Raw genomic sequence first — 266,118 nt, 5'->3', positions numbered from 1 at the left:
GAGCCTGGAGCCTGCTTCCGATTCTGTGTCTCCCTCTCTCTGCCCCTCCCCCATTCATGCTCTGTCTCTCTCTGTCCCAAAAATAAATAAACATTGAAAAAAAAATTAAAAAAAAAAAAAAAGAGTTGCATTCTCTACTGACCAAGCCTGCCAGGCACCCTATTTATTTATTTAAAGTACAGCTGAGGGACGCCTGGCTGGCTCAGTTGGTTAAGTGTCTAACTCTTGACTTTGGCTCAGGTCATGATCTCACTGTTTGTGAGATAGGGCTCTGCACTGACAGCATGGAACCTGCTTGAGATCCCTCTCTCCCTCTCTCTCTGCCCCTTCCCTACTTGCACTCTCTCTCAAAATCGATACACAAACCTTAAAAAAATAATAATCAAGTATAGTTGATACATAGAAAATCTAGTTGATAGCAAGATTTGATAGTCAATAACAAGAAAATCTTTATTCCTGACCAAGAGGGAAGACAAATAAGGGAAGTCAGATGATAGCCACAGTATAAGTTGGAAGGCTTGTGGTCTTAAATGTTCAGTCTGGTTGTAGTTTGGGCTTGCCTAGGCCTGACGTGGCCACAGGGATTGTAAACTCCATGAGGGCTGCCTTGTTTACTGCTTTGTCTCCTAGTTGAGTGCCTGCACCAAGCTGGTGATCAATAAGTACCGGCCGAATGAATAGACCAGAAGCCAGAAAGATTAAGTTAAGTTTAGCACTGGCTATTTTCTGTGTGTCATGCTCTTTCTGCCTGCTGCTCCATGCCCCAGATGGCTGATGTATAGTTTCTACATTTAAGGGTCTCTTGGTCCTCTTTCGCTGGGGCTCAGCCAAATGGGGAACCCTTGCCAGATATCGGAGGGAAGGAGGCAAGTGATATGAGGATATTCCTACCCCCAATGACGCTACATTGTTGTGGAGTGGCCCTCTCCCTCCCATCCCTCTGCCTCCCAATTCTCCCACTCTTCAGGCCTAGACATGGTAGTGACTCCCAATCCAGTGTTATCAGCCCAAGATAATACCAATCCTTTGTGGTTTCCCCACCAACCTTTCTAAATAACCCCTTTATTAAAAGCTCCTCAAAGCGTCCAATTTGAATGGAGCATCTGTTTCCTGCTGAGACGCTGACTGATAGAGTTCCCAAAAATCAATTGTGTACATTTCGCTATCTGGTTTTCTCTCTGTACCAGTACATTCTGCTCAACTCTATCGTGCTTCACAGAGGCACAATGGGCAGGAGGAGGTTTGCTCAAATTGGCCTCGAATGAGGTGAAGGTGGTGGGGTGGCCAAAGGGCAACAAGGGAGTGTCTGGTCTCAGCACTAGTAAATACACTGCATAAATGCTGAGTGAGGGTGATCACTTGGTCACTACCTTCCCCAGGACAAATTCTGGGTCTGACCTTCTGTTAGGCAAGCAAGTTTTCCTTCTCAGGTAAAATTAGTTTCTTTGGCTAAAAAAGCTGTGTTTTGAATCATGTTTTATTACAGAACGACAAAATAAAGATCAAAGGTTCTCTTGGTGAGAAGGCCATTCCTCCTCTCTGACCACACAGTTAATTTCCCCAAATTAATGCAGCAGAAGCCGAGGTCGGGGTTGGGAATCGACTTTTCTGTGTCATTTTGGCCTTTTAAATTTGATAAGCCCTTGAAAAGCAAAGGTTATTGAGTGTATCAAGCTGTGCTCCTCTTACAGCCTTTGGTGTTGGGTTAAGGAGAGTAGGTGGAAGCAGTAGGGCTATTTTTATTTTTATGACAATTTTTCCTCTCTGAACATACTAATGGGGAAAAAGTTCATCTTTAATTTTCTTAAAAAGGAGACTGAAAGGGTCTCACATGATCCAAAGCTTTTTCTCACCTCTAAGAAAAAAAGCCTCCCTCAGCCCTTTATCAGCATATTATCTTGTCTACTTGGGATATGCTTTTACAACAGGTTTCCTACCAGGGAGTTTCAGTAGCAGTCTCAGATAGAAAGGCCTGACTTCCTACCTAAGACTCAAATGGAAAAACACAGGATCTGCATTTATGTGTTCTCTTTTATTCCCCCTCCTTTACCCCTTTAAAAGAGGGATATTCTTTAGTCCCCTGTCTTTTGGCAACAGCCATTTGAAAGAAAGAATCACGTGGTAATTATTAATTTTGCATGGGATCAACTCTGGCCTCAGCTTTCATCTGAGATGCAGTTACATGAAAAACAGACTGAGTTAATTTCATCCCCTCTGGGGTTGCTTGGCAACAAGGCCTAGTTCCAGATCATCTCTTCTTCTTGGCCCACAGTGATCTCTTTAGGGTGTCTCTCATGCTAAGGCAATCATCACCCTGTTGCTGTCGCTCCTGACTGTGTCCCTGTGGTCCTGATGGCACAGGGGGTTTGTTATGGCTTTGCTCCAGTCACACGGTCTGGGGTCTGTAAAAGCCCTGAGCTTGTTAGCGCAGAGAATGAACTACACTGGGGAATTTGGGATTCAAACAATTGAGGTTAGACAGGAAAGAGAGGGAGCATGAACAACGTCTGAGGTGATGCTGGAGGGCAGTGGGCTGAGATACATAAATACTAAAGTCCATTTTAAAAAAAAAAGCATTACTATGCTCTGATTTGGAAATCTTTCTAAACTACACTGTTAAATGATAAATGCAAAGTCCAGAACAGTATGCATAGGATGCTAGAATGGGGGCAGGGAGGCGGAGAAATGGGGGGGTATGAAAATATTTTTATATTTGCCTAAAGAAAAATACAGATGGCCACCTGTAAGTGTTTGTGAGGCATGAGAGTAATGGGGTAGAAAGGGCAGAGGTGAGGGGCTCCCTCTACTCGTTAGATGGGATGTTGCCCCTGATTCATGAATCACTTAATAAAGTCAATTAGATCTTCAAAAGAAAGAAAGAAAGAAACAAAGAAAGAAAGAAACAAAGAAAGAAAGAAACAAAGAAAAAAGAAAGAGCAGAGAGGAGAAGACTTTTCACCTGTGTACCTCTTTATACTATTTTGCTTCATAAGCTAAAAGAATGTGTTGTTTGGTCAAAAAGATTTTTTTTAATAAACATTTAAAAAGTGTTAGAAACCGAAGGCAAAGTGTTAATGTTTGGGAGAGTTGAGGAAGTTCATTAAAGGGTATATGGGAATTTTTTAAACTGTTTTCATTATTAGTAACTCAACTCATTTTCTAGCCTTCCCTTCCTGTTTAAACATCATTCTTGCTATCTTTTATAAAGGAAATCAGTAGGCGCATTTTGAACATTTTGAACAACTTGGTAGGAGATAAGGGTATCTCTGAGAATTCTGAGCTGCAGAGAAAAGCCCTCAGCTAGGAACATTAGCCTTAATCAGAGTGTGCTTCCATCTCTGTCCCAAATGGCTTTAGCTGTGGTCCCTGAAGATCTGAGAAGAAATAAGTGACAACCTCCTCAAGGACTGGCCTCTCTGAGAATGGAACTCCCATGATAAAACCATAGTTCTTCAATTCATATAAGCCCTCAATTGTACCTTCATGGGGCTTTCCTGGATATCCTTCAGTATTTTCTCTCACCTTTGCAGCAAACAGGCGTCTACTCATCTCTGGAACACTCTGTACCTTGCTCTACTAGACTAAGCTCCTTGAGGATAGGTGCAATAGCTGAGTCCTCACTATATACAGTTCCCCTGGCATAGTAGAAATATGTACTTTTTGCTTATTTTTTTTTGAAGTAATTACAGATTTACATGAAGTTGCAAAAAATATACAGAGAACCCATAAGTGCCTGTGTTTAAAAAGAAGGAAAAAAAAAATCTTACATCAATAATCTAACTTCCCGGGGTGCCTGGGTGGCTCAGTCGGTTAAGCGGCCGACTTCGGCTCAGGTCATGATCTCGCGGTCCGTGAGTTCCAGCCCCGCATCAGGCTCTGTGCTGACAGCTCAGAGCCTGGAGCCTGTTTCAGATTCTGTGTCTCCCTCTCTCTGACCCTCCCCCGTTCATGCTCTGTCTCTCTCTGTCTCAAAATAAATAAACGTTAAAAAAAAAAAATAATCTAATTTCCCACCTAAAGTAACTAGAAAAAGAAGAACAAATCAAATCCAAAGCAAGAGGAAGGAAAGAAAAAAAGATTACAGAGATGGAGCATGCAACTCTTAATCTCAGGGCTGTGAGTTCAAGTCCTACATTGGGTATAGGGATTACTTAAAAATAAAATCTTTAAAAAATTTTAAAAAAGATTACAGAGGAAATAAATGAACTAGAGAATAGAAAAACAATAGAGAAAATCAATAAAACCAAAAGTTGGTTCTTTGGGAAAAAAAATCAATGAAATTGACAAACCTTTAGCTAGACTGATAAAGAAAAAGAAAGAAGACTCAAATCACTAAAATCAACAATAAAAGAGAATGCTACTATCAACTTTACAAAAATAAAAAGGACTGGGGCGCCTGGGTGGCGCAGTCGGTTAAGCGTCCGACTTCAGCCAGGTCACGATCTCGCGGTCCGTGAGTTCGAGCCCCGCGTCGGGCTCTGGGCTGATGGCTCAGAGCCTGGAGCCTGTTTCCGATTCTGTGTCTCCCTCTCTCTCTGCCCCTCCCCCGTTCATGCTCTGTCTCTCTCTGTCCCAAAAATAAAATAAACGTTGAAAAAAATAAAAAAATAAAAAAAATAAAAAATAAAATAAAAAGGACTATAAGGAAAAACTAAGAACAATTGCTTACCAACAATAGATAACATAGATGCCATAGATAAATTCCTAGAAAACCAAAATCTACTGAAATTGAGTCATTATGAAATAGAAAATCAAGGGGCGCCTGGGTGGCTCAGTTGGTTAAGTGTCCAACCTCAGCTCAGGTTGTGATCTCATGGTTTGTGCATTCAAGCCCTGCATCAGGCTTGTTGCTGTCAGTGCAGAGCTCGCTTTGGATCCTCTGTCCCCCTCTCTCTCTGCCCCCCCGAACGCCTGTGTACTCTATTTCTCTCTCAAAAATAAACACTTTAAATAAAGAAATAGAAAATCAAAACCACAATGAGATATCACTTCACACCCACTTGGATGGCTATAATAAAAAACAGGCAATAACATGTCAGTAAAGATATGGAGAAACTGGAATTCTCATCCACTGATGCTGGGAATGTAAAATGGTGCAGCACCGTGGAAAACTGTGTCAGTCTTTCAAAAAGTTAGACAGTTATCATATGATCCAAAAATTCCATTCATAGGTATATACTCAAGAAAATGGAAAATGTACATAAATGTCTACAGCAGTATTACTCATAATAGTCAAAAAGCAGAAACAACCTAGATGTCCATTAAGTAAGGAATGAATAACAAAATGTGGTATATCTATATGGTGGAATATTATTCAATCACAGAAAGGAATGAAAAACTCATACAAGCTACAATGTGGATGAATCTTAAAAACATGCTAGGTGAAAGAGGCCAGACACAAAAGAACACATAATGTATTGATTCCATGTAAATGAAATATCAAGAATAGGCAAATCCACAGAGACAGAAAGTAGATTAGTAATTTCTAAAGGATAATGGAAGAGAAACGGGAAGTGACTACTCCTGAGGATAGGGTTTCTTTTGCGGTGACGAAAGCATTCTGGAATTAGTGGTGATGGTTGCATGTATGTTACCAATATACTAAATTGAACTGTGAATATATTAAAATCCATTGAATTGTACACTTCAAAAGGGTGAATTGTATGGTATATGAATTATATGTCATTAAAGAAAGAATGAATAAAAGAAAGCAGCAGCTAATGCCTTTAAAAATGTAATGAGAGGGCTGCCTGGGTGGCTCAGTCGGTTAAGCGTCTGACTTCCGCTCGGGTCATGATCTCGTGGTTCGTGAGTTCAAGCCCCACGTCGGGCTCTGTGCTGACAGCTCAGAGCCTGGAGCCTGTTTCAGATTCTGTGTCTCCCTCTCTCTCTCTCTGACCCTCCCCCATTCATGCTCTGTCTCTCTCTGTCTCAAAAATAAATAAATAAATAAATAAATAAATAAATAAATAAATAAGCAAATAAAATTTTAAAAAATGTAATGAGAGATTCCATTTACTTTTTATTCAGATTCCCCCAGGGGTCGCATCTTGCATGAATATATACCTATCACAACCAGGAAAGTGACATTAGTACAGTCCACAAAGCTTATTTAGAATTCACCAGTTGTACATGGCTGTGTGTGTGTGCGTGTGTGTGTGCATGTAGTTCTGTGCAATTTTATCTCGTGTGTAGATTCATGTAAACACCACCACAATCAAGATAACAAAACTGTTGCATTATCACAAGTGTCTTTCCTGCTACCTGTTTTACTCATACCCTCCCCATCTCTAGCCCCTGCCAACAACTGATCTGTTCTCTATAATTTTGTTATTCCAAATTTAATATAAATTGCTACATATTATATAAACATAACTTTTTGCCCCCATGTTCATAGCAGCACTATCAACAATAGCCAAAGTATGGAAAGAGCCCAAATGTCCATCCATGGATGAATGGGTAAAGAAGATGTGGTATATATATACAATGAAGTATTACTCAGCAGTCAAAAAGAATGAAATCTTGCCATTTGCAACTACGTGGATGGAACTGGAGGGTATTATGCTAAGTGAAATTAGTCAGAGAAAGACAAAAATCATATGACTTCACTCACATGAGGACTTTAAGAGACAAAACAGATGAACATAAGGGAAGGGAAATAAAAATAATATAAAAACAGGGAGGGGGACAAAACAAAAGAGACTCAAAAATATGAAGAACAAACTGAGGGTTGCTGGAGGGGTGGTGGGAGGGTGGGATGGGCTAAATGGGTAAGGGGCATTAAGGAATCTACTGAAATCATTGCTTCACTATATACTAACTTATTTGGATGTAAATCTTAAAAAATAAAAAATAAAGTTAAAAAAATAAAAAATATATATACAACTTTTTGAGTTGGCTTTTTGCAGTCAACTTAATTCTCTTGGGATTTACCCAAATATTACATGTATCAATAGTTCATTCCCTTTGTTTGTTTTTAAATTTTCTTTGGTAACATAACATTTTATTTATTCTTTCCATTAATAACTAATATTTAAGAACATTTACAATATTAATAGAACTTAATCTAAGAGAAGTTCAATGTCCTTTTTTTAACATCTTAATACTGGGTATTAATAAAAAATATTCAAAATAATTATGGCCAAAATTATTATGTCAAAAATCACAAATAAATGTTTGGTATTAGTATGTCTACATATAATTCAGTTTTTAGTGTAAAATTTTTTGGCTGAAAAAAAAGAATATTTGGTTTGCTTCACTAATAGCAGTATGTCTTAATGCTGAGGCAGGCTCTTGGTATTTCTTCTGTTGTTGATTTTTAGTATAGTTATTTATATCTGTTATGAATGGAATTGAGTGGAAAGGTACTCATCACATAAACTCCAAATAAAAGTACATAGCTGATTACTGTAGGAGATAAACAGGTAATGCAAGTGCCCAATATTTCTGAGGACAAAAGGTTAAGCCTAAGGAGTCTAGTCAAGATTCAAGAATAAAAGGGGCACCTGGGTGGCTCAGTTGGTTAAGCGTCTGACTTTGGCTAACATCATGATCTCACCGTTCATGTGTTCAAGCCCCGAACCCCATGTAGGGTTCTGTGCTGACAGCTCTGCTTTGGACTCTATGTCTCCCTCTCTCTCTGTCCCTTCCCTGCTCGTACTCTTTCTCTGTCTCTCAAAAATAAATGGAAAAAAAAAAGATTCAGGAATAAAGGCTCATACAAGATATAATACAAAGACAAACTGGGAGCTCAAGAGCAAAACCATAAACCACTCTTTCTGACAATGGTGATAGTGAATTTTCCACCATTTTCCTGGTGGGTTTAGACAATCAGACAATCTCAGCACCGAGTCCTCTGTTCAAGCACAGCAGAGGGTGGGAAAGAAGGAAAATTGAAAGGCCAAGGTGCGAGAGTACCACCAGCCCAGGCACAGTTGCACCAGGACCCTCTCCGAGAGTGAAAGAGGGAACACGTCTATTTCTTTTATTTTAAAATAATTTTTAAAAAAATTTAGAACAGTCTTACATTTACAGACTTAGTATTTAGAAAGTACAAAAAGTTCTCATATACGCTACATCCAGTTTTCTCTATCATTAGCATCTCTCATTAATATGGTACATTTGTCATAATTAATGGGCCAATCGATCTATTCTTATTAACTAAAGTTCACGCTTGAAGTTTCCTCAGTTTTCCCCTAATGTCATTTTTCTATATCAGGATCGTATCCAGGATACTATCTGATGTTTTACAGTTATGTCTCCTTAGGGTCTTTTTGGCTGTGACTATTATTTTCAGACTTCTCTTGTTTTTGATGACACTTGAAAGTTTCAAGGACTCCTGGTCAGATGTTTTATAGAAAGTCCTTCCATTGCGATTTATCTGATGCTCCCTCATGATTAGACTGGGGTAATGTGTTTTGGGAAGGAAGACCACAGAGATGAAGCACCATTATCATCACATATCATATCAAGGGTACATACTATCAACATGACTTATCACTGCTGATGTTGCCCTTAATTTCCTGCCTGGGACAGTGTTTGTCAGGATTCTCTACTGTAAGCTTTCTCTCTCTGTCTCTCTTTTTTTTCTTCTTTCCATACTGTATTCTTTGGAAGAAAGTCACCATAAACAGCCCACATTTAAGGAATGGGGAATTATGTTCCACACTCTTAAGGGCAGAATACTTACATCAATTATTTGCAATTCTGCATGAGAGATATATCTAATGTCCTAAATTTATTTATTTATTTAGTCACTTATGTATATCAGTATGGACTCATGAATATTTATTTTATACTTAGGGTTACAATACAAGACTATTTTATTCTTTTTTTTAAATTTTTTTTAACGTTTATTTATTTTTGAGACAGAGAGAGACAGAGCATGAACGGGGGAGGGGCAGAGAGAGAGGGAGACACAGAATCCGAAGCAGGCTCCAGGCTCTGAGCCATCAGCCCAGAGCCCGATGCGGGGCTCGAACTCACAGACCGTGAGATCGTGACCTGAGTTGAAGTCAGACGCTTAACCGACTAAGCCACCCAGGCGCCCCAAGACTATTTTATTCTTTGTGTTGCTCACGTTGTTCCAGCTTTGGCCGTTAGGAACTCATTCAATCAGACACTATGTCTCCATATGACCATCACTGTGAAGTTGATTTTTTTTTGTTTTTAGCACTTTCTTTTCCTTTCTGGCACTACAAGATGCTCTAGGCTCAAATTCTATCTTTCCTGTCCCATTCCTAGCATCAGCCTTTTCTTCAAGGAGCCCTGATTCCTTTTATTGGAGACTGGTGTTAGAAACCAAGATCTGGGCTCTAGGTGTATTCATTGCTACTGGGCTGTCATTTCTTTTAAGCCCTCTCAGTTGACAAACCAAATAAATAATAGGTGTGTATACTAACCTATATATATACATACATATCTATAAATATTTCTATCTGTAATCATCTGTATCTATACTAAGCTAAACATGAGTTCACACTGGTATTTCCAACTCTAATCCATTACAACATAGATTATGTTAGCTTCTTCCCCTTCCCTTCCTTATCTGTAACCTACCACAACAACCTGGCTCCTATCACCCATCATTCATTTAATTCTTCAATTCCAGTATACCTATATAATGGTTTCAGAATTCCCATACCCTCATGGGAAATGGTACTTACATATATAATTCCTTTTGTTTTTAGTCTTATAAATGAGAGAGTGTAAGCACACTTTGAGAGAGTGTAAGCAAGGGAGGGGCAGAGAGAGAGGAGGAGACAGAGAATCCCAAACAGGCTCTGCGCTGACAGATGTGGGGTTCCATCTCACAAACTGTGAGATCATGACCTGAGGCAAAGTCGAGTTGGATGCTTAACCAACTAGGCCACCCAGGCGCCCCTGGGTTTTTTTCTTAAGCCATTCTAATAGGTATGTAGTGTATTACATTGTTGTTGTAATTTGCAATTCCCTAGTGACAAATGATGTTGAGCATCTTTTCATAGGCTTATCTACCATTTGTAGATCTTTTTGGTGAAATATCTGTTTAGATCTTTTGTTCATTTTTTAATTGGGTTGTTTTCTTATAGTATTTTAACAATTCTTTATATATTTTGTATATAAGTTCTGTATCAGATATGTGTCTTGCAAATATTTTCTCTAAGTCTTGGGCTTTTCTTTTCATTGTTTTATTTAAAGAGTTTTTTTTTTAAGTTTATTTACTAATTTTGAGAGAGAGAGGGAGAGAGAGAATCCCAAGCAGGCTCCACACTGACAGTGTAGAGCCCAATGCGGGGCTCAGACTCATGAGTCAAAACTGAGAGTCAGACCTCAACTGACTGAGCCACCCAGGCACCCCATCCAGTTTTCTCTTCTGTGAAGATCACTTCTCCATTTTGTAGTTAATAGGCAAACTGTGTAAGTTTGTGTGTGTGTATGTATGAGTTACCTTCATACTGTGTGAATATGCTCTTCTCCAACAGTCTTTTACTCATCGATTCATTGATTTGTGTGTGTGGTAAAACACACATAACAAAATTTACCATCCTAACCATTCAGTGTACAGGTCAGTGTATTTGAACGTATTGAATACGTTCAAAATGTGGTGCAACCATCATCACTGTCCATCTCCAGGACTCTTTTTATCTTGTAAAACTGAAACTCTACACCCATTAAACAATAACTTCCATGCCGCCCTCCCCCCAGCCCCTTGCCACCACTATTCTCTCTGTCTCTGTGAATCCGACTACTCTAAACACTTCAGATAAAGGGAATCATGCAGTATTTGTCTTTTTGTGACTGGCTTATTTCACTTCACATAATGTTAATATGCTAAGTTCACTTTAGTAGCATAAAGTGAACCTCAAGATTGATCCATGTTGTAGCATATGTCAGAATTTCCTTCCTTTGTAAGGATAATAGTCTACTGTATGTATATACCAGTTTGCTTATCCATCCATCTGTGAATGTACACTGGGTTACTTCCACATTTTAGCTGTTGTGAATAATGCTGCTGTGATCATGGGTGTACAGATATCTCTTTGAGACCCCTCACTGGTTTTTAAAGACAAATATTTTATTTTATATTTTATTTTATTTTATATTTTAAATGTTTATTTATTTTGAGAGAGAGAGAGAGAGCATGCATGGGAGAGCAGGGTGGAGGCAAAGAGAGAGAAGGAGAAAGAGAATCCCAAGTAGGCTCTGCACTGTCAGTGCAGGTTTTTTTAGGTCTATGATCCACTTTGAGTTACTTTTTGTATAAGGTGTAAGGTCCGTATCTAGGTTCATTTTTTTTTTTTTTTTTTGCATATGGATATCCATCACCATTTGTTCATTCCATTTATTGAAAAGGCTATCCTTTCCCCCATTGAATCATGTTTGCCCCTTTGCCAAAGATTAGTTGGTTATATTTGTGTGGGCCCATTTCTGGGCTGTCTAACCTATTTCATTGATCTGTGTCTATTCTTTCATCAATACCATGTTGTCTTATTTTTTTTTTTAATTTTTTTAACGTTTATTTATTTTTGAGACAGAGAGACACAGAGCATGAAGGGGGGAGGGGCAGAGAGAGAAGGAGACACAGAATCGGAAGCAGGCTCCAGGCTCTGAGCCATCAGCCCAGAGCCTGACGCGGGGCTCGAACTCACGGACCGCAAGATCGTGACCTGAGCTGAAGTCGGACGCTTAACCGACTGCGCCACCCAGGCGCCCCTGTTGTCTTATTTTTTTTAAGACCTGAAACCATAAAGCTTTATTTTTTTTAATTTAAATTCAAGTTAGTTAACATAAATATAGTATTGGTTTCAGGAATAGAATTTAGTGATTCATCACTTACATATAACACCCAGTGTTCATCACAACAAATGCCCTCCACCCATCTAGCCCATCCCACAAGCCCAGCAACCTTCAGACTGTTCTCTAAAGAGTCTCTTATAGTTTGCCCCCCTCTCTGTTTTTATCTTATTTTTCCTTCCCTTCCCCTATGTTCATCTGTTTTGTTTCTTAAATTCCACATATGAGTGAAATCATATGATATTTGTCTTTCTCTGACTGACTTATTTCACTTTGCATAATACACTCTAGTTCTACTCATGTTGTTGCAAATGGCAAGATTTCATTCTCTTTGATCACCGAGTAACATTCCATTGTTCCATTCCATCTTCTTTATCCAACATTCATCAGTCAGTGGACATTTAGGTTCTTAATACGATGTTGTCTTGATTACTGAAGGTTTACATTAAGTTTTGAAATTGGGTAGTATGAGTCTTCCAATTTTTTTTTTTAAGTACTGTGTTGTCTATTCTAGGTCCTTTGCCTTTACATATAAACTTTAGAAATAGTTTGTCGTTATCTACAAAATAATTTGCTGAGATTTCGATTTTATTGATTTAGAGTTTTGATTTCTTTTTATCAGTGTTTTCTAATTTTCCCCATATAGGTCTCATACATATTTTGTTAGCCTTATACTTAAGTATTTCATTTATTCAGTGCTATTGTAAGTGGGAATTGTTTTTTGAAATTTCAAATTCCAATAATTCATTGCTGGTATATAGGAAAGTAATTGACTTTTGTATATTAACCCTGTATCCTGTGACTTTGCTATACTCATTTATTAGTTCCAGGGGGTTTTTTGGTTGTTTTTTTGGGGGGATTTTCTTGTCATTTGTGAATAGTTTTATCTCTCCTTTCTTAATCTATCTACCTTTTATTTCCTTTTCTTGTCTTACCATACTAGCTTTAAATTTCAGTACAATGTTGAATAGGAGTGGTGACAGAGGACATCTTTGCCTTGTTCCTAGGGGAAATTATCCAGTTTCTCACTATTAAGCACGATGATAGATGCAGGTCTCTTGTAGGTGTTCTTTGTCAGATTGAGGAGGTCTCTCTCTATTCCCAGTTTGCTGAGTTTTTATCATTTTTTTTATTTAAAAAAATTTTTTTAACGTTTATTTATTTTTTTGAGACAGAGAGAGACAGAGCATGAACGGGGGAGGGTCAGAGAGAGGAAGACACAGAATCTGAAACAGGCTCCAGGCTCTGAGCTGTCAGCACAGAGCCCGATGCGGGGCTCGAACTCACAGACCGCGAGATCATGACCTGAGTCGAAGTCGGCCGCTTAATAGACTGAGCCACCCAGGTGCCCCCTGAGTTTTTATCATTAATGGCTATTGAAATTTTAATTTACTATAAATTCACATGCAGGTTTAAGAAAGAATACAGAGAGATCTATGTACTGCTTACCCAGTTTACTCCAGTGCTAACAACTTGCAAAACATTACAACTAGAATATTGACATTAATACAATCCACCAATCTTGCTCAGATTTCTTTTTAAAAAAAGTTTATTTATTTATTTTGAGAGAGAGAGAGAGAGAGAGTGCATGCACAAGATCGGGGGAGGGGCAAGGAGAGAGAGAGAGAGAGAGAGAGAGAGAGAGAATTCCAAGTAGGCTCCATGCTGTCAGCGCAGAGCCCAACACAGAGGTCAATCTCACAAACTTTGAGAACATGACCTGAGCCAAAATTAAGAGTTGGATGCTTAACTGGCTGAGCCACCCAGGTACCCCCTTAGATTTCTTTAGTTTAGCTTTTATGTGTGTGTGTGTGTGTGTGTGTGTGTGTGTGTTTATGCAGTTTAATCTCATGAATAGGTATTTATATCCACTACCCACAGTCAAGATACAAAAGAGTTAAAGAACCACGGGGATCTCTTTTGTTTCCTACTACAATCACATCCATTTCCATCCAGCAACTCTTCCCTACATCCGTAGTCACTGGCAAATACTTAGATGTTCTCCATTTCTAAAACTAAGCTATTACTTTTTTATTTTTCTATTTTAGAGAGAGAGAGTACACAAGCTGGGGAGAGGGGCAGAAGTTGAGAGAGAGAGAGAGAGAGAGAGAGAGAGAGAGAGAGAATCTTAAGCAGGTTCCATGCTCTGCATGGAGCCCAATGCGTGGTTCGATCCCATGACCCTGAGATCATGACCTGAACCGAAATCAAAGTTGGACACTCAACTGACTGAGTCACCCAGGTGCCCCTTAAGAATGTTATATAAGTTGAGGGGGGCGGGGAAGAGGGGAAATAGGTGATAGGCATGAGGAGGGCATTTGTTGGGGTGAGTACTGGGTGTGAAAGCGATGAATCACGGGAATCTACCCCCAAAACCAAGAGCACACTGTATACACTGTATGTTAGCTAACTTGATAATAAATTATATTTTAAAAAAGGAAAAGAAAACTCACAATGTTACTGCAAAAAAATGTTATAGAAGTTGAACCATTCGGTATGTATCTTTTAGGATGGGCTTTTTTGAGATTCAGTATAATTTCCTTGAGATCCATTCAAGTTGTTCTGTGTATCAATAGTCTGTTCCTTTTCTATTGCTCCATAGTTTTCTATGATGTAGAAGTACCTAAGTCTGTTTAACCATTCACCTGGTTGGAGGACGTGTGGGTTATTTTTGTGTTTTTTTGCTATTATGAATAAAACTGCTATAAACGTTCACATATAAGTGTTTGTGTGACCATGGGTTTTTATCACTCTAGGATAAATATTCAAGAAGTGCAAATGCTGGGTCAGAAGTACATATTTAGGTTTGTAAGAAACTGCCACACTGTTTTCCAGAATGGCTGTACGATTTTACATTCTCATCAGTGATGTAGAAGTGATTTAGTTTTCCTGCATCCTTGCCAGCATTTAGTGTTATCACTAATTTTGTCTCAGTCATTATGATAGATGTGTACATACTTATTTTTTAAGTTTATTTATTTAATTCGAGACACAGAGGTGGGGGGCAGGCGGGGGGCAGGGGCGGAGAGAGAGCATCCCAAGCAGGCTCCTCACAGTCAGCACAAAGGCTCAGAGCAGCGAGATGTGGGGCTCGAACTCACAAACCCGGAGATCGTAACCTGAGTCAAAATCAAGAGTTGGACATGTAACCGACTGAGCCACCCAGGTGCCCCAATCTGTACATACTTTTCGTGGAAAGCCATAAATATCTTAAAACAATTGAGCTAGTACTAACTGGCTAATGTTTCCTGTATGCCTGGCTCCAAGTTAGGCTCTTTGAGTGTGGAGGAGACCCAGCTCCTGCATGCAAGGGACTGGAGAGGCAAGGCTAGGGCATGAGAGGATACCAGTTCTTCCCACGTGATTCTGACAAGCCCTGTGAGTTCACTGGTAATGATGTGTGTTGGATGATAAACCCTGAACCCCTAACAGGAACCTGTGTCAGGGAAATCTCTGTGGAGTTCAGAGGGAAAACAAAACAAAACAAAACCCAATGGCTCTGTGAAAGGGTAAGGGAAGGAAATTACTGGTTCCAGTCTGGATCCAGCAGAGGCTAAGACTTGGCTATTTGAAACTCCAGGTAAAAGAAATGGCATTTGCCCTCTGGGTCTCCAAAAAGGGGTTCAGATTCTGCCCGTGTTTTGCAAAGAAGTAGGGCAAAGCTAACAAAGGCCCACCTGTGGCAAAATGAAACTGATTTTCAACCTGAGAGAGCATCCTATCTTTTTCTACTGGATTCTGTTAAAGAAGAGTCCTAGGTTATCATCCAAGTTCTCATTTTCCTCAGCTTCTATTGTATTAAGGCTAGACCATGAAGTTCCATTTACTGAGAGTTGTGAATATGGATAAAATCATGTTCAGTTCAGTAACTGTACAGGTATTGAATCTCAGTTATCTAAGGAGTAGAAGATGTATCAAAACTATTTGGCTTTGAAAAAAATAATGCCTTAGACAAAGGTCCGTTTTGTCTGAAATGACACAGAAACCTGTGCTCAGGATCTCATAGAGGCATAATGCTGTCAGGGGACTTCTGTCCTTGGCATACCTTTCTCCGCCCCTGCCCTTCCTGACCTTCACCCCAGGGGACATCTATTGTCTATACTCTGCTCTGGGTTTTTGAAAAAGTATTTATTTACACCCAACCCTATTCAAAAAAAAGCTTTGAAGAAATTTAAAAATTAAAATATTTTCCTATATAAAATCGAACAACAAAAAGGAAAACAGAACAAAAACTTGTTAGTTTAAAAAGGGAGCAGAAAAAACAGGGTCAAATGAGTGTTTATTGCCCACAACAATTAGATTTTGCTTTAAAGAATGCTCTCAGCTTCTAATGCTCAGATGCAACAGTACTCTTTCAAAAGTCATTTGACCTTCCCATATGATGTCTTCAAAGCTTTGGGTTCAATTTATAGGCCCATATTTTCCATTTCACTATTTCATTCAATTACTGAGCTTTTAGTGGCTTATCCACTAAAATAAACATCTTAAGGAGGATTTTCCAGTAGTCTATGGCTCTAGCTGATGGCTATTAACCCTTCTAGAAAACTTAAAAAATGGTCTGTCTGTTGCTTCAATAGACAAGCATTATTCATCTCAAAAACTTTCTGATGATAACTTGCAAAGATGTGATGAAGCTAGTTTCTCAGAAAAATGAACTGATGAATATATACTGAGGTACTCCTGTTAATATATGCTACCTAAGGTTAGATATCTTGACCACTAATGTACATCATACAGTGCCTGGAACATAACAGAGATTCATATATTTACTAAAGATTACTGGGGCACCTGAGTGGTTCAGTTGGTTGAGCGTCTGACTTCAGCTCAGGTCATGATCTCATGGCTCGTGGATTCAAGCCCCACATCAGGCTCCATGCTGACAGCTCAGAGCCTGGAGCCTGCTTTGGATTCTGTGTCTCCCTCTCTCTGCCCCTTTCCCACTCACACTCCGTCTCTCTCAAAAATAAATAAACATTAAAAAATAGTAATAAAAAAAAAAGATTACTGAGTGCCCTCTTTGCACAGGAGACCAAAACATTCTGGGAACATGCAGAAATAATGGATTCAGGAGTTCACGACCAGATGCCAAGCACGCCTTCACATACACACCCAAGTCCCATCATGGCACATATATCTATGTAATGGCGAGTGAAAGCTTTCAACTTCCTGTGCAAGGTCTTTCAGAAGACCTAAGATTCCCTTAGTGGTTCCCATCTTCTCAGGAGGTAAGAGAAACCCTGAACAGGCCCATGTGAAACTGGGAGAGCCATATCTACTGAAAAGCCTTGACTGGTTGCATGTAGAGATATGCTAGCATGTAGTTATCCCGCTCAACCACTCAGCCTCTGGGAGAGATCACAGTGCCACCATTTCATGAGGGAAACAGTAGCAAGAGGACACATTTGAAATGACCTTTTAGATCCTTTAAGTTTTACGGTTGTAGTTTATCCCAGTGTCATGTCACGGCTGCCTCAAACTGGGACCATATCTCTCAAGCCACAGGCTTTACTGTCCCTCTGGGCCATGTTAATGCTGCCACCTGACTTCCCAGCTGTGGCCCTATCATCTTTTCCAAATACTTAAGTGCCCATTAGTTTACAGAGCTGCTCAGAGGCTGTAGCACTTCATGTCTGGCTCCTGCCCTTCTAGGCAACAGGCAAAAGTTTAGGGTGGGAGAACGAACTGAAAGACTAATAAATAAACCATAAAAGATGCACAAATTCTATGCTTCAAAACACTAATCGAAGAGTAAAATCCCCAGACTATTTTGACCAGACGATAACATGTCTCTCTTTGATAAATACACTAACAGAGTACAGCAAGTTTCTTAGTCTTGATACTGTTTGCATTTTGGTCCAGACAAGTTTTTGTTGGGAGTGCTGCCCTGTGCATTGTAGGATGTCTAGCAGCATCCTAGGCCTGTAGTCGCTAGATGACAGTAGCGGCCCCAGTGTCTCCAAGCGTTGCCAAGTGCCCCGAAGGAGAACCATTGGCATAGAGTAAGCAACACAATCTGAAACCAAGACCTTCCAAAAAAGCCGATGAATACAAAAGCCCAAAGCTGATGATGGAATTTGATCTTAAAAATAGGCAAAATTTCAGTAATTGGTTTATCTTGCAACTTTATGTAACTTCAAAATTTTTTCTAAATAAAATGGTTTTTTTTTAATAATGCAGAAGAGAAACGGCTTGGATTCAAGCTTAATTCTTCTTCTTTTTAAAAAGACTTATTGAGATAGAATTCACTTACCATACACTTGACCCATTTAAAGTGTAAAAGTCAATGTTCTTTAGTAAGTTCACAGGTTTGTGCAACCATCTCCACAGTTAATTTGAGACACTCTCAGTCTCTCCCAAAAAAATCCTCTCCCCATTTGCAGTCACACAGATTGCTCCTAGGCAGCCTCTAATCTATTTTCCCTCTATAGATTTGCCTGTCCTGGACATTTCATATAAATATAATTATAAATGTAATTAATTTAAGTGTAGTATGCGGTCTTTTATGACTGGCTTCTTTCACTTAGTATGTTTTCAAGGTTCATCCATGTTGTGGCATGTATCAGTCATGCCTTTCTAATGCTGAAAAACAGTTTTTGGTGAATGTATATTTTCATGTCTCTTGTGGATGTACCTAGGAATAGAATTACAGGGCCATGTGGTAACTCTAAGTTTATGATTTTGAAGAATTGCCAAGCTGTTTTCAAAAGCGACTGTACCTTTTTACATTCCCACCGGCAGTGTATAAAGGTTCCAATTTCTCTGCATCCTCCTCACCACTTGTTATTGTCTGGCTCTGCTCCTAGCTATCCTAGCTCACTGCAGCTTTGAGTTGCACTTCTCTAATGACTCATGGTGTTGAGCATCTTTTCATGTACTTACTAGCCATCTGTATCTCTTCTTTAGACAAATGTCCATTCAAATCTTTTCCAGTTTTTAAAAAATTAAGCTTTTTATTTTGAAGTAAGTGTAGATTCACATATGGCTGTAAGAAATAGAGAGATCCTAGATATCCTTTACTCAATTTTCCCCATGTAACATCTTGCAAAAATGTAGTACAATATCACAATCAGGATATTGACATTGATACAGTCAAGATACAGAACATTTCCATTATCTCTATGATCCCTCATGTGCCCTTTTATAGCCACACCCACTTCCCTCCTACTCCTACTCCTACCCTTCCTGACCTCTGGTAACCACTAATCTGTTCTTCACTTCTATAATTTTGTCATTTCAAGAATGTTATATAAATGAAAGAATACAGTATATAACCTTTGGGGATTGTTTTTTTTCCCCCCACTCAGTATAATTCTCTGGAGATTCATCCAGATTGTCGCATGATGAATAGTTTGTTTCCTTTTATTGTTGAGGAATATTCCCTTGTATGGATGTACCACTTTGTTTAACCATTCACCTGTTGAAGGGCATTTGAGTTGTTTCCAGTTTTGAGCAGTTACAAATAAAGCTGCTATAAACATATGTGTACAGGTTTTGGTTTGAACATATGTCTTCATTTCTCTGGGATAAATGCCCAGGATTGCAATTGCTGGGTTGTTTGGTAGTTGTATGTTTAGGTTTTTAAGAAATTACTAAACTGATCCCCAGAGTGTCTGCATCATTTTGCATTCTCTCCAGTAACATGAGTGATCCAGTTTCTATGAGTGAAGACCAAGTTGGGGAAAGGAGACCCAGTCCTTTCTTCTCTGCTTGCCTGCTATGAAGCTTTTGCAACAAGAGGCTATGGGAAAGGGGTGAGAAAACTGGCAGCTTAACCCTCCTGGGGTTAAACTGTGATCCCAGACTGAGAGATGCTGGGGAGGAGCCTCTGTCTTCTTGGCTGCACTCGTAAGGAGTATCATGCCTGAGGTAGAACTCCCAGAACTTGAAGCTGGGAGAAGGGGTAAAGGAGCTTGCCCATGTCTCAAATGCCATAGCTTTTTCCCGTTCTTACTGAGACTTAGTAGATTTTCTTGAATGAATGTTTCTTCATTTGCAGTATGCCCTTAGGACAATTTCCAGAGACTTTAATTTTTACATTATTGTTTGCTGGGGAGAAGATCTGCTGAGCTCCTTTCTCTGCCATTCTGGAAGCCCCAACCCCCTCAAGCTTGATTCTTGATATGACCAAGAATCTAATAGAGGGGAAAATCCCCCAGCCTGCCAAAAAACTCTCAATCCCTTGAACAGCGGACCATCCCAGATCCTCCAGTGGCAGATGACACTGGATGTGCTGTGGCTTCTCTGCAGTGTCAGCACCCTAGTAGGCTGGCTGAGGTATAATGCCCAGACAACTGCTGGCTGGTCTGCTTTGACTAGGGAAATAGATCTTTTTTTTCCCCTAAGGGAGACTGGATGTGTTAGATAATGTAGAATGGATTCATTAGAGAAGGCTGAAACCAGTACTTGAATTTTAAACCCCAAATGCTGTCAATTCCAGAAGCATATTGCCTTGATGAACTCAGCTGAGTGGCTTATTAGGCTGGGCACTGACAGAAGTCAGTAGATCAGGCTAAAGAAGTAAGGCAGGGGCAAGCTTTTCTGTTTGTTTAAATGGATAATACAGTAACATGGTTCACAGAATGGTATATAGTAGGAAGCCTCCCCGCCATTCCTGCCCCTCTACCACCCAGTTCTCTTCTCCCAACAGGCAGATATTTTATAAAAGCAACGATATAAATACATCTTATTTTCCTTAGAAGGGCTTGGGTTTGAATCCTAGTTGTGTTGCTCTCAAAACCAGCTGTGTTATTGGGGATAAGTCACCTCACTTCTTTGAGCCTCAGATTCTTCACCTGAAAAATGGAAATAATAGTACATACTTCACAAGGTTAGGGTGAGCATTAAGTAAGATTGTGTCTAATGGCGTGTTTTGTTTTTGCTTTTGCTTATAAGAAGGATACACACCTGTGTGGAGCCCAATGCAGGGCTTGGGGCTTGAATTCACAACGCTCAGATCAAGACTTGAGCTGAGATCAAAAGTCAGATGCCTAACCAAGTAAGCCACCCAGAAGCCCCTAATGGTGCTTTCTAAAAGTGCTATGCCAACCAGCTGTTCTAATGGGAGCAGCAACCATGTACCAATAGTGAGGCAGAGATTGGCTGTACTCAGTAGGTACTGTGGGACCAGGAATTGACGGTGCTGGGGAAGTACCTGAAGCTGACAGGGAAGAGAGAATATGGGCCACAGGGAAACTCCAATGTGGCTAAAGTAGGCATACGACAGGGTGTGACTGATCTGCAGGGAGAAAACTTAGGGAAGCCAGTGACAAAGAAAAACCATAAGGAAGTGATTGGAGAACGTTTTCATTTGTCTATCACCCAGTTACCAAAGGCAGCCAGCAGGGTTCAAGGTTAGCTGTGGCCCTGATAAAGAGAGGCACTTTCTCCTGGGAAGAGGCCTACCTTTGGACTAGAGACAATGTTGAGTTTAATGCAAAATAGTTTTAGTTAGGTTGGTGTCTTCCAAAGACCATTCAGAAGGACCTATTCCAAAAATCATCCAGAATCTAATGTATTACAGTGCCGACCTAGGACTTCTGATGTAGGCTCAGGTCAGGAATCAGAAAATGGGTACCCAAATTGAGCTAACATTCCATCTTTTTCCAACTTTTCCTTTTTGGCAGCATAAGGCACAGCAGCAGGGAAAACAAGAGAAACCAGAGTGTCATGACATAGAGTCCAAAAAATGTCCTAAGTCTTTCTCTGCCTGGGCTACTACATTGGAAACACATTACAGGGAGTCTATCCTAGATTCTTATGGTCTCTTGGAACCAACTCCAAAGGATCACAGAGGTGGTGAACGGAGAAAGAGACCAACAGTCTCTGAATAGGATGTGATAGACAAATCTCTGCCAAGGAGAGATGACAGAGGTGTGTACAGCAGGAGGACAAGGGGGAAAGCAGGTGGAGAGAAAGCCAGTTCACAGGTTGGAATCCCCACTGCTCATCCTCTGTTTTGGAGGACTTCTGCATGCAACAAGATGAATAGTTACTAGTAGCTGTCCTGAGGGATACCTCTCAGGCCACAACTTCAGTTTCTTGCTAGGTCTGGCTGAGGCAGGGAGGCCTGGCAATTGCCTGAGGTTGGATAATGGCTGAGGGAGTACTAAATCAGGCTAGAGACCAGCAGAGTTGGCTGTCCCTCTGCAGTCTCAGAGTTTACTTTTAACAAGAACTGGATATTTATTTTACGGCCAAAATGAACTCTAGTTGCTGAGGCTAGGAAGTCTGGGTCATTACCACTCTAGCCCAGGCGTACTTCTCAGGACAGGTCTAAAGCTCCCTGTCATGAATTCTGGTATATTCTGGAAGCATTCCCCCCCTCCCCCCAACTCTCAGAGATGGATTAAAAAAGAAGTTGAAGAAGAAACAGAGGGTTTGAAAGGAATACATCTGTGGAGGACTGAAGGGTGAAAAGGAGCAAACTTGGAGAGTGATAAAAAAGAACTTTACCTTTTTGTTATTGTTTGCCTTTTAATAATTGTTTGCTTTTTTGTTTACGCTGTCTCTACCTTCCTTTTTCTCCCAACTTTTTATTATAAAAAGTTTCATTTATTCAGCAGTAAAAAAAAAAAAAGGAAAAAGAAAAAGAAAAGAAAAATTCTAAATCCACAGAAAAGTTGAAAAACATGTACAAGGAAAATCAAAAGAACAATCCATAAAAGTAAACTGGACTTCATTCAAATTAAAAGTTTATGCTCCTTAAAAGACACTGTTAAGAAAAAGACAAACCACAGACTGGGAGAAAATACGTTTGAAACACATACCTGATAAAGGACTTGCATCCAGAATGTATAAAGAACTCACACAACTCAATGATAAGACAACAAATAACCTAATAAAACAGGACAAAACATTTGAACAGATACTTCACCAGAGAATATATACAAATGACAAATGAACATGTGAAAAGATGCTGAACATCCTCAGTCATTAGGGAAATGCAAATTAAGACCTATAATGAGATACCATGACACATGCACTGAAATGGCTATAATCAGAAAAACTAACAACACCAAGTGTTGATGAAAATGTGGAGAATGGAAACTCTCATATGTGGCTAATGGGAATGGAAAGTGTTTCCACCACTTTGGAAAAGTTTGGCAGTCTCTTATAGAAGAATTAAGCATCCCACTCCTCAAGGTATTTACCCAAGAATAGTGAAAATTTGTGTTCACACAAAAATCCATATGCAAATATTTATAGTGGCTTTATTCATAATTGCCTAAAACTGCAAACAATCAAATGGCCTTCCACTGATAAATAGATAAGCATTGTGGTAGATCCATACAATGGGATACTACATAGCAATAAAATGGTACAAATTACTGATGACATGGAAAAACATGGATGGATCTCAGATGTATTATATTAGGCATCGTGGGCTCCAATGTGTCTCACCCTCAAAAAATATTAAGTCCTAACCACTAAACACCCCAAATCATGAACTTATTAAAAAACAGGGTCATTACAGGTATAATTAGTTAAGATGAGGTCATACTAGAATAGGGTGAGCCCTTGCTCCAATTGGCTGGTGTCCTTATAAGAGACACACAGGGAGAATGCATGCAAAGACAGAGCCAACACGTGGGGAGAATACCATGGGATGATAGAGGCAGAGACTGGAGTTATGCAGCTGCAAGATATGCAATGCCAAGGATTGCTGGTGATGCCAGAAGCTAACACAAAGGCATGTGCAGATTCTTCCCCAAAGCCATCCAGAGAGCATGGCCCTTCTGACACCTTGATTCTGGACTTCTAGTATCCAGAACTGTGAGATAATAAATTTCTATTGTTTTAAGCCACCTAGTTTGTGGTATGTTGTTACAGCAAATGTACAAAACTATTGTACTAAGTTAAAGAAGCAGACTCACAGGCATTTATATGACATTCTAGAAAAGGCAAAAACTACAGGGATGGAGAATGGATCAGTGGTGCCGAGGGGTGGGGCTGGGATGAGGGGATGACTATAAATAGGTAAGGGAGAATTTTGAGGGCGATAGAAATATTCTAGATCTTGATTATGATGGTAATTACATGATTGAATGTGTTTGTCAAAATTCATAAAACTTTATAGTATATAAATTTTTAAAATTTGAATTTACCCTATGTAAATCATACTTCAGTAAACCTGGCCCCCCCAATCCATAAACCATAAATAGACAAAAAACATCATACAGTGACCATTTATTGACTTTCCATCCAGATTCAGTGGTTATTAATATTTGACCCTATTTATCTATATATGTATTTTATTTTTGCTGAATCATTTGAAAATAAGTTGCAGACATCATGGCACTTCATCCCTAAAAATTTTATCACACATCTCTTAAGAATAAGGACATTTTTCTATATATGTCTAAAAAAAGTAACAATAATTCCAAAGTGTCATCTAATATACGCTCCATATTCTAACTTCTTCAATTGTACTCAAAATGTCTTTTGCAATTGCCTTTTTCTAACCAGGATCCAATCAAGGATTATATAATACATCTGGACATTATGTGTCTTCAATCTCTTAATCTAGAATAGTCTTCCCATCTTTTTCTTTTGGTTGCCTTTTGTCTAGGCCAGTAGTCTTGCAGAATATTCTACAATTTCTGGATTTGTCTGACTGCTTCTTCACAGTGTTGCCAAATTTTCTTCTCTTTATTTCCTGCAAACTAGAAGTTATGTCTGGAGACTTGACTAGATTCAGGTTAAACACTTTTGGCAAGAAGAGTTCACTGGTGACAGAGATCTATTTTTCCATCTTCTTGGCCTCCATGTAGACCTATCTTCCTGTCTTTCTCTCTCATGCCATAAAGGACTTGTGTACTTGTGCAACAAAATTTTATGGAAGAACCAGTAGCAACTAGATACTGGGGCCATAAACCTCAGTAAGACAGTTCCTGCCCTAAAGGAAATAAATGAATGAAACAGCACCCTTTCTCATCTAATAAATATTTACTAACTGCTACAAGAAGCCAGGTACCATGCTAGGTGCCAGGGGTACAACAGTAAGCAAATGCAAATATGGTTCCTTGCCTCCTAAGGATTTATAGTCCAGTAAGTGAGACAGACATCCATGAAAAAAAAAAAAATCCAGAAATAACTTGTGATAGAGAATTCCAAGCAAGTTCCATGCTGTCAGTGCAGCATGGGGGCTTGAGCCCACCAACTGTGAGACCATGACCGTGACTGAAGCCAAACTCAAAAGTCGAATGCTTAACTGACTGAGCCACCCAGGTGCCCCTGGGGACAGAGGAATTTTAAATCACATTGCCTTGAATTAAAAAACCCTAAGCAGAGGGGCGCCTGGGTGGCGCAGTCGGTTGAGCGTCCGACTTCAGCCAGGTCACGATCTCGCGGTCCGTGAGTTCGAGCCCCGCGTCAGGCTCTGGGCTGATGGCTCGGAGCCTGGAGCCTGTTTCCGATTCTGTGTCTCCCTCTCTCTCTGTCCCTCCCCCGTTCATGCTCTGTCTCTCTCTGTCCCAGAAAATAAATAAAAATGTTGGGGAAAAAAAATTAAAAAAAAAAAACAAACCCTAAGCAGAGAATTTCAGAATTACAGCCAGACCAAGCCAGTGGTCTGTGCTGTTATCCAAAAGAACTGTGGATCCTGCAAGAAAAGACGGCTGGTTAAAGCCTTTGATTTTATTCTACTTTCCTGAATATTCAGGTTAGACCAAAGGGCTCAAATTTGTGCTGTTCCTAATAATTATGATATTAAAAAATTACTTTTTCCTTAAGCCACACGACTAACAGGTGGCAGAGTCACAATTCAATCCAAAATCGCTGGTGCCAAAACACTCATATTTGAATATCACATCACAATGCTCCCAGTAATAATGACAATGTATCTACCAAGGTGAAGGTAAGGGAAAGGGGCTTTTTGTAATGTAAGTCAAAAGAAGGGACAGATGCTCTTTTAGCATGACAAGGACACAGGAGTGATGCCAGCAGGAGGTTAATTGGCCCAGTATGAATGATCTGGTTATTTTTCGATGCTTGAACAGGAGGCCAGACTAAAGTGGCCAGAAATTCCCACCCCCCACCCCCCACCCCCACTTCCTTACCCTCCATCAGGAACAAAAAAGACTGTGCTTTTAAGAAATGAAAAGCAGTTGGGATCTTTGGGAAAAGGACTATGAGAAAGGGGAATATAATAGAGAAGGCAGGAAGGAGATGTTGGGAGGAGGTCTGCTAACCAGAGTTTGGCCCTATAATTGCCATGGCCAATAAGACCCCTTACTCATGGTTGTACAGAAGTCACTCAAATTTCTGTCATGCTGTGCACTCTGTTTTGATTAGACTATGATACATGAGCCTGAATAAAAAGGTTCACTCACCACGTTCCATGATTCTATGTATTCTCGACAGCCAACCGGAAGATAGTTTTGTTAGGAACTGTTCCACGATGGGCTTCCAATAACTTCTATTATTGTCAGGCACTGTGCTAAGTGCTTTAGATACATTCATTGGTCTCTAATCCTCTCAACAGCCCACCAGAAGAGGTCACTGGGACTTAACTACTCACCTAATAAAACTATCAAACCAGACAATTTTTAGTCGGGCCTGTCTGACTTAGGCACAGCTAAACTAGCCTAGATCAGTGCTTCTCAAACGATCTGTGAAGGAGCACTTTTTATTTTTATTTATTTATTTATTTTAATATAATTTATTGTCAGATTGGTTTCCATACAACACCACCCAGTGCTCATCCCAAGAGAAACACTTTTTAAATTTCAATCTATCACAGCTTGAAAATTTTGGAAGATACATAATTTTGTAAAATGTAAAATGAAAAAGACAGGCACAATACAAGCCCAAAGTTACTTACAATTAACAGACATACTCTGTGAAATTGCTGTAAATGTTTCTAAACACCTATTCTGAATGTCTGTCTTCAGAGTGAATCTTGTCATGGAATGGCATTAGAATAGAGTAGCAGTTCTGGTCATAAGGGCACATCAGAATCATTTCTGAACTTTTGCCAAATACATGTGCCTGCCCTCCACCCAGACTCTGATTCAGCAGGTTTGACATGTTTAATAGACACTTCCCAGAGGATTGTGATGTCCATCCCTGCTTAAGAACTACTGCTATTCTAACATACTGCCAAAGCTACTGTTTCCAGCTTGGTACAAATTCAAAGAATCAAGATCCTTTTTCACAATTACTAAAACCAGTACTGGGCATTGTGGTGGGGAAAAGGAGGAAGGGTAAGAATGCTAGGGAAATCGAGAAATTCAAGAGTTGCCGTCCCTAACATCTACATTACCAGCTGGTACTATTTTAATATCCTTTCAACTTAAAACTTTTGATGTCTGGTTCAAGTATGAAAACGCTCTGAGCAGCAAATGAGAAGCAGTCAAAATTGCATTTTGCAGATAACCATTCCCATCTAAGGTAACACCTCTATGTTGTTTCCTCCTACCTGCACAGCACTGCCTTTGTAAGAATGGACTATCTCCTGCATCTTGCATTTGAGAGATTCTGAGAACTGTCCGGCCCAGAGAAAAATTGTGAGTTCTTAGTTTACCCTAGAGGATAGCAAGCTGGTGGCACAGTCCATTGTTTTTAGGGAGAAACAGCCTGTGAGAAAAGCACTCCATCTTTTCATTTCAGGGCCAACAGTGAAAAGTAGATGAGGGATGAGGCCTCGTAAGAAGACTCACAAGAGACGTTCAGTGAGAATAGGAAGTGCTAGTGTGTGTATGCCCCCAAGAAAAAAGTCCAGTGAGTTACGTGACCCCCAGAGAAGTGAGGATTGATAAGATGCTTGTGGAAAAAAATGACAAATACAATTTTTTGAGCCAAATAAGCTTTTTTTCATAGTACTTACTTTTTATTAGTATTACTGATATGTGTGTGTTCAACTGACCCTATCACAATGTTAAACAAGTATACACAGAGTTTGATGTACACAATCAAAACTCTGGTGTACTTTTCCTCTCTCAGTTCCAGTCCTTGATGGGTATATTCATATATCAGGTGCTGGAAAAAATTTGGAAATATTCCTCTAATTTCATTATCTAGAATAGATTGAAAACTTGATGGATAATATGTTTCCAGACTACATCAAAGTTTCCTATAGATCAGTAAGAAAAAGACAAACAGCTCAAAAGAAAAACAAGCAAAGGATATGGACCATTTCACAGACAAAGAAATAAAAAGAGCAAAGAAAACATGCTCAACCTCACTCATGACCGAGTAATGCAAGGCAAAATGAGATACTGCTTTTGACTCATTATACTGGCAAGAAGTGTGTTAATATTGAGATGCTTTTATATGGATGCTTTCATACGCTCTTTGCAAAAGTGTAAATTGGTTGGGCTACTTTGGAGGGCTATTTACCGATATCTCTTTGCATATCCTGAGTTTGAGGTATTCCAGGAACTGTGCTAGACTCAGTTCACACTGGCTTGCAAGCATTGATTATACATATCTCTTCCCAATTCCAAGTTTACTAATGTCACATTAGTAGTTTGAAATCAGCCAGGGCAGGGAGAACTCCCACAATGGAAAAAGGGCAAATGCTACAAATCAGCCCTTATCCCCCTTTTTAGAAGACTGGTTGGTAAACAGTTATCACACTCCACAGCCTATTTGCCAGTGTCTAGAATCTAAAAAGCGCATAACCCATGATACAGCAATTCCTGTTTTCTAAGTTATCTTTGCACCTGTATAAAAAGGCATGTGCAAAGCTTTTCACTACAGTATTTCGGCTTCAAAGGATGGAAGGTTCTGGTGAGACCTTTTAAACAATTATTTTTGAATGTCCCAGTGCCCGAATCAATGCCTCCCTGGAGTCTCAAGGGGCCGGTGGGGGAGATGCTGGCAGCTGACTCTAGTAAAGCTCTATCCTGATCAGATAAGGGAAATTCAGATGAGATTTCTTTCAGCATCTTCTGTAGCTAATATGTTTCCACTTTGAAGTTCTCTTTATACCAGTTTGGTAGATTGGTGATCTCTGCAGTACTAATTGGTCAGTCTCAAGACATGTTGTTGAGGGTAAAAGCAATTTGCAGGACAATACACACGGTGTGATTGTACTTATGTCACAGAAATATATGAAACAATACTGTAAATATAGGCATATATGTAAGTAGGTAAAAATCATTAAAAAACTGGAAGGAGATACACTCAAAGTGACCACAGAGGTTACTACTGGGGAAGGGGAGGAAACAAGAATAGACAGTACAGGTCATAGAGAACTTTAGCTTTAATTTGTAAGGTTTAAATGCTTCTCAAGCACAATATATCCATCTATTATTCGTAAAAAGTTAAAACCAAAACAAAACAACTCCTTGAAGTCCATAAGCTGCCATCCAAAAATCCAAGATCAGGGTTCTCAGTTCCTGGAACGGGAGGCACTCTCTTCCTTCTGGAATTGTCCCTCCTTTAGTGGCCCAGGCCTCTTGGGCAGCCGTATACTTTCCCTGCCCGGGCACTCGGGTAATAGTATCAGGCCTGATTAAGACCTTTAGTGGGCTCTGAAAAGCACTGAGAAGATTATGCTCCACCTCTCTTCTCTATATTTATAATGAAAAATAAAAATACTATGAAAGTAAAGAAATCCTATAGTGTCCTGATTTTTCCTAGGACTATGGTGATGCTTCTGATATTTGAAAATTTTTAAATCTCTCAAAAATTTCTGGCTTAGCTGGGAGCATGTGCTTCATTCTGAGCAGCTGGGTGATTTAGCACCTGGCAACAAAAGGATGAGAAACGGAACAAATCACCAGCAATCTCCAGTTGTCCTCCAAGATAAGATAAAAAAAATGGAAGGAAAGGACAAAAATTTAATCACTACTTGTCTCCTCAAACCAGCTCCTTACATGCACACAGTTAACTGGTCAAACTTCCAGGTGCAAAACTAGGTGTGGCATTTGATCTACCAACGATGGGCCCTCTGTGATTACACTGCAACCACTTCTCTCCTGGGGTTCCCACAAGGCAACAGCGACTTGCTGGGTCTTGCCCCTCCAGCATTGGCTCCTGGGCTGCTTGTCCACTGGGTCTGTAAGTTGATCCTCCTGGGGTCAGGTCCCCAGTGAAGATCTCCAGCTCTTCAGGGATCTTCAGAATCAAATTCCCTTGGCATTTTATTCAACTGGTCCTTGGTGTACAGGGAGAGGGAAGGGGACTATTTGTTAAGCTTTCACATTATCCTTCTCCATTTACTAAAAGTACACGCATAAGCATCAATGAAGAGAAGGATCAGCAATTGAGTGAGTCTGATAGCTTTCCCACTTAGATGCCCCTGGATCTGGCCTATCTGGTTAACTGGTTGTTGTTATTTACTATTTACTTTATTTATTTACTTCCTGATACTGGGGGCAAAGATTTTTCCCTAAATTCTCTGTAGACCATATGTGAAGTGCTGGTACACTAACAGGCAAATGGTTGTTTCTGTAGTTTAATGGATCATACAGTAACTTATGAAGTGATTTGCTTTCTTTCAGCTCAGAGGGGATCCAAAGACAGGCACTTTCTTGATGTATGAGGTCCCCTCTGTGCCCAAATGACTTGACACCTTTCCTCTATCCCCTGGCCTGGCCAGCCAAACCAAATCAGACTGGGGCACCAGGAGAGAACAAAACGTTACATGGCTCCTCTGCCTTCTTGTGTCATTCTTTGGCTGATACTGGTTAAAGCAAATATAAACCCTTTGGACAAAGTTCAGTTTTGTAGTGAGTAACAACCTTTGCCCCCTTTAAGTCTTCCACAACTAAACTCTACTTTGAGGGAAAGAGCAGGTGAGGATTTTTTTTAAAGAACTCCCACCCCTTCCTACAAACTGATTGAGGGACATGAACATGAACCTTGTGGTCTAACAGGACAAAGGTTCTTTTTTATGTTGTAGGGGAGCAAATTTTGCCACTCCCAAAATAGATCTCTTTGGCATATAGATTATTTTAGGCTGATTTTTTTTTTTTTTTTTAAGGAAAAGAAGGCTCAGGAAGAAACTTTGATTTTTTGCCTAACTGCCTAAAACAATTTAGATAGAGGACCTCCTCTGGAGAGTTATCACCATAGATAAGCACAGCATAATATGATCAACTATGGGTGGTGGACAGGGATGAACTTGGCAAAGTCTGTTTGTTAAAATTCCTGTGTCCTGTTTCTGTATGTTTCTTTACCAAACATATTTGCTTTTTCATCTTCCTGTGAATTGTTTTCCTTCCCTTTGAAGTCCCAGACCCCCTCCTGCTTTCTCCTTAGCTCTAGGCACCATATAAACCTCAATTGCGACTGCCTGAGGGCCTCATATTCCTATGAAGCCCCTGTATGTAAGTAATTAAATTTGATTTTCTCTTGTTAATCTGTCTCAAATCAATTTAATTCTTAGACTAGCCAAAAGAATCTTGAAGGGTAGAGAAAAAATTTTCCTTCCCAGCATCCGAAGTAGTTCATAGGATAAAATTTTAACTGACTTGATGTCGCTTACCCTGGGACTGCTGTAGCTCAAATATCCTGGGACTGCTGACAAAAAGCTGGCTGATTATAAGAATTCTTACTATATCCTATATCTCTACCTGCAAGGTCTAATGAAAATTGAGAGAGGTGAGAGGACTTTTCTTTATCTAAATTTGTATTAGCAGGAGAAAATGTCTGTGAAACTAGTTCACTGGGTATAGAAACTTTGGTAAAAATGTTATGAGTACTCTTTTTTAAGTTTATTTTTTTACTTTTTAAAAATGTTTGAGAGAGAGAGAGAGAGAGTGTGTGTGTGTGTGTGTGTGCACCTGTACATGTGCACAAGTGGGAGAGGGGCAGAGAGAGGGAGAGAATCCTAAACTCCCTAAGGTGGGGCTCGCCGGGCTCAATCTCATGAGCCATGAGACCATGACCTGAGTTGAAATCAAGAGTCAGAAGCTCAACCGACTGAGCTACCCAGGCACCCCTGTTACAAGTACTCTTGTTTTCTATTGATCCTTTTCCTCCCAGAGATGGTCATTGTTTACTTTTGCCTGTCTTCTGTGTCATTGGTAATAAGGTACGGAAAACCATTAGGTCTGGTTTCGGCTTTCCTCTCATCTTGTTCTGTCTTGAAAGCTTAGCTTTATAACCAATGAAAATATTCTCTTTGGTCTCTGCCAACTGAAGGATGCATATACCAGCATGAATCTGGCAGGCAGCCCAACAGGCTGTGGCTCCAACAGTCAGCATTCTCTTTGTCCAACTGTGCCAGTTCTCAGAGGAATTTGTCAGAAGGGGTTCCAGTCCATAAGGGGCCTTTGTCATCTCAACCTTCCTTGTCACTAATTTAGCCTGAAAGAAATGTGGGTTGTACCCCATCTGTGGCTAGATCTTTCTTAGGCTAACTTTGGGAGTGAACCTTCTGGATTTTGTGAAGGCTGCATCCCCTTTGGGGATGACTTTTTCATCCATAGTTAGGCCTTAAAAAGTCTTATTGGTTTCAGTCATTATTGAGATTAAGATGAGATCCTACTTGTCAATGACCAGATATAGATCCTCTAAGGCTCTATCTGAAAGAAAAAAATTCTTTTTTAGAGAGCTCTCATTGTCTTATTGGTATAACGGATAGCCTTAGGGACTCCCTTAGTAAGAAGGAAGAACAGAAATTAGACTTAGAACAAAACTCAAAGTCCACTCAGACCCCTTTCTATTTGCCTTCAGTCATTTGCATATACTGTAAAAAAAAAATCAGGACATTAGAAATACAATTGTCCTCCACATAAGAAAAAAAAAATGAAAACAACTGTCCTTATCTTACAAATCCTTGCAAAACTAAAAATATGCAACGCTAGAGGCAATCCAAAGTCCACCGATTATCACCCCCCCCCCCCCCCTTTTTTTAACCAATCCTAAAACTGCCTCTATTTATCTCAAAAAACTCACAAATTATTGGCCTTAGAAAACCAAAGTCCTTCTTGGAGGAACTTGCATTCTTTCTCTGTCCCTTGAAGATATAAATCTTACCATGTCTTTGAAATATAAACACCCCAGGAGGCATCTAAAACAACGCCCATGCTCGCCTAAGACTAAAGGAAAAAAAAGAAAAGAAAGAAAATGAGGCCTTTTACAAACACAAACTGCAAAAAGGGCCAAAATTCTAGACTACAGCCTCTTTAAGATTACTCCAGGGACAAATACAAATCTTAAAAGTCTTCTCCAGAAATAATAAGAAACCTTAAGCCATCTGAGCAAGTAAACTTAAATTATTCTGACTGTTACTTACAACATAGTGAGTTTTATATTGTTTTAAAAACAGAAGCTATAAGATCTCTGTATTTGTCTATACATATATCTATGTCTGTGTGTTATAGATACGGTATTTTTCTACCTCCAGTGGTATTGCCAAAATTAATATGAAAAAAGAGTTCATTTAATTAGCTTAAAGAAAAGGGCTTATATAACTTTAGCATTTACAAAAATTCTCAAAAATAAGATAGAAATTTAATCCAAATGCATTTCAGGTTCACATGGTATGGGAAAATATTTGGTATTAAAATTAATTTAAAGTTGTTGGTTTAATTAAAATAGACATGTCTTAAAGCTATCAAGATTGAATATAATGCAGACACACAACTTTTTATTCTACCTGGGTTTCTCAGCCAAATAAGTTCATGTTATCTCTAACTTCAAATGGTGGCTGATTTTGTCTAATATGTCCTGAAATTTTCATAATTGTTGAGAGCAAATGATTTAGATGGGTGTACATGAGATAAGAGTTTTTTTGCTAAGCTTTTTAGCAAAAATTGTTTTATGGGGGGCGCCTGGCTGACTCCATCAATAGTGCATACAACTCTTGATTTCAGGGTTGTGAGTTCAAGCCGCACAATGGGTGTAGAGCTTAATTTAAAAAAATTATGTTTTATGGTACGTGTAGTTCAAAAATCTTTTTGTAACTTGAAACTTTAAAATTTTGCTAAGTTAAATAGTAAGTTAAATTCATTAAATATCTAAATCCTTTCTAAATAAGATAAAATATGAAACACTAATTACTGTCCTTCTGCCCATAAAAGACTTCCATTTACACAGATCCTCAGAACTTTTTTTTTCTAAGTTTATTTATGTTTATTTATTTTTGAGAGAGAGAGAGAGAGCGAGAGAGAGCGAGAGAGAGCGAGAGAGAGAGAGAGAGAGAGAGAGCATGTGAGCAGGGGAGGAGCAGAGAGACACAGAACCTGAAGCAGGCTCCAGGCTCTAAGCTGTCAGCACAGAGCCCAACATGTGGCTTGAACCCAGGGACCGTGAGATCATGACCTGAAATGAATTCGGTCACTCAACCAACTGAGCCACCCAGGTGCCCCTCAGAGCTCTTTCTACATGGTAAAAGAGATGCTACTCAATTCATGAATGTTGCCAATTAGATCTTCAAATTTACTAATTGAATTTTTTAACACTATTACAGAGGAACTAAAGATATTCATGTTTGTTGGTAAACATGTCTTGTGTTATGCTGAAACTGTTATTATAAAGAAGCATATGTTTATAGAAATTATAAAATGTATTAATAAATTTGTCAATCTGAAGAATGCTGGTATAATAGATAATTCATAATTGCTTATACTTCATTTTCAGTAGAAATTAAAGTTTCTAAGAGTTAAGAATTCTAATATATGTGATTGAAACTACTTGAATAAGGAAAGCAACTCTGTATACAAGGCAAGTCAGATATGTTTTGGGTAAGAAAAGTTATAAAGTACGGAGCTGTTTTTGTTAAGGGAAAGGCAATAGATTTGTCCTCAAGTAAGTCTGGTTATGTGGTACCTGAGTAGCTCAGTTGGTTACACATTTGACTCTTGATTTCGACTTAGGTCATGATCTCACGGTTTGTGAGTTCAAGCCCCACATCAGAATCTGCACTGACAGTGAGAAGCCTGCTTGAGATTCTTTCTCTTTCCCTTCTCTCTCAAAATAAATAAATAAACTTAAAAAAAAAAAAACCCTAGTTATGAGAAAGGAAAAGGGATGAAATATGAATGTAGAAAAAAAGTTGTAGATAGCTTATGCAAAAAGAATCTTCAGAAACAAATTTTGTGTATGGTAGAGACTAACATTGGAATGAACTTAATTAAGTAAATGAGTTTTAATATCAAAAGTAAGCTGGTGCAAAATTAAAATTTGGTTTTTCTCTCTGTTCAAAGGCCAGTCTTCTTAACACTTTGGTCTGCTTTTGATAATAAGAAATTATGAGGAGTTTTTCTTTGTTCTTAATCTGCCTAGAAAACAAATATTCTCGGTTTTATCAAAATGTCATGTGCTTCATGTTGCCTTAATCAGCCCTTTGATTATTTAAGAAAATTGAGTCTTCTCAATATTAAAAGAGCTAAGTTTTTCCTTTTACTGATCATTTAACTTTCTATATTTGTCTACAAAGTCTTGGTCACCATGATTAAGTGGATAACTAAGTAATGTTTCACAGTGATCTCTGATTCTGTTTGACCAAATGTTTTAAAACCTTTGACATTTTTGACAAACTATGCAGAATTTAAACCCTAAATGAACCCTTTTTGACCTCAAAATAACTCTGGGATTTTTCAGAAGGTTGCTGAAAAATTTTAAGATTTTTTTCTCCCCTTGTAAAAGATATTAAACAAACTAGGCTTGTTGGATATGTTAAATTACATGAGAAACATTGTCAAATAAATGGTGATAAATCTTTTTTGGATTATTATCTTATGAGTAAATATTAATATAACTGTTCTAGAAAATTATATAAAATTCCTAAAAATTCAGATAAGTTCTAGTATAATTTCATCAGTCATAATCCTAGTTATTATCTTAAAATGCTGTATGTCACAGAAACAACCAAATTTCTGTGTCAACTGCATTCTAATGAACCCTAATAAGACTTTAACCTGGCTATTTTAAACTCTTTTGTCATTTACACTTGATCTTCACCAAAAGGCCCAGAAGCGATCTTTTGTCATTTACAGACAGTTGTTCTTTTGCTCTAATGCTTTTACAAAAGTGTTTCTGCAAAAATGCTTCTATTGGATTTCTGGTAACTTTAAGATCATAAATCTGAACTCAACAAAAATTTCCAGAAATAATAGAGAAAATGGAACTTGTTCAAGGAGAACAAAAAATGAATTTCACGGAACTGAATAAACAGAGGAAAATGGATATAATTTTTATCAATTTTTGTTTGTAGTACTGCTGGTTCTTTATTATTTTAGTTTTTTTAATCTTTGTTTATTTTTTAGAGAGAGACAGAGTGTGAGAGGGGGAGGAGCAGAGAGGGAGACAAAGAATCCAAAGCAGACTCCACGATCTGAGCTGTCAGCAAAGCTGACGTGGGGCTCGAATTCATGATCGATTCAAGATCATGACATGAGCCAAAGTCGGACACAACTGACTGAGCCACCCAGGCGCTGGTTCTTTCATTTACAGTTTTCCAGAAAAAGGAAACATTTCCTCTTAATCTAATCATGCCTTACACAACTTGGTAAATTATACCTTTGTAAGCAGAACTGAAACATTTATCTTTTTCTCCCTATTGGATTCCTCTAGAATTCAAAAACTCTTAATGAATATTCTTACCCTTATGGTAACATGTTTATTTGCATCAGTTCAGTAAGAATCTGTTCTCCTTGTAACAGGACACAACTGGTAACACTGGTTACATTACCAAGGCTTTGAATGGAATGTCATATTTCAGAGATATACACAGATTCATATATGACCACACAAATTTAAGAAACTAAGGTTGACTTTAGAAAACCGACAAAGCCCCTTGGAAATATCAGCCGATACCTTGCTTACAGTGTTCCCAGCAGCCTTACCAAGTGAGTAAAAAAGGTTAATTCCTGGCAGATGCAGGAACCTCAGGATATTTTAGGGACCTTGAGAAGAGATAAAGTAACCCAAAGCTATAGGTATTGAAAGCAAAGTTCTAATGACAAGTTATTTGGCAGCTAAAAGTTCAGTCTGGAGACTTCTTGTGAAAGGTACCAGCAAAGCAGATTTAAAAGAACCTATATGATAAATTGCTATTCCTGTTGAATTTTTGCAAATAATCAGGCCAAGTTTATTGGAACAAGGCTTACTTTGCAAATAAATTAGTCTTAATTTGGCTATCTTTGGTAGAAATGAGGGTGACTGTTGAGAGAAAAAAATTGTTTCAATAGCACACCTTTGTGGATATTAGATTGTAATACTATTCATTGTAAACTGGACTAAATCCCAAATTCTTTGCTTCCTCTAATGTCTGGCTACAACCCTCCAAAATAACGTTTCCAATATTTCTTGCCCGCCTGACATGGAATCATTGAAAATTAAAAGTGTGCTTTTCCCTGAAGCCCTATAAACTGAATATAAGTGACCTGATATAAACTTCCAGAAATCACTACAACAGCTCATGTATTTCATGTATGGATAACACTTGTGCCAATTGCTGTGTGGCCACTCAGAATGATCATCAGAGACCTTCAAACTGCAAACCAAGAAAATCTATCAGATTGCCACTGCCTGCCTTCATTCCACCTAAAGATTTCTCAAGTCAGACATCTAAACATTTCATATTATTATTTATTTTTATTTTTAAGTAGGCTCTACCCCAACGTGGGGCTTGAATTCACAACCCTAAGATCAAGAGTCACATGCTCCACTGACTGAGCCAGCCAGGTGCCCCTAAAAATCTTTTAAATTGGCTGCTTTCAGAACTCAGAAACTGGGTTTATAATTTGCTCCAACCATTGACCTTTTTTTTTCTTTTATTTCCTTAGAAATGCCTCTTATTTAATACCTGATTGCTTGAACCACAGGTCTGCTTTGGAAGTATACCTGCACCACAGCCTGCTGAAATGAGTTTAACTGAAGTGACCTATGCTCAGGAATGAAAAACCAACTCAGTAAGATAAAACAATCTACAACTCAACTTGCGGACTGTGAAACTTCTTGGAGAATTTTCAAAGGCAGTACTGTAGGGAAGGAAAATGTGTCTCTTTGGCATGTGGGTTTTAGGCTGATTATTTTTAAGAAACGTAAGGCTCAGGAAGAATCTTTGACCTTCCTCAATCTGCCTAGAACAATTTAGATGGAGGACCTCCTCCAGGAAGGGAGCTATCACCATAGATAAGCACAGCATAATATGAACTAGGAGTGGTGGACAGGGAGGAACATAGCAGTCTGTTAAAATTCCTCTCTGGGGCCTACTGTTCCTGTATGGCCCAGCAAACATTTGTTTCCCAAACATTTACTCTTTTTCATCTTCCTGTGAATTGTCTTCCTTCTCTTTGAAGTCCCAGACCCCTATCCCATTCTCCTTAGTTCAGAATGGCATATAAGCCTCATTTGTCTACCTATGGACCTCATATTCTTATGGAACCCCCATACATCCATAGTTAAATTTGATTTTCTCTTGTTCATATCTCATGCCAATTTAATTCTCAGACCAGCCAAAACAATCTTGAATAGTGGAGAAAAATTTTTCCTCTCCAACAACATTCTCCTCCATTTTCCTTCCCTTTCCAGAATTTAGGTCCTTGGGGTTCACTTCAGAGGGCAGGTAAGCACAGCTTGAACAACAGACCTCACCTCCCTTCCCAATCAAGCCAGAATGGATCCACAACTCTGCTAGGGATGCTACAGAAACTGCTTCTGACTTCAACTCCCTAAGGAGGGAGTGAGCTTTGGGATTTGTTCAGTTGCACAGTCCCATGTCTGTTAGCAGTCATACATTCTCTTAGTTGGCTATGTTTAGCTTTGTTTGTCTTCCATGGGAACACAACGCATTCATCTCCCTTTTCTCAGCTCTCCATTTATAATGGCTCATCACCAAGGACCTGAGGCCCAGACGATGAGCCAGATATGATCCAGGTTTGTAAACATCCACAAAAAAAAAAAAAAAAAAAAAAAAGACCCTTTCTAAATAGAGGTGTGATCTCACTCATTCCTGGAAATGTGTTTCCTTTCCACTTCCAGATCCAAAGACATATTCTCTATCCTTCACAATTCTGTCGGGATGATCTACTCACTGATATATGTAGGGAGTTAAAGTCCCATACCATTATGATATTACTGTCAATTTCTCCCTTTTTGTCTGTTAATATTTGCTATATATATTTAGGTGCTCCTTATATTGGGTGCAGATATATTTACAAGAGTTTTATCTTCTTGATGGATTGATCCCTTTATCATAATGTGATGCCCTTCTTAATCTCTTGTTATAGGCATTGTTATTTTAAAGTCCATTTGTGAAAGAAGTATTGCTACCCCAGCTTTCTTTTCATTTCCATTTGCAAGGAATATCACTTTCAGCCTTTGTGTGTCTTTAGATCTGAAGTGAGTCTTTTGTAGGTAGCAGATAGATGGGTCTTGTATTTTATCCATTCAGCCATTCTTTGTCTTTTAAGCATTTAGTCTGCTTCCATTTAATTATTGATAGGTATGCATTTATCATCATTCTGTTAATTGTTTTCTAGTTGTTTTTATAGTTCTTCTCTGTTCTTTTCATCTTCTCTTGCTTGATTTCCTTGTGATTTAATGACTTTATCTTTAGTGTTAAGTTTGGATTCCTTTCTCTTTATTTTTTGTATATCTATTATAGGTTTTTGGTTACCATGAAATTCACAAAAAAAACAACCCATATATATACATATAGATATATATGTATGTATATACACATACATATACATGTATATATACATGTATATGTATGTACATACACACACATGTATATACATATAAATATACACACATACCAGTCTCTTTTAAGTTGGTGGTCACTTAAATTCAAACACATTCCAAACTCACTACATTTTATCCCCATTTTATGTTTTTGATATACGTTACATCTTTTGTGTGCCTTAACTATTTACATATAGTTGGTTTCACTACTTTTGTCTTTCAACCTTCAAATTAGTTTTATAAATGGTTGATCCACTACCATTACTATATGTTTACCTTTACCCGAGATTTTTTTTCTTTTATATATTTTCTTATTTCTAGCCTTTTGCTTTTTGCTTAAAGAAGTTCTTTTAGTGTTTCTTGTAAAGCCAGTTTAGTGGTGATGAACTCTTTAAGCTTTTGTCTGGGACTCTCTATCTCCTCTTCAGTATGAACAATAAACTTGCCAGGTAGAGTATTCCTGGTCCTAAGTTTTTTCCTTTCAGCACTTTTTTTTTTTTTTAATTTTTTTTTTTTTCAACGTTTATTTATTTTTGGGACAGCGAGAGACAGAGCATGAACGGGGGAGGGGCAGAGAGAGAGGGAGACACAGAATCGGAAACAGGCTCCAGGCTCTGAGCCATCAGCCCAGAGCCCGACGCGGGGCTCGAACTCCCGGACCGCGAGATCGTGACCTGGCTGAAGTCAGACGCTTAACCGACTGCGCCACCCAGGCGCCCCTCCTTTCAGCACTTTGAATACATTGTGCTACCCCCTTCTGGCTACAAAGTTGCTGCTGAAAAATCAGCTTATCATCTTATGGGAACTCCCTCATATGTAACTAATTGCTTTTCTCTTACTGCTTTTAAGGGAAGATTCTTTGTATTTTATTTTTGTATTTTAATTATAATGTATTTTGGTGTGGATCTCTTTGGGTTCATCTTGTTTGAGACCCAGTGCCTCTTGGACCTGAATGTCTGTTTCCTTCCCCAGGTTAGAAAAGTTTTCAGCTATTATTTCTTCAAGTAAGTTCTCTGCCTGTTTCTTTCTCTTTTCCCTCTAGGACCCCAATAATTCAAATGTTAGTATGCTTGATGTTGTTGCAGAAGTCCCTTAAACTTACCCTCATTTTTAAAAATTCTCATTTCTTGGGGTGCCTGGGTGGCTCAGTCAGTTGAGCGTCCGACTTCAGCTCAGGTCATGATCTCATAGTCCATGAGTTCAAGCCCCATGTCGGGCTCTGTGGTGACAGCTCAGAGCCTGGAGCCTGTTTCAGATTCTGTGTCTCCCTCTCTCTCTGACCCTCTCCCGTTCATGCTCTGTCTCTGTCTCAAAAATAAATAAACATTTAAAAAAATTTAAAAATTCTCATTTCTTTTTGCTGGTCACTTTGGGAGATTTCCATTACCCTGTCTTCCAGGTCACCGATCCATTTTCTCTATCATCTAACTGGCTCCTTATTCCCTGTAGTGTTTTTTCATTTCTGTTATTTCATGCTATCTAAAATGATGCTTTGAAAATGTAACTAATAAAATATTTTTGTGTGCATAGAGTGTATCTGAAAGGAAACACACCAAACTGTTAACAACACCTACTTCTAGGGGGAAGACTTTTTATTTTTATTTTACTTTTTTTAAGATTTTTATTTTTAAGTAATCTTTACACTCAATGTGGGGCTTACAACCCTGAGATCAAGAGTTGCCAGCCAGGTACCCTGGGAGAGAGGTTTTTAAAAAGCAGAAAGCTCCATACAATTCTGCACTAATTCAATTATTATGAATAACTTTTTAAATGAGCATGTATTGCTTTTTTTTAATGTTTATTTATTTTTGAGAGAGAGACAGAGCACAAGCAGGGGAGGGACAGAGAGGATACACAGAATCCGAAGCAGCTCCAGGCTCTGAGGTGTCAGCACAGAGCTTGAACTCAAGAACCACAAGATCATGACCTGAACCAAAGTCAGGCGCTCAACTGAGCCACCCAGGCGCCCCGAGCATGTATTACTTTTGTAATTAAAATGCTAAAAAAAAAATTTGAACTCTGTTATACCACACCATGGGTAGACTGTGTTGAAAAACCATAATGAGGAAGTAGCTACTACAGATTACTACACACATAGTTAGGATGAATTAATGGCCAAGAGTTATGTTATATTTAGCAAGTTTGGGTTATGGTTGTCCAGCGGGAATAAAGATAATCTGCTGACTACCTAGGTGCTGCAGACAGGCAGGAAGCCTCAAGTGGCAAAAGCCTCATCTTGCACATTGCACCTAAAAATGAGTGGCAGTGAGTGGGCAGTGAGGCCGAGGTCATCAGAAACATCATTAGGCTCTACAAAGAGCCTCAGCAGCCTCAGCGCAGAGACATGTCTGACATGCATGCTGGCTGCAAATGACATAGGACCTCACATCCCCTAGGTCATATCTGCATACAAAAGACATCACTGTAGGAACTGTCATTATCTAAACACAATGAGCAAGGACACAGGTATTTTTTTCAAGCACATATTATTCTTTTGGAGGATTTGGCATGTAGAATATGGAGATGGAAGACAGTACCCTGAGGTCTCTTCCTGACCATGGCCTTGTATAAGTCCTCTGCCATCTGTCCAGATGTTTCCCCCTTTATAAAGATGAAAAATTGCTTCTACCAAAAGCTTCCCAGTCATTTTGAGACGAGTGCTAAATCTTAACATTGATTCTAAAAATAGCCATAATTTATGAATCATAAAATCCCCAAGTTTATTTTTATTTCTTTAATATAAAACCAGTATTAAGGATTTTAACTATTTCATTTTTCAGCCTAAATTTCTTTTAAACTAATAGTTTAATCTCTAATTGCATTTGTGTAATCCATTTCAAACTCCCCTACACCCCTCCCCCTTCCATTTCTCCTCTTTCTGCCTCCAATGAATAAACAGTACTTGAAACAGAAAACTACCCAAGGGGCACCTGGCTGGTTTGGTCAGTAGAGCATGCAACTCTCAATCTCAGGGTCATGGTTTCAAGCCCTACATTGAGCATGAAGACTACTTAAAACAGAAAGAAAGGAAAGGAAAGGAAAGGAAAGGAAAGGAAAGGAAAGGAAAGGAAAGGAAAGGAAAGGAAGGAAAGAAGGAAGGAAGGAAGGAAGGAAGGAAGGAAGGAAGAAAGAAAGAAAGAAAGAAAGAAAGAAGAAAGAAAGAAAGAAAGAAAGAAAGAAACTAGCCAAGAGTAGGTAAAAGAGAAACAAAAACCCTAATCATAGTTCTTCGTGAGTAAATGATATAAATACTCATATTTTGCTCTGTGATCATGTACAGGTTCATTATTTTATTCTGATATTTGTACTGAACTTGCAAGATATCAGTTGGCACCATTTATCTGACAGGAAGCAGGTCCAGGCAAGTTCCTCTATAACAAAGGTTACTTCAGTGTTACATTCAGTCATGATGATATGACAATCATGGCCATCCCCAGATAAGGGAGAACTGATTGCACTTAGATAAAAATGCTACTTCTCAAATTCTGAAGTAAAAAACTGTATACTTTGCAACTAGAGGTAAGTGCACACTAATTACGTTCTATTTGAGTTTTTCCTTCTGCTAGCTAAATCGCCATATAAAATATTGAAAACTTCGGCTGCAAAGTTGTGCAGCTAAAATTATAAGGCAGCAATTGTCCTATGAGACCCATCACTTCTAGTACCCTGTTCTTCTAGGAAAATATCCATTATTTTTGAGCTGACTCTAGAAGGCTTCCTTCTTTCTCCTTGCCCCTTCACCGGTCTAGATATTTATTGTGCACTTCTGAAAACATTATTTTCTAACATCTGTTTAACATTTAATTTCCTCAAATGTTTATTTATATTGTTTTCCAAATTTTCACTCAGGTCTGAAAAAAGAATTTCAGTAACTACTGGCTTGACACCACGTCAGCTATTTAAGATTTCAGATACTCAATGTCATCCTTTGCTTTTCACCACCTTGTTACATTTGAGAGAGATAAAATTAAATGAAGTTTAAAATGCTATTGTTCTTTTTGGATCATGATTAAAGACAAAAAAAAAAAACCAAAAACCCACCAAATAATCCAATCAAAATGGGCAGAGAACCGAAAAGACATTTTTCCAAAAAAGATATACAAATGGTCAGCAGACACATGAAAAGGTGCTAAGCATCATTAGTCATCAGGGAAATGCAAATCGAAACCACAATGAGATATCACATCACACATGTCTGAAAGGCTAAAATCAAAAAGACAAGAAATAACAAATGTTGGCAAGAGTATGGAGAAGAGGGAAACCTTGTGCACTTTTGGTGAGAATGCCAACTGGTGTAGCCACTATGGAAAAGCCAGTATGGAGTTTCCTCAAAAAATTAAAAACAGAATTACCATATGATCCAATAATTCACTACTAAATATTTACCCAAAGAAAATGAAATACTAATTCAAAAAGATATATGCACCCTTCAGTTTACTGCAGCATTATTTACAATAGCCAAGGTATGGAAGAAACCCGAGTGCCCATCCATAGATGAATGGATAAAGAAGATGTGCTGTACACACACACACACACACACACACACACACACACACACACAGGAATATTACTCAGCCACAAAAAAGAATGAAGTCTTGATGTTTGCAGCAATATGGATGGACCTAGACAGTATTGTGCTAAGTGAAGTAAGTCAGACAGACAAACAAAATACCATATAATTTCACTCACATGCAGAATTTAATAAAACAAATGAACAAACAAGGGAAAAAGACAAAAAAAAAAAAATAGATTCTTGAATACAGAGAACAAACCAGTAGTTGCCAGAGGGGAAGAAGGTGGACAGGATGAGTGAAATAAATAATGGGGACTAAAGAAAAATAATACCAGGGGAAGAGAGGTTAAATAAAGGAAAAGGGAGGATATAATGGTGAAATTCAAACCTTCACTGATGAAGCCAACAGAAACCAGAGCTTCCAAGAAAATCCAGGCCTGAGATTAAAGCCAAATCTTTCGTTCCTATCTACATGGAACTACTGAAGTCTGAAGTTTCTTTCTTACTCCATTTTAAAAGCAACTTTTGGCTTGCCTGGACTGTTTCTAAACAGACTGAAGTTAGAGTGTTTATTGCTCAAGCAGGGACAACTTCTATAAAGCCTAATTCAGGATAAGGACTATATTTATTTTGCCCCACATTTCTTGAACTCAAAGTGATTTTAACCTAGGATTACAGAAGTAGGAAATCTAGTGGCATCTGCTGGGACTCGTATGTCAGTTTCCTCCTTCCCTGGTCCTTTCTCCATTCTTGCACTACTCCCAGGGAGATGTCCTGGTTTAAGTTAAGTGTCCCTTTCAAAATTTTACAAAACAAGTTAGTGCCCCAAAATTAAAAAAAAAAAACAAAAACAGATAATATCCAATTAGGCAACAAAGAGAGTGATTTACCTTCATACTTTCTTAAAGGTAATACAAACTGATATAACCTTTCTGTAGAACAATTAGGTAATGCTCATGAAAGTCTTAAAAAACATGTGTTCCACTTCCAGGAATTTATTCAAGGAAAGGCAACTCTTTTCCTAGTACCAGCCTTCTTTTCTGTTATCTCTGTAGGTTAGGCTGATAGGTCATCTAACTGTCCAAGGCGTGTTATGTGTTCTCACAATAGACTATAATAGACATGTATTCCTTTGGTAATCAGGTATTTAAGTATCACCAGTAAATATAACACACACAAACACACCCTGCTAAAAACACTTGTATTCCAAAGTGTTTAGTTAAATATGGGGACCACCTTTAGCAACCAGTTTCTTTTACTACTACTACTACTATTATTATTATGAAAAACTCAATATACATTAACAAATTTTCCAATGACCTAGGATTTAGGGGTGTAATAAAAAGCTCATGTCCACTTTTGTGGCTATTAATTTCATAAGATGACCTAAACAGAGCTTCAAACCATAACAGCAATTTCCTCTCCCTGTGTGCCCACGAACTGTGCTTGTAGGCTTTCACAGACTTCCATTGGATATGTGAGTCAATACTAATGCGGCAGCTACAGTTCTTCCTGCCAGTGACATCTGGAATCCCATTATATGATGGGATGCTCTTTTCTTCCATTTTATATCAGGAGACATTATATCTAAATTCTCCTAGATCACATGACAGTAACCCTGGAAACAGAAAGCAAGTTTTAATAATTCTTTGGCCAAACCGCACACCTTCTCTGAATCTATTTACCATACTGTTTCAAGATGTTTTCTCAAGCATCTACAGGAGCTACATTTAAAACCTCTGGTCATTGTTTGCTAACTGCTGGGATGGTTTTAATCAGAGAGGAAGCCAATATTTTCAGCTCAGGTGTTGGAAGGGCTCCTAAAATGTCTGCAAACTGATTTAGGAGAGAGAAAATGTTTAACAGAAGCAAACTTATTCCTGCCCTAGAATAAAGAATAAACTCATTAGAACTGACATATGCTGTAACCACTGACCAAGGGAACTACATTTTTTTGAACACAGTACATCTCAAAGGCAACTGACTGAGCTTTCTAAATGTTATCAGTATCAGATTTGATAAAACCTGTTAAACAAGGGCCTCAATACACTGGTTGACAGGTTCCTTCTTTTAGAATATTCTTGGTGTTTGGTATAACTTCTCTACAAGGATCTAATTTTTATACTAGTTTTCTTTTTTATTATTTATTTATTCTTATTTTTTAAATTTTTATTTATTTTTAAAGTAATCTCTACACCCACAACCCTGAGATCAAGAGTCACATGCTCTCCTGACTGAGCCAGGCAGGCACCCCTACACTAGTTTTCTTGAAGAAATTTTTGTTTTTGAAATTTTCTTGAAGAGGTTTTATTTGATGACCCAAGTAAAATCTTCTGATATAAAAGACCTTACATCAGCTCAGCAGATATTCTTCCCTTCTTATAATCTTCACTTGAGGTAAGTGAAGGGAGTGCCTTTGTGACAAGGAACGTTTAGTTCTAGGTTCCAGAAAAGCCCAAGTAGCTCAGATCAAACCAGACCTCCCAGATTTGGGGAGAACTAATCCAAATGCCGGTATCAGTTCCAGGAGCATCACAGGTTTTACTAGGGTCAGTAAACCTTTTCTAGGGTAGGCAGGCTCCTCTAAGTCTTAGCTCAAGACACATGGCTTATGGTCAGCCTTGTATTTGCATGAGGAAAATGTTCTCTTCCCCTTTTTCTTTTTTTTTAATTTTTTTTTTAACGTTTATTTATTTTTGAGACAGAGAGAGACAGAGCATGAACGGGGGAGGGTCAGAGAGAGGGAGACACAGAATCCGAAACAGGCTCCAGGCTCTGAGCGGTCAGCACAAAGCCCGATGCGGGGCTCAAACTCATGGACCGCGAGATCATGACCTGAGCCCAAGTCAGCCGCTTAACCGACTGAGCCACCCAGGCGCCCCTCTTCCCCTTTTTCTAACTCTTACCTGATTTATTATGTATAAATTCCTAAAATCCTACCCTAGGAACAAACTACCACAGCAAGGGTTTCTAAAGTTGACTCCACTTAGGCCTACTGATTTCAAGTCTAGGGATACGGTCCTGGAAGCCTCCTTTTTAAAATGCTTTTATGATGGGGCGCCTGGCTGGCTCAGTCAGTGGGGTATGTGACTCTTGATCTCAGGGTTGTGAGTTCAAGCCCCACGGTGGGTGTAGAGATTACTTAAAATTAAAATCCTAAAAATAAATAAATAAATGCTGTTATAAACACCTGTGCATGAAGTATAAGAACCTCTGCACACATTACAGCTGTAAGAGTGAATGAAAGAGGGAAGGAAAGAAACCCCAGCAAGCAGAGACAGGCAAGATTTGAATTTGAGGATTTAATACTAATGGGGGAATAAGATTTTAAAAAAACAACGACAAAACAACAACAAAACACCCCAGCTCACTGGGGAGGGATCATGAACACCTTTGCTTCAACAACTCCATCTTCAGCTAGGCTGGCTGCATCAGTGTGCTGATACTTTCTTCTACCTCTGACAGCTTCTTTAGGACTTGATTGACCTTGACTTCATCAAATTCCAAACACAGAAATTCAGATTCCTGGAAAACACAAAAGGATGTTTTATAAAAGACCCTCAAGATAGCCAAGGCTCTGGATCTGGGCTGACCCAGTTCCAAAGGCCCAGGGCCCCCTACCTAGCAAGCCTGACTCAGGTCTCAATACCTAAATGATATATTATCCAGCAAATCAAATCCACATATTTAGTTCCCTAAATAAAACTACTTCTATTAGGTGTTTCATAAATGGTAAAGAGATATACAAATGTTAGGTGTTCTCATTATGAGACATGTGAGAAGCTCTTCAGTCATCACGTTCGATCCCATAACAATTTTTTTTTAATGTTTATTTATTTTTGAGAGAGACAGAGTACAAGGGGGGGGAGGGGAAGAGAGAGAGGGAGACACAGATCTGTGGCAGGCTCCACGCTCTGAGCTGTCAGTACAGAGCCCAACACAGGGCTCAAACTCACTAACTGCATGATCATGACCTGAGCCGAAGTCATGTTTAACCGCCTGAGCCACCCTGAGCGCCGGGATCCCAAAACAATTTTTAAGGTAAGTACTTAAGTACTTATAAATGAGGACACTGAGGCACACAGTGGTTAAGCTGTATCACAGAATCAGAAAAGGGCAGAGTTGGACTGTGAACTCTTAGCTCTGGCTGACTCCAAAGTCCATACTGTCTCCATAGCACCCAGTAGTATAACAATAGAAGGAAGGTCTGGATTGGCTCTGTGTTAGCCTGATAATTGAGCTACTTTGGATTTAGTGGTTATACTAGCAATTATGACAAGTTGTGACCAAGTTGCTTGGGAAATATCAACCAGATCCTTTGAAGATAACTAGGTCTTGAAACAGTCTTAAACATTTCTGAGGCCTTTCCACTTGCTGCAAGCCAACTCTCCAAGATTTCCATCAAACACATTCCCGGCACACACTGTTAGGACCAGTCAATCAATCCTAGATTAGGTAGATATCAAAGAAAAAGGCCTCTGAAGTGTGTTGACAGAAATTTCATGTACAGTGAATAAATACTTTGAACAAATTATCTCAAGCAACAGCGGCAAATTATATGTATCCAAGAGTGATTATCTTTAAGATCCTTATGAACAATAATCATATTTTGTTTTGTTTTGTTTTAATTTTGGAGAGAGAGAGAGAGAGAGAACACACAAGTGGAGGAGAGGGGCAGAGACAGAGAGAGAGAGAGAGAGAGAGAATCCCAAAATGGGGCTTGATCCCACGACCCTGGGATCATGATCTGAACCTAAATCAAGAGTCAGGTGCTCAACCAACTAGGCCACCCAGATGTCTCAGAACAATAATCATATATTTTAAAGCAGTATGAATTCTCAGAGATCATATAATTCAACTACCTTGTTTTTTAGATAATGAAATTGAGGCCCCCAGCATGGTAAATGACATGTCTATTGTCCCTCTGTTGATGGAAGAGCCACCAACCAGATCAATGCTCTTTTCTTTACATTTTCCTCTCTAAATACATGGTATTTCCCGTCTCTATCCCCAAAGTGGAAGGTAAGAGGAAGAGCAACAAGCCTTTTCAGTAGGAGCAAGTTACTCTGTCAATAGCCAGAAGAACTTTCAGGAGCTGATTTTGGGAAAGTCCCTGTGCTGTTGCTAGGCTGCTGTGTTGTTTATTCCCCCAGGAGAAACAAGTACAGAGGGAAAGAAAGGGTCTCTCAGATGAAAAGTTTCCAAAGGGAGGAAAGGCTTTCCCTGACTACAGGGAACCTTTTCCTCAAACACGTATTTGGATAGTAGAGGGGAATAGTACATGAACTTAGAAACCGTCAGGTTTAAAATTAAAAAAGAAAGAAAAAAGACACTGCCAGGTTTTCATTTAGTGGAAAGCAAAAACCAATTTAGAGAAAAGAAAGATGCTCTTTGTGTTGAGGAGCTGCAGGAAGGGTCATCTCCTTTTGAAAAGAAGAGCAAATTTATGGCAAATTAGACAATCCAGTTAGCTAAATTAAGAACCGGTCTCAGATTTGAAAGCCTTTATTCTTCATTCAGTTTTACTGAGATCTTTAGTATGCCTTTAAAACATTTTTGAACATTTGGCCTTTGAAATAATAGTCTAGAAAGTAATATTTACCAGTCTAACATATATATTCAGGAAATTGGCAGAAGATGATGCACCCATGTTTTAACCTCATTGAAAGTCATTTACTATAATAAATTCACCTGGTTTTCTATTTATATGGGAAGAAATTATCAAGGAGTTTGATCACAGAGGTAGGAATACTTGAACAGAGTTCATTAATAAAAGCCAGGATCTTTTTTAATGAGGGGTCATTAATTTGTTGTAGATTTCAGTACTCAAATTATCTATGATCAGACCTCTAAACATCAGTGAAGCTGTTTATTTTTAAGGATAATCAAATACTACAGAATCTAGCAGACTAGATAAACAGAGTCCAAAGTTAAATTTTCCAACCACTCCCAATCTTCACCTCTCCCCGCTTGAAACAATATACATTAACATTAGAAAGACACATATAGCCATTTATGACTCTTGAAGACACAATTTATCTGAAACTATTATCAAGGCTTAGCTTCATCTAGTTATGCTATCAAAATATTTTATCAGGTATTCAAGAGCTTTTAAATTGGGGCTTAATACATGGGGCTTTGTTCAAATTTTGCATTTGGGTAGGGGTACCCTACAGAAAATACATCGAATGCACTTGAAGATATCTGTATATGCAGATATATCTGTAGATATCTGTAATGCAAATGATGCGTATCAAGCCAGAGACAAAAAGTATAAGGACAATTTGAAACATCTGATTTTTTTTAATTTTAGAGAGAAAGTATGCACAAGCAAGGAAGGGGGAGGGGAGAGAGAGGGAGGGAGAGAGAATCTTAAGCAGGCTCCATGCTCAGCGCAGAGCCCAATTCGGAGCTCAATCCCATGACCCTAGGATCACAACCTAGGCCTAAATCAAGAGTCGGTGGCTCAACTGACTGAGTCACCCAGGTGCCCCTGATTTTTTTTTTCAAGGTCATCCACCCTGACCTGGGCCCAACTGGTTATAATAATGAGAGATGGTAAGACTAAACTCCTATAATTAAGTATCTGAGTCAAGAGTTAGAACCTGCTGTGTTTCAGTAGAGTGTAGATGCAGCATGTGGTGGAATCAGAAAGCAGTTAGCAGATGAATAAGCAAGCACATCATTATTAAGAATATGTAGTCTAGGGGCACTTGGATGGCTCAGTCAGCTAAGTGTCTGACTCTTGGTTTCAGCTCAGGTCATGATCTCACGGTTTGTGAGTTTGAGCCCCGCAATGGGCTCTGTGCTGGTGATGCAGAGCCTGCTTGGGATTTTCTCTCCCTCTCTCTCTCCCCCTTCCCTACTCATACTCTCTCTCTCAAAATAAATAAATTAATTAAAAAAAAAAAAGAATACATAGTCTGTGATCATGGGGAGTATAGCAATATATTAAACACCACAAGGGTTTAAATAACTGTACCAAATTAGAAAAGAAAGCAAAGGCAAAATATTCAAATATTCTCTCCAAGTGCAGAAGCTAAAAAGTTATAAAATACTAAGAGATCTAAGAGGCCACCATCTCTAAACAGAAAAGCCCAACAGAAAAACCCAAGCTGCCTTTAATGACTCTGGAGAAAGACATCTTACCAGTTCCCAAGAAAGTCCTTTCCCAGGCAATAACTCTAATACTCTTCAGGAAACTCTTACTTGCCAAGCCTAGATCTTTAACGCTTTAGTTTAAACTCATTTCCTAGCAGGGTCAGAGAGTATAACTGATTATTAGTTAATATAATAATTAAAGGCTGTCATTAAGCAAGTGTTTGGTTTTCTCCATCTACACACTAAAACTTCTTCATGTATAATGTCTATTTAAATAATTTCAATATCTATCAATAATAGCCAAACTATGGAAAGAGCTCAAATACCCATCGACTGAAGGATGGATAAAGAAGATGTGGATGTGGTATATATATATACACATATACACACAACGGAATGTTACTCAGTGATCAAAAAGAATTACATCTTGCCATTTGCAATGATGTGGATGGAACTAGACTGTATTATGCTAAATGAAATAAGTCAGTCACAGAAAGACAAATACCTTACGATTTCACTCATATGTAGAATTTAAGAAACAAAACAGATGAACATATGGTAAGGGGAAAAAAAGAGAGACGGAAACAAACTATAAGAGACTCTTTTTTTAAAGTTTATTTATTTATTTTGAGAGAGAGAGAAAGAGAGCAGGGGAGGGGCAGAGAGAGGGAGAGAGAGAATCCCAAGCAGGTTCCACATTGTCAGTGCAGAGCTAGATGCAGGGCTGGAACTCACAAACTACAGATCTGAAACTGGAACTCACAAACACCTGATCCGAAATCAAGAGTCAGATGCTTAACTGACTGAGTCACCCAGGTGCCCTAAACAATAAGAGACCCTTAATGATAGAGAACAAACTGAGGGTTGATGGGAGGGAAGCAGGTGGGGAATGGGCTAAATGGGTAATGGGTATCAAGGAGGGCACTTGGGGCACCTGGGTGCTCAGTCAATTGAGCATCCAACTTCAACTCAGGCCATGATCTCGTGGTTTGTGAGTTCAAGCTCCGAATCAGGCACTCCACTGTCAGCAAAGAGCCTGCTTCAGATCTTCCACCTCCCTCCTTCTCTGCCTCTCCCCCAACAAAAATAAACATTTAAAAAAAAATCAATAAATAAAAATAAGGAGAAAATTGCTTAAAAAAAAAAAAAGAACGGCACTTGTGATGATGAACATTGGGTGTTACTATATGTAAGTGATGAATTACTAAATTCTACTGCTGAAACCAATATTACACTATACGTTAACTAACTAGAATTTAAATAAAAATTTGAAAAAGAAAAAAATGACTTCAATATCTAGGCCCATAAGCATACCCTGAGAAATTCTTTGGCACAACAATACAACAGTGATAAATGCTAAAATAAAAAATAGAGGCACCTGGGTGGCTCAGTCGGTTAAGTGTCCAACTTCAGCTTAGGTCATGATCTCACAGTTTGTGAGTTCAAGCTCCAAATCGGGGTCCGTGTTGACAGCTCAGAGCCTGGAGCCTGCTTCATATTCTGTGTCTCCCTCTCTCTCTAACCCTCCTCCTCTCACACACTCTCTCTCTCAAAAATAAATAAACATTAAAAAAATTTAAAGAAAATAAAAAGAACTATAATTTACTAAACACTTAGGTGGAACCATTTAGAATAAATTCAACATAAAATAAAATAGAAGTCCTGTATCTTATTTTCTATATTATTATTATTTTCCATGCAAAATTCCCACAAAACTTTATCCCCACTTGATTAGTCAGATTTAGTATTATAACATGACTTTGGCAAGTTCTGCACATTGTGGTTTCTTTACAAAGTGCTAAAGTTAGAGGACAGAGGGTGAGAGTGGGAAAAGGTTATCTGCTCACCAAGACTGATTCAGGAAGGCCACACACAGCTGGCCAGATATCATGAGGCTTAGTCCCCAAACTTTTCTTTTGGTTACATTTATTAACACAAAGGGAATCATGGCTGAGCATAAACGTTAGCCATAAAGCCTATCTCCCTCTATATATGCTATCCTTTTATAAGCTTAAATTAACCTCTGACCTGCAGCTCTGTCACTGTGTGTCTTCAACTTGACAGAGAAAGAGAACATGCACCAAAGGTCAAAATTTGCAATGGTTTCTAGAATAGCAATTATATAATAATTAAGATACCCATACTTCATGTGACTTTTTTAGAATTATATTGATACTGTTTCCAATTCTTTCAGGAGACCATGACAGAGCTTTTTTGTAGCAAAGGATCTTTCAACTTTCTTCTTAAGGAACCATTTATCCAAAATTAAAGTTTTATAGTTCCCTGAAAACTGTGGTTATTTTTCACTTGTCCTTTCTTACCCACTCTCCACCCTTCTCTACCTTGTTCCATGTCCTATGTGGCTGTTCTCTAAGACTGTGTCACTCCTTTGTTCTTACAGCTGGGTTCTAGCAAGAGAGAAGAGGGCAGGGTATTTACTCCCTAAACCCCAACTCCTTCTCCTCTGATATTTCCAGTATTTTCTATGTGTGGTATTGTTCCTTCATTTCCTACTTTACTTTCTGGCCTCACTCATTGCTTTCAGTATAAATACAAAGACGAGTCTCTTTAGACTGCCAAAGTACATAGCACTGAACACAAACTCCAAAGATTAGCAGAGCAAGGATTTTCATCATGCCTAAATTGGTAGGAAGGCTGCCCTCCAAGTGGTAATTATCCAAAACCAATATTTATTTTTTTCTATTATCATTTGTATTGAAAAATGGTATAGTGTCACTTTGGTATTAAAAAAGAAGGACAACAACAATAGCAACAACAACCACGGAAGATCAGATTTCATTCAGAATTTACATCAAGGGTCTTGGGCGCCTGGGTGGCTCAGTTGGTTAAGCATCCAACTCTTGATTTCGGCTCAGGTCATGATCTCACTATTTGTGAGTCTGAGCTCCATATCAGGCTCTATGTTGACAACGTGGAGCCCACTTGGGATTCTCTCTCTCCCTCTCTCTCTGCCCCTTCCCAGCTCTCTCTCTCTCTCTCAAAATAAAAAAGCATTCAAAAAAAAAAAAAAAAAAGAATTTGTGTCAAGGGTCTTGATTTCAGAAACATGGGCTCATAGCTACAACTTGCTCTTATACTCTATATCTAAAACAATGGATAGTTTATGCTGTAGCTTAAAGAAAATACTTCAAAAAAGAAAACTTGTGATTTATAATCTTTTTTTTTAAACTTGTGACTTATAATCTTTTATTTTCTCTTCCTTTCCTTTCCTTTTCTTTTTTTCAAAGCAGGCTTCATGCCCAGTGCGAAGCCCAATGCGGGGCTTGAACTTACGACCCTGAGATCAAGATCTGAACAGAGATCAAGAGTTGGCCACTTTAGGGGCGCCTGGGTGGCTCGGTCGGTTAAGCGTCCGACTTTGGCTCAGGTCATGATCTCATGGTCCGTGAGTTCGAGCCCCGTGTCGGGCTCTGTGCTGACAGCTCAGAGCCTGGAGCCTGTTTCAGATTCTGTGTCTCCCTCTCTCTCTGCCCCTCCCCTGTTCATGCTCTGTCTCTCTCTGTCTCAAAAATAAATAAACGTTAAAAAAAAAAAAAGAGTTGGCCACCTTATTGACTGAGCCACCCAGGAGCCCCTATAATTTTTTTTTAAACAAAAATCTTTAGCAATATATATTACATACAATGGTCCCTACTCAGGCCATTTTTATCATGAGGAAATCCTCATTTCAAATACAATAGCTAACAAGTTCTACAGCTAGTGTGTAAAGAGCGTGCTAACGCAATTTTCAAAAAGGAAAAAAAAAATGTCCTGCAAATCACAAAGTGAATCATCCTACTGGGGATGAAAAAAGATGAAATTTAGACTGCAACTTAATGATGGAGCCTCTAAATGAAAATGACTCATCCCAAACTCAATAGGTGTCCATATGTGTTAAGAGCTATGTGGGACTAAGACAGAGTCTCCAAGAACTAAAATAATTCACTCTAATAAATGAATAGAGCAGTGCCTCAGGACATACCAGGTGCTTTCAGAGGCAGAGCAGTTCCTAAGAGGAAGTGCTTATCCATATTCCCACAATCTCCTAGAAGAGGACAGAGTGTTACTAGTGTATCATAAAAGCATTAACCATCACCAGACAATAAACACTGAGTTTTCAGGGGTTGTCATTCAGGCATTTCAAAGGACTTTTGTGAGGACAGCCTGACAACTCCCACTAATTCTTATTATATTAAGAAAACATGAACTCTTCATTAGTTAACTAGCAACTCAAAGGAGAAAAGAGACATTAATTGGGTATGTAGAATGTTTCGGATCTATCACTGACCAAAGTTACGGCTAAACAAATCTAAGGCACCTAACTTCAACTTTCCAAGTGGCATACACATGTTTTATATAAAGTGGCAACATTTTAGACACCTGGATGGCTCAGTCAGTTATGCATCCAACTCCTGATTTCCGCTCAGGTCATGATCTGTTTGTGAGTTTGAGCTCACTGTGTGAGTTCGAACCCCGCATTTGGGCTCCACACTGGCTATGCAAAGCCTGCTTGAGATTCTCTGTCTTCCTCTCTATCTCTCCCCTGCTCGCTATCCCTCTCTCTCAAAATAAATAAATAATGGGGCGCCTGGGTGGCTCAGTCGGTTGAGTGTCCGGCTTCGGCTCAGGTCATGATCTCGCGGTTTGTGAGTTCGAGCCCCGCGTCGGGCTCTTTGCTGACAGCTCAGAGCCTGGAGCCTGTTTAGGATTCTGTGTCTCCCTCTCTCTCTGTTCCTCCCCAGCTCTGTCTCTCTCTGTCTCTTTCTCTCAAAAATAAATAAACATTAAAAAAAAATTTAAAAAATAAATAAACGTTTAAAAAAAGTGGCAACATTTTAAAATATAATAATATCAGATTTTAATCATTCAGAGACCTATTATCTGGGTCTCTGCTGCTTCACTTTTTCCTCCTTGTTTTGGTCCATCTTTTAAATATTTCCACAAGATGGGGGCACTTGGGTGGCTCAACTGGTTGGGCATCTGACTTTGGCTCAGGTCATGATCTCACAGTTTGTGGATTCGAGGCCTGTACAGGGCTGCGCACTGACAGCTCAGAGCCTGGAGACTGCTTTCAGATACTCTCTGTCTGTCTGTCTCTCTCTCTCTCGGCCCCTCCCCAGCTTGTGCTCTCTCTCTCTCAAAAATAAGTAAATAAACACTAAATAAATAAATAAATTCACAAGATGGAAATAGGAAGTGAAATTTAAACTGGCTAATCTACTCAGCTTTGGGGCGCCTGGGTGGCGCAGTCGGTTAAGCGTCCAACTTCAGCCAGGTCACGATCTCGCGGTCCATGAGTTCGAGCCCCGTGTCAGGCTCTGGGCTGGTGGCTCAGAGCCTGGAGCCTGTTTCCGATTCTGTGTCTCCTCTCTCTCTGCCCCTCCCCCGTTCATGCTCTGTCTCTCTCTGTCTCAAAAATAAATAAACGTTGAAAATAAATAAATAAATAAATAAATAAATAAATAAATAAAAATAAACTGGCTAATCTAACTAAATCACAGCAGCTCTGCAAAAACTTTTATAGACAAGGAGATTAGAGCTATTGGGAGGAATTTTAATTGTACTTTCATATGACAACTTTTGAAAATCATACTCATATAGTGTAATTTAAGCCAGAAAGATCTTTTCCCCCAATTTATTTATTTTTAAATTGAAGTATGGTTGACATACAATATTATACTAGTTTCAGGTGTACAGCATAGTAATTCAACACTTACATACATTACAAAATGCTCAATGCTCACCATCTGAAACCATACAATGTTATTATAATATTATTAACTATATTCCCTATGCTGTACCTTATATCCTGTGACTTATTTTATAGCTGGAAGTCTATACCTCTCAATCCCCTTTACTTATTTTGCCCACCCCACCCCCACTTCCTCTCTGGCAAACACCAGTTCTCTGTATTTGTGAGTCTGTTTCTGCTTTGTTTTGTTTTTCACATTCCACATATAACTGAAATCATACAGTATTTGCCTTTCTCTGACTTAATTCACTTAGCATAATACCCTCTAGGTTAATCCATGTGTCACAAAATGGCAACATTTCATTCTTTTTTATGGCTAATATTCCACTGTATGTGCATACATGTATTGTGTATATGTGTGTATGTGATATTGCATATCACACCTGATATATACACAGCTTCTTTATCCACTTGTCTATCTATGGATACTTAGGTTGTTTAATATGCTGCAATGAACACAAGGGTGCATAGATCTTTTTGAATTAGCGTTTTTGTTTTCTTTGGGCAAATAAATACCCAGAAGTGGAATTACTGGGTCATATGATATTTCTATTTTTAATTTTTTTCAGGAAGCTCCATGCAGTTTTCCATAGTGGCTGCACCAATTTATATTCTCATCAACAGTGTATATGGATTCCTTTTTCTCCATATCCTTGACAGTACTTGTTATTTCTTGTCTATTTTATTTATTCATTTATTTATTTTTAAAAATAGGCTCCATGCCCAGCATGGGGCTTGAACTCACAACCCTGAGATTAAGAGTCACATGCTCTACTGCCTGTCCCAGCCAGGTGCTCCCTCTTGTCTTTTTTATTTTAGCCTTGCATACAGGTGTGAAGTGATAGCTCACTGTGGTTTTGCTTCGCATTTTCTTGATGATTAGTGATACTGAGTATCTTTTCATGTGTCTGTTGGCCATCTGTATGTCTTCTTTGAAAAAATGTCTATTCATGTCAGAAAGATCTTCTTATTCCCAAATATCTCCTTTTCTTTAGGAAGGACGACTACTGTCCTCAGCCTAGATAATGTCTTTACAGCATAAATACTCCCAGGAGAGGTAAAACAAAAAGTCATTAACACTTTTCTATCACTTACATCAGAAGATTCATTTTCTTCCAGGAAGAAAGAACCCAAGTAGCCTGCCTTAAAACTCGGGATGCTTAGGCAATAAGGACAGGGAGAATGGGAGTTTATAGGTAGGACAGAAAACAAAAGAACTAGGAAAATACCAAAGGCAAATCCTTCTCCTTACCCCATAACCCATATCAGATACACATATCCATAGGTGCAGTATCTTAAACTACTCAGATCCCTGACCCATACTCTCCATACCTTTCTAATCAACAAAGTTGTTAGGCATCAGGAAACCCTATGGAACTTTATAAAGGGGGCATTAGTAAAATAATCTCAATGTACCAAAGGTTGAATTTACACACATAGAAACACACACATCCTTCTGCCACTGTGCTACATTTTCATCTGTAGGCTCAGAGCCTGTGAACCAACAAAGCAATGAGACAGCAAGAACACTGTTCATTCAAAGTTGTTTGAATTTCTAAAAAGACCAAGTGTCAAGAACAGGACCTTGCAATTCTTTTGGTTTAAGATTTCTTAGCTGGAAAAAAATCTAGACCCATGATTTAGAAGAAAACTAGACATACCTGTCCTGCCAATGTGTGGTCAAAAGGAACACAGGTTGGCCCAGGCAACCCTGACTTGTTTCTGAAAGGAAGAAAATAGTCTGACCTTGCAAGAAAGAGTGGTTCTTTCGTTGGCTAAATTATGCACTGCTAAACCAGGACTATCACTATTCTTTTTCCTCCAGAGATTTCAAAGCAGCCTGATCTATTCTGCTCCCCAGTACAGGTCAGTAGGGATAGTGAAAAGGAGAAGTACCATCAATCTCCATTTAACACTAGATAAAACAAGAAACCTGGAGACTAGCCCCAGTTATGTGAAGGCCAGAATTCCCAGCTCTTTGATTCAATCCACTCCTTGCTAATACATCTGACTCTGAGTTCAGACACTTTCCACCCCAATTTATATACATTTAAGAGTTGAATGGTAACTAATTAGAGATAATCTGACTTTGTACTGATTTACATAAGCACCAGGACTTAAGCATTTACACAGACTATTTTAGAAACACCCAATGAAAGAAAATAAAACAAAGCTGAGTTATAAAACACTAAAAGCTCAATACAATTAGATAACTGGTTGATTTCTATCTTTTTCAAAACATTGTGTTCCAGTTCATTTTATAACTTTTTATTTTCGGCAGGATTTAATGTTTAGCTGTTAAGATTTTCTGTATTTTGAAAAACTTTGGGTGAAAAATATGTGGGTAAAAAGCTATTTTTAGGTGCTCTGGTTTGATTTGCAAGAAATCATACTGGCTCTTGGCTAAGTAGAACTAGTTCCCATGTGACAATGGACAAAGAACCAGAGAACAACTGCTAAACAGCTGAAAAGGCAAATCATACTGAAGGAGGAAAAAATTTCATTTAAATCTTAGAAAAACCAAATTGACAAAGCTCTTTAGCACATGAGAAAAAAAGTGTTGCTTCTTTTAGTCTGAAGTTCAAATTGGGACTCCCTCATCATTCCTGATGAGGTACATTCCAGAGCAAACTCATCTGCAAACAACTTTGATAAACAAACTAGAATATATTTACATGAAAGGAACAGAGAAGATTAAAACAAAACAAAACAAAACAAAACAAAACAAAACAAAACAAAACAAAACTCAACCAGAGTTGCTTGTTTAAGTAATACCATTAGGCAAGCAGAAACAAAGTATGCAATAGCACTTGCTCCCCAAGGGGTTCTTGATAATCTACAGATTAAGATGGGGGAAACATCTTAATACATACAATTAAAAGACCACAGTGCAGCAATGAATGACAAACTTCTTGGTAGGGGAGGAAGACAGAAGCCATACTAATCAAAACAATTCTGGGGCGCCTGGGTGGCGCAGTCGGTTAAGCGTCCGACTTCAGCCAGGTCATGATCTCGCGGTCCGGGAGTTCGAGCCCCGCGTCAGGCTCTGAGCTGATGGCCCAGAGCCTGGAGCCTGTTTCCGATTCTGTGTCTCCCTCTCTCTCTGCCCCTCCCCCGTTCATGCTCTGTCTCTCTCTGTCCCAAAAATAAAATAAAAAAAAAAACAAAAAAAAACAATTCTGGGACTGCAGATTTTCTCCAAGGAGAGAGATCACCAACTTGTTCTACCAACTGCACCGTCTATTCATGTCCTCAGCTGTCCCAATGTGGTTTCTTTTAAGTCCTTCATGACAGCACAATTAAGCAGAAATAGGCATAGTTAAAAAGTAAGCACTTACCTTTGTCCTTCTCTTGAGAAAGCAAATAAAGCTATGTAAATGAGGCAAAGGATGAAATGACTAAGGATAGGAGGACTTTCAAATTCAGAAAATGGTGATTCGGGGAGAAAAAGTTTTGGATACATTTTTTTTGGTCGAGGTTGTGGGGAAAGGGGATTAATTTTATCAGGGTTCCAACAAACTCCAAATAGAATTACATTCTAAGGCATTGAGGGTTGGGATTTTAACACGTGAATTGGCAGGGTACACAATTCAGTTCATAACAAACACCAAAGCTTGGAGGGTCCTGTGTTTACCAAACATTCTGTATTTGTGGTTGATGATAATGATGATGATCTCACACATAATTCTAGGCTTGCTGTTCATACTGTACAGGAAAAAAAAAAAAAAAAAACTCTAATAGTCCAGAAACACACACATACATACACACACATGTGCACGTACACTATCAACTGATTACTTAGGTCTGTCAGCCCAGTTTGGCAGAAGCCTCATCGGGTCTTATCCTCACTGAACTCAATTTTGAAATGCCATTTAATCTATGGGGGCTGCCAGGATAAGAGCTGTCAGGAAGGGGACTGGAAAATGGTATAAAAGAAATGCTTCCTAATCCTCATTCCCAGATCCTATGAAGTACTCTGCCTACCATGCTGTGTCCCAAAGTCCAGGCCCGAAGACTGACTCAGAATCTGGCACCCCATTCTGTGAGAGAATATGGGGGTGAGAGAAGAAGAAGGGATTCATAATCACTGCATGAAGTTAGCCACTAGCCTCTCGAGCTCAAATAATTTACTGCGAACTTCTGAAGTGGCAGGAAGAGGGGAGATTGCATCTCCTAGGGTTGGATTCTGACATCACTTAGGTTGTTGGGGCCTTTGAACAATCATCCCTCACATTATCACAGTGCTTTACAGTTTAGAAAGCCCTTTTGTATGAATGACATCATCTGATCCTTAGAACAGCCCTATTAACTAGGAAGAAAGCAAGCCAGAGTTAAAACACTCTGAAGAACTGTAGAAGTGACAGACCTTATCCATTTGATCCAGATCTTTTCAGCTATATCCAGCAAGAAGACTTCATCAGATAATGTAATCGATTTTATGGGCTTTGATATACTTCTGGTCCAATTTATGGAGGAAAGAAAGAAAAGCATCATTTTCTTAAAACTGTCCAGAGTTCTAGAAACTAGAGATTCAAGTTCAGTCCTTTGCAAAAGACAGAACAGGTAGTCAGTCCCTAATTGGCAAAACAATAGAGCTTCTTGCTTGGTCACCATTCATTCAGTAGACTTTGAAAGGCATCTGAAAACATTAGCAAATTCAGGGGGGATTTACAATAATTAACTACTAAGAAATTACACTAATGATCATATTAATAGCAATGATAATTAACAATGGCTAACATTTATAGAACACATACAAAATGCCAGGCATTACATGCTAAGTGTTTTACGTGTATCATTTCATGTTGTTGAGGATAATTTTATCCCATGTTATAGAAGAGGAAAGTAAGGAAAGATGAGGAACTTGTTTATTAAAGCCACACAAGTAGTAAGTGGCAGAGCCAGTTTTAAACTCAGGTCTATCTAGCTTCAGAGTCTGAGCACTTAACCATTTTGCAATCCTGACTCATACAGATATAACATAAACACCATCATTAATAGTCACTAAGTACCTTCATGTGAAAGTTATTCTATGATTCAGTTAACTTTAACAAAGACTCAAGGGAAACCTGAGTGTTGAGAGTATGGTAACCCAAAGTCAATCTAAAGTGGCCTATAAAAACATCTGGATAGATAATGGATATATCCTAGCTGCCATGGAAAATTTCTAGCATTTTTTAAGTGTAATGGGATGGCAGCATAGTTGAATTAATGTGTGCATGAGATCTGGGCAGAGAATCATATTATAAAGGGACTAAGTTTTCATTCTAAGGCAAGATGGCCTTTTATTCCCTCTCTCTTTCTGTAAGTGGGGGGCACAGGGTAGGCCACAAGGAGGATTCAGTTTTATATATAGCTACTTGTCTCTATCAACAGGAAAGGTAGAAGCAGTGTTTACCTTAGTCAATTGACTAATATTTGGAGCCTCTTGTTTAAGACTTCTTCCAGGGGCCCCTGAGTGGCTCAGCTGGTTAAGCATCCAACTCTTGATCTCACAGCTTGTGTGACTGAGCTCCACGTCAGGCTCTGTGCTGACAGTACGGAGACTGCTTGGGATTTTCTCTTTCCCTCTTTCTCTGCCCTTGTCCTGCTCACTCGCTCGCTCTCTCTCTCAAAATAAACACACACACACACACAGAAACGACTTCTTCTTCCAAGTCACAGTTAATAGAGCCAAAATACCTGCTTAAACCTGAGGTTCTTTCCATCTATAATCAGAAGGGATTCCCAGTTCTGCCTTACCATCTAACCCAAGAACACCAAATTATTCATCCCAAAAAAAACCCACATCAACTTATGGAATGCAAAAACATAAGTATGATCATTTTGTAATGTATACAATTATCATTATGTTGTACACCTAAAAATAAGATGATGTTATATGTCAATTATACCTCACATTTTTAAAAAGTGAGTGAAAAAGTATTGAAAAAAAAGATAAGTATATTAAATTATGAATTCGAACTTTTAACATCCTTCATATTTGGCCTACAGCTATTCTCTGGCCAAGCCAAGATGCAATGGACTGGGTGGGGCAAAGGAAAAGAGAGTCCTTGATAATACCTGAAATAGCATAGTTCACTCATACATAATCAAGGCTTGATGATAATCACCTAAAACAGAAAGAGCCTGGGTGGCTCAGCTGGTTAAGCATCCAACTCTTGATCTCAGCTCAGGTCATGATCTCGAGGTCCTTGGGTTCAGGCCCCATGTTGGGCTCTGCACTAACAGTATGTGGAGCCTGCTTGGAATTCTGTCTCCTTCTCTCTCTGCCCCTACCCTATTTGTGCTCTCTTTCAAAACAAACAAATAAACTTAAAAAAAAAAAAAAAAAAAACAGAAAGAGGACGTAGGCTGCATATACATTGTTATAAATAAAAATAAACAAACATAAATGATTAGTAAAAACTTCTTACTCTACTTTGCAGTCCATCCTTTCATTAAAAAGAACAGATTTGCCACTCTATCCAAGATTATGTCTAAACAAACCAGAAATATGAACTATCAAACAGGGGTCAAAAGTAATGGGACAAAAATATTAGTTAAAAACGAGTAACTATTTTGAAGCAAAGTGGGGTATGTCCCCAATGGAAGTATAAGAAAAATCTTTTGACAGTATGACATATATTAATGTGGTACTTAATTTTTGGCTGTGATGCCTTGCCTTAGTTGGGTTTCTTTGTTTCTGAGTCATTTTAGTCACATTTGTAAAATATAAGGCATTTTAGAAATTTCATTATATCATTTCAAGTATATAAAAAATTTGACAAAAACATGATTCTCCTATACTTTCCCCAAATTCACTGTTTATTCAACTGTTTATATTTTGCCACATTTGCTTTGTCATTCTCTCTCTCTCTCTCTCTCTCACAACCACTTGAGAGTAAGTAGGAGATGTTAGGTCCTTTTATTCCTGAAAACTTTAGTGCATGTTTTCTAAAGACAAGGGCATTTTCTTATATAGCCATGGTTATATAATAATGATAAACACTATTATCTAGCCCAGTCTATATTCAAATTTTATCAAATGCCCAAATAGTATCCTTTATAAAGTTTTTTTCCTGCTCTCAAATCAAATCTATGGTCACACATTGACACATTTAGATGTCATGCATCTTTAGCCTCCTTTTTTTTTTTTTTTTTTTTATATCAGACAATCTATACTTTATTTTTTTTTATTTTTTTTTCAGTTTATTTTTTTTATTTCTTTTTTTTTTTTTTATTAAATTTATTGACAAATTGGTTTCCATACAACACCCAGTGCTCATCCCAAAAGGTGCCCTCCTCAATACCCATCACCCACCCTCCCCTCCCTCCCACCCCCCATCAACCCTCAGTTTGTTCTCAGTTTTTAACAGTCTCTTATGCTTTGGCTCTCTCCCACTCTAACCTCTTTTTTTTTTTTTTTTTCCTTCCCCTCCCCCATGGGTTCCTGTTAAGTTTCTCAGGATCCACATAAGAGTGAAACCATATGGTATCTGTCTTTCTCTGTATGGCTTATTTCACTTAGCATCACACTCTCCAGTTCCATCCACGTTGCTACAAAGGGCCATATTTCATTTTTTCTCATTGCCACGTAGTACTCCATTGTGTATATATACCACAATTTCTTTATCCATTCATCAGTTGATGGACATTTAGGCTCTTTCCATAATTTGGCTATTGTTGAGAGTGCTGCTATGAACATTGGGGTACAAGTGCCCCTATGCATCAGTACTCCTGTATCCCTTGGATAAATTCCTAGCAGTGCTATTGCTGGGTCATAGGGTAGGTCTATTTTTAATTTTCTGAGGAACCTCCACACTGCTTTCCAGAGCGGCTGCACCAATTTGCATTCCCACCAACAGTGCAAGAGGGTTCCCGTTTCTCCACATCCTCTCCAGCATCTATAGTCTCCTGATTTGTTCATTTTGGCCACTCTGACTGGCGTGAGGTGATACCTGAGTGTGGTTTTGATTTGTATTTCCCTGATAAGGAGCGACGCTGAACATCTTTTCATGTGCCTGTTGGCCATCTGGATGTCTTCTTTAGAGAAGTGTCTATTCATGTTTTCTGCCCATTTCTTCACTGGGTTATTTGTTTTTCGGGTGTGGAGTTTGGTGAGCTCTTTATAGATTTTAGATACTAGCCCTTTGTCCGATATGTCATTTGCAAATATCTTTTCCCATTCCGTTGGTTGCCTTTTAGTTTTGTTGGTTGTTTCCTTTGCTGTGCAGAAGCTTTTTATCTTCATAAGGTCCCAGTAATTCACTTTTGCTTTTAATTCCCTTGCCTTTGGGGATGTGTCGAGTAAGAGATTGCTACGGCTGAGGTCAGAGAGGTCTTTTCCTGCTTTCTCCTCTAAGGTTTTGATGGTTTCCTGTCTCACATTTAGGTCCTTTATCCATTTTGAGTTTATTTTTGTAAATGGTGTGAGAAAGTGGTCTAGTTTCAACCTTCTGCATGTTGCTGTCCAGTTCTCCCAGCACCATTTGTTAAAGAGGCTGTCTTTTTTCCATTGGATGTTCTTTCCTGCTTTGTCAAAGATGAGTTGGCCATACGTTTGTGGGTCTAGTTCTGGGGTTTCTATTCTATTCCATTGGTCTGTGTGTCTGTTTTTGTGCCATCTTTAGCCTCCTTTAATCTGGAATAGTTTCTCAGTCAGCCTTTCTTGTGTTTCTTGATCCTGACATTTTTGAAGAGTACAAGCTGGTTATTTTGTAGAATGTCAATTTGGGTTAGTCTGATGTTTCCTCATGATGAGATTCTATGTGTGAAGAAATGACTATCTATGTACTAAGTACCTACCCCCAACAATTAGTGGACATGGGCTTTGAAATCAAACCTAAATTCAAATCTAAATCAAAACTACCACTTTTAGTGTGGCTGGCTTGGTTTCAGCTTTCTACTCTACAATAGGAATTTTAACAGATTTAGCTGGTAAGACTGTTGTGAAGATTTAATGAGATAATGCATCTAAAGCAATTTAACACAGTTTTGGGGTGAGTGTAAAACTATCTTACACCTCTTGATTTTACCACATTATCTCATATCCAGCAACACTGAAATGACACTGGTTGATTAAGCAGCATCTCTATTTACTTTCCCAAAGAGAAAAAGAAGTACTTTTACTCTGATAGTACAGGCCGCCTCTAGCAACCTAGTCTAGCCACAGTAGTTCAGTGCTAGCCTAAAAGCAGCAGCAGCAGCAGTAGCTTGCTGCCTGGATGCTCCTAAAGGCTGTCTCCGGGTATCTTGCTGCTGCCTGTACTAGCCCTGACTAGTGGAAGAATACCAGAAATACTACACACAGCATGTTCCTTCCCCCCACCCTTTTTTTTTAAAAGTTTATTTATCTATTTTGAGAGAGAGAGAGAGAGAGAGAGAGAATACACACGCATACCAGCAGGGGAGGGGCAGAGAGAGAGAGAGAGAGAGAGAGAGAGAGAGAGAGAGAGAGAGAGATTGAAAATCCCAAGCAATCTCCATGCTGTCAGCACAGAGCCCAGTGTGGTGGGGCTCAAACTCACAAAACCATGAGATCATGACCTGAGCCAAAATCAATAATCAGATGCTTAACCGACTGAGCCACCTGCCTCAGCTCCTGCTGAGCTCCTGCCACTGCATGGCACGGGCCAGCGAAGTGGGGTGGAAGAGTATGACAAAGGCACTGAACACAAAGACTCTAGGCTAGAGCTGCCAAGAACACCAACTTGTTTAGGGAACTGCTAACGAGTACTCTGACTAAAAGCTTCATCAGGAGCTCAGGTGCAAATTCTTTCCTGCCTGTCAATTCTAAGAAAGAAGACAATACTCAAATCAAGTAATTTTCTTAAAGTCAAATTGAGAGATTATTTTAATATTCAACAATAACACTGAAAAAAATCAGGAAGTCCACAGTTAAGATGCAATTCATACTTCATTTCCATAATTCCCTTTCCCTCTTGTATGGGCAAGGGAGCTGGTATCCATAGCACTTCCAACTCATTGTTTTAGTATGATAATCTCATCCTCCCAACTTTTTCTTAGAAAACACCAATAAAATCATTCTATTTATCAAATCACTCCTCTATGCCAAAGGTTAAAACAAAACAAAACAAAACAAAGCAAAACCAAACAAAAGAAGGATTACAACAACTGTACCAATTCTTCAAAGTATCAAAGTACAAACTCACTTTTGAGATTTGGAATCTAATTTAATACGGGTTTTTCTATGTTATTAACTCAAATGTTCCATCATTTTTCTGTTTTCCCCCCTTTGTCAATTAGAACTTCAAATGAAAGCCAAATGACCCCTAAGGGTAAAGAAAATAAAATGAAACAAACAAGAAAATTCCTGTGTCCCAATTTCAAACTATGAGAAGGGGCTTCCAGCAAAGCAAACAGAAAATCATGCTCTCATTACTGTGCTGAAATGAGGGTTTACATCTGTACTCTGAAAAAGAGAAAAGAAAATTCTAATGCAAAGCTTTTATCTTCATTTATGAAAAGAAAAATATAATGTGAACATTAAGACAGAACTTCTAATAATTCTGTCATTTACAGGACAGAGAACCTAAGTCTGAGTCAGCTTCCAAGAAATACTCAGATTAAAAGTAAAACTGCTTTCAAAATGGAATGCTAGAGTTTAAATCTAAACATGTCAGTAAAGATGCTATATACCCTGAAAATCACTAGTAGCCTCTGGAAATCACATATACTTTTATAATTACCTTTAATTTGGGGAGAAAAACACTTCTCATCTCACTCCACTGTATCACTCATGAGATCTCAGTACTATGTTTAAAAGTTCACTGTATTTAAAACATTTTGGGGGCACCTGGGTGGCTCAGTCGGTTAAGTGTCCGACTTCAGCTCAGGCCATTATCTCACAGTTTGTGAGTTCGAGCTCCACGTCCGGCTCTGTGCTAACAGCTTGGAGCCTGGAGCCTCCTTCAGATTCTGTGTCTCCCCCTCTCTCTACCTCTCCCATGCTCATGCTCTGTCTCTTTCTGTCTCTTAATAATAAATAAACGTTTAAAAAAAATAAAAATAAAAAAATAAAGCATTTTGAAAAAAAACATGTTGAAGGTTAGAGTTAGAAAGTAATATGTAAATGCATGTAATTCTGCCATTTTATACTCTGTTTCCCCTCTCCCTGTATAGGAAGATCAGGAAGTGAACCCTCTCTATTATTACCCATAGAACACAAAGTATTATGAGGGGAAAAATTACTGGTTTGAGAGTTAGACAATGTAGATTTAGATCTAGCTCAGTTATTAGCTGTGTGACCCTGGGAAAGTCATTTAAGTTTCTTGATGTCCTGGTTCCCAAGCCTAGAAAATGGGAAAATACCTATCTCATAGGACTATTATAAAGACTAAGTAAGATAGCACATTTGCAAGCATTCACCCATGTCTAGTGTGAAACAGACTCTCAATAAATATTAGTTTCTCTTTCTATCCTGTTACACACATCCTGTCCCCTGACACTTTATAATAAGTAGTTCTGCTGAACACTTGAACTACCAGCTCTGATTTCTTCAAAACAGGCACTTGGCTCTTAATAGTGACAGTCATGTGAAAGCCTCCTGGGGCCTGACATTGTCCTGGAGAAACAAAAAAGTTCTTACATCGGGGAACAGCACCAACTGCTTCAGGCTATGACAACCCAAACAGTAAATCAACTCCTGCATGTTTTTACAGTGTTACTTAACATCCTGACAGCTTTGTGCTCTTTCAACAGTCTTTCTCCCTGCAAGGATAAGACATGCTATTTGCCCTCTTTTCCCTTCTTAATAGAGGTCTTTATTCAACAAGACCACCCAATGGATTCAACACCTAGGAATCAGAAAGAGCCAAGTTCAACTATGAAGAAACTGGCAAAGTCTTGGGACTAAACAGTAAGCCCTTCTTAACCTTTTAGAATCTGGACTTTTGTGTGCTTTCTGTTCTTGGAAATGGCAGACTTGCAGACGCACTAGTTCAAACATGTCTGTGTATTTCCCTCAGCTACATTATCACAGAACTCTCACCATGTAGAAGACTTCTTATTGAAGTCCAGAATCTCAGACTCTGACTACAGTCTAAAAAGTAATGCTTCCTAACTTCTCCCACTTCATGATATGGTATAGACTGACCTCAACACGTGACACCTCTGAACTAAAGGGATTTGAAAGCAGTGATGTCTACAAAGGGCTACCGTACAAGCGGCATTGAGAGAAAAGGTATGTAAAGATTAAACCTATTTGCCACCTGACTCAGAGACTTTTACCACATAAATGTAACTGTTTCAACTCCAAGAAGCTCTAGATCAATGTTCATACTCCTTCCTTCACAGGGCTGACCACCCCTCTAGCACCTAAGGGAGAAAGTGGATGTCAGAAAGCAACCAACATTTGATCTGGGACAGCAGGTCCTTAATGGAAGATCATAAAATACTAAGTCAGCAAATTAGGTATCAAATACTTAACTGAACGTATTACACCAGCCAGGTATCTATCTAGATGCTGAGGGTTCAGTGGCAAACAAGGTAAGGGTTTTTACCTGTAAGAAGCTCACATTCTAGGGGCGCCTGGGTGGCGCAGTCGGTTAAGCGTCCGACTTCAGCCAGGTCACGATCTCGCGGTTCGTGAGTTCGAGCCCCGCGTCAGGCTCTGGGCTGATGGCTCAGAGCCTGGAGCCTGTTTCCGATTCTGTGTCTCCCTCTCTCTCTGCCCCTCCCCCGTTCATGCTCTGTCTCTCTCTGTCCCAAAAATAAATAAACGTTGAAAAAAAATTTAAAAAAAAAAAAAAAAAAAAAAAGCTCACATTCTAAACAGAAAAAAACAAAAAACACAAAAAAACCCAAAAAACAAAAAAAAAACCAGTAAATTAGAACAATTTAAAAGTCATTTTCAGTAGATCATAAAGATCAGTATTTTTTATCTACGGTAAAGATGTAGAACAAAACTTTTGGCTTAATGAAGAAATTTTAGTTACCTTGTGGGTAGTTTACACAAAGAGTTAAAGAAGACTGAATAAATTACAGATAGAGGCTGACCCAGTTCCAAAATTCAATTCTTACATTACTGTCTTCTTACTATGGGCTTAGCGTCATTGCCTCCGTCCTTTGGTAGCACATACAAAAGCAGGATGAGATCATTCATAGGACGATAATGAAGACCAAGACAGTATAAAATTACAAACACAAGGCAAGATATCTGAAGAGCAGGGATCTACTTTCAATTCTATCATATAATATTCACATGGCACTTGGGTAATTCACTTAAAGTCCTAGAGTCTGACTTTCTTCATCTATTCTATCCCACTTTGTAAGGTTTATAGAAGTTTAAATGAGACAATATAAAAAAAGAACTTGAGGGGTACCTGGGTGGCTCAGCCGGTTAAGTGTCCAACTTTGGCTCAAGTCACGATCTCACAGTTGGTGAGTTTGAGTCCCGCGTCAGGCTCTGTGCTGACAGTTGGGAGACTGAAGCCTGCCTGAGATTGTCTCCCTTGTCTCCCTTTCTCTCTGCCCCTCTTCCACTCGCACGCTGTGTGTCTTTCTCTCAAAAATAAATAAACATTAAAAAAAAGAACTTGAAAATATTTAAAACGTTGGACAATCACCAACTATTACTGCCTAAACAAAATGTTTATAGGAAGGCTCAGATGAGAAAAGAGATAGGAATTACTCTTTTGAGTAATTACTCATTTGAGAACAGAATGAATTCCTGCTCCTACATATTAGCTGTTTTGAAATCTTTGCTTCCATTCTATTATCCCAAAGAGCTCACCTTGTGGAGGAAATGGATCCTAAAAAGTGGTATCAGGGCTCAGACAGCCCTTCCTAGTGATTACTCCCTTCTCTGAGCCAAGAAAAAAAAATTACTTTCTTAAAAGTATTTCATTTCTGGGGCGCCTGGGTGGTTCATTCAGTTAAACAGCTAACTTCAGCTCAGGTCAAGATCTCAACATCCATGAGTTCAAGGCCCATATCAGGCTCTGTGCTGACAGTTCAGAGCCTGGAGCCTGCTTTGGATTCTGTGTCTCCCTCTCTCTCTCTCTGCCCCTCCCCTGCTGGCACTCTCTCTCTCTCTCTCTCAAAAATAAATAAAATTTTTTTAAAGTTTTTTTTTTTTTCAACATTTATTTATTTTTGGGACAGAGAGAGACAGAGCATGAACGGGGGAGGGGCAGAGAGAGAGGGAGACACAGAATCGGAAACAGGCTCCAGGCTCTGAGCCATCAGCCCAGAGCCCGACGCGGGGCTCGAACTCACGGACCGCGAGATCGTGACCTGGCTGAAGTCGGACGCTTAACCGACTGCGCCACCCAGGCGCCCCAATAAAATTTTTTTAAAAAGTATTTCATTTCGTGGTACTCTACCCCATGATTAAGTGTCCTTACTTTATGGGTTATTCTCACTGATTATTATCAATTACAAGATAGGAAATTAGTATGAAGTTACCTCTCTTAGCTGTTAAAACACAGACTACCAGGGACCTTGTTAATCTCTCTTTCTTCCTTGGAAGACTAGCCATTCATTTTCTTTGGGTATCTCTATAGCCACCAGCTTAAATTCAATTGCCCATGGGGTAGAAGGGCCGAAAAAAGAACCAAAGCAGGCCGGGGCAATATGGGGACAGAGTGAGGAGCGGTGGGACTAAAGTAGCAAATCATTCAAAAGGATAATAATTTCTCAGCTCCAGCCTGGTGCTTGTAGAAAAGTGGGCCTACTGTTGGCAGATCTTTGTTATTTCAAAAGATTCCCAGAAACTACATTTTTTAGTGATATCCCTGAAATTTTACTTTATTTGCAAAATGTCCAGTCACTTGGAGCGTACTATAAATTCATAGCGCAGATTTCTTTTGCCAGTGAAGTGGTAGATCATTTATTCAAAAAGTACTTATTAATGTTGGTATAGAACTTACCATTATTCTGATTTGAGGAAGTAAACATTAAGCTAGGCCCTGCAAGCTAGAGATTGGAGAGGATATTTCAGCATGGGAAAACATTATATGCAAAGACACTGAGGTAGAAATATGCCTGGCATGCTGGGAGGAGGAAGGAGAATATATAGGCTAGTTTGGTTGAAGAAGAATTCCTTAGAGAAAGAATAGGACACAGATGGGGGGAAAAACTGTAAAAAACACTGAATTTTAGAGCAAAGAGCTAAAATTTTTATGGATCATCTTCAAAAGAGAAAGTTTATAGATAATGAGGCGCCATTATGAGGAGCAGGATCATTGCATTTCCTATCCTGCCAAAAGTTAACATGTTGCTGTTCTTCCTACTTTTTTCAAAATAGAGGATAAGGCTGGGTGTTGACCCATGAAATTTGGAGTTCTGAAAAATTCCCAAAAGACCCAAAAGAATGCCAATTTAATCAACCACACTGTAAGTCAACTCTCTTGGCACTGTGGTGGTCAAGGCTCTCAAAGCAAAAATTAAATGGTCTCTAAAGGGCTATTTCTTTCTGATCAATAAAAACATTTAGAATTTAAAACCCAAAGAAAAGGTTACTGGACAGTTTGGCACATTGTCAGGTTAATCATCAGACAAAGCTTTCATCAGACTGCCTATCAGCAGGCAAGAAGCTGGATGGACAGAGCTGGTCTCATACAAGTCTTCCACCTGGGCACAAGCCCCAGAACCCACCACTATGTATATTCAAAATGTAGAGACATGCCTCTAGTGGCTCTTATTTCAACCTCAGAGCCATATCTGTTTTCTACAAATGATTCTGGGGCTTCTAGTCCAGTTGATACTCTCATTGAGATTTCTGGAGACAAATGGCCAGAACAGAACTACTGACTTTCACCAAGAGCTGGGATACTAAAATATCAAATGTATTAATGTATACTTTGTTCTTTCAGACAAAATATCCTATAAGGCACAGTTGAGACAGGCCATATACACACTGCTGAGGAACTTAAATTTTATTATGAAGGTAATGTGGGAAACATTAAAGATTTTTGGCCAGATAAACATCATGCTCAGAGCGGTTTTAAGGAACACTAACCTGTGCACACCTGGGTGGCTCAGTCGGTAGAGCATCTGACTCTTCATTTTGACTCGGGTCACGATCCTAGTGTCATGGGATCGAGCCCCACATTGGGCTATGTGCTGAGCATGGAGCCTACTTAAGATTTTGTGTGTCTGCATTTGCAACTACGTGGATGGAACTAGAGGGTATTATGCTAAGCAAAATTAGTCAGAGAAAGACAAATATCATATGACTTCACTCACATGAAGGCTTTAAGACACAGAACAGATGAACATAAGGGAAGGGAAGCAAAAATCATATAAAAACAGGGAAGGGGACAAAACAGAAGAGACTCTTAAATATAGAGAACAAACAGAGGGTTACTGAAGGGGTTGTGGGAGGAGGGATGGGCTAAATGGGTGAGGGTCATTAAGGAATCTATTCCTGAAATCATTGTTGCACTATCTGCTAACTAACTTGGATGTAAATTTTTTAAAAATAATAATAAAAAAAAAGATTTTTCTGTCTGTCTCTCTCCCTCTGCCCCTCTCCCCAACTCACTCTCAATAAATAAACAAACAAACAAACAAAAAGAAAAAGGAACACTAACTTGGTGGTAACATTCAGGATGGCCTCAAGTGGGAAGAAAGACTACAAGTAGGGAGACTTAAGCAAGTGCACAGAGTTGGGAATGAGCATACTAAGTCTATAGAAGGGTACGGAGGACAGTCTAGGTTTCCCACGGCCTAGAAAACCATCAGGAACTTTTGTTACTCTATCAGGTATGTGCCTTTCTCTTACATACACACAAACTCTCATATACATGCATATACACATTCCACACACAGTGTCTGCTTCTGCTCATCAATTATCTTCTCCTTCCAGAAAACTCATGCAGTATACACATGGCCAATAAATCCTACCCTAATGCAAGCTCTATGTGACCTCTCAGCTACGGTGTTCATCACCATTAAGCAGCTTCCCTACATCAGTAAATTGAAAATCCTTAGGAGAATCTATTTCACCCCAAAGTTATTATCTCTGCCTGAGCAGAGCCTGTCACACCAAACCATGACACAAATACCTGTTTAGCCTATGAATGGGCTATCCTTGTTCAGCGCTTCCTCTGATTTAATAAGCCAGGGCCAGAGGGAAAAGTTGAGAAGCTGGCAATAGTTTACTACTCATGCAGCAAGAACTTTTGGGAAAATAGCTTATATTAGGTCAACTGGCAGGGTAGGCCAGGCAATGACAGACACTTTTGCTATAGCAAAAAATAAGTTACACTAGTAGAGCACAAAGAACTTTTACAGCCAAGTAGATATGATGGCCATTTTAAGATTAGCAAACACGTTGTTCTCAATAAAACTGGAAAAAAAAATACGAACTACTAAAAAAAAAAAAAAAAAAAAAAGATTAGTAAACATGTAAAATTAACTGGTACCCAATGGAAACAAACTGTTCATCTGACTAAATACGATGTATGTGTACCTATGTGTCTTAGATTCATGCAAACTACCATATATAAAGACTTAATGTCACAAAAGTAAAAAAGGATAGTTCACTTTCTAAAGTTTTTCATCAATCTTTTATTTTTTTTAATTTTACTTATCTATTTTTTTAATGTTTATTTTTGAGAGAGAAAGAGAGAGAGTGCGAGCGGTGGGGGATTCTCTCTCTCTCTCTCTCTCTCTGCCCCTCCCCCACTCACATACATCCTCTCTCTCTCTCTCTCTCAAAATAAACAAATATACATTAAAAAAAATTAAAGCAAGCCATTTAGCCCAGATTCTGACAAACATATAGATAAAGCATTAGCACTATAGCATTCTGTACTTTTTTTTTAATGACTATTACATGACTGTTTCCTAAACCTAGACTGTTTACAGTTGTATCTCTAGTATCTAGAATTGTGCCAGAACACAGTAGGCACCTCTAAATGATGAATGAGTGGCTGGTGGGAAGGATATAAGAATGGAAAAAACTAAGGGATGTTTTGAATTATCAGTTTGTATTAATGTCCTACAACAATTTCATAGAAAAGAAGACAGGTAGAACACGTAGAATGGTTTACTATATATAACAGAAGATTCCATATCTATCTACACTGCTGATTTCAGGAAACATATACAAAGACAGCTTTTTCTCAAGCTTTTACCACCTGCAAAACAAAATTATCCTTTCTAGTAATTTTTTAGGGGTAGTATAAAGATGAATCAATTCTTGAAATTGCTCAATTGATCTGCTCAATGAATTACAGACTTCAGTTAAAAGTTGAGCGGTGCCTGGGTAGCTCAGTTGGTTGAGCACCACCAGACTTCAGCTCAGGTCGCGTTCTCGTGGTTCATGAGTTCGAGCCCCGCATCAGGCTCTGGCTCTGTGCTGACAGCTGGGAGCCTGGCGCGTGCTTCTGATTCTGTGTCTCCTTCCCTCTCTGCCCCTCCCCTGCTCACACTCTGTCTATCTCTCAAAAATAAATATAACATTAAAAAAAATGTTTTTAAGTTGAAAGCAAAAACTACAATATGCAAACTTATTAAGGTGTGACTATGTTATATATACAGTTCCCACCCATAATAAGCTCATGGTAGAAGATAAATATATATACACAATGAACTACAGTTCAGAATAAAATGTTAAAGATGTAACAGAAAAGGTTAAGTCCAGGTATTATATTATTCAATATAAATGTATATTGAAAGGGGATATCAAGTCTCACTGGAAGAATTAAAGAGATTCACAAAGGAAATGGCATCTGTACTAGGATTTTTACAGGAAGAAATAGAGGAAGAGATATTTCTGAGTAGAGGGAACAGTAAAAGTACAAAAATAGTGCAGAATGTTTATATAAAGTTCAAAAGTCCAGTATGATGGAAGGAGAATCAGGATGGGATACAGTCAAGATAAGATTTCATATTAAGGCATTAGGACTACAAGTAATAGAAGCCATCCAAGAATAGTTAAATGGTCAGATGTATAATTCAGGAAGCAGTATGAAAAAACAGAAAAGGAAAAGACTAGAGACCAAGAGAAGAAGACCTGATCTAGGGCAGTGGCCATGGGAAAGAAGGATAGATGGGTACGCAAAATATTATGTACATACAGGAATAGGTAACCAAATGGATTGGAGGTGAGGAAGAGAAAAGTAATGAAGATCACTGATACTTCCAGCCTATTATAAAAGTATGATGGTTGATATCACTGACTGAAACAGGAAATGAGAGAAAGAAATATATCTGAAATAATAATAACACACTCATATGTAAAAACGTCTGTGTTCAAAAGTTAACAATATTAATAACCTGTACCCCAAATTGGTTTTGGATGCTAGGCATACTTTCTAGTCCTAGAGAACATTTAAGAACAAAGCATTATTAATACTGAAGACATTAGGGTGATACATAATAAATGATAGCGTGTTCTCTGTTCTCTGTAAAGTCTTAAGTATTTTGGTAAGAGGGAACATCATCATTAACTATTTAGTAAGCACCCACTAGAAATGTTTAGTTGAGCATGAAATGCACTAACCAGAAGACTGAAATTTTCATTTCATGTTTTTTATATTTTGACTAGAAATATTCCAAACACATTACAATAATCCTGATAATTCAGAAAAGAGCAACTGTGGACTTTGAGTGCTCTAGAAAGATGAAGAAACTCTCATCTCTCCTTTCGCTTTTAAAAACTCTATGTGAAACACCTCTCTAACCTTTAAACACCACAACCTACAACTGTAAGTTAGGGTAATAGTATTTGCCTGCCCACTTCAGAGAGTCATTTGAGAATTATGAGACAATGTTCTTGTAGCTCTCTGAACTGCAGAGATGAAAGGCCTTAATTATCACTGATTAGTGGAATTATTCTGATGTCATTTTTCCTACCTCAGGTTTACCTTAAGTCTGTGCTTGGAAGAGTCTACAAAATTAAAAAAACAAAAACAAAAAAAACCTCTTTAGATATAAGTCTTGACTTGTCTAATCTAGATGTAGACCAGTTAAAACTATTATATAGCGTATGCACAGAATTTAAAAGAATGCTAATCATACTGGATATGTATAGAACTAATGGTTGCTATTTAAAGAACAGATAAACATTTAGAAAAAGATTGAGGATGGCATATTTTACCAAAGTACAAAAAAGATCAAATGAGCCTTTTTGAGATGTCACATAACTGAACATTTTAATAATGAATTAGGAAGTTACTGCATAAGCCATCTACTCTCTTAACTTATTATGACAATAGAAGTTGTATTTAAGGCTGATCCTATAAAGAAAAACAAAACAAAACAAATCCAAAAACCATTCAAAGCTTTAAAATGTCCTTTATTTAGGAAAGAAAAAGAGATAATTAAGTTTTTAAAAGCCAGAATTTCAGTAGCCAATCCAACTGAATACTTTGAGTGCAGTGTGTCCAGTCATGAATGATCAATAGATGGGAATGGCGTCGTGAAAACTAAAAACTTCTTTGTCTCCAGTACCCAGGGAGATTTTCTATTATTCCCTTTGTTCTGGCCAAACTTTCTCAGATGCTGGATCCCTTAAGAGTTTATCAATCCATTAAAACTCTGCAACCTAAAAATGATTTCTCCTTCTTCCCCTTGAGCAAAACTTCTGCTAAAAGTTCACCTATAAATTGAAAACAAATGTTGCCTATGGAACAAATCTCTAGACTTAATTTTCATTTTACAGGAAACAGAGGAACAAAAAGAGTAAGTTAAATATCACATGAGGAATAGCAAGATATCCAGCAAGTGAGACCTACAAGAACACTGGCTTAGACTCTTCGGGGGAAAAAAAAAAAGACAGAAAAGAAATAAAGAAAAAGAAAAGGGGTTAGTAATGCTCTAGCTCAAAAACTGACAAACTTCAGTCCATGAGCCAAATGTGGCTTGCCCCAGTTTTTTTTTTTTCTTTTCTTTTTCATTAAAGTTTTACTGGAAAACAGGTTCATTCCTTTTCCTGTTGCCTATGGCTGCATTTGCACTATAATGAGTAGTTGTGATACAGAATATATGGCCCACAAAGTCTAAAATATTTATTATCCAGGTCTTTACAGAAAACAAAAATTTCAACCCCTGGTCTAGATGAACAGAAATGGAAAGGACACAAAATACAATATGAAACAATTTATTTAATCCTGGTGGAAATAGTGGTAAGGTATATACACATTCAGAACTGGAAAAAAAAAATGCTTTGTTACGCTCTTCAGCATCACAGAGAAATAAAAAATTCAGCATCATAAATCAGAAACTTACACAAACTTTTGGAATTTGGTCTTTTTTTTTTTTGAAGGGGTTATATATCCAACTTTTAACCTTTGACACAGTGATAGATTATACAAAATTAAATGGGTACAAGGTTAATTTTGAGGCCCAATAAGTATATATATATATATATATATATATATTGAAATGACACTTTTCAAGCAACCAGAAAATCAAAATTATACCCTTGATTTACACTATATACAAATTTCTAAGGGGTTACAAATTTGATGTTAATGTCAAAAAATAAACAAAAATGAAAACAAAAATAGGATAATTCTTAGAGGAGATCTAACAAAAATCAGGAAACCTAAAGGCATAAAGAAAAAAGCTTGACATATCTGAATATATAGAAATTTAAAATAATTCTAACGAAAAAAATCACATTAACAAAATTAAAAAAGAGCAATAAATTGTAATAGATAATTGATTTAAAATTCCTGATACAAAAGCTTCTCTAAGTTGATAAAGAAATCATATGCAATCCAACAGAAAGCAGGCACAGGGGTACCTGGCTGGCTCAGTTGGAAGAGCCTAAGACTCTTGATCTCGAAGTCATGAGTTTGAGACCCATGCTGGGTGTAAGGATTACTTAAAAATAAAAAAATAAAAAATAAAAAATAAAAAAAAAGAGAGAGTGCCTGAGTGGCTCAGTCAGTTGAGCATCTGACTCTTGATTTTAGCTCAGGTCACGATCCCAGGGTCATGGGACTGAGCCCTGTGTTGCGATCTACACTGAGCATGGAGCCTGCTTAAGATTTTCTGTCTCTGTCTCTCTGTCTCTCTCTCTCTCTCTCTCTGTCTCTCTCCACCACCCCCATCCCTCTACGCTGCTCATGTGCTCTCTCTCTCTAAAAAAAGAAAAGAAAAAGAAAAACTAGGCACAGAATGTGCACGGACAGTTAAGAGGAAATCCAAATGCATAAAAGACACACGACAACAGAGCCAACCTCACCAGTGAACAAGGAAATGCAGAACAGAGCAATAACAGGGTATCCTTTATTAAACTACAGGATAAGAAAAATTAAAGAATGATAACATTTAGGGTTGGTAAAGATGTAGGAATGGAGCAACCTTATGCATTGCTGGGAGAGGTGTGAATTATTTCAACCTTTTGGAAAGTGATTCAGCAGTAACCGTTAAGAGTTAAAACACAGAACTTCCAGGGAAGATGGCGCAGTATAAGGGTCCTGGATGGACATAACAAGATAACACCCACATCGGTGTAAATAACCCAGAAAACAACCTGCAGACAGCAGAACAGACTCTCTACAGCTAAATGTAGACAAGAGACCACACAGAGGAGGACAGGAAAGCAGAGATGCTACAGGGAGTCAAACAAATCCAGGACTGTCCGGGGGCAGGAGGGACGCAAGGGGCATAGAGAGGGGAGAGAAGAACACCCAGAGCTACGCATCCGAAGCACAAGGGACTGCCACTGAAAAAATGAATCCCATAACATTTGCCTCTGAAAACCAGAGGGGCGTGGCTTTACAAGTTCCTATAATCAGTGGTGCTTAGCATCTGGAACTTCAAAAATCAGCAGACTCTGCTCTGGGAGAGCCTGAAGTACATAGGAAACTGTGTCGTCACACTTGAAGAGACAGCACAACAAACAGCACCACTGAGATACAGCACAGAAGTGGCAGTTTGAAAAATGCAAGAGGTATACAGGAAGGAGTTTTATTTACTAATCTCAGAGTGTGTGCTGGAGGGGCAGGGATATTTGGAAAACCTATCCAAGAACAAAGGAGCTGGTGGGCATCGTTTCCCTCCCTCACTCCTCAGCCTAAATACACAGAAACCTGTGGGAACCAGAGTGGAGCTTGCTAATAGTGTACCTTGCCCCATGAGCTTCTGCAGATCTGACCCTCCAACCCAGCTGGCCTTAGCAGTTTTCTCAAGTGGCTGCAAGTCCCCTCCCACACCAGACCTGCAAGGACCTTGCTGGCACTGTGCCACCACCCCCTTCCTTGCGTTTTCCTATGGACCTTTGCCCTCCAACATGCCTGATGTAGAAGTCCATCCAAGGTGGTGCCATGAGGCTGGAAGTATGCAGGCAGTGACTCCTGCCCTGGAGAGAGGGGAAGATAATCACAAAACCCAGGCCAACTGCAGCCCTAGTCAGCAGTGAGCTGGGGGCAGACACGTGGTCTAACTTCAGGTCCTGCCCACCAATGAAAGCTTTTAAGGGGACAATAGAAAGAAAGTGCCCTGCAGTTCGGTGCTACCACAGCTCTGGCAAATGCCTAGTCTGACTCAACTCAAATCAGCCCCAGACTGGCCTACCAACAATATAGTGACCAAACCTTGCCCGCAAGAGGCAAAAAAAGCCACTGCAGATGACTGGACTGAAGGCAAATGCAGCTCAGCCACAACAGTAGGACACACACAACACACATGAGACACCCCTGAAGAAAAAGGTTTTGGTGAACAGGGGACATTGCAATGCAGGTTACTATAGGACCTGTTCTACTTTCAAGAGCAGAAGAGGTAGGTGACTTTGCTAACACACAGAAACAGACGCAGAGAGGTACACAAATCGAGGAGACAGAGGAATGTGTCCAAAATGAAAGAAAAGGACAAAATCACAACAAGAGAGCTAAGCCAAACAGAGGTAAATAATATGCCTGATGGAGAATTTAAAGTAATGGTCATAAAGATGTTCACTGGACTGGAGAAAAGAATGGAGGCCCTCCGGGAGACCGTGAGGTCTCACAGGGACAGAAAGCATAAAAAAAGGACCAATCAGAGATGAACAACTCAATAAATGAAATTAAAAATACACTAAATAGAATGATTAGTAAACTAGAGGAAGCAGAAGAATGGATCAGTAACCTGGAGGACAAAGTAATGGAAAGTACTCAAGCTGAACAGGAGAGAGAAAAAAATAGTAATAAAAATTACACCAAGTAATTAAAATGGCAAAAAGTAGGGATAGAACATTTTAAAAGCAGCCAGAGGAAAATGAAACAGTTATATAAAAGGGAAACCCCTTAAGTTATCAGCTGATTTTTCAATGGAAACTGGAGGCCAGTAGGGGGTGGCATGACATATTCAAAGAGCTGAAAGAAAAAAACTTGTAACCAAGAACATTCTATCCAGCAAGGCTATCATTCATAAAAGAAGAGATAGAGCTTCCCAGACAAAAGGTAATGGAATTCACGGACACTAAACCAGCCCTAAAAAGAAGAAATGTTAAAGAGGATCCTTTGAGTGACAGGAAAGACCATAGGCAGGAATAACAAAAGTAGGAAGCACAAAAGCCGTAAAATTAAGTATATCCATAAAAATGAGTCAATGGATTCAGACTGGGTTCAAAAATAAGTGAGCATCAATTTAATATAGACAGAGAGAGTGCCAGCAGGGAAGGGGTAGAGAGAGAGGGAGACACAGAATCTGAAGCAGGCTCCAGGCTCCGAGCTGTCAGCACAGAGCCCCACGCAAGGCTTAAACTCACAAACTGTGAGATCGTGACCTGAGCTGAAGCGAAGTCGGATACTTAACCAACTGACCCACCAGGCGCCCCATTTAGTGATTGTTTAAAGAGAGTTGGGACTATGGATCCATTCCTCTACTGGAAATCAACTGCATACTACTTCCACTAATTGTGCTGTCATGCCTGTGTATCTGACTTCTCCCCGGACCACATGTACATCTCAGGCACTAAAATAACCAAGTGCACAATTTATCCAATTAATAAAGGCACACTTCTTTACAGCCAACTGTACCAGGCACTAGGGATAGAACACTGAGCAAGTCAGACATAGTACTAGCCCTGGCATTCTTTTAGGACACTCTTTGGAAGCATACTGTTTATATGACAGGTGTAGTATGAGAGCACATCGCACAGAATGACAGCCATTTCTACAAGAGGAAATCTGAGGTGTACAACTATTTACATTTCCAGAACTAGAATTCTTTGGGATGCTTACTCTAGACCTTTTGTAAAGATTATACTCAGCCAGTTATTACTTTTCCAAGTTTCACATTCCATCACTCCCTACTTATTTAAATGCTGCATAAAAGCAGCTACAGATGTCTGACAAAGGCATAAATAGACAGAATTTGCTTTGGAAAGATCTCTTTTTAAATGATGTCTCTAGGAATGTAGTATAAAGGAAAATAGTGTTTCTGAACACATACCATATCCACACACTGTGCTAGCCACTAGGAACACAGAAGTAACAAAACTAGTTCCTTGTCATTACGCAATTTGCAATCTCCTAGAGGACACTAACACATGAACACATCCTATCTGTAAAGGGAAATAAAACACAATAGGGATATGTGTAGGAGGCTATATAAGTTACCTAGGATATGCATAACAATATCAACTCTGATAGGCCACTGAACTCTAGTTCACCATTAATAAAAACATCAGAAAATCCTTATTTGAGAGAGAAAAATACCTTTAATTGAGAATTTTACCCTGGATCAGTCACTTCTTGAAATAGGAAAGAGGACTGGTTAATCCTGAGTATTCTTTCTTTTTATTAAAAAAAAATTTTTTTTAATGTTTATTTATTTTTTGGAGAATGAGCGCACAAGTGGGGGAGGGGCAGAGAAAGAGGGAGACACAGAACCTAAAACAGTTCAGAGACACAGATTCCAGTCTCCGAACCATCAGCACAGAGCCTGACGTGGGGCTCAAACTCATGAACCCCAAGATCATGACCTGAGCCCGAGGTGGATGCTTAACTGACTGAGACACCCAGGTGCCCCATGAAGTCTTTTTTTTTTTTTTAAACATAAGTACTCTGATATCACTTACATGTGGAATCTAAAAAATCCAAACTTGTGAAAACAAAGAGTAAAATGGTGGTTACCAGGGGATGGGGGATGGGGAGGACAGATGTTTAAGGGTACAAACTTGCAACAAGTAGCAAATAAATAGAGATCTAATGCACAGTATAGTGGATACAGACAATAACACTGTATTATAATCAAACTTGCTAAGAGACTAGATCTTAATTATTCTAACTACTAACAAGAAATGATAAATATGTGATGTGATAGAGGTGCTGTAGCAGGAGTTTTGCACAGAGAGTCACGACACCGAGGCTTTTCCTTCCAGGAAGCAACTTTATTCTTGCCGGCAGGGCTCAGTTGGGTTCGTACCCAAAGAACTGAATCCCAAACGTGACATGGCATTGTTTTTTATATATTTTCGACTTTTTTGTCTCTCATATATGGTAACACATAAACATGAAGTTTGATTAAGTGGTCTCATGTTACAAGGTCGTGAGGGATGTTGTCATGTACAATGTACAGCCAGGTTGCCTTGAGGTTTTTTGCTTGTTTGTTTGTCTGTTTTTCCCTTAAGGAGGGGATCCTACCACAGCGCTAATTATTGCTACAATGGTAATCATATAACAATATATAAATCAATATATAAATATATAAACAATATATAAATCAAGTCAACATGTTGTACACATTAAATTTACATGTTATATATCAAATATTTCAATTTTAGAAACTATTTCTTTAATAATATATATTTAAAAATTTTTAAATGTTTATTTATTTTTGAGAGAGAAAGAGAGAGAGAAAGAGCAGGGGAAGGGCAGAGAGAGAGAGAAGGAGACACAGAATCCAAAACAAGTTCCAGACTCCAAGCTATCAGCACAGAGCCAATGCAGAGTTCGAACTCAGGAACAGCGAGATCATGACCTGAGCTGAAGCCAGACACTTAACTGACTGAGCCACCCAGGTGCCCCATTTTTCTTTTATAATATTAACTCTAACAAGTATACTTAACAAAATAAAATTAATTGTGTAATTTTATTACAAAATTGGAACAATGAATAATATTTTCCCTATCATTTAAAAAAAATTTTTTTAAGTTTATTCATTATTGAGAGGGAGAGAGACAGAGACAGAGACAGAGACAGAGCATGAGCAGGGGAGGGGCAGAGAGAGGAGGAGACACAGAATCCGAAGCAGGCTCCAGGCTCTGAGCTGTCAGCACAGAGCCCGACACAGGGCTCGAACTCACAAACTGTGAGATCATGACCTGAGCTGAAGTTGGACGCCCAATCAACTGAGCCACCCAGGTGCCCCATATTTTCCCCTATCTTAAATGAAATTAAATATATACTGCTAGCTAGTGTTTCAACAACATGAAAATGAACTTGCCTCATAAGAATTATTTTTAATAATACATGCAAAATTATTCTTATTCTCCAAAGGTAAAAAGGATCTTTACTCTTCTTCTTACTCAGTAAACACATGCTCAATTTTCTGGCTTTGGATTTCTTGTCTTCCTTACTCCTTCTCTGGATAAAGGTGAATAAATCCATCACTATGACAACTCTGCAGATTACTTTCAGATGTGTAATTCTGCCCCAACGTATTGCCTGAGCATAAGTCCTATATTACCAACTTTATGCTAGACATTGTCATAAAGGCATCTTGCTAGTGCTTTAAACCTAATAAATATGTCCCCCAAAATGAACTCCAATGCCACATAATCCTAGGTTGAAATCCTAGTTCCACCACTTAGCTAGCTATGAAACAATGAGTAAATTACTTAAAAACCCTGAGCCTGTTTTCTTTTCTGTAAAATGCAGAAAAGAGTAGTTCCTTTGATAAGAGATGATGATGTCTAAATAAGGTAATGTACGTAAAGACAAGAGGACAGTGCCTGACACACAGAAATCATTCAAAATACATTAGCCATTTTGTTTCTCAAATTTGTTCTTTACTCTGTTTTCAATTTCTCCAAAGGGTATCACTATCTTTCCAGTCACAAACCTCAAATTCCCATGGTACTCTTTGACATTTTCTTTTTCCTTATGGCTAACATCCAGTTTGTTGCCAAATATTTCAATTCTGCCCAAACAAATCCAATTGAAATCAACACTCATTTATGGAAAACGTACTACGTTTATAGGCATTGTGCTAATGTATATGGGGATATAAAGAAGAGTAAGGCTTAGAACTTGCCTTTAAGAATGAGCTGGGATGGGGCGCTTGGTGGCTCAGTTAGTTGAGTGTCCAACTCTTGATTTTGGCTCAGTTCATGAGCCCAGAGTCCTGTGATAGAGCCCCGTGTCAGGCTCTGCACTGAGAGTAGAGACTATTTAGAATCTCTCTCTCTCTGTCTGTATCTCCCTCTCTCTCTCCTCCCACTCCCGTTCACACACACTTTCTTAAAAAAAAATAAATAAATAAAAAAGAAGAAGAAAGAGAAAAAAGGAATGAAACAAGAAAAGAAAAGAAAAGAAAAGAGTAAAGAAAAGAAAAAAGAAAAAGAGGCACGGGGCCATGTTAGCAGAACTATAGCCAATAAACATTGTGATATGGGTTCTAGTTCTTCCATGTATTATGAAGCCTGAGGAAATTTATTTCAGAAATCCACTTACCTAGTTTCATTTTGTTCAACTATAAAGTGGGAGTTATAATTCTTACCTCACAGAATTATATCCAGAATTAACTGAGATGACATAAAATAAAGGGCTCCAACCAAAGGCTGATACGTTATATATGGGCTTATTTTTCTTCTTAATTCATATTCTTTAAAGATCAAGTTGTGGGATAAGTTTAGGGTGATGCAGGTGGGTAAGAACTGTGATAAGCTATAGAGAATCTAAATGATCTTTTAAAGAGGGTGGCCACCATTTCACTTCAGCCAAGTACTGCTAAATAGAAACACAGGCCCAGTAATGTTTTTGAGTTTAAGACAAGTCAGAAAGGTCACATTAATGCGAACTCTTCAGTTTCTTAAACCATTGGCATGTAATTCAAATTCTTTTTAAAAAGTGTGCACCAAATAAAACATCTGCTAAGACCTGCTAGTCACCAATTCACAATCTATGCCTTAATGGCTCAAAGGAAAGGCAGAAGTTGCAAATATAGTTCTCCTGATAGAAGCTTCAAAACTTTGGTGAGAGTAGAAGGTAATGCTTTTGGTTTTATCACTTGGTTCTTAGTTTTACCTGTGCTGAGAAACTGATAACAGACAAAATACAGAAGACAAATTAGATACAGCTTTTCAGAGACAATGCCAGACAGAAAACAAAATCCCTGAATACCATTTAGCCTTCTGGATCCAGAGTGTTGCATAACACAAAACTTGACTGGTCTTTGTACCTGGTTTCTCGGACAGAACATCTATACCCTTGAGTATTCCCCAGTAATAAGAACATCTTGTTATTCATGAGTGGGCCATGATAGTTTGCACTAATGAGGTGACTCATTGTGGGCCCCTACAGAGCTTATGTTAAAGACATGACTCAGGGTGGGGACTGGCAAAGCAGGAAAGGCCAACTACATGACTACAGGGTTGGGGTTGGCTTTGAGCCACTTAGTATTAGCCCAACCTCTGGGCAAGGCAGGAGAGCTAGAGACTGAGTTCAACTGTGTGGCCAATGATATAATCAATCATGGCTAGGTAATGCAACCCCAATAAAAACTCTGGACACAGGAGCTCTGAGGAGCTTGTGCTAGGAGGGTGATATGTCTTGATTCCAAGGGCAGAAAGCATGAAAGTACTGTGTGTGGAACCCTCACAGACTTCAACTTATGTGTCTTTTCATTTGGCAGGTCCTAATTTGTATCCTATATAATTAAATTGTAATCATTAGTACACTGCTTTCCTGAATTCTATGAATTGTTCCAGCTTCCAGCTATTTATTGAATCTGAGGGGTCTAGTGGGAAAATCCCCATATTTGAATCCAGTTAGTCGGAAGTGTAGGTGTTCTGGGACCCCAAAACTTGCAATCAGAGTCTGAAGTGATGGCAGTCTGTTGGTGACTGTGCCTTTAACCTAGGAGATTTATGCTAACTCCAGGTGGCTATTAGCATCAGAATTGAATATTGTAGGGGTACCTGGTTGGCTCAATTGGTTAAGCATCCAACTTTGGCTCAGGTCATGATCTCATGCTTCATGGGTTCAAGCCCACAGAGGGCTCTGTGCCGATGGCTTGGAGCCTGGAGCCTGCTTCGGATTCTGTGTCTCCTTCTCTCTCTGCCCCTCCCCCATTTGCACTCTGTCTCTCTCTCTCTCTCTCTCTCTCTCTCTGTCAAAAATAAATAAACATTAAAAAAAAAAAAAAAGAACTGATGGGGCACCTGGGTGGCTCAGTCAGTTGGGCATCCGACTTCGGCTCACGTCATGATCTCATAGCTCGTGAGTTCAAGCCCCGTGTTGGGCTCTCTGTTGACAGCTCAGAGCCTGGAGTCTGCTTCAGATTCTCTGTCCCTCTCTTGCTCTGCCCCTCCCCCACTCGTGCATGCTCTCTCTCTCTCTCTAAGAATAAATAAAACATTAAAAAAATTTTTAAGAATTGAATATTGTGGTATTGCAGAGCATATCCTTTAAGATTTTACACTATATACAGATATATAGATATAGATTTGTAGACATATAGATGTATCTAAATTATTAGGGCCAGAGAAAACTCTAATCTCAGGAATAATCAGGAACCAACCATTCTCTTACATTCTAAATTCAACAGCTTGTATTTCAGCCACAAGTAATAATGTTAACAAAGCAGATGTCAAATGTTACAACGAGAAGACAAAGTCAAATTGGAAATTATCATTTTTTAAAAGCAAAATGGAAAACTAATATTTATTCCCCTTGGAAATTTGTCACAGAAAGAAACACAACCAGAAGGGTTTGTCCTTCATGCCCCAGCAATATGCATGATTACTTCTTCTCATTCAAGTTCAGTCTTTGCCCTTCCCATTATACCAGCCCCCTTCACCTTCATGTGGTAGGCCTCCCATCTGAGTTTCTACTCCTACCACCACCTGAGCTCTCATTATTTTCTCAACTCATACTGCCTGGCCTTAATCAATGAGGGCTCTCCTCTCATATTTACTATCAGTTTGTTAAATTATTTTAGTTGTCTTACTGAAAACCTCCAAATCAACCACATCTGCTTCTGTCCTTGTTCTGCAGATTCCTAAAACACAGAATTAATATCATGTTAAAATTTGATGTCAACACCAGAAAAATTAAAAGGAAAGTCAGAATATAAAAATACCTGCTTTTTGTTATAGCAAAGCCAAGTTTTCCTAAATCCCCAATATTACTACAGCTCTAGACAAAAACTATTTAATAAAGTTGGACTGACTGATTTTGACAGTGGTAAAAGTCTTCAGTATTCTTAGAAAATTAAACTTTTATTCATATTTCTTAATGAAATTTGGTCATGTATTCTGGAAATATATACAACATATATGTAGGACTTAATATAAGGAGTAATAAAAGTTGTGTCCTATCACCTAGCCGAAGAATACAATATGATTATCTCTGAAGCTCCTGCATCCCCCTTCCCCTTTTACCCCTTCCCAAATGCATTATCTAATCTTCCCCTTAGAAGTAGCCACTATTCTTGCTGTAACTTGTGGGAGTCACTTTTATTTATTTGTTTGCTTATTTATATGTTTATTTTAATGTCTATTTATTTATCTTGAGAGAGAGAGAGAGAGAGAGAGAGAGAGAGAGAGAGAGAACATGTGAGCAGGGGGAGGGGTTGAGAGAGAAGAAATTCAGAATCCCAAGCAGGCTATGCACTGTCAGGGTGGGGCGTGATCCCACGAACCATGAGACCATGACCTGAGTCAAAATCAAGAGTCCTATGCTTACCCACTGAGCCACCTAGGCACCTTTCTGGGAGTCACTTTTAATACCCAATGTTCCCTTACTTTCATTTCATGAAAAGACTATTATTTTTTCATTGAATCACGTTTGCATCTTTGTTGAAATCAATTGACCATGTACATGTGAGTCTATTTCTGGACTCTGTATTCTTGCATTGACCTATGTGTTTATACTTTTTCAATTAACTGGGACCACACACCAAATGACTTTAATTTGATGGTTATATTGTGATCAGTATGTTTCTTCATTAACTGGGCTTTGAGACAATAATCAGCATCCTATAAATAGAACATGAGACTAAGAATCAATGGAAATTAATTCTAGTACAAGTCCATCATCAGTGAACTGAAATCACGTATCTCTATGTGTCTTAGGAATAATGATACCTACCACATGGTATTGTTGAAAGTCAACCAAGAAAACAGAAAAAATGCTTTGAATAGGCAACACAAAATATGTTTTTTCTAATTTTTCATTTAGGAGCCTAATTTTAAGTACTTGTAAATATGTTTCTACCCTTTTCTCCTCATCTGAATATTGAAACCTGAGCTTTAGCAATAACAAACTTTAGCAATAACAAATAGCCTACAAAATCTGTATAAATTTGGTTTTGATTTGCATCCCTGATCAGTCATTATAAGAGTGTAGTCAAAATTTCCCCTCAGTACTCTCTGGGAATTTAGACATTTTCATAATTTTCATGCAGATTTTGCCCTCTTCTCACTCAATTTATAGTGGAAGTATTGAAATTCTAAACAAAGACTATCCTAAGAGAGCACATTAGTAAAGAAAGGGAAAAAAGGCAAGGTGGGGAGTTTCTTTTCTATTGGTAATTTCAGGAAATCACTGTAATATTAGAAATGACAAGTAATTCAAGAATTCAATTGTCCTCTCTCCAACTTTATCTTTCAAAAAAAAATCAAACTAAGTCTGAGTGGTATCAGCTTAGCTGCCAATAACCAGTCAAAATGACCAGGAAATAGCACTATTAATTCTGCTGTACTTTTACAGTGGTAAATGGAAAGACCCAACCATGCCATCAACCCCAATGGGTTTGTCAAATATACTCCTTTTCCCTGGTGACTAGCTGTTTCTCATTCTTGTTTCTCTTTTTCTCTTATTTTCTTTCCCAGTTTTAACTACATAACAGAATTCAAATCATCACAAAGTTTTCCAGTTAAATGGTTCCTCCTCTTCTGAATTACACAGAAACATCTAAGTTAATTTTTACCTTCAGTTATAATCTATCAGAAGTTTTACTCAGAGGGCTTTTATTAAAAACAAATGAACAATTATAATAAACATTATATCCTCAGGGTGCCTGGGTCGCTCAGTCAGTTGAGCATCTTGACACTTGATTTCAGCTCAGGTCATGATCCTAGGGTTGATGAGCCCTGTGTCAGGCTCTGCACTGAGCAAGGAGCCTGCTTGGGATTCTCCTTCTCCCTCTGCCCCTCCCCTGCTCATTCTGTCTCTCTAAAATAAATAAATAAATAAATAAATAAATAAATAAATAAATAAATAAAGTAAGTTAGTATATACAAAAATGTAACAGTGATTGTAATTTTCTAGGTCATGGTAGCCTGGAATTATAATTAGTTTGGATCCATACATTTTGAATCTCTGCATCCTATTGATAGTATTTCAAGCCTCATCACCAACTGACCATGTAAAAATATGTGATTCAAAGGAACACAGTCGGTCTTATTATTATATCAGTATTCATCACTGTAAAAATATAAGGCTGACTGTGTTCCTTTAAATTACATATTTGCATCCATCCACTGAAGAATAATTTTAACAATACTATATGGGTTAAAGTAACTTGACAGTTGAGTTTCTGAGAACAGAGTAGACAATCTCCCTTAAAAGACATAAAATATAATAAATATAATAAACATCCTTTTAAATAAATAGTTAAGTTCACAAAAAAGCAAAAGGGCAAAAAACAGAGGGAGCTTAAAATCAGTAGTTTTGTTTTTTTTTTTTAATTTTTTTTTTCAACGTTTATTTATTTTTGAGACAGAGAGAGACAGAGCATGAACGGGGGAGGGGCAGAGAGAGAGGGAGACACAGAGTCGGAAACAGGCTCCAGGCTCCGAGCCATCAGCCCAGAGCCCGACGCGGGGCTCGAACTCCCGGACCGCGAGATCGTGACCTGGCTGAAGTCGGACGCTTAACCGACTGCGCCACCCAGGCGCCCCAAAATCAGTAGTTTTTAATACAATGCAGAAGATCCATAAAAGGCAAGGAGGGAACTGAGACTCCTGGATAAAGCTGCAAGTTTCAGAGCTCTTCTTCCTCAGCAAAAGGGTTAACAAGCCAAAGATCTGCTTTATCTAAGAGAAGCAAACAAAGAGATCACATGAGATCTCACTCCCAAATTATAAAACACAGGAAGAAAAAAGCCACTGTGACAAATTTTATTTGTCAATTTGACTGGGCTAACGGATATCCCGATAGCCGGGAGAACATTATTTCTGGGTGTGTCTGTGAGGGTGTTTCCAGAAGAAATTAGCATTTGAATGAGTAGACTGAGTAAAGAAGACACGCCTTCAACAATATGGGTAGACACTGGCCAATCCATCAAGAGTTCAATAGCACAAAAAGGAGAAACCAGGGTGAATTCTCTCTCTCTCCTCTTGAGTTTGGGCATCAACCTTCTGCTCCCAGACATGGGAGCTCCTGGTTTTTAAGCCTTCAGCCTCAGCCTGGGAATTGTACCGTTAGTGCCCCTGATTCTCAGATCTTTGGACTCGGACTGAATTACACCATGAGCTTTCCTGTCTCCAACTTGTAGATGGCAGATCATGGGACTTCTAGGTCTCCTTAACTATGTGAACCAATTCCTGTAATAAATCTCCTCTTATCTACATATCTGTAATTATCTTATTTGTTCTGTTTTCTCTAAAGAACACTGACTAATACAGTCACCATGAGTGAGAGAATGCAGAAACAAACTGTAGAGTTTAGGCCTTCAAGAACTTCACAAAATGGAATCATAAGATACAGAATGAAGAACACTACATCATTTTAAATGACGAGGCAGACTTTAAAAAGAGCCAAAGAGAATTTCTAGAAATTAAATACAATCACTAAATTTAAGTGGAAGCTCTAATTTCAAAGAAAAATGCTAAAAATGCCCACACTGATGTCCAAATTCATGTAAAAGAGATTCTTAAGTTAATATGTATATTAAAAATTCTAGCAAACATATAGGCCAATTTCTCTACCCAAATATATTTAGAGTAATTAATGTAGCAATATTGTTTTAAGGAATATAGTTTTGTGCTCTAGAACTTGATATTTGATTTTACTTAAGAAATCCTGTCTTGTTCATTCATCTTATCATTTAAGATTTATTGAGTACCTCCTATGTGCTGGGCAGATATAAATAAAATCAAGTAAGTTTTAACATCTCTCAGTATGAAAATAAGAGGTAATATTTCGTTTGTGATCATAAAACAATTTGATTTTTATGTTAAGATTCAAATAGACTAAGTAAGAAAGAAATATGCCAAGACTGAGGAGACTTTCTTTATTAAGTTTAGTAAAGAAAGCACGATTGGCAATCAGAATACTTTTGCAGCTAATATACTGTGTCTCAATTTCTCATCTAAATACTGACTTTGTTCATTCTACTAACTTCAAAAAGAGATGGTAGGGTAACACAAAAACAGATATAAATGGGCTGTAAATGTGCTATGCTATATGGATAGAAGTAACTTGTCAAATAATGGTGTTTTTTTTTTTATGTTTATTTGTTTATTCTGAGAGAGAGGGGAGGAGGGAGGGAGAGAGAGAGTCCAAAGCAGGCTTCACATTGTCGGCGCAGAGTCTGATGCAGAGCTTGAACCCACAAACCTTAAGATCACGACCTGAGCTGAAATTAAGAGTCAGATACTTGACTGAGCCACCCAGGCATCCCTGTCAAATGACATTTTAAAGGAAAAGAATAAAACATTTATTCATGCGATTTGTCTTATATTGGTTAATCCATCTATTATGTTTTAAGAGAAAATCTTCAAGGACATGACTGAGAGACAATTCTTCATAGGTCTCTCACATTTCTGGATGTTTTGTGAGTTAAAGCCCTGACTTTGTTTGTTCCAGACTGTCTTTTCAAAAACGTTAGTATAGCAAACAGCTTTGGAAAATAATCTCCTTTTGGAATAGGTTTGTTTACTGTCTAGTATAGTACAGATAATGTCTCTGCCCAGGACTCAGGGTCCCTCTCCTATAATGTAATCAACTGCACGTGCAGGTGTCACCTGGCCCTCTTGGCATCACTCTGGTAGAACTGGGGCTTGGGCGCCTGGTGCAAATGCTGATGCTCTGGCTACTATTCCTACAGCCGTGAGTAAATAAAAGTCCTTTGTCTTTGACCCAGGGACCTGCTGGCATCCATGAAACCGTGGCAGACTAACTTGTTAGCTTGCAAGTAAAGGTAAAATCTCAGACTCTACCTGGTTCTTGAGACAAAAAACACAGTAATTCATCTTTATTCTTTAGTCAACACAACACTCAAATACACTGGGACACACTGTTTTGTGTTCACTAACTCCATAACAACCCAAATTTGTCAGAGTAAACAATTTATTTAAATGTTTGTATTCTTCTGTTCCAAGATGGTCTTCAGTAACCTTCCAACTCAACAGTATAGATCTATCAGAGTTCTTCAGCAGGGCCAACCCCACACTCATTATTTCATCAGGAATATTTACGTTTTAAATTCCTTATCCTTGGCTTTCCTTTACATTAAAAAAAATCTTTTTAACGTTTATATTTGAGAGAGAGAGAGAGAGAGAGAGAGAGAGAGAGAGAGAGAGAGACAGTGTGTGAGAAGAGGAGGGGCAGAGAGAGATGGAGACAGAATCTGAAGCAGGCTCCAGGCTCTGAGCTATCAGCACAAAAACCTGATGTGGAGCTTGAACGGTGAGATCATGATCTGAGCTGAAGTTGGACATTCAACTGACTGAGCCACCCAGGCGCCCCTCCTTTATGTTTTTGCAGAATGTGTTTTTATAATGTTGAATGCAACTAATGTTAGTATTTGAAACAGTCTTCCAAGTCCAGAGAACGTGAATTGTAAGAACAGAAAAAAAATAGCACAATGAAAAGCAAGGACCATATAAATGTGAACCTCTTGGGTTCTAAAACCTTATCAGCTAGAGATTTTTTCTCATAAACACATGCCACCAGACACAAGAAAATGTACAGCTGTATACAAGTACATGCTTGCTATTAAAAAAACAAGTCAAAGAGCTGATCTCAATTAGTTAGTTGATTATGCAGGGATGGTTCAAGTGTGATGTGTTTAACCTTTACTCAATAACAGCTGGTTAAACAGGTGTGCCTCTGTTGCCTGTTGCTCTGTATTGTAAACTGAGTACAGTTGGTGTGCAATGTATGATTTTACTGCTAGGTAATGATGACACGAATAGTACAAGTAGCAGATGTGTTATTAGTAGCACCAGGATAATGTATGAAGACTTTAACAAGTCTCACAAATTCACAGGCTCCATAGTATGAGAAAAATCTAAAATAAACTACAATCTTTTTCTGTTGACCTCTGAGGAGATTCAAATAATTTAAGTCCTAAAACTGAGTTAATTACAGAGATAAACTTCACTGATATTGAAAGTGTCCAAATGTGTGTTTGGAAAGGTTAGACTATATGTACCGAGCATACTGTTCTACTTTCTTCCTTTTTCAAGGAGTAGTCTTGATTTTCCATTAAGTACTACTTTTTATTTTTCATCGAACTGTGTTACTTTCCTACTCTCACAACTCAAATTCTAAGGACTCAAAAGGGTGTTTCAAATGCTAACATTAGTTACATAAAACATTTTAAAAACACAGCTGGTAATACTAGTATGAAGGTCAAGACAAAGCCATATGAAGATACTGATAAAACTGAAAATACAAATGCACAGGACCATTTGTTTGTTAAGTTTTCTAAGAAAATGAAAAGTTAAATTAATCTTGGGAAAAAAAACAAAACAAAACAAAACCTGGTCACTGTAAGAGCTAGGCTACAGTTTAGGTCTCTTGCCATCCAACTCACACTCAGGTTTTTCCTCAGAGCATACTGCATTATTTCTAATTTCTAACAATGAGTATAGAATATCAATAAGATTATGTGCCTGGCGTCTAGAATGGCCAAGGAGAAGAAGCCTAAGTCATTGCGTGGAGGACTCTTTCCCCATGTTCTTCCCCCCAAAATAGCTTTAGGTAGCCCACCCCTTCTTTCTTCAGACAAAAATGTTCTACTTCCAGTAATGGTGAAGTAGCTTATATTTAACCTACCATCCCACAGAGAATTCTAACAACTGGCCAAAACAAAACAAGAACTAACTTTCCGAAGGCAATAAAAAACAACAGCAGACAGAAACTGCTGGAGAGTCAACATCTAGGAATGGTACTGGCTGAGATAATTTGCTGTGTCCCCATCCTTTTTTTCAATTTTAAACAGTTTTTCACTGACAGTAGACTCTAGTGAGTGCTGGATTGGCAGCTAAAATTCAGAAATCTTCAGTCTTTCTGGCTTCAGGAACTGAGAGGACAGAGTTTGAGGTTACCATAACACCAAGAAATAGAGGGAAAATCCTTTTAAAAAACAAAAGCCAGTCACAGAGAAGAACACCTACATTGTGCGTATAAACTCTACTCAACTGACGTGTAAACTTTGCGTGCATGGGACAGACTCTAGGCAGCTCAGATAAAGCTAAAAGTTCTGAACAGAAGCTTCAGCTACTACCCATTGCAGGGGAGAGTTTCATGTTGGATTTAGCCCAGCTAATTGCCTAAGAACACACACACACACACACACACACACACACACACACACACACACAAAATCAACATTCCTCAGAGAATTGTAATAGATTCCATAGTACTTATAATGCATTATTCATAATGTCCATTATACAATAAAATTATTAGACATATGAACAAACAAGATGTTTCTTCAGTCACAGAAATGTAACATACTCAAAAGAAAGGACAATGGAGGGATACCTGGGTGGCTCAGTTGGTTAAACATCTGGCTCTAGGTTTCTGCTCAGGTCATGATCTCATGGGTCATGAGTTTGAGCCCTGCATCCAGCTCTGTGCTGACAGCATGGAGCCTGTTTGAGATTCTCTCCCCTCTCCTGCCCTTCCCTGCTAGTCCGCTGGTGTACACATACACATACTCTCTCTTTCTCTCTCTCTCTCTCTCAAAATAAATAAATAAACTTAACAAAAAAAAAAAAAAAGGGCAATGGAGAGACCACACTTGGAATGATCCAGCTGTTGGAATTAGTAGATATAGCTATGATGACACCAGTATTTAAAAATGTAAAGAAAAAGATGTTTGAAACTGACACACAGATAAGAAATCTCAGCAGAGAAATAAAAACTATAAAACAGCCAAACTGAAATCCAAAAACTAAAAAATATAGTATCTGAAGTAAAAAGTGCAATAAATGGGGAAAGTAGCAGATTGGAGACAAAAGGAGGGTCAGTTAACTTGAAGACAAATTGATAGAAATTATCCAGTTTGAAGAACAGAGGGGAAAAAATTGAAAAAAAAAGGGGGGGGGGAGTAAAAAAGAAACTGAGGACCAGCTAGGACAGTATTAAACCATTTAACATACTTGTAAATGGACTTCCATAAGAAAAATGAGGCAGAAAAATTACTTGAAAAAATAATAGTCAAAAGTTTCCCAAATTTTTTGAAGGTATAAATGTACAAGTTCAAGAAAAACAATAAACCCAAGGACAAAATACAAAGAAATCCACACACACACTCACACACACACACACACACACACACACACACAGCATATTCAAACTGCTGACAGCTAAACATAAAGAGAAGGTAGCCAATGAAAAATGGCACATTATATAATACACAAAACAACTGATGTTGCATTGGAAAAACAATGGAAATCTAAAACAGTGGAACAACAGATATAAAGTCCTGCATATCTATCAAGAATAAATATGAATAAAGATATTTTCATATAAATAAAAACTAAGCAAACTCACTGCTCATATACCTGCACAGCAAGAAATGCTACAGGAAATTCATCAAACTGATGAGAAAGTAAACCAGACAGGAGAAAGAGATCTTCAAAAAGAAATGAAGAGTAAAAATATGATTAAATATAAAGCTATGTTTTATTCTCTCTTAACTTCTTAAGAATATATATGGCTACTTAAAGCAAAAGTTATAACACTGAAATATGGGCTATCACATATGAAGATAAAAAGTTATAATAATTACTGCATAAAAGATGAGACATAAACAGAATTCTATACTTGTAAGTCATTTTTTACACAAAATGGTATAGTTTAATTTTAAATATACTGTGAAAAATTAAGGATATAAATGCAATCTCTAGTGTAACCATTTAAAGAGATGTAGCTAAAATGCCAACAGGGAAATTAAAATAGAATAGTCCAAAAAAAAATTGTCAAGTCAAAAGAAATCACAAAAGATAAAAAGGAATTTTTAAAAAGTAGATGGAGAAAACTGGGGAAAAAAGAAAAACAAGTCAACTAACTCCAACTGTATCAATACTTACACTAAACATAAATGGATGAAGAACTTCAAAAGCAAGACTAACCTATATGCTGTTTAAACAGATACATCTTCAAAGATGAAGACAGGTCAAAAGCAATGCTTAGATATATGATGTAAAAGGAAAGCATAAGAATGCTGGAGTGGCTATATTATTATCAGGTAAAAGAGACTCTAAGAAAGAGTATTACCAAAGATAAAGAGTGATACTTCATAATGAAATCATAAATGTGTATATGTCTGATACAGAGTTTTAACCTACAAAAAGAAAATTTGAGAGAATTAAAGGGAAAAAAAGATTTTTTTAAAACTCTCAACTATGATGATTGTGGACTTAACACCTTTCTCATGGTAATTGAAATAATGACTAGACAAAAAACAAAACAAAAAATCAGCATGGACATAGATTATGTGAATAGGACTATTAACCAGATTAATGTAATTAACATTTGTAAAAGACTCCAGACAATCTAGACAACATATCTCTTCAAATGTGCATGATCTATTCAACAATATAGATCAAATACTAGAAGGTAAGTGTCATTAAATATCAAAATATTTGTTGAAAACTTATATAGAATATATTCTCTGAACATACTGAATTACATCATTAAGTATTAATAACATGCCTAGAAGAACCTGAAGTATTTGGAAATTAAACACAATATTTTCAAATAAACCATGAATCAAGAAGAAATCACAAGGTTAATTAGACAGTATTTTGAGCTGAATAATGAAAATGCAACATTTGAAAATTTGTGTTAAATTTTGAAAAAGCCCAAAAAGAAATTAATAGCTTTAAATAAAATTCTTCATAAACATAAATGCAAAAAACCTTAAGAGAACAATAGCAAATCAAATCCAGTAATATTAAAAAGATAATATATCTTGAGCTAGAAATACAAGGTAGTTTAATATTACAAGATCACACACATATACATATACAGATAACTGTAAATTATATTATAGTGTTCAGCTATTATATACCTCATAGCCAAAAATTGCAAACACCCTGGATGGCCAGCTTGAATAAGCTATGGTGCATTCCCACAATGTAATACTACTCAGTAATGAAAAGGGATGAACTACTGACACATGCAACAATATAATGAATCTCAAAAACATACTGAGAGAAGCCTATCACAAAAAAATACTGTGATTACATTTAAATGAAGTCCCATACTAATCTGTGATTTTTTTTTGATGTTTATTTATTTTTTAGAGAGAGACAGAGAGAGAGAGAGAATACGTGCGCATGTAAGGAGAGTGAGCAAGGGAGGGAGACACAGAATCTGAAGCAGGCTCCAGGCTCTGAGCTGTCAGCACAGAGTCTGACGTGGGGCTCAACTCATGAGCCATGAGATCGTGACCTGAGCCAAAGTCAAACGCTTAACCGACTGAACCACCCAGGTGCCCCTACAAAAATTATTTTTAAAACACTTAGAGATACCCAAAAGTGCTCCATGAGTAGGAAATGTGCCTTTCAGCTTGCCTTAGAATTATTTCTAAAAGATCTGCAATTTAATAAAGAACACTAAAACTCTTAGTTTTCCAGCCCTCATTTTATTTATTTATTTTTTAAGATTTTATTTTTATTATTTGTTTAATGTTTATTTTTGAGAGAGAGACAGCCCACTAGCTGGAGAAGGCCAGAGAGAGAGGGAGACACAGAATCCAAAAGAGGCTCCAAGCTCTGAGCTGTCAGCACAGAGCCTGACGCTGGGCTTGAACTCAAGAACTGGGAGATCATGACCTGAGCCACCCATGACCTGAGCCACCCATGACCTGAGCCACACATGACCTGAGCCACCCATGTGCTCCTAAAGATTTTATTTTTAAGTAATCTCTAAACCCAGCATGGGGCTCGAACTCAAAAACAAGATCAAGAGCTCCATGCTCCACCAACTGAACCAGCCAGGCAGACCTCCAGGCTTCATTTTAAAGAGATTTTTTTTTTTTTTAAGTCTATTTATTTATTTTGAGAAAGAAAGAGTGTGGGCGTGGGAGGGGCAGGGAGAGAGGGTGAGAGAGAGAATCCCAAGCAGACATGGAGCTGACAGCACAGAGCCCAGTGCAGGGTTCAAACTCCCAAACTGTAAGATCATGACCTGAGCCCAAACCAAGAGCCCAACGTTTAACTGACTAAGCCACCCAGGCTCCCCCAGGTGTCATTTTTTTTTTAATTTTTTTTTAATTATTATTATTTTTTTAACGTTTACTTATTTTTGAGACAGAGAGAGACAGAGCATGAACGGGGGAGGGTCAGAGAGAGGGAGACACAGAATCTGAAACAGGCTCCAGGCTCTGAGCGGTCAGCACAGAGCCTGACACGGGGCTCGAACTCACGGATCACGAGATCATGAACTGGGCCGAAGTCGGACGCTTAACCGACTGAGCCACCCAGGTGCCCCCCCCCCCCCCCCGCCAGGTATCATTTAAAAAAAAAAAAAAAATTTTTTTTTTTTAAATATTTATTCACTCTTGAGAGAGACAAAGAGGCAGAGTGCAAGCTGGGGAGGGGCAGAGAGAGAGGGAGACACAGAATCCGAAACAGGCTCCAGGCTCCGAGCTGTAAGCATGGAGCCCTACACGGGGCTTGGAACCACGAACTATGAGATCATGACCAGAGCCACTCAACCAACTGAGCCACCCAGGTGCCCCCTCCAGGCATCATTTTAAATGAACAGAAATTAAAATTAAACATTCAACAATATATAACCACTCTATGTACATAAAAAATATGACAACCATAATACCTCATTCACATAAAGCTCTTTTCTCTGGGATCAAGGGTAAATAAACATCAATGTGATATCCAGAGACATGCCCACTGCTCCTTGAAATCTGATCAAATGTGATCTTCCTGGACTGCATTATAGCCAAGTCAACCATTTCAGTCATCCCTGAAATTTAGTTGCTGAAGCAAGTCTTTTCCATAGGAACTCACTAAGCTAAGTCAGACAACTGAAAAGAAGTAACTGGCCTTCTCTATTCTTTTTCCTCAGAATCCCAACCTTAAGAGTCTGCTCATTAGCCTCAAAAATACATCTGGATCATCAGGAGTCAAAAATGTTGCCTCTCATCCACTGGAAAAGCAAGGTGGAAGCATCAGCCCATTTCTTTTCGTTGTACAAAGCCCTATTAATAAAAATTAGACACTTAAAAAGAGGGCAAGGTAAGTACTTTCCAAAACATAGGGGCAAATTATTTCCCATTAGCTGCTCTTGGTCTTCATTTCTTTTCCAGGGATCCTAATGTCTCACAATTGCGTGTTGTTTCTATGGATAGTATACTGCCTTACAAGCCCTGCATTACTAGGAAAACTTTTCTATTAAAACCTTTTTTTTCCCTGCTCCCACACTCATCTTCTTCTCATTATTTTGTGACTCACATTTTAATATTCTGATGTATTCAGGAGCACATACCTTTCTAAAGAGGTGAGACAGAATTACAAAAGGTATTGAGAATGAGACTTATTTTTTAATTTTTTAAGAGAGAAAGAACACAAGCAGGGGAGAGGGGCAGGGAGGGTGGGGAGGGTGGGAGAGAGAGAGAAAGAGAAAGAGAAAGAGAAAGAGAAAGAGAGAGAGAGAGAGAGAGAGAGAGAGAGAGAGAATCCCAAACAGGCCCCACGCTTAGCGTGGGGCCTGACACAGGACTCAATCTGACAACCCTGGATCATGTCCCTAGCCAAAATCAGGAGTCAGCACTCAACCCACTGAGCCACCCAGGGGCCCCAAGATGATACTCTCAAATCAGTCTTGGTTTCATGTCCAGGAGTCTGAAGCTAGAAGGATCTTACATTAACATGACTTCTGGTCAGCTGTGCTTTTGGACACTGCAGTGATTAGTGAGAAGATAAACAGTATGGTAATATGGAAATTAGAAAAGAGAAGAGCTATGTGAATATACTGACAAAGCTCATGTCAGTTCTATTTCTTCTGCCTAATTTTATAGTCAACTGTAACCAAAGTTCTTATCAATAATATCACAGTCATTATACTAAAATTGGGATAAACTGTGTTGAAATTTTTTCTACTCACTGACAGTAAATTAAACAGATATTATGGTTAGTGTGACAAATTGCTATCTATTCCTTGATATCCATCATCCCTTCTTCCATGGTAATAAATTGGACATGTAGCTACCCAAATAAAAAAAACATGTCTTTTGGCTCTGTTGACTTGAGTGTCCGACTCCTGATCTGGGCTCAGGTTGTGATCTGTGTCCCCCTTTCTCTCTGCCCCTCCCAGACTCACATGTGCTCACACACACTCTCTCTCTCTCTCAAAATAAATAAATAAACTTAAACAAAAAAAGCATGTCTTTCCCTTCCTTGCAGCTAAATATGACCATGTGTCTAAGTTCTAACCAACAGAATATAAATGGAAGAACAACTGTGGCAGCTTCAAAGAATCTTCCTTAAAGGATAAAAAATACATACCTTTTGTTCCTTTCTTCTTTGACTCTTTCCTGCATCCTATTGCCTGAGATGTGAATATATGTCTTCTTGGGCCATGAGGACAAGGATCACACCCAAGGGGTAATGGAATGATCCAAGGGAAAAGTCTGGGACTCTGAGGTCTAAGTAGAACAAAGCCTATCTTGAAACTTTCACGTAAAAGAGAAATAAATTCTTCTTAAAGTCTTTGTTAATTAGGATCTCTGTGACTAACAGCTGAATATAATACCACCTAATACACTAAGTAAAGAAAAATAGGATGGTAAAGAGATTCCTTTTGATTGAGTTGTAGAGTCACCTCACTAAAGCAGAATGAGAGGATAACATATTCTCTAAGAAAGGAGTTGAGGAAATTTTAATTATTATTCCTCCAATATAATGAGGCAGATCTGAAGAGTTGTTTGTATAGCATAAATAAGAGTCTTTTAAAGAGGAAACTCAGCTAAGTGAATGAGCTAAGTCTTTGGCATATTCACAGAATGCTGATAGTTGCTATGAAGCTTAATCACGTTGAACACTTGACAGAGTACATGAGCTTAGCGAACCATTAACAGACTTTACTGAACATATGGCTTTAAAAACCTTTGGACTATTTACAGTGTGGCTTTCAATCAATTCCTGGAGGCCCAAATGGAACCAATTATGATATAACCATAGGAGACTTAAAAATCAATTCCTGAAAGAGTCACATCTAAGAAAATCTGTAAAAGAATCACTCTCAGCATAACAGGGCTAAATAACCAATAGGATACACTATATAATCACTGTCAGAAATTTGTTAATTTAAAGAAAAGTATCAAGAGGCTTGAAAGATTTAAATGTCATAGAAGACAAAGACTGAAGATAAGCGGAAGAAAGTATGTTATAAATCACTGATGGGGCACCTCAGTAGCTCAGTTGGTTAAGCATCTAACTCTTGATTTTGGCTCAGGTCGTGATCTTATGGTTCATTAGCTTGAGCCCCACCACATTGGGCTCCATGCTGACATCACTGAGCCTGCTTGGGATTCTCTCTCCCTCCCTCCCTCTCTCTCTCTCTCTCAAAATAAATAATCTTAAAAAAAAAAGAATTTAGGTTTAAAATCAATTGATCAATCAATCACTGACTTAAAATGACAAAGTACAATATGAAAAAATGGCAAACTTTTCAATACAGCAATAAAATATCTTACAACTGCAAAATGACTTTAAAATTTAAAAAAAAAGCTGATGCTTTCTACAAATTATAAATGGGGATTAGAGAAGTCTATATGATTCACTGAAACTTTATTTTTTTTCTTTTTTTTTTTTAATTTTTTTTTTCAACGTTTTTATTTATTTTTGGGACAGAGACAGAGCATGAACGGGGGAGGGGCAGAGAGAGAGGGAGACACAGAATCGGAAACAGGCTCCAGGTTCCGAGCCGTCAGCCCAGAGCCTGACGTGGGGCTCGAACTCACAGACAGTGAGATCGTGACCTGGCTGAAATCGGACGCTTAACCGACTGCGCCACCCAGGTGCCCCTCACTGAAACTTTAGAGGCCTCAAACGGCTTAGAAGTTAAATGGACTTTTAAAATAATAAAAAAAACTGGGGTGCCTGGGGGGCTCAGTTGGTTGAGGGTCCAACTTCAGTTCAGGTTATGGTCTCACGGTTTGTGGGTTCAAGCCCCATATTGGATTCTGTATCTCCCTCTCTCTCTCTCTCTCTGTCCCTCCTCCAACCCATGCTCTCTCTCTCTCTCTCTCTCTCAAAAATAAACATTAAAAAAAAATTTTTTTAAATCAAAGACTCCAGAGTATAAACTAATTGTCAATCTAGAAGCCTATCAGATATACTGAGCCTTAAGGTGAGTAGGAAATAAGACAAGCTGCATCAAAAGCATAGAGCAAAGGGTATTTTCTCTAATAATCTGTAAATTTCTTTGTAAACTTATCATTAGAGTGCATTTCTGAACCAATAACATAAGTAAATGGAAAATAAGAATTACAATCCCAAGTATTCAACTCACAGATTTTTAGTACTTGCACATATCAAGGTACACTTGTACCTTAACTTCACATTTGTGACCAATCTTCCCACTATAAGGAAGTCTAGTTCCTTAGGGAAATAAAATGTATCCAATTTCAAATAGCAATGGTATGTCCCTTGACTAGGTAAAGTTCCAGAGTACCAGTTATACATCTCCAAGGAAAAAGAAAACCAAATTTAAAGAGACAGACTTTTCTCAGCTTTGTTTTTTTTCCAATAATAAGACATATGTTTTTAACCATCAAATGACATAAGTCATCTTACAAAATGAAGACTTTACAGCAAGGCATGTGATCCTTTATCCCTCTTCCTAAGTGATAAATTCTTTCCTAAACTGAATTATTCAAAGCTAAACAATATAATGCAGTAGGAGAGAAGGTTAGTGAGAAAAAATGTTTTCCTGCCTTTTTTTCAATAAAAGACATAAATATGTATAATGCATACATTAGGTTTAAGAATACACTTTTTAAAACTCTTAGGATAAAGTAACTGAAAGAAAATAAACAAAAGACTAGCAACTTCACTGGGGTGGTGGAAATCAGTACTAGAGATTTCTCTTTTTTCTGTGTTTCAAATTTTCTCCAACATTAGTTTTATCATTTTTATAACTGAATGGCGAAACTATGAATAACTTGAAAGCAGTAAAAAGCCTTTTAAAAATTAATCTTCCTCTCTGTTGGGAGAATAGTGACACTTCAAGCATACTTATTTTGTGCTATGATCTAATGCTTCATCTAGCCTTGGCTAGATGACTTCATCAAGCCACCTAAAAGCTTGATAGAAATACAGAATCTCAGGGCTCACCTCAGATGTACTGAGCCTACATTTTAATATGATTTCTAGGTGTTCATATGCACATGAAGCACTGTTACAGAGTATTCATTTAAGAATAAACACCTATGTTGATTCCCTTCTAAGTCCTTCCTATACGTTAGTCTACAATGAAGATGTTTTTGGATTTACCTGTTAGATATATTCATGCAATTCAGGAAATATTGACAATAAGAGATCACAACAATAGGAATATATTAATCATACTGCTACATTTTGAATAATTTTTTTAATGTTTATTTTTGAGAGAGAGTGTGTGTGAACAGGGGAAGGGTAGAGAGGGGGGACGAGTGCGTGCAAGCAGGGGAAGAGTAGAGCGGGGGGGACAGAAGATCCAAAGCAGATCTGTGCTGCCAGCAGAGAGCCTGATACAGGGCTCAAACTCACAAATAGTGAGATCATGACCTGAGTCAAAGTTGGACGCTTAATCCACTGAGCCACCCAGGCGCCCTGGGTAATGTTTTTAATGGAAACCATAGTTCCAAACTTCAAATCCAAGCCATTATCCCCTATTACATTAACCACATACAATGAGATAAACCAAAAGCAGAGTATGAGCATATCAGAGGGTCTTTTAATAAAGGCTGAAACCCTTTAATGAGGAAACACTAGAGGGTGTTTAGGGTAGCACGATATTGCAGTACTAAAATGCCTGAGGAAGCCCTGCCTCTTTCTTATTAAGGCATTTCAGCAACTTTGATTGTTCATTTAATTTTTTTTTAATGTTTATTTATTTTGAGACAGATAGAGAGTGAGCAGGGGAGGGGCAGAGAGAAAGAGAGAGAGGAAGACAGAGAATCCCAAGCAAGCTCAGTACTGTCAGCAGGGAGCCTGACACGAGGCTCGAACTCACAAACTGTGAGATCATGACGTGAGCAGAAATCAAGAGTTGGACGCTTAACCGACTGAGCCACCAAGGCACCCCTGTTAATTTACTTTGAAATGTCCATTCGGGGCAGGGTTTCTTCATCTCAGCACTATTGACACTTTGGGCTGGATAATCCCTTATTGTGGAGGGAATTCCTGTGTATCATGGGAAGTTTAACATCATCCCTGGTCTCTTCCTACTAGATGTCAGTAGCATCTCCCCAGCTGGGACAACCAAAAATGATTCCCTGACATTGCCAAATATGCTCTGGGGGCAACCCTCTGCTGCAAGCCCCGAGGAGAACCACGGATCTAGGAAAAGAACAACTATCAGAAAGGGGTCCTATCATTACAGGTCAATGATCTTATTAGGCATTTTCCCAAAAAGACACACTGAAGAGTATAACTGAGTTTATAAATTATAGACATATTTGTGGAATTTGTTTTGAAAGCTCCATGTGAATAAGGGTCAAGTCTGTTTCTCCTGGCTATTGTATTTGTAGCAGTTTCTGGGCTATGATAGTGTTCGACAATATTTGTTAAATGAGCTAAAACATGTGGATAGTATACCCTTCCTGTTGATAATGAAAGCTATTAACTTTCATTAATTGGGTAATTAATTAACTATTCAATTTTCAGGTTAAACTATCATGATTGCTACTATATGTGTTATCATTTCTTAACTATATTTCTCACTTTAACTAGAAAAAAATTATACTAGGTAAGTAATTATCTAAAAATTAATTATTAAGACCTATGATGTAACCTCTCTTTTCCAAACCAATTATGACTCTTGGAAAAAGGGGGATAGCAAAGGGAAGCAGGAACAATGCCATGGAAAATTGGCATCAGAAAGAAGGTAAACCCCATCAGGAATCTGTGCTGAAGATCTAAGAACTCAGGGAACTACTATGTAAAGAAGAAAGAAGAAATTTTAGGTGCTGTCATCTTTTTGGGTAGATGCTCTCTTTGTTTGCCTTATTGTTCAGCTACCATATCAAAGCCTCACTCTCTTCAGTGTTCTCCAAATAATCTAGACAAGTAGTTTTAAAACTCTTTCTTGGAGACACAGACTTACTTTCAAAATCTGATTAAATAAATGGCTATTACACATCAACTGAAGGAAAAAGAAAAGAAAAACAAATCTGATGAACCCTCTTCCTAGGAAAATGCACTTACACACAAACTTGGCCACATAATTTCAGGGAGTTTGTGAACCTCTTAAAATCTACTGATGAGGGACACCTTTGTGGCTCAGTTGCTTAAGCGTCTGACTTTTCATCTCAGCTCAATCTTAATCTCAGGGTTGTGAGTTTAGGCCCAGCACTGGGTGTGAAGCCTACTTAAAAAAATTAAAAATTAAAAATTAAAAAAATAATAATAATTAAAAATAAGATCTACTGATAGACAATGGTTTCTCTCATTCCTGCATGCCCACTAATATTTATTGTCCATACTATAAAATGTAGTAATTCTATGTGTAAGTGAATAAAGGAAATCTCATTAAAAAAATTTTTTTTAATGTTTACTTTATTTGGGGGGTGTGGGGGAAGGGCAGAGAGAGAGACACCTAGAATCCCAAGCAGGCAGCAGGCTCTAAGCTGTCAGCACGGAGCCTGACGTGGGGCTCAAACTCACAAACCATGAGACCATGACCTGAGCCGAAGTTGGACACTTAATTGACTGAGCCACCCAGACACCCCAAGGAAATCTCATTTAAAATGGAGTCAGGAGGTCAAAAGATGGAGCTCTCAAGCCTTACCACTCATCCTCGATTACAGACCCCAACAGGAAGAGACATTACCTTTCATTACCAACAGGAAGAAGCCTATAATTTCCTACCACAGCAGGAGGAAGATTTTCTCTTTGCCAAGCAACAGCCTAGCCAATGAGAGACTGTAACAACTCAGCCAATGAAAAGCAACCACAGTTCAAACTTCCAGTTTACTCCAGTAGACTTTCTGTTTGTAACAGCTCCTCCCAACTCCCTCCTGTCCTCTGTAAGAGAGAATTCTTCTTTGTTCTCAGAACTTGCCTATGGTTTGCCAAATAAAATTTTTATTCCCAAATAAATAGTAGCTGTTTATTTATTTTTTTAAATGTTTATTTATATTTGAGAGAGGGAGACTGTGTGCAAGCAGGGGAGGGGCAGAGAGAGAGACAGAGACAGAGTCAGAATCTGAAGCAGGCTTCAGGCTCTAAACTGTCAGCACAGAGCCTGGTGCTGGGCTCGATCCCATGAGCTGTGAGATCATGATCTGAGCAGAAGTCAGACACTCAACTGACTGAGCCACCCAGGTGCCCCGTGGCTGTTTTATTTTTAAGGTCAACATCAAGTAACTGTTGAAATTTAGTTTCTTATCCAAATTGACTTAAATCGTGTAGCTTCTAGTCTGTCAACTGTCAACTGGTACGGTGATTCTGAGAATCTAACAAAATAGAGTATGTGACAAAAATGCTTATAAACTGTAAAGTACTAGCAATATATAGCCTTAGGTTAGGTTTTTCATTTTTGTCTTTCCAAACAGATTATAAAGAATTTGGGAGTAGGTACTATGTATTTTTAACTTCCCTGAATACTTTCTAGTGTCCAGTAAAATGGAATGAACGTTTCTTAATGTCTATCTCAAGCAAGGAACTCTGTTTTATTTCCACAGTTGAGGGTGGTGATAGGAGCAACACGTTTAATCTGCATCCAAAGATAACACAGAGACACCAAACACTATTTGCTTCACAAAAATTTTACTTGCCTAGTCCTATCTTTGTAAGTCATGTATTAGTTCACCTAATTACCTACTCTAGTATTGGAGCTACTACAGTGAGCTAAACATTTGAAAAACATGAAAGCTTTATAAATCATGAATTGAAGAGACAGAAGAAAAGTAATCATCAAAATTTCTTTCCTCAAACCTGCAATCTGGTTAAATTCTTTGAATTAGGTTGTTAAGCTTCTATGCAAAGAAAAGGAATGGTGTTTGGGGGATCAAGCCAACAAAACAGATGTAAGGACTCACAAGCTCTTCTCTTTGCTTAACTTCTTCAATAACTGTTTCATGGTGAGTTCTACAATAATTTTTATTTTCAGGCACAAAGTGATGGCATACAATGAATACCACAATGGATAACAAACCCTGGTTCCATTAGGAGACAAGGGGCTCTGGAAAATCCTACCCTCTTTGACAGTCCAGCTCAAGTCACCAGTTCATGCTCTTTTTTTTTTTTTTTTTTTTTTTTTTTTGATAGCTTCATTTCCCTTTACTGAGTTGTGTGGTATTTTTGTCTGTGGTCCTTTGAGTCATGTGATCATAAACTTTACTGGTCAGAACTGCATACCCGGTGCCTATCTAATCTCCTCATCCAGCCAAATTCTGTGTGGTGCATCTGTGTAGCACAGATTAGCTACATATTTAGCACTTGCTAAAGGATAGCTGAATAGAATGAAATTATATGACTTATCTAGGACTCAATTTCTTCTTCTATAAAAACAATACCTAAGAATCCCAGTTCCCCAATATCTGACAAATCAAATCAACATGAATGTAGGGACAGAGGCCTCTAATAGTTTATACAGAAGAAAATAGGTCATTCTTCTCATGGTTCCTTGGAGGTCCTACATACAAATGAGCAGAAGCCCATTCTTACCAGACTGTTTCTTTGGTAGATAATAGGAGAAGGAAAGGAACTCTGGTCCCTAAAGTCCTATTCTGTCACGTCTTTTCACTTTTCTTTGACACTAGTTGCTGTATCATAATGCTTGGTTTACCCTTAAAAAAAAAAAAAAAAGAATGTAGAAAAAGAAACAGAATAATTCCAGTCCTTTAAAATCTATTTCGTGGTGTGCCTAGGTGGTTCAGTCAGTTAAGCGTCCAACTCTTGATTTCACCACAGGTCACCATCTCACAGTTCATGAGTTCGAGACCTATATTGGGCTCTGTGCTCACAGTACAGAGCCAGCTTGTCCCTCTCTCTCTGCCCATCCCCTGCTTGCTCTCTCTCCTTCTCTCAAAAATAAATAAATAAACATTTAAAAAAAATAAAATCTATTTCACAAAGATGTCAAGACAAAGAATACACTTAAAATCAGCAAGCACTTTGGAACTCACACTATGCAAACAAAATATACGAAAAAGCTACTTTTCCATTTCTAAATTCTGTGCCTAATTTCCAATTTAAATTGGTACTTTTCATTTATTTTTTACTTTTTTAAAGAGTTTATTTTAACCACCCAACATGGGGCTCGAACTCAACAACCCCCAAATCAAGAGTCATACGCTCCACCAACTGAACCAGACAGGTACCCCAAATACTTGGTACTTTTTAAAAATGAGGCCACAGGGGCGCCTGGGTGGCTTGGTCGGTTAAGCGTCCGACTTCGGCTCAGGTCATGATCTCACGGTCCGTGGGTTCGAGCCCCGCGTTGGGCTCTGTGCTGACAGCTCAGAGCCTGGAGCCTGTTTCAGATTCTGTGTCTCCCTCTCTCTCTGCTCCTCCCCTGTTCATGCTCTGCCTCTCTCTGTCTCAAAAATAAATAAACGTTAAAAAAAAAAATTTAAAAAAAATAAAAAATAAAAAATAAAATAAAAATGAGGCCACCAAAGAAATCAGTAAAAAGGATCAAAACAAAAAACTGAAATCAACATAAAGCAAAAGCAAGAGATTAACCAGGGTGTGGATTAGAAGGTTACCAGAAATAAGATAAAGACTTCTCCCTTCAAAATGGCATCTTCTACCTAATATTACAAAGACTAATTGGAGAATGAAGCTCTGTTACACAAGCCACAAATTCAAGTAAATCTACAAATTAAAATCTAGTCTTGCTTAATTGTGATTAATCATAATGAAGGAAAAGAATAAACATTACAAATTTGCTACCAAAATTGACAAGAGTTTTAGAATTCAATTATTGGTATATTTAATACAAACAAAAGAGCAGCCAAAAGACAGAAGGAACACCTGGAAGTTAGCAACAGGAAGGCCATAAAAATAGCAAAAAACAAAACCTTACTACTTGAGAATCATGGTTTTTCTGCAGAAAATGTTTTGATGCTCCCTCCCTCTAGAAAAACAAAAATATTCTTGAAATGACACAACAAATATTCCTAAATGTCACAGTGAGTGATACAGGGCTATTGTGAACAATAACACTTATTATTTCAGATATGGTTTAAAGTCAGGGGTGCCTGGGTGGCTCAGTCAGTTGAGCGTCCGACACGTCATGATGAGGTCATGATCTCACAGTTCGTGAGTTCGAGACCCACCTGCAGATTGTGAGTTCCAGCTGCCTATGCTGACAGCTCAGAGGCTGCAGCCTGCTTCGGATTCTGTGTTTCCCTCTCTCTGCCCCTCTCCTGCTTGAACTCTGTCTCTCAAAAATGAATAAACATAACAAAAATTTTTTTAAGATAAGGTTTAAAGTTATTTAAATAAGTATTTTTTTTCTTTCCCATCTTTCAGGCTCTACCCACCCACAAATGTACACACACTCTGTTACTTACTATGCAGAAAACCTATAAATCTGTAATCCCTTTTATAAATCAAACCAATGAATGCTCAGACAAAAATCATAAGTTGAAATGAGTACCCAAGAAAAAAATTGATGTAGAACCTAACCAGAAAGAAGTAGAAAAATAAAATAATACCCAAAAAGCCCATCACAATAAATTTAGGGGAAAAAATGCACCTGTTGTTATTAAAAGTAAGTTACCATCCTTACATTGGAAAATTATATAGGACTTTCCTTAAAACATCTAACTTACTCCATATTCACCCTTAAGGTGCTTCTCTCAATCTCCCCTTAGGCAAAGTACAGTTGACCAACCTCAAACAAGATGGGTTTGAACTACAAATGTCCACTTATATGCAGAATGTTTTCAATAAATATGCATATGGTACTATAAATGTTTTTCCTCTACCTTATGAATCTCTTAATAACACTTTCTTTTCTCCGGGTTATTTTATTATAAGAATACAGTATATAATACATATAACAAAATATGTGTTAACTATTTATGTTATCGGTAAGGCTTCCAGTCAATAGTAGGCTATTAGTAGTTACGTTTTTAGGGAGTCAGAAGTTATACATGGATAATCAACTGTACGTGGCAGAGGTTGGAGCTCCTAACCGCAGCGTTGTTCAAAGGTCAACTATAGTTCAAAGATTCTGGTGGGTAGTTCTTCATGTAGGGAACTACAATTCTGGGGAGAATGAGTTAGACAAGTCCTTACCCAGAATTATTTGCCTCTCATAACATTTGGCCATTCTTTTGTTCACTAATACAAGTTTATATTTGGCATCACTATGTCTGATGATGCCATAAGTACCTGTGATTTTACAAGGAACAGAAAAGCATAATTCCTACTTTTGTGGCCCTTAAAGTCTGGTGAGAGACAAACTAAACAAGCAACTACAAATGAGACAGGCATTATAAAAGGGAAAGGGAGGAGCTATGGAAATTAGTGCAAAAGTAACTAACCCAGACAGGGAAGTCAAGGAAAAATCTCCATAATCAAGGGACATCTGAGATATGAAGGATGAAAAAGACTTAATTAGGGCTTAAATCAGGCATCACTGAAGGAGGAGGGCATGTGAAGCACCATCAGCCATGCAGGTTGGGCAGCAGCACCTGCCCGGCCAGTCACCCAGCTCTTTAAAGTGCAACAGAGGCGTGCTCGCTTCGGCAGCACATATACTAAAGTGCAACAGAGGCTATGAGGTGAAGATGAATGAAGGTGGTCATGACATTTTCCAGAAACACACCTCATACAGGTTGGCTGTGATAAAACTAATAAGAACACAACTACATGTAACGAGCCAACACATAGCTACAGATGAATGTTCAAGTCCATAACTATGGCGGTCAAAAATTTTTCATTGCCTCAAGGTGCACCTGGGTGGCTCAGTCAGTTGAGCATCCAACTCTTGGTTTCGGCTCAGGTCATGATCTCATGGATCGTGGGTTTGAGCCCCGAGTCAGGCTCTGTGCTGACAGCTTGGAGCCTGCCTGGGATTCTCTGTCTCCCTCTCTCTCTGCCCCTTCCCCACTCATGCTCTCTCTCAAAAATAAATAAATAAACATTTAAAAAAATGTTTTTTCATTGCCTGAAAGGCATGCAATTGTAAGGAAAAATGAAGAACTGGTCAAGAAGACATGAAATGAAGCAGATGACAAAAATTAATATTTTATTTAACATTGATCACCTCAGAATAAGTTATGTAGAAAAATACATCTCTGAATACTTTCAGTGCTGGACAATAAAGTCTGTTATTTTTAAAATTAAAAAAAAAAAAAAGAATTCATTAGGTTAAGTTTCCCAGGGTAAGCACCTACACTTCTTCCTTGTTGTTCACATGAAAAAGAACAGTATTCCTTCACTTTCTCTCTTACACCAATTTGCCATCTTTCAGTTTCATTGTGTTTCAAACTCTAGGACATCCTGAATAGCTTGAGCTAGATGCAGAACAATACAGAAAAGTTTATTCTGCTACTTCTCTAATCATTTGGCAGGTAGTCTTAGTTGGACCTAACTTCCAGAAATAAAGTTCAAGTTAACTTAAATTTAGAGGTAAGGACAGGGGAAAAGGGACATACTTTCAGCATAGGAGATACCACATAATAACAAAAACAACAAAATCTAAAAACCTTTCCTATTATTATGGAATTGAAAACTGACTTCAAAGAGATTTGGTTCTAAAATATAGAGGGGACAGCTAACAAAGAAATATGAAATAAGGCAGTGAACTCAAGTCTGAGAATTTAATGAGACACCCTTAGATTACTGAGCCATTATTAAGTAGAGGCATCTTCAGTGAACAGTAGTTGCTATTCTTATTTAATATCCAAATGGCCAAGATATAAACTATTCCCTTTGCCTAAAGCTATAACCAGTGTCATTGGCTTAGCTAGTATTCCCAAAGGCTCTTGACTCATAGGCAAACCTCGAGATGATGGATGACAGGGCTTTACCCCTTTGATTAAAAATGTGTGTGTTTAGTACATGAAAGACTGAACACTCAGTGTTCCTTATTCCAAAGTTAGAGGATACCTGACAATCTTCTCAAGTGTCTAAATCTTCAAAGTAAAATAGGTTTGGAGTATTGTTTGGTCTTAAAAATAAAATGAGGTAGGGAAGGCTGGGTAGCTCAGTCAGTTAAGTGTCAGACTCTTGATTTTTAGCCCAGGTCATGATCTCATGGTTCGTGAGATTGAGCCCCATGTCAGGGCTCTGTGCTGGCAGCATGGAGCCTGCTTGGGATTCATTCTCATTCCCTCTCTCTCTCTCTCTCTCTCTCTCTCTCTCTCTCTCTCTCTCTCTCTCCTCCCCATCTCCCATGCATGTTCTCTCTCTCTCTCTCTCTCTCTACCAAAATAAATAAACATTTAATAACAATAAATAAACTGAGGTATTTCAATTTCTCGTAAATACCTTCAGACTATAAAAGCATTGACTGGCCTAGTATCTCACCTTCATCAAAGGGTTGTTTTTACCAGTGGCACCATTACCCCAGTGCCCAGATATGAAATACACAAAAACAGCTCAGTATTACTCAACTCCTTGTATTAATAAACAGGCACACATCAATTTTACAAATATAATTTATCAAGCAAAGAAAACTAGAAGCGTTTTTCATTATAAACAAATCAGAGACCCAAAATGTTTGATCCAGAGAATAGAAACGGATTCATTTAAAATAAACTAAAGCCATAAGTAAAAGAAGTTTCAGGTGAAGCAAATCATATGTTAGATGATGGCACCTACTGACTAAATGTAATACTGCATCACTACGTGAGTCATGGATGTCTGCAGCAAAAGCAAAGTTTTCGGTGGTGCATGTAGAGGCTGCTTCTAGGTAACAGACTTGAGCAATGGAATGTAAAAAGGGCCCACAGTGACCCCCAGGTTGAATACAGACAGGCCCATCATCAGATGACCCACCTCAAATATCCATAGGCCCTCACTAACCAATGGGCTATTTACAATCAGGCACAGTTACCAAAAAAAAAATTAAATTCTATACATTGCCATACCGCCTCTCCTTTGCTGTCCTGCCTACCCACAGCTCCCTCGAGGTTGTATTCAATACACTTCTAACTCCTTTATTCTGCCTCAGGTGAATTCTTTTACCAGCAACACCAAGGAACCCCAACCCAATCGGGATGCCCAACATCTGAGGGGCCCCCATCCGCCCAGGAAAGACAACCACAGTGTGGAACAAGAAGATCCCCATAATTTCTTAGGGGTAGTAACTATAGCAGTGTAGAAAGGAAGATGGTGATCAACGGCCAAGGAAAAATCTCGTACTAAAGAACACAACACAAACAAGAAACAGGCTCACAGGGAAGTACTAAAATTCTCAGCAAGGTAAATCAATGCTGGGCATATAAAATTCCAAGGATTCCAACCTTAACTTTCTTCTTGAAATATTTTAATTCAGTCTTTTAGATTTTAATTTTTAGGTATATTATGTCTAATTTCACTGTGAAAAATAAAGGCAAAGTAGGATTCACCTGACAAAAACTGTTTTAAAGAGAAACTATACTCTGAAAAGTAAGAGATGTATTTCATAAATGATTCTTCAGTGAGAGACAGCATGATTAGGGAAAGAAAATGAGTTGTACATCTAGGGACCATTGTGTTCAACCCTCTAACTCTCTTGAGTTGAACGACCTTGAGTACAGTTTTAACATCCCTGAACATCATTCCTCAGTTATGTACCTTAAAATATTATTAAAAAAATTTTTTTATATGTTTATTTATTTTTGAGAAACAGAGTGAGACAAAGTGTGAGTGGCGGAGGGGCAGAGAGAGAAGGAGACACAGAATCCGAAGCAGGCTCCAGGCTCTGAGCCAGCAGTCAGCACAGAGCCTGATGCAGGGCTCAAACCCACGAACCTTGAGATCACGACCTGAGCCGAAGTCAACCGACTGAGCCACCCAGGCGCCCCTTAAAATATCATTTTAAGAAGTGGCACATAGGAGGTACTCAACAAATGGCTATTGTTGAAATTATTATAGAATTGCTAAATTTCTCCCAGGAGGACTTTTGGTCAATAAAACTATATGTCACTGTGCCAATAAAACTACAAAAAACTGACCAGTTAAAAGTTCTTTAATTCCTATGGAATTCCTGGTTCTAAGTTTTTTTGTTTTTTTGGTTTTTTTGGTTCAATAGAAAGGGTTTTAGATACAGAAAAAAAATTTTTTTCAGATATTTAATTTTGTTGACTTCCAGAAAATAGGAAATACTACTTTTCTGGCACATCTCACGTTTAACATGGGCAGATAGATATATTCCTCTGTCAGATAGGACTGCTTTCCTCTATGTCCATAACTACCACCAGAAACTGGGTAGCTGTGCTCAAAATTGTAACTTGGGCTGTCCAACTCTGGTGATGCAACGCAAGGAGCAGCTTACCTCCTCGATATTTAATAAGCATATACTGTGTAAGGGCTAACAAGTCAGCCAGCACCACCCTAGAGTATTATTCTTACTTCCTCTCTGAATCAAGCTGGCTAATCAACCCCTTAAAGAGAGGCCATTCTAATACTCTACTACATGAAAGAGAAGAACAAAGGCTTGTTCTCTTTAAGGCTAGGACACAATTACTGGGCCTTTTCTGAATAGGATCTATCTTTATGCTTGTCCCAGTGATTTCACAAGCTGTGGGATTTAAATAAATATCCAGGCTAGGGATGGTTTCCTAAAGAAGCTCAAATTCTCTGCTTGAAGGAAAGAAGAAATAAAAGGAATGGCATCCAACCCAACTAAGCAGAGTTACTTAACAACAGATTCAGAAATGTGCTAATACAATTTCAGGTAAATTTTCTAGCCTTTCAAGGACTGGAAATGAATGCAAACATCCTGGATTTGATTTGATTTCTCTTGAAATGTAGGGAAAGGTGAAAGTTTTCCCCAAGCTAAACTTTATTTATCTACTTATGTTCATAGAAACTGATAGAAAATCAATATAAAAATTTCAAAATATACACATACACATCTGTGTGTTGTATGAGTATGTTTTAAAATAGTCATTATCTTCCATTAGAAAGCAAGTGGTAAGGAAGGCTGCAAACAAATCTTATTTTTTAAGTTTTTTTAAAAAATTTATTTATTTCAAGAGAGAAAAAACCACAAGCAGCGGAGGGGCAGAGAGAGAGGGAAAGACAGAATCCCAAGAAGGCTCCAAGCCATCAGCACTGAGCCTGATGAGGGGCTTAAACTCACAAACTGTAAGATCACGACCTGAGCTAGGATCAAAGTGAGACACTAAAATGACTGGGCCACCCAAGTGCCCCAACAAATTTATTTATTTTTAAAAATAATAACAATGCCCTAGATTACAGAAAATTGGAAAAAGAAAACCCATAGTCATTATTATAAATTCTATACCAAAATTCAAAACCATTTCAGATTTCTCAGTTCTTGGGAATTGCTGCTATTATTGACAGCATTTTTATTACATCTTTTGTATTCAATTTATTTTATTTTATTTTTTAAATTTATATCGAAGTTAGTTAGCATATAGTGCAACAATGATTTCATTTTTTATTTTTTTTATTTTTTTTATTTTTTTCAAAGTTTATTTATTTTTGGGACAGAGAGAGACACAGAGCATGAACGGGGGAGGGGCAGAGAGAGAGGGAGACACAGAATCGGAAACAGGCTCCAGGCTCTGAGCCATCAGCCCAGAGCCGGACGCGGGGCTCGAACCCACGGACCGCGAGATCGTGACCTGGCTGAAGTCGGACGCCCAACCGACTGCGCCACCCAGGCGCCCCAGCAACAATGATTTCAGGAGTAGATTCCCTAATGCCCCTTACCCATTTAGCCCATCCCCCCCCCCCAACACACAACCTCTCCAGTAACTCTCTGTTTGTTCTCCATATTTAAGATTTTGTATTCAATTTTTAAAACCATTGTCTAAAAACAACTCTATGAGGTACAAAGAATTTTATTTTCTATATGAAAAACTGAGAAAAATATGTTAAATGATTTGCCTACACTACAAACTAGTTAATGGGATAGTCAGAAATGGATCCTAGGTTTCCTAATTCCTAGGTCTTTCTACAAATCTAGTGGTTTCAAATTTTAGCTCCAGAATCCTCTCTCAAACTAAATATTTTGTGGAACACCACTAATTCATAGATACAATTGTAGTTGTTCCAAATGAAGTGGATATTTGGGCCAGAGCCCTGTATACCCAAGCTCTACCTTCCTCATCCACGATGGACTTGGAGGCACTTCCAGGGATCATCATAATCCCAAAGAACACATGGTAATAATACCACCATCAAAGTCACCTCTCTTATTCCCTATGGGAAATCTATAAAGTTACATTCTAATCCAAACATGAATAAGACTAATCACTAATAAAATAACACCTGTCATGCTATCATATCTAAGATCTTTAAAGTCACAAAATATATATTGATGGAAGTAAATGTTATATCCCAATTGCAACACCCAAAGACCATGGGCACACAAGGTTTACCAATTGTTGAACTATTCCCATGTGATACGATATGAAGGGAGAAATATTTTATTTCTTTAGCAATACTATCACTTCATTTACAATCGTGACATGAAAACTAGCTATTTGTTTCCGAAGTTAAATATAGATACCTTTCTTCAAATAAAATTTAACTATATTGAAGGCACCTTATAAGCTATTCTATTATAAATGGGGCAAAGTAGGGGAGAAGGGGAGGACATGCCAAGAAAAGTCAGCCAATAAGCCTTTTCGAAGCAGTGGAAGACTCTAGAACAGTAAAATGGCAGAAGAGGTGACAAAAGTAAAGGATTAGTTCAAGGTTTTTGAGCAAAATGGTGAAGAGCATACACAGTTGATGGACTGACATCAAAAGCAGAAGCAACAACACTTACAGTGTAGGGGAGCAAAAGTTACCACCTTAAAATGTGTCTCTTTGGCATGTGGATTATTTTAAGCTGATTATTTTTAAGAAATAGAAGGCCTGAGAAGAAGCAAGCTTTAACCTTCCCCCTAACTGCCTAAACCTATTTAGCTAGAGGACCTCTTTCAGGAAGGGAGCTATCTCCATGGACAACTACAGCATAATATGAACGAGGTGTGGGAGACAGGGAAGAATTTAGCAGTCTGTTAGTTAAAATTCCTCTCTGTGTCCACTGTTTTTGTATGGCCCAGCAAACATTTGTTTACCAAAGAGTTAATCTTTTTCATCTTTCTGTGAATTATCTCCTTCCCTCTGAATTCCCTGACCTCTACACTTTTCTCCTTAGTTATAGATCCCATATAAGCCTCATTTGCTTGACTGCCTGTGGGATTCATTTTCTTATGACACACCATTATGTAAGTTTAAATTAAATTTGATTTTTCTCTTGTTAATCTATGTGATGTCAATTTAATTCTTAGACCACCCAAAAGAACCTTGGAGAGTAAAGGAAAACCTTTCTTCCTCAACAATAGGCATAAATAAATGTACTTGAGGGCAAAGTAGAGCATAAACTTCTCGTCTACACCCACCTGAGTAAACAATCATATTACTACTACAAGCTTCTGCGAAAGGACTATTGCCAGAAGCACAAACAAGGTTCATAAAACAAAGAAGTATTATTTTTTTAAATCCCAGCACAAGTTATCCAGGGTTGAAGCAATAACCAACCAGCAGGTCAAGTTTATTAATCCCAAGTGCCAAATAGAAAGCAAACCTCAAACTTAATTTGCCTCTGAAAACAACCTTGAATTCAGAAGAGAACCAGGGTGGAGATGACTGACAGTGTATATACAAAACCACCAAACAATGAGAACAACATATACAAAAAACATCAGGAAACAGCTGATGATGTTGAAGTTTAAATCATACAAGGTCAGAGAAAAACCCCTACAGCCTTTGCATCCACTTCAGAAAAGCCATTATCAGCTCCATTCCTTTCTTGCTACCAAATACATTATGTCCAATAAACTAGCTGTTTACCCAAAAATATTCACTAACGGTAAAACATGTAATATTCCTAAAGTTCTAACATCCCACACTTCAAAGACTATATGGTCTTCCAAAATGAACAGCAAACTGGAATGTAACTGTTTTCTTCTTGCCTATGCTACCAATTACCCATGTGAGCTAAAGCAAATAATTTTTTTCTGTCTCTCAACCTTTTAATTTGTTAATAAGGGATTTTAACAACTATACCATTTACCTCAAAATATTATTGTAATTATCTGATAATATACATCAAAGCATGATTTAAAGTACTAAATATCATGTAACTAGTACATTTATGAAAGACATCCATTTTACCAACCAGTCATTGCAAATAGAAGGTTTAATTTATCTTCATTAATACTAAACTTGAAAAGAGTCCATATTTATGTACTGTTACATAAGAAGAAGAAGAAAAATCCTTGTACCTTTCTCCTGAGAAACTGTCTTACCCTGATAGCCACAGGTTATACACAAGCTCTGGCTCTCTCTCAACATTACAGATATAGAACTGAAAATCTTCACCAATCAGAGGTCATTGTCAATAAGAACTTATTTCAATTGCCTGAGCAATTTTCCAGTTGAGCTTTGAATTCTAACATAACAAATTATGTATTAAAATACATAATTTTGTTATGAAAACTTTCAGAGAAAGCATTAAATGAGAGGTGTCACCTTTTGGAAAGAATATGTATCAGTATACAAAATTATACAATTCATTTAAGCATGTAGCAGTAAATTCCTTCTCCACTCTGTCTAAGGCCGTGTGCCACAGAGGTTTGTTCTGTAGTTGTTTGGACCTGCAAGCAGTTTAACACATTTTTTTAAGTAGTCTCCACACCCAACATGGGGCTTGAACTCACCACCCCAAGATCAGGAGTCGCATGTTCCATCAACTGAGCCAGCCAGGGGCTCCTATCACAAATTTTATCTAAACCAAATACTGAAATCTTGTTCTAAGCTTCCTGCCTGCTAAAAGAACTGAAAGAATTAAACATGTGAAATAATGTCTCACAAAGAACAGTTTGGGCTGTTTTGAGAACAAAAAGGATGATGATAAAGCATGTGAATTGGGCTTCATGTGCTGACTGCCTAGAGTATGACTTGATTTTCTTACTTCATATAACTAAATTGGAGCTCTAACACTCTAGCATTCAAAATCATGGGATGAGACTTCTTTTTTTTTAACAATTTCTCCTTAGAAATCAAAGAACAAAGACACTTCTGCTGTTCTGTACACTGAGAAAACTGTGCACAGTGATCCATGAAATATATCTGTGGTGATTGACCATTGTACTGCAACTGCTATGTATTTTATACTGTAACAACTTCCTGGTCAAGGTAGATACGGCCCAATTATAAAATGATGAGCCCTGGGACACCTGAGTGGCTCAGTCAGTTGAGTGTCCGACTTCGGTTCAGGTCACAATCTTACGGTTCATGAGTTCAAGCCCCGCTTCGGGCTCTGTGCTGACAGCTCAGAGCCTGGAGCCTGCTTCGGATTCTGTGTCTCCCTCTCTCTCTGCTCCTCCGCTGCTCATGTTCTGTCTCTCTCTCAAAAATAAATAAAGATTAAAAAATAATAAAAAAATAAAATGATGAACTCTGACCATCTGAAAACATGTAGGAAATATTGAAGGAGAGTTTGTTGTTACTAGTGAGAGTTTAAACTAAAAGGCTGTGAAAGAGAGAAGGGTGGGAAAAGACAAGAGAATTATAAATATAGTTGCTATGATGCAGGAAACAAAAGCAGCCAGTCCAAAGGGAGAGAAAAATGGGCTGAGTGTGTACAGAGAAAGTGATTATGAAGAAAGGAGTAGAAAAAACAGAGATAGAGAAAGAGAGAAGAAAAAAATAGAATAGAGGGTCAAAAAGAGATGAGTCCTGGAGCAATCCTGGAGCTAACTAGGCTCAGTTCCAATCCACATGCACCCTTATAATAAATCATCCATACTTTGACATGGTTTGAGTATGACTGTTAATAGAAACCAAAAGGACCAAACTTAATTCATAGTCTCCTACCTGATATTTCCACCCCAACAGGCTGAATTTCTAAATTCATAACCTCTTTTGGTACATTTTCTAACTTCAGTTTTCCTCAAAACTTAAAAGGTAGCTGTCACACCCTTTTACGGGTGTCCCTCCTGTAATGTGATATCTACTATATTCGCTAGCTGACCACCTAAGATTCAAATTTAACACCTAAATGTAGTAACTGGAGCTGGGCAATTTAATCAAATATTTGAATCCTTACTATGCAAGGCACTTCTTTTTAAGAAGTAACTTTTAAAGAAGAGATTTTTGGGGCCACCTGGGTGGTTCAGTCAGTTGGTTAACCATCTGACTCTTGATCTCAGCTCAGGTCTTGATCTCAGGATCATAAGTTCAAGCCCCACACTGGTCTCCATGCTGGGCATGGAGCCTACAAGAAGAAAGAAAAAAAAGAGAGAGAGAGAGAGAGAGAGAGAGAGAGAGAGAGAAAGAAATAAAGAAAGAAATTTTGTTCTTCCCTCTCCTAATTTGCATTTGCACACCAAAAAATATACCATACTTGCCTTTGTTCATTAACAAAGAAAGTGAGTAGAAAGAAGCATAACTAATGCATATCCACGCAGCAGAAATCCCTTAAGAACTATGGTTTCCTCATCATTTCTGGTAAATTAGTCCAGATAATCTTGTTTCCAAAGAAACAAGGAAGTAAATCAGGTCCTGCTATATTCAGGTCTTTTTTAAATTAGTAAAACAAACAAACAAACAAACAAAACTTAAAAGTCCCAGGAATCTAAAAAAAAAAAGATTTAAAACAATATACTTTTATTTCCACCGGTTTTATTTTTAAAAATTTTTTTAATGTTTATTTATTTATTTACTTATTTTTGAGACAGAAAGAAGAGGGGGGAGGGGCAGAGAGAGCGAGAGAGACAAAGAGAGAGAGAGAGAATCCCAAGCAGGCTCTGCACTGTCAGCTCTCAGCACAGAGCCTGATGCAGGGCTCAAACTCACAAGTTGTGAGATTATGACCTGAGCTGAAACTAAGAGTCAGACACTTAACCAACTGAGCCACCCAGGTGCCCATGGTTTTTTGTTTGTTTTTTTTTTGTTTTTTAAGTAGGCTTCACACCCAGTGTGGAGCCCAATGCGGGGCTTGAGCTCACAACCCTGAGATCAAGACCTGAGCTGAGATCAAGAGTCTGACACCTTAACTGACTGAGCCACCCAGGCACCCCTATTTTTGCTCTGTTTTAAAGAGGCTAACCCAATATAAAAAGAGCAGCAAGGGGAAGTCTATATGAGCCTATTAGGTTCCACTAGAGTAAACAATTTCCAATTTCAAAGAACACACTTTGGGCTTTGAAAAGCAGATATAGCACTTTTACTAATATGAGTCAATGGTTTCTAGAATAGTCAAATTTGAAGTAATTCCTCCTTAAACCAATTTCACAAAATCTGCATATTCTGGGCAGTTTTTAATTATCTTCCAATCAATCAAAAGTATATTCAGAATGCTTCCTATCTGTTCAGTGTAAGATATGTATCACACAATTCCTGTACTCAAAAATTTTTTTAATTTAACTAGAGAAATAAGAAACCATATGGTGGAAGAACTTGCAAATTATAAAGGGACATGTAACTAAGCGTTAGATGGTATTATACAAACTCAAGTACCTGTACAGGCACTGAAGACTATAAAGAAAAGATGAACCATGTAGTAGAAAAGATCATTACACAGCAGCAACAGTCAACAGTTGTTGTCAATGTGATAGCAGATGTTAAGAGCAAATTTAAAGGAAGCCAAAACAATGCAGTTTCTGTCTATGTCAGGCAGATGATCTGAGTAAGGATCACTGGAATCCCACCATCCACCTTTTCTTCATAATTCATTAGAGATCAAATTCTAACTCTTCCTCAGAATACAAAACCATTTTTATTTTAAAAATCACAAAATAAAGGTTTTCAAACACAAAATTCAATGCAAATGTGGCATCATTAAAATAAGTAACAAAACAAAATTTAGTTTAACATAAATGGCAATAGGCCTCCAGAGTAAAGATAAACCCAATGAAAGATGATACCCTGGCTCTTCAGTTTAATCTAAAATTACAAACCAGATATGACTTAATCAATTTTAATTACCAACAACTTTCACTTGGTGAAGTACATTTAGGGACACGTAGTGGTTTTTTGTTTGTATCTTACCAATGAGTATCATGCTTCGTAACATTTTAGTCAAGCCAATTACTGAAATAAAAAAATTTCTATGATCTTTAATAATAGTGTTCAGTACTTAAAGGATTAAATATGAAACAGTATCTACTGAATGCATTTGAGTTTCCAAAACTCAACTGATTAAAAAGGAAAAAGTACTCATTAACACAGCAGCATTTATTTAGGAGTTAATCATATTTTGTCTTCAGAGAACTGGTTCACTAGGATCAGGGCTGATTGTGTGTAACTACTGTGAGGATTAACCAAAGGAAGTAAAGAAGTCTAAAAGCGAAGGCAACCCAACCAGAGCTGGGGTTGGCAGGTGTGGGGCCAGATGGAGTAGAGTTCCTAAGAATAAAGAGAAAGGAAATGGAGGCAGATAGTGAAATGAATAGTTTTTTTGTTTTTTTACTAGAGCAAGCAAGTTCTCATGCTATAAAAAATGAAAAGGAACAGTCAGTTAAGAGGTCAAGAAACCAAGGTCAATCACTAAGAAAGCTAAAAGAGTAGTGAGGCAATGACCAGCACGGAGAGGAGATGAAAAACTGAGAAAACGTTTCATAACACCTCAAAGATATACTTAGCCTATGTATACTCCCTTTTATTAATTATTTGGAATTCTAATTAATGATTAGAACTAGAATTATTCTAATCTAATGATGATTATATTAGGATTAGAATTATTTGGAATTCTAATTAATGTTACTAGGTATTGTCAATTTTTGAATAATCTATCCCTTGTAAAAATAATACTAAAACAAAGAATCATCTGCATATATAAGCTGTAAATCTACACTGAAACCCTGGGGGCTGTAAAAGAAAAAATTTTAAGAAGATATAGTCATCTTATATATTGTATTTATTTTTATCAACTTGTAAAATATGTTAGTTCTTCTAAAGCTCAAAATAAATGGTAAAGTAACATATTTTGGATATTACCATATAATATGCTCAAATAAATATCAAATGTTAAAATTAAGGCTTCTAAAACATCAGGGAATATTTTAATTTCAGTATAGGGTCTATTAAAAGACTATGTATATGACAAAGAATGATAAAAAATGGTGCTCAGAAAAGACAGGAAACACCATCACTACATATGAAGAATCCTTGCCAAGACAGTTAACCTAAATCTGAACAAGTCTCTTAGATGAGTGGTTCTCTATGGGGGCAATTTTTGCTACTGGGGGACATCTGGCAATGCCAGTAGACATTTTTGGTTGTCGCAATTGGGTAAGTGGGGAAGGTGCTATTGGTATATAGTGGCTAGAGACACTAAACATCATCTTACAATGCATCTTGTATTGTTCCCCATGACAAAAAATTATCCAGCAAAAAAAAAAAAGCAAATGGAGACTGAGAAACCCTTCTCTAGATCTAACAGGAAATAGAGGGGTCAGAGAAACATGCTAAATTAAGAACTTCATGGGAATGCAATCAGCAAAATCTGGAACTTGGGAAACTTTACAGGACAAATGACCCAATTTCTTTAACTAATAAATTACAAGGGAGAAAAACAAGACAGGGGGATCTACACAGTAAAAGAGACTTAAAAATCCTATCAACCAAAGCTGATATGTAGACACTTTTTAAAAAATGTTATACAGGGGCGCCTGGGTGGCGCAGTCGGTTAAGCGTCCGACTTCAGCCAGGTCACGATCTCGCGGTCCGTGAGTTCGAGCCCCGCGTCGGGCTCTGGGCTGATGGCTCAGAGCCTGGAGCCTGTTTCCGATTCTGTGTCTCCCTCTCTCTCTGCCCCTCCCCCCTTCATGCTCTGTCTCTCTCTGTCCCAAAAATAAATAAACGTTGAAAAAAAAAATTTAAAAAAAATAAAAATAAAAAATGTTATACAACTGGCAAAATTTTTAACAATGACCAGACAGCTAATAAGATACTGTTAATTTTTTTCAGATGTCATTATGTATTGTGGTTATATATATAAAGAGACATAAGATTTTTACAGAATAAATGATTTCTGGAATTTGCTCCAAAATAATCCAACTGAACATTTTGATAAAAACCAAATACTTTCATCAGTCAAAATAACGGTGCTAATAAAACTACTGGATTCCTGAATTACAAAAAATATACATTTACAGTTTAGATAAAGCATTAAAAGCTATTTTTTAAAAGTAATGTTTTGCTAAATTATTATCATACATTCAACTAAAGTGTGTCAAAACTGGAGATAAAGACTCTATAATAACGTTCAGAGAAAGAGATCATCTCTCTACTCTCATAAAATGACCTCCCTTCCCTTCCCACCGGAAAAATAAGACCTTAACTGCACACCTCTGCAGAAACTTAAAGATAGAGTGATCATGCTGGAAACCTCTGCAAAGATTCTTCCAGAAAACCACAATCAATGAAGTCATCTGAGCAGCAGGATTCTCCCTGGTGACTATCAGTTCCTACTATGTTCTTCCTGAATACTATGGCATGGTCAGTCACTAGGTCTCTAAGGTAAACTATTCTAAAAGTTCCTCTGAAGAGGAACCTCTAAAAACCTCTAAAAAATCCTCTGAAGAGGATTTTCCAATCTGCTGTTTCCTTTAATGTCCAAAACAGGCTAACAAAAACTACGAAATTTAGGGAATTAACTTAGTTGCTATTACTACCCATTTTTAGATTAATGCACAGGACTTGAAGACACTGATGTTCTTTTCTGTCGCAAAATCATGCATAAGATTTAAATGTCTCCAAATGAGGCAGAGCAATGCCCATATTCCACATGGTTCTAAAGAAGTGTTTCCATGTTGACAGTAACCTTTACCTGACATGACGTATGTGACAAAAATCATGAGTCAAAACAACCCTATATAAAGTATGTTACTTAAAATAAAACAATAATCATCTTTTTTTTTAATTTTTTTTAAGTAAGCTCTACTCCCAACATGGGGCTTGACCTCAAGACATCAAGAGTTTCACATTCTACTGACTGAACCACCCAGGCACCCCAAACAATAATAGTTCTTAGTGGAATATGCTCTTCTAAAAATTAGTAATAACACAGTCAACTCATTAAATCAAATTACTGTATAGATGGATCATAATGGTTTAGTGACTTGGCTAGTAAGTACCAGAGGTAGAATTTAAGTCCAGGAATGTCAGGATCCAGAATCTACTAACTTTCCCCTATACTTTTCATGACAACATCATCTCCCTAGAGAACACAGTTGCCTTGGTATCAAAGAGTGAGGTATACCTCCAAAAAAAGACGGTCCTGGGTAGCTAAAAGTGATAAAGATCACTGATCACAAAGCAACAGGTAGTTAAATGGGTTGCTGAGTTATGACTTAAGGTCTGATTGGACTCAAACAGGTCTGTGTCTGAATTCTGGCTCTCTCTTCTACTAGTTGTATGATCCTGGGCAAATTACTTCACCTCTTTGTGCCTGACTTTCCCCATGTGCAAAGTAGGAAAAAGAACAGTACATCCTCACTGGGCTTTTGCTAATCTGTCAAATAGCAAATGATTTTCTAAAAATTATTATTGGCTTAGCACCACCTCCACTTTCTTCTCTGGGGTTGAATTTAAAAAAAAAGGCACCAGAATTACACAGGAAAGAGGAAAATTCTAGGTTGTTCACAGAGAGAAGAGAACTAACAGACTTTATAATAGCATTAATGACTGTTTCTTGTTAAATGCCCATGTGTGCCAGTTATTTGGGTTTTTAAACCTTGATTAAAAAAACAAACAAGTGGGACTACATCACACTAAAAAGCTTCTACACAGCAAAGAAACAAACATCAAAATGAAATGGCAACCTACAGAATGGGAGAAAATATTTGTAAACCATCCATCTGGTAAGAAGTTAGTATACAAGATACGTAAGGAACTCATATAAGTCATTAGCAAAAAACAAAAACAAAAACAGAAAACCCCAAACAATCCATTTTAAAAATAGGCAAAAGATCTGAATAGACAATTTTCCCAAAGAAGATATAAGATGGCAACAGATACAGGGCGCCTGGGTGGCTCAGTCGGTTGAGCAACTGACTTCGGCTCAGGTCATGATCTCACGGTTTGTGAGTTCGAGCCCCATGTCGGGCTCTGTGCTGACAGCTCAGAGCCTGGAGCCTGCTCCTGATTCTGTGTCTCCCCCTCTCTCTCTGCCCCTCCCCCACTCATGCTCTGTCTGCCTCAGAAACAAATAAACATTAAAAAAAAAAAGATGGCAACAGATACATGAAAACATGCTCAACATTACTAATCACCAGGGAAAGGCAAATCAAACCACAATGAGGTATCACCTCACATCTGTTACAATGGCTATTATTTAAAAACAACCAAACAAACAAAAATAAGAGACAAATGTTGGAGAGGCTATACAGAAAAGGGAACCCTAGTGTACTGTTGGTGGGAATATAAATTGGTACAGCCACTACTGGAAAACAGGAGGGAGGTTCCTCAAAAAATTAAAATCAGACTACCATATGATCCAGCAATCTCACAGAAGTGAGTACACATCTGAATAAAACAAAACCACTATCTTGAGGAGATATCTAATTACCTCCATGTTCACTGCAACATTATGCACAATAGCCAAGACATGAAAACAAATAATCTAAGTGCCAATGATGGGCGAATGGATAAAGAAATATGATATATATACAAACACACAGTTGAGTATTATTCAGCCACAAAAAGAAGGAAATCCTGCCTTTTGTGACAATATGGATGAACCTTGAGGGCATTGTGTGTGTGTGTGTGTGTGTGTGCGTGTGTGTGTGTGTGTGTAAAATAAGTAAAATAAGTAAAGTGTGTGCTAAGTATAATAAGTCAGAAAGAGAAAGACAATACTGTTGTTCTCACTTACATGAGGAATCTAAAAAAGCCAAACTCATAGAAATAGAGAACAGAATGTTGGTTGCCAAGGACTGGGAGGTGGGGGAAACAGGGAGATGTTGGTCAAAGGGTATAAACTTCTAGCCACAAGATAAATAAATTCTAAAAAAAAAAAAAAAAGATAAATAAATTTTAGGGATCTAAAGTACAGCATGGTGAATACAGTACAAAGGACAATATTATATACTCAAAAGTTTCCAAGACAGTACATCTTGAATGCTATCACCACACACACACACACACACACACACACACAGTAGTTATGTGAGGGGATAGAGGTATTAATCTTATGTGATAATCATTTCACAATATATACAGGTATCAATAATCATGTTGTACACCTTAAACTTACATATGTTCTAAGGCAGTATCTCAATAAAACTGGGGGGGGGAGGACTTAGTTGAGAGGAAAAGAAATTACAAGTCAGAATGGTATTAAGTTTGGGTAGAAAATAATATTATAGTAAATATCTTAAATTTTCAAAATACTATGCTGATATAGGGTCGACAGCCCTGAAAAAGTAAGATACTCTGATATAATCATAGAATAACTTCAAAGTTCTTCCCAAAAGATTCAATACAAAATTCCTATTTAACCTCCCTGTAACGTAAATATCAACAGCAAAAGGTGTATGTATAATTTACTTATGTGTAAGGTACAATCACATACACTATATGGAAATTCACCAGATTTGGAATTTTAAAATTTTTTAGGTCTTTCCTTTAGTTGAAAAAGATCCTAGGTCTAGTTTTTCTTTGTGCAGACTGCAAGTAAAATAAAATACTGTCTCCAAGACATTTAAATCCAAGCACAGTGCAAAGACTTCTTCTATAACCTCGTCACCTAAATACTGCTAATTACAGTATAAAACACATTTGGAGAATATTTTATGACCAGAAAATATTAGCACAAATATTTATGAACAAGTTTGAAAACCTCAATGAAATCATAATGTTCACTTTACAATTTGTCCAGAAACCAAGAAAAAATCTGAAATGTTATATCAAAGTTTAATCCCCAGGTCACTGAACTTCTCAATTAACCTTTTTCTTTCTATTAACCTAATATAGTAATACATTTTCTCGGACACAAGCCAAAAATAAATTATTAAAGCCCTCCACCCTTTTCTACAACATTTTAAGTAAACAAATGAAAACACTTTATTGGAATGATTAAAAATCAAAGAAATACATATTACTATTTCAGCTTAGTATGACTTTTTAAGAATAGAAAACAAAGCATCTCACCAGAAAAATATGGAAAATACTTAAAAGGATACAGAGTAAAAAATATAGATATCCCCGCATCCAAAAACAATCTCCTAAAACATTTTTTGTGTATTATTTTGGTACTTTTTTCCTGTGCAAGTACATATATATTTATAAAATTTGGATTATGATGGCTGTATAACACTGTACTAAAATGTCAATAGTAAATTTTGTGTCTTTTACCAGAATAAAATAATTTTTTTCATTTGGATTATGCTATGTATACAGTTATGTATCTTGTTTTTTTCCCCTCACACTGAACATTATTTCATGAACATTTTCCAATAAAAAATTGTAAATAATTGCTCATTAAATAATTTGTAAAAACATTACTTTTTTAAAATATGTTTATTTTTGAGAGAGAGAGAGAGCGAGCATGCACGCAAGCAGGAGAGAGGCAAAGAGAAAGGGGGACAGAGGATCCAAAGCAGGCTCTGCACTGACAACATCAAGCCAGATGTGGGGCTCAAACTCACAAACCATGAGACCTTGACCTGAGCCGAAGTTGGATGCTCAACTGACCGAGCCACCCAGGCGCCCCAAAACATTACTTTTTTAAATGCCTGTATAGTATTAATTCATAGAGTGGTATAACTATTTATATGGTTATTCCCTAATCCTCCTTCATCAGCCCTCTATTCATTCTTCTATTAATGGACATTCAGTTGTTTTTAATTTACTACCACATAAATTTCAAATAAATATTTGCACAAAAAAATATTTGTTCAATCTCAGGTTGTTCCCTTAGGCTAAATTCCTATGAGTACCCCTTTATCTCAACACACACACAACTCAATTTTTGGGTTCCATGTTTTTTAAGTAATAAAAGTTTGCACTGTTAAAGCCACTGGATGTTTTTTTTTTTCCTAACCTTGTCTCATTTTCCTCTCTCAACTCTTCAGAGGTATCTACTTTTTTTTTTTTTATTACGATTCCATGAAAATTTTTTTAAGTTTATTCATTTGTGAGAGAGAGAGAGAGAGAGAGCGCATGTGTGCACACACAAGCAGGGGAGGAACAGAGCGGGAGAGAGAAAATCCCAAGGAGAATCTGTGCTGTCAGCGCAGAGCCTCCTGCAGGGCTCCATCCCGTGGGGCCCGATCCTGCAAACCATTACATCCTGACCAGAGCTGAACTCGACAGTCAGATGCTCAACCAACTTAGCCACCCAGGCACCTCACCATGTATATTTTTTAAGTGACTTAGTTATTTTTTAAAACTTTATATAAATGGTGTCTGTGAAGCACATCTACTTCCCTTAATTGCACAGGAACCCAACTCTCAGCTACCAACACTTAGTATGGAGACAGAAAGACCCATGTCTTTAGCCTTACTCATCTCTTAACTCTGATTCCACTTCAGGTTCACAAACAAGTTTCTTTTTTTTAACATGACAAAGTCTTTTGAGTTTCTATTTTTTTTTATATGTCACTTCTACTGGAGCACAGGGGGTACAAAGTATGAATTTATAAGAATTATGTTATTTAGAAGTACCCCTGCTCAATTGTTAAAAGCAAATAAAAACCTGAGACGAGAAAGAAAGCACATTCCAAAGACAACAAACAGCTAAATATACTGCTAAAAATACCCTCATGATTTGTTCATCAAGTACATTGGTCCCCATTTCATGTGAAGGGAGAGGAAGCACTGGTAAATAATATTAGATGACTGATCCTAGAATATCTGACTTATACTTTCTAGAACTCTCCTCCTTCACAATCAAAATTCAAAAAGTAACATTCAAAAAATTCAAAAAGAAAGCAAAAAGAAATGTCAAGAACTGTGGTTTAGCAACTTTCCTAGGGACCTACAGAAGAATTAAAAACTACATTATAGAGGGGTGCCTGGGTGGCTCAGTCAGTTAAGCATCCAACTCTCCACCTAAGCTCAGGTCTTGATCTCAGTGTCATGAGTTAAACAAAACAAAACAAAACAAAACAAACCCAAAAAAACTACATTATGGTAAAAAAATTAATAAACAACCTACACCCTGAATTAGACACTCCCTGTCCTCCACGTATAAGAGTGAACTTACACATTCACAGGTTGGGGTTCTTTTATCTAAAATATAAGTCAAGGGGCGCCTGAGTGGCGCAGTCGGTTAAGCGTCCACTTCAGCCAGGTCACGATCTCACGGTCCGGGAGTTCGAGCCCCGCGTCAGGCTCTGGGCTGATGGCTCAGAGCCTGGAGCCTGTTTCCGATTCTGTGTCTCCCTCTCTCTCTGCCCCTCCCCCGTTCATGCTCTGTCTCTCTCTGTCCCAAAAATAAATAAAAGTTGAAAAAAAAAAATTTTTTTAAATATATGTCAAAAGGAAAAACTCACTCAACCCCTACCTCATTCCATATACTAAATAAAGTCAATCAAAGACCTAAATATAAGAGCTACATGGGAGTATATCTTAGTGACACAGATGTGGCAATAGATTCTTAGATATAACATCAAAAGCATGAATAACAAAAGAAAAACTAGATAAACTGGAAAGAAGTAAAGTTGTTTTTCTGTTTTCATCTTTCATCTTAAGAGAAAGGCTAATTTTATAAACCTTATGATATAAAAGGCATTAACCTCCTTGACTCAAAGAGTTTATATGAAGAGGAAACTGAAAAACTTTCCACCAAATCCAGCATGTAAAATAACTGAAGCCATGCCATGGCCAATACTTCTCCAATCCTATACTCTTCATTTCTCTTATCTATCATTGACCCCCTCCAACTTCACCTCCTTCACAGGCTTTATTTACTTGCCCATTAAAGGTCCACATTTCTCGAAGTTCTGCTTTTGGCCTTCCTTCTGCTCCTCAATAATCTGTTGAATTCAATAACCAGTAAACAAATGCTCCTAATTCCCAGACCTCTCCTTTTGCCAAGTCCTACACCACTGAAAACCAGACCCCAAATTTCCAAGTTCCTAATAAACATCTCAAGAACAGTTCAGCAAAAAAATAGAACTTGTTGGTTTTGAAGATTCTCAGTCTCTCCAGATGCAAACAATATTAAAATAAAAATGGCTTCCAAACAAAGTTCAAATCCAAGGCATTGCCAAGAAAACATGGTCTAGAAGATGAGGTTGAGAATGTAGCTATAAAATTCTTTGTCATAACTTCAGAAAGCTCTGAGGTAGTATTTCTGAGTACCACTCAGTTCAACAAGCAACCTTTAAAGATTTTAAAAGTACTACTCACAGATTCTTTTAATTAAACACTAGAGCTTCCAACAAGCTAAAGACCATTGTCCCTTAGCAGAATCCCAAGACACAAAATAGCTTATCTCACCGAGATTTTTAAGTGTGGCTTTTTATCTAATGGAGTGAGCCCAAATAAGATTTATAGGAGATCCATAAAGTTTTTAAGAGAATTATATGGGCAGAAACACTGCCCATTTGTACTGAAAGGAACACAAACAGTATAAAATAAAGAGTCCTTTCAGGCAGGGAACTACACAAATGCAATACAGGCTACCTTTCATAGAAAAAGATAACTCAAACTGTAGAACCAAAAGCCCAGGAGACAAAACTAAGAGCCATGGAGAAATTCCCAGATTCTGAATTCTAATCAAAGAACTACCAACCTGTGTTTAGTTGAATTTTAGAAGCAGTACGAAGTAATGGCACTTTGTGACAACATTTTCCCTCCTTTTGAACAAGAGGGCCTACAGAGGTTATCTTAGTCTGTCTGGCCTGACCACTATATTCTGGGTGTGTCAGGAGCAGATAATTTTTTTTTTTAATTTTTTTTTTCAACGTTTATTTATCTTTGGGACAGAGAGAGACAGAGCATGAACAGGGGAGGGGCAGAGAGAGAGGGAGACACAGAATCGGAAACAGGCTCCAGGCTCTGAGCCATCAGCCCAGAGCCTGACGCGGGGCTCGAACTCACGGACCACGAGATCGTAACCTGGCTGAAGTCGGACGCTTAACCGACTGCGCCACCCAGGCGCCCCAGGAGCAGATAATTTGCCTCTGGTTTCACAGATCTTCAGAGAGAGAGGTAATATACTCAAGGAGCTGAAATTAGGGAACTACACCTAATGAGGCAAAAACATCTATGCTCCATCCAAACCTAGACTTGATGTATGTAATGATATCCTGCACTATAAGCTGATACTATAAAGGGAGAGACTTTTGCAGGATATTGAGAGGGGGCAAGTATATTTTAAATGTGAGAGGAACATCAACAATTTTGGCCAGGAATATACTGTAATGATTTAAAATATGTTCACAAATTCTTTGACACCTCCTTCAAAAGGTGGAGCCTAATTTCCTTTCCCTTAAATGTGGGCTAGACTTGGAGACTTGGTTCTAACAATAAAAAAAAAAAAAAAGAAAGTAACTTCCAAAGACTAGAGTAAGGAAAGGGGAAAATGGTTAACTTTACAACAGAGAAACTTGGTAAACACTACCTTCACGCGTGACGAAGGATAACATCAAGAGTCAGGTCATGTGGACTGCACATAACGTCTAATATGGTGTGATGAGAAAGGCACTTCACCTCTGCTATAATCTTTCCCAAAACCTGTAACTCCAGTCGAACCATGAGAAATACAACAGACAAGCCCAGAATGGGAGACATTCTACAGGATGACTTAACCAGTACTCTTCAAGACTGTATGGTCATGAAAACTAAGGAAAGATGAGGGACTGTCACAGACCAGAGGAAGCTAGGGAGATGCGACAACTATATGCAATGTAGGCAATTTAGTCAGCAACTTAGTGGTACAACTGATTGGATCCTCGAACGGAAAGAGAACATTAATGGAAAAACTGGTAAAATAAAAATGAAATCTGTAGTTTATTTAATACCAATGTAGCAAAGTTAGTTCCTTATTTTTACAAACACACCATGGTAATATAAAATGTTAACAGGGAAAACTGAATGAGGAAAATAAGGGAACTCATTCTACTATCTTTGCAACTTCTGTGTAAATCTAAAATTATTTTTAAAATAAAGTTAATCTATAACTTTCCCTCCTCCCTCCAAGATCATACCTATTTCAGAGGGTTGGTAAGAGGACTGGATGAGTCAATGCATAGAATAGTGCCTGGAGTATGAAGAGGATATAATAAATAATAACTGTTACTATTCTTATATTAAACACTATATTTGCTAAATGGATGAAAATTAAAACATATAATGCACCAACAAGAGCTAACTTATTAATTCCATACTTGTTATACTGCTCTATTCCCCATTATTTCCCAGCAAAAATAAACTGTGGCATATACATACTTTTAAAAAAATGTTTAATTCTGAAAGAGAGAGAAAGTGGGAAGGAGCTGAGAAAGAGGGGAACAGAAGATCTGAAGCGAGCTCCATGCTGACTGACAGCAGAGAGCCTGATGCAGGGCTCAAAGTCACAAACCTTGAGATCATGACCTGGGCCGAAGTCAGGTACTTAACCAACTGAGCCACCCAGGTGCCCCTACTTTTTTTTTATAAACAGAAGTAATGGCGTACCAGTCAGTGACTAAGCCATACAAGGCACTGTGGCTTCCTGCTTGCTTTTTCTTTCTTGGATCACTCACTATGGAAGAAACCAGTTTCTATGTCACTCTATGGCCAACAACCAGAAAGTAACTGAAGCCTCATAAGTGAACCTGGATATAGATCCTACAGTCCCAGTCAACCCTTGGGATGGCTATAGCTGTGGCCAATATCCAATGCAACTCAATAGGAACCGTGAGCTAGAATCACTTAGCTAATCTCCTCACAAATCCCTATCCCAAGTCCTACATGAGATAATAAATGTTTGTTAGTTTTAAGACCCTAATTTTAGGGGTCTAAAATTATCTACTACTATGTAGCAGTAGATAAGTAATATATGGATTCTCACCCTTATTAATTCATTCAAAAATTTATCTAACACCTGTTTTAATATTTTGAGGCTTTAAGGGATACAAATATTAATGATAAATTGTAGGCTTCTTGAAGGTATAAACTAATAAGACAATGTAATGGACACATAATTGGTTTTGTTTATACAGTATGCCTAATTCCTTTGCAAAACTACTTACTTATTCAGGGGCGCCTGGGTGGCGCAGTCGGTTAAGCGTCCAACTTCAGCCAGGTCACGATCTCGCGGTCCGGGAGTTCGAGCCCCGTGTCAGGCTCTGGGCTGATGGCTCAGAGCCTGGAGCCTGTTTCCGATTCTGTGTCTCCCTCTCTCTCTGCCCCTCCCCCGTTCATGCTCTGTCTCTCTCTGTCCCAAAGATAAATAAACATTGAAAAAAAAAATTAAAAAAAAAACAAACTACTTACTTATTCTGTGTAGTATCAGCTGTCAATCTACACCTTATCCTTGTCAAAGAACTGGACAAATATTACAAGCTTAAATTACCCTAATTCCTATAAAGAGTGACTTCTCCATGGGTAGCCATGTGACCTAAGCAGGAAAAATAAGCATCAGTCTTTAATCAACACATATATATTGGGAAGAGAGAAGCATCTCTTTCCCCACTGGTGTTGCTAAGCTGAAAAGATGAGTATGGGCCTGATAAGTAAGCTTGTTTACAGAATAAGATGAACAAAGCCAAGACATATCTAAAGCCAGGAACCATTTTTGGGCTTCCTAAGTACATAACCCACATAACTCTTTTTTTTTTTTTTTTTTTTTGCTTAATTTAGACAACAATATACATGCTTTGTTTTTTCTTTAAAAATTTTTTTTAATGTTTATCTTTGAAGGAGAGAGAGACAGAGCACAAGCGGGAGAGGGACAGAGAGAGAGAGGGAGACACAGAATCCAAAGCAGGCTCCAGGCTTTGAGCTGTCAGCACAGAACCTGACACAGAGCTCAAACTCACAAACTGTGAGAGCATGACCTGAACCGGTCAGATGCTTAACGGATGGAGCCACCCGTGTTTTTTCTTTTAAATCTTTGTTGTATCAAATACTAAAGAAAAGTTCAAAATATCCTGAGAATTCAGATTATCAGAGCCAATTGACATAACTAGAGAGGAATTCATGACAGAGGTATTTAGTAGTATGGACTGTGAAGAAGAGAAAAAATTTTACCCCATGAAAATGGGGAGTGGATAAAGAACATTCCAAAGAGCAACAACATACACATATATGGAAAACAGAGTTCTGCTTGGTTGGACTATACAATATATATAGGTGATTGGGCATAGAAGCCTTAAATTATTTTCTTAGAAGACAAGGTTGTTTTCTTTAGACTAAGAGAGTGTATGAAGGGGAAGTATCACAGGATGACCAACCAAATTCATTTTGTGATCAATACTATTTGATGTGACCAGTCATTTAGCTATGTACTCACTAGCTTTATCATCATAATTTGGTTCATGCTTCTCTACATATCCACAAGACTATTAAATGACTTATTAAAATTCAGCTATACTTCCTTTGTTATTGACTTCCTCTAATCTACTTATGTTAATAACCCTGGCAATAAAAAGAAAGATGAACTTATTTGGCAGTTAATCGGAGCTGGTTCCTAGTGACTACCACTCATCATTTATTGCTACCTGCATCTTGAGCGATACTGCTAAGCTCTCTTTAATTAATTACACACAGAGCTATCAAGAAAGTTCAGAAAAATGAGAAACCTGAAACTTAGCTTCCAAGTTCAAGAGTCCCACTTTCTCTATTCCCAATTGAGAAATCATTTTTAAAAATCCACACAAAAGTGCTAAGAATGGTCTTATACCATACAGAAAAATTAACTCAAAATGGGTCAAAAACTTAAACGTTTAAGAGCTAAACACATTGGGGAAAAGTTTCATGACACTGGATTTGGCAATGATTTCTTAGATAGGACACCAAAAGCATGGGAAACAAAAGAATAAATAAACTGGAGTACATTAAAATTAAAAATTGTTCTGCATCAGGGGCATCTGGATAACTCAGTCAGTTGAGTGTCCAATTCTTGATTTTGGCTCAGGTCATGATCTCATGGGTTGGTGGGATCGAGCCCTGCATCAGGCTCTGTGCTGTCGATGCAGAGCCCACTTGGGATTCTCTCTCTCCCTCTCTCTCTGCCCTTCCCCCACTCATGCTCTCCCTCTCCCTCTCCCTCTCCCTCTCTCTCAAAAATAAATAAACATTTTAAAAATTTTGTTCATCAAAGGATATTATCTAAAAAGTGAAAAGGAAACCAACTGAATGTGAGAGAATATCTGCAAATCATATATCTGTAAGGGACTGATACTCAGAATATATATAAGGAACTCCTATAACTCAATAATAACACCAAAAGCAACAACAACAACAAAAGGTTAAAAAATGGACAAAGGACTTGAATAGATACTTCTCCAAAGAAAATTAACAAATGGCAGATAAGCATAGGAAAAGATGTTTAACATCACTAATCATTAGGGAATCAAAACCACAATACCACTTCACACACATCTGGATGGCAATTTATTGAAGGAAGGAAGGAAGGAAGGAAGGAAGGAAGGAAGGAAGGAAGGAAGGAAGGATTGACAAGGATCTGCAAAATCTGGAATACGCATGCATTGCTGGAAAGAATGTAAAATTCTGCAGCCACTGTAGAAAAGCAGTTTGGTAGTTCCTCAAGAACATCAACATAGAATTACCATATGACCCAGAAATCCCACTACTAGGTATACACCCAAAAGAATTAAGAGCAGGGATTCAAATAGATATTTGTACATCCATGTCCATATCAACATTATTTACAATAACCAAAAGGTGGAAAGAATTCAAATGTCCATCACTACAAATAAATAAAATCTGGTATATACATACAATGGAATAGCCTTAAAAAGGAATGAAATTCTGATACATGTTACAACAGAGATGAATCTTAAAATATTCTACTAAGCAAAATAAGCCAAAGGGCAAATATTCTATGATTCCACTTATATGATGTACATAGAACAGGGAAATTTATACACACAGAGAGTTAAAAGAGGTTACTAAAGGCCAGAGAGAGGTAGGAATGGGGAGTTACTGTTTAATGGATGTAGAATTCCTGTTTGAGGATGATGAAAAAGTTCTGGAAAGAGAAGAATGGGGATGGTTACACAACATTGTGAAAGTGCTTAGTACCACTGAACTCTACACTTAAAAATGGTTAAGTGATCAATTTTATGTTATGTATATTTTATACAGTAAAAAAAAACAAGAGCTAAGAATGAGTTTGGGCCAGAGGCCTTCTGCATTCATCTTGGCAGTAGAGCAGGGGCATACATGGAATGAAGCCCACAGCCAAGCAGCCAGTATACAAATACTAGAAAAACACAAGCAGTTTCCACATTGCTGAGCATGATACACTGTCACCCTAATCTTAGCACAAAAACTTACATCTAAAATTATTTCCAAGTCCTATTAAGGCTTGGTGTCCTGGCTTCCTTTCAAGCACCCCATCTGTCCCCAAGAATAGAACCACAGAGTCTGAACAGCAACAATCTGAAAGAAGTCCAACACCAGGGGCCAGCTGTTGGCAGGCAACTAGTCAGAAGCTGAAAACTTGAGCAGCGGCAAAGCCCCATTCTCACAGGGTCAATGAGTTTACAAAGACAAACACTCAAACCTCTTTCTCCCTCTTTAAATCATTTTAATGAAATATAATATACATACAGAAAAGGACACATCTTAAGAAACAATAGTTTCTTTCAAAGTCTGTTAGGAAAAGTTTAAGTTCAGGAAACCCAAATGCATCTCTTTATAAATTTGGAGTTTAAAAATAAAATTATTTCAGCACAAGCAGCATTTTCTCAGCAGCCAAACGTTAAATAATTTCTTTTATTTTTTCCCAAGTGGAAGAGCTAATTATAGCTATTAGAAAACTCAAGTTGTGTATTGGATGGTCAACTTAGCAATAAAACTATTAAACTAGGATCATCAATTTAAACTAAAATACTTATGCAAAAAACCCAAAGAGTTATCTCTAATCCTCACTTTCTTTCCTTTTCTATATGCCTTCCAACTCATCTCAAAGCAATTCATCTGCATTCAAAACATTTCTTCTGTCTGCTCACTTCTTTCCACCTTGACTGCTAAAATTATCTCCATCTTCCCTGCTAATATCATCTGACCTGGACCACTACAATAGCTCCAAGTGTTCTCCTGGCTTCATTTTTTTCCCCCTTTGGCACAATACTAATTTTTATTAGTTATCCCTGGGCTTGATAAATTTTGAAACATGTTACAATAAAATTTAAAAAGGAAAAGAAGTGTCAAAATTGTGGAACAGAATTTGTCAGAAGACTATATAACTCCATTTAGAAATGCAGTATGAATTTTGGCTTTGTTCATTCTGGATACTTAGCCTTGCTAACAGAAAGAAGGATGGAGTTTTTTGTTTTGTATTTTATTTTTACTTTGAGATCTCATTTTACCTAAATACTATCACACAGAGATTGGAAGCAAAAAAAAAGAATTGCTTTTAACGTGCAAAAAAACCAATTCCAATCTTAGTGATAAATATATATATATATATATATATATATATATATATATATATATATATATATATATTTGCAGGGGGATCTTGGTATCATGGCTTCACTCTGGAATGTACTACAATCCATCCTTCACACATGAATCAAAGTGATCCTATAAGAACATAAATCATGTTGCATCATTCCTTTGTTTGAAACCTTCCAATGGTATCCTAATTAGGGTAAAAGTTGAAATTTCTTACCAAAGCCAACTGCTTGCACCTTAGCTGTTCCCTCTCTATTTTGTGCTCCTAGATCAGCCTGCCTCCTTAGAAAACCCTTTCCTCATTCAAGCTAAAACAGTAGCCCCTTACTTTGAAGTGGGATCTGGGCACCACTTTTTTTTTTTTTTTTTTTTTGAGAGAGCATGAGACGGGGAGAGGCAGAAAGAAAGGGAGACACAGAATTCCAAGCAGGCTCTGCATTATCAGCACAGAGAGCGATGCTAGGCTCAAACTCACGAACCTGTGAGATCATGACCTGAGCCGAAGTCAGACGCTCAACAGACTGAGCTACCCAGGTGTCCCATGGATATCCCTAATTTTTTAAAGCTCCCTGGGTGAGTCTGATATTCAGTGACATTGAGACCACAACACTAAATGAGTCTTGCTTTTGCTTGCAATAATTTTTCTGCCAATTTATTTCTTGCTACTTCTTTCTGCCTATGGGTTGAGAAACTGAAAAACCAACATGTAGGACGTGATAAACAAATAAACAAACAAACAAACAAAAACCCAGAAACGACCAGTATCAGAAACCTGTATTAAATCCTACCAAAGGTCACACCTATCTGTTAAATGCAAGGGCTATATTCATAAACTCTGAAGAATGCATTCTGCCTGTACCAACTTTTCTTAGTTCATGACTCTCAGCTCTGAATAGGAGATTTGAAGTTGTCCAAGAAATCAAATGCAAATGTTACCTCCTCAGAACTGCCTTCCTTAACTTTCTGGGTAAAGAGGGCCATTCCCTCTTCTGAGCTTAGGTAAGGTTCTTGAGTCTCTGATATAGTTTCTTACACTAAGTGCTACTATTTTTCTTTTTCTATCAGCTCCATTAAAGACTTCTCTGTGTTGTTCACTGATATATCCCCAACACCTACACAGTGTCTGACATAGGGTAGATGCTTAGTAAATAGTGGATTATGTGATACATTTATTCATTCAACAAATATTTACTGAACATCACGTGCCAGGCAGCATCCTAGAACATTAGGACACATCAGTGAAGAACACAACAAAAATCCTTGCCCCCTTATATACTAATGAGGAGTACAGGCAACATTAGTAAGTAAAATAAAAATATATACTATGTTAGTTACTAATAAGTGGTAGGAAGAAAAAATAAAGAAGAAAAAACTAATCTATGATAACAAAAGGTAGATCAGTGGTTGCCCAGGAATTAGACGGAGAGAGGGAAAGACCATAAAGGGGTACAATGAAACTTTTGGGGACCGATAGACACATCGTGTCTCTTTTTTTACCCACTTATACACAGGTTTTTTTTTTAATATTGTACAGTACTATAAATATATTTTCCTTACGATTTTTTTTTTTACTATATTTGTTTATTTTAATTTGCATCCAAGTTAGTTAGCATATAGTGCAACAATGATTTCAGGGGTAGATTCCTTAATGTCCCTTACCCATTTAGCCCATTCTCCCTCCCACAACTTCTCCAGTAACCCTCTCTTTGTTCTCCATATTTATTTATTTATTTTATTTTTTTTTTCAATGTTTATTTATTTTTGGGACAGAGAGAGACAGAGCATGAACGGGGGAGGGGCAGAGAGAGAGGGAGACACAGAATCGGAAACAGGCTCCAGGCTCTGAGCCATCAGCCCAGAGCCCGACGCGGGGCTCGAACTCACAGACTGAGAGATCGTGACCTGGCTGAAGTCGGACGCTTAACCGACTGCGCCACCCAGGCGCCCCTGTTCTCCATATTTAAGAGTCTCTTGTGTTTTGTATCTCTCCCTGTTTTTATATTATTTTTGCTTGCCTTCCCTTGTGTTCATCTGTTGTTGCCTGAGTTGTTACTGTTAGCCATTATGACAGGTGTGAGATGGTATCTCACTGTGGTTTTGATTAGTATTTCCCTGATGATGAGTGATGTGGAGCATTTTTTCATGTGTCTGTTGGCCATCTGGATGTCTTCTTTGGAGAAGTGTCTGTTCATGTCTTTTGCCCATTTCTTCACTGGATTATTTGTTTTTTGGGTGTTGAGTTTGATAAGTTCTTTATAGATTTGAGATACTAACCCTTTATTTGATATGTCGTTTGGAAATATCTTCTCCCATTCTGTCGGTTGCCTTTTAGTTTTGCTGATTGTTTCCTTCACTGTGCAGAAGCTTTTTATTTTGATGAGGTCCCAATAGTTCATGTTTGCCTTTGTTTCCCTTGCCTCTGGAGACGTGTTGAGTAAGAAGTTGCTGCGGTCGAGGTTAAAGAGGTTTTCACCTGCTTTTTCCTCGAGGACTTTGATGGCTTCCTATCTTACATTTAGGTCTTTCAGCCATTTTGAGTTTATTTTTGTGTATGGTGTAAGAAAGTGGTCCAGATTCATTTTTCTTCATGTCACTGTCCAGTTTTCCCAGCACCACTTGCTGAAGAGACTGTCTTTATTCCATTGGATATTCTTTCTTGCTTCATCGAAGATTAGTTGCCCATATGTTTGTGGACCCATTTCTGGGTTCTCTATTCTGTTCCATTGATCTGAATGTCTGGTTTTGTGCCAGTACCATACTGTCTTGATGATTACATCTTTGTAATACAGCTTGAAGTCCGGGATTGTGATGCGTCCTGCTTTGGTTTTCTTTTTCAAGATTTGCTTTGGCTGTTTGGGGTCTTTTCTGGTTCCATACAAATTGTAGGATTGTTTATTCTAGCTCTGTAAAGAATGCTGGTGTTATTTTGATAGGTATTGCATTGAACATGTAGATTGTTTTGGGTAGTATTGACATTTTAACAATATTTATTCTTCCTATCCAGGAACATGGAATATTTTTCCATTTTTTTGTGTCTTCTTCAATTTATTTCATAAGCTTTCTATTGTTTTCAGTGTATAAATTTTTCACCTCTTTAGATTTATTCCTAGGTATTTTATGGTTTTTGGTGCAATTGTAAATGGGCTCAATTCCTTGATTTCTCTTTCTGTTGCTTCATTGTTGATGTATAGGAATGCAACCGATTTCTGTGCATTGATTTTATATCCTGCCACTTTGCTGAATTCATGGATCAGTTCTAGCAGTTTTTTGGTGGAATCTTTTGGGTTTTCCATATAGAGTATCATGTCATCTGCAAAGAGTGAAAGTTTGACCTCCTCCTGGCTGATTTGGATGCCTTTTATTTCTTTGTGTTGTCTGACTGCTGAGGCTAAGACTTCCAATACTATGTTGAGTAACAGTGGCAAGAGTGGACATCCCTGTCTCATTCCTGACCTTAGGGGGAAAGCTCTCAGTTTTTCCCCATTGAGAATGATATTAACGTTGGGTCTTTCATATATGGCTTTTATGATCTCGAGGTATGATCCTTCTATCCCTACTTTCTTGAGGGTTTTTATCAAGAAAGGATGTTGTATTTTGTCAAATGCTTTCTCTGCATCTATTGAGAGGATCATGTGGTTCTTGTCCTTTCTTTTATTGATGTGATGAATCACATTGATTGTTTGGTGAATATTGAACCAGCCCTGCATCCAAGGTATAAATCCCATTTGGTCTTGGTGAATATATTTTTTAATGTATTTTTGGATCCAGTGGGCTAATATCTTGTAGAGGATTTTTTGCATCCATGTTCATCAGGGAAATTGGTCTATAGTTCTCCTGTTTAGTGGGGTCTTTGGTTTTGGAACCAAGGTAATGCTGGCTTCATAGAAAGAGTTTGGAAGTTTTCCTTCCATTTCTATTTTTCGGAACAGGTTCAAGAGAGAGGTGTTAACTCTTCCTTAAATGTTTGGTAGAATTCCCCTGGAAAGCCATCTGGCACTGGACTCTTGTTTTTTGGGAGACTGATTACTAATTCGATTTCTTTACTGGTTATGGGTCTGTTCAAATTTTCTATTTCTTCCTGTTTCAGTTTTGGTAGTTTATGTGTTTCTAGGAATTTGTCCATTTTTCCAGATTTCCCATTTTATTGGTGTATAATTGCTCACAATATTCTCTTACTATTGCTTTTATTTCTGCTGTGTTGGTTGTGATCTCTCCTCTTTCATTCTTCATTTTATTTATTTGGGTCCTTTCCTTTTTCTTTTTGATCAAACTGGCTAGTGGTTTATCAATTTTGTTAATCGTTTCAAAGAACCAGCTTCTGTTTTCACTGATCTGTTCTACCGTTTTTTTGGTTTCGATGGTATTGATTTCTGCTCTAATCTTTATTATTTCCTATCTTCTGCTGGTTTTGGGTTTTATTTGCTGTTCTTTTTCCAGCTCTTTAAGGTGTAAGGTTAGGTTGTGTATCTGAGACCTTCCTTCCTTCTCTAGGAAGGCCTGGATTGCTATATACTTCCCTCTTATGACCACCTGTGCTGTGTCTCAGCGGGGACCCATTCTGTCTCTTGACTACAGTGGTAATTTGGTAAGTGTATACACCAGCCAAAATTAATCAAATCAGATACTTCAAATGGATACAGTTTATTGTATGGCTATTATAGCTCAATGAAGTTTTTAAAAATAAAGCAGGAGGGGCGCCTGGGTGGCGCAGTCGGTTAAGCGTCCGACTTCAGCCAGGTCACGATCTCGCGGTCCGTGAGTTCGAGCCCCGCGTCAGGCTCTGGGCTGATGGCTCGGAGCCTGGAGCCTGTTTCCGATTCTGTGTCTCCCTCTCTCTCTGCCCCTCCCCCGTTCATGCTCTGTCTCTCTCTGTCTCAAAAATAAATAAAAACGTTGAAAAAAAAATTAAAAAAAAAAATAAAGCAGGAAGTGGAGAACTAAACTTTTTTTTTAAGAGAAACATTTTTTTAAATGTTTATTTTGAGAGAGAGTGTGTGTGCACGAGAACTGAGAAGGGACAGAGAGAAGGTGAGAGAGAATCTTAAGCAGGCTCCACACTGACAGCACAGAGCCCAACACAGGGCATGATCTCATGAATCATGAGATCATGACCTGAAACGAAATGAAGAGTCAGATGTGTAACTGACTGAGCCACCCAGGCACCCCTGGAGGACTGAACTTTTAGAGAGGTGGTCAGTGAAAGCCATATTGAGAAGATGAATTTAAAATTAAAAAAAAAAAAAAAAAGATGTCAGGAAAGTGGAAAGGTCAATATTGCAGATATTTCAGATATTTGAGGGAAGATCAACCCAGAGAAAGGGAACAACAAATGTACAGGCCCTAAAGAAGGAGCATGCCTATTATATTCCAGGAATCAGCAAGGAGACCATAGGGTCTAGTTACAGAAAAGGAATAAGGGAGACAACTATTAATCTGATTGAGATAGGAAACCACTAGAGTGAGGTGAGAGCCATGAATACATGATTTGTCTTACACTTTAAGAGAGATACTCTGTTGACATACTACAGTGTGTTGAGAATAAGTTAAAGAGGAGATGCAAACAGACCAGTTGGGAGGATGTTGTTATAATCTAGAAGTGTTGGTGATCTGAACAGAGGAGTGGGGGGTAATGAGAAGTAGTAACATTTTAGCTATATTTTAAAATTAAATCCAGCAGGATTTGATGACAGACTAGATGTGGATGTGAGAAAAAGAGAGGATATAAACTGGAAGACTGGAGGTGCTACTAACTGAGATGCAGAAAATGAAGGAGGAATAGGCTTGGGAGGCATATAAGGAACTTAGTTTTCGGCATATTCAATTAAAAAAATTTATTTTTAATGTTTATTTATTTTTTGAGAGACAGAGAGAGACACAGCATGAGCAGGGGAAGGGAAGAGAGAGAGGGAGTCACAGATTCTGACACAGGCTCTAAGCTCTGAGCTGTTAGCACAGAGCCCGATGTGGGACTCGATCTCACGAACCGCGAGATCACGACCTGAACCTAAGTTGGATGCTTAACCAACTGAGCCACACAGGTACGCCTCAATTTTTTGATACCCTTTTCACATTTAGGTAGAATTCTCAAGTATGTCACAAAAATATACCTGGAATTTAGGCAAGGAATCCAGCTTGAACATATAATTTAGAAATTGTTAGCATCAGATGATATTTAAATCCACGAAAATGGTTAAGATCACCTAGGAAGTGTGTTGTAGATAGAAAAGAGGACCATGGTCTTGAGGCCAGGGACACTCCAACTTCTAGATGTTGGGGAAATGAGACAGAACCAGCAAGATACCTAAAAAGGGGGAAGAAAAGAGCAGACTAGGAAGCGAGGAGGAAAATCAGGCAAATGTAGTATCCTGGAAGAACAAGTGTTTTATTTTTTTTTATTTATTTTTTTTTTAAAGATATGCCACTGTTGTTTTTTGTTTTTTTTTTTTTAATTTTTTTTTTTCAACGTTTATTTATTTTTGGGACAGAGAGAGACAGAGCATGAACGGGCGAGGGGCAGAGAGAGAGGGAGACACAGAATCGGAAGCAGGCTCCAGGCTCTGAGCCATCAGCCCAGAGCCTGACGCGGGGCTCGAACTCACGGACCGCGAGATCGTGACCTGGCTGAAGTCGGACGCTTAACCGACTGCGCCACCCAGGCGCCCCAGAACAAGTGTTTTAAAGAAAAGGGAATTCAAGTATGTCAAATGTTCCTCCTGGGTCAAGTAACTGAAATCTCAAAAGGCTGTTACTTAAGATCAAAATAAATGCAAAGCATTATATAAATTTTTAAACAAAGACTTAACTAAGAAAAACCAAGTACTAGATTAAGAGTGGAGCAAACTAATATTTAACACATCAAAAATATGAAATACCACTTCTTATTACACAATAAGAAGTGCAATATATAAAACATACTCAAAATGTCTACTTTTCAACTGGTAAATTATCCACTACTGAATAATTCTGATTTTAATCTTTCATAACTAGGTAACAACTTTAAACTTAAATTTTTCCCCATTAACTATTACATATTCACTGTTATGTAACTATCCATTCTAATTAGTAATGTTAAAAGTATTTTTTAGCATCTTTTTCTTTTTTTGGTAAACATTTCCTTCTGTACAAGGTATTTTTTGTAAATAGCTAATTCAGAGTTAGTCAGAATTTTAAAAAAACAATTTTAATGTTTATTTATTTATTTTTTGAGAGAGACAGAGACAGAATGCAAGTGGGTTAGGGGCAGAGAGAGAGGGAGAAACAGAATCCGAAGCAGGCTCCAGGCTCTCAGCTGTCAGCACAGAGCCTAACGTGAGGCTCGAACTCACGAGCTATGAGATCATGACCTGAACCAAAGTTGGATGCTCAACTGACTGAGCCACCCAGGCGCCCCAGTCAGAATTTAAATACTAAGTTTTGGACCTCCACGTTTGTTTTTCAACAAACATGAGCAGTGTGTTTCACAACAGCTTTCAAGGGAGACAAAATTTCTTACTCTTTTTCTTTTCTGTGTGGTTATAGACTTTAGACATTGTCTTCTGTAAATTATATATTGGAACTATAAATTTAGGACATCAACTTTAGAACACAAACTTTTTTTTATGTTTATTTTTGAGAGAGAGAGAGAGAGAAAGAGAGAGACAGAACATGAGCAGGGGAGGGGCAGAGAGAGACACAGAATCCAAAGCAGGCTCTGAGCTATTAGCACAGAACCTGACACGGGGCTTGAACCCACAAGTGGTGAGATCATGACCTGAGCTGAAGTTGGACACTCAACTGACTAGCCACCCAGGGACCTCTAGAACACAAACTATTAAGAAACACATCTTAGAGTACAAAAAAGAGTTGGTCCATTCAGAACTAAAGTTTAAGTAAACTCCATGTTCTAAACTGGATATAAAACATAAAACAAATAATTTATTTTGAAAAATGCATTCTAAACTGATTCAGTTCCCCCAAACTGTTAAATTTCTTTCATCAGTCCCTACGGTTTATTATGTTAGCTTCACTAATTTCTCTGGAAGCTTTCCTTTATTACATTGCTGAAAGTGAAAATCAAGCTTACAAGAATGATCAATGGCCAACCATTACAGCTTATATACCCAAATGAGATATCTAAGCTCCCCTTGGTAGCTATTTAGAGTAAAGCAACACGATCTTCAAATGGTGACTGAGCACTGATAAAATACAGTGGCAATTTATTCATTCTGTATATCCTATCTTTGTATTTCTTAATTTCTTCCATACATTTACATACACACACATAAAATGTATGTATGTACATATGCGTCTATGCAAGAGAGAAAAGAGAGTGTCAGAGAGGGAATGTGTGTGAGTTTTAAACTTGGCTTCTTCTCCTCTGACACAAAGCAGGGAGTTCTGGTGGCATTGCTCAAGCTTGTGAAGCTATAGCGGTGCATAAAGAGCTCAGCAGAAATTGGTTATTACGGGCCCAAGCTTGAGGAGGACCATGGCAGCTGGGTTAGGCAGACAAAGCAGAGTTGTAGCAGCTGGTGGCAGCTGAACAGAAGGCGCACACGGTTCCCTGCACAGGTGCATCCCTTCATGGAGCTATGCTGGGATAAAAGTGTGCAGAAGCCAGGGAATCACCTAGACACTTGCACTGAAAACTGTCTCTCTACTGTGTGGACTGCTTCATTGACACTACTCTTGCTATCACCAGTCGGTTTGCCCAGACTGTACACAAAGGAGAGCAGTAGGCCATTCCCTGGAAGAATGACAGAAGAAGCAAAGGTCTTATTATTAAGCAGATCGAATAATAGGAAGGTCGTCCGCCAGTTGTCAGCCATTGTCAGGTCAACTTGAGGCTGTTACCAAACCCATTGGTATTAAAAAGTAACACATCAAATGTTCGAAAAGTGAAATTTATTTATTTGTAATTCAGAAATTCCATGTTGTATCACAACAATTATTCAAAAAATGAGAATTCTCCAAAAAAACCCCTGAATAATAATCATAGGTTTTAGCAGGTTCTCACTCCTTATTAGCCAGAATTACACAAGATCATCAGTGCATTTAGTTTTAGAAGGAATTGTGGAAATTAAATATAAGTCAATACTTTCCTTTGAGATTGGATGTTTACCTATCCTTCAGCCAAATGTTGGCTTTTTAATCCAGAGTCTAAACTATTTTCATTCTGTAAATCAGAGTGAGTATATCATTGTATATTCCTCATATCCTACTTGCATATAAATGACAGGACTGAACATATAATGAGTTGGTCAGAAAAACAATCAGATCAATCTAAAGGCAGTCTATCTTCTTCCCTAGGTCTGCTGAAAACCCACAAAACTAGAGGATGTTTGGTACACTAAAACCTAGTCTAGAAAAGGCAATAACATTAGCCATTTAAAAAAAAAAAAAGGGCAATAAAGAAACAGAACATTATATTTCAGGTCTCTACAGATAGGACACTTCAAAATGTATATGAAAGAACAATTTTTATTAAACATTTATTACTAAATGGTTGAGAACTGAGGTTGTGGCTAAGTGTTTCCTCACAAAATGTCTTATTGGTCTTGAAAACAAGAAGTCACAAAAGAGGCCTGCCTGGCTGGCACAGTGGGAAGAGCATGAGACACTCGATCTCAGGGTTGTGAGTTTGAGCCCCACACTGGGTGTAGAGATTACTAAGAAAAATAAATAAATTTAAAAAACAGAAGTCGCCAAAGAAAAACTGGTACATCTTCATAAAATACCAAAATTCAGTCATTAAAAAAAATAACCAATAAATGAAACTCCACTAAATATATAAATTAACCCCCTAAAAGTTACTATTAAAAAAAAAAAACAAAACAAACATTCTATGGTAATCTCTATTTAAGTTCCAGGAAAGAAAACAACATGGAGTTAACTAAGTACATGAAACAACAAAACTTTCCTAAAGACACATGCCAGATTCCAACAGTCCTCAAGCCTTGGGGACCCTAAGTGGTTTATGACTAAATATGATAGGCTCTCAATCACACAAGTAAAGCATTTGATGTACTTTTCTTTGTACATGAAATGTTCACCTCAAAATCTTCTGTGTACTGCTACCACTGAATTAATGTTTTATTCTTGCAAAATTTTTTATTTCTACTGAAGAAAAATATCCACTATAAGTAATTAGGTCACTAATGCATACTCATTTTCTCTAGCTCTACAGATTTCCATAAATGTATATGCTTTAGTGAGTGACTTCTCTATTATTTTGGCTTCCTCATATCCCAAAAGTATTTTATATTGTATTAATAAAAAAAAGTCAATGCACGTACATACTTGGCTGCGGATCGTCAAATGTACTCCTCGGACCAAAGAGAGAAGTAATGCAGACAAACTGAGCAGGAGAAAGCAATTGAAATAGAGAAAGGAAGACAAAAAAACCACCACTACCACAACTAGTTCCTGAATAAAAAGTCCCCAGGCACTCCATAAATTATGGTAAGTAGAAGTATGTTGACATATATTGAATTCTTACTGTAAAAATTTGATACCAAGTTCTATTTACACTTTAAACCAGATTATTTGCCTACCTTTAACATGGTGGTTCTCAACTCCACATAAATACAGGAATCATAAGCTTTTTTTTTTTCCAATATATGAAATTTATTGTCAAATTGGTTTCCATACAACACCCAGTGCTCATTCCAAAAGGTACCCTCCTCAATACCCATCACCCACCCTCCTCTCCCTCCCACCCCCCATCAACCCTCAGTTTTGTTCTCGGTTTTTAAGAGTCTCTTATGCTTTGGCTCTCTCCCACTCTAACCTCTTTTTTTTTTTTTTCCTTCCCCTCCCCCATGGGTTTCTGTTAAGTTTCTCAGGATCCACATAAGAGTGAAAACATATGGTATCTGTCTTTCTCTGTATGGCTTATTTCACTTAGCATCACACTCTCCAGTTCCATCCACGTTGCTACAAAGGGCCATATTTCGTTCTTTCTCATTGCCACGTAGTACTCCATTGTGTATATAAACCACAATTTCTTTATCCATTCATCAGTTGATGGACATTTAGGCTCTTTCCATAATTTGGCTATTGTTGAGAGTGCTGCCATAAACATTGGGGTACAAGTGCCCCTATGCATCAGTACTCCTGTATCCCTTGGGTAAATTCCTGGCAGTGCTATTGCTGGGTCATAGGGTAGGTCTATTTTTAATTTTCTGAGGAAACTCCACACTGTTTTCCAGAGTGGCTGCACCAGTTTGCATTCCCACCAACAGTGCAAGAGGGTTCCCGTGTCTCCACATCCTCTCCAGCATCTATAGTCTCCTGATTTGTTCATTTTGGCCACTCTGACTGGCGTGAGGTGATATCTGAGTGTGGTTTTGATTTGTATTTCCCTGATAAGGAGCGACGTTGAGCATCTTTTCATGTGTCTGTTGGCCATCCGGATGTCTTCTTTAGAGAAGTGTCTATTCATGTTTCCTGCCCATTTCTTCACTGGGTTATTTGTTTTTCGGGTGCGGAGTTTGGTGAGCTCTTTATAGATTTTGGATACTAGCCCTTTGTCTGATATGTCATTTGCAAATATCTTTTCCCATTCCGTTGGTTGCCTTTTAGTTTTGTTGGTTGTTTCCTTTGCTGTGCAGAAGCTTTTTATCTTCATAAGGTCCCAGTAATTCATTTTTGCTTTTAATTCCCTTGCCTTTAGGGATGTGTCAAGTAAGAGATTGCTACGGCTGAGGTCAGAGAGGTCTTTTCCTGCTTTCTCCTCTAGGGTTTGGATGGTTTCCTGTCTCACATTCAGGTCCTTTATCCATTTTGAGTTTATTTTTGTGAATGGTGTGAGAAAGTGGTCTAGTTTCAACCTTCTGCATGTTGCTGTCCAGTTCTCCCAGGACCATCTGTTAAAGAGACTGTCTTTTTTCCATTGGATGTTCTTTCCTGCTTTGTCAAAGATTAGTTGGCCATACGTTTGTGGGTCTAGTTCTGGGGTTTCTATTCTATTCCATTGGTCTATGTGTCTGTTTTTGTGCCAAGGAATCATAAGCTTTAAAGAATACTGATGCCCAGGTTCCATCCCCCTAGATTCTTATTTAATTGGTCTGAGCAATGTCCTAAGCATGAAAAATTTTAAAGCCCCACAGGCAATTCTTATGTGCAACCATTATTGAGAACAACTGATTTTAAATGACATAAACTGAAGACAGTAATTTAGTTGTTTTGGGGTATATAAATACACATACATGCATGTACACATACACACAGAGTTCGAAAAAGTTGGTCACTCTTCTTGGAAGCAACCTCTTAGTATCCTAGGCTCATCACTTCTCTCACAAGCTCATTCAATGTCTACATATGAAAATAACTTTGACTTTGTTACCTATAGATGTTCTAAAAACTGGAAATATGATATAGTGGATTACTTCACAAATAATATTCACTTAGAAGCTGACAGAAGAACTAACCAAAGATCCAGGTCTCACAAAAACATTTCCTGTAAGATCGGGGCTGTATATTTTATTGCCGGAATAGGTTAAATTATTGTTTACTTCTTTTTTTAAAACTTTTCTTGTTAAGAATATATTTGCATTCAAAGCATTTTGTGGGTTAAAGAGCAACTTTAATCATTTTCATGGTAACCTTTTTTTTTTTTTTTTTTTAAAGACAGAGAGAGTGCGAGCAGTAGAGGGAGGGAGAGAGAGAATCTTAAGCAGGAGCCACATCCAGCACAGAGCCCAACATGGGGCTAAATGCCACGACCCTGAGATCATGACCTGAGCTGAAATCAAGAGTCAGATGCTTAACTGACTGAGCCACCCAGGAGCCCCAATGGTGACCATTTTTTAAATCAAAAACTTTGAAGTATAAGTAATGTCCAATATAGTGCACATTTAAAGTATACAATTTCATAAGTTTTGAAATATGCATACACCCATGAAACTGTTGCCACAATTAACATAATAAATATTTTTATCACTTTTAAAAGTTTTCCCACACTCCTTTGTAATCTAATCTATCCCTCCCTCTACTCTTAACCTAGACATATACTTTTTGTCATGATTACTTTGCATTTTCTAGGATTTTATATGCTTGAAATCATACATTATGATAAAAAGTTTATATCTGGCTTATTTCACACAGCAAATGACTTTGAGATTCAGCCATTTTATTGTGTTTATCAGAAGTTCTTTCCTTTTTTTAAAAAAAAATTTTTTTCAACGTTTATTTTATTTTTGGGACAGAGAGAGACAGAGCATGAACGGGGGAGGGGCAGAGAGAGAGGGAGACACAGAATCGGAAACAGGCTCCAGGCTCTGAGCCATCAGCCCAGAGCCCGACGCGGGGCTCGAACTCACGGACCGCGAGATCGTGACCTGGCTGAAGTCGGACGCTTAACCGACTGCGCCACCCAGGCGCCCCAGAAGTTCTTTCCTTTTTATTGCTGAGCAATATTCCTATCAATACTGTTGACTACCATATTGTACTACCAACTTGGTTTTTTGGCACAGAATATTGTGAGAAGCTAACAAAAGCTCCTAAATGTTGGTGTGAATGGTTTTTCGAAAAAATCAATTTAGTGATTTTCATTTTACTACGTTAGCTCTGTCTAAAACAAGTAATGTATTTATCTCAGATACCGTCTCTAGAAATTGGGGATATACTACCTCACCTGTGTAATTCACCTTAGTAAGGGCTTATGGACTCTCTGACTTCTAAGACCTGTTGATTATATTGTGGTAAGTAAACTTTCTAGAAACAGCAATGCCCACTTATTTACATATTGTCTGTGGCTACTTTTGAGCTACAACAACAAAGTTGAGTACTTATGACAGAAACTATATGGTTGTCAAGTATAAAATATCTCGCCACTTAAAAAAAAAGAGTTTACCAACCTGTTCTAATTTATCACAAAATAACCCTGAAGCTAGCCAACAAATTATTTGTAGTGATTTACTGATTGACAAAACCATTCTACACACACACACACACACACACACACACACACACACAGAGTAGAATGTCACTTTGGATAACAAGATCAAAGAAAATATTTTAAATATGTTAAAGTAGATTTAGAAATACCTATAGCAGTACCCAATAAATTCAGATGATATGTAAGTTACTAAAATCAAAAGGCACATAATAAACCTGAGTTCAAACAGTAAGACAGTATCAAATTAAAGAAGTACTATAATAGCTTTCTAGGAATGTCTTGAAATAGATATGCATGTTTTCAATTCCTGCCCAAATGATAAATATTTAAAGACAAAATGAAATAATCACTATTGCCAAATAAAAAATGAACAGCCTGGAAAAATGGTTGGTAAACTTAGATATCCAAGTGTACTTATCACACCTTTTAATCTGTCAGATTTTTGGTCTAGAACAATAGAAGGAAGGCATATTAACACAATGGTTAAAAAAATGGACTTTAGGGTCCGACAAACCAAAACCAATAAAAGCAATAGCACTATTTTACAATAACTAAAGAAATGATTCTCCAAACGTATTTTGTAAAAGAATTATTTTTTAAGAGGAATTACATTTTAAATTAAAATTAGTATCATTATAGAACTACAAACACTGAAAAATCCTAAGGGAATATATGAGGGGAACTGACAGCTAAAAAAATGCTCATCCCTAGAAGAAAAATAAATTTCTACTATAGAATGTAATAAAAAAAAAAATTTAGAATGTAATAGAAGCACTTATTTGATTATTCATATGAAAATAAATCTGGTTGGCTAATTCAGTGATCTGGGTTTTCTCTTCCTAATTATGGGTTGCTGCTTTTTTTTTCTTCCCCCAAAGACATATACCAGGTCATTAAAAGTCTGATCTGGCATCATCTAAAGCACAAACTGAATGACTTCAGGAAAAACAATGTAGATGCTAAAATTACCTGCTATAATGACTATGGAAACTGCAAGAAAAAGAGGAACTGTTTTGTAAATAATCAAGATCACATTAAAAATTATTTGTGGGCTCAAGGACAGAGATAGCACACTTAGGGTCTTTAGGAACAACACATTGCTGTAATTAAGATGCACTGCCTCCTATATCTGACTGCCCATAAAGATGACTGGGTGAGACAGTTTTGTTCTGCGTCGTTTAATCTCAATTCCTGGTCTTTATTTAGCATCTCTATCATTGCTTTGGAGATTCTGAGCAAATGCCAAGAATTCTGAGCAAATGCCAAGAATTCTGAGATGTAACCAAAATGGAATGGTGGCCACTCTCTGTGCAATCACCTCATTGACTCATTTTGTTATTCTGAGATAGCTGCCAGGACCATGAGGCTGATTTCCAGATTCTATCCACAACGAGGAGTATCCAAATTTTCAGATGATTCCATATCTGAAAAGGGATTCTAGGAAACAGAGTCTTTTCCTATTATTTTTATCATCTAATATGTAATAGGAAATGTAGTTTATAAAAGGAAATTGATTGAAGTTGGGCTCACCTGTCCACTTTTTCCTATTTCCAGCTCCATTATCGCAACAGGGGTATGTATTTGAGCTGAATGCCTTGACTGCGATTTGCCATCAACTCTCCAACTCAGACCTCGAAGCCCACTGTCCCAACGGCTCTGGTTCATCAGGCTCTCTCGAATTTTTGTCTTATGGCTCTTCCAGAATTTGGAAATGACAGCAGCTTGGTCACATGTGATCCCACCTTGCTTTTTGGTTTGAGCAGTCAAGAATGCCTCCAACTGGTTGAAATCCATGTCTGCAGATGCAATTGACTATAAAGACAGAAAAAATTATATAATTTGAATTTGGTAAATAACTAGAAAAAGATAGCTTAACTACAGATCATATTTTGAATGACTCTAGTCACTAATCAGCTTTCAAAAGCGTCATTAAATGACAGTAATGAGAATAAGCTCTTTAAAAGAACAAAACATTCTTTTTACAAATATTGAGTATCAGAAAAGCTACTTGCTGGGGTGCCTAGATGGCTCAGTCGGGTAAGCATCTGACTCTTGATTTCAACCCAGGTCATGATCTCAGTATCGTGAGATTGAAGCCCACATCAGGCTCTGCACTGGGCATGGAGCCTGCTTGAATTCTCTCTTTCCCTCTACCCTGCTCGTGTTCTCTCTCTCTCTCAAATAAATATTTAAAAAAGAAAAGAAAACTACTTGTTAAAAATTCCATGTCACTCAAATTCTATATCAATAACTAGAATCTAATTCTTAAATACCAAGTTCCATGATGGGAAAAATAATAAAATTAAATAATTAAATAATAAAACAAGAAAATGAATTAACTCATCCTCTGTTGAAATCTTATATAATTTCACAATGCCTTATAGCCAGGCTTGGTTTGATATACTACGACTATACAATGCCTTGTCCATAGAAGAACTAAGTACATTTTGTTAAATGAATGCATTATGTTAGCTGTGTAGTCCATCTTCAGTCAAATAGCTCATTTACAATACTACTAGTCTAAAATTGTATACTACTCTACATTTCTCCATAAATTTTCAAAATTTAATTATCATTGCTGTTTTGTGAATAGTAAGCTGCTAAATAAATAAACTGAAGTGGAAAATCATCAAGGGTCTGTGGCAATGGAGCCCTGGAGAGGACAGTGACTTATGATTTGGTCTCAAGATTTTCCTTGCCTCTTCTTTGGTATATCCTTATCCTCTCCTGGCCACTGGGGTTGGCATGAGCTCTAAACCAGACAAATCATAGTAGCCTCCTTTCTCTGGAAACAACAGCTACTTGAAATCAATTTCTCAATTTAGAACAGGAGTAGAAATGGTCTTTCCTCTTGGAATCCTGGAAGCAGAAGGCTATGAGGCTGGGTTGCAGACTGCTATCTTTGATCTGTTGGCAAAGGCCTGATTGCAATAAAAAAGAACAAAGCCAAGCAGAGATGAGAGTGGTTCTAATGGAATGATATCCCTGCTCTATAACCACCAAAGCCCCGGTTCCTGTAAACCTTTTTTTAATTTTGTATGTTATCTCAGCATCCTTTCTGCCTACAGGTACCAAAAAATTCAATTTAATATTCAAGACAGTTTGAGCTATATTCCTATCACTGGAACCAACGGTCCTGACTATACTTGGGCAGTAGCAGTGAGAACAGAGGAGTGTAAAGGAAGACAGCGTACAGGTAGAATATAGGTAGAGGAAGTAGAATTGGGGCTGAAAGACAAACATACTGCCTTTCATTCTTCCATTAACATAAAAAGAATTGTATGATAAATATAACAACTTTCTGATAAAGATATTTCACCGTATAATTTAATAAACATATATTGAATACCTGCCTATTTACCTGGTATGAGGACCCAACTTCTCTAAGGCACTCAATAGAAATATCAATTTGTATAATGTACTATAATGAAGTCAAATTATTTCAGCTGGCACTTTGCTTCACAATATCACACCACAGCATCAGTGATTTATATCATTCTTTTCCTCAAATTATATCAAGATATCCATTCTGATATAACCTTACCTGTGATAGCATTTATTTTGGTTGGGTCCCAGTCGATTATATCTTGAACTGGGGTTAATTCATCCAAATTTAGAATAATCAGAAATTAAATAAGGAACTGGTTTTGGTTCAAGTTCAAGGTCATCAGTTCTCATTTATACCAAAAATATCTGAATAGCTACCATGGAACAGACACTGTTTAAAGCATGCCCCCTCTATCAACCAGTAGCCTTAGCTGGCAGCCTGGTACTACTCACTTATCCCTTATTCTTCTCTCTCCTCCACAACTTGAATTAGTGGTTCTCAACACTAGCTGCAAATTAGAATCATGAGGTACGTTTTTAAAATATCAATTCCCAGACTCTATCCCAGAACTTCTGATTTCTAAAAATCCTAAATTGGGGCCCAGGCATTGGCATTGTTTAAAAGCATGCCAAATAATTCTAATGAGCAACAAAGGTTAAGAACTAAGCCTACATTTTGTTCATTAACTTCTACTGATTTTTATATCTGAAATAATTCTCCAATAATGTGTCTCCTCTGCTCTGTCCCTACTACCCAGCATAGAATACTCGAGAGGCCACCATCTTGTACCTAAACTAGGCTTGTACTTTGTAACTCCTCAAGTCTATCTTCTATTACCCACCAAAGTAATCTATCTAAAATGTCAATAGGATACTGTCACTTCCCTGCTTTAAGGTTTCCAAGAGCTGCTATAGTGGTTATCAGTCAATTATAAAACATTCCTATGTAAGTTATAAGTTACAAGTAATGTTATTAGTAGTAATAAAAGTACTGAAGTTTGTAAAGATTTATTTTTATAAGTATAAACTGGAGGGTTTTCAAGGTTAACCTTATATTAACAATTCTTGCCTTATTTTTTTCAAATTCTTATTTATTTATTTTGAGAGAGAGACAGAGAGACAGAGAGAGAAAGTGTGTGGGAGGGACAGAGAGGGAGAGAGAGAGGGAGAGGGAGAGGGAGAGGGAGAGAGAGAATCCCAAGCAGGCTCTGCACTGTCAGCACAAAGCCCAATGTGGGGCTTGATCTCAAAATCAAAATCAAGAGTCAGATGTTCAACTGACTGAACCACCTAGGTGCCCCAATTCCTGCTTCATTTTAATTGTTTCCTTGAATGTAAGGAAAAAAAACAGAAAATTACGAACATAAGAACTCTACATGGGAATAAATCATGCATATTACTATTTGTTAAGTGTGTCACGATGGAATAAAATATTGAAAACTGATCATCTAGGGTAGTGGTCCTCAGCAAGGTAGTAGGGCCCTCAGAAGTCACTTGAAAAATGTTGGAGCTATGTTTGGTTTCATAGTGACTGGAGTGCTGCTGGCATCTAGCAAACAGGATCTAGGGATGATCAGCATCCTACAATGCTCAAGAAAATGAATTGACAAACTTTCCATAAAGGTGTTACATATTCCTCCTTTTTTTTTGTTGTTTTTTGGTCCAACTCTCTAAAAATAATATAAAAACCATTCTGGGACACGTGGGTGGCTTAGTCTGTTAACCTTCCAACTCTTGATTTCGGCTCAGGTCATAATCTCACAGTTTCGGGAGTTCAAGTCCCGCATCAGGCTCTGCATTGACAGTGCAGAACTTGCTTGGGATTCTTCTACTCTCCCTGCCCCTCCCCTGCTCCCACTGTTCCTGTGTCTCTCAAAATAAATAAATAAACTTAAAAAAAAGAAACCCTGATAATTTAAAATATACATATAAATAAATAAAAATATAAAGACTATTCCTAGCTCATAAGCTATACAAAAATAGGCAGTGTGGCCTCTGGGATGTAGTTTACCAACCCCTTCTCAAGAACATCCCATAAAACAAACAGACTCATGTCCCACATGACTTGGCAATGTTCCACTTAACATTATGTGGAAAAACTTGTTTATAATTACCTGAATCTAGAAATTAATCTTTTTTTCATAAAAAAATTTTTTGCAGTTTTAATAAACATCAAATTTATGGGAATGAAACTAATATTATTTGTACTTTAATTTGGTCAGAACTTTACAAACAGGTTGTTGAACGTTTTGGAATATTACCAATGGCAATAGCAACTAAAATATCTGAATTACCAATACATCTATAAAAGTCCATGTTTATTGCTGCACATTCACAGGGATTCTACATAGAAGTACAAGTATCTGTATGATTCATTACATGTTCTAATGCAGTAATGCTTGAACATTTACATTTTAAAATACATATTTCAAATTACTTTATTTCATGTTTCTTAGAACTTGACGTTATAGTACATTTATGTCATCGTGTTAATTTGTTAGAAATGATGCATGTTAATTTTATTATATATGAATTATAACTATAAATAAATTCTATTTAAAAATAATAAAGGGGCATTAGAAAATATTTACTACAGGAAGGAAACACTGGACCCCATAGATTTGAGAACCAATGAAGATAAAGTCCAAGCTCAACACCACAAGATCTGGTCTGGCTTATCTTTTGGTGCCTCATAAACTTCCTGCTTCCCACACTTGCCATTCACATAGTACTAACCTGTTTGTAATTCTCCAACCAGAAATCCTAATATGCTACTTCTTTTTATGTGTCTTTGTTCATTATTCTAACTGCTTGAAATGTCCTTCCATCACATTAATTTCCATCAGATTAAATGTCCTTCACCAGATTAACTCCTATTTACCATTCGAGACTCATTTCAAGCATGGCTTCCCCAATATTCCTCCTCCCCTAGTAAGGTAAGGGCTCTTTTCTACTCCTTTTATATATACATATACATATACATATACATATACATATACATATACATGGTTTATTTATTTATTTATTTATTTATTTATTTATTTATTTTGAGTGAGACAGAGAGAGAGAATTCCAAGCAGGCTCTGCACCTTCAGTGCATGCACAGCCTGATGCGGAGTTCAATCCCATGAACAGCAAGATCATGACCTGAGCTGAAACCAAGAGTAGGACACAATTGACTGAGCCATCCAAGCAGCCCCCACTTTCTATTCCAAAAATGCCTAATATTTCTGTCATTATACTTACCTCGATGTAATGAAATTACCTGTTTACAAGCCTATTTCACCCAACAGATTATAATCTGTGAGGGCAGGGTCTACATATTTCTGCAATTACAGCATCTAACATAAGCCCTTGAATTCATGGTATAAAAAGCACTCGCAACCGTATCAAAAACTATTTAAGCCAAAAATAATAAATGCTACAGATCAACCTAAAGTCTAGAATTATTTCAAGTCATCAATTTCTTACTTTACAAAATTATCTCATGTATATCACAAACCATAAACTCTTAGATAAAGAAACAATCCCAATGTGTTGATTTGTTTGCCTAATCTAGCCTTGCTGAGCAAGGAGCTCAGAGCCAAAGGTAATTTAGGCTACAAAATCAGAGGAAGGAGAGAAATTGAATAAAAAATAAAAATGCAAACCATCGTGTTAATATTATTGGCAAAATTAATGCTGCTAGACTATAATCATTGACTCCACATTATGTTACTGATAGTGGGCAGCTTAGAGAAATTGCTGGTCTCCTAGTCAACATAAAGCAGCATTATGCTAAAGATATATGTGATTGGAATATGATGAACCAAAAATAATTTTTAAATGTTAAAAATTAGTAATTATAAATGTGAAACTGGAATTTCAAATCAACACAAAAAGTTAGGTAGGAGAAAAAGAGAAAAAAAGCATGCCAAGTTATTCAAGCCTACTTCAGAGAAAAGAAACAGATTGATACATAAGCAATTCCTATCAAACTCCTCATAAGAATTCTATATATACAGACAAAATTATTCTAAAATTTATACAGAAAGCCAAAGGAAATAGGATAAAACAATTTTGAGGAAAAAAAAAGCAATAAGTGGGAGCAATCAGTCTTCACCATTTCAAGACTTAAGATATAGCTACAATAATCAAGATCGCAGTATTTGCAGAGGGAAGGATGCATAAACTAATGGAAAAGAATACATAACACAGAAATAGACCCACACAAATATGAACAACTGATTTTGACAAAGGTGCAAAATCTTTTCAATAGAGAAAAGAAAATCTTTTCAACAAAAGGTAGTTGAGTAAGTAGATATACTTTAGGAAAAGAAAAGAACCTTAACATAAATTTCCTAACTTATGTAAAATTAACTTAAAATAGATCATGGGCCTAGATAAAACATAAAACTGTAAATGTTTTCTTTATATTTTTTTGAAGTTTATTTATTTATTTTGAGAGAGACAGAGTGTGTGCAAGCGGGCGCAAGGAACAGAAAGAGAGGAAGAGGGAGAATCCTACATCCCAAGTAGGCTCCGTACTGCTAGCATGGAGCCCAGGGCAGGACTTGATCCCTCGAACCGTGAGAACATGACCTGAGCCAAAGTCAAGAGTCAATGCTCAAGTGACTGAGCCACCCAGGTGGCAGTTACCCAAAACTGTAAATATTTTTTGAAAAATCTTTGTAAGGAAGAACTAGACAAGAGGTCCTAGATTTGACACCAAAGCATGATCCATAAAAGAAAAAACTGTTAAGTCAACCACATCAAAATTTAACTTTTGTCCTATGCAAAAAAAAAAAAAAAAAAAAAAAAAAAAAAAAAAAATGCTGTGAAGAGGATGAAAAAGACAACCTACAAACTGAGAGAAAAAATTTCAAAACAAACATTTGACAAAGGACTAATACCTAGAATATATAAAGAACCTTAAAATTCAACATTAAAAAACAAATTATCAAAAGGCTCTTGCTTTGCGTCAGAAAAACAAAACAAAACAAAAAACAAATAATCCCATTAGAAACTGGACAAAAGATGAGAGACATTTCACCAGAGTGGATATATAAATGGAGAATAAGTGCATGAAAAATGTCCGACATCATTAGCTATCACCAAAAATGTTAATTAAAACCACAATCAGGGCCACTTGGCTGCCTCAGTTGGTACAGCCAACTGACTTTTGATACTCAGTTCGATCCCCAGGTTGGTGTAGAGACTACATAGAAAAACTAATAATAAAAATAAATAAAACCACAATGAGATATCATTATACACTTAGTAGAATTGCTACAATTTAAAAACAGTGACAAGACCAAATACTTCCAAGGATACAGAGAAACTGGATCAATCATACATTGCTAGTGGAAATGTAAAATGGTACATACACAGTGCAAAAGTCTGGCAATTTACTTAAAAAAAAAAATGTAACTACCATATGACCTAGCAATAGCATTCCTGGGAATTTATCCCATAGAAAAGAGGACATGGGTCCACACAAAAAAGTTATATAATACACAAATGTTTCCAGCAGTTTTATTTGTAATACCCCAAATTAGAAATAAACCAGATGCCCTTCAACAGGTAACAGATAAAACTATGGTACATCCATACCATGGAATACTACTCTGCAATAAAAAGGAAATGGACCACTGATAACTACAACCTGCACAAACTGCCAGAGAATTATTCTGAATGAAGAAAGTTAGGGGCGCCTGGGTGGCTCAGTCAGTTAAAGCAACCAACTTCGGTTCAGGTCATGATCTCATGGTTCGTGGGTCAAGTCCCTCATGAGACTCCATGCTGACAGCTCAGAGCCTGGAGCCTGCTTCGGATTCTGTGTCTCCCTCTCTCTCTACCTCTGCCCCACTTGCACTCTTCTCTCCCTCTCTGTCAAAAATAAATAAAACATTTAAGAAAATTTTAGAAAAAGGAAAGTTTATACATTGTTTTATTCCATTTATGTAATACTTTTTGAAAGTTCAAAATTACAGAAATGGAAAACAGATTAGTGGTTGTAAGGGGTTAAAAAAGGAGTGAGGGCTCTTTGAGGAAGACATGGTCACAGCTGCAACAGAGCTCAGGTCCACCGGCTCCTAGAAAGACACTTGTGGAACAAAAGGTGGTGATTCACCAAATTAGAATTATCCTAACCAGTCACAGTGTAAACCTCTGGAGAAGGTGTATGCTGACTTGATCAGGGGCTCAAAGGAAAAAAATCTTCAAAGTGAAAGAACCGGTTTAGATGGGTACTGAAACTCTAAGAATCAGTACAAGAAAATCTCTCAGGCTGAAGATCTAAACTTGAGTCATTTTTCAGATGAGGATCCTTAAGTGACTCACACTGACTTGCATAGTCCTTCTGAGAATGTTAAACAGATTACTTCCATCAGTATTTAGCCAGGAGTCAAGGTAGAAGTCACCACTGCAAATACTTATATCAACTATTTTAATAAACTGATTATCAACTGTTTGAAAAAAAGGAAGGATGTGAGGATGAGTGGGAGGAAAATGGATGTGGCTATAAAACTTCAACATAAGGGATCCTACTGGTAATGGAAAGTTCTGTATCCTGACAGTAGCAAGTCAATATAGTGGTTGTGCTATTGTACTATAATTCTACAAGAAGCTACCATAGGGTGTAAGTGGTCAAGTATACAGGATCATTTCTTTCTACTATTTCTTACAGCTGCATATGAATCTACAAATAATCTCTAAGTAAAAGTTTAATTAAAGAATAAAACCTGTAAAGACTTCTCTAGCTTCCAGGTTTCAATTCTATAATTATTTAATTTGGTTTATAGGGTGAATCATGATGAGGTACTTCCTCTACCTCTCTAGCTTTGTGTCTCTTCATCTTCCCCTACCTCTTACAATCTTTCACTCCATCAATCTCCCTCCATCCATACTGTACTCATTTTAGCTTTTTTTTTTTTAATGTTTATTTATTTTTGAGAGAGACAGAGACAGAATGTGAGTGTGTTAGGGGCAGAGAGAGAGGGAGACACAGAAGAAGCAGAAGCAGGCTCCAGGCTCTGAGCTGTCAGCACAGAGTCCGACACAGGGCTCGAACTCACAAGCTGTGAGATCATGACATGAGCCGAAGTCAGACGCTCAACGACTGAGCCACCCGGGCACCCCTCATTTTAGCTTTTAAACTGCCGTTCTTTCCCTATCCTCTGGCACCTTTGCCTATGTTGTTCCTTTTGCCTAGAACATCTTAGTGTTGTTCCTTCAACTCCTTTTGTTGACACTACCTTTTTTTCAAGCTTTAATACAGATGTTACTGTATACAGGAAATCTTCCCTAAACCACCAAATCCAGAACAGGGCTCTCTTTGCAGGCTACATAGTAAAGTGGTGTTTATCACAATGTAGGGTAACTGCCAGGCTCTTACATGTAAGTGCTTGTAGAGGGCAGAGACCTTGCCCTGCTTGTTTATATTTAATCTCTGGCGCCTAGCACAGTGACTGTCACATAGCAGACGATCAGTAAATATATGTTGAATGAGTGAATAGTTGGATGGGTGTGCAATGGCAATCTAAAAACCTGGCCTTGACTACTCATCTAATCTTGGGAAATCTTTTAGTATTATGTACCTGGATTTCCTTATTTATAATATACAAATATAGAATGTGGCAATTTTAAAACCTGGTGACAAAATTCTTTGACCCTTTTCCCACTTGAAGTTAAGCATCTATATCCCATCCCCTGGAGTAAATATGGGCTGTGTGACTGTTTATCCAAAAGATCATGGCAATTCCAACTACAGCTGACCCCTAGATAACACAGGGGTTAGGAGCAATGACACCCCAGCAAAATTGAAAATGCCGGGGAGCCTGGGTGGTTCAGTCAGTTTAAGTGTTCGCCTTCAGCTCAGGTCAGGATCTCACAGTTCATGGGTTCGAGCCCCACGTTGGCCTCTGTGCTGACAGCTCAGAGCCTGGAGCCTGCTTCAGATTCTGTGTCTCCCTCTCTATCTGCCTCTCCCCTCCTAGCGTTCTGTCTCTCTCACTCTCTCTCTTTCTCTCAAAAATAAACATAAAAAATTTTTTAAAATAGAAAATGCATATCTAACTTTTGATTCCCTAAAAACTTATACTATATTTACTTGACATAATATTTATACTATACGATAGTATATATAAAAACGTATACTAATAGACTTCAGTTGGCCAGAAACCTTATTTATCAATAACATAATCAATTAACACTATTTTGTATGTCATATTTTACATACCATATTCTTACAGTAAAGTAAGATAGGGAAAAGAAAATGTTATTAAGGAATCGTAAGGAAGAGCAAATACATTTATTTATTTTACAAAATCTGCATGTAAGTGGACCCACACAGTTTAAACACTTTTTGTTCAAAGATCAACTTTATATGACATTCTGGAAAAGGCAAAACTGTAAAGACAGTAAAAAAAAATCATGGTTGCCAGGGGTTGGTGGAAGAGGAAAGGATAAAACAGAACACAGATAATTTTAGAACAGTGAAACTATTCTATATGATAATGTACTGATAGATACACATCATTATACATTGCCAAAATCCATTGATGGTACAACACCAAGAGTGAACCCTAATGTAAACTATGGACTTTGGGTAACATTGGTTCATCCACTGTAACAAAATACCACTCTGGTGCAGGGTATTGATTGTTGGAGAGGCTGTGCATATGTGGGCATGGGGAGCATATGGAAACTCTATACTTTCTGTTCAATTTGGTGTGAAGCTGAAACTCAAAATTAAAGACCTAAAAAAAAAAAGAAAAAAAGCAAATTCAAAAAAGATCATGGCCAAGTGATGCTGTGCCAATTTTCTGGCTCAGGTTTTAAGAAACTTCAACTTTCCATTTTGTTCCTCATAAGAGGCTTGCTCTTAGAACCCAGGCACTATGCTGTAAGGAGCTTATAGAGACTACCTTATAAGGACTCTGGCCTCTAGCCCTCAGCCTATCATTAAGCTCCCAGCCAAACAGCCAGCACCAAATAGCCAGTGAATGAGGTATTTGGAAGTGGATCATCTAGCTTCCAGTGGAGTGGACACCATATGAAGACAGTCTTCCCCTCTGAGCTCTGCCTAAAGTTCAGATTCATCATCTAAATAATGACTGCTATTGTTTTAAAATAATAAATAAATAAGAAAAAAAACTGAACTCAAGATGATGCCTTTTTTAGTAAACTGCTCATTAAGTATCAAGTAATTAAAATTAGGAGGCTAATATTTGAAAATGGGAAACTTTGATATTAATCAATCCCAAAGCATGTTAGTCCTAAAGCAATCCCCTGTAATTTAATATTTATATATAATATTAATCTCTTCTTTCTGCTTGAAAGCAAAAGTATTTATAGTTGGTACTAAAAATAAACCAGAGAGAATTCCTATTATCTTTGGTAGACAAAACACAGCTTTCCAATTAAGCTTCCTGTTTTTAGAGCAGTATTTCAAAAACAAAGGGTCCGTGCTTAAATAAACACAGATAAATAGTATTTAGTGAGATATCTACTTTCATACAATGTAAACTTCACATATCAGAACAAAGTGATTCCATATTATCACCTAATTTGATGCTTCAATGACACACACTTCTGCCTCAATTTTTCAATAAAAATGGAAATACCTCTCTGAAACTACTTTACAAAGTATCCTTTAGAACTATTAGGTTCCAGATACATTTGTTCTAATTTTTAACTAAGAAACTTAATTTTTAGAGCAGTTTTAGATTCACAGCAAAACTAGCCAAAAAGTACAGAGTTCCCACATACCCACATTCCTCAACCCATGCATACACATCCTCCCCTACCATCAACATCCACATCAGTGTGGTACTTTGCTACAATGGACAAATCAATATTGACACATCATTATCAACCCAAAGTCTACAGTTTACATTAGGGTTCATTCTTATACATTCTGTAAGTTTTTGGCAAATGTATAACAATATGTATCCACCTTATATATCACACAGAAGAGTTACACTGCCCTAAAAATGCCCTAAAAATTCTTCATGTCTCCCTCCTCTCCCACCAAAATATTCTATAAATGTCAATTAGATCTAGTTAACTGATTGACTCTTTGGTTCAGCTATGTCCTCATAGACCTTTTGCCTATTGCATCTGTCCTTTACAAATAGCAGGGTGTTGAAGTTTCGCAAGTACAATAGATTTGTCTATTTCTCCTTGCAGTTCTACCACTTTTTGCCTCATATGTTTTGACATTCTGCTGCTAGGTGCATACATGTTAAGGATTGTTACATCTTCTGAAAGAACTGACCCCTTTTTTATTATGTAATGTCCGTCTTTATCCATGGCAATTTTCCTTGCTCTGAACTTTGCTTGTCTGAATTAATAAAACCACTCCAGTTTTCATTGATTAGTATTATCACAGTATATCTTTCTCCATCCTTTTACTTTTAATCAGTATGTGTCAATTAAAAATGGGTTTCTCATAGACAACATAGAGTTAGGTCTTATTTTTTTGATCCACTTTAGCAGTCCCAGTCTTTTAGTTGGTGTAAAACATATATGGCATAAAAACTGATACAACTGCCAAGAGAAAGATGAATCCACTATCATAGCTGGAGAATTTAAACACCACTCTATTGGTAATTTAAAGATCCAGTACGCAGAACACAGTTAAAATAAACAACACTATCAACTGGATCTAATTGACACCTACAGAGTACTTCATCCAACAGCACAATATCATTCTTGTCAACCTCACATGGAACACTGACTGAGACAGACCATATTCTCAGCTATACAACATACCTTAACACATAAAAAGAATAGAACCATACATGTCTGCCCTCAGACAACAATGGAATTAAACTGGAAATCAGTAACAAAAAGGTATCTGAAAAACCCCCAAATAGGAATTAAATAACATACTTTTAAATAACACATATATCGAGGAAGTATTAAAAGAAATTTTAAATATTTTAAACAAAATTAAAATGAAATATCTAAATCTGTAGGATGCAGTGAAGGCAACTGTTACAGGAGAAATTTATAGCACTGAATACATAATAGAAGAAAAGAAGAAAATCTAAATCAATAATCTAAACTTTCACTTTAGGAAACTAGAAAAGGAGCAAATTAAACTCAAAGTAAGTAGAAGAAAAGAAATAAAAATTAGAGCAAAAATCAATGAAATTGAAAACAGGAAATCAACTGATAAACGAATTAAGCCAGGGGCGCCTGCCTGGGTGGCTCAGTCAGTTAAGCGTCTGACTTTGGCTCAGGTCATGATCTCACAGTTTGCGAGTTCAAGCCCCACATCAGGCTCTGTGCTAACAGCTCAGAGCCCGAGAGCCTGCTTCTGATTCTGTGTCTCCCCTCTCTGCCCCTCATCTACTCACACTCTGTCTATCTCTCTTACAAAAATAAACATTAAAAGTTTTTTGAAAAAAATGAATTAAGCCAAAAGCTGGTTCTTCAAAAGATCAATAAATTGATAAACCTCTAGCCAGGTTAACAAAGAAAAAAAAGACAAGAAATAAATTACTAACATCAGAAAAGAAAGAGGGGACATCAATACTGATCCCATGGACATTAAAAGGGCAATAAAGGAACATTATGAATAACTATATGCTCATAAGTTTGATAACCTGGACGAAACTGAACAGTTCCTGTAAACTCACAATCTACAAAAACTCAGGAGAAATCAATTATCTGAATAGGCCTATGTCTATTAAAGAAACAGAATCAATAATTAATATCTTGCCAAAACAGAAAATACCAGGTCCAGATTGGTTTACTGGTGCGTTTCACCAAACGTTTAAGGAAGAAATTACACCCATCCTCAACAGTCTCTTTCAGAAAACAGAAGCAGAAGGAATACTTTCTAACTCATTCCATGAGACCATATTATTCTAATACCAAAACCAGACAAAGACATTATCAAAAAAACCCTCAAAAAAAAAAAAACCTCACAAATATAAATGCAAAAATCCACAACAGCATATTAGCAAATTGAATCCAATAATGTCTAAAAGATTTATACACCACAACCAACCGGGATTTATTCCAGATATGCAAGGATGGTTCAATATTCAAAATTCAATTTATACAATCCATCATATCGGGGTGCCTGGGTGACTCAGTTGCTTAAGCATTTAACTCCTGATTTCAGCTCAGGTTATGAATTTGAGCCCCACGTTGGGCTTTACGCTGACAGTGTAGAGCCTGTTTTGGATTCTCTCTCTCCCTTTCTTCCCCCACCCCGACCAGCTCTTGCTCACACATTCTCTCTCCCTGTCTCTCTCTCTCTCTCTCTCTCTCAAAATAAATAAATAAACTTTAACTATTTAAAGTTTGATGATATACACCATCATATCAACAGGCTACAAAAGGAAAATTATATGGTAATATCAATAGCTGCAGACAAAGCAACACCAAATGCTGACAAGGATGTGGAGCAATAGGAACTATTACTACAGGTAGAAATGCAAAATGGAATAGCCACTGGACACTGGCAGTTTCTTACAAAGCTAAACAATACTCTTACCATACAATCCAGCATCACGTTCCTTCGAATTTAACCAAATGAGTTAAAAGCTTATTGTCCACACAAGAACTTGCACATAGATATTTATAGAAGTTTTATTCACAACTGCCAAAGCCTGGAAGCAACAAAGATGTCCTCCAGTAGGAGAATGGCTAAACTGTAGTACATCGAGACAGTGGAATATATTCAGTACTACTTAAAAAAAAAAAAAAAAGAGCTATCAATGAAAAAAACATAAAAGAACCTTAAGTGCACATTACCAAATAAAGAAGCCAATCTGAAAAAGCTACATACTTTGTGATTCCAATTATATGACATTCTGGAAAAGGCACAAAACCATGGACACAGTAAAAACAAAAAAAAAACCCAAACAAAACGGTGGCTGCCAAGGGTTCAGAGAGAAGAATGAATAGGTGGAGGACAAAGGATTTTTCAGGCAGTAGTACTATTCTGAATATCATACCGAATTTGATACTATAAAGGTAGACACATGCCATTATACATTTGTAAAGATGGAATGTACGGCACAGAGAGTGAACTTTAATGCAAACCATGGACTTTAGTTAACAATAATGTAATCAAAGCAGCTCATCTATTGTAACAAATGTACTATACTAATGCCAGATGCTAATAATAGGGGATATTGCACCGGGAAGGACTGTGAGGGGATGTAAGGTTAATTCTTTGTACTTTCCACTCAGTTTTTCTGTAACCCTAAAACTGCTCTAAAAAAAGTCTATTTTTAAAAACTGACTGACAGATACAACATGCACTAATTTCATATATTATGCTAAATAAAAGAGTCAAACCAAAGAGTATGTACTATATGATTCCATTTAGGAAGTTCAGTAAATGAATTAGAATTATATCTATCAACATGGATGAAGCATAAACACAGATGCTGAACAATAACAACAAAAAAGACAACTGCACACAAACACATAAAGTATGATGCTATTTGTATGAAGTTTTGTTAGATGACAAATAATATAAATTTTAAAAATATTATGTAGTAAAACTATAAAGGTATGCATAAGATTGTTAAACACCTAATGCAGGATAATGATTACTTCAGAGGACAGAGAAAATGAATCTGAGAGACACATAGAAGGCTCTAATAGGATCTGTAATTTGGGTTTAAAAACATTTTGATAGAAAAGTTGTGAAGACGTACAGCATTTCAATATGCCAGACACCTAATTTCCCAGTTTATTAACATCTTATATTTCTATGGTACACTTACAACAATTAATAACCAATATCGATACGTTATTTATTATTAACTACAATGTAAATACTTTCTTAGTTGTTTTTTTTTAAGTTTACCTTTTTTTTTTAATCTCTACACCCAATATGGGGCTCAAATTCACAACCCAAGATCAATAGCTGCATGCTTTACCAACTGAGCCAGCCAGGTGCCCTCATACTTATGTTTGCCCTAATGTCCTTTAAAAAAAAAATTTAACATTTACTTATTTTTGAGAGAGAGAGACAGAGCCGAGCAGGGGAGGGGCAGAAAGAGAGAGGGAGACACAGAATCTGAAGCAGGCTCCAGGCTCTGAGCTGTCAGCACAGGACCATGGTGCGGGGCTCAAACCCATGAACCACAAGATCATGACCTGAGCTGAAGTCAGATGCTTAACCAACTGACCCACCCAGGCCGCCACTGATCTAATGTCCTTTTAATGTTCCAGGATCCTATCCAAGTTACATTACAATTAGTCATCATTTCTCCTTAAGTTCAAGTAGCTATGGTAGTTTCTCAAACTTTCCTTCTTTTTGATAACTTGACAGTTTTGATGAGTACTTTGGAGAGTGCCCCTTAGTTGGAACCCGCCTGATGATTTTTCTTATGGTTACACTGGTGTTATGGGTTTTGGGGAGGAAGACCACAGAGGCAAGTTGCCATTCTCATCACACCACATCAAGGGTACATGCTATCAACATGGCTTATCACTGTTAATGACACCTAGCTGAAGTAATGTTTGTCAGGTTTCTCCACTGTAAAATAATTTTCCCAACTCTCTACACTCTACTCTTTGGAAGAAGTTACTATGAGGAACACTTAAGGAACAGGAAGTTATGCTGCACCTTCTTAAGGACAAAGCACCCACATAAATGATATGGAATTCTTCTGTATGAGCCTGTAATGTTCTAAAATACACAAAAAAGGGGGGCACCTGGGTGGCTCAGTCGGTTAAGCGTCCGACTTCAGCTCAGGTCACGATCTCGCGGTCCATGAGTTCGAGCCCCGCGTCGGGCTCTGGGCTGATGGCTCAGAGCCTGGAGCCTGTTTCCGATTCTGTGTCTCCCTCTCTCTCTGCCCCTCCCCCGTTCATGCTCTGTCTCTCTCTGTCTCAAAATAAATACAACATTAAAAAAAATTTTTTTTTTAATTAAATAAAAAAAAATAAAATAAATACACAAAAAAGGTAAGAGGCCTCTTGCCTCCCTTCCTCCCCTTCCAACAACACATACACAAGGGGAAAGAAAAATACCAAAGTAGTTATCACTGTTAAAAATCAGACTTTTAAATTTTTCTTTCATTTTTTAGCACTTTCCAAATTTCTTTAATGAGCATTTTCTACTTAATGAGATTTCTTTTACTTTAACCATGCCTATAGGCATTATAATTAAGAATCTCTCCGGTTTTACTCCGTATCAAAAAGGGAAAGCAAAATTGCTAGTCTAATATAATAAATCTGGATTAATATGAAAATCTTGGTTCTTATGACCAAGAAGAATAAATATCAGGGACATGAGTTCAATGACCCAAAGCACTATTTCTTAAAAGTTCATAAAACATAAGCAATAAATGTAACATCATAACTTATAGCTATTTTTAATGAACTAGATAAAATACTGTCAAGATGAGTAATAAACTTCTAGGATAAGTAGCTTATTAAGCAATATACAAAATGACTTGAATTCAGGTAATTCTGTTTTCCCAAAATGAATGAAAATTTAATTATAGGAAATTTTTTTTTGTCATAGTTAGTATTGCTACTAATTCATACACACACACACACACACACACACACACACACACACTTAAAAAAAGGCAGAAAATCCTCATCTACAAATAACATACTTAATATTATTTTCACTCTGTAAATAATTAAGTCTTCTACCAGTTATATTATATGTGCAATTTTTAATATTGTAAGGAAAAAAGAATTGCTGGAATATGCCCAAGGAGTTGTTTGAATAAAGGATAGTTATTTCTTTAGTGGCTATATTATGTCCAAAAAGAAAAATGATTATAAATTAAATAAGATAATATATGAAATAGAAATAGCTGCTTCTCCAACCACTTAATAGGAACCGTAATTACGAATTTCAAAAGCTATGCACGCCCCTAATTTCCATTAAGTAAATTGGAACACATCATGCAGATTTAAATTCATCATCACTTCTGAAGAAAAACAGACTGACAAGCATATAGAAGGCTACCAAGTACTAACAATAGTTCAACCTCCATAGAAACCACTCATGGTAACCAAAAACAAACCTTTACTTCTCAACAGTTCGTTCTGTCAAGCTCCCAAGAATTTGCTGTTAAAATGTGTAGTTAAGCCTATAAAGTACAGAATGCTGCCAGTTGTTAGCACAAAGAAATTAAGACCTTGAGAAATTAAAGCAATTTGCCTCTAGAGATTAATATTAGCTTAAAGAGTCTTAAAGTGAATGTTTTTTCTCCTGATTTACTGCATCAGAATTTTTTGTTGGAAATACATGTTTACACAATTAAAGACCAAATATCAGGTAAAAAGAACTTAGTTGCATTTCTATAATCTCCTGAAATAGAAATATAATGAGCTAAAGCAAGTTTAAAGCTGTCCAAAAAATGGTTTTAAATTAGCATTTTCTAAAACTCTTGAAAATGTCTTGTTTTAAAAAAACTTGTTTATGCTGTTATTTGAACTAGAACCTGGTCCAAAACTTAAGTAAAAAATAGTCCAAAAGAAAAGCAACTCAGTTTTGTCCTTTACCTTCAGTAAATCAGTGAAACCTGATTTATTGCTCTTAACAGTTAGTTAGAAAATGGTTTTGTAGTTTCAAGCATATTTCTCCAGGCTTCAGTTTCCATAAATTAAACAAAAGGGATGGTGTTAAATAATCTCTATGTACCCCCCAAATATTAACATTCCATGCTGCTATATCTATAGGTTAAGCTACATATAATTACCAGTATTCAATGGTTTTTAACTTACAAAAACAGTAATTACAATGGTTCAACTTTCTAAATCTTCTAAGTTCTATTCCCTCCCAGATGCTAACTCGGACATCACTCAACTTTTGTATTTTTCAAGTAGAGCAAAATGTTTAAAAGCCAATAATAAGAGCTGGCTCCCAACTGCCATTCAGGATTGAATATACTTTTTAGAAAATTTTTAAGGCCTATTTCAACCCTGAAGAATAAGATGATGATCTAATATGGAAACTCTCCTAAGTACTATTTACAATTTAGTTTTGAATATTTACAGAATTAGTGCTACTCCATTCAGTTTTATGATGTCACGTGGTTATCACAGTATAATTTCTACCACTGAGTTTTTCACCACCTATCAGGTCTACTCCTAAGCTCTTAAATAGGAAAAATAACATGAACCTGCCCGAGAAAAGTGTTCAACAGGATGTGTTACTAAAAGCATCCTTGGCTTTCTCAATTTGCCAGAAAATCTAGAGCAATGCTGCCCAAACTGTGATTAGCAAATCAGTGCCAGCCCACAAACTCATTACCCAGTCCTCTATGATGTGATTACAGAAACTGAAAGTAGCCATTTAAAACTTGTGTGGTAATGTGATAGTAACTTTATGAATTTTATGTCAATTAATCTAATAATAAAATTGGAACTTATGTTTTTATGTATTTTTGCTGAGAAATTGAAACAATGGTTTTTTAATTTATTTTGAGAGACAAAGAGACCACATGGGAGGGGCTGAGGGGAGGAGAGAGGGGAGAGAGAGAGGGAGAGGGGGAGAGAGAGGGAGGGGGAGAGGGAGAGGGAGAGGGAGGGAGGGAGGGAGGGAGAGAGAGAGAGAGAGAGAGAGAGAGAGAATCCTAGGCAGGCTCCACACTGTCATAGTGTAGAGCCCAATGTGGGGCCTGAACTCATGAACTATGAGATCATGACCTGAACTAAAATCAAGTGTTTGGTTGCTCAACCGACTGAGCTACCCAGCTGCCCCCAAAATTTTCAAAAACAATACACACACACACACACACACACACACACACACACAACTAGTCTCAAAGACATTATTCAAGAAACACTAAAATTGGTCTGAGGAGGAAGGGGAGGGTCAGTCCAAGATGGTGGTAAAAGAAGGTCCTGAACTTACCTCCTCCAACAGACACCCAAATCTCTTTCTGAATATGGAGCAACTCCCTGTGAAATATAACTGAAAACTAGCTGAACTGCCTCCTCCACAACAAAGGATAAAAGGCCCACACTGAGAATGGTAAGAGATGCAAAGACACAGTCTTGCCAAAAACTCCATCCCTGGCATGGCAACCAACAATAGGGAGGGATCTCACAATCTGGAGTTCTTCCCAAGAAGCAAGAGGTTTCTGCCTCAAGTCAGGAACCCCAACCCTTAGGACCTACACTGAAGAGAAGAGCCCCCCAAAATCTGTGGCTTAGAAAACCAACAGGGCTTATATCTTAGGGACCCAAAGGGTTAGAGGGAACAGAGACGGTCCTTTTAAAAAAAAATTTTTAATGTTTATTTATTTTTGAGGACAGAGACACACGGAGAATGAGCAGGGGACGGGCAGAGAGAGGAGACACAGAATCCGAAGAAGGCTCCAGGCTCTGAGCTGTCAGCTCAGAGCTGGACGCAGGGCTCGAACCTGTGAATCCTGAGATCATGACCCGAGCCGAAGTCAGACACTTAACGAATGAGCTACCAGGGGTGCCCCTACATGTGAACATGCACTCTCCTGATGTACCACTGAGGCTGGTGAGCATGCAGTCAAGGTATCTTCTTTCTACCTTGCTAAAACCAGTGAGCTTGCCCTACTCCCTACAGTCTCCACCTACTCCACTAAAGCTGACAGGCACATGCAATCCATACAGGGACACCCCTTGATCACCTGGTTTGATGGCCAGGGCGCTTGTGTTCCTGGGCTCCCACAGGGCTGAAACAATCAGGAAGACAGTTCTTGGTAGGTTACCACCCTCCAGCGCACTGCATAAACAGCAGGCTAAAACACACTCCCAGTCTTCTTGAGAAAAAAAGCCCATTTACAAGTCCAGAGCTTCAGTCTGAAGTACAAGCTATAGGTCTACCATACATCCTAGAGGCTACTGAGGTGCTCTCAGAGAATGTAAGAATGGAGACACCAACCTTGCATACTCCCTTAGCCCTCACTACAGCTTGAAAATACCTCCCAGAAAGGAAATTATACATGTATCTGGAAGCCTGATCTGCAACTGTCTCCCAAGGGACACCTCCAGATTTTCTAGTCTAAAGACCAGCACGGTTTACAATTGTGACCCCACAGGACTGTACATATTTTCAGGCTGCTGCCTGAGGGTCTGATTTCCAATCAGCCAGATTAAGCAACACGCTACTAAACAACTATTGGATTAAAAAAGAAACCAAACGGGGAAAAAAAATTGTAAAGACAAATGGAAATACAACATACCAAAAATCTATGGGATGCAGCCAAGAGCCAGTTCTAAGAGGGAAGTTAATAGTAATATAGGCCTACATCAAGAAGCAAGAAAAATCTCAATCTATATTTTGCACCTAAAGGAACTAGAAAAGAAAAATAAATGAAGTCCAAAGCTAGTAGAAGGAAAAAAAATAAAGATCAGAGCTGAAATAAAAGCTAAAAAAGCAAAAGAAAAGGTTGGTGACATTAAGAGCTGGTTCTTTGAAAAGATAAGCAAAATTGACAAACTTTTAGCTAAACTCACCAAGGGAAAAAAAAGAGAGAAGGCTCAAATAAATTGGATTTGAAAGTAGAGAAGTTACAACACATACCACAAAAATATAAAGGATCATAAGAGACTACTACTATGAACAATTATATGACAACAAACTGGACAACCTAAAAAAAAAAAAAGAAAAGTAAATTACTAAAAATCATACAATCTTCCAAGACTGAATAAAGAAGAAATAGAAAATCTAAAAAGACTGATTACTAGTAAGGACATTAAACTAGTAATCAAAAAAATCCCAAACAAAAGTTTAGGACCAGGCGGCTTCACAAGTGAAGTCTACATTCAAAGATTAATATGTATCCTTTTCAAACTCTTCCAAACAACTGAAGAGGAGGGACACATCATACTCATTTTACAAAGCCAGCATTATCCTCATACCAAAACCAGATAAGGATGATCACAACAAGAGAATTATAGGCTGACATCTCTGATGAAAACAGATGCAAAAATCGTCAAAAAATATTAGCAAATAAAATTCAACAATACATTACCAAAATCATACACCATGATCATGTGGGATTTACTCCTGTGGTGCAAGAATGGTACAATATTCACAAATCAATCAACAATGATACAACACATTAACAGAATGAAAAATAAAAATCATATTATCAATAGGTACTTAAAAAGCATTTGACAAAATTCAATATGCACTTAGAATAAACTCTCAACAAAGTGGGTAATGAAAGAAGGTACCTCAAAACAATATGATAAGCCCACAACTAACATCATACTCAACAGTGAAAAGCTAAAAGTTTTTCTCTAATATCAGAAACAAGAAAGGGGAGCCTGGGTGGCCTCAGTTGGTTGAGCGTCCAGCTTCCACTCAGGTCATGATCTTGCAGTTTGTGAGTTCGAGCCCCGCACTGGGCTGTGCTGACAGCTTAGAGCCTGGAGTTTGCTTCAGATTCCTGTGTCTCCTTCTCTCTCTGCCCCTCTGTTGCTTGCACTCTCTCTATCTCTCAAAAATAAACATTTAAAAAAAATTTTTAAAGAAATTAAAAAAAAAAAGAAACAAGAAAAGGATGCCCTCTCCCACTTTTATTCAACACAGTATGGAAGTCATTGCCAGAGCAATTAGGCAAAAAAAAAAAAAAAAAAAAAAAGACGAGCAAATGACATCTAAATTGAACTGGAAGAAGTAAAATGGTCACTATTTGTGGAAAACATAATTCTATATTAAAATCATAAAGACATGTTAGAGCTAATCAATAAAATATCAGGCTACAAAATCAACATACCAAAAGTTAGTTGTGCACACACTAACAACAAAATATCAGAAAGAAAAATGAAGAGAAACAATCCTATTTACAACTGCATCAAAAATAACTAGGAAGGGACACCTGGGTGGCTCAGTCGGTTGAGCATCCAACTTCGGATCAGGTCATAATCTCATGATTCAGGAGTTATAGCCCAGCATTGGGCTTGCTGCTGTCAGCCACAGGGCCCCTTTGGATCCTCCGTCCTCCTCTCTCTCTTTCTTTCTCGAAAATAAATAAGCATTAAAAAGTAATAATAATAACTAGGAATAAATTTATCAGAGGTGAAAGACCTGTACAATGAAAACTATAAGTAACTGATGAAAGAAACTGAAGAAGATCCAAAGAACAGGAAGATATTCTGTGTTCATGGATTGGACACAGAGCATTGGTAATGCTCATATTACCCAAAAAAATATACAAATTCAATGCAATCCCCATTAAACTACCAATGGCATTTTTCACAGAAGTAGAACAAATAAGGGGCACATGGCTAACTCAGCTGGTGAGTCCTACTTGATTTCAGCTCAGGTCATGATTGTAACATGGATGGAACTTGAAGGAATTATACTAAGTGAAATATGTCAAATACTGAAAAACAAATACCATGATTTCACTTATATGTGAAATCTTAAAAAAGTGAACAAAATAAAAGATCATAGAAATATAGAACAGAATATTGGTTGCAAAGTAGGTGAAACAGATGAAGGAGGTCAAAGAGGTACAAAATTTCAGTTATAAAATAAGTAAGTCATGGGATATAATGTACACCATGGTGACTATCGTCAACAATATTGTAGAGCATTCATGAAAATTGTCAACACAGTAAATCCTAAAAGTTATACTATACGTGGTGACAGATGGTAATCAGATTTACTATGGTGATCAATATGTAATGTGTACAAAATGTTGAATCATTAGGTTGTACACTTAAAACCAATATAATGTTATAAATCATTATAACTCAAAAAAAATTTTTTTAAAGAAGCCTGCTACCGAAGGTAAACATATTGGAAGGTTTTGTTTTGTTTTTGAAATTTTTTTTTGAGTTTTATTTACTTATTTTGAGAGACACAGAGACAGCGCAAGTGGGGAAGGGGCAGAGAGAGAGGGAGAGAGGGAATCCCAACCAGGCTTTGCACTGCCAGCACAAAGCCCAGTGCGGGACTTGAACCCATGAAACCGTGAGATCATGACCTGAGCCAAAACCAAGAGTCAGACATTCAACTGACTGAGCCACCCAGGCACCCCAACATACTGGAAGGTTTTACTGTCTTTGTAATTTAGGTCAGCATTTAAAGCAAAACTACTTTTGTCAGACTTCATCAGCTAAGAGCTAATACGCTCATTTCCACTTATAATAAAAATCCAAGTTATATTTGGACAAAGGAAAAAAAAGGATACCATGAAGTAAATAAGGTGCTGACTATGCAAAAGTCAGAAAGGTTAAAGTCAAAACTAAAAAAAGAAAAGAGAAATAGGCTGTTACTTTTCATGAGGAGAAAGGAAAATATTTCAAGTTGATGAAAGCAAATTATAAACCACTGTTGACCGTGCCTGGTTCCTCTTACAGGGGGGAAAAAAAGCTATACTCATTTAGAATTTCTCAACTTACACAATTCAGCAATTGAAAATTACCAATAAAAGGAAACTGCAGCAAAAAATGAGCTATGAAGTAGAGAGACAAATTCATTTCTCACAAATCTGTGTAATTTCTCCTGTTTGTTGCCATCTGTATAATAAAGTCTCTGTTTATCTGATGTCTCTAAGACTTGGGAAATTACTGGAGCCTTTGTACACAAAGTCCAACTTTGTTTAATTTGAAACAGCTAAAAACAGCAGTTAAATCAAATCATATTTCAAAGACAAATTCTTATTTCCCATTAAGAGGTTTAACACACAACTGACCGGTGCGCTTCAGTTGGGCGTCGCTGCTGTATACTGCCAGCTAATTTAACAAATTTACACATTAAACAACAGAAACTAATTTGGTTTCCTAAGACAAAATTTGGCCAATGACAGGATCACCTAGAGCACTTCGGGACATATTCTAAGCTGAATCACTTGTGCAACTATTAACAGACAATCTACAAGGAACTTTACACTTTACTGGCTGCTCTAATGTTCCATAAAGGGCAGACAGGTTGAACAATTAACCAAGCCCAAATCTGGTGATAGAGAGCAAGATGGGAATGAGAAAAAATAAAATTGCATATTATATTATAGTAAGTGTGGAATCTGGTTAAATATATTCACACAGCATGTAATAGAATACCAATAACAACTGAAGATTAAACATCCACAATTCAAAACAACCTTAAGCAACTGGGACGGTCTTTGATACAAAACAGTTGGTCTCTGCTCAGACAGAAATTTTAATCATGTGTTTTAGGAGGTATGCTTAGCTAGTAAGCAAACCTAGCCAACTTCCTGACATTTTCAGGGCAGTATTACAGAACCTACTTGTTTCCTTAATGAAACCAAGTCTTGATACTTCATTATCAGCAATTATTTACCTTTTTGTATATCTGAAAATACTTAGTAAAGTTTTCTTAAGGTAAAAAGTTAACAAAATACTGAAAGTTCTCCACTTGGCTTTTTTAAGATCTTTCTTGGTCACGTACTTCATATACTTTATTCAGAGTTAGTAACTGATCACCAACTATTTACTAAAGGTCCACATAGTTTGACACCATGTTAAAATACCTGTTCACACTATGCAAGTCTAGTGGGAAGCCTACAGATCACATCTGTGATTTTCAGTGTTGAAATGGTTTTAGCTCTGGTTTTTGAAATAGTCTCGCTTGGTAGCTAAACCTAGCAGACAAATCAAACTGCTAATCCAAATAGTCTTCTCCATTTAAATAAGATACTTGTAACTGTTACCTTGAAATTACAGAAATTAGGGCACTAGGGTGGCTCAGTCAGTTAAGCTTCCAACTCTTGATTTCAGCTTAGGTCATTATCTCATAGTCATGGGGTTGTGGGATCGTGCCTGAAGTTGGCTCCACACTGAGTGTGGAATCTGCTTAAGATTCTTTCCCTCTGCTCCTGCCCTGCTTGTACCTGCACACACCCTCTCTCTCTCAAAAAAAAAATTAAAGAAAAAAGAAATTAAAATATTTCAGAACATGTTTTTAAGTTGTTTTTTTTTTTAATTTATTTTGAGAGAGAGAGAGAGAGAGCTTGCATGAGCAAGCAGGGGAGAGGCAGAGAGAGAGGGAAGGAGAGAATCCCAAGCAGGCTCCATGCTCAGCACAGAGCCCAATGCAGGGCTCAATCTCACAACCATGAGATCATGACCTGAGGCAAAATCAAGAGTTGAACACTTAACCAACTGAGCCACCCAGTTGCCCCCCTCCATCAACCTTTTAATACATCACTCTTAAATATGAACAAAGAGGCACAAAATATGAAGAAAGCACCTGACATGAAAGACACACCAAAATAAACAGAAAATAAAAAAGAAATTCAAAAACACAGAAAATTTAGGGGGCGCCTGGGTGGCTTAGTTTAAGCATCCAACTTCACCTCAGGTCATGATCTCACAGTTCATGAGTTTGAGCCCTGTGTGGGGCTCTGTGCTGACAGCTCAGAGACTGGAGCCTGCTTCAGATTCTGTCTCCCTCTGCCCCTCCCCTGCTCATGCTCTCTCTCTCTCTCTCTCTCTCTCTCTCAAAAATAAACATAAAAAAATTTTTAATAGAAAATTCAGGAAATTTTATTAAATCCAAGAAATGGCCTATTATTAACATTATCAGAAATACAGAAGGAATTGCCCATACAACAAATATTAACTCCTTTTGTCTTTAAAAAACATTAAGGAACAACTAAGAACTCCTGAAAATAAACAGCAGAATAGAAAATTCAAAAAAGAACAGCTGAGAAATTTCAGAAAGTTGGTAAAAAAAAAAAAAAGCAAAGATATAAAAAAAAATAATGAGAGAAAAAAAAGACTAAGAAAATAAAAGGAATCAGGCAAGAAGGCCTAACCCTGAGTTCTAAAATTGGAAAAGAAAAAAAATGGTGTGAAGGAAATTATCCAATAATTGTACACAAAGATTTCTTACAACTAAAAGACATGAGTTTTTAGATTCAAAGTGTGCAGATTATGGGTAATATTTCTCAGCTATGAGAAATTGACCAATTCAATAATAATGCTTTTATGAACAACTTTGTGTAACCTAGAAAAAGCTGATTAAATCTTCTGTCTCAGTTTCCTCATTTGTAAAATAGGGAAATACCAGCTCACAGTGCTGTAAGAATTAGATAAATAACATTTATAGAAGAATACATAACATTTATAAAATGACATTCATAGAATACATTATATATATAAAATAACATTTATAGAAGAATTAGATAAAATAACATTATACACACACATATATACACAATGGAATACTACTTAGCAATGAAAAAGAATGCCATTGCAACAACGGAATGGAACTGGAAGGTATTAGGCTAAGAGAAACAAGTCAGTCAGAGAAAAAACAGATATCCTAGATTTCACTCATATGTGGAATTTGAGAAACTTAACAGATGAACATAGGGGAAAGGAAGGAAAAATGAGATAAAAAACATAGAGGGAGGCAACCATAACAGACTCTTAAATACAGAGAACTGAGGGTTGATGGGATGGGGAGGTGGGTTAAATGGGTGACAGGCATTAAGGAGGGCACTTTTCAGGAAAAGCACTGGGTGTCATATGTAAGAGATGAATCACTGGGTTCTACTCGTAAAGCCAAGACTACACTGTATGTTAACTAACTTGAGAACTAAAAAAAAAATAAAAAATAAAAATAATAAATAAATAAATAAACTTAAAATTCCATGTAAACTAATGAACAAAAACAAAATAATTTTAAACAATACTGACCCAAACAATAAAGCTAGTACAGTAAGTTATTTATAAAGTGAAAAACCTCATGGAAAGTAACATGACAAAACATAATATATTCATGAGCTTTCATCTAATAACTTATTCCTAAGAAAAAACCAAATACAGAATTCAACAGAAGCAAAAAACTATGTATAAAAACACTAATTGAAATGTTATACATAAAAATTCTAGAAATAATCCAACGTGTACTACAGAAGTATAAGTACAATACAAGGTTAAATGGTCAATAAAAATAATTACTAATCTTATACAGAAACATGAAACAGGTATTCTGAACCAAAAAATTATTTAATATGATCTAACATATTCTGACAGCAGGATAACAAAAATAAGGTCTGTCCCCAGAAATCTAAGATGGAACTCTACATTTTCATGTAAAAATCAGATTATGATTTATATGACTACTACTACATAAAAATTAACATGTAAACAAAGCCTAGAAGAATTAAATGAAAATTGCTTTGGTAGAATGATGAAACTGTGGATAATCTTTTACCAAAATTGTCATAAATGGTTTTAAAGAGCTATTATTTCCCCAACTGCAGTATAAATATGAACCAGTCTATGATTTTAATAAAGGCAATTTATTGAATTGCTGCTTGCTTCTAATCAGTTTCTGCTCAAACTCTTAAAAGTTTTAATATGCCTTAGTTTATCTTTTAGCAGTTCAGGTGTCAGAAGAGGAATCTAAGAAAGACCTTTCCTGTGAGCAAAAAGCAATGAATACAGCTTAAGTATTCACTGAGCCCATGCATTCACTGCTTTCTCCCTGAATGAGACCCTCTGGGATATTTGAGTTCCATAGCTTTTGTGTATGACCTCTCAGACTATATTAGAGCATTTCTTTGTCCTGACTGGGTCCAAAGTCACACTGGGGTCAAAAAACAAAGAGACTGGACCCAGTATGAGGCCTAGGCAAATAAAATTTTAAGGGGAAAAAGAGAGAGAGAAAACTAGTTCCTCTGAATCCAAAAAGTCTGAGGTCTCTTTCACCTATGACTTTAGTTAACTGTATGTACAAAAATTACAGGCCTAGACCTATATTTTTCTGAACAAGTGGACCAGCTTTACCAAAGATAATCTTGAATTACAGTGACCAGAGTGAAAAACTTTCACCTAGATAATTTATTCATTTCTGAGGTACCCTATGAGAAAAAGGCTTTCAGCCAGGGTAGAAAAATTATTTTTCTTCCTCTGTATTTTCTGATGACCAAGATGAGACCTACCAAGGCATCCCACTCACTCTGGAGCCTGCAAATAAGATCCTGGGAAAAACTGGCAGAAGCCAGAGAAGGGTGAGAATTCTTACCAAGTCAGCACTCTTGATTTCTGTCCTTATTGACCAGTGAAGAGAAGAAGGTAAAATTTCACATTGTCCCTTCCTTTCCAAATTCATACTCTTGTGAATTTGTTTTGGGGGGTACTCAATATTTATCAGTTCTTCCCTACTCTGGAACAGCCCTTGCTTCCTTGTTTGTCTGTCCTATGAATTTGGCTTAACTTTCACCTGTATGGGTATGTAGATAATCAACTCTTGTGTGTGCAGGCAGCTAAGCTGGGGAACCCCAAGAATTTGACTGGACAGAAGCAACCCAGTTGCAGTGAGTATCCTATCAATTGCTGCCAGCTCTCACAGGAACTATCTACGTCCCTCTTCATTTTGGTTGTCTTTGGGAGTCGTTCTGGACTTTGAGAGGACCACATCTTCACACCCTCTTTGCGGACACCTCTGTCCACAGTTAGATCATGAAAGGCTTATCAGTTTTGTTTTAAGTCACAGGATAGGTATGCCTGTGGTATAAAAGAGAAAGGGAAAAACAGTTTTTTAAAAGAGTTCAGTACTATCAGAATATGTTGTTTTCCTGTATAAAACCTGATATTAAGATATTTGAAAGATTTTGAATGAAATGTAGGGACAAAAGTGATCAAATGGAAATTGATATTCAGATGCTGATAGAAATGATTGTTTTAAGGCCTTCTCCCCTAAGATAAAATGTACAGCTGAATGCTTTGGATTCCCTATTTTGGACATCTCCCAAATTTAAAGAAGCAAATTGAAGATAATGTAGTTGGGCACGTGGGTAAGCCCTTTAATATCACTCAAGTTGCAACCCAATTCTTTGAGGAATTAAAATAACTGTCCTGGTCTTATAAATCATATCTTTACAAAAACAGAAATCCAACTGTAGAAGCAATTCAAAGCCCATTTATCCTTTTTATCAATCCCAAACCTCCCATTTTCACCTCAAATGCTTGCAGATATTGCAAAAGATCTGTCCAGTTGTAAGCAAAACTCCCTTTTGGAGAAAATTTACAACCCTTCCCTGTGCCTTTGAGATGTAAATATTCTACCTGGTCTTCTGTAGGAACCAAAAGCCATCTCTGAAATGCAAACATGAGGAAGACCATTCTTATCAGGACAAAAATAAAGCTATTTGGAAACTAGATGAATGAAAAAAATGTTAAAAGTCTTCTCTACACGTAAGAATAAAAACCTTAAACCATCTGAGCAGGTAATCTTACTTCATCTGCCAGAAACACAATTTGGATCCCATGTTCTTTTAGAACTATTCAGTTTTGTATTATTGTACCTGTCCCCTGGCTAAAATTTTAAAACAAAAGTTGTAAGATATATGCATATGTCTGGATGTTTATATATGTCTATATATGTATGTTATATAGATGTGTTTTTTGTACCTCCAAATAGTACCTGCGAATAATTTATAAAAGAGTTCTATTTAATTGGCATAAAGGTAAGTAAGTGCTTAAGTGCTTAAGTGTTCTCTCAGAAAACACAAAGTAACCTAAATGTTTTTCAAGTTCATGTGATCGAGGATAATCTTCAGTAAATAAAAGTTCATTAATGTTTCTTGGCTTAATTAAAACAGACATATCTTCAGGCTTATCAACATTAAATATAGTGCAGACATACAATTTTTATTCTACCTGGGTTTACTAAAAATTAAGTCCATGCTATCTATTACAGAATATATAAGCAAGAAACACAAATAGATGGTTAGCTGTTTAATGTCTGATAAAACTTTCAAGATTAAGTTAAACATAACTTATGAGGAAATACATTAAATATAAACAAAAACTCATGACATTTTCAACAATAATTATGTTTTTACCATATGTCTACTTAATACGTTTCTAAAATCTTTTTGATAACTTGAAACCTTAAAGTTATACCAAATCAAGTTAAGTGATAAATATTTATTGACTATCTAGATCATTTTCAAATATGATAAAATATTTAAACATTAATTACTGAACATAGGGTTATTACTTTTGGCTCATATGGAGGAATTAAGAATTTTGGGTCTATGTCATACGCTACACTGAAAAACTGACTACGAGGAAGATTTACTTCCAGAAACTATGAAATAAGTTTATAAATAAAATATAAATTTGGAAATAAATTTATAAATTGTGAATCCACAGAATTCTTGCATAACCTAGTCCACAATTGCTTGCTTCCTAGTTTTCAGCAGAAATTAAGGTTTCTAAGGGTTAAGATTCTAATTAATAGATGTAATTAAAACTACTGGAAATAGTAAGAGTGAAAAGAAACAACTGTGTATGAAAAGTTGGTAAAGAAAGTAGAATAAGTGTTTTGGGACAAAGAGGAGTTACAAAGGATGGGTTTTGTTAAGGGAAAAGAGAATAATTTTGTCCTAAGGTAGAATGACTGGATGTTACAAAATGAGAAAGAGGAAAAATACAGGCCAAAACCCAAATGGATAAAAGTTGTAGAAAGTTGGTGAAGGAACCTCGGTAAAGAAATTCACATGTGGTGGGTGTCCAGGTGGTTCAGTCACTTAAGTGACTGACTTCAGCTCAGGCCATGATCTCACAGTTTGTGGGTTCAAGCCCTGCATCGGGCTATGTGCTGACAAAGCAGAGCCTGCTTGGATCTTCTGTCCCTCCCACCCCCCCACCCCCATCCCTCCCCTAATCGGGCTCTCTCTCTCCCAAAAATAAATATACATTTAAAAAAAAAAGAAAGAAAGAAATGTATGTGTGGTCAAAGCTAAAATTGGGAAGGAATTTCTCTGAGTTTTTAAAAAAATTTTTTTTTACATTTATTAATTTTTGAGAGACAGAGAGAGACAGAGCATGAGGGGGAGGGGCAGAGAGGGAGACACAGAATCCAAAGCAGGCTCCAGGCTCCGAGCTGTCAGCACAGAGCCCAACCATGACCTGAGGCCAAGTCAGACGCTCAAACCGACTGAGCCACCCAGGTTGCCTCAAAAGAGCTAAGTTTTGTAACCTTCTATATTGCCTATAAAATCTATGGTCACTTTGGTTAAACAGATATAAATGAATATTATGAAATACTACTTATTTCATAACATTTATGATCATATTAAATCAAATGTTCAACCTTTTAACACTGTTGACAACTTCCAAATCAAATTCTTTTTTTTTTTTATGTTTATTTATTTTGAGAGAGAGAGACAGAGAGTGAGGGAGGGAGGGGCAGAGAAAGACGAAGACAAGAATCCAAAGTAGGCTCCAAACTCAAACGTGGGGCTCAAACTTAACAATAGTGAGATCATGACCTGAGCCGAAGTCGGAAGCTTAACCAACTGAGCCACCCAAGAGCCCCCTCAAGTCTTACTAGGTGAGTAAGAAAGGTCACTTCCTGACATCCCCAGTAACATCAGGATATTTGGGGGACCTCAAGGAGAGAATTCACTCAAATCTACAGTATTCTAGACAACACCAGATGGTGAGTCTTTGGCTTGTCTTCCTAGCCTCATGATGCTTTTTGAAAGTCCAATTCAAGATTTCCTTATGAAAAGTTACCAAGCTAATTAAAAATAACCTGTATGGTCAATTCTCATTCTTACTGCACTCACGGAAATAATCAGTACAAGTAAGGAGACTAGACTTATTATGCATACAGATGAGTCTTATTTTTATTATTACCTCTGATAGAAATGGGGGTAAATATAGAAAGAAAAATAAGTTTCAATGGTAAATTATACCACACCCTTGTGGGTATAAGTTCTGATCCTTTTCATTATCTTTGAGGCTTCACTATCTACCTGTAAGCTGGACTGGACCCTGAATTTTTCTGGTTTGCTGTAATACCTGGCTACAACTCTCCAAACTTAGTTTCCAATTTTCTCCCACCTTCTGACTTAAAATCACCAAGAACAAAACTACCCTTGAACCTCACTGGAAGGGGACCATACTCAGTCACTACCCATACAGCACTCTAACTTCAAGACCTTGAACACTGGGTCTACATCTCCCAATTACAAAGGGCTCCTCCAAACTATTAGAATTATACATCAGCTGGAGATCTCAAATTAAAACTGACTAGAGAGGTTCCTCCCCAGAAGCAAACAATGCCTTGAGGAAGACAGCTCTCCCAACACCACAGATCAAGATCTTCGTTACCAATATGAAACTGTATTTCATTTCCTGTTCTACTACTTATTTTTCTACCCTGCCAATGCACAAGAAAACAATGCTCCTTAACTCTGACACCTATCGTTGACTCTACCCCTAAGGCCACAGATACACTATAAAATCTGTAGGCTTTCTGGTTCAGGTGGTTTAGATAATAGAGTTGTTTTAGATTACCTTTTGGCCGAACAAGAGGAGACTGTACCATAGCAAATACCTCTTGTTATACCAGGACCTACACCTTTGGTATCACATAAATATAAGAAATCAGTAAACAATTCACTTGTCACATTGTTTGACTTATTTCATATCAACTAGTCTAGTTCATAGGGTCATGACTAAAGAGTAGTATACTTCAGTCTCTTGGTATTATTCTCCTGACAGTCATCATTATATATTTTCCCTGGTGAACTGTGTTCTCTCAAAGGTTTTAAATACATGTTCACAGCCAGAACAGTACATCAGATGGTCTCACTGCACTTGGAGAAACAGACACAGGATGGACAACAAGATAAGAGCAAAAACAATTCTTTGAAAGAAAGCTGAGTAAGAGGATCCTAAGTTCACCTTGTCCCACAGATACAACTAGATTATACCTCCCATCAGTATAAATACCCAGAAAATGATCAAAACACTGGCAGAACACTCTCCACAGCTAAATGTAGAGAAGAGGCCACACTGAAGAGGGTAGGAAGGGCAGAGACACAGGCAGGAGCAAAAGGGACCCATGGGACTATCTGCAGGAAGGAAGGACGCATGCTCCTATGGTAGGCGCATAGGGGGAAAGGAGCAGAACCAAACACCAGGCACCACAGGCATGGAGACCCACATTGGAAGATGAATACCCATAACATGTGGCTGTGAATACCAAAGGGGCCTAACTTTGGCAAGTTCTTAGAATCAGTGGAACTTACCACATGAAGCTTTAAAAATCAGCAGGCTAGGCTCTAGGAGAGCCAAGAGTATCCATCACTAAAGACACAGCACAACAAACGGCCCTGCTGAGACACAGCTCAGAAGTGGCAATGTGGGAAACACCTGGGCTACACAAGAGGGAGATTTGTTTACTAATCTCAGAGTGTGTGCTGGAGGGGCAGGGATCCTTGGGAGAATTCCCCAGAATAAAAAGGCTGACAGGTGTCAGTTTCCTCCCCCGTGCTTGAGCCTAGATACACAAACACCTGCAGGAAACAGCATAGCACCCACAATCTCCACCTAGCTTATTAAGAATGTGCACCACCCCCACATGCTTCTGTGTGTCTGTGCCCACAACCCAGCCTCCACAGGAGTTTTCCTAGCAGCTGCAGGCCCCCTCCCACAGAAGACCTGCAGGGGCCTGCAGGGACCTTGCTGGAACCAAGCCTCCTGCCCCACATTCTCCTGCAGACATGCCCCCTCCAATACGCCGTTGGCTGGAGCCCATTCAAATTGGTGCCACAAGCCAGGCATGTGTAAGCAGCCCAGACCAGGGCCAGCACCAGTCCAAAGTGGACTCCTGCCCTGAGGAGAAGGGACAATAACCACACACACCAGTCCAACTACGACCCTGGCAGCAGGCTGGGGCAGACACTGGTCTGACTGCAGGCCCCACCCACCAATGAAAATTTCTCAGAGAATAACACAGGGAAACTACCCTGCAGTTCAGGGCTACTAAGTCATGGCAAAAGCCTAGTCTGACTCAACCCAAGCCCAAGGCAACCCCAGAATGGCCCAATAATAACACAGGGATCAAACCCTGCCACAACAGGGCAAAAAGAGCCATTGTAGATGACTGGACTGAAGGCAAATGCGGCTCAGCCACAACAGAAAGCATGCAACACACATAGGAGAACTCCTGAAGTGCCAGGTTCTGGTAAACAGTGGACACTGCGCGACAGGGCACTACAAAAATCTGTTCTTCATAAGGCCAAAATTTCAAGAGCAAGAGGCATAGCTGACTCTTCTAACACAGAGAAACAGACACAGAAAGGCAGACAAATTTAGGAGACAGAGCAATATGTCCAAAATGAAAGAAAAAGACAAAATCACAGTAAAAGAGCTAAATGAAACAGAGATGAGTAAAAGGCCTGATAGGGAATTTAAAGTATGGTCATAGGGGCACCTGGGTGACTCAGTTGATTAAGCATCTGACTTCAGCTCAGGTCATGATCTCAAGGTTTGTGAGTTTGAACCCCTCATCAGGCTCTCTGCTCTCAGCGTGGAGCCAACTTCAGATCCTCTGTGTACCTCCCCTATTTGCGTGTTCTCTGTCTCCCTCAAAAATAAAAAAATAATAAACTTTTTTTTTAAAAGATAATGGTCATAAAGATGCTCACTGGACTGGAGAAAACAGCGGGAGGACCTCAGTGAGACCTCAACAAAGGGATAGAAAACATAAAAAAAAAACAATCAGAGATGAACAACTCAAATAAAATCAAAAGTACACTAGATGAATGAATAGCAGATTACAGGAAACAGAAGATGGATTGATGACCTAAAGAATAGAGTAATGGAAAGCACTCAGTTTAATAGGAGAGAGAAACAAATACTAATAAAACATGAAAATAGACTAAGGGGAACTCAGCAACACCATCAAGCATGATAATATTCACATTATAGGGATCCCAAAGGAGAAAAGAGAAAAAAGTAGGCAGAAAATTTATTTGAAGAAATAATAGCTGGAAACTTCTCTAATCTAGAGAGAAAGAAACAGAAATCTAGATCCAAGAGGGACAGAGGACCCCCAATAATATTAAGCCAAAGGGGTTTACACCAAGACATATAGCATTAAAATGGCAAAAAGTAGTGATAAAGAGAGAATTTTAAAAGCAGCAAGAGAAAGGAAAACAGTTACTTAAAAGAGAAATCTATAAGTTATCAGCTGATTTTTCAACAGAAACTTTGGAGCCCAGTAGGGAGTGGCATGACATATTCAAAGTGATGAAAGAAAAAAACATGAAGCAGAGAACACTCTATCCAGCAGGGTACAATTCAGAATAGAAGGAAAGATAGAGTTTCCCGGACAAAACAAAAGTTGGAGGAATTCATCACCACTGAACCATCTCTACAAGAAAAGTTAAGGGGGTGGGGGAGAGGGCACCTGGCTGGATCAGTTGGTGGAGCATGCAACTCTTGATCTTAGGTTCTGAGTTTGAGCCCCACGTTGTGTGTACAGACTACATAAAATAAAATATTTTTTAAGAAAAATAAATATTAAACAGACTGATGGAAAGACCATAAGCAGGAATAAAACAAGTAGCAAGCACAAAAGCAGTAAAATTAACCATATCAATAAAAATCAGTCCAGGATTCACAAATAAAAGGATGTAAAGGATGTTAAGTATGACACCATAAACCTGAAATGTGGGGAGAGAGGAATAAAAAACGGGTTCAAACTTAAGCAACCACCATCTTATATGGACTTCTATGTGTCTAAGATGTTATATATAAACGACATGGTACCACAAATCAAAATCCAGTAATACATATACCTAAAATAAAGAGAAAAGAATCCAAGTATAATCCTAACAAAAGCCAGAAAAACCATGAAAGAAGAGAACAAGAAAGGAACCAGAACAATTATAAAAACAATCATAAACAAATAACAAAATGGCAATAAGAACATACCTATCAATAATTACTCTGAATGTAAACAGACTAATACTCCAATCAAGAGACGTGGGGTAATGGAATGGATAAAAACGCAAGACCCATCTACATGCTGCCTATAAGACACTCATTTTAGATCTAAAGACACATGCAGACTAAAAGTGAAGGGACAGAAAAGCATTTATCATGCAAATGGAAGTGAAAAGAAGGTCAGGGTAGTAATACTTGTAGAGGACAAATGGACTTAATATTATTTTTTTAATGTTTATTTTTGAGAGAAAGAGAGAGATGGAGTGCAAGTGGGGGAGGCACAGAGAGAGAGAGGAGACACAGAATCTGAAGCAGCCTCCAGCTCTGAGTTGTCAGCACAGAGCCTAATGTGGGGCTTGAACTCACAAACAGCAAGATCATGACCTAAGCCAAAGCTGACCGCTTAACCAGACGCCCCAAGGAACAAATAGACTTTAAAACAAAGACTGTAGGGGTGCCTGGTCTGTTAAGGATTTGACTCTTGGTTTCAGCTCAGTCATGATCTCACAGTTTGTGGGTCTGAGCCCGCACTGGGCTCCATGCTGACAGTGCAGAGCATGCTTGGGATTCTCTCTCTCTCTCTCTCTCTCTCTCTCTCTGCCCCTCCCCTGCGTGCTCTCTCTCAAAATGAATAAATAAACTTAAAACAAAACAAGACTGCACACAAAAAAGAAGGACATTAAATAAGCATAAAAGGAACATTCCAACAAGATGTTAAAAAATTGTAATATTCATACACCCATGTGAAAGCACCCAAATACATAAAAATAATTAATAAGAGACAAAAAGAGAGTAATCAATAGTAATAGAACTTTAACATCCCACTTATATCAATGGATAGACCATCCAAACAGAAATTAACATGGAACACTTTTTGTCTTTTTTTTTAATTTTTATTATTTTTTTCTAATTTACATCCAAGTTACTTAGCATATAGTGCAACAATGATTTCAGGAGATTTCTTAATGCACCTTACCCATTTTGCCCATCCCTCTCCCACAACCTTTCCAGTAACCCTCTATTTGTTCTCCATATTTATGAGTCTCTTCTGTTTTGTCCCCCTCCCTGTTTTTATTATTTTTGCTTCCCTTCCTTATGTTCATTTGTTTTGTATCTTAAAGTCCTCATATGAGTGAAGTCATATGATAATTGCTTTCTCTAATTTTGCTTAGCATAATACCCTCTAGTTCCATCCATGTAGTTGCAAATGGCAAGATTTATTCGTTTTGATTGCTGTGTAATACTCCATTGTATATATATATATATACACCACATCTTCTTTGTCCATTCATCCACCGAAGGACATCTGGGCTCTTTCCATACTTTAGCTATTGTTGATAGTGCTGCTATAAACATGGGGGTGCATGTGTCCCTTCGAAACAGCATACCTGTATCCCTTGGATAAATACCTTAGTAGTGCAATTGCTGGGTCATAGGGTAGTTCTATTTTTAATTTTTGAGGAACCTCTGTACTGTTTTCCAGAGTGGCTGCACCAGTTTGCATTCCCACCAGCAGTGCAAAAGAGATCCTCTCTTTTGGCATCCTCACCAACATCTGTGGTTGCCTGAGTTGTTAATGTTAGCGATTCTGACAGATGTGGGTGGTATATCATTGTGGTTTTGATTTGTATTTCCCTGATGATGAGTGATGTTGGAGCATTTTCTCATGTGTCGGTTGGCCATCTGGATATCTTCTTTGGAGAAGTGTCTATTCATGTCTTTTGCCTATTCCTTCACTGGATTATTGTTTTTGGGTGTTGAGTTTGATAAGTTCTTTAGAGATTTTGGATAGTAACCCTTTATCTGATAGGTTGTTTGCAAATATCTTCTCCCATTCTGTCGGTTGCCTTTTAGTTTTGCTGATTGTTCCTTCACTGTGCAGAAGCTTTTTATTTAATGAGGTCCCAATAGATCATGTTTGCCTTTGTTTCCCTTGCCTCTGGAGACATGTTGAGTAAGAAGTTGCTGAGGCAAGGTCAAAGAGGTTTTGCGTGCTTTCTCATCAAGGATTTTGATGGCTTCCTGTCTTACATTTAGGTCTTTCAGCCATTTTGAGCTTATTTTTGTGTATGGTGTTAAGAAAGTGGTCCAGGTTCATTTTTCTGCATGTCGTTGTCCGTTTTTCCCGGCACCACTATGCTGAAAAGACTGTCTTTATTCCATTGAATATTCTTTCCTGCTTTGTCAAGATTAGTTGGCCATATGTTTGTGGGCCCATTTCTGGGTTCTCTGTTCTGTTCCATTGATCTGAGTGTCTGTTCCTGTGCCAGTACCATACTGTCTTGATGATTACAGTTTTGTAATACAGCTTGAAGTCCCAAAACAGTCACCTTCAATGACACACTGGACCAAATGTATCTAACAGATATATTCAGAACATCCCATCCTAAAAACAGCAAAATACACATTCTTTTCAAGTGAACATGGTACATTCTTTAGAAAGGAGCACATATTAGGCCACAAAACAAATCTCAACAAAGTCAAAAAAGATCAAAGTATACCATGCATCTTTTCTTACCACACTGTAAAACTAGAAATCACCACAAGAAAAAACTCTGGAAAAAGCATAAATCATGTATTTGTGAGGTTAAATAGTATGCTACTAAACATGAATAGGTCAAGCAAGAAATCAAAAAGGAAATCAAAAAATACATGGGGAAATATGAAAATAAAAAAACAATGGTCCAAAATCTTTGGAATGCAGCAAAAGTGATTCTAAAGAGGGAAAGTTTATATCAATAAAAAAAGTTTATAACCTCAGAATGAAAAATCTCAAATAACAACCTAACCTTGCACCTAACAAAGCATGAAAAAGAGAACAAAAACCCCCAACCAGTAGAAGGAAGGAAATAATAAGGATTAAAGTAGAAATAAACAAAATAGAAACTTAAAAAAAAAAAGGAACATATCAATGAAACCAGGAGTGCTTCTTTCAAAAGATCAACAAAATTGGGGCACCTGGGTGGCTCAGTTGGTTAAGTGTTCAACTTTTGGCTCAGGTCATGATCTCAGGGTTTGTGAGTTCAAGCCTCATGCTGCGTTCTGTGCTGACAGCTCAGCTTCTGATTCTGTGTCTCCCTCTCCCTCTGCCCCTCCCCTGCTCATGCTCTTTCTGTCTCTCAAACTAAACATTAAAAAATTAACAAAATTGATAAACCTTTAACCAGACTCATGAGAAAAAAGAGATAGAGGGAGAACTCAAACAAAATCAGAAATGAAAGAGGAGAAATAACAATTGATACCACAGAAACATAAAGGATTATAAGAAAAGATCATAAATAATTACATGCCAACAAACTGGACAGCTTGGGTGGAATAAATTACTAGAAACATATAACCTCCCAAAATTGAATCAGGAAGACATAGGGACAAAATGGGTTTTTTTGTTCTGTTTTTAGAAGTAGAAAATTTGAACAGACCAATTACCAGGAAGGAAATTGAATCAGTAATCAAAAAGCTCTCTACATACAAAAGTCCAGGACCAGACTGCTTCACAGGTGAATTCCATCAAACATTTAAAGAAGAATTAATACCTATTCTTCTCAAGCTATTCCAAAAAAAAAAAACAAAAATAGAAAAGAATGAAAACTTTCAGTTATAAATTAGTAAGGGCTGAGTATCAAATGGATAACAAGGTGACTATAGCTGATATAACACTGTATAATTGAAATCTGCTAAGAGAATAGAACTTAAATGTTCTCACCAAAGGGAAAAAGAAAGAGGGGTAGGGGGCAGGAGGTAATATGAGAGATAATAGATGTGTTAATTAACTAACTCAATGGAAGAGAAATCCTTTCATAATGTACCCATATCAATCATTACATTGGGGTGGCCTGGGTGCCTCAGTCCGCTCAGTCAGTTGAGCAGTTGAGGCAATAGACTCTTGATTTCCAGCTGAGGTCATGATCCTTAGGTTGTGGGATTGATCCCCATTGGGCCTCTATGCTGAGCATGGGACTTGCTTGGGATTCTCTCTCTCTCTCCCTCTGCCCTGCCCCTCTGATTGGCTCTCTTTCTTAAAAAAAAAAATCAGTACATTATCTACTTACATATCTTACAATTTTATTTGTCAAGTTACATTTCAATAAATCTGGAAAAAAGGAAAGAAAATACTTTGACAGGTTCTTAAAAAGTTAAATATATACCTACCAGATGACCCAAGTCACTTCACTCTTAGGTACTGTTTTTTTAATGTTTATTTATTTTGAGAGAGAGACAGAGACAGAGAGAGACAGAGAGAATCCCAGGCAGGCTCCACACTGTCATCGCAGAGCCCAACAAGGGGCTCAGTCAGTTAAGCATCTGACTCTTGATTCAGCTCAGGTCATGACCTCAGTTTGTGGGTTTGAGCCCCACATTGGGCTCTACACTAACAATGCCGGAACCTGCTTGAGATTCTCTCTGTCCCTCTCTCTCTACCCCTCACCTCACCTCTCTCAAAATAAATAAATAAACTTAAAAAACAACAAAAAAAAAAGCCCACAGAAGCTTAACTTCCCAACTTTTAAAGTTTAGTATATAAACCTTTTATCTGTGGTACTGAGTGAATTACAACTGAGCACGACCACATCAATGGCAAATAAAACTTGTCTTTTCTGTTAATCTATCAACAGATTATCTATAATATCTATAACTGCCTATGTCAGTTAATTGGCAGACCTCCAAGCAACGGACCAAACCAGAACGTTGAAGAGGTAAGTTTCCTCCCATCAGTTCTGGCAACGAGGATGAAATTACTGGAACTCCTTGCTCACTCTGGAGACTGCAGCTGCGATCTCGAGCACTTCTGACCAAGCTGAGTAAGGTAAACTTTTTTACTATTCAGACCTCCCGTATCCCTACTAAGGGTCCAATGAGCAAGGATGGCAAAAGCCTTTCCTGTCTTTTCTAAAAGGAATTTTTCAGAACTTAGATTTACAAGAGGAAATACCTGTAGAAACTAGTTTCTTTGGTAATGTTAACTCTTTGTTTGAGTAATCTTGTTACAGATCCATTACCTTCCACGGCCACTGTGGCCCATCTGTTTTGTTTTGTGTCCTGAGAGCATGACTTGGATCCAGTGAGAATGCTTTGGTCACTGATTTTCCACCTTCTGCAGGGTGCAGATTGTTGGGTATGTGTCTACAAGCAGCCAACCATCACATGAGGGCCCAAGACACTTTCCTACCACCTGTGTTGCTCTCACAGGAGTTGTCTAAATAAAGGGTCTCGGGCCCAAAGGACCTGTATCTTCTGTCTTCTTACGGAGAAGTCCTATCTGAGTATCACTTGTCCAGTGTCACAGATTAGAGGATCAGTGATCAGATGTGTCTCATTTTGTGGGTGAATGAGACAAGTTTTTCACAAACACTATTCTTACTGCCTTTGGCACCGGGGTCTTTGCTTTCTCTGTTTGGCTATCTTTGAGAATGAGTAGATCATGGAGGCTACACCTTTTTTGAGGATGTCTCTTGTATCCATGGGGTAAACCATAAAAGGGGTTACGGTTTCAGTCACATTTTATATGAGTACACTCTCCGAAGCTGGGTTACAGTCCAAGGCTCTTCATTGGAAGTTACCCTCTTGGGTTCCAAGTTCTTCCCGGCTTTGGTTTCAAGGCCCTCTCTGTTCTTCTCTCAGGTTGCAAGTGCTTTTTGGATTTTTGCTTTAAGGCTTGCTCTGTTCCTCCCTTCTTGATCCTGCTCCTTTCGTGAACTTGGTTAAATGAAATCCTCCTTCTCAAGCTCCTACTGACTACATTCCTCTGTCACTACAGCACTAATTCTGTCTGCTTCCTTTCTTGTTGGCATGATTTTAACTAAGAATACTTTATAACTTAAGTAAATGGCTTCTTTAAGAAAACTTAAGCTGGCTCCTCCAAGACCTTTCCTCCCCCACTCCAGCCCCTCAAATCCACAGAGTCACTGGAACTGTAGTCCCTGATCCCTCCCTCTAGGGACTCAGAACCCTCCCCCCACAAAAGCAACAGCCTAGGTGAAAAGGTTAACCGAACAAAATTTAGTCCAAAGCCTCCATAGATTACACATTAGGAAAAAGAAAACCTTAAAAATCTCCTCCACAAATATTGATAATAAACTTTAGCCTTTAATTGAGCACGTAACAACTTATTCCATTTACTAGGATAACATTTAGTTAAAAATATAAAGCAGGACAAAGATGAGAACCAACTATTATATGTAAACTAGTGACTGTATTGTATTTATGCCTGACACATGGCTAAAAACTTTAGAAAGTCATAAAGATCTCTATTTGTGTATGTCTTTTTTTTTTTTTTTTTTTAATTTTTTTTTTCAACGTTTATTTATTTTTGGGACAGAGAGAGACAGAGCATGAACGGGGAAGGGGCAGAGAGAGAGGGAGACACAGAATCGGAAGCAGGCTCCAGGCTCTGAGCCATCAGCCCAGAGCCCGATGCGGGGCTCGAACTCACGGACCGCGAGATCGTGACCTGGCTGAAGTCGGACGCTTAACCGACTGCGCCACCCAGGCGCCCCTCTATTTGGTATGTCTATATATTTTTTCCTACCTCTAGATGTATTACTAAATTAATAAAAGACTATTCTAATTGGCTTAGAGAAAAGTGCCTATACAAACTATTCTAAAATATATAGTGCCGGGGCGCCTGGGTGGCGCAGTCGGTTAAGCGTCCGACTTCAGCCAGGTCACGATCTCGCGGTCCGGGAGTTCGAGCCCGCGTCGGGCTCTGGGCTGATGGCTCAGAGCCTGGAGCCTGTTTCCGATTCTGTGTCTCCCTCCCTCTCTGCCCCTCCCCCGTTCATGCTCTGTCTCTCTCTGTCCCAAAAATAAATAAACGTTGAAAATAAATTAAAAAATAAAAAAATAAAATAAAATAAAATATATAGTGCCTAAAATATAGGCACTAACCCAAATGTACTTCAGGTTTATGTGATTTGGATAAAGCTTTGGTAAATAACATTAGTTTAATATTGTTGGTTTAGTAAAATAGGAATGTCCTTAGAGTTATTAGCAATAAGTATAATGCATTAATACATAAATTTTCTTCTACTTGGATTTAGTAATCAAATAAGATTATAAAACTAATAAGGGCATCTGGGTGGCTCAGCCAGTTAAGTGTCCGACTCTTTGATTTTGGCTCAGGTCGTGATGTCACAGTTTGTGAGATCAAGCCCTGTGTCAGGCTCTGTGCTGAAAATGCAGAGCTTCCTTGGGATTCTCACTCTCGCCCTCTCGTCTCTGCCTTCCTCCACTTATACTCTCTCTCTCAAACTAAATAAATAAACTTTAAAAAGAATATATTTTAAAAGGTTTATGAAGCTAATAGTTTTAAATTTTAATCAAACTGAGTCATTGTTCTGACAAACTTTATTACCAAAATCTTTTGGTAACTTGAAACTTAAAACTATCTCAGTTACATTAAATGCCAGATATTTACTGAATATCTAGATTTCTTTTTTTGTTTATTTTATTTTGAAAGAGCATGAGCAGGGGGAGGGACAAAGAGAGAGGGGGACAGAGGATCTGAAGCAGGCCTAACAGCAGCGAGCCCAATGTGGGGCTCAAATTCACAAACTGTGAGATGATGACCTAAGGCCAAAGGTCGTACACTCAAATGACTGAGCCACCCAGGGTGCTCCCACATCACTTCTAAATAAGATAACACACTGAAACATTAATTACTAAATATAATTTTAAATTTTGTTTGGATTCTTTGTTTTTTAAGTAAATTCTATGTACACCCAATGTGGGGCTCAAACTCAGGACCCCAAGAGTAAGAGTCACATCCTCTACCACTGAGTAGCCAGGTGCCCCTAAGTTTAAGTTTCTATATTTTTGGACTCTAATTTTTTACAGAGAGACTGAAGATATTAAGGTCTGTAAATAAACATGCGGTTTTTTGCCACATTTTGAGACGTTGTACTGTGAAAAATATATATGTAGAATTCATAAGATTGTATATTTATAAAATGGGTTAATCTGCTACAAAATGCCAATAAAGGACAGGCAATTCAGTTGTCTACTACATCTGTAAAATAAAGGTTACTAATAGTTTAAATATATAATCTATTTTATATGTAAATGGAATTTCTAGTAATTCTAGAACAATTCTAGAATACCAGAAATAGTAAGGGTTAAGGAAAATATCTCTGTATGAAAAGGTTTTCAAGGAGGGGGCACCTGAGTGACTCAGTCAGTTATGTGTCTGACTCTTAATTTTGACTCAGGTCATGATCTCCTGAGTCATGAGACGGAGACCTACGTCTCAATCTTGGATTCTCTCTCTCCTTCTCTCTCTGTCCCTCCCCGCTCGTGCGTGTGCACTCTCTCTCAAAATAAATAAATACACATTTAAAGAAAAAAAGAAAAAAAGTTTCTTAGATTATTGGTCTGCTCTAAAGAGAATATGAAAGGTTCTTCTTGAGCTTGTAAGTAATTCACCCAATGAGCAGATTCTGTATCTTACTGGGATAATTTCTGGTGCTTGATCATGTTTCCAATCATTTAAAAGAATGGAATCTTCTTTAAAAAAGTGATCTGTGATCCTATTAAATCAACTGTGTTCAAACCTTTTGACAACTTTGATATTTTGCCTTCCCCAAATCAAACCCTATATAAAGTCTTGATCTTGAAACGGATTTTTAGATTTCCAGGAGAGCATCTGGAAAATCTCAAAGGGTTTTTTTCTTTCACCTTTTAAGAAGAGAAATGTTTAAAATAATTTGGTTTACTTGATATGTTAAACTGCATGGGAACACTGTCACATAAAAAAGTGATGTTTAACTTCCCTAGGTTATCTGTATGGGGAAGTGTTATTATATATGTACTTCAGAAATTATATGAAGTTTCTAGAAACTTTGTCAATGCCCTTAATGTCTGTGATATAATGGTATTAGTCATAATTCCAATTATTATCTTCAAATGTGTTATGTCACAGAAACAACCAAATTTCTTGTGAACTGTATTACTTTTATAATCAGCTCTCATAAAATCTTTAATCGTGACTACTTTAGGGTCCTTTGTCACTCATAAGTAGTTTGTCTTATTCTGATGCTTTCTTGAAAGTTCTTCAGTCACCTACAAACCAAAATCCTTCACCTTCAACAATGGGACTGTTCTACAGATCCATGGAAAAAACTAGGACAAGTAATCTGAGTACAGACTTTTGATGCCATTGCTTAAATTAAATAATTATGAGATCATACCACTGACTGAGCAAGGATTCCAGAACTCCAGTAGAGAATAGATGGGTCATAAACTGATAACTCAGAGATTAAGCAAAATGAGAATTAATTACATGAACTGAATCAACTGATGCAAAGTAATTACAATTGTTATGGCTTTTTTTGTTTGGAACATTGCTGGTTATTTAACATTCTATGTTCTGGATTTAAGGAATCCCTTTCTCTTTTCTCTTAAGCTACCAATAACTCACAACAATTTAGTAGATTGCACCTTTGTAAACAAGAATGAAACACTTTCCTTATTCTCCCTACCTGATCTTTCCAGATCTTGGAAACTCTTATTGAATGTTTTTATTTTCATGGCAATATAGTTATTTCATAAGTTCAATAAGTTTGTTCTTCTTGTATCAGGACACAATTGGAAACACTGGTTATATTACCGAGGCTTGGAATGGAATGCCATGTTTAGGAATGATGTGCATAAGTGGCTCAAATGGTTAAGCCTTGAACTCTTGTTTTCAGCTCAGGTCATAATCTCATGATCTCCTGAGTTCAAGCCCTGCGTCAGGCTCTGCACTAATGATGTGGAGTCTGCTTGGGATTCTCCCTCCTCCTCTCTCTGCCTCTTTCTCTCCAAGTAAGTTAATAAACTTAATAAAAAAAAAAAAAAAAGATGTGGTCAGATATGACCAGTTTTAAGGAACTACAGCAGACTTTATAGAGCCAATGCTTATAAAAAAACAAGCCTAGTACCTTACTTATAAGGTTCCAGACTTACAGGTGACTAAGGAAATGTCTCTGCTGGCAAGCTTAGGAACTTTCAGATATTTTGGGGACCTCAAGAAAAGATGAATTCATCCAAATCTCTAGATTACTACAGATGAGGTCCGAGGGGGAGTTCTTGGCTTGACTTCCTAGCCTTGAGAGAGCTTTAAATCTAATCTGAGATTCCTTATAAAAGTCCCAGCAAAGCAAAGTTAAAAAGGCCTGTGTGGCCAGTTATTATTCTTGCTGCACTTACATATATAATTAGTCCAGATTTAATGAACCTGGACTTATTTTATAAAAAAGGAATATCTTAGTTTGTTATGATTGATCAAAACAGAGTGACTGTGGAGGAAAATTTTATATAGAAAACTTTCAGTAGAAAACTATAACCCAGGGCACCTGGGGGCTCAAGCAGTTAAGCACCCAACTCCTGATTTGGACTTAGGTCCTCATCTCATGGTTCATGAGGCGGAGCCCTGCATTGGGCTCTGCGCACAAGGAGCTTGCTTGGGAGTCTCTATTTCCCTTTCTCTGCCCCTCCCCTGCTTACACTCCCTCTCAAAGAAAAGAAAAGAAAAGAAAGAAAAGAAAAGAAAAGAAAAGAAAAGAAAAGAAAAGAAAAGAAAGAAAAGAAAAGAAAAGAGAAAAGAGAAAAGAAAAGAAAAGAGAAAAGAAAAAAAGAGAAAAGAAAAGAAAAGAAAAGAAAAATATAACCACAAGATATCAGATACTAGTTCTGTTCATTTTTTCTTTTTTTTTCATCTCCTTGTAAAAGATACTGCCATCTTGCACATTTTGTCAGTAATTAATGTTTACAATTTTTCTGTCACTCTCTTGACCTGACATCACTGAAGCTAAAACCTGACTGCCCAGATCCTATTCAGGCTCTAAGTTGTCTTGTCCCAAAGGCCTGCAAACTTTTGATGCTGGACCACTTGGTATTAACTTCAAATAACTTGCTACAACAGTTTGGGCCACTCAGGAAGTTCACCAAACACCTGTACCTTCCATGCTTTGCTCTGGGAAATAACCAGACACTGATATCTTACTCCACCACCTAAAAATCCTTTGAGCCCAACATGTAGAAATCTCAATTGGCTGCCCTCTGGACTCAGAAAATGGATTCCAGTCTATTTCAACCATTAATCTTTGTTTTTCTTTTGTTTCCTCATTCTAATCTATATTGTTTTTTTTCTCTTTGCCCATCTCGTTGCCTCTCCATTTCTAACTCAATCTTTCTCCACAGCAATCAACCTAGCTTCTTTTTTTTTTTTTTTTAGGTGAAACCTCTAGGGAAGTTTCAGCATGGAAGAAATGTTGGAGGACCCACTCAGACCCTCAGAATTGCTGTAAAGATTACATTAAAGTGAAAACATTTGAGCTAAAGAAAACTGCAAAAGGAAATCTTATCTAAATCGTCCTTATCTGACTTAAAGCAGAGCCTCCTGCAAACACAGCTGCCATTAATCCAGCTCTACCACCCCCCACCCCCCAGGTTACTGCAATTACAGCTGCCATGGATATAAATGTCCATTCCATTGGTATCAAAAAGTCCAATGGAACCTTCCACACCTTTCCAGTAAAGCCCTAAAGACCACCACCACCACCTTTAAGTTTGGTATCTAAGATTTTTCTCTCTGGCTATTGAGCACTCCCTCAGGAATGTCATGCAAGCCCAAACAAACTTAGTCTTCTGTCCTGTTAATCTGTTATCAATTAATATGCAGGCCCTAACAACTGCACCCAAGTTTAAGTGTTACTCTCAACATCAAGCAATGAAACAGGAAGATATTCTTCTCAATAGAGTCTAGTCAATACAAATAACATTAACACTCTGAAACTATGAACACTCTGGAGAGTAATATTTGACTCTGGTGGGTCCTTCACTAATTCATACTAAGGCAAACCAGTAAATGATGCAATACCCTAGTTGTTTGTCTATCTTGTTTACTTCTCATTTCATATCCCTGACTTATATCATTCTCCTTTAATTGAAATTTTCAACCCATAATTGTTAAGACTTTTAAAGGGAAAAATAAGTCTCATTCATGAGCTATTACTTCATTTGACTGCCTAGAAGAGCACAAGCCTGAGACTAAACTCATTTAATGTGTGTGGGATGGGCATGCCCTAGTTCTCTTTATAAGGCAGCACTCCCATTGGTCTCTCCAGGGCAGCCTTCCCAACTGTCCCATCCAAGGGCATAAGCCTACTAATAAGTAAAATGTATTTTTCACTCTACTTCTACATCACAGTCACATATACACACGTACACACACCACACACATACATATACAATACCCCTCAAATTCATTTTGCCTTTATTATCTTTTTTAAGATTTTACCTTTAAGCAATCTCTACACTCAACATGGGGCTCAAACCCCCAACCCCGAGATCCAGAGTCATATGCTCCACCAACCAAGCCAGCCTAGCAAGGCAGACACCTTCATTTTTCTTTTCTTTTCTTTTCTTTTTTCAGAGAGAGTAGAGACAGCGCTAACACGTGCGCAAGAAGGGGAGAGGAGCAGAGGGGCAGGGAGAGGGAGAGAGACAGAGAGAGAAAGAGAAACTTAAGCAGGCTCCACACTCAGCACAGAGCCCAACGTGGGGCTCAATCCCATGACCCTGGGATCCTGACCTGAGCAGAAATCAAGAGCTGGGCACTCAACCAACTGAGCCACCCAGGCAACCCCTCATTTTGCTTTTAAATACATAGTTGCTTATGCTTAAACTGGACTTAGGTATTTTAGCTTTATACCAAAAAGAAAAACAAAAGTTGTTTTTCTTTGCTCCTCAGACTTAGTGCCAGCCTCAGCAATGTCTACGGTAAGGCAAGAATTGAAAGGAGGGAACAGAGTCCATAGAGCCAATCACCTTTCTCATTTGAACTCCATGCATGGAATATAGCTGCCTGTTTTACTACTGAGAGGTCTATAAAACATGCATGAGTGGTATTTGAATCTCTTAGCAATTCAGACAACTGAAATAACAAGAAAACACCAGGAATGAGTATACCATTTTATAGAAATCCACTTGTGGCTTTCATGTACATTATATCCAAAGAAGTTTGCAGATTTAGACATTACTGTCAGATAAGAATTAAGATGTCAGCAGAGAAGGAAAAAAAAAAATTACAGCCAATTTGACAAAGGAGACAAGCTCTCCTACATTGTCAGGGTTTGCAGAGAAGGTGGTTTTCATTCCCATCAATGTCAAATTCCCGAAGTTAAATAGTAAGAGAAAGACACAGGTTTAGTCTCTGCAATGGTACCTCGAGTTTCTATATACATAATGGATAAAATAAGGAATTTTTAAATCATAATAAATGGGGAAAGAGAGTGCTTTCTGTTAAAGGAATATATTGTCTTATTTATAATGTACTAAACTTTAATTTGAAAATAACTACACAAACGTGATTGTTCACCCTGAAATCTAGGGACTTATTCCAGGAAAATGGAGAAGCTGATTCTGGGGATCTGGAGACACGTATTTTGTCTCTGGAACAATACTAGTAGACCCCAAGATCTTGACATGGAACAGAAACAATGGAAGACAAAAAGAGGGTTATCTGAACCAAGAAAGATCATAAAGCTATGAGTATGTCACTATCCACTACAAATTAAAATGTTTAGTTATTCATTTATCAAATGCTTGAGTATTTCTGTTGTTCAAACCACAGAGCTTGATAAAGACCATGGTGTGTTTCAAGGGTCTTAGAGACACACAATCATGATAGAAACCTTGCAATGCCCAGTTACATTCTCAAATACCAAGTTCCTTTGGCACATACCTTCTCAAGATTTTAATTCCCCAAGCGTGCCTTTCCTAAACAAAGCTAACAACACTTTTCACCAAGTCTTCTGGAACTTTATCTAATACTCAATCGAGTCTCTTAGATCCTCAGCATACCTAACACTTGGTTCTTCTCCAAAGAACGCAAAAGGACCACACTGCCTCAACTCCCTCAGCTGCAATGCAAGCAACCATCCCATTACTATCTTAATGCTCCAGGTAACACCATGTTGGAAAGAGGAGTCTTGAATGATGGACACAAAGATTTGTAGTCAATGGACAGCTGAGCTCAACCAAAAGCTGACCGAAAAAGGAAAAGAAAAGAAAAGAAAAAGAAAGAAAAGAAAAAGAAAAGAAAAGAAAAAGGAAAAGAAAAGAAAAAAAAGCCTTCTGGCCTATCTAGCAGTCTCCTAGAAGTCTACTTAAAGCATTCTCTGAGAAACTGACCAGTTCTGGGTGCCAGTAATGTGGGAAACAAAGACAAAAGAAAAAATTAAATTGCCTTACTATCTACAACCCATTAACAACTCCTTGAACAGGCAGAGTCACCTTCCTTTGGGAGCTGAACTGCCTCAATGTTGACAACTTTGCTAAGGGCAAAAGGCAGTCTTAGCTTAACATTATCCCATCCTCCATCAAGCAACCCCCCTCCCCTCCCTCCTCCCCCCCCCACTTCCTGTAAGTCCAGTTTAACATATAAAAATTCCTTTGGAAACTTCCTTTATCTCTATCCCCAAGATACATGTTAGCAATCATCCTCCAAGCAAATGGCCAACTGATATATATCTGAAGGGTCTCATGACTGAGGATTTACTAGAGTGTAGTAAATGAACTTTTCCTAACAATAGCTAGCCCCCTCAAGGTACTGGAAACCATGCTTCCAAAATTCCTTAGAGACTTACACTATCCCTAATCCCCTCCCAACTTGAAAGTATATAATCAGTCACCTGTCACAATCCCAGTGCAGCTCTTTGTGCCCATGGGTCCTGTCCCCATGCTTTAATAAAATGACCCTTTTGCACCAAAGATGTCTTAGGAATTCTTTCTTGAAAGACTGCTCCAAACCCCAACATTTCCACATCACCAGGGCAAAAGAGAAACATATGTACGGTATCAAGGCTGACTCCTGAGGACTATTCAAGTTCTGCCCTGCAAAAATGACTGTCCTGGAAGTCAGCCGGCTTCTGTCTATTGGGTAATTCCCACTTTCCTCGAACTTCAGTAGCAGTCACTTGGAACTTTAATAACGTGTGGTTTTGATTATATAGATAAGGTAGTACTCCCAAAAAAGCCAATAATATATAACAAATTCCTTCTCCAAAACTGAAAATTTTAGTTAGCTCTTTTGGATATTGAAAAAAGATATTAAGGGGCGCCTGGGTGGCGCAGTCGGTTGGGCGTCCGACTTCAGCCAGGTCACGATCTCACGGTCCGTGAGTTCGAGCCCCGCGTCAGGCTCTGGCTGATGGCTCAGAGCCTGGAGCCTGTTTCCGATTCTGTGTCTCCCTCTCTCTCTGCCCCTCCCCCGTTCATGCTCTGTCTCTCTCTGTCCCCAAAAAAATAAATAAACGTTGAAAAAAAAAATTTAAAAAAAAAAAGAAAGAAAAAAGATATTAAATTGCCCCCTACCTGCATCTTACTTAGCTTCTAATAGGACTATTAGCATTGTGCCTAAAACTGTACATTGTAGATGGACATGGCTCTCAAAGACAAATAACTAAACTGTAACCATATAATGAGGAAAGTCTTACTTGTACATTATTTATGCAAATGCTTGTGTTTAATTTTAAAAACACTCTACCACTGGGCTCTTCTTTTAGCTGTCGAGGACGCTTGTAATATATTCTGTATCCAGTGGATCTAAATTCAGATCCCTGAAATAAATGACTTTCCTAAAGGAGTAAACAGAATTAACACTTTACCACACAGTAGAATTTGAATAAATAACAGATGCAATTATTAAATATAAACCATAGGCCAAGTACTATTTAGGAAGTATATATATATATATATATATATATATATATATATATATATTATTACATATATTACATATATTAGTAATTGTAACCAAATCAGAAATTATTTTTCTTATTCTGAATGTGAAGAAACTGAGGCTAATATTAAATAATTAATTGTCTTTATCCAAATAATGAACTATAGTATTGAGGTTTTTAACTAAGGTCTTGCTGCTTCCTAGATCCTATTATTTCTATAGTAACAAACTGCCTCCTAAGATTCACAAATTCATAAAGGAGTTAGGTGACCTCCAAAGCTCTTATTCAGTCACCAATGCAATATATTCTTCTTCTAAGTACGAAGATGGGAGTTTCAGACATTTCTTTTTACTTACTGTTTCCCAAATACCACATGATCTTTTACATCTCAGTGCCATGACTCATGCTGCTTCCTCTGGCTGTAATACCCCTTACAACCCCCATCTTTTCTCCAACTCCTTTAGAACACAGCTCAGGAAACTAGTGGTTTCCTCCTTTATCTACACAGTACCATCTCCATATCTCTTATAAGTGATTAAAACCACAGATTAAGAGTCAAAATAACCTGTGTTCAGCATTAATTCCACTTCCCCAAGTAAGATGTTGGGCAAGTTATTTATCTACTCTAAACCTCAATTTTGTCATTTCTTATATGGAGATAACATCTCCCTTATTGGACTGCAGACAGAATTGAGGAACACAGAACAAATCCTATGCATCCTATGTATCCTTTACAGCACACTCTTCCAGGTTATCAGATTCTAGTCCAGTTCAACGCTTGTGAGCTATCTAGCAACTCTTTGTAAGTGGTAGATTACTGACAGATATATAAATTATGTCCTGGCAAATAGTAATTTGACATCTCCCCTCCTTCCTAGGGGAGCAGGAAAACATCAGGTTTCGTCTGGTCTCAAATGGCAATTCATTTCCATTCATTTACTCTATATAAATGCGTGTTTTTATTTCTTCTTTTGAATATGTTATATGTGCCTAGTGCCTCATATGAGTAAAATAAATTCTTTAACATGTGTTCATTTTGTATCTAGGAGTCCAATTTGACTTTTTTTGGAAAATTACATTTTAACAGTACTATCATCATTGTTATCATGATGACTTCCAATCTTGATCTTTCCTAAACTCCATATTCCTTATATTTAATTAAGCCCACTAGAATCTTCACTTGAATATCCCAAAATAAATGGTTTTCTTTGTTTAGAAAATTTGTTCCACCTTACAATAGCCAACCTCCAAGATTACCCCCTTGATCCTGTCTTCTCCTGACTTTTTGAAGACTCTAGGTTGGCTGTTTTGCAAGGATTATTCCTCTTTAGAGTCAGTTTATATATTTTTTGAATAGAAATATATAGGAAGCACAAATGTCAATTTGTCTCTTGAGGATGTTGAGTTCGATCATCTGATTAAGGTAATGTCCATTATTAACTCTCAATGACTCTGTTGCTAGGCTTTCTCATTCACCAAAGCTGTCTAGTTATCTAGTTCTCCATGTCCAACGTATGTATTCTAAGTCTTTTCCAGTCTCGCTAGACTCCAAACCCTCCTTCCTACTCCTCAGTCTCTGCAAGGAATCCAGGTGCTACTTCATCACTAAAATCCCAAAATGGCTCCCTCAGCCTCATCTTCTAAATTTTCTTGTAGACGTAGCAACCAAATGCAATGCATAGTCTGGGGTCAGATACTCTTTGAATAAACCAGCAATAAAAGACACGTCTAGGGGGTGGGGCACCTGGGTGGCTCAGTCAGTTAAGCATCCAACTTTGCCTCAGGCCATGATCTCCCGGTTGGTGAGTTCGAGCCCGACATCCAGCTCGGTGCTGCCAACCCAGTGATGCCAACCCTCTTCGGATCCTTTAGCTCCCTCTCTCTCCGCCCCTCCCCTTCTCATTCTCATTCTCTCTCAAAAATAAAGAAACATTAAAAAAAAAAAAAAAGATATGTCTAGGGGGCAACTAGGGGAATTCTGAATATTAAGGAATTATTGTTAACGTGTCAGTTATTACTCATATTGATGTGGAAACAAAGGCAAATGAAAAAATTAAACTTCCTTACCACCTACAGCCCATTGACAGATGGGTGACAGGCAGAGTGCCATTCCTTTGGGAGCTCAGATGCCTTGATGATGACACTTTGCTAAGGGCAAAAGGCTATTTTAGCTTAACATTTTCCTGACCCCCGAGGATCCTGTAAGTCTACTTTAACATATAAAAATTCCTTTAGAAACTTTCTTTATCTCTACCCCCCCCCCCACCAAGATATATGTTGGCAATCATACTCCAAGCTTATGGCCCAATGATATACATCTGAATGGTGACTGAGTTTTTACTAAACAGTAATAAATGGCCTTTTCCTAACAACCAGACCCTCAGGATCCTGGAAATCTTGTTTCCAAAATATCTTGAAGGCTTGTGCTGTCCCTAACTTGAAAGTATATAATCAATCCCCTGTCACAAGCTCAGTGCAGCTCTTTCTGCCCATGGGTCCTGTCACCATGCTTTAATAAAACCAAATTTTGCACCTCAGATGTTTCAAGAATTCTTTCTTGGCTGCCAGCTCCAAACTCCAACATTTCCACGTCAATATTATGGTTATATGGTTTAGAGACACACACTAAAGTTAAAGTTAAATATCATGACATATACTTTAAAATACTTCAGTAAAAAAAAAAGAAAAGAAAATATAGCAAAATGTTAACAATTGCTAAATTAGGTGAAGGATATACTATTCCCTATTATTCTTATGTTTGAAATGTTAAAAAAAGAAACAAGAGGCACAAAATGGAGTCACTTGTGCTAAGCCTCATATCAGAAAAACAAGACTTAATATGTAACCTAACTGCAGTTTCAGCCTCTCCCAGAAATGTAATCTGTAATCTTTAACCAGTCAATCTGTTATTACCTGGATAGCACTAGTGACATAGTCTACCCAACAGATCCTTTCCGTGCCCCATAGGAAGGTAACCTTGTCTGAAACAATCTTCTCTTTCTAGAAACTTCCTTTTACTGCCCCCTTCTGCCTATAAAAACCTTCCATTTTGTTTTTGGGTTTTTTTAATGTTTTGTTTTGTTTGAGAGAGTGCAGCACACATAAGCAAGGTAGGAGCAGAGAGAGAGAGGACGAGGGAGAGGGAGAGAGAGGAAGAGGGAGAGGGAGAGAGAGAATCCCAAGCAGGCTCCATGCTCAGCCCCAGAGCCTGATATGGGACTTGATCCCACCACTACAAGATCATGACCTGGGGACACTGAACCAACTGAGCCACCCAGGTGCCCCCAAAACCTTCCATTTTGTACAGCTCCTCGGAGCTCCTTTCTATTTGCTAGATGAAATGCTGCCCAATTCATGAATCACTGAATAAACTTATTCTGAAATCTTTAAATTTATTCATTTTTTAAAAAATTGTTTTAATGTTTATTTTTGAAAGAGAGAGAGACAGAGCATGAGTGGGGGAGGGGTAGAGAGAGAGGGAGACACAGAATCTGAAGCAGGCTCCAGGCTCTGAGCTGTCAGCACATAGCCCAATGTAGGGTTCAAATCCACAACCTGCAAGATCATGACCTAAGCCAAAATTGGACACTTAACTGACTGAGCCACCCAGGCGCCCCCTTGATCTTTAAATTTATTCAGTTAAATTTTATTTAACAGACTTTTAGAACTCAAAAATTTTTGTTTCCATCTTTAAAAAACTGAAGCACAGATTAAGTGACTTGCTTAAGACCACAAGCTGTAAATGGCACAGCTAGATTCTAATCCAAATCTGGGCTAGCTCCAAATCTGGGTTCTTAGCTTTTACACTACACTGCCTCTGGTTCCACAGGTCAGTTCGTGAGGCACTAGTACTTGGGGTAGGGAGAAAAAGAAGATAGGAGGCATAGCAAAGTTAATTTATGTAAAGCACTTAAAACAGTGCCCTGCATACAGTAACAACTATGTAAGTGTTAACTATTACAGACCACTTGTTCCACAGAAAACTGTGGTTGCTATGTGGGAGAAAAAAAAGGAGGAAGGGTTCCACTGATCAAATAAGTCTGAGAAATCCTGAGTCAAAGAAAGTTAAACATGCTTCTTTTTTTGAGAAAGAGATAGCAAGAGTGAGTGCAAGCAGGGGAGGGGCAAAGGGAGAGGGAGAGAATCTTAAGCAGGCTCCACGCCCACCATAGAACCCACCGCCCAGCACAGAGCCCAGGGCAGGGTTCGCTCTCACAACCATGATACCATGACCTGAGCTGAAATCAAGAGTCAGACATGTAACTGACTGAGCCACCCAGGAGCCCCTAAACATGCTTCTTTAGACAGAATGTCTTGGTGTCTTTAATATGTTAATGCCCATCTCTGAGAAAGGAATACAATATGTAGCATATTCCAATGATAATTGATCATTGAATGCTTTTTTCTTCCAAAAGATAACTTAAAAAAATCGGGTCCTCCATAATAAAGCAATAAAATTTCAATGGTTAAAAGGAATTAAATAATAGACAAATCTGTAATGTTTTACTGAACAAACACAATGTTCTTTTTCAAATGTTTGTTATTAGTCTGCCTACCTAACAAATAGTCTTTTTCAAGTTTGCTAACATAAGACTACTGGCTCTGTCCCTTTTCCAAGGCTTAGTATCCTTGTCCTCTACATGAGATTCAAGTCTCCTCTTTCCTACCTGAAGGCAGGAAATCAATTCACTCCCCATGCCCCCATACACACGTTAAAAAAAAAGTCTCCTATTAAAAAAATATAATTTGATATACTAAGGAAATGAGCTGGTAATCTTCAACCTGTAACTGGTACACACTCCCCTGCGTCCTTCATGCAATGCAGTCCTTAAAATAAAATCTTTAGGGCACCTAGATGGCTTAGTTGGTTGAGCAGCTGACTTCAGCTCAGGTCATGATCTCACAGTTTGTTGACTTTGAGTCCCGAATCAGGCTCTCTGCTGTCAGTGCAAAGCCTGCTTGGAATCCTCTGTCTTGCTCTCTCTGCCTCTCCCACACTTGCGCTCTTTTTCGCTCTCTCAAAAATAAATAAACATTTAAAAAAATGTTTTTAAATAGCAAAATCTTTATTTTTAAATTGTTAACCCGTGGTCTCTGTCTCTTGCAACAAGACTTGGCACACTGCTGACATAATTTGTTTTCAAGTCTTATTCTTGCTTTGTTTGAAGAAAAACACAATCCAGAAGAACATCTGACAAATTTCAAAGGAACCTAAGAATACATGTAAGAGTGGAACGTAAGAATTTTAAGGTGAGAAGTCATTAACAACCTGAATTACAAACCCATGGGTATGGTATTTTAGGCATCATTAATATTTTAAATGTACAAAGTTGTTAAAATCCATGGTACCCCTATTCCATTTTTTTCTCAAGTTGCCACATTTCTGGAATATAATCAAACATACAGTAAAAAATGACCAAGTTTTAAAAAAGATTTTGCAAATGTGTATCTACCACAAACAAATGTCACAAAGACTTCACAAATGGCCTGAATTATAACTAAAATCAACTCAAATATCAAATATTTAAAGCACATGCTAAAAGGTAAACTATTCAAGCTTCTCTTTCCTTTACAGACTCTAATGAAAACAGAAGGTAGGCCAGCAAATCACTTTTTTAAGTTCCCTTTCAGCTCTTATCTATATGCACATAAGATATGTAATCAAAGTACAGATATACTCTAGAGCAATATAAACATTTAGACACAACTGAAGACTATTTGGCACTTGCAATTAGATTCTATTCTGGGTAAATACACTTGTCTATGTCATGAAAAAAAATTTTTTAATGTTTTTAAAATTTATTTTTGAGAGAGAGAGACAGAGCATGAGTTGGGGATGGGGGGAGTGGGCAGAGAGAGAGGGAGACAGAATCTGAAGGAGACTCCAGGCTCTGAGCTGTCAGCACAGAGCTGACAGGGGCTCAAACTCACAAACCATGAAGATCATGACCTGAGCTGAAGTCAGATGTTTAACTGACTGAGCCACCCAGGTGCTCCGTCATGCAAGACATTAATAACACTTTTACACAATTAAGCAGTCTCCACAACTTTCAGAAATAAACCACCAATCCAAAAGTTAAAGCAATGCACCTATTAGGATGGACAAAATCCAGAACATTGACACACCAAATGCTGGTGAAACAACACGAGCTCTCATTCATTGATGGTAAGAAATCAAAGTGGTACAGCCTCATTGGAAGACAATTTGGTGGTTTCTTAAAAACTAAACACACTCTTTCCATATGCAATTTCCAACAATTGCACTCCTTAGTATTTTCCCAAATAAGTTGAAAACTTATAGCCACACAAAAATCTGCACACAATATTTATAGCAGCTTTATTCATAAGTGCCAAAACTTGGAAGCAATCAAGAAATCCTTCAGTAGGTAAATAAACAAACAGACTAGTATATCCAGACAATGGAATATTATTCAGTACTAAAAAGAAATGAGTGCTTTTCCTCTTAAAAACAAAAACAAAAACCTAAACTATCAAGCCATGAAAAGCCATGGAAGAACTTTAAATGCATATTACTAAGTGAAAGGAGCCAATCAGAAAAGGCTACATATTCTATGATTTCAATTATAGACATTCCGTAGAAGGCAAAATCATAGAGACAATAAAAAAATCAGTGACTGCAAAGGGAGAAAGAGGAAGGAGAGATGAACAGATAAAACAGAGGATTTTTAGTGTAATGAATCCATTCTGTATACTATAATGCTAGATACACATCATTATACATTTGCCAAAACCCATAATGGGGATGGCGGGGAGCACCTGGCTGGCTCAGTTAGAAGAGCATGCGACTCTTGATCTTGGGGTCAGGAGTTCAAGCTCCATGCTGGGCATAGAGCTTACTTAAACACACACACACACACACACACACACACACACACACACAAACTCACAATGGAATGTATAACACCAAGAGTGAACTCTAATGTAAACTATGGTCTCTGGTGATTATGATATGTCAACATACATTCATCTATTGGAATAAATATACCACTCAGAAGTGGGATATTGAGAATAGGGAAGCTGTGCATGTGTAGGAGCAGGGAGTATATGAGAACTCTGCACTTTCTGCTTGATTTTGCAGTAAACTTAAAACTCTTCTAAATATTAAATTTACATTTTTTAAAGTAACAGTAATGTGTTTTAATTATGCCAGTTACCACGAAAAAATTAAATGCATGTTTTAATATCAGGAGACATACATGGTCAAGAGAAAAATTTCCATTGTTTTGTTTTTTAAAGAGAGCAGGGGAAGGGCGCCCAGCTGGCTCACTCAGGTTAAAAAATGTCAAACTCGTCAGCTAAAAGATTCTGATGGCTATTAACTTCCCAGGGAGAAATTTATATACAAATTAAACAGTAAGTATAAAGATTAATTTCCTCCTCAAGCCTACAGTATCAAAACAACTTATTATGGAGGCAAAACGTCTGCAGTGTGTTATGAACTAAATGTGTGTATCCTCCCAAAATTCTTATGTTGAAGCCCTAACCTCCAATGTGATGGTATCAGAAGATGGGGCCTCTATGTGCTAATTAGGGTTAGATGGGGACACACGGTGGGACCCTCATTATGGAATTAGTGCCTTTATAAGAGACACTAGAGAGTTTGCCCTCCCTCCCTGTCTGTGTGCACAAAGAAGAGGTTATATATGCACAGTCAGATGGCAGTTGCCTGCAAGCCAAAAGAAACCTACCTTACTGGCACCTTGATCTCAGACTTCCCAGCCTCCAGAACCATGAGAAACAAATCTCTTTTGTTTAAGCCTCCCAGTCTATGGAATTATGACAGCCCAAGAAGATTAAGGCATAGAGGAAACTAAATGCAAATTTCCTTACTGGCTTGCCCCAATTACAGCCTAATCCAAGCCACTGACTCTTCAGGCCCAGGACTTCCAGATCTATACGCACTAATTTTTTCATTTGTTATACAATGGACACAAATTCACAATAGGGCAGGAAATAAAAGTAAAAGGTACTAGGGTAATCAAAAATTCACTATCTTGTACTGTACAAACATCAACTTCACAATTCAGGATCAATCTCCCATCTTGTGGATTGTATCAGTTGCTTTGTTTCTTTTTGCTGCAGCCAAGTGACCATGTTGTTATTTACTGAAAATCTGGGCTGAGTAAGTAGGAATCTGGGCTTACTAATTTTTTTTTTTTAATTTTTTTTTTCAACGTTTATTTATTTTTGGGACAGAGAGAGACAGAGCATGAATGGGGGAGGGGCAGAGAGAGAAGGAGACACAGAATCGGAAACAGGCTCCAGGCTCCGAGCCATCAGCCCAGAGCCTGACGCGGGGCTCGAACTCACGGACCGTGAGATCGTGACCTGGCTGAAGTCGGACGCTTAACCGACTGCACCACGCAGGCGCCCCTGGGCTTACTAATTAAGATGTGGTGAAATGTAAACTAATTTTGATACTTCTAAGCAACTTTAATGATGCAAATGAAGCTTTACTGATGCAAACGTGGCAGGTCAAGTGTTTTAAACATTTTTAAATCTGGAATGGTGATGTGAGTCAATATAATAGGGCAATAGGGCAGATATGTGCTAAGAATTAAGTTTTAGGAACAGAAACAGTGGTGGCCAGAAAAAGCCAAGATGAAATGTGTTTGCATTTTTCTCCTGCATTACTTGGCCACTTTCCCTCAGAGAGATTCTGTATCCTTTGCTAAGTAAATCAGGAATTTAATCTTATAATGAGTAAGGGTGGGTGGGTCATATGGTCTACTCACCAATAAGTAAACCTACCACAAACACTAGAGAACTACATCATTTGATGGCTACACTGAAGTAGTTCATGCTTTAGACTACTTAAGAAGCTTTCTTTCTAAATATAAATCTGATTTTATGTCACTTATCCAATCACAATCTTTGACTGGCTCCTTGCTGATGAAGTTTTATAGTGATGATGGAGTGCTCCAGAGCTGACGGCCAAGAAGGAATTCTTGAAGATGTCAAAAAGGTGCAAAAAGGTGATTTTATTAAAGCACAGAGACAGGACCCATGGGCAGGAAGAGTTGCACTGGAGTTGTGACAGGTAACTCATTATACACCCTCAGGTTGACAGGGGTCAGGGATAGAGTAAGTCTCTAAGGAATTTTGGAAGCAAGGTTTCCAAGACCTTGAGGGGCGAGCTGTTGCTAGGGAAGTGCCATTTATTACTGTTTAGTAAAACCTCAGTCATGAGACCCTTCAGATGTATATCAGGGGGCCATAAGCTTAAAATATGATTGTCAGCATATATCTTGGGGCAGTTGAGATAAAGGAAGTGGACTTACAGGATCCTTGAGGTTGGGATAATGTTAAGCCAAGATTCCCTTTTGCCCCTAGCAAAGTGTCATCCTTGAGGCAGCTGAGCTCCTAGAGGGAGGTCATTCTGCTGGTTTCAAGGACTTGCCAATGGGCTATAAGCAGTAAAGGAATTTAATTTTTCATTTACCTTAGTTTCCCACATCACCATGGCAAGCACTTTAACCCCTTTCCTTCGTTCTTGTGTGGCCAGGAGTGTCTGAAGAATATCACACATACTACACCTGAGGGGCGGGGACGCTTGGGGGCTGGGGAGGGGGGGGTGCTGTTAACCTTTACTGTGCCCTCAGCTTGCCCCAAGCTCCTTCATCACTTGCTACCCACAGAATAAAGTCCAAATGTATTAGCAGAGCATTCTTGACAATCAGGTCCCCTTTATCATATTTTATCTCACATGTCTGAGAGTAACCTTGCCAGTCCTTGAACTCAACACACATTTCCATATTTACATGTCTTAATGTGGTTCTCTACCAAGAACCCCTTATTCTGCTTGTGGCAATGTTAACTTCTAGACCAAACTTAAATGCTGTTACATTCTAATAACTGAAACTAATTATAACTCACTGATTATGCTTTATATTTTGCCTTTAATTCTTATCATTTACATAACTGTTCACCTACCCCAGTAAACTACAGGCTCCTTGTGAAATACATACCATCTCACTCATTTTATATTCCCAATACTGAGCACAATACTTTGCACATAGTTTAATGAATATAGGAATGAATGAAAGACTGCATACTTGTTTCATCACCTGATTAAAACAAGTTAATTCTGCATCATCTATCATTCACCTAGACAGAAGAAAATTAATGCGTAGGCCTAACCCAATGGAGTACTAAAAGAGTTTACAATTTAATAACAAATTTTGACGTATACTCTATAAAAAGTGATGTTTTCAGTTTTCGAGTCCACCAATCAAGTCAGCTTTCAAATCTTAATATTCTGAATGCCCGAAAGAGCAGCCTAGTATCTGCTTCAGCAAAATCTCTTGGGGCCATATATCCTGAAAGCAATTTGCTGCCTTCCATATTACCAAAGTCTAATTACAGAACACCACATTAAGATTATATTAAATTACATTGTTATTCAACAAAAAGATCTACAGTTTTAGTCACTCCAGAACAAATTTACATACTAACCCAGTAACCATGCAAAGCAAGGTCAATGGTGATTCTATGAATTTGATTCTTAATTGTTTTCCTCCAAACAGATGTCTATCCCTATCTTAACCTTCTCCTACATAGGTACTATGCAATCTTTGGCTAGATATGTATAAAGGGTCTTTTAAAGAAATTATAATTAATAGCACTTCTGGAATTACTCCACATTTGTTTATTTTAATTAAATTCAATTTCCCTAAAATTCTAAAAAGAAAAAAACCTAAGCCACACGGACTTTTATAAGATAATAGCCACAAAGCTATATAAATAAGGTAGAAACAGAACCTTAAAAACCAGACTAAAAATTCAATGGGATGCCCGGCTAGCTCAATCAGTAGACCATGCAATTCTTGATCTTCAGGTTGTAAGTTCAAACCCCACACTGGGTTGTAGAGATTACTTAAAAATAAAAATCTTAAAAAAAAAAAAAAAAAAAAAAAACCCAGACTAAGTGTTTAAGGTTCTGGTTTCAGGGCAAATTCTCAGAATGCTTCCTGCATTGGGCCAGATTCCTCCAAAAAATAACCCCACATCAATTTTAAATGCCCCAAATCACCAAGTTTTGTAATGTCATAATACAAATTATAAACCAAGATCTGGTCATTTTCTGTATTAAAAGAGCTATAAACCTAATTACTATCTTCTATATTTCTTCTTATATAATCTGTTATTATAGTAAGAAGATAACAAATATAATATTCAAGTCCAAAATGCTCTACAGAACCTGTAACAAGAAAAAAATTAAAAGTTAAATAAAGGTTCAAAAACCTAAATTTGAGGGCATCTGGGTGGCTCAGTCAGTTAAACGTCAGACTCTTGATCCAGGCTCAGGTCATGATCTCACCATCGTGAGATCAAGTCCTGCATCAGGCTCTGCACTGATGGCGTGGAGCCTACTTCGGATTCTGTCTCTCCTTCTCTCTGCCCCTCCCCCACTTGTGCTCTGTCTCTCAAAATAAATAAATAAACTTAAAAAAATTTCTAGTTTGTAACTATGTAATTGAGAAAACATAGTAAATTAATAAACAAAAGAAATGGTAGAACCGCCAACTTTGGACTACTTCTTAGAAATCAAGATGAAAAAACTTTATGCAAAACAAGTACATTAAGAAAGGTAAAGCAAATTAATCAATCACCCTTCCTGCCCAAAATAATATTTGTTGGTTAGACTAATTCTCAGAAACAATGACCAACAGGATGTATTTATACGACACTTCAATACTTCTGTAAATAACTAAACTCAGGAATTTAACACATTTTAAATTACAAATGTTTACCTTCCACAAATATAACTGAAGAAAGAAAAATATATTTTTGAGTTAACTCAGGATTTTTTTCTAGTAAAACTCTTATAGGCTCAGGATTCCCCTCTATAACTCACTGGAAAATCAAAATGATGTGGATCTGTTGTTAAATGGCTGTTTATGCCAGAAGAGAAGCACTGATGTTCTAGATACTTCTAAATTACTCTCTTTAGTAGTAGAAGCTAACTGTTACTAACTAGCTTTCATTCTGTCAAGTTACTTTTACCCAGTAATTTACTGATCACTGTATTCTTCTAGTTTGGGGTAGGACTCCAATCTCAGCAAAGGAAAAAAATCCATGATGAAGCACAATGAATGTTTCCTCCTACTGAATACTCCAAGCAACACATTAGCCCTTCTTTAACTTCATGGAGAAAGAATTTAGCTTTTTCTCAAAGAACATTTTGTGGCTAGCTCAAAGACATAAGTGTGGGAAAGTCTCCAGAAGCAATCAAACTAAAAAAATACCCCTCTTCACTTCCTCCGCAGTACTATTGACAGACCATAAACCTTTCTCTTGGGAGAGAGCACATGATTAGTGTAGTATCCAACTCAAGTGCATAAATTAATATTTATGTGAAAAAAATTACTGGGGCGCCTGGATGACTCAGTCAGTTAAGTATCCAACTCTTGATTTCAGCTCGGGTCATGATCCCAGTGTTGTGGGATCGAGCCCCATGTGGAGCCTGCTTAAGATTTTCTCTCTCTCTCCCTCGGCCCCTCTTCCCTTCTTGTGCTCACTCTAAAATTAAAAATAAAAAAAAAAAAATCACTGTTTAAGGAACCAAATTGTTTAGAGGTCATCTCTTAAAACCAGAGTCCCACTACCAGCTTAAATTCATAGACCTGCAATAAGAGAGGCAGTCCTAGCCTGTAGAAATTTAAACAACTTAACAATTAAGAAAAATAAGAATGAGAGAAAACACAAAAATGCCACACTAGCTGTACTAGTGAAGAAAGGCCATTAAAGTACTACTGGACAGGCGATAAAATGTATGACAAGAGAGAGGAGAGTATAAAACTTAAGAAGAATAATGACTTAATTATTTGCAGCCTCAAAGGAAAACATGTCTCAGGTACACAGGAGTTCGGAAGAAATACAACTCAGGGCATGGTTCCTACGTGCAATCTATTTATAAGGACAAACCAGAGCCCAAAGAAACTATACAAAAACTTCTCAAGGGACACCTGGGTGGTTCAGTTGGTTAACTGTGCAACTCTTGATTTCAGCTCAGGTCACGATCTCACTATCATGAGATTGAGCCCTGCATTGGGCTCTGTGCTCAGCATGGAGCCTGCTTAAGATTCTCTCTCTCCCTCTCTCTCTCTGCCCGTCTCCAACTCATGCTCATGTGTGCTCTCTCTTTCAAAATCAATAAATAAAACATTTTTTAAATTAAAAATTAATTAATTAATAACACATTTTTAAAAAATTATCAAATCAACCTGTGAATAGATCAAACATGGTTCTCATACAACAGAATACTACTCAGCCTTTAAAAAAAAGGAAATTTTGGGATGCATGGCTGGCTCAATTGATACAACATGTGACACCTGATCTAAAGGGTTTTAAGTCTGAGCCCTATGCTGAGTGTAGAGATTACCTAGAAATAAAATCTAAAAAAAAAAAAAAATTTTAAACAAGATAAAATCTTAAAAAAGAAAAGAAAAGAAAAGAAAAGGACATTTGGGGCACCTGGATGGCTTAGTCGGTTGGGCACGCAAATCTGATCTCGGGGTTTTAAGTTCAAGTCCCACAGCAGGTGTAGAGATTACTTAAATATAAAATCTTTTTTTAAAAAAGAAGGAAATTTCATAATATGCAACATCATGAATGAACCTTGAGGACAATATGCTAAGTGAAATAAGCCAGTCATAGAAAGATTAACACTGCATGATTCCCCTTATATAAGGCATCTAAAATAGTCAAATTCATGTCATCAAAGTATCAGAGTGGTGGTATCAGACTTGGGGGGCAGGAAAAATGGTGAATTACTAATCAATAGCCATAAAAGTTTCAATTAAGCACAATGAATAAGCTCTAGAGATCTGCTGTACAACACTGCACCTACAGTCAGCAATACTAAAATTTTTATTAAGCTTTCTTATGACAATAAAATAAAATAAAAAATAAAAATAGTTCTCTACTCATGGAAGATACCTAATGAGAAAATAATGACTAAATTTTAAGGATTAAAAAGTAGTCTCCTCTATTCATAATAAAGCAAAAACCAAAAACTTTTGAAATCCCCATCAACAGTACAATGGATAACCATATTTTAGGTTTGTATTCACTCAAACACTGGTATACTCAACAAGGATTGGCAACTTTTTTCTATAAAGAGCCAGACAGTAATTATTTTAGGCTTTGCCAGCCATCCAGTCTCTGATGCAACTACTTAACCCTGCCTTTGTAGAGCAGAAGCAATCATACACTTTATTTTAAGACATCAAAATTTGAATTTCATGTAAGTTTCCTAGGTCATAAGAAATTCTTTTAACTGTTAAAAAATGTAAAAAAAAAAAAAAAAAACATCTCACTGTACACAAATAGGCAGGAGCCAGATTTAGCCTGTGGATCATAGTTTGCTTATCCCTGCTCTACAACAATAATAATGATCTACAACTATATGCAATAATGCTGACTCTCATAAGCATAACAGTGAGTGAAAGAAGATAGACATAAGAATATGTACTCTAATACTACATTTATATAAAGCTCAAAAACAGGCAAAATTAATCTGTGGTGTTAGAAGTTAGTAAAGTGGGGGGCACCTGGGTGGCTCATCGGTTGAGTGTCTGACTTCAGCTCAGGTCATAATCTCGCGGTCTGGTCCGTGAGTTCGAGCCCCACATCAGGCTCTGTGCTGACAGTTCAGAGCCTGGAGCCTGCTTCTGATTCTGTGTCTCCCTCTCTCCCTGCCCCTCCCCCTCTTGCATTCTGTCTCTCTCTCAAAAATAAATGAACATAAAAAAAAAATTTTTTTAAAAGAAGTTAGTAAAGTGAGGAGGAGCTAGTGACTAGTAAAGAGCATAAGGGTGTTCCAGGATGCTGGTAGCATTTGGTTTCTTGATGTGGGGGCTCATTACATGCATATGTTCAGTTTGTGAAAATTCATTAAGGTGCACACATGTGGTCTATGTATATTTTGGTATATATGCCATATCCAATAACAAGTTTTTAAAAATAAAATTAAAGTGTTCTCTCTATAGAGAACTAGCTAAATACCCAGAAATGATACAAAGACTTTAGGGACTTGGGGCGCCTGGGTGGCGCAGTCGGTTAAGCGTCCGACTTCAGCCAGGTCACGATCTCGCGGTCCGTGAGTTCGAGCCCCGCGTCAGGCTCTGGGCTGATGGCTCAGAGCCTGGAGCCTGTTTCCGATTCTGTGTCTCCCTCTCTCTCTGCCCCTCCCCCATTCATGCTCTGTCTCTCTCTGTCCCAAAAATAAATAAACGTTGAAAAAAAAAAATTTTTTTTAAAAAGAAAAAAAAATCTTTAAAAAAAAAAAAAACAAAGACTTTAGGGACAGATAATTAAAAATAATCTAAAGGAAAGTAAATTAGATGTATGATATATGAGTGGGAAAGGAACCCTCAGTGTAGAATTCTCAATTAAAAAATTGTCATTTTATATTTGTATGTCAAGTAATCTATTTTATACGAAGCAAAGCTTGATGATTAAAAATAAAATACTAGATTTGTTCCGAACATCAAATTTAAATAAAATATATTAACATTTATCACCTTGTTTGTAAGTAAAGTTTTTTTTTTTTTTTAACATTTTTATTTATTTTTGAAGACAGTGCAAGCAGGGGAGGGGCAGAGAAAGAGGGAGACACAGAATCTGAAGCAGGCTCCAGGCTCTGAGCCGTCAGCACAGAGCCTGATGCAGGGCTCAAACCCACAAACCGTGAGATCATGACTTGAGCCAAAGTCAGATGCTTAACCGACTGAGCCACCCAAGGACCCTATAAGTAAAGTTTTCTTACAAGAAAACCAAACATACGAATAACACAAAACTGATTATCCCCAGCAAATGTTTGTTATTGATTTTTTTTTTTAAGTTTTATTCGTTTACTTGGATGGAGAGAGCGATGGAGGGGCAGAGAGAGAGGGAAAAAGAGAGAATCCCGAGCAGGCCCCATATTGTCAGCCCACACCCTGATATGGGGCTCAAACTCACAAACCCATGAGATCACGACCAGAGGTGAAAACCAAGAGCAACTCGGCCACCCAGGCACCCCTGTCTGTCACTGATTTTAAGGGATCAAAAAGATTATCAGAAGTAAAGGTAGAGAAGTATGTAAAAACGAATTAATACATTTTCTGCCCTCATTCCTTTATGCACACATTCTTGTTTACTATCAGGATACCCCTTCCCTCCTTGAATGACAAGTCTAAGAGATAGGAAAATTCTCTGTTTGATTCATTGATGTTCCCAGTGCCAGGCACAGGACCTGGCATTGTAGGTGCTCAATAAATGTTCACTTGAATAAATGAATGCATTTTAAATAAATGATAAATGATTTGATTACTTCTCAAGTAACATACCCTCAGGATAAACAAAATGGAAATTTAAGGATTTCATAAATGGTACCACGATCAGATGTCATGACATAGAATAATATACAGAATACTATCTTTCAAAGACATTTCCATACTCGCATACAAAAACATTAAAAGTTAATCATACATATGGGGCACCTGGGTGGCTCGGCTGGTTAAGTGTCCAACTTTGGCTCAGGTCATGGTCTTACAGTCTGTGAGTTCGAGCCCCACATAGGGAGGGCTCTGTGTTGACAGCTCAGAGCCTAGGGCCTGCTTCAGATTCTGTGTCTCCCTCTCTCTTTGCCCCTCCCCCACTCACCCTCTGGTCTCTCTCTCCCTCTCTAAAATATTCTAAAAAATTAAAAAACAAAAAGTTAATCACACATAAAGCACACATAACCCATACCAAAATTTCTTTAATTTAGTATAATATGGCACTTTTCAAGGAATCAGTTGAAACAAATAATCAAGTCAAAATTTGTAAAAATTATGTTCTTAAAAAAAAAATTACAGAAGCGCCTATGTGGTTCAGTTGGTTAAGCATCTGACTTCAGCTCAGGTCATGATCTCGCGGTTTCTGAGTTCAAGCCCCACATCGGGCTCTGTGCTGACAGCTCAGAGCCTGGAACCTGCTTTGGATTCTGTGTCTTCCTCTCTCTCTGCCCCTCCTCCACTTGTGCTCGCGCTCGCTCTCTCTCTCAAAAATAAATTAAAAAATGTAAAAAAAAAAATTTTTTTTAATTACATTCTACCTTAAGACAAAGCCAAAAAATTAAGATGTTTTATTAGGACCAAAAAAAATTATTTTTCATATTTCTGTAATTTAAAATAAGGATCCACTTCACCTTTATACCTTTCTTATGGCATTTACCATGTAATACAGGATTCTTTAAGAAAGGGACTGCGATACTCACTTTTGTGTACAGAGCCAGGTATATAGCACATTAAGGGCTCAGTAAATATTTGATAGCTAAATCAAACAGAGAAATTGTCTTTAAAATCTCTCTACCCAGGAACTCCTTCAACCCATAAAGTTTGCAGACCCAGAAAACCTTGAGAGGAAGAGATTCAAAAATAGATCTTCAATTAATCTTTTTTTTTTCTAAGTTTTGGGTTTTTTAAGTAATCTCTATATCCAAAATGGGGTTCAAACTCACAATCTGAGATCAAAAGCTGCATGCTCCTCCAATTGAATCAGCCAAATTTATAGAACACCTCATAGAAGTCATTTGATTTCTCTTTATTTTTTTTAAGCAGGCTCCATGCCCAAAGTGGGGCTTGAATTCACAACCCCAAGATCAAGAGTCTCATGATCTACTGGACTAAGCCAATCAGGCACCCTTCATACCCGTCATCTGAGCCCATTAAAATAAACTCCGGCTGGTAATCTGCAATTGCTGCTTTATCATATGATGTCCAGTGACATAAAAAAAGTAACATCTTACTAAACAGTTGCTTGCCAATCCTTCAGAGAAGCAGAACTGCATCTCACAAGTTACCATCTAAATTCTCAAAACTATTCAATGAAATTAGCAACATATAGTGATACAAAAACTAGGGAACTATAGCAAAATGAATGTATTTATAGAGCTTTAAATTTTCCAGAAAATGGTATTTCTAAATTCAAGCTATCAAACCAAGTATTTTACATTCCTTTTTGGATAAGAAATTCTTATTGTTGAGTAGCCAACTTTGTTTTCTTAACTAGAACATTCAAGAGAAAGAACATTTGAAACATTGTTGCTTCCAGCAGTGTTAGCAAGCCAATATTCTACTGCCACCTAGCACAGAAAAGCAGAACTACTACTGCTTATAGTTAACACAATGATGAAGACAAAAGACAAATCAATCTGAAAACATGTCAGAATAAGTCAATATTTCAGTCTCTTCTATTCAGGTCTCTTAATCTACACATTTCAAGACCAGATATTTTGCATTCTTTTTTAAAATCAAGTTAATTTATTATTTAGTATTTGCTCTCTGAACCGTATATGGGTGAAGTTCATTCTTAACACTGAAGTGTCAGTGAAGACAACTGCTTTATACATTTTTCAATTGTAAACTCAGACCAATAATGTATTAAAAAGTATCTTACACAGTAAAAATTTCTACGTTATATAACAAATGCAAAAACTCTATTGCAAACACAAAGCTCAAAATTTAAAAGGATTCTGAAAAAAAATTTTTAATAAAAATAAAAAGTATTCTGGCTTTTTCAGGGCATCTGGGTGGCACAGTCAGTTAAGTGTCTTGACTCTTGATTTCAGCTCATGTCTTGATCTCACAGTTCATGAGATCGAGCCCTGTGTCAGGGCTCTGTGCTGACAGTTCAGAGCCTACTTGGGATTCTCTCTCCCTCTCTCTCTGCCCCTCCCTCACTCACACTTGCTACATCTCTCTCTCTCAAAATAAATAAATAAATAAGCTTAAAAAAATTTTTTTAAAGTATTCTGTTTTTTTCACAAGAATGAGGTATTAGCTACATTTCACAAGATAAATCTCAAAACAGAAGCTGAGGGGTGTCTGGGCAACTCAGTCAGTTAAACATCTGACTTTGGCTCAAGTCGTAATCTCATGATCTCATGGTTTGTGAGTTTGCCCCCCACATTAGGCTCTGTGCTGACTTGGAGCCTGCCTAGGATTCTCTCTCTCTCTCTCTCTCTCTCTCTCTCTCTCTCTCTCTCTCTCCACCTCCTCTACATATTCTCTCTAAAAAAAACACACACACACAGAAGCTGAAGATACCATTCTTTGATGATAAAAATTATGAGGGTGCCTGGGTGGCTTAGTCAGTTGAGTGCCAACTTCAGCTCAGGTCATGATCTCACAGTTTGTCAGTTCAAGTCCCACATCAGGCTCACTGCTGTCAGCACAGAGCCCACTTTGGATCCTCTGTCCCCCTCTCTCTCTGCTCCTCTTCTGCTCATGTGTTCTCTCTCAAAACTAAATAAAACATTTTTTTAAAAAGTATCACTACTGGGCAGTCAACTCAAATCATTTTACAAACCTAATACCAAATATACTTTTAAGCTTCTGCTTTTATAAAAAAAAAAAAAAAAGAAAGAAAAGAAAAGAAAAAGCTTCTGCTTTTACTATAAACACTCACCACAAATTTTCCAGGTTATTTGGAAACTAGGATTAAAATGTGCTTTAAGGGGCGCCTGGGTGGCTTGGTCAGTTAAGCATCCAACTTTGGCTCAGGTCATGATCTCATGGTCCGTGAGTTCGAGCCCCGCGTCGGGCTCTGTGCTGACAGCTCAGAGCCTGGAGCCTGCTTCACATTCTGTGTCTCCCTCTCTCTCTGCCCCTCCCCTGTTCATGCTCTGTCTCTCTCTGTCTCAAAAATAAATAAACGTTAGAAAAAAAAATTTTTTTAATGTGCTTTAAAAATAATATAAACAGGGCGCCTGGGTGGCTCAGTTAGCTAAGCATCTGACTTCAGCTCAGGTCATGATCTCACAGTTTATGAGTTTGAGCCCCGTGTCAGGGTCTGTGCTGACAGCTCAGAGCCTGGAGTCTGCTTCAGATTCTGTATCTCCCTCTTGCTCTGCCCCTCCTGAGCTCGTGCTCTGTCTCTCAAAAATAAACATTATTTTAAAAAATTAAAATAATATAAACAAATGTTAAAAACCAAAAATATACACCAGAGTTTGCAAAATATTAAACTACTGGAATATTAAAAAGATTAAGTAGGGTATCCCTCAGCCAGAATTTAACATTTTCTACTTACATCATACCCCAAAACATCTCAGCAATACAATATTCATTAAAAGCCTCTGAAAAAAAGCTTTTACCCATGCTGAGTACAAGTGTACCAAATTCCTAATACTGAAAAATAGCATATAAAAATCACTCATGATAATTTTTTTTCTTTTTTGAGAGAGAGCATGTGAGCAGGGGAGAGGGGCAGAGGCGGGAAGAGAGAGAGAATCTTAAGCAGGCCCCACGTTCAGCAAGGAACCCAACCCGGGGCTTAATCCCACAACCCTAGGATCATGACCTGAGATGAAATCAAGAGTCGACACTCAACAAACTGAGCCACCCAGGCAGCCCATAAATAAATTTTTTTTAATTCAAATGAAGAAAATTATGTATTGTATACACCCCCTTGTGTTTTAAAAAAAAGAGGAAAGACTGCTGATGATGGGGTTCAGGGCATGCTACCCCAAAATACAGCTGGCATAAGGATTCTTGGAAAATGAAGTAGTTGGAGAAAAGGCAGAGCAGGAAGGTCTCTGACCTTCTCCCCCACTCCTTTCTCATGAAATAGGTCATAAAATCCACATGTGAGAGGTGCCCTCTCTATACCCAGAAGAAAGGAGCATCCTTATCTCCAAAGACAAAGAGATGTCAAAAAGAACCCTACAAACAGGCCTTGCTAAAGTTTACTCCAGTTTACTACAATTACCTCATACTCCCCTACTCCTCCTGTGACCTCTTCACCAAACCCAGCATAAAATACTCAGGTCTGTTTCTTTGGGTCTTCATTTCCTTATGAAAGCTCCTGTGTCATGCAAAACTTATATGAAATAAATTTGTATCCTTTTCTCCTGTTAACCTGTCTTTTGTCAGTTTAATTTTCAGATGTGGCCAGGTCCCTAAGAGGATCAAGAAAAAAAAAAACCTTTTTCTCCCACATGTTGACTAAACATAGTAGTATACTGTCCACATCAAAATAAAATTCCTGGAAATTAAAAACATGATCAAGTGAAAAATTCAATTAAAATGTTGGAAGATAAAGTTTAGGAAATCGATCAAAAAGTAGAACAAAGAAAGAAATGGAAAATAGAGAAAATAAAAGAAAAATTAAGGATTCAGTCTAGAAGCTCTAACATTCAAAATCAGAGTGCTAAAAAGAGACTAGAGAAAAAAAGAGGGGAAAAAAATCATCAAAGTAGGAATACAACATTTCCCAGAACTAAAGGTCAAGTCTCCAAATTCAAAGGGTCCACAGTGGCCAAAATAATGAAAGAAAAGAAAACCACAAACCAAGGACACTCAAGGAAATAAAGGATAAAAAGAAAATCCCAGGGGCGCCTGGGTGGCTCAGTCGGTTAAGTGGCCGACTTCGGCTCAGGTCATGATCTCGCGGTCTGTGAGTTCGAGCCCTGCGTCGGACTCTGTGCTGACAGCTAGGAGCCTGGAGCCTGTTTCGGATTCTGTGTCTCCCTCTCTCTCTGCCCCTCCCCTGTCCATGCTCTGTCTCTCTCTGTCTCAAAAATAAATAAATGTTAAAAAAAAAATTTAAAAAAAAAAAAAAAGAAAATCCCAAAAGCTCACAGAGAAAAAGGTCGCAACTTCAAAACTGTGAGTCAATTTCACAACCTGGAAATACATTTTCAACCAAACTAGCAATTAAGTATGAGACTAAAGATACTTTTTTAAGACTTAAAAAGAAAAAGTGACCTCTCATATACCTTTTCTTAAGGAGGAACTACTTGAGAACATGCTTCAAGATCTGAGAAGAGACACAGAAAGCAAGCTGAGCCCAGCAAGAAGATAGAGCTGCTTTATGGGTGCATCCTGGACTGTTCAGGTGATGTTCTGACAGCTAATAATTAGGCCCTAAAGACCAAGTCAGGAAACTTAAAATAGGGTCCCAAAGCAGTCCAATCCTCATTTAGGAAAGATATTATCATGATCGTAGTCAACTATATTCATGAGAAACCCCAACCTTGGGACCAGAGGTAAATTACTTTTGTGCTGTTTCTGTCCTTTCCTTTTAGTTCATTGTACTTAATAAGTAGACCTTTCCCTGCTTATCTTTCTATGTTCATGTTGTAGAGTGGGCTAGGAACCATTCTAAACTGCCTATAATCTGCATCAGTTGGCACACTCTGGCTGCCTTTTCAAAATGTAACCCCTGGCTTAATGTCTATATTCCTCAAGAACTATGTATTCCACAAGGGCAGGGACTATAGCTGTGATGCTTACTGCTGTATGCTGTATCCCAAGCACAGGGCATGGCATGTATTAAGATGCTTAATAATATCTGTGGTATACGTAAATGCACAAAAACATTAACACTGGTTATGTCAACAGATAGTATGTTTTTACACATCTCACATTTCTAAACTTTCTTTAATGAGACTAAATATTTATAATAAAATTAATAAGGGAAAACATACAGGTAGCTCAACAAAAAACAAAAAAATTAAACCGAGCACTTCAGATGATACACATGAATTACATGATATACAAAACCTGTATTACCACAGGTCCTTTCTTTCCAGTCAATCTAATTCTCAAACAAATTATAAATTTTTACGGCTTCAAGAAGAGAAACAGAACCAGGGATTTAAAATAGAAATATATAAAATAGAAATATTTTTATAGCTTTTTACTATTATACATCTTTTTTTTTTAAGTTTATTTATTTATTTATTTTTAGTAATCTCTATACCAACATGGGGCTTGAACTCACAACCTCGAGACCAGAGTCGCATGTTCTTCCAACTGAGCCAGCCAGGTACCCCTTAAATATTTCATTTTTTTAAGTAACCTCTACACCCAACATAGGGCTCAAACTTAAACCCCGGGACCAAAAGTCTCATGCTCTTTCAACTGAGCCAGCCAGCTGCTCTTCAAGTCTTAATATTATATTATCTATAAGTTATTTTCCAATGTAAGTTTAAACCAGTTTTCACGTTGATAGTTTTTACTTGATTTGCAGGCTCATAACATTATGTTTTATATTATCTTATATTACATTAATAAACACATAAATTTCACATACTCTGAATATAAAAAAAATCCAAATTCAAATTCTATGTCTTATGAAGAACACACACTTAGTACCACGGAAACATTAAGGCTCATTTCTTATTTACCACAGATCTCATGAACCTAAAGAACAAGAAGTAAAGTTCCCCAAGAGGACAGAACACAAAATAATCCCTATTTCCAGCTTCCAGATTTTTTATCAAGTAACCAACTTCTAAACATAATTTGTATAGTATATTGTTTCAGGGCGCCTGGATGGCTCAGTCACTTAAGCGACCGACTTCAGCTCAGGTCATGATCTCCTGGTTCATGAGTTCGAGCCCCGCATTGGGCTCTGTGCTGAGAGCTCAAAGCCTAGACCCTGCTTCGGATTCTGTGTCTCCCTCTCTCTCTCTGCCCCTCCCCTGTTCACACTCTCTCCCTCTCCCAAAAATAAATAAACATTAAAAAAAATGTTTTTATATAGTATATTGTTTCCAAATATTAAACAAGAGTTTAAGGGTAACCTGGGTGGCTCAGTTGGTTAAGCATCTGAGTCCTGCTCTCAGCTCAGATCTTGATCTCAGGGTTGTGAGTTCAAGCCCCACATTGGGCCCACACTGGGCACAGAGCCTACTTGAAATTTTTTTAAAAATAAAAAAATAGGGGCGCCTGGGTGGCGCAGTCGGTTGAGCGTCTGACTTCAGCCAGGTCACGATCTCGCGGTCCGTGAGTTCGAGCCCCGCGTCAGGTTCTGGGCTGATGGCTCGGAGCCTGGAGCCTGTTTCCAATTCTGTGTCTCCCTCTCTCTCTGTCCCTCCCCCGTTCATGCTCTGTCTCTCTCTGTCCCAAAAATAAATAAAAAACGTTGAAAAAAAAATTTTTTTTAAAAATAAAATAAAAAAATAAATTAAAAAAACAGGAGTTTAAGAATAGATGTTTGAGGGGCGCCTGGGTGGCGCAGTCGGTTAGGCGTCCGACTTCAGCCAGGTCACGATCTCGCGGTCCGTGAGTTCGAGCCCCGCGTCAGGCTCTGGGCTGATGGCTCAGAGCCTGGAGCCTGTTTCCGATTCTGTGTCTCCCTCTCTCTCTGTCCCTCCCCCGTTCATGCTCTGTCTCTCTCTGTCCCAAAAATAAATAAATGTTGAAAAAAAAAAATTAAAAAAAAAAAGAATAGATGTTTGAGACAGAAATCAGCACATTTTTTCTGTAAAGGTTCAGATAGTAAATATTTTAGGTTTTTTAAGGCCGTATGTCTGTCACAACCACTCAACTGTTATTGTAATAATGCAAATTGCTAAAGACAAAATGTAAATAAATAAGCATGTGACAAAAATGGTAGTGGGGTCACCTGGCTGGCTCAATCAATATAACATGAGACTCTTGATCTCAGGTTGTGGGTTCAAATCCAGCATTGAGAATAAAGACTACTTAAAAATAAAATCTTGAGCTTAGGTGGCTCAGTCGGTTAAGCATCCGGCTCTGGATTTTAGCACAGGTCATGATCTCACAGTTCATGGGATCAAGCCCCACATTGGGCTCCAGGCTGGCAGTGCAGAGCTTGCTTGGGATTCTCTCTCCCTCTCTCTCTGCCCCCTCCCATGCTCTCTCTCTCAAAATAAATTAATAAACTTAAAAAAATAAAAATAATAAAGTAACTTTAAAAAATAAAAATGGCTGCAGGCCAGATTCATCCCATGGGCCATAGTTTGCTGACGCCTGGCTTAGAATATTATACCTTCCAACTCTCCCCATATAGATAAATGTGTAGGTTTCTCTCATGCTTATCTTTTTAATGGCAATCTCCATATTTAAGCACTAGCCACTCATTCACTTAGACTACAGATTTTTACTACCACATGCTAGAAACAGTATTAGAAGTTAGGAATAAAAAGGTAAAAATAATGAAGTCCTGCCCTCTTAATGCTTACATTCCAACAGGGAAGTCAACAAATAAGCTAATACGTACATAATATAATTTCAGGTAGTACTGAGCATGAAGAAAAGTAAAGCAGCGTAAAAAGAGTAGGGGAGGAAAGATGAGACTCTTTGGATAAGTCAGGGAAGACCTCACAGAACAGCACTTTTAAGTAGAGAATGAATGAAGCAAATGAACAATCCATATGAATATCTGGCAGAAGATTATTACAGGCATATGGAGGAACAACTGCAAAGGCCCTGAAGAGTCAGAAAGCACCTGGCATGTTTAAATAAAGACAAGAAGACTAGTGTGGCTGGAAATGAGAAAATGTGATCAGAGAAACAGATACCGAGAGATCATAAAGACTTATGGACAACAGTAAAAGGACTGGATTTTAAATTTGATGTGAAGCCATGAATTTGGAATGGCTGAAAGCCAGAAACTAAGGAGATACAATGCATGCTTTAAAAGCATCACTGGTTTACTTGTCAATTACATCTCAATAAACCTTGGCAAGGGGAAAGGATCACTGGTAGCTATTAATCCATAAGCTATTGCTTGCATTTCAAGACTTCTAAAATAGGATCTAAACCTGTGTGCCTGGCTGGTTCAATCTGCAGAGCATGTAACTCTTGATCTCAGGACGGAGTTCAAGCCTCAGGATGGGCATAGAGTCTACTTAAAAAAAAAAAAGAAAAAAAGACCTAAACATATTTTTAAATTCAAATCATAGAAGAAAAGAGAAATAGATAAGTTAACTTTTGACTGTAACTTGACTTTTGTTGTATAGGAGTATGTCAACAATAGATAAAACCCAACAAAATTCTCATTAAAAATTTTTGTTTGGATGAAGCTAGAGAGTATAATGCCAAGCAAAATAAGTCAGTCAGAGCAAGACAAATACCACATGATTTCACTCATACGTGGAATTTAAGAAACAAAACAAATGAGCAAAGAAAAAGAGAGAGACAAACCAAGAAACAGACTCTTAACTATAAAGAACAAACTGATGGTTACCAGAAGGGAGGCAGGTGGGGAATGGGTGAAATAGGTGATGGGGATTAAGGAATGCACTTGTCCTGATGAGCACTGGGTAATATATGGAATTGATGAATCACTATACTGCACGCCTGAAACTAATATGTAACACTGCATGTGAACTACACTGGAATTAAGATAAAAATTTAATACAATTTGTTTTTTGTTTAGTATGAAATTTCAGTGAGGGAACACAAAATTATCACCAACAGAGGGCAGTAGTGAACACAGAACATAAGTATACAAAAAGTGATCTAGCTTCAGTTAAGATCTTCCTCTAGAATTCCAGTAAACTAGAACAAGGAGCATCCCTGCAAGGTTAACAGCAGAAGCAAGAAATAGAGAATATGCAAATACATATCTAGAAGAAACTGAATTATAAATATAAACCAAAAAATAGGTTAAAATGGCAGAGTATTTATACACAGTGTCATCTCCCTAATTAAACACACCACTCTCAATTCACTGGTTTCACTGCTCCTCAGAAGCTACCATAAATAAAGCTAGAGCAAATGAATGGCCAGCTTCATATATGTATAAGCAGAAGGAAGGTTTGCCCTTTTGTGAGCAATAGGTAATGCTCAAGAGGATCGATGTCCCAGCCACGTAGGGTAGGAAAGCTCCATCCAAGTGGAAAACAGAGACCACTACAAATGCCAGCAATCACTGCATTACATCTGGGCACAGTGTGAAGGTTAAAGGGAAAGAGTGCAGCTCAGGTTATCTGAAACAGCCTATAAATGAATGCAGGCAGCTGGCAATAAGGAGTCTAACATGTATACCTGCTGCCTATACCGTGCAGGGAGTTATGCATCCTTTCCTTTCTTTCCTCCAACCTCTGTTGTCCCTCTCATTTTCACTTTCTTCACAGAACTGGATTCTCTATAGATGACTGAAAGCTATGGCACCAAATGAGATGAGGTACTACTCACTTTTATCCTCAGTTTGTTTCTCTTTGCTTAGACTCCTGCATTTTTTTAGTATTTTCCTCTCTGCTCTTCTAGCCTGCATGCTCTTCTAGCCTGCATGTTGAATTCAAGATAGCTGAAACTCTGTGGAGTTTCAAAGACAAAAGAAAAAAATGTTTTGACTTCTGTCATCTATATGTAAAAATGTATACCTTGACCACTTCAAACTCATTAGGATGGCTAGCATCACAAAACAAAAACAAAAACAACAAACTATCAAGTGTTGGCAAGGATATAAAGAAATCAGAAAGTCAGAACTCTTATGTACTGTTGGTGGGAATGTAAAGTGGTACAGCCACTGTGAAAAAAGAAAAATTACATATAGAATTACCATATTATCCAGCAATTCCACCTCTGGCTATATATCCCAAAGAATTGAAAGCAGGGTCTCAAAGAAATATCTGCACTCCTGTGTTCACAGCAGCATAATTCACAATAGTTAAAATATGGAAGCACCCCAAGTGTTCAAGGACATGAATGGATAAAGCAAGCGTGATATATACGTACAATGGAATATTATTCAGCCTTTAAAAGGAAGGAAATCCTGCCATATGCAACAACATGAACCTTGATGACATTATGCTGAGCAACATTAAGTCAGCCACAAAAAAGACAAATACTGTATGATTCTACTTACACGAGATACTCAGAGTAGTCAAAATCATAGAAATAGAGAGTAGAATGCTGGTTGCCAGAGACTTGGGGGGGGGGGATAGTTATGGAGAGTTATTGTTTAATGGGTATAGAATTCCAGTTTTACAAGATGAAAAGAGTTACAGATATGGATGGTGGCGATGGATGCACAACATTATAAATGTATTTAATACCACTGAACTGTACACTTTAAAATGGTTAAGATGATAACTTTTATAAGTATTTTGCCACAGTAAAAAAAAAAAAAAAGTATGCCTTGCTTAAGAGCAGGAATTAAGGTTAACAGCAATAAAGAAATAAAAGGTTGCTTCATTTTTTTTCTTGACTCCTCCACCAATACTCCATATTGGGTACCACTATGCTATAGTCAAATTGGACTATTTACCATTTCCTGACCTTGCTCTACATTCTCCTAGAATGCCTGGAATGCCCTATACGCTGCCCCTCACTTCAGTCTCTATCCTACACTTTATTCAAGAGCAGCAAAAATGGCATCTCCGAGAAACCTGTAATACCCCTTTCTGTCCACAGTTTACTCAGTCCCCTATTTCCAAATACTACAGCATCCTTGCATCATGACTGTTTGTGTACATTCTCTTTTATTGCAGAAGGTCATGCTCAAAGCCTTTTGTTTAAAAATCTTGTTTGCAGGACTCCGGGGTGGTTCAGTTGGTTAACTGAAGGCGTCCCAGTCTTGATTTCATCTCAGGTCATGATCTTATGGTTCTTGGGACCAAGCTCCGCATCTGGCTCTGTGCTGACAACACAGAGCCTGTTTGGGATTCTCTCTCCCTCTCTCTCTGCCCCTCCCCAATTTGTGCACTCTCTCTCTCTCTCAAAATAAATAATCATTTAATAAAATAAATAAATAATAAAAATAAAAATCTTTTTTGCGTATGTTTTCCTAAGAATTAGAGAGATGTTTATACCTCAGTGTTGCTTAAAAAGGTAAATGAATATTGGAACTAGATGTCACCTAGAACTAGATGTCATATAGTTTCAGTCCTAAGTCAAACAATCAAATGCTTTTCCCCTGGTTATCTCAATCAGTTATACCGAGGCTGTGTTGCAAAGCAAAGGCAAATCTTGTTCTACTCCCACCACTAAGTGAACCGTGCTAGCTCTTCAGCCCAGAATTACTCAGAAAACTGAAGTATTCCATCGTCAGGCAGAGGACTGAAAGGAGAGAGAGCAATACCTGGATATTATTCAGCAATATATTTAAATGAAAACAAGGAAGACAGTTTCTAGGCAGTGTCTTCTCTGGGTATCCTGCAATTTGTATCTCATAATCAAACAAAAGAATCAAAATATTGTCCACCCAGTGCTCGCTTCGGCAGCACATATACAAAATATTGTCCACCCAAAGACCAGCACCCCCAATGTTTGGAGCTTCTAAGACACTGGCTACACACATACTGTTCTTACTTCCTGGCCAGCAGTCAGTCATCCTCATCCCCCCCACAGGCCTAGCAAACACCTCAAAAACCCAGGTAAGAAGTCAAATTCTCTAGGAAACCTTTTCTGCTCACTCGGAGAATAAGATTGGATACAAATAAAAGGCATCCATTAGTGTTTATGTTATCAACTAAAATTACTCAGAATAGGGGTTCCTGGCTGGCTAAGTCGGTAGAGCATGCAGCTCTTGATCTAAGGCTGTGAGTTCAAGCCCCACATTGGGTGTGGAGATGACTTAAAAATAAAATCTTTAGGGGCGCCTGGGTGGCTCAGTCAATTAAGCATCAGACTTCTGCTCAGATCATGATCTCACAATTCTTGGGTTCAAGCCCCACATCAAGCTCTCTCTGTGCTGGCAGCTCAGAGTCTGGAGCTTGCTTTGGATTCTGTGTCCCTCTCTCTCTGCACCTCCCCTGCTGGCGCTCTGTCTGTCTCTCAACAATAAATAAATGTTTAAAAAATAATAAAATAAAACATTTTTAAAAATAAAATACGGGAAGCCTAGGTGGCTCAGTCTGTTGGGCATCTGACTTCAGCTCAGGTCATGATCTCACCGCTTCCGAGATGGAGCCTCGAGTCAGGCTCTGTGCTGACAGCTCAGAGCCTGGAGCCTGCTGAGGATTCTGTGTCCCCCTCTCTCTCTGCCCCTCCCCCATTCACACAAATAAATAAATGTTTAAAAAATAAAGTAGGGGCGCCTGGGTGGCTCAGTTGGTTGAGCATCAGACTTGGGCTCAGGTCATGATCTCTTGGTTGGAGAGTTCAAACCCCGCATTAGGCTCTGTACTAACAGCTCAGAGCCTGGGGCCTGCTTTGGATTGTGTGTCTCCCACGTTCTCTGCCCCTCCCCCACTCTCATTCTCTCTCCCCCCCTCAAAAATAAAAATAAACATTTAAAAACTTTTAATAAATAAAATAAAATAAACAAAATTACTCAGAATGTCTAGGATCACACCTGAGATATCACTCCTAATATTTCCATGCGACAATGTGTGTACTTTTTGTGAAATAATTGCTTTGTTTTTTTTTTTCTGGATTCAAATCCTATACGCAAAAGCAGTTAAAAAAAGAAAAACACAACTGCCTTTTTAAAGCCTAAGCAGTTTTGAAACAAACTGATGCAAAAACAGCTGAAATTTCAACATTGCCTTTAATCAAAGTGCGATTTTAGACCAACTAGACTTAGACTCCCTGAGCCTGTTTCCTATTCTTTAAAATGAGTGTCCACCTAGGACAGTTCCTAACACATAGCAAGCCCACAAAAATCTAAAATCATTTTTATTGCCTATCTCTCGAGTATATTTTGGCACTGAATTCATTCCTATGACTAGTTCTCAGTCTAAACCAGTGCTGTTCAATATAGTGGCTATATGTAACCACTGGTCGCTTGAAATCTGGGTAGTACTAATTGATATGGGCTTTCAGTGTAAAATACACATAATATTTCAAAGACTTGGTGAAAAAATAAAATACCATATTAACATTTTGTATATCGATTACACAAAAAGATCATACTATGGATATACTGAGTCAAATGAAATAAAATTGATTTCATCTGTTTCTTTTTACTTTTTTAATGTTGCTTTTAGAAATTTTTAAATTATATATTTAGCTTTCATTATATTTCTATCGGACAGGTTGACTTACACTTTGACTTCAAGCTGGTCAATGTGCTCTCTTAACCATACAGTGCACTAGTTCACAGGGGTTCGCTCCAGCCAATCCACCCCCTATCCCAGCATACAGTGGCTCACTTAAACACTCCCCACTTCCACAACCCGGGAAAGCTGATTTAGCAGTTCTTTAATTTTTAATTTTAATCTGGAGCGCACAGATCAGCCGAGGCAACTCGAAATTGTTGCCCACACAACTACAGAGGAAAAGTTGAGGGAAAAACCCAGCGTCCTCTTCGGTGCGTGTTGGTCAACACTGCTGCGAGGCTGGGAGCTTGAGAAGAAAAGGGTCACCCCTAAGAAAGTGAGAAGGGGCGACAGGGCAAGCGCCTCGGATCTGAAGGAACATAACGTAGAGCCCACGGAGTGGAGGTGTCAGAAGGAAAGCCTTTTCAGCTTCTGGGGAACCAATCTGAGGATGGAAGGGAAGGAGCTGGGTTCCGTGGCCGCGGCAGGGAGGATCGATACCTTAAGAATCCCTCTCATCTTAGCCAGAAAGGGGCGGAACTCCTCCAGTGACACGTCTGGATAGAGCTGGCTCCGCAGCAGCTCTTCTGTGATGCCTTGATGCCCGTGGAAAGCTTCCTGGGCCAGGCCGCTTAGCAACCCGCTCAGAGGTTTAGAACCCTCAAGCTCGCCCGCCATGGTCAGCTGCAGCCCCGCCCGAGCGCAGCCTCGCTACGGCACCCGGGATGGGCCTAAATAGCCCGGGCAAAGACGCGCGGGACGAATGAGGGCGAAATTCTGCCAGCGGTTGGTATTGGTAGCCAACAGATTTGCTCTGCAAAACCCATCGCCTAGGGCTGCCACCGTGGAGCTATCCATAAAGTTCCAGAAGAATCACTTTACTTCCGCTGATTCCCTTCATTACTCCAGGGCCTACTGAAAGGAAAGATCACTGGGTGAAGACCACCTGACATAGGGAACTATTCTATGAATGAAGGTGGTAGTTTAACTTTGGAAAGGCTGCATCTCATCCCAGGCCTTGCCAATCCACTAACTGAATAGGATCTATCACTCAGATGTAATCTCTGCCTGATCATTACCTGTCCACCTTTTGTCCAAGAAAATTTAACTAACGCCTAATAACATAATGTGTTTTCTAGGATTATTTGCCTTTATATATATGCGTGTGTCTTGTGTTTCCAGCTAGATCAGCGGCTCAGCTCCGATGCTCCTTTTTATAACATTCTGTTAACACCTTCTTTATAATCCTGAAATGAAATGCATAGGTTATATAATTTTGTACCCATATAGTTTCAAAAAACCAATATATTATTCACCCATGAGAAGAAATGAGGTACTGATACATGCTACAACATGCATGAATCATAAAAACATGTTAAGTGAGGGGCGCCTGGGTGGCTCAGTCAGTTGAGCACCCTGAACTCGATTTCAGCTCAGGTCATGATCCCAGGTTCATTGGATTGAGCCCCGGATATGATGCCACGCCAAGCATGGAGCCTGCTGAAGATTCTCTCCCTCTCCCTCGCTCTTGCTCTCCACCTCTGCCGCTCTCCCCCGCTTGTTCTCTGAAAGAAAGAAAGAAAGAGAAAGAAAAATAAAGAAAGAAAAAAGAAAGAAAGAAAAGAAAGAAAGAGAGAAAGAAAGAAAGAAAGAAAGAAAGAAAGAAAGAAAGAAAGAAAGAAAGAAAGAAAAATGCCTAAGGCAAGGCAACAGCAAAAGAAAAGACTCTGAAGCCCTGGCTCAAATGGAAAATATGAAAACCTAAGACAGCCTTCCCAGAAAACAGGTTTCCTTTTCATTATGACCAAATAGGTTTACATTCTAAGTTCCATTAAGCAACTGGTCACTTCTCCTCTTACACTACTCCTTTTATGGCTCACAGACTTTTGATCTCAGGCAAGAAATAGGTGTTTTTTTTAAGATTTTCCATCTCTAAAAATGTTAAAATAAGAAATGTGGACTGAAATAAAGGGCAAACACAAGGGCCCCAAAGTTTTGCAATAAACTCTTCCTGTTCTCTGTCTCTACTCCACCTTTTCAAATTCTACTTTAATTACCATTCACTCTCCAATTAGCCAGCCACTCAACAGCTATTAGTGGAGAGTTTTGTGCCAGTCATTCTGCTAGGCTTTAGGGGATACAAAAATGAATGTCTGTATCCTAAAATCTTACATTCTGGTAAGGGAAGATGATATATAAATGAAGGGGAGCAGAATATGCCACCCTAAAATATGCCATTTTGGCATAAGGATTATTTTGAGCTAAAGGCAGTGAGAAGAAACAGATATAAGAAAAGCTTCTGGCCCTATTTGCCTAAAAGCAGGATGTAAATTTTCAAAGGTGTCCCACCTCTGTCTACCAGGAAAGACAAAAGTTAATTGCAGGAGACAACTGTAGGCTTTACTAACGAAGAAGGCATGGAATTAAAACTGGCTAACAAATCTTACTCTTCTTTCCTGTGCTTTTCCTGGACATCTCCCCATAACAGGCCTTCCTTACAACTTTCTTTCTTTTGTCTTTAGTTGAAGATGGTATATAAATTGGAGTTCTAAGCCATCACTTTGAGTTACTCATTTTTCCCTGGGTATCTCACATGTATACATTAGGGATACATGTTAATAAACTTGTTTTGTTTTTCTCATTAATCTGTCTTTTGTTTTAGGGGTCCCAGATAAGAATTTACAATAATAAAGGGAAAATTATTTTTTTACCCCTCTACTTAAACAAATGATTAAAATACAATGAACTAAGGGTTGCTACTACTCAGTACCTAGAAGTAACTATCAGATTTGGTAGTAGAAAAAAGAAAATTGATTAACTCAGCTTGTGTAGATCAAGGAATGGCTTAATGGTGAATAGTGTTAAAGGAGCTAATCAAGAGGACATGATACTAGTTGACCCATGAGCTGGACCTGGAATATGAGAGTCTCCTCACCCACTCCCCTGTCCTTGGAATGTACATTCTGCCAGTTCCCACAGGGGGAGCTATTCCAAGGACATAGTCTATAGAGAGTAAGGTGTTGTTCAGACCATCTAGATGGTATATGTGACTGAGCCCAATTAAGGCCTCTATATAAACTTTAAATTATTCATGCAGAGATCTGCTTATCTTGCAGTCATCCAAGACAAGCCTCATAAGTAAGTTCCCTTGCTTATTAAAACTGCCACCTACCAGTTTTGAGTGGTCTGCCTTTTTATTCAGTCTCTCCTGCCCTCCATGTATGGGACCTGGTCTGAGATTTCACCCAGGAAGCTCCAAAGGCTGCAAACCAACAAAAAGCCAGACATGTTGCAGGGGAAACAGCATGTTCCTATATATGGAGACATGAAACAGAGTGGTGTTTTGAGGTACACTATGAACCCCATAGTGCAACAATAGGGTTCAAGATATTCTACCCCAAAATATGGAACTTTGGCATATTGAATATTTGAAGAAACGTGAGAAACAAAACTTGGAAATAACAGGTACAGGAAGGACTCCCTGATCTCCCCCCTTCTCTTGTGAAGCAGGTCAGAAGACTCTCATGTGAGAGTTGCCCTCTCTATACCCAGAGCATTATTATCTCCAAAGATGGAGGGATGCCAAGGGGACTCTGAACAAACAGGTTTGCTGAGTTTTCCCAATTTACAACCCTTAGCTCATACCTTTTTGTCGTATCACATTTTTTTCCCACAACTTTCCATTCTTCATCAAATCTAGCATAAAAATACTCAGGTTTAACCACTTCTTCAGGTCTTCATTTCCTTATCAAGTTTCCATGCCACATGAAACTTATATTAAATAAATGTGTATGCTTTTCTCTTGTTAATCTATCTTTTGTTACAGAGCCCCAGCCAAGGAGCTAGAAGGGCAGAAGGAAAAAGATATTTTTCCTCTTCTAGAGTAACAAGAGTAGAATGAGGAACCTATGGGAATAAACCTATGGGAGGAACCTATGGGAAAGATAAACAGCCTGTGTCACAGAGATGGAAAGTTTACACATAATGCTGACTTTTATACTTGGTCATTGAGGATAACTGAACAGTTGTAAGCAAAGGAGTAATAGGAAGATCAGATTTGCCGGTTTGGTTTTTTTTTTAATGTTTATTTATTTATTTTTGAGAGAGAAAGAGAGAGACAGAATCCCAAGCAGGCTCCATGCTGTCAGCACAGAGCCCAACACAGACTCGAACTCACAAACCATGAGATCATGACCTGAGCTGAGGTCAAGAGTCAGACACTCAACCCACTAAGTCACCCAAGCATCCCCAGATTTGCATTTTTAAAAGATTCCTCTATGTGGCAGTGTGGCAAATAAATTGAAGGAGCAAGGAAGGCCAAGGCTACAGTATCACAGTAAGCAAATAGATGTTGATATGGGTCTGATCTAAGGCAGTGACACTTAGGATAGAGAATATAAGAAAGATTCTTGATTCAAAGAAGGTAAAATTTGTAGGCTTTGGATGAGGGAAGAGAGGAAAAAATGAAAGGAATGATTCCCAGTTTCTGATTTAGGTGACTGAGTTGTAGATGATGGTCTGGAGCATACAGGGGCTCAATTTATTCATGTGCTAATCCTCCACATAGCTTGTGTATCCTTATATCCGTCAATGAGCTTTATGAATCAAGTGGCACCTGGGTGGTTCAGTCAGTTGAGTGTCTGATTCTTGATTTTACTCAGGTCATGATCCCAGGGTCATGGGATCCATACTGTGAATGGAACCTGCTTAAGATTCCCTCTCTCTCTCTCACTGCCCCTATCCCCTACTGGCCTTCTTCTCTCTCTCTCTCTCTCTCTCTCTCTCTCTCTCTCTCTCTCTCTCTCTCTCAAATAAATACATAAATAAATAAATAAATAAATAAATAAATAAGTTAGTTTGGGGGCACCTGGGTGTCTCAGTTGATTGAGCATACAACTCTTGGTTTTGGCTCAGGTCATGATCCCAGGGTGGTGGGATCAGGCTCCACACTGAGCATTGAGCCTTCTTGAGATTCTCTCTCTTTCCTTCTGCCCCTCTCCCCTGCTCATGCTCTCTCTCTCTCAAATAAAACATAAAAGAAAAAATTTAAATGAGTTGTGTGAATCAAAATAACTATCATAGCAAGCATCTGGAATGAGATTGCCACAGAATAAAACTCTCATTCTGCATTTTGAAATATTTTAATTCAGGAGTGTCTGGGTGGCTCAGTCAGTTAAGTGTCTGACTCTTGATTTGGGCTCAGGTCATGATCTCACAGTTTGTAAGTCTGGGCCCCACATCAGGCTCTGCACTGACAGCATGGAGCTTGCTCGGGATTCTCGTTCTCCCTCTCTCTCTCTCTTTTTTTAGTTTTTTAATGTTTGTTTATTATTTTTGAAGGAGAGAGAGAGCAAGGGGGGGGGGCAGAGAAAGAGGAAGACACAGAATCCAAAGCAGGCTCCAGGCTCCGAGCTCTGAGCTCCCAGCACAGAGCCCGACCTCACAAATGGTTCCCATCATGTCCCCATCACCATTTCAACAAATACCAACACATTGCCTATCTTGTTCCAACTCTATTCTCATTTACCTCCCCCTTACTATTTTGAAAAATCCCAGATATAACTCTTTATTGGTAAATATTTCAGTATGCTTCTCTAAAAGAGACACTTAAAAAACCCACAATTATTCCACATAAGGATATAACTTTCTTAGTAGTTGTTAAATATAAATCTATATCAAACTTCTGTCTCACAAACTTCATATTTTTTAACTGTCTGAGTATTTAAGTATTGACTAGCCAGCAAGCAACAATTAGTTTTCTTCTCCTTTGCACTAGTTTGTTACTGAGACCATGGTTAAGCCCTATTTTACTAAGCCATATTGCTTGTATCATATTTTTAATTTTTTAAGTTTATTTACTTATTTAAGCATTCATTGCACCCAACACGCAGCTCGAACTCAGAACCCCCAGATCAAGTGCCACACACTCCCCTGACTGAGCCATCCTTGTGCCCCCTTCTTTATTTATCTGAAGTCTCTTTTAATCTATACATTCCCCTTCCATCTTCATGGTTATTTTCTTTTCTTGCAATTTATTTGCAGGTCATTTTTCCTGAAGAGTTTCCCACATTCTATATTTTATTGATTGCATCCTCATGGTATCATTTTTAAAAACTGTATTCTGGGGCACCTGGTTGGCTCAGTTGGTTGAGCTACCAACTCTTGATTTCATCTCAGATCATGATCTCATGGTTCATGAGATCAAGCCCTGCATCAGGCTCTGTGCTGACAGTGTGGAGCCTCTTGGGATTCTCTCTCTCCCTCTCTCTCTCTGCCTCCCTCGTGCTCTTTCTCTCTCCCTCAAATAAACTTAAAAAAATAAATAAAAATAAAAACTATATTCTATCCTTGTATGTTCTATTAACCTGTAAATTAGAAATTAGATCTAGGGAGGTGTCTGGGTGGCTCAGTCAGTTAAATGTCTGACTCTGGATTTTGGCTCAGGGCATGATCTCACAGTTCCTGAGTTCGAGTCCTGCATCGGGCTTACTGCTGTCGGAGCAGAGCGGGCTTCAAATCCTCTGTCCCCCTAGCTCTCTGCCCCTCCCCCACCTGTTGTCTCCCTCTCTCTCTCAAAAATAAATAAAACATGAAAAAAAATTATAAAAAAATTTTTAAAGAAAGAAATTAGATCTAGGAACTTGATTAGATTCAGGTTCAATTTTTTTTCCAATGGGAAGTACCGTTTTGTGTTGTGCCCGACATCTTGATGCCCAAAACAACAATCATTTATTTTTCCCACAAATTTGCAGTATTTATAGCTCTTGATAATACCACAATAGTTAAACATTCCTATTTTTAAACAGAAAATCTGGTTTACTTACAACAGGCCATGAAGCTTCTAAGTTTGCCAGGCACCCCCTTTTGGTTTTTCCTCTTCCCATTTTCAGACAGGGATTTTTTTCACTGGGAAGCTTACAAAGTGATAAAAATGTGAACTAGAAATCCTTCAGGAAAAATTAGGAAAATCAAAGTATATTTAAGGAAAACAGGCCTGTGCTTCATGTAATGTTGTAAGGTAAACAAAAAAAAAGTTTGATGCGAGCAATATGGCTGAGGAAAATAGGGCTTAATTGTGGTCTCAATAACATAAACTAATGCAAGGGAGAAGAAAAATAGATAATACATAATAACTATTGTTTTCACACCAAAGTTTTTACCATTGTCTTTTGTGTGGAAAGAGGGAATATATACACATCCTTCCCTCCTTTTCCAACCCCTGCCAGTGCCTCGCTCAGTCTTGTTACTAGGGGCTTAGCAAGTGGTTCAGTATCCATCCTAGAGAAGACAATCCTCATCTGGATGATTGGCTAAGTGTTACTATTTTATAAAATCTACTTTACAAATCATTAAAGAATCTCCATAAGGCTATTACTATTGTCAACATTCTCACACTTTGTGTCTGCTTGGATCTGATAGGATTTTTTTCAATATTTTCATCCTTCACTATTAACAATGCTTTGCATAGGATACAAAAGTTTGCATATATTAATACTTACTGTAATCCAATTCTAATTAGGAATTAATGTACATCAACACTTTTAAGCAATTAAATCTTCAGCATTGATCTATTGTATAAGTCTGGGGTAGGGGGGAGCGAAGTAATTCCAATTTGTTACAGAAAAAGAAAAAAATATATTTATAACTTGAAAACTTTAGCATAATCAAAGCAATTGTCTTACTCATGGAGACTGTCCCAAAAAGCTAGTAATGGCATCTTTCAAATTCTGCTCTGTCCATTACAGCTAATAGGTCTACTCCTTACACTAATAAAATTGGTAGAGTTTAACCCTTTAGAGATCATGTAATTCAATCCTATTATACAGCTGAGGAAAATGAGACCCAGAAAACAAATGACTTGCCTAAGATCACGTAACCAATTAGTAGCAGAGTAGAAGAACTCAAGGCCAGGATTTTAGATCCCCAAATTTATGCTATTTCCATCATCACACAACAGTTGTCTCAACAAGTAATCATAGGACATTTATGGCTACATAGAAAAAGTCTGTTTTTGTTTTTTTGTTTTTTTTGTTTTTAGTTTATTTTGAGAGAGACAGACAGCACAAATGGGGGAGGGGCAGAGAGAGAGAGAGAGAGAGAGAGAGAGAGAGAGAATCCCAAGCAGGCTCCACAGTCAGCACAGAGCCAGATGCCATGCCGGGCTTGAACACACTACCGGTGAGATCATGACCAGAGCTGAAATCAAGAGTGGGGGGCTTAACCTACTGAGCTACCTGGGTGCCCTGAAGTCTTGTCCTTTTAAAAGAGAAGTCAGGGGAACTTTCCAGAACGCTCGCTGAAAAGCGGAGGAGCGGCGGCTGCCCGAGCTGCGCCCAGCAACGCGCTCCTTCCCGCTCCCCCACAACGGCCTCGGCCCCCTCACCGGCTGTAGAAAATGGTGAAAGAAACTACTTACTATGATGTTTTGGGGGTCAAACCCAATGCCACCCAGGAAGAATTGAAAAAGGCTTACAGGAAATTGGCTTTGAAGTACCACCCTGACAAGAATCCAAATGAAGGAGAGAAGTTTAAACAGATTTCTCAAGCTTATGAAGTGCTCTCTGATGCGAAGAAAAGGGAATTATATGACAAAGGAGGAGAACAGGCAATTAAAGAAGGTGGAGCAGGTGGTGGTTTTGGCTCCCCCATGGACATCTTTGATATGTTTTTTGGAGGAGGAGGAAGGATGCAGAGAGAGAGGAGAGGTAAAAATGTTGTGCATCAGCTCTCTGTAACCTTAGAAGATTTATATAATGGTGCAACAAGAAAACTAGCTCTGCAAAAGAATGTGATTTGCGACAAATGTGAAGGCCGAGGTGGTAAGAAAGGAGCGGTAGAATGTTGTCCCAATTGCCGAGGTACTGGAATGCAAATAAGAATTCATCAGATAGGACCTGGAATGGTTCAGCAAATTCAATCTGTGTGCATGGAGTGCCAGGGCCATGGGGAACGAATCAGTCCTAAAGATAGATGTAAAAGCTGCAACGGAAGGAAGATAGTTCGAGAAAAGAAGATTCTAGAAGTTCATATTGACAAAGGCATGAAAGATGGCCAGAAGATAACATTCCATGGTGAAGGAGACCAAGAACCTGGACTGGAACCAGGAGATATTATCATTGTTTTAGATCAGAAGGACCATGCTGTTTTTACTAGGCGAGGAGAGGATCTTTTCATGTGTATGGACATACAGCTGGTTGAAGCACTGTGCGGCTTTCAAAAGCCAATATCTACTCTAGACAACAGAACCATTGTCATTACCTCTCATCCAGGTCAGATTGTCAAGCATGGAGATATCAAGTGTGTGCTGAATGAAGGCATGCCAATTTATCGTAGACCATACGAAAAGGGTCGCCTAATCATCGAATTTAAGGTAAACTTCCCTGAGAATGGCTTTCTCTCTCCTGATAAACTGTCTTTGCTGGAAAAGCTCCTACCTGAGAGGAAGGAAGTAGAAGAGACTGATGAAATGGACCAGGTAGAACTGGTGGACTTTGATCCAAATCAGGAAAGAAGGTGCCATTACAATGGAGAAGCGTATGAGGATGATGAACATCACCCTAGGGGAGGTGTTCAGTGTCAGACCTCTTAATGGGGCCAGTGAAGAACACTGCTGGCATTTTATATGCAGTAGTGAACGAATGAAGGACTATAATCATAGCTCACTACTTGCTATTATTGTTTTTGTTTTAATATTCAACTATAGTAGTGTTTTAAAAGTTAAATGAAGAATAAAAAATATAAAAGCTCTGACTTTGCCCTGTATGTATGATGAATTCAGTGTGCAAGATAAGTTTAATACTTGTAAAAACTACTTTTAAAAAATCTCCCCTAGCATTTGTTAGAGGCCCGACCTTGTAATTGATTTCAGCTCTATGTACACGAACTAGTTTAGACTGAAAATGCTAGGTAAATGTATTGACTTCAGTGTATGACCCTTAATTGTTAAGCTATGAAGTTAAAACTTGTGTTTAATTGGCAATCTGAAAAAGAATTTGTAGAGAAGTGTTGGTCTGTAGTTCTATTAAGTGGGATTCATTGTGATGCTTCTGCATTTATTCTGTTGCCTCAACTGTTACTTAAAGATGGCATGCTGTGTAATTTGGCCTGTGGTATCAGTGGTGGAAAGGATACCTTTCTAAAGAAGGGGTTTATCATAATCTGCTGTTTGAGGGCTTGCACTTGTAGAACTGCATTCCCTTCTGTGCCATCTTTTTTTTTAATATATATATATTTTATATATATATATATATACATACACACACCAGTCCTGGTTACACTTTTTTTTCTTCTTTTTGGACCATGATAAGCTTCAGAGTAGTGACTTCGGGAGCAGGGTAACTAGAGTGAAGAGATATTTACACAGAAAAGTAAATGTGCATGTATGAGCTAGGAAGGTGTTTTTTAGGTATGTTACAGGCTTACTTTAAACAATTTAACTTACGCTCCGAAGTAACTGTAATTTAATGTTGGTAGTATAGCAAGTTATGATGAATAGCTTTAATTGTATGTTTAAAAGTCATGTTCACAAGCTTAAATCTGGATATCAGAATTAAGCAATTCTTGAAATGTATGAATGTCTCCTTAATATACTGATTACAAAGCAAAAAAATAAAATAAAATAAAATAAAATAAAAGAGAAGTCAGCATCAAAAGCATACAGCTCAGAGAGCACCCAGGAAGACTTATCTTCTAGGGCTAATTTCCTGAATGCGTGTGATCACAGAATTAAATACTACTCTGGAACCTATCCCAAGCAACCGCCACTTTATGGAAGGTTAATAATCACTTGTGAATAAACATTGAATGAACTTCACCTACATGAACTTCCATAATAAAACACAATGGTCATAGAAGCCCAACAGTTTAGTTCTTGACGGGGGAAGTTAGTAGCTCTGCATGGGAACACGGTTTCAATCTATTTACAGGTACCCCTTGGGCTTCGGTTCTTTGTTTTGGTTCCCTTATCTACTAAAAAAAAAAAAAAAAAAAAGATAATGGCCCTCACTTCATAGAATTATCGTATTGTGAAGGTTAATGAGATAAAATGTGTAAAGCGTTTAGCAATGCACCTAGCACATAACTGAACTAAATGATCGTAATTAAAATTCTTAGGCTCCCTGTGAGTGGCTCATGTTACGTGTAAGAAACTAGTACACAACGAGAAGGTTATACTAGACAAGGACTGCTGGTTTGGCAGGCAATCATAGCTTCAAAACGTGTAAGATTCCCTGGGATTTAATGACGGTACACTTAATCTCTACCACTCAATATCAATCAATAGGAGACAACACTTCAAGCATATGAAAAGATACCCATTCTAAATCTCTCTCTTCCGACTCTATCTCAAAATGAACAAAACCGAATATTCATTTATTTCAAAATGAATAAAATACAAGACTAAGCGACCCAGCAAAGAAGGGCTCAGTCCTGCCCTTTCAGGAGTAACCAGGGAGACCACAACACCTCGCAGACGCTTCTAGTTTGAGTTAACGGAAGGGACCTTACAGGCGAGCACAGAGCCACCGGCGACGTGGGTGCCCAACACCTGCCTTTAAAATCACGGGATGATCGGTCGGCCTCGCAAGGGTCCTCCCCCACCATGCCTCCACCCCCAGGGCCCGGGGCCAACACTCCTTGTAAACCCCAGCTCCCTGCCGCAGCTGCCTCAACAGGCGCGCGGCGGGCAGCCTGCTACGTCACGTCGGCGCCGCGCCACTTGGCAGGCCCCCTTCTCCACGTCCTCCCCCCCCCCCCCTCGCCGCTTTCTGGAAGGTTCGTGAAGGCGGTGGGCGCGTTCCGTTATTCTGCGGCCGTCCGGAATCCGGCTCCATCCGTCCTCCCCAAGCCCACGCAGACCCAGCCGACCTTGCCATGCCGGAGAACGTGGCTCCCCGGAGCGGGGCGCCCGCCGGGGCTGCGGGCGGCCGCAACAAAAGCGCCTATCAGGACCGTGACAAGCCGGCCCAGATCCGATTCAGCAACATCTCCGCGGCCAAAGGTATCGCTCCCAGGGTCTGACCTGCGGCCGTGCGGGGTCGAGTTCTGTCTGCACTGTCATTCTGATCTTGGGTTGCCAAGGCACATTTTCTGTTCCTTGAGATGATCTCGTCTTTCCAGTGATAGATGGAAAGATCCCTCTTTGGAGGGATCTGTGCTGTTTTTTGCCGGTAATTCCCAGTGCCTAGTATGGAGACCTTTGGACTGGCCCCATTCTGGGTCTCAGACGCCCATAAGTTTTCATCCTCGGTCGCTCATCACACTCCAGTAGAAAGCAGCCGAGGCCCGCACGTGCGGCTGCAGTCCTTTGGGATCTGACACAAGAGCCCTGTCGCTTATCTGCTTATTGGTTCCATTGGTAGAATGTTGTTTGCATAATCCATTTTAGTTTTCTTGCCCTTGTAAAAGTACCATTTAAGTAGGCTCTTGGCGCAACTAATGAAACGAATTGAGATCTTAGTGCTTATATTGGGGCGGGGACCTTTGTATTGCGCTGTGGAAAGACTTATCCGTCCTGTTTGGGAATATGGAAAGATCTAGGCTGTGCTTTTATGTTCTCCCTGTATGTGCAACGAAACACAAACAAGTCTAGAAATATGGACAGTTTGTTGGTGTTTCGTTTTATAGAATATTTTGGTGTATGGTAGAAATGAAGACCTGAGTTACAATTCTCTCGGTGGCTTTTTGACCTTCGACCTCTAGCCAGGGTTTTCTCCCCCGTAAAATTGAGGCTTTTTTTTTAGAGTTGTGAGAATTAAGAATAGTCGAGTTGAGATAGAAGAATCTGGAAGGAAAAATGAGAACAAAGGCTTAGAGATGTTACCTAATGTGTATTGAATATTGAAACACAGTGAGCATTCCATCACGGCATAAAGTGCATGAAGAAACGAGAGGTGAGATTGGAAGGGTAAAATGGGGCCAATCTCGAAGGGTCGGTGAGGAGAGGCCACATGAATTATCTGTGAATCTGACCTTGAAGAGAACTCAGAACGGAGACTACTAGTCTTTCCAAGTCAGACAAAACTCAACAAATTTGATCGAGGAAAGTTGCTTTAGTTAGGTGCATTTTCGGTTTAATTCAGGGAGCCAGTTTTTTATTTAGATGTTATCCAAAAAATGCCCCCCACCCACCCAGATTGGTAGATAGTGTGAAAAAAAAGTCTAGCATTATTCAGCATGAGTCATTTAACAGACTGTACTGTGTGCCACACACAGTATGTTAAACATCTGACAGTTTTGGAAATGTAAGCAGTCTAAAAAATCTTTTATTTTTTTGGATAATGTGTGTGTTATCTAACTTTTCGCAGGTGAATGTCAGAGCCTTTTTTTTTTTTTTTTTTTTTTTTTTTTTTGCCTTTTTTAAACACCCCCAGCATGGGGCTTGAACCCGCTACTCTGAGATGAAAGTCACATAGTCTCCATACGGAGCCAGCCAGGTGTCCTGAATGTGAGGGCATTCTTAAAGTGAATTGGTCTGCTTCTAGAATCATGGCCATGTGGGTACACTACAGTAGCCTGAAAGCATAATATTTACTGGATAATTAGGAACAGCAGCCTAAAATTACAAAATAAAATTTTAAATTATAGCAAATATTTTCTCTAAAGATCTTTATCATTAACACAATAAAGGAGGAAGTATTATGCTGGTTGTGGCGTATACAATGATTAGGTCACAATCTCAGCCTTGTGTATATGGGGTGAGGTGGTGTGTGAGGAAGGGGAAGGCCTAATTATTTGTCTTAGGCTTGTCAAAGAAAAGGGGATTTGACTTGACTGTTCATCACATCTAATTTTTCTTAGAAAATAGTAAATGGACTATTAAAACAAACATTCTTAGGGACAAATAAGTAACTTTGGAACGGTAGACTGTATATCCAGATATATTTCAAGTATCCACTTTTTTTTTTTAAACGTTTATTTATTTTTGAGACAGAGACAGAGCATGAACGGGGGAGGGTCAGAGAGAGGGAGACACAGAATCCGAAACAGGCTCCAGGCTCTGAGCTGTCAGCACAGAGCCCGATGCGGGGCTCGAACTCAGGGACCTTGAGATCATGACCTGAGCCGAAGTCGGCCGCTTAACCGACTGAGCCACCCAGGCGCCCCAGATATATTTCATAATGTATTGATGATGACTGAAAGCTGGGGTTTTAGTTTGGGTTTTTGTTTGGGTTAAGATTTGGGCTCTTTGTTTTGGTTTATTTGGTGGCAGGGTTGGAAGGTGTCCAAAGGGTATTTTACTGTAGGCCATATATATATACTGGCCTCACATTAGCGGACAAAACTCTTTGCCCTCAGAAATTACTGTCTATAGGTAGGAGAGACACAATAGACAAATAAATGGAATTATATAGCATATTAGGAAGTCTTAAGGAATGGAGAAAATACAGTCTTCATTCAGACTACATTGTACTTATTTTGATATTTAGAGAAAGATTAGGTAAATCCTTAAAATGTGTTCTGCCATAGGTAGGGCACAAAGTTATTTACAGGGACTTGTACCAACAAAAGGTGAAATGTCATACAATTAAAGGAATTACTGTTTCCAGTAGATTATTATTAGACAATGAATTTTCTTTAGTGGACACAGTATAAACAGTTGTATACCATATCCTAATAAGGACAGAATGATCATTTGAAAGGAGAAATACTTCGTGGGTTTTTTTGTTTCATTTTGTTTTAAGAGCCTTGATTTCTTCCTTCTGTTTACAGCTGTTGCTGATGCTATTAGAACAAGCCTTGGACCAAAAGGAATGGATAAAATGGTAAAAACTTGAACTGTTTGTTACATATTGAGTGCTATTGTCCACACTGCAAAATGTCAATAGAGGGTTAGGATGTGCTGCTTAAAAAATAAAAAGTATTAGAAAGGTACTTTGAAAGTTTAGAAGAATAAAAGATTGCTTTGGAATGAGTAGGACTTAACTATAATTCATATTTTATTTGACGCTTTTAACATTGAAAGTGTGTCCACCAGAGTAGTTCTCTGTTGTTTTGTTACGTGGAAAGTACAGTAAGGCAATAGCTATGAGCGCTTGAGTTCAGTGTTTTCTTATTGGTAAATAACTGTGACCCTCTATGGGTCTGTAGAATTTCACTTGTTCTTCCAGCAAGAGAATACTGCTAAGTTGAGAATACCAAGAAATAAGTTACTATTTCAACTGTGAGAAGTGTGTACATTATGTTCTTGATGCTATCTTTTTTGGAGATCCATAGTGTCATTTGTTACTATGGATATGAACCCAGGAATAATAGTAATTATATCCGGTGTCTAGATTCCTTCACTTCGAACAAACAAATAACTAGAGTAAAGCCAAGTATTGCACTTGTAAAGTTAAGCTGTTGCTGTATATTCTTTTTTTTTTATTTATTTATTTTTATTTTTTTTTTTTATTTTTAAAAAAAAATTTTTTTTTTTCAACGTTTATTTATTTTTGGGACAGAGAGAGACAGAGCATGAACGGTGGAGGGGCAGAGAGAGAGGGAGACAGAATCGGAAACAGGCTCCAGGCTCTGAGCCATCAGTCCAGAGCCTGACGCGGGGCTCGAACTCACGAACCGTGAGATCGTGACCTGGCTGAAGTCGGACGCTTAACCGACCGCGCCACCCAGGCGCCCCATTGCTGTATATTCTTAAATCAGTATACTAACATAAGGGAAGAGAATTTAAAATTAAGCACAGTTGTAAGCTCTGCAAACATAAATTAACTTCTCTACTAAGAAGTTTTAAAGTTAGAGCTTTAGGGTGTCATAGTGCTGGGTAAAGAAAACAAGATTTTTGAAGTACAGTGTTTTCAAAAAACAAAACTTTCCAGATTCAAGATGGAAAAGGCGATGTGACCATTACAAATGATGGTGCCACCATTCTGAAACAAATGCAGGTGTTACATCCAGCAGCCAGAATGGTAAGTATAATTTTAGATGAGTGGGTTTTTTAAGTGTATTGCTTGATATTTATAAAGAGTTAAATTTGTTTCTTTGGTCACGTTGTATTTAAGCATTGTGAATTTACTTTCTTTAGGTTAAGCAGGCATGTTTTTGGGATGCATTGTGTGCCTAGCATTGTGCTCTTCAGTGCAAGGTTGTAATAAAACATGAATCTCCTTGTCCCCAGGAGTGTGCCAGGTAGTTGAGGAAAAAGGAGATAAAAACATGAAATGCCGTGAATTATTAGCTCAGTGGGTGTTAGTTGAAAGAGAGCAATGTAATCTTAATTGTGTGCAAAATAAATCACATGTCTAAACTTTACACTGGTGTTTATTAGAAATAATTACCAATTCAGCTAAGTGTGATGATTCCAGTGTCAAGTGAGAAGTCACCATATCTTTGAAAAGAAATTCCATCAAAAAGTTATGTTTAATTATGTAAAGTTGACTGTTGAAGTGAATCAGATTCTACTTACACAGAGTCATTTCAGATGAGCTTCCAGAGGACTCCAAACTGACACTTGTGCCATCTAGAATGCTGCATTTTTTTTAGCTTCCAACTCTACAACATTATTTATGCTTTCTGACAGGAACTTTTTTAATAGCTGGGGAGAAAAAATTTACAACCCATAGTCTGAACCAGAAATCATAATACAGCTTCTTATAGAGAGTATACCTAAGCAGAATTTTTTGTGTCACAAATATATCAATCATTTTAAAATGAAACCCAAGAAGTCAAAAATTGTGTTGAATCTTAGAGTGTTGATAACAGTAGTCAAGTTGTTTGTGACACTGATCAGAAGGCCATTCGTTTTATATTTCAGTTAGATGTTATTGGGTCCTCACATTTCTCATTGAGCAACTTAGCATGTTCTGTTTCCTTAGCTGGTGGAGCTATCTAAGGCGCAAGATATAGAAGCAGGAGATGGCACGACGTCGGTGGTCATCATTGCTGGCTCTCTCTTAGATTCCTGTACCAAGCTTCTTCAGAAAGGTAGGTAGGACTTGGGACATGTTTTATTCCTAAATAAAGGCCAAAAAATACTAAGTAATAGGAGATATGATAGTTGATTTGGAATAACGAATCTTGTTATTAGGAATTTTTAGGTTAAATTTTGCTTGGTTTATCATATGAATAAGAATTTTTTTTTCTTTTTTCTTTCTTATTTTTTTTTTTTTAAACCAAGCTTTATTTTGAATGAAACTTGATAGAATTTTGCTTTTCTAAAATAAGTTGTGGTGGTGTTATTAATCTTAGGCTCTAAATGAGAATGGTGATTTGGGAGAGATTGTATAGGTTCTTCTACTGATAAATAGTGCTTAATCATAGTAGTGACTCTCCAGTCACTTATTCTACTTAGAATTGTGATGTTTTGAAAAGTATATAATTTGGCTTCAGTCTTAAAGTATCATGAGTGCAGCATTGATCTGTTCCAAATTAAATGGAAATAAATTATTAGCCATAATAGCAGCTAAAGTTGTTCAGACTATTTTGTTTATAACTGAAGCCTCAGGTTTTTTTTTTTAATTTATTTTTTTTTGTTGTTTATTTATTTTTGAGAGACAGAGCACAAGCAGGGGAGGAGCAGAGAGAGAGGGAGACAGAATCTGAAACAGGCTCCAGGCTCTGAGCTGTCAGCATAGAGCCCGACGTGAGGCTCGAACTCCTAAGCCGTGAGGCCATGACCTGAGCCGAAGTCAGATGCTTAACTGACTGAGCCACTCAGGCGCCCCATGAAGCCTCAGTTTTGATAATTTAAAAAATATGTCTGCTTTGGGGCGCCTCGGTGGCTCTGTCAGTTAAGCATCCAACTCTTGATTTCAACTCAGGTCATGATCTCATGGTTTGTGAGATCAAGCCCCACATCAGGCTCTGCTGATAGCATGGAGCCTGCTTGGGATTGTCTCTTGCTCTCTCTGCCCCTCCCCTGCTTACACGTGCTCTTGTGCTCTCTTTATCTCTCTTCACTCTCTCTCAAAATAAACTTTCAAAAAATTTTTTAAATTATGACTGCTTTGAAATTATGAGTGGAAAGTTTCTATTTTTAACATGTGCCATATATGTAGTTCATGTGTTATAATAACGAAATTTTAACAAACAGGGATTCATCCGACCATCATTTCTGAGTCATTCCAGAAGGCTTTGGAAAAGGGTATTGAAATCTTGACTGACATGTCTAGACCTGTGGAACTGAGTGACAGAGAAACTTTATTAAATAGTGCTACCACTTCATTGAACTCAAAGGTGAGTCCGGTACTAAGGGATCATTGCAAAATCACATTTTAAAGTTTAAGAATTGCAACTCTTACATTGTGATTTTTGATGTTAAACGGTTCATAAATGTTAGGTCTAGAGTGTCTAGATAACTGAAGTAATTTGTACAACTAAATTAAAGTCAAATTTCCTCCTTCAAAGCTTTCAAATAAATTGTATCCCCATTTTACATATGGGGAAATAGATGTAGTGAAGTTAAGTAACTAACCCAAGACCTATCAGTAAGAGGTAGGTTGAGGGGCACCTGAATGGCTCAGTCAGGTAAGTGTCCGAGTTCAGCTTTGGTCATGATTGTTGAGTTTGAGCCCCCAAATCAGGCTCTCTGCTGTCAGCACAGAGCCTGTTTCGGATCCTCTGTCCCCCTCTGTTTCTGCACCTCCCCCGCTCATGCTCTCTCTCCTAAATAAGTAAAAAATAAGGGGTGAGTTGAGATTGGAACCCAGGACAGGTTTGCCCATCCATAGTCCCTCTTAACTAATAATCAATGCTGCTTTTTTTAGTTTTCAAATTTAAAGCATTGATTTTTTTTTTTAATTTTTTTAATGTTTGTTTATTTTTGACAGAGAGACAGCATGAGTGGGGGAGGGGCAGAGAGAGGGAGACACAGAATCCAAAATAGGCTTCAGGCTCTGAGCTGTCAGCACAGAGCCCTATGCGGGGCTCGAACTTACAGACCATGAGATCATGATCTGAGCTGAAGTCAGACGCTCAACCAACTGAGCCACCCAGGCGCCCCAAGCATTGATTTTTTTTCTAAGAATTTCTTGTGCATTTAATGTTAATTGTTTTCTGTCACATTCTCTTCATCCCTCCTGTATTTTCCCCTTTTTTTCATCAGCTTTATATCAATACATTCATTTTATTTCAATGTTATATGGGGAGCTAGTGTTAGTCACATACATGATACTGTTAAATGTCCACAGTTGTAACACAGAATAGTGTGGTTACAGGCATTGGTCATAGAGTCTAGAATACTTGGGTTTAGTGCTGGGTTCATCACTAAACTAAGCTGTGTGACTCTTCAGATTTCTTCATCTGAAGATTGAATGAGTATATAAATGATAAGGGCTAAGATCATTTTAGATAAGAATTGTCTGCATAAAGGTAACTTGGTTTTTGGATTTCCTATAGAATTATTAGTAATTCAGACAGTCTGTTTACTAAATTAATAAAACAGGAAAGCAAGCAGACATTTTGTGCTCTTGGTGACTGACAACATGAGTGGACAAGACAGTTTGTATGGAATGTTGTCTTCATGTTCCCACTCTTCCTTTGCAACCCAAGAAAAGTGGTTAAGATTACTTCTTGAATATCTTTGTCATTAAAGAACTAGGATTTTTTTCTGTTGTGAAGTTGATTTTATTATTATTTTTTTAATTCTAGGTTGTCTCTCAGTATTCAAGTCTGCTTTCTCCAATGAGTGTAAATGCAGTGATGAAAGTGATTGACCCAGCCACCGCTACTAGTGTGGATCTGAGAGACATTAAAATAGTTAAGAAACTTGGGTAAGCATGTCTAATTTTAACTTTAGTAAAAATAAGGGGTACCTCAGTGGCTCACTCGGTTAAGCATCTGTCTCTTGATTTCGGCTCAGATCATGATCTCATGGTTCATGAGTTTAAGCCTATGTGGAGGACGTCAGCACAGAGCCTGGTTGGGATTCTCCTGTCTCCCTCTCTCTCTGCTCCTCCCTCAGTTGCTTTCAAAAATAAATAAGCTTTTTAAAGAAAAATTAATTTTAAGAACTTGTATTGATATGGGAATCTCGTTTGTTTATATCCTTTTACGATGGCAAGGCAGTAGTGTGATCAGAGTTCAGGAATAGGGCACTAATAAATGATTCCTGTTTTATTCGACTGATGATTTTTAATCTATTAGTGATCTATTTTTTTAATAGTTATTTCTCCCAGATTTTATTTGGCTCACTGTATTTTTTTTAATGTTTGTTTATTTTGAGAGAGGGAGTGGGGGAGAGGCAGAGAAAAACTCCCAGGCAAGCTCCATGTTCAGCATGGAGCCTGACATGGGTCCTCGATCTCATAACTTGAAATCATGACCTGATACCACATCAAGAGTCCATCGCTCAACCAACTGAGCCACCCAGGCGTGCCCTGATTGGCAGTCTGTTAAACTTAACAGATTTCCACCTGTTAACTGTCGTCTTCTTGTTTTCTTTTCTCTTAGTGGGACAATTGATGACTGTGAGCTGGTAGAAGGGCTGGTACTTACTCAAAAGGTGGCAAATTCTGGCATAACCAGAGTTGAAAAGGCTAAGATTGGGCTTATTCAGTTTTGCTTATCTGCTCCCAAAACTGATGTAAGTAAGAGCCAAATGCAGTTGGTTCCTTGTTCACGTGTTTTGACTTTTTAATAGCTCAGACTTTTGTTTTGTTAATACAAAAACAGAAAATACACTAGTAACAAAAACCATAGGTTTCAAAAGAATTTGTGAGATTGAGGGTGCCTGGGTGGCTCAATCGATTAAGCATCCAACTTCATCTCAGGTCAAGATCTTGCAGTTCTTGAGTTTGAGCCCCGAATCAGGCTTTGCTATCAGCGCAGAGCCCATTTTGGATCCTCTGTTTCTCCCCCACTCTCCTTCTCTCACAAAAATAAAATACTAAAAAAAAAAAAAAAAAAAAAAAAAAGTGAAATTGAGACAAAAGTAGAAATTGTTGATGACAGACATGACAAATCTGTAGCTTCAATTGACTGTCATTGAACTAAGCGTTGACTTCATAGATAAGGCAAATAGCAATAGAGGCTATGTATGAAATAGGTTATGGAAAAGTTACAGTGTAAGTAGAATTTCTAAACTCTTTCTAGGTTTCTGAGAAACCTCCACCCACCCTATAGCAACAGACAGATCTTTTGTCCTACATTAGCACAAATGAAACTAAACCAGGTTACTGTTTATACTCTAAAGAAATGTTTTTAAAGGTGTTTTCATATCTTTTAGTCATAAGTGCTATTTCCAAAAGTGGGTGGTTGAGCTTGTCACTTCGCTCAGGTTTGTTTTCTTTACAATGTATTGCATTACACATTTTTAGTCCTGTGTTTCCCAAAAGTTTAACCCATAGAAAAATTAATTTTGTTTTATACACCACTGATTAACAAGATTTGTCCCTGGTACCTCCTTTCAGCATGCCAGTTTTGTGTTTGTTTGTTTTAACAAGCCATAGAGTAAAAAGGATGCAACTGAAATTATTTCAGGAATGCATATATCTGTATGAAGAAAATTGACATATTCAGGAAATAGGATAATCATTTCACAGTTACCAAAAATGTACTTGCAAAAAATATAAGACAGCAAGGTGTATAGATAAAAGTTAAAGACCTGAGTTAATGTTGGTTTTCATCTTCCTAGATCTTTTCTGGGGTGACAGTATGATATCTTACTTGGTAATGATTTTGGTTGAATATACATGATACATGATATTTGCATTAAAAGTTTGTCTTTCTCACTAAAAAAAATTAAAGGCAAAAAAAAAACTGTTATAAGGCAATTTATTAATATGTTATTCTTTTTCTCAACAGATGGATAATCAAATAGTAGTTTCTGACTATGTCCAGATGGACCGAGTGCTGCGGGAGGAGAGAGCCTATATTCTAAATTTAGTGAAGCAAATTAAAAAAACAGGATGTAATGTCCTTCTCATACAGAAGTCTATTCTGAGGTGTGGGGCTATTTCTTTTGTTCACTTTTTAATTTTTTTAATGTTTATTTTTGAGAGAAAGTGTGTGAGAAGGAGAGGATCCAAAGCAGGCTCCATGCTGATGGCAGCACAAGGTGGGGGCTCAGACTCACAAACCATGAGATCATGACCTGAGCTGAAGTCCAGGACTCAAAACGACTGAGCAAGCCAGGCAACCCTCTTTTGTTCACTTTTTAATGACATTTATTTTTGATCCCTTATAGCAATTGTTTAAGAAACATTTCAAAGTGAGTAAACCACTGGAAATCTAGGATGAAACTGCATTGGTGGGACAGCACTGTATTCTGATCATCCTCTAAAGTAGGTTCTCTTCCCATTGTGATGATTTAAATATGTGGGATATACAGTTGACCCTTGAACAACTTAGGTTTGAATTGTGTGGGTCCACTTACATATGGATTTTTTTTTTTTTATTACAGTGCTGTCAGGTGTATTTTCCTCGTGGCTTTTTAAAGTTTAATCTCGGGGCGCCTGGGTGGCTCAGTCGGTTAGGCATCCGACTTCAGCTCAGGTCATGATCTCACAGTTCGTGGGTTTGAGCCCCGTGTCTGGCTCTGACAGCTCAGAGCCTGGAGCCAGCTTTGGATTCTGTGTCTCATTCTCTGCCCCTTCCTCGCTTGTGCTCTGTCTCTCTCAAAAATAAACAAACATTAAAAAAAATTTTTTTTTTTTTTAATTAAAGTTCCATTTAAGTAATCTCTACACCCGATGTGGGGCTCAAACTCACGACCCTGAGATCAAGAGTTGCATATTCTTCTGACTGAGCCAGGCAGGCACCTCTCCTCATCGTTTTCTTAATATTTTCTTTCCTCTATTTTTATCATAAGAATACAGCATAGGGGTGCCTGGATGGCTTAGTCAGTTTGGCATCGGTCTCTTGATTTCAGCCTGGGTTTTGAGCTTACAGTTTGTGGGTTTGAGCTCCACATCGGGCTCTGTGCTAACAGGGCAGAGCCTGCTTAGGATTCTCTCTCTTCTCTTCATCCCTCTCCTTGCTTGCACGCGCTCTCTCTCTCTCTGATATTTAAAAAGAATACAACATATGCTACATGTAACATGCAAAATATCGATTAAGTGTTTATGTTATCCATAAGGCTCTGATCTTTGGGTTATTAGTAGTTAAGTTTTGGGGAAGTCAGGGCATCTGGGTGGCTCATTCAGTTGAGTGTCCGACTCTTGATTTTGGCTCAGGTCATGATTCCAGGGTTGTGAGATCAAGCCCTGCATCAGGCTCCGCGTTGAGTGTGGAGCCTGCTTGAGATTGTCCCTCCCTTCCTCCCTCCCTCTACCTGCCCCCCTCCCCTTCTCCTGTGTGCTCTCTCTAAAAAAGGGCAGGAGGAGTCAAAAGTTGTATGCAAATTTCGGGTGGTGTCTGGGCAGCTTAGTCGATTAAGTGTCCCAACTCTGGCTATCAACTCAGGTCATGATCTCATAGTTCATTAGTTTGAGCCCTGCATCATGCTCCGTGCTGACAGTGCAGAGTCTGCTTGGTATTCTCCCTGCCCCTACACAGCACCCCCCCCCCAATAAATAAATAAGCTTTAAAAAATCTTTTAAAAAAATGACAAAAAGCAGTTGAATGGCAAAGTGGTTTTTATTTTAATCTAGCATTGATATAATCCCTGATTTGTATTTCAGAGATGCTCTCAGTGATCTTGCATTACATTTCCTGAACAAAATGAAGATTATGGTGGTTAAGGATATTGAAAGAGAAGACATTGAATTCATTTGTAAGGTAAAATATTCCTAGCATCTGTGTGAAAATACTGTCTTAATCAAATGTTGTCTTAATTTGTGGATTTGATTTTTTTTTCCCAGACAATTGGAACCAAGCCAGTTGCTCATATTGACCAGTTCACTGCCGACATGCTGGGATCAGCTGAGTTAGCTGAGGAGGTCAATTTAAATGGTTCTGGCAAACTGCTCAAGGTAACAGTATTATAATAAAGCTTTTTATCGATCTGGATTTTTTGTTTTCACCCTTATTTCAAATACCTAATTTGGAGTTTGTTTACTAAAGATTACAGGCTGTGCAAGCCCTGGAAAAACAGTTACAATTGTTGTTCGTGGCTCTAACAAATTGGTGATTGAAGAAGCTGAGCGTTCCATTCATGATGCTCTATGTGTTATTCGCTGTTTAGTGAAGAAGAGGTAATAGAAGTTACTAACATTTTGAGCATTAAATTTCTTTACTTTGACTTTTTAAGGTATAAATAGTAAGTTATTAAGAATAGCTTTCTGTTGGATAAAATAAGCTAAAAATGTATTTGTGAATTTCAGAGCTCTTATTGCAGGAGGTGGTGCTCCAGAGATAGAATTGGCCCTACGGTTAACTGAATATTCACGAACATTGAGTGGCATGGAATCCTACTGCGTTCGTGCTTTTGCAGATGCTATGGAAGTCATTCCATCTACACTAGCTGAAAATGCTGGCTTGAATCCCATTTCTACAGTAACAGAACTAAGAAACCGCCATGCCCAAGGAGAAAAAACTACTGGCATTAATGTCCGAAAGGTAATAATTTAGTCTCTTAATTATTGCAGAAAATGTTGATTAAAATGTTAAAAGCTTCATAATCATCTATAGAATGAAAAGCATTCTGATGAAAAGTAATCTTGGATTTTGGGGCACCTGGCTGGCTTAGAAGAGAACGTGACTCTTGATCTCTGAATCGTAAGTTTGAGCCCCACATTGGGTGTAGAGATTACTTTTTTAAAAAATAATCTTGGATTTAAGTATGAGATCTGCATGTTAATTAATTTAGGCCATTGAGTAAGAATGAAGATGATGCCTTAACTGAAAAGTATCAATTATTTGGTACTTATGGATTGTGTGACTGTTAGTGAATAAATTGGCCTGTGTTTCACTTTCCTCAGTTGTAAAAACAAAGACAGTTAATAGTTTCTTCAAAAGCCTGTTGTGAAGATTAAACGTATTACCAACTAGAAAGCTTTTACTAAGTTGCCTAGCATAAACACTATGTAAATGTTAACCATTGCTGCTGTTGTGGCCAGCAGCCAAGTATGGTTGTATAGGGTAAATACAACAGTAATAATTTCCCTTTTTGTATTAATGTCTCCTTTTATTGAAGAGACAAATTAATATATAATGGAAAAACAACTGTGAAGATCCAAGGTAATATTTTCGGAATGATAAAAAACTCCAAAGGGCACTGCCTGGTTAGGGGAAACTTCATGAAGACACAACTTTGATTGGTAGGGAATGAGATTTTAGGTGGAAAAGCAAATGGTTTACAGGTGAAAGGGACCAGGAAGTGACTCATTTTGTCTTGTGGGTTATATGTTGGTGATACACTGGAATTTAACTTTGGGAAGCTTAGATAAGAGCTAGAATATGCCTTTGAGTATTGGGGCAGGTATGTGGGAGGGGGGTTGTTTTCCAATAGTTGGGAGCTACTAATTTTTTTTTTTTTTTTTTTAATCAAGAAGCTAAGATGATGTAAAAGTATTTTAAAGGGGAAAGACTGGAGGCACGGTGGCCTGCTATGGCCATTGTAAATTAATGCAGTAATCCTGAGAGAAAGGGGACCGAGATAGTGGCAATAACAATTTAAAAGTAGGGTTTAAGAGAGATGTAAAGGAAGAGCAGACCAGATTTGGCCAGATTAGGATTAGGATTCAGGGATGGTTTAAGCATTAAAGATCTTACAGTTTTTAATTAGTATGATTAATTTTTGCCCAGATAATAGGAGTTATTTTGGGATTAGGATTGGGGGGATCTAGCATTAATTTAGTTTTTCCAAATTTTAGTTAAATACAATCTACAATACAGAGAAGAGCTTAGTAGGGAATATTTTACTTTTGACTAGGGCAAGGGAAAATGAGGTTTAAAAGGCCTTATTAAGTCAAACTTGTAACAGTTTAGTTGGTGATGTAAGTAATAATTACACTAAAAGCAATCTGTGCTATTTGGCAGGGTGGTATTTCCAACATTTTGGAGGAATTGGTTGTCCAGCCTCTGTTGGTTTCAGTCAGTGCACTGACTCTAGCAACTGAAACTGTCCGGAGCATTCTGAAAATTGATGATGTGGTAAGTATAAATAGATTGTGGATTTCCCTATAAGGTCAAAAAGGCATATTTTTAAAAGAGTTTTGGGAGGGGAGCAGGGTGGTAAATGATACTTTGTTGGTCCTCAGGTGGTAACAGTTCATACTTTTATAGTCTTTTCTCACTTGTAAAAATAGGAGTGATTTGGTAATTGCCCTAAACCAGTGTTAAAATTTTATCATTACAAGTTGTGGAACTCAGGTTTTTTTCTTGTCAGGTAAACACTCGGTAATCAAGTAACACTGGCCAACTGGCACCATCACAGCCACTAACAGTGTGTCTGGAGTGGAAGATCTCCTTGCTGTTTGGAAGATTGTTTTCCTCTACAAATTCCCAGGCCTGGTCTTCCAGTTGGCACTTGCTTGAAATTGTATTGACATAATTGAATTAAAGTATTAAATGTTTGGTTTCAAAAGGCAGATTAATTTATCGTCCCTTCTACCCCCAATAGTCTGTTACTTCTGATATTCTTGACCTGTATAAGAAGAGAAAATGAATTCACATTCACTTATGGATTCGTTTAGGTCTCAATCCTGGGTACTTTAAGTTTGTTTGTTTGTTTTAAACAAGTATTGAGAATTTTAAATGGCCCAGTATGCTCATCACCCTGATAAATCCCCATTTACACAAAAATATCAAAGCCCTGTATATGCTGACAGTCCCAAACCTGGAGCCCACCTCGGATTCTGTCTCCCCTTTCTTTCTGCCCCTTACCCCCTCACTCTGTCTTCTGTCCCCCTCTCAAAAATAAACCTTTAAAAATTTTTAAAAACACTTTTTCTTTAATCCAAATGACTTATATTTGAACTTGGTTTTTTTTTTCAATTTTTTAAACATTTATTTATTTTTGAGAGACAGAGCATGAGCAGGGGAGGGGCAGAGAGAGGGAGACACAGAATCCAAAGCAGGCTCCAGGCTCTGAGCCATCAGCAGAGTCCAATGCAGGGCTCACACTCACAAATCAGGAGATCATGACCCAGGCCAAAGTCAGACACTTAACCGACTGAGCCATCCAGGCACCCCAACTTTTATTTATTTATTTATTTGTTTGTTTGTTTATTTATACACACCATTATGTATTGATATATAAATAAATTTGTAAGTATTGAGAGTCCCCCCTACCCTTTCTAGTCCTTCCTTTCGTTTCTTTTTTTCTTTCCTTTCTTGCTGGCTAGGACCTAGAGTACAAATGCAGAAAGGAAATGATAACAGTGGGTATGAGAGCCAGCCTCTGAGGTAGCACCCAATAATTCCTGCCTTCTAGTATTCACAATCTTGTGTAACCCCCACCATCTCCCACATTGTACCAGGGTTTAATGATAGCATATGATCAATAAGCATGGAACAGAAGTGACAGGTCACTTCCAGGATTAGATTATAAAATACCGTGGCTTCTGCCTTGGACACTCTGGTTTTTGCTCTCCTGAATTACTTGATCTGAGAGGAACAGGTTGCTATGTTATGGAGAAGCTTTATGGACACAGGCTTTCAGCCAATAGCTAGCAAGGAACTAGGGCCTGTCAACCATTACATGAGTGAGCTTGGAAGCAGATTCTCCAGTCTCAATAGAGCCTTGAGATAATTATCCCTGATCAACAACTTGACACCCTTGCAAGAAACCCTGAGCGTGAACCATTCAGCCAAATTTCTCAAATTACTGACTCTTAGAAACTAGGTGATGTAAAAATGTTTATTGTTTTAGGGTAGTACATTACACAGCATGACATAAATAACTAATACAGTGGGCATCTTTGTTTTATCCATCTTTTCACCATCAAATATAATTGCTATTTTATTTTGTGTGTGTGTGTGTGTGTGTGTTAGATTCCTTTAGCTAAGGAAATTTCCTTTTATTCCTA

At 38.0% G+C, this 266,118-nt stretch overlaps 3 protein-coding genes and 2 pseudogenes across 5 annotated transcripts; 3 read left to right on the top strand and 2 right to left on the bottom strand.

The window, feature by feature from the left end:
* Positions 1–7,145: 7,145 nt before the first annotated feature.
* LOC115510623 lies at positions 7,146–7,809 on the bottom strand (annotated as a pseudogene).
* Positions 7,810–47,163: 39,354 nt separating this feature from the next.
* On the bottom strand, positions 47,164–238,978 carry COMMD1 (copper metabolism domain containing 1). 3 transcript variants are annotated; one of them, XM_030310678.1, is made up of 3 exons: positions 238,778–238,978; positions 155,378–155,659; positions 47,164–47,401 (listed from the first exon to the last, which is right to left on the bottom strand). In XM_030310678.1, exons 1-3 carry the CDS (start codon positions 238,952–238,954, stop codon positions 47,294–47,296), a joined length of 567 nt encoding a protein of 188 aa, XP_030166538.1. In that variant the 5' UTR covers positions 238,955–238,978; the 3' UTR covers positions 47,164–47,293. The 3 variants fall into 3 exon arrangements, with proteins under 3 accessions (XP_030166538.1, XP_030166539.1, XP_030166540.1); XM_030310679.1 differs by lacking the exon at positions 238,778–238,978 and adding an exon at positions 189,121–189,203; XM_030310680.1 differs by lacking the exon at positions 238,778–238,978 and adding an exon at positions 179,791–179,815.
* Positions 124,609–148,685, top strand: LOC115509808 (annotated as a pseudogene).
* A 7,578-nt stretch (positions 238,979–246,556) lies between the features above and the next one.
* LOC115510621 (dnaJ homolog subfamily A member 1-like) lies at positions 246,557–248,885 on the top strand. Its single transcript, XM_032592651.1, has one exon. The coding sequence runs from the start codon at positions 246,672–246,674 to the stop codon at positions 247,863–247,865; it is 1,194 nt and encodes a 397-aa protein (XP_032448542.1). The 5' UTR covers positions 246,557–246,671; the 3' UTR covers positions 247,866–248,885.
* Positions 248,886–250,024: 1,139 nt separating this feature from the next.
* CCT4 (chaperonin containing TCP1 subunit 4) lies at positions 250,025–264,674 on the top strand. The gene is made up of 14 exons (XM_030310674.1): positions 250,025–250,274; positions 252,986–253,038; positions 254,089–254,178; positions 255,085–255,193; positions 256,302–256,444; positions 257,858–257,979; positions 258,659–258,791; positions 260,012–260,151; positions 261,829–261,925; positions 262,009–262,119; positions 262,211–262,341; positions 262,471–262,705; positions 264,128–264,241; positions 264,477–264,674. Exons 1-14 carry the CDS (start codon positions 250,148–250,150, stop codon positions 264,489–264,491), a joined length of 1,620 nt encoding a protein of 539 aa, XP_030166534.1. The 5' UTR covers positions 250,025–250,147; the 3' UTR covers positions 264,492–264,674.
* Positions 264,675–266,118: the final 1,444 nt, after the last annotated feature.

The sequence above is a fragment of the Lynx canadensis genome, chromosome A3 (assembly GCF_007474595.2).
Source record: "Lynx canadensis isolate LIC74 chromosome A3, mLynCan4.pri.v2, whole genome shotgun sequence".
Classification (NCBI taxonomy): Eukaryota; Metazoa; Chordata; class Mammalia; order Carnivora; family Felidae; genus Lynx; species Lynx canadensis.
This window is presented reverse-complemented; position numbering and strand designations above follow the sequence as displayed.

What these genes read in the sequence shown, in the direction of transcription:
- CCT4 (XM_030310674.1), top strand. Translation starts at nt 250,148, where the DNA reads ATGCCGGAGAACGTGGCTCCCCGGAGCGGGGCGCCCGCCGGGGCTGCG. An exon ending in CAAAAGGAATGGATAAAATG is followed by an intron (nt 253,039 to 254,088) that starts GTAAAAACTTGA and finishes AAAACTTTCCAG; the next exon opens with ATTCAAGATGGAAAAGGCGA. An exon ending in CGCTGTTTAGTGAAGAAGAG is followed by an intron (nt 262,342 to 262,470) that starts GTAATAGAAGTT and finishes TGTGAATTTCAG; the next exon opens with AGCTCTTATTGCAGGAGGTG.
- COMMD1 (XM_030310678.1), bottom strand. Translation starts at nt 238,954, where the DNA reads ATGGCGGGCGAGCTTGAGGGTTCTAAACCTCTGAGCGGGTTGCTAAGC. An exon ending in AGATGAGAGGGATTCTTAAG is followed by an intron (nt 155,660 to 238,777) that starts GTATCGATCCTC and finishes CTGTCTTTATAG; the next exon opens with TCAATTGCATCTGCAGACAT. An exon ending in AAATAGGAAAAAGTGGACAG is followed by an intron (nt 47,402 to 155,377) that starts GTGAGCCCAACT and finishes TGTGTTTTCCAG; the next exon opens with GAATCTGAATTTCTGTGTTT.
- LOC115510621 (XM_032592651.1), top strand. Translation starts at nt 246,672, where the DNA reads ATGGTGAAAGAAACTACTTACTATGATGTTTTGGGGGTCAAACCCAAT.